At 44.0% G+C, this 288,358-nt stretch overlaps 1 protein-coding gene and 1 pseudogene across 1 annotated transcript; one reads left to right on the top strand and one right to left on the bottom strand.

The window, feature by feature from the left end:
- Positions 1-94,646: 94,646 nt before the first annotated feature.
- Positions 94,647-94,745, top strand: LOC134374192 (U6 spliceosomal RNA; annotated as a pseudogene).
- A 44,640-nt stretch (positions 94,746-139,385) lies between these two features.
- ATP10A (ATPase phospholipid transporting 10A (putative)) lies at positions 139,386-278,882 on the bottom strand. Its single transcript, XM_063089995.1, is given in 22 exon segments — positions 139,386-139,777; positions 139,780-140,000; positions 140,095-140,270; positions 140,713-140,817; positions 140,895-140,975; positions 142,354-142,554; positions 144,875-145,000; positions 149,245-149,321; positions 151,768-152,095; positions 159,740-159,924; positions 165,264-165,390; positions 165,486-165,589; positions 168,174-168,741; positions 169,844-170,038; positions 171,376-171,593; positions 172,691-172,943; positions 174,683-174,813; positions 175,822-175,953; positions 176,636-176,742; positions 183,920-184,005; positions 213,543-213,747; positions 278,422-278,882. Coding segments are annotated over 22 exon segments (4,479 nt in total).
- Between the last annotated feature and the right edge of the window lie 9,476 nt (positions 278,883-288,358).

The raw sequence follows: 288,358 nt of genomic DNA, 5'->3' as shown, positions 1-288,358 counted from the left end.
TGTTAGAGCAGCTACAGGAAACTAATACAGAAAACAGAGCTATTTCTCCTCAACCAAAGTCCAAACCACCAAACTCCACCATGATCCTAAAATTTCAGAATAACCAGCATGAGATGCTTGTGTCCTACACAGATGTTACTGGGGTGATAACTACATTCTATTCGTGTCTAGTTCACAAAGAAGGGAAACTTTTCAAGTAGTTTAAAAAATTATTATGATAAGAGCAAAACATACATGGTAGACAAAGAAGCCAAACAGTATAAAATTATATTGTTACGAAGTATAAAATTAGGTGTGCCCTTCACTCCAGATTCCCAGAGGTCAGCCCTCTAGCTCTTTCTTGTGTATTCTTCTTTAGGTTGTTATGAAAAGAAGTATAATCATACTTCCCCACTTTCACACAAACTGGATCACTCATTCACATCACACAGTTCCTTTTTTGTTCACTTAAAAACATATCTTGGGAGATCTTTCCATATTAGTACATAGACACTTTGTCATTCTTTTGCAACAAGATTGTGTAATCATTTCATTATATGGATATGTCACAGTTTATTCACAGTTCAAAATGGTAAATTATTAAGGTAAATGAAATATGCTTTTGCTATGACAAGGACAGGATGCCTTTACACTGTAGTCATAAGACGATAGAGTATTTCTCTTTCCCTAAATCATGGCAAACCATTGTGATTGCCCTCAAAAGGCAGCACGATTGATGAAGAGGTTTGGGTTTTGCACAGTGACCTTGGGTTTGTCAGAATAGTCTGGAATCCTTCAAATAAGCTGTGTTAGGGCTCCTACGCTCTTATGCCTCAGATAAACACAATAGCAGTGTGTTCATTCCTTCCTTCCATTATTCAACCAGTGTGTCTCAGAGCCTTCCACATGCCTGGGCTGTTCCTGCCATTCTGCAGGTGGCACAGGTGAATAACACAAAACATGCCGCCTCCCAGTAGCTTGCTGTCAAGTAGAGTAATCACTAGCATGGACTTAGGACTGACTGTGCACAGGCACTGCTCTAAAATATTGTATATCCATTATTTTACTCGGTTCTCCTGTTCCTGTCATCCCATGTTTCAGAGGGGAAATCTGGGGCAGAGAGAGAAAGGTCAAGTCACTTACTGAGTGCTAGTAAGTGGCTGAGCCAGGATGTTAACCGTGGCTAGTTGACACCTGAGCCCAGCCACTCTCTTACCTAGTAAATGCAAATTGCTTTGGCCATCTGTTACTGCATTGTAAACCACCCCTAAACTCAGTGGCTTAAGATGACAGCAATCATTTACTTTCTCATGATTCTGCAATTTGTTTCCTGCTCTGTGAGGACAGTTCATCTTTGTTCTATGTAGTGTAGACTTTTCAGTCATATGCCCGGTGCCTTCACTGGGTGGTTGGAACACAGGGACTGGCGGGGCTTCTCTGTCTCTATGCATCCTCTCACGTGACTAGCTTGGCTTCCCTTACGGTTATGGTGGTCTCAGGCTAGTTGGCCTTCTTACATGGCAGATGGCTTCCCCCAGAGCACAAACGCAGAAACTCTCATTTTTTCTTAATTTCCTGACTTGGAAATTTAAGAACATCACTTCTGCTGTCTTCATTGGTCAAAGCAATCATAAGGCCAGGTCAGATTCAATGGGAGAGGAAAAAACAAACAAACAGCAAACAACATTGCCTCTTGCTGAGGGAGAGTCAGGGTCACATTGCAAAAGAGCATGGGGGTTGGGAGATATTGCTGTGGAAATCTTAGAAACAAACTCCACAACAGGCAGACATGCACATAGACAGCTCTCATATGAGAAGAAAAAATGTCACAAGAGGGACAGAGTTTGTAAGATTGACACATTACTTGCAGCTTGCAGAATGAAAGAGAGATCATGGAGGGCACATTTGAATTGGCATTGGTGGGTAGGTAGGATTAGAATTTTGCAAGTGAGAAGAAAGTGGCTCTAGAAGCAGTGTGAGCAGAGGCCCCACGTGGGGGGGTGGCATGTCTGTTTTAGTTTTTATTTTTTTAATGCATTTTTGTTTTTATTTTATTTTTAAACATTTTTGGCTTTATTCTTTTGTTCTTTTTCTAACATCTTAATTTGACAGCTCAATGAATTAATGTTTAGCTTTTCTTCTTTTCTAGCAACCTAATTCATAAAAGTTTAATAAGTAGTATTTTCCTTATAATTCAGTTCTATGTATTTTCTTATTTTCATTTTGACATTTTCTTTTAGACTGATTTAGAAAAGTCCTGAATTTCCAAACACATTTTAAAAATTATCTCTGTAATGTCATTTTTAAATTGCCTTATGATTCATGTAAAAACAATTATTTGAAAATTGTTGAATTTGATTCATGGATAGCAAATGGTTAATTTTTATATACGTTCTCATGTTCTCAAAAAGTATAAGCATTTTTTCATTATTGGGTGCAGTATTTTTTATCTGCCCTTTTAAACAAACTTGTTGATTATGCTGTTCAAGTTTTCTATAGTCTTACTTTTTCTTTGGTAAGGATATAGAATCTAATACAGCAATAATCAGAAGTGTATAAAAATTCTTTATATAAGTCCTTATATAGGTAAAATTTTTCTATATAATTTCCTTATATAACGTCAATATCTTTTAGTTCTATTAATTTTTGCTTTTGTTGTTGTTGTTACCATCACGACGTAAACATTTTTGCAGCTCTTTACCAATTTCACCCTAACTCCCCTGTCCTCTCCCACTCCCCTTTCCCACCACTGGTGGCCTCAGTTCTGTTCTCTCCTTTTGAAAGTTCAAGGAATTATTGTGATTGTTGCATCTTTCTTTCTTTGTTTCTTTCCTTGTATTTTTGTTTGTTTTTTTCAGCTCCCACTTATGAGTGAGGACATACAGAATTTCTCTTTCTGTGCCTGGCTTATTTCACTTAATGTAATTTTCTCTAAGTTATTCATGTTGCTGCAAATGGCACAATTTCATTCTTTTTTATGGCAGAGTAGTATTCCATTGTGTATATATAACAAAGTTGCCTTATCCAGTCATCCAATGATGGGCATTTAGGTTGGTTCCAACTTTTGGCTATGTAAATAGAGCTGCGATAAACAGGGGGGTGGACGTATCCCTTCAACACAATGATTTCCATTCCTTTGGTAAATGCCCAGCACTGGGATTACTGGGTTGCAGGGCAGTTCTACCTGTAGTTGTCTGAGGAAACTCCATACTGTTTTTCATAATGGCTGCACTAATTTACAGCCCCTCCAACAGTGTAGGAGGGATCCCCTTTTTCCACATCCTCACCAGCATTTGTTATTCTCTGTCTTTTTGATAATGGCCAGTCTAACTGGGGTGAGATGATATCTCAATGTGGTTTTGATTTGCATCTCCTTGATGCTTAGTGATGTCGAGCATTTGTTCATGTGTCTGTTGGCCATTCATATATCTTCCTTTGAGAAATGCCTATTCAGCTCCTATGCCCATTTTTCAATCGAGTTACTTGTTTTTTTACTGTTAAGTTGTTTGAGTTCCTTATATGTTCTGGATATTAATCCCTTGTCAGATGCATAGTTTGCAAATATTTTCTCCTATTTTGTAGGTTGTCTTTTTGCTTTGTTAACTGTTTCTTTTGCTATGCAGAAGCTTTTTCAATATAATTCCATTTGCTAATTTTTTTCTTTTGTTGCCTGTGCTTTTGGGGTCTTGTTTATAAAGTCTTTGCCCAGTCCAACTTCCTGAAGTGTTTCCCCTATGTTTCCTTTTAGTAGTTTTATAGTTCCAGGTCTTATGTATAAGTCATTAATCCATTTTGAGTTGGTTTTGGTATATGGGGAGAGGTATAGATCTAGTTTTATTCTTCTGCACACACATGTCCAGTTTTCCCAGTGCCACCTATTGAAGAGACAGTCTTTTCCCCAATGTATGTTCCTGTTGCCCTTGTCAAATATTAGTTGGCTGTGAGTACATGGGTTGATTTATGGTTCTCCATTCTCTTCCATTGGTCTGAGTGTCTGTTTTTATGCCAGTACCATGTGGTTTTGGTTGCTATAGCATTGTAATATAATTGGAAGTCAGGTAGTGTAATGCCTCTGGCTTTATTTCTTTTGCTTAGGATTGCCTTGGCTATTCAGTCTTTTGTTGTTCCATACTAAGGTTAGAATTGTTTTTTCTCTTTCTGTGAAGAATTTCATTGGTATTTTGATGAAGATTGCATTGAATCTGTAGATCGCTTTGGGCTATTGTAATTGGGCTTACTTTCTTGATTTCTCTTTCTTCTAGTTTGTTATTGGCATATATCTATGATGAACATAGATGTAAAAATCCTCAACAAAATATTAGCAATCAGAATACAGCAACACATCAAAAAAAGTATGCACCATGATCAAGTGGGATTCTCCCCAGGGATATAAGAATGGTTCAACAAACACAAGTGAATAAATGTGATACACCTTATCAACAAAATCAAGGACAAAAACCATATGATTAACTCAATAGACACAGAAAAAACATTTCACAAAATTCAACATCACTTCGTGATAAAGACTCAGCAAATTAAGGATAGAAGGAAAGTATCTCAACACAGTAAAAGCAATGTATGACAAACTCACTATCAGTATCATCCTGAATGGGGAAAAGCTGAAGGCTTTTCCCTTAAGAACAGGAACAAGACAAGGATGCACTCTCTTGCCACTCATATTCAATATAGTGGTGGAAGTTCTAGCCAGAGCAATCAGGCAAGAAAAAGAAATACAGGGCATCCAGATTGGAAAAGATGAGGTCAAACTGTCCTTGTTTGCAGATAACATGATCCTATATAGAGAAAAGCCTAAAGACACTACCAAAAACTCTTAGAGTTGATAACCAATTTCAGTAAAGTTGCAGGATACAAAATCAACACCCAAAAATCAGTAGCATTTTTTTACTACAGTAATGAACTGATGTGTGTGTTCTAGTCACAAGATCTAGCAAGAAGAGGATTGAGGAGGAATTGTGGGGTGGTCTATTTCTAAGCACAAGATTAAATGTGGAGGAGACTGGCTCTCTTTGGCACCCAGCAGAACAGGCACATGTCAACCCAGGGTATTGCATATGTGGCTGGAGGTGAAGATGAGTTCTCATACCCTTGCCCTGTGTGGCACCTGGAAACAGCTTCCTCTTCAAGGATTGTTGCCAGACAGAGGTGTGTGTTTGTGCACCTATGCACTGCCATTGACCCAAGGTGAGTGCTGAAGAGCAGTTTTGTTTTTGCCATGCCCCAGCACTGCAGCTGTGGGGCTGGGGCAGGCACAGCTGTGAAGAGCAGCACCAAGGTCATTATGGGACGAATATGCTAATAAGCAGATGCTTGTGATTAACTTGCCTTTTCTGTTTTTTGTCAGCCCCAAGCTGCATTTGTTGGAAAAGATAATTAAACTGGTATCAGATGTCTGCAGTAAATATTTTACTCACAGCCTCATATGACAATAGAGAAAGTTGATGATGAAGCCCACCTTCAAATTCCCACCTTTGTCTGAGGCCTGGGCCAGACTCAGCATTTGAGCTTGGAGTCTGCTGAAATGAACTTCTTGTTAACAAGGAAGGCTCAGTGGTGCTGTGGTGCTTATTAGCTTATTAATATTAGAGTGTTATGGCTGTGCACATTTGCTCCCCTAAGAGTGGACAAAACTTGACTCGGCAAGAGTGGTATCCAGAGCGACTCCAGTCAGCCTCCCCACTACACATCTGGTTGTGCATCTTTTCACTCTGAGGGGGTTGACAGCACTGCCCCTCCCTCACAAAGGTGTCTGAGCTTGGTGCCTGGACATGTGCTTCTGCCTCTCACATGGGTGTTTCTGACTTGCTCTGTCAAGCCATCATCATGATGATGACTTTGTCATGTGAAGGGCCCAGGACAAAGCTCATCAGATTCTTTTTCCCCAAATGATGCATCAGCCCTGATACTTCTCATGGAAGGGGAAAGCAAAATGAGCTTAGGAGGCAAGTGGCTATTTCTTTTGAGTCCAAATCCAAGGACTTTATATGAAGGATAGATTTGTAAAGAGAAGCCAGTGTGTCCTGTCCCACCTTCCTCCTAAAACCCCAAGTGTGCCACTGTCCTCACAGCATCATGGTTCTCCCCTCACGTCTAGGCTGGGGAGGGACAAATAACTGGCCTGGCTTCCTGTCTATCAGCAATGGAGTAAAGAGGCCCAGAGAGTGAGACACACACAAGGGACTTGAACTATCACACACAGAACTAGGACTTGGCCCTGTCCATTTCAAATTTCAGGAGCAACTTGTTCTCTGGACACTTTGGAGTCAGAGAGCATTCCTCAGCATACCTAAGAGACGGGTCACTCCCATGTGCTCTCTTGTAATTTATAATTAGTACATCAAACTGAAAAGCTTTTGCACAGCAAAGGAAACAATCACCAGAGTGAAAAGACAGCCTACAGACTAGGAGGAAATATTTGCAAACCATATATCTGACAAAGGGTTAATTTCCAAAATGCATACAGAGCTCCTAAAACTCAATAGCAAAAACTAAACTAAACTATATTAAGAAAACAAACAAACAAAAAACAGCCTGGTTAAAAAAATGGGCAACTGTCTTGAATAGGCATTTCTCCAAAGAAGTAATACGAATGACCCACAGGTATATGAAAAGACACCCAGCATCACTAATCATTAGGGAAATGAAAATCAAAACCATGAGGTAGCACCTCACACTTGTTAGGATGGCTGTTCTAAGAAAAACAAATGACAATAGTGCTGGCAAGAGTGTAGAGAAATTAGAAGCCTTGTGCACTGTTGGTGGAAATGTAAAATGCAGCCTCTATGGAAAACAGTATGAAGTTTCCTTAAAAAATTAAAAATAGAACTACCATTTTATCCACCAATCCCATTTCTGGATACATTTCCAAAAGTACTGAAATCAGGACCTTGGAGAGATGTCTGCACTCTCATGTTCATTGCAGCATTACTCAGAATAGCCAAGATGTGAAAACAACCCAAATGTCTATCATCAGATGGACTGATAAAAAAATGTGATCTATATATACAATGAAATATTATTCAGCCTTAAAGAAGGAGGAAGTCCCACCTTTTGCAATGATATTGATGGACTGGAAAGACCTTTTGCTAAGTGAGATAGGTTGGTCACAGAAGGACAAACACTGCATGATTCCTCTTACCTAATGCACCTAAAATAGTCAAAGGTACAGAAGTAGACAATAGAGAGGTGGTTTCCAGGGGTTGGAGGGAGAGATGTGGAGATGTTCTGTTCAGTGGGCATAGAGTTACAGTTACACAAGATGAGTAAGTTCAGAGATCTGCTGTACAACATAGTGCCTATAGTTAATGAGGTATTGTGTACTTAAGTATTTGTTAAGAGGGTAGATCTCACAATAAGTGTTCCCACCACAGAGCACAAAAAATCCAGAGGGACACAAGGAAACTTTTAGAGGTGATGGATATCTTTATTACCTGGATTAATCTACTTACGTTAAAAAGAAGTTATAATTAGGAACGGGGAGAGGGAATGTTTCCCCACCATCCTCCTTCTATACATTTGTCTGTTAAGAAAAGAGTGGATGCATTTAATTGCAAACTTCTTTAATCCTAAATATTTCCCCACATCTGTTATGCTTCCAGATTATCTTATTTGCAGAATGAAATAATTCAAACATTCAATTGAATCAATCCATAAACTAAGGAATTCAACAAACATTTATGACTAATGCCATGTGCCTGGCAGCCTTGTGGGTGCTGGCGCTGGGGTTGGCGGGTTAGCTCACTTGGTAGGTAGAGCATGGTGCTGATAACACCAGCGTTAAGGGTTTGGATCCCCACACCAGCCAGCTGCCCCCTGTCCCCAAAAGCACACCTCCCCCCTCCATGACCATCGGGGTGGCTGATCGTGAGGCCACAGGACTGTTACGCAGTGTCTCCACGTAGGAAGCATAGCCTGTCATCTGAGGCGTAAGGTGCCAGGGTGGAGCCCTCCGTGCTCCCCTCCTGCCTGCCTGCCACACGGTTCTTGTAAACAGCAAAATTTTGCTTTCAGAATCTTGAGACCATTGACCGACTGTTCCCACCCCCCAGCCCCACCTCTGGTCACTTTTCCGCTCTCTACTTTTATGAGACGAACATTTTTAGACTCCACATGAGTGAGATCATGTGGCATATGTCTTTCTGTGTCTCATGTATTGCATATTTCAAAAGAGCTAGAAGAGAGGATTTTGAATGTTCTTTCCACAAAGAAGTGATCACTGTTCGAGGTAGTGTATGTGCTCGTTATCCTGATTTGATCATTTCACAATGTATACATGTATCAAAACATCACATAGTACCCCATAAATATGTACAATTATTATCTGCCAAGTAAAAATAAAATAAAACTTAAAACCTGCTGAGATGGTAATCTCTCTTCCTCAAGCAATCTTACCTTTGCCTTTCTCCACATAGGAAGCCTCCTTAAAAAATGAAGCAAAATAAAATCACTGGGGAGGCGAATGTGCTGAAGAGAGTAGGGAAACCTGGCAGAAGAGGGAGGTCCAGAAGCTGCCCTGGGCTGAAATACAGAAGGTGTGGCCAGAGACCAGCCTGGCTGGCCTGGGATGGCTGCCACCTGGCAACTGTGTGCAGCATGAGACAGGAGACTACAGGAGACTTCAGGAGCAGGGCCAGCAGGAGATGAGTTGAGCCTGGGGAGGGAGCTGTCACGTCTGAGGACATCCTGACCTGGCAGTTCGCCCCTGAGTGGGAGGGTGATCAGTCTCTGGACTGCTGCAGGTTGCACGTTCGTTCTGCCTGCAGGGTCATGCTTGAGGGCAAGACGCAATCTACTAAATGTCAAATGGGAAAAACACTATCTCTGTAGTATTTCTGAACTGTCTGAACACTTGCATAAGGCCAGCAAAGCCCCTGGCTGAGAAGGGCTTCCTCCTTGACCAACCTCTAGTGACGCTACTCTGAGCCTTTTGTTGACTAGATCTCGTCTGTGGCTGTCTCTGGTCTTCCTAGCCCAGTGTTAGCAAGAAATCCTGCTAAGTCACTTTGGTAAGAGTCCCTCCACCCTTGATATCTAATCAAGTTCCCTTTCCTTTGCCCACTTGATACCTAACCAAGCTCCTCTCGTTAATCTTCCATCCTCTCCTGTACCCTCCTCAGGTGGGGCTAGAAATCCTTACTTGTCCCTGTTATATTGGGAGTTGAGATCTAGCTCTCTCCCCGTGGGAATAGTTTCGAATAGTCTTCTTTGCTGGTTTAACAAATGTCAGAATAATTTCTCTTTCACATGGCCTACGGTCTGACACTCTAGAGGTTTCATTAATGTCATTTCTTTCTCCCTTATGTAGAATTTATCCATTATTTCCCCTTTAGCCCCTACCCTTGCTTACCTCCAGAAGGTGCAATTTAAAGCCATGCTGCTTTAACTGGAAATACATTTGGCCAGCACCTCGCTAGGGAAGATCTCTGTGGGCCTTTCTTGTCCATCTCAGAGGCATCCAACTATAGCACAGACTGGAATGATTTTATGGGATGGTTCATTCCTCAATATGAACACACTGTGCAATCTCTTTAAATTATTAAAATAGAGTGGATGGTTAAGTGATATTGCTGCCTGTCAACCTTCTGAATTAGGACCTGGCATTCAAAATCTAGCTGGAATATGTCATTCTTGGTATTTTCTCTTGAGAAATTCACTGACACCATCTGAATCCACTCTTCATGTCAAATGTATTGAGATGTTATACTTTGCAAGAAGCAGCAAGTTACTGGAAGTTCTTTGAAACTCATTTTGCACTCAGATGTGTTTACTCTCTAGGACTGTAATTAATGGGCATCACCAAAGTTACTGGTTAACAGGCAAAAGATCAATCCATACAGACAAGAGCTTTATCCCAAGTATGTTATTTATGAGGCAGTGGCTGAGTTTCGAGTCAGGGATAGAAATATCACACGCAAAAGCAAAAACATTTTCTAGTTTTCTATTCTGAAGTCATTTGCCAGTCTGAGAACAACAGGTGGTACACACAGCATTCCCCTGCAGTGAGAGCCTGTGCTTAAATCCATGGAGATTTTGAGGGAGGTCTACTTTGAGGCTCAGGACGGGGAACAGGCTTATGTTCAAGTTACTGTCAAAAGGTCTGTTCTGCATGCATTTTTATGGAACCTCACTCCACTTGCTCGAAATTCTTGACTTTTTGCTTACAGTACTATTCTTTATTTTTTAAGATTCCAGTGAATCAACTTTGGAACAAGACAATTATAAATCATTCCGAATGACTAAAACACATAGCACTCTGTGTAACATTCTGGAAACCCCCACCCATTCTGCTCTTAGAGTTGCCATAAGCTGTCACATTTACAAACTTTTTTTTAAAATTACAGTGCTTATTGTTTTCTCAGGTCAACACTAGACTTCTGCTCTCAGGAAGATGGAGTAGGCATACTTTTTTCCTATTCCTCTCACTGAGTAAAAATAAAATCCCTGGACATTATGTATACAACATACAAAGAAAACTGTTAAAGATGGCGAGAAGAAGACAGGCCAGCTATGAAGACCTCGAGACCCAAGAAACAACATGGTGGTGAATTTACAGGGCTTTCTTTTAAAGAAGGCATCAACCTGGAAACCCAAGAGAGTGTACACAGAAAAGCACCCCTCCCTCCCAAATCCTGCTCTCTCTACTAAAGAACTCCCAAAGAGGCAGCCTAGTCAGAAAGAAAACCTTCAGATAGTAACCACTCTACTCCAGACCACAGAAAAACTGCCCCACTGTTAACTATTCCGTCAAAGGCAAAGGGGGGAGACTAGACTTCCACCTTCACAAGGCTGTAATGAGGTGATACAACAGCCCCTCTGTGGTGGTGTCAGTAAAGGGCAAGTAGGGAATGCAGACTTCCATTTCCAACAGGTGGTAACAAGCACACCCTCCAGGGTGTCAGGAGCAGCAGCGGGGGACTCCTATCCTTCCCAGTCGGGAGTGTATAAGTGGACATCCAATAAGCTCAAGTTCCCAACCATACTCAACAGTAACAAAGAGTCCCCTCCTCACTTGTCAAAGGAGGCTGAGTAGGGGACTTGTACCAACATCTGGCAGTGATGAGATGGTGCCTCACCCCTTGTCCTGCCAGAGTGGTATCAAAGGAACTCATCTAAAAGAGAAGGTCAAAATAAGATCCAACGTCTTATAACATAATAACCAAAGTGTCTAGGTTCTCACTGAAAATCACTCATCAGATCAAGAACTGAGAAGATATCAAACTGGGTGAAAAGATAATCAATAGATGCCAACACCGAGATGACAACCAAGAGATGTTTATATTATCTGGCAAAGATTTTTAAAGAAGTCGTCATAAAAATGCTTCAATGAACAATTACAAGCACTCTAGAAACAAATGAAAAAAGAGAAAGTCTTAACAAGAAAATAGAAGGTCTTAGCAGAGACACAAAAGCCAAACTAAAAATTTGGAACTGGAAAAATACAATAAACAAAATAAGACACTCAATGGATCAACCTGACAACAGAAAGGAGCAGAGAGAGGACAGAATCAGTGACTTGAAGGTATAAAAGAAATTACCCCGTCTGGAGAAGAGAAAATAAGCGGGTGGGGCCATAGGATAGAATATCAGGGACTATGTGACTATATGATGAGATCCAACATTTGAGTCATTGAAGTTCCAGAGAAGAGAAGAGAGCAGGGCTGAAAAAGTAAGTCAAGAAATAACAGCTGAAAACCTTCGAAATCTGGCAAGAAACATAACCTACAACGTCAAGAAGCTGGGAGAATCCCAAAAAAGGATAAACCCAATGAAGTTCACACCAAGCCACATTGTATAAACAATGGAAATGAAATAGAAAAAACCTTGGAAACAAAATCAGAAATGATACCTTACCTATAGTGGAAAGGCAATTTTAATGACAGCAGATTTCTCATTCGAAATCAGGGAGGGCAGAAAGAAGTGTCACATTTTTCAAGTGCTGAAAGAAAAGACCTGTCAACCCCAAATCCTATATCCAGTAAAAGTATTCTGCAGGAATGAGTGGGGAATAAAAACATTCTCAGATGAATAAAACTAAGACAATTTGTCATCAGTGGAGCTACCTTAAAATAGTGGCTAAAATAGAAGGGAGACAATAAAAGAAAGATTTTGGAACATCAGGAAGGAAGAAAGAACACAGTAGGCAAAAATTTGGGCAAATACAGTAGGCTTCCTCTTCTTGCTTTTTCTAAATTATGTTTAGTGGTTGAAGCAAAAATTGTAACACTGTATATATGGGGTTCCTGATGATGCATGTGTATTGTAAATGGAGAGCACACAGATGTAAAGGGAGGAGACATTTCTCTGTTTCATGTAAATGGGTAAAATGTCAACACTAATAACTCTGATAAGTTATGTACATATAACATAACAACTAGAGAAAACAGTTAAAAAGTTATACAAAGAGATGTGCTTAATAACACTGTAGATAAATCAAAATGAAATTCTAAATAATGTTTGTGACTCACCAAAAGGCAGAGAAAGAAAATAGAGAGACAAAAAGCAGAGAGAATGAACAGAAAAAAAATGAATGAATGAGACAGCAGCCTTAAGCTTAAATATCAATAATTGCAGTACATAGGAGTGGTCTAAGTACACCAGTTCAAAGGCAGACATTGGCAGAATGGATTAAAACAACATGCTGTCTACAAGAAACTCGTTTTGAATATATCAACATTGACAGGTTGAAAGTAAAAGGATGAAATAATATATGTCATGAATAAATTAATGAAAGAAAAGTAAGAATAGTTACATTTAATATTAGAGAAAGTAGACTTTTTTTTTGTCTTTTTCGTGACTGGTACTCAGCCAGTGAGTGCACCGGCCATTCCTATATAGGATCCGAACACGCGGCGGGAGCGTCGCTGCGCTCCCAGCGCCGCACTCTTCTGAGTGTGCCACGGGCTCAGACCAGAAAAAGCAGACTTTAGAACAAAGAAAATTACCAAGGACAGAGAAGGACATACATAATGATAAAAGGTTCAATCCACCATGAAGAACATAGTAATCCTAACACCAAACAACATCGCTGCAAAATATATAAAGCAAAAAATGATAGAACTGAAAGGAGAAATAGAAAAATCCACATTTATATTTAGAGGGACCAACATTCCCTTCTCAACAGTCAACAGAACAACTAGTCAGCAAATCAGGTAGAATATAAGAGAACTCGACAACACAACCAACAAATAAGATATAATAGACATTTATAGAACACTGCACCCCAAAGTAGCAGAATTTACATACTTTTCATGTGTCAGCGGAACATGCATCGAGATAGACTATATCTCATAACATAAAATAAGCCTCAACAAATTTTTAAAAACTCATTTAAAAGAAATCATTCCAACCACAAGGGAATTAAACTAGAAAGATGGCAAGAAAGGTAGATACAGTAAGATAACAGGAAAGTCTCCAAACACTTTAAAACTAAACAACAAACTCCTCAGTAATCCCTGGGTCAAAAAGGAAGCCTCACAGAAAATACCAAACAGAATGGAAATGAAAATACAACATATCAACATTTGTGGGACTCGGAGATAGCAGAGTTGACAGAAATTTATGGTACTAAGAAATTAGAAAAAAAAGATCAAAATAAGCCCAAAGCAAGCAGAAGGAAGAAAAGAATAAAAATGAGAGCAGAGAGAAATGAAATTAAGAACAGAAAAACAATAGAAGAAATCAGAGAGACAAAGAGCTGTTTCTACGAAAAAAATCAACAAAATTAACAAACTTCTATCAAGACTAAAAGAAAAAAAATGGAAGATACAAATCACTAATATCAGGAATAAAACAGGATATCACTACAGATCCTGCAAACATCGAAAAGGAATATTATCAATAGGGAAGGATAAATAAGGGAATACTATCAACCATTCTACAGACGAATTTGACAACTGGACCAAGATGTGGATGGAATGGACCAATTACTCAAAAAGAAAAAAAAGAAACTGTCACTGCTATTAAAGAAATTGAATTTTTAATTAAAAAGCTCCCAGAAAGAAATCTTCAGGCCCAGATGTTTTCAATGGAAAGTTCTACCCAAGATTTACAAAAGAATTAACACCAATTCTACACAATCTTTTTCAGAAAACAGAAGAGGAGGGACCACACTCCAATTCATTTTACGAAGCTGGAATTATACTGGTATCAACTTCAGAAACGGCAATACCAAAACAAAAACCACTACAGACCAGCAATGTATAAAAAAGCATTATATACCATGACCCAGTGAAGTTTATTCCAGAACGCAAGACTGGTTCCTTATTTGAACATCAGTCAGTATAATCTACATATTAACAATCTAAAGAAGAAAAATCAAATGATCATGTTATTTGATGCAGAAAGAGCATTTGATAAAATTCAACCTCTTTTGATGAACTCAGAAAAACAGGAATAGAGAGGACCATTGTCAACTTGATAAAGATCGTCTACAAAAACTTTACAGCTAATTTTATACTTAATGGTGAAAGAGTAATCCTTTCTGCCTAAGACTGGGAACAATTTAAGGCTGTCCTCTCTATTCATTCATATTCAGCATGGTGCTGGAAGTTTTAGCCAGTGCAATAAGCCAGAAAATGAAATAAAGAGTATGCAGATTAGACAGGAAGAAATAAAACTGCCCTGATTTGCAGGTGATATCATCATCTACATAGAAAATCCCAATGAATCTATAAAAGAAATCCGCTAGAAGTAACAAGTGAGTTCAGCAACGTTACAAGATACAAGACCAACATACCAAAATAAATTATATTTCCTTGTACTAACAACAAACATGTGGACAATACTATTTATAATTTTTTTTCAATGCAATACGTAGGCGTAAATCTAACTAAACATATGTAGGACTTTTATGCTGAAAACTACAAAAAACCAATGATAAGTATCAAAGAAAATTTCAACAAGTGGAGAGATATACTATGTTCATTGAATCAGTTCTCCTCACATTGATATACAGCTTAACACAACTCCTATTAAAATCCCAGCAAGATGTTTTTGTAAATATAAACAAGTTATTTTAAGATTTATATGAAATATCGGGGGAACCAGAATAGCTAAAAGAATTTTTAAAGAGAAGAATAAAGTGGGTAGAATCAGTATATCTGATCTCAAGACTTGTTATGTAACTACAGTAATGAAGACTGTGAGGCATTGGTGGAAGGATAAACACATAGGTCGATGGAACAGAATGGGAAACCTAGAAATACCACCCAGCTCTTTTTTGATAATGTTGCAAAAGCAATTCAATGGAGGAAAGATGATGTTTTTAACAAATGGCTGGAGAAATTGGACATCCACAGGCAAGAAATGAACCTAAGCCGCACATATTATCTAAAAACAAACACAAAATGGAACACAGACTTAAACGTAAGACGTAAATCTATAAAACTTAAAAAAAAAAAGGAGAAAATGTTTGTGATCTAGGGGTAGATAAAGGGTTCTTAGACTTGACCAAGATATTTTACTTGACCAAAAGCAAGATCCATAAAAGAAAAAGTTCTTAAACTGGACTTCATTAAAAAAAAAAATTCTTTTTTCCCTGTGAAGACTGCATGTGAATATACAATCACCTCAAAATAAAAAGTCTAGTTAAAAAATAGCATGCTTATTGCCCAAATTAGGCAATAATGAAAAACGTAAAGTAGGAAATAAAAATCACCCATAAGAATTCTACCATTGAGAGGAGGCAGAATTTGGTGGCTTTGGAGACAAAAACCTTAGTTGTAATTCTTTATCCCACCACATTTTAACTTTGTTAGCCTCTGTTTGTCTGTCTATAAAATGAGAATGATACTACTGTCAACAATTGTAAGGAATCTAACCATTTACCATAACTGCAAACTAACAAACTAGTCTCTCACGGCCGTGTACACAGCATCAGCATTTCAGCCTGTTTTCCAAGCCCCCCTCCCACAGGGCAGCACAAAGGGGACAAAGGCCATCGCTCCACATTCAAAGTAGGGGTCTTAAGAAACTCAAGTCTTTCATCCTTGGCGATGGAGGGAGATATTTTTATTAAACTGCTTGGTAAACTCAATTGCCCTATCTGTATCTTCCAAGGGTATAGAAACACAGGATAGTTCCCAGCAAAGAGTCAGTCTCTTTGCTTGCAAACCATGCAGAAACCAAAGGCACAGGGGGAGCCATACCAACTATTATATGCTTCAAAATGTTTTTGTCAAGTTGGGTTTTTTTTTTTCTCTCTAAGGAAGGGAGGGTAAAGGCTTCACAAGTAAACAAAGGCTTAGCACCGTGCCTAGAACATAGTGAGTACTGAATAAAAGTTAGTTTCCATCTTTTTAAAAAATTTTACAATCACAAAAGTCTCTTGCAGTCGGCTGGTCATGTCACATATCTTTCCATCCAGTCTTCAATGATCTGTGGGCTATGTGGGAAATGCCAATGTTTTTAACCACTTTTCCTGCCCTTATCTCCTTGTTTGCCAAGGAATTAAGAAGTTCCAAAATAAAGATGTAAAGGATGTTAGGAAGCTCTATGCTGCCAGCTGCATTTTCCAGGATAAAATTGATGAAATTATCTGAGATTCTAAGAGCTTTTCAGACTGTGGAAGATGAAATTCCATGTACTTGGGCTGGTAATAGCTTTAAAACCTCTCTGTTACTAAGTTGCTTCCTAGTTTGTTTTTGGCCTTGATCTTACTTCAGAAGTATAGAGTCAAGGGTTATTAAAAATGGAATGAATAAAGAGGTGGGACTTGCCCATGAGAATTCAAAGTAGGGGTTTTTGTGAGAAACGGGTTTGCAGCAGAAATTTGTCTTTCATTCCATTGCATGTCAGAGTTGAGTTGTGGCCAGGGGACACATAGGAAAGACTGGGGGATGTTACTAAACACTTATAAAAAATGTTTCATTCCAACTCAGGCTTTTTGACACTGTACAAGCAGAGACTTAGGACATTGGACAGGAAAGTAACAACAATTTATCAGGATCTCAGTTCTTAGAATAAGTTAAAAAGTTCTCTCCAAATGAATGGTCTCTGTTATTCTTTGTGATTCTTTCAACTTAAGGTCCAGGCAGAAGAGAAAGTGAAAATAATCTTCTTAGCCTTTTATCAAAACAAGACACTCCAGGACCCATTCTTGTTTCTCTTCTACTTTCTCCCAAGCTGGCATAACACCCCATGCTATAACTCTGAGGGGACAATATTTTCAGTTGGTTATAGTTTTCTTATAATGGAGAGTGAAGATATACAGAGAATGCCTATTGCCTTGGAATTGAGAAATTCTATAAGCCATCTCCATGAGCAATTAGTTAAAAAAATAATTTTTAAAAATGTTCTATAGAACTTTGGGCATAAAACTTAGGAGCTGTTGTAGCAGAAACAGAAACAGCCACAGTCTCTACATTTTAGAACTGGAACTTTAATTGGGAGCAAATTAATATGAAGAATGCAGTTAGACAGGCCAAGACAAACCAGGGAGACAATGGTGGGTTGCAGGCAGTGGGGCAGAGGGAGACCACGAGAGGTGAAGAAACTAACCAGAGGATTAAATCCATCCTAAATCTGAAAATACTTTAAAAAGTAACTGGACAGATCAGAGCAGATTGCAAGAGAGGAATTTCAAAGTACACACCATTTAGTGCACCAGGAAAATGACTGAAAGGGGATAGACTCAGTTTAAAGAAGCACATGTGATTTGAGGAATAATCTTTGAAATGCATAACTTCTGGGGAAGATTAAAAGAAAAAAGGAAGGAACTTTGTCAATTAGGTAGTAAAATGGAAAAATGTTTGTTCTTCAAGACAAAAGCACCAAAATATCTGAGGACTTACAAGCCCTCCACCACCACTGAAACAAAGAAGCAAAGAAGCAAAAACAAAAACCTATTACAATACCTGACCCTTGCTGGGCAGAAAAGAGTGCCATTAAACTAGGAATCATGTAAAACACCTCAATATTATGAAAATGGACAAGAGGGAAACTAAATCCATAGAGAACTATTTATTTGTAGAAAATCATGAAAGTATTTTTTACACAAAGTTGTCCTCAAAAAAGAATCATAAATCAGAAGAAAACTGTAAATCTACATTCCAAACAGAATTGCGCATACTCAAATAAGTATTTTAGGATGTGACAAACCACCTTGAAACAGAAACTCAAAAACTAAGAACAGAAATGAACAATAAACAAGAAGAAATTTTTTAAAAGTTGATTGAATTCAGAATGGAAATGGAAGAAAAAAAGAATTATCTCAGAAATGAAAACTAACTTACAAAATGCCCAAGGGAGAATAGACTCAAATGCAGATTTAATAAACGGCACCAGAGGAAGACATGTGGACAGCAAACAGAATGAAAATGACATAAAGAAAGAACTAAAGTGGGTGGGAGAGAAAGTAGTGGAAATGGAAGATGGGCAAAGAAGGAATAATATTTCTATTATTGAAATCCCAGAAGAAGAAAAACAAATCGGCAGAACTAACATTTAAAACTATAATCCAAGAAATGTTTTAAGAATTAGAAAAAGACCTGAGGCTACACATTGAAAGGACTGATTGGCCACCTGGGAAAATTAACGAAGAATGATCAACTCTGAGCCAGTTCCTTTCCCATGAACTAGATTCCAGAGATAAAGATAAAATCTTCAAGATCTGCAGAGCAAAAGGACAAATAATTTTATATAGTGAAAGAATTATATTGGCAACAAACTTTTCAAAGCCAGTATACCAAAGCAAGGCAACAGTGGAGCAAAGTTTCTAAAAAACTCAATGAAAGAAAGTCAAGGATTCTCCATTTCCTTCTTTATGTCTACATTAGTTGATGGGAATACTATGAGGAAGAACTGTCTCTTCTCCCCTGTTTGTTTATTTATGTATTTATATCAGCATGGACTCATGATTATTTGTTTTATTTTATTCTATGGATTAAAATCCAGTATTATTGACATTAGAGGAGAGGGTCTGGGGGGGCTTGATAGCTGGACTAAACTCACCCCATCCTCGTACCAGGTTCTTGACTCCACCACAGAAGAGAATTCAAGACCAGAGTAACAGTAGAAAGTGAGAACAGGTTTAACATAAGAAATAAGAGATACGGATTTCGCAGAGAGAGTATGGCCTACATCCAGAGTCTGAGCAGGGCCCACACCAAGTTTAATACAGAAGAAATACACATTCATAGACAAGTGCATGCTGGCTCTAGAGTGAATGGCAGCCCACTAAAGGCAAGTTTGACACAAAAAAGTAGGAAATACACACCTCAGGTGAAGTGTGGGCTAGCTCCAAGACAGAGAGCAGCAGTCCCCTGCTTCTACCAGGATTCAGCTTTTATATTTTAACTATCTCATACACCTCATGCTATCTAATGAATATTCAACTAAGGGGATTGTTCCCAGTTATGTGACCTAGTCTTGCACATGCTCATTTGGTCTCTTTTAGAGCATGCTCATTGGTTAGTTTCTGTCACATGTACTTAACATATTCAAAGATATTCTGTGCTCTTGAGCACTTCCAATGGAAGGTCATTCAAAGGATAATCCCACTTTACTGAGCATACTTGGCTACTAGAGTTATGTAACTCCTTTTTCCTGAGCATGCTCAGCCACTGGATTTGTATAAGTCCACACCTTGTGGTCTTAATCTTCCCATGTTGGTACAAAAAACAGGTACAATAAGCAACAGTAACTCTTCTCTAGGGCAGGGACTCTCCTCCACAGAGGCCTGAGACCTTGGAGAGTGGCTTGAAACCCAGAGGTGTGTCTTGTAACTCAAACCCACGGAAACTGAGCACCTCCTATCTCATTATCATTATTTATTTTGTTGCTCCAATTGTTCCAGCTTTGACAATTAGAGACTCCTTCAGTTTGGCTCCCGGATTTTTAAATTTCTAAGTAGTAGAGTCTTCCTATTATTTGTTGTAGTTTTTTTGTTTTTTAATAAATTTAAGTTTTAATATATTGTGGCCAGAGCCTGTGGTTTGAAATATTTCTTCATGAAAATTTCTAATGTTCTTTTTTTTGTGTGACATAACCCATGGAATAAATATTCATGAATCCATGCTGATATAAATATATAATCAAATGAACAAGTGGAAAAGAAGAGACAGCTCTTCCTCACAGCAGAATTCCAATTAGTTAATGTAGATAGAAAGAGGGAAGTAGAAAACACCACAGAGTAAAATGTTGTATACAAGATCCACCAATAGATGCTACAATCAGTGGCATACGTTTCAGAAGAAACTTTGAGGAATTGTACAGTCTTGAAGTACCTCCTCTCCCTATATACTTACCAATTACAAAGGGAAAGATAGTAACTTTACAGTGAAAAAATCTAGCAAATATCAACTTAATCAAGTGATCAAGGTAAGCCAGAAAAGACTGAGGAACTGTTACAGAGTGTAAAAGAATAAGAAGAAAAAATGAGTAAATACAATATGGGATCCTGGAACAAAAAGTTAAAACATTTATAATCACATGAAAAGATGCTCAAAATCATTAGCCATTAGGAAATGCAAATTGAAACCACAATGAGATACCACTGAATACATATTAGGACGGATGAAGTAAAAAACCCTGACCATACCAAGTGCTGGCAAGGATGTGGAGCAATAGGGGTCTGCTGGTGGGAATGCAAAATGGTGTAGTCACTCTGCAAAACAGTTTGGAAGTTTCTTAAAAAGTTGAACATTCGTGTTGAAACAACGCACTGTATGCCACAAATATGTACAAGTAAATGTTAAAATATTTTGAGTAATAATAAAAAAGTTGAATATATACAACATCAAGGGTGAGCCCTTATGTAAACTATGACTTTGGGTGATAATGATATGTCAGTGTAGGTTCATCAATTGTAACAGATGCACCATTCCATGTGGGATGTTGATAATGGGGGAGGCTGTGCCTGTGGGAGGATATATGGGAAATCTCTGTACCTTCTGCTCAGTTTTGCTGTGAATTGAAAACTGCCCCCCAAAAATAAAGTCTAATAAAATGTTTTAAAGTTAAACATACACTTAGGATATGACCTAGAAATCCCACCTTTAGGTATTTGTCATAGAGAAGTGAAAAGTTATGTTCACAGAAAAACTAGTTTGTGAATGTTTATCACAGTATTACCCATAATTACCCCAAACTGGAAGTATTCAAATGTCTCTCAACATGGACTGACTAAACAAACTGTGCTACATCTGCACAATGGAATACTACTCAGTGATAGAAAGGAGTGAACTACTGATACTTAGAATAACATGCATGAATCTTAAAATGCATTATGGTAATGGAAAAAGGCAATTTCAAAATAATGCAAACTGTGCCATTCTATTTATGTGGTATTTGAGAAAAGGAAAAAATACAGCAATAGAAAATTGATGAGTAGTTTACAGGGGTTAGAGGTGGTGTGAGGACCTAAATACAGAGGGGCAGCTCAGGGGATTCTTTGGGGTGTCAGAATTTTCCTGTATCCTATCTGTGGTGGTGGTTTACAAGAATCTGTGCATCTGCAGAAACTCATTGAACTGTAACCCCCAAAAGTGAATTTTGTTGCTTTGCCCCCCACAGATTTGTCACCCCACTTCCCTTGGGTGATGGAGCTGCAAAGGATTACTCAAAGCCCATCTCTTCTGAGCAGTGAGAAGCCCTGAAGTGGTTAACTTCCCCAGAACCCTCAAGCGAGAGGCATCCCTTCCTTGGGATTGGGGTTCTCTTTCTGAATTTATTCTCCAGACCAGGAAGTTACAGGAAGAGAACATAGGTGGGATTATAGTTTAACAATATAGGCTGGTAACTTTCAGTGAAACAAGTCAGATGATATTCCAGTAGACAATTAAGTGATCCACCAACAAAAGCTTCATCTTAACAAACACTCCTTCTCCCTCCAGCAATTTTCCAGTATCTTTACATATCAATCAGTAACTAGTCTGTCTTTGAGCCAGCAACCTTGCTGTGTTAGAATTCTTTATCTTACACCAGAGACTTTATAGCCTGAGAAAAATTTGCTGTCCTTTTCAAGGTCAATATTTGAAACTGCAAGGCTTTGGAAAACCAGGCCCTGTGAAGTACATATGCTTTGTAGTATATTCCACAGAATTTTATTGTGTGTAAATGTAAATTTTTTTTTAAAAAAATCACCCTGACGGAGCCAGGCAGACTCTGATTGCTCAGTGTCTCCCATGACCCAATCGTTCCTGTACCACCTGTACTATTGTTTGTTGTACCTACAGACCACCTGACCTCTGCCCATCGTTACTCAGTTCTTTCATAAAATTATCCAATTCCTTTCAAAGAGGATTATGTAATATCTTTGAATTCATTGGTTTGGTGTGCTAGTTCTACCTTTTCAACAAATTGTAATATAAATATATAATTATTTCAAAAATACAGCCAGAAACAGTGTTAGGAAAGAGTGATGGGCTGTTGGCTCGTGAAGGGCTCCTTAAAGATAATCTGGTCCAATTCAGTCATTTTTCAAATTATGTGTGAGGGCCACGCCGTCTCAGCCAAGCAGTGCTGAAGGAGGCGGCTCCTCATGCTCCAGAGGCAGCGGGGCAGACTAGCACCTTCTGCCTTGCCAGGAACTGCCTGAGGCTGGAGGGCACTCCTGGCTTATTCCTGGCTCTCTGCTAATGAGCTCAGTGCCTGACACCTAGAAGTGCTCAGAAGCATTTGTATGTGGAATTGGAGATTGGAAAGGCACTTACATCTCTTTATGGAGAAAGAAGTGCATTGACAGTGCTGGGGCTCCTGAGGGCCCTTTGGGTTTTCTCTATTTTGACCCTACATTGATTAGGTTGGGGGCAGCTCAGGACCATTTTTGCCCTTTTGCAGTTGGATTGTAACAGGCCTGCTCACCTTGACTATGTACCACAATGAAAAGGCTGCCTTCCACTCCCTGGCTATGTGGAAAATCGACACAAGAGATTGCTAAGTGGTTCTAGCTGTGGCAGCAATATGGGAAAGAATATTTTGTTTAGGAAAAGAAAAAAAGTCAAAGGAGACTGAACAATCTGTGTATCCCCACCTTTTATCTGTTAAATCATTTTATCCATTTAAATGCAACTTTGTCTTCTTTTTTAAAAATGCTGACTTTGGATGAAAATAAGTTATCCACCCACTTCTAATTAAAGCTTGAGACAGAAATGTATTGCAGCTTGGTGTGTGCATGGCGGGGTATGCAGAATTAGTATAATAACTTAACCCATATGCAGCTGCCCTGATGGGCCTGGTAATTGAAAGATGTGTCCTACCGTAGAACAGTGCCTGGGATGCAGGAGTTTTTTGTTTTCTGGTTTTTTGTTTTTGCCAAGGGCTAATGGCCGATGTTTACCTATTGGCCTGGAATGTTGGAGATGTTTTGATTGAAGTCTCACTCAGCATATTTCTTTGTTGAGTGATAACTTCTTTCCTTTATTTGAAAATGTATATTTTATTATCTCATGCTGCTATAGTGTTCTTATGCAGGGTGGATTGAAGTTTTGGGAAACCCTAAGCTCATACAGTTTTTGTTATTCTCATTCACAAAAAGAATAGAAATTTACAAATACAAAATTGAGTATAAAATAGAACATTTTTTAAGAACCAGAAAATAAATCTCAACAGATTTCAAATTTTGAGAAGCTGAAAAATATCCCAAAATCCAGGAAAACATCATATTTTTATTATCCTATGTAACTTCTGTATCACATTTGTTTCCTGCATTTTTGGCTGCACGCTTTTTAATCGGTTTTGTAATGCAATTTGTAAAGAGAGATTAGAAAGATAATTCAGTCTTCTGATTGATTTACATTTTTATTTATTCTTAACAGTGGGGATGCATAAATCATGCAGCTCCGAGTATAGAGGCACCTCCCTATTTGCAGTACTGATTGAAAGAACTGAGGAATTCTGATCAACACTATTTTGTGCAATTCCCATCAAAACAGAAAAGCCTAACCACCTGGCTCATGTCCTTATCAAGTGTGTTCGTGAGAGTCAGTCATTCTACTCTGATTACTGCCGTGATAACTGACTCCCGGGCTGACGATTCTCAAGTCGGATGATTAGATCTGAACATTTCACTGCCCACACATTTCTGTCACTGGGAACAGTGGAACCCAATTCCATCACATGATGTTCTTTGGCCATAGTGAGAACAGTTTCATTTCGCTGATTAAAGTGTCCAGTTCCGCATAGGTATCAATTCTGTGGGCTCCATCCAGGTTAGAGCTCATACCTGCTTGCAAGTCTGCAGCATGGGCAGGGACTCGACTCCTCTTTCACAAGCTCTCATTGCTGACCCTCTGGGTGGCTCCTGGGGCAAAAGGAAAAGGCACAGGTTGCCTGCTGCAGTTATCATTTTGGTGTTGGGCCTTCTAGGTCATTGGGTGCTCTGCTGACTTTCCTGTGGGTGATTTTGCGGATAATTTTGGAGAACTTCAGGCATCTTGTAATGCAGATCTGCATCCTTACACTGGCCACTCCCAGCTCTTTGTCCTCTAGGCTTTTCAGTGACCTCTTCCACCCTCCTCTTCTGGGTCTTTTTGCCCCTCCAGGTGGTATGCTTGGGCAAAGAGTCCTTAAAGTGATTTCAGGTCAGTTTCCTGCAGGTCTACTTCTGGTCCCTGGGAAGGTGCACGTTGGAGGATTAGAGATGCTTCCTTTGATGCCACTCCAGCAAAGAAAAGGGGTAGATGCTGCCTCCTTATGTCAGGTGTGGGTAGATGTCCAGGTTTACTACTTGACCTCCATTGACACCGGAGGGGGTGGATCCTCTTTACTGTGGGACATTGGTGGGCATCCCAGCTCCCCACCAGGCCTCCAGTGATATACCCCAGCCTGGGAAAAAGTGGGCCATCTTGTTACTACTCCTCGTGTGGCCTCTGCTGACACTGTGTGTGGGTGGCCTTAATACCCCTAAACAGTGATGAAAGTTCTGACCCCTACCTAAGCTTCTTGTGACACCACCCAAGTGAGGAGGGGGAGAGTTGCCTTATCCATACCAGGTGCATGAACGTGAATGTCTAAGTTCTCCATGTGGTCTCCACTGACACAGCAGGGAGAGGGAAGGGCCGGCTTCCTATTTTGCCTTCTCTGACACCTCCCTGGAGGGGACAAGGGGTTAAGATGCAAACATGGCAGTCTAGGCTCTGCATTCTATACTTGCTGGTGGGAGTAGGGATGGGCCTCTGCTTTTTTTCTGTAGTGAGTGACTGGAATAGAGTGTCGATTATCCGTAAGTTTTTGGCCTGTCAAGGTTGCCCATTTCCTAATTCTTTGGCTACAAAGAAAACTTGTCTTAGGCTTTTTTTCCCTCCCATGTCCATTGGTGTTTTTGGGTTTCCAGCTTCTCCAGTTTCCTGTCTGAGCTACATGAGGCAAAAATAAAACCCAAAGAACTCACCACCATGTCACTTTTCCAAAGTTTTCAGCTATACTTAGCAGGAGAAATATTGAAATGTATATTTTTACTCCAGCATTCCAGAAATGGAAGTCATCAATTGATTGAGATTGACTGGTCAAAGATGCCAAGGTAACTCGGTAGGGAAAAGATAGCCTTTTCAACAAATAGTGCTGCAACGTGTGAACATCAGAATCTAAAAGGAACCTTGGTCTTCAGTACACCATACACAAAAATTAACTCAAAATGGATCTTAGACCTAAATGTAAGAGTTCCAACTATCAGACTTCTCAAAGAAAAGCTATGAGAATATGGCAAAGACTTATTAGATACATCACAAAAGTCTAATTTATAAAAGCAAAAATCAGTAAGCCAGACTTATTCAAAATAAAAAGAATTTTGCTCTTCAAAGACACAGTTTAAAAAAATGAAAAAGGAAATCGAGCCTTTGAAAAACCTATATACCCCCCAAATTTGTATCTAGAATATTAAAGAACTCCCACAGCCTACTGAGACAAGCAACCCAACTTAAAATGAGCAAAACATTTGAGCAAATACTTCACCAGAAAAGATATACAAATGGCCAATGAACACATGAAAAGATGTTCAACATCGTGCCGTTAGGGAAACGTGTATAAAGACCACAATGAGATCCTACTAAACACCCACTTGAATGGCAAAAATGAAGGAGTGCGGCCGTAGCTAAGTGTGACCAAGGATGCAAATCAACCAGAACTCGCCATATATTGCTGATTAGAATGAATAATGAAACAATAACTTTGCAAAACATTCTGGCTATTTCTTGAAAACTAAAACATACACAACCATAGGACTCAGCAATCTAACTTCTAGAAGTTTACCCAAAAGAAACGAAAGCACATGCTCACCCAAAGATTTGCCTCCAAACATTCATAGGAGCTTATTTGTAATAAACCTAAACTGAAAACAACCCAAATGTCTATCAAGGGGTAAAAGGATAAACAAATTGTTATGTATTTATGGAATGGAATATTACTCAGCAATAAAAACGAACTATTGGTGCAAACAACAACATTCATAAATCTCAAGATAATTATGTTGATTTAAAAAAATACTAGACTCCCCCTACCCCAAAAAGTATGTATTGTATGATCTCATTTATGTAAAATTCTAAAAAATACAAACCAATCTATAGTAACAGAAAGAAGCTCAGGTTACCTGCGGGTGGGGTAGGTGGTTGCTGGAAGGGGCATGAAGGGGGATTACAAAGGAACATGAGATTTTTGCAGATGATGGATATATTCATTATTTAATTGGGGTATTTCATCAGCCTCATCACATTGTACAATTTAAATTTGTGCAGTTTAACATCAGTCAATTATACCTCAATAATGCTGCCTACAAAATAGCTCATAGGTTTGTGCTGAGGACCAAATGAGACAACATGCAAAGCAACTGGGAAGTGCATCATCTGATTTTTATTCTCTTCCTGCTCCACCTGCTTCTTCGCCTTTCCCCACACATTAGAAATTAAGTGTGTGAAATGCAAGGAAGAGTGTGTCCCCCCCCTCCACATGTGCTCTTCTCTTCAAGCCTCCAAACCACGCCCCTGACCACCATTGTTGATCCATTCACTACAGCTGGTCCTACAATCTAATCTCCTCTGTCAATTACCATAATAGGACTTTCCACCCTCTTAACAGTCACAGTGGGAGTCAAGTTTTGGGGAGACCCTCAACCCAAGGCACATGGTTACAGTATTTATTTTTTAAGTTGTTTAATAAACTAATAAAATTGTTTAAAAGTTACTTTCTCTGAAAGGATAGCAGGACTGTCCAAGCCCAGGTTCAATTCAGACCCCAGTTTCTTTAAAAGGATGGATAAAGTTTATGTCATATGAGTATATTTAATGACTTATGGACTGTCTTTGGTTTAACTCATTATAAAAAGCCATTCAAATAATTCTGTGTAGATTTTTGAAGGTGGCCTCAGATTTCCTGTGAGAGAATATAATCCAACTGGGATCTCATCCAGATCTTGTCTATTGTAATTTAATTGAAAACTTTTTGGCTGAGAGCAGTTTCTTGTTGCTTCTGGTGATGATTCATCAGTGGGCGTCTGTGTAAACCGCTTGATGACTGCATGTGTCAATGGTATGCCCACACCTGCTGCTGATATTCATATAAAAAGCATGAGTATTAACTGGACTACTCTGCGAGAAAGGCCGTAAGAAGAAACTGTACGTCCTTGAGGACAGAAGCAGCATATTCATTTCTGTATCCTCAGTGACTGATACAGTGTCTGGAACAAGCATGCACCAATCAATATTTGGTGAGGGAATGAATGAAGAAATGGGTTGGCCACATCATAACTGGCTTGTTATCTGATCCTGCCAGTGGCCTGTCTTCATGGTGCTGGTGTGGGGCCAGCAACCTTTTGGTTCCTCTCCCCAAGCACCAAGTAGAGGCTGATTTAACTGGCTCTAGAGGAGTCTGCCTGTTCTGAGATTCCACATTTCCTTGAAGGTCCATGAATAACACCAGCAGTTCCAAGGCACAAACACAGAGAAAGATCAAAGGGAAATGAAAAGAATAGAAAATGAAACAGAAGAGCCATGAGGAAGGTGAGAGGGGGAAACGGTTTACAGCAAGAGGGGGTTGAACTGGACCAACTGGTAGGAAGGGGGTGTGGTGGATTGAATTATGTCCCCCAGAAACTCACAGAAGCTTGAACTCTGTCCCCCAAGTATTATGTGTTAGAAACTTGGCCCCCGCTGTGACTGTTAAGAGGGTGGGAAATCCTATTATGGTAATTGAAGGGTGGAGCCTTGAAGAGGTGATTAGATTGTAGGACTGTGCAGTAGTGAATGGGTTAATAATTGTGGTCATGGGCGTGGTTCTGAGGGCTTTAAAAGGACTGGGCATGAACTGTCTCTCTCTGCTCTCTCCGCTTCCACCATCTTGCAATGTGAGACCGCTGAGTCACTGTTGCCACCACCAGATGGACTTTGGACTTCCCAGCCTCAGAAACTGTAAGCAATAAATTTCATTTTTCTTTATAAATCACCCAGTTTCAGGTATTTTGTTATAAGCAACAGAAATGGACTAATACAGGGGGCAAGAGGAGGAGAAAGGTCAGAACAGCACAGACCCTGCCCTGAAGGGCAAATTGAAATATGATGGGGAGGGCGGGAGGAGGCTGAGGGAGAAACCAGGGATGACTGGGGCAAGGGGCACATCCCTGAGTGGACTGGGGTCCACTGTCAGTGCTATTCCAAGGGCTAGCAATATAGTGGACAAATGAGTCCTCTCTGCCCTAGATGCCACTTACAGTCTGACCCAGATGAAACAGAGAAGAGGAGTGAGACTCTTTCCTCTTGAGTTACATTTTGCCAAACCTTGGCTCCCAGCCCAGATCCTGGAAATGGGCCATCCTTGATAGAGCAATGCAGCCTGCAGGTGAAGGAGAGCGCGGAGAACCCGGCTCTGCTGAGGGACACAAAGCAAAGGCAGTCGGGATCTGCAGCAGCAACAAAAATCACCGTCCCTTGAAGTGGTTCAGAGCAGCGCCTGCTTAGCATGAATCCAGAAAGCAGCTCTCCTGCTCCTGACTCAGCTCAGGCACTGGGGGGAAGAAATGGCCTGCCCAAAGTTTGTGCAGTTAGTGATGGCAGTAGAAAGGAGATTGGGTTCCTCAGCTCTGAGCCATGTTCAACTGTTTTTTCCTTTAGTTTTTGTTCTTCCTTTTTTTTTTTTTTTTTTAAAGATTAGTCAACTATCTCTTCATCACAAGTTCACATTTGGTTTGAAACCATCACTGTCACTTACCCACTTCATGCAAAACCTCGGAGGATTTTGAGAGAGTATCCTGGCTTTCTGTCACCACCAGGCAGAGACCACTTGCTGTCCTCGTGAAGCATGCAATCTAAATTATCCGTGTGCTTGATAAAGTCGGTGTGTGAGGTGTGTTGAAAATCCATGCAAGCAGACCCACCCCAGTCCTGCATCTTCATATGCCTCTCTGTGTTGGAAAGACGATTCATTCTTTGAATTAATTGCTGTTGACTGGGTCAGAGCTACTCCTAAGACCAAATTCTTGATTAAAGGATGTAGGGGAAGAGGGGATGAGGAGAGAGAGAGAGAGAGAGAGAGAGAGAGAGAAACTTTGTACATTATGAAGACTTTAACCTCTGAGATAGATTTAGATGCTCAAGTAAATGATCCACATTTGGTTTGTGACTTGACACAGATGTTTTTATGCCTTCCATTGTCCATTTTCATCCAATTTAAATGTCAAATATATACATTTCTTTTCCTACTTTTATACAAATTCAAGTCAAATCAAATGTTTATTGACCTGCTTCTCTGTCTAGGGCTCTGCTGTGCTGATTTCTGTGGGGAGTTACAGAGATAAATACAAGAAGTTCTCTGCCTTCAGGATATCAGAATCACCTGCTGTCTTTTCTAATGCAAATTTCTGATGAATATAAAAATAAAAGTTTAACTTAAATAAAGACCAGGAAACAAGATGATGAAACTTTAAACTTTTCACTTTTAGTAAGAGACTCTAGAAAACGTTTTAGGAGAATTGCTCTAAATACAGCCCATTCCAATGTGATGTTGTGTCCTGCTGGAGCCCTGGCCCAAGTCTTGGAAGTTGTGACTGGCTCACCCAGTACCATGGTTTGAATGTGTCCCTGAAAGTTCATGTGCTAGAAACTTAATCCCCAGTGCAGCAGTGTTGAGAGGTCAAACCTTGAAGATGGATTAGTCCCCTCATTCCAAGGTTGGGTTAGTTACTGCAGCAGCAGGTTCCTGATCAAAGGATGAGTTTGGTCCCTTTCTGTCATCCTGTCTCTCTCCATGTGGTGCCTTCCACCAAGTGATGATGCAGCAAGAGGCCTTCACCAGACGTGGCCCCTCGATCTTGAACTTCCGAGCCTCCGATAACGTTCTGCTCTTTATAAATTACCCAGTTTCAGGTATTCTGTTATAGCAACCCAAAAGGAGCAAAGACTCCCAGCATTGTCTCCCACGACAGTCTTCCTTGCCCACAACTGCTATGACAGGGCAGCTCTTGTGGTAGAGGGACACATCCACCACTGGAGTGGTCTGAGGGAAAGTGTTCCAGGTAGCAGAACAGACACTGCTGGTGTCACCCTTTCCCCACTTTGTGCTGCCTGCCATGCAGGTGAGACGCCTACAGTGTGGCAGCCACTCTGTGACCAAGAGAGAAAGAGAAATAACAAAAATACAAATTGTTGACCTGGAGATGTGGAACCACTGTGAGCAGCTATCTATTTCCAGATTCCTTCTTCACTGAGAAAAATAAATTCTAATTTGTGCAAGCAATTTTTTAAAGGCAGTGTGTATAATGGTTTATGACAGCAGCCCTCCAACCAGACTTCCCAAATTCAAACACCAACAGTCACTTACTAGCTATGTGAGCTGAAGCTGGCCACTTAATCTGCCGCTGCCTTGACTGTCTCATGTGTAAAATGCAGATAACAGTATTTCTTGGGCTTTTGGGGGCTTTTTCTGGTACTGAACCACCACAGACAACGTTGCTCTATTTGAAAAACCATCTCAAATAACATACCATGTGGTGGGATACCAACTACTGGAAAACTGGGAACTTCCTGTTGTGCCAGAGTTTTCAGAATCTTTATCCTGAGATACATTCCAAGTGGGAAAAAATATCTGTTCCTACTGATTAAAAAACAAACTACAACTCTAGATAAGTGAGACAGCTTCAGCCAAAATACAAATCAAGAGACTTTTGTCACCTGAATTATTCAGATATTTCAATTAATTCACACCAGAAAAAAGTAAGGTGGCTATGGTCATGTTATAAGAATTAAAATCAGTACGGGTACCACCATCTATATGAAAAGCAAAGATTTCTTTTACTGTAGCCATTTAGAATTGTAATGTTTTAGATATTGTTGACATTTTCTCCTTCTTCCCCAAAGCAACATTATATTGAAAAATACAATAATGTAAAAGTGTAAGTTCTCCCTAAATTGATCTATGCAATCTCAATAAAAATCCCAGCAAGCTTTTTGAAGGACATTAATAATATAATTTTGAACTTTAATGAAAATGCATTGAACCATTAAAGGTCAAGACACCCTTAAAGAAGAACAGAGAAGATTTTCACTTCCACATATCGTGATTTATTATAAAGCTACAGAAGTTCAGACATTATGATATTGACTAATGACAAGTGGGATAGATAGCCTAGAAACAGACCAATGCATATATTAACACTTGATTTCTGAAAAGGTAGTACAGTAACCAATGGAGAGAAAGGATATTATTTTAGGTAAATGATATTGGGTCAATCATTTGAGGAAAAAAATATTTAATTCAACCCTCTTACACAAAAATCAAGTTCAGGTAGATTATAGATCTAAGTACAAAAAGCCAAACAACGTATTTTCAAGAAGGTAATAAAGGAAAATATTTTCATGACGTTAGGGGTAGGGAAAGATTTCTTAAATAGGACACAAAATCAAAATCGTAAAGAAAAGGATAGATAATTAAAACTACATTCAAATTAAGAATGCCTATTTCTCCAAAGACACCATAAAGAGTAAAAAGAGAAACCACAGAGTGAGGGAAGATATTTGCAATTCATGTAAACAACAAAAAACACATCCAAAAGCATTCCTAAAATATCAATAAGAAAAAAATAGACTACTCAGTTGAAAAGTGGGCAAGTGATTTGAACACAGATATCTCAGAAAAGGTATTGTCCCATGTGGACAATGAATATATGAAAAAGTTCTCAACCTTAATAGTAATTGGAGAATACAAATTAAAGCACAAGGGGAAAGACGGCCAGTCCTAGTGGTGGTGAAGACCTGGAGCAGGCTGCTGGCGGAGCACGAATCACCATCACTGCGGAAATGTCTGGCATCATTACAAGAGTAGGAAACAATGCCACTAAGGCTAGGGTGACCATATTTAGGAGAGTGAATGGAGGCTCTAACCAGATAGGAGAACAGGAATAAGTCAGCACTGGTACAGGCAAACCAGGATGTCTGACCACATAGTTTGTGGCATATTCTTTCACCCAGCAATGCCACTCCTAGGAACACCAAGGCACAGGCCCAAGAAGGTGCAAAGCAGCATCATATGCAAAGGTCAAAACTAGGAAAAACCAAATGCCTATCCACTTAGAGTATACACATAAATTGTGGTGTAGTCACACAATAAAATATTATATACCTAATAATAAAAGAACTGGAGTAAACAGCAACAATATGTTGACTCTCACACAGTGCTGAGGAAGAAAAGTCAGACACAGAAAAGGTACATATGGTGTCATTTCAGGCAATACAAGCCATAGTGCAAGAAGTCAGGATAGTGTCACTTTAGTAGACAGAATAATGACCCCCCAATAGATGTCCATACACTAATCCCTAGAACCTATAATATGTTACCTTACATGACAAAAGAGACTTTGCAGATGTGATGAACCTTGAAATGGAAAGATTATCCTTAAAAGTGAAATAAGCAGGCAGGAGAGTCATAATCAGAGAGGTGACAGCTGTAGCAGTGTCAGAGGGATTTCCATGTAAGAAAGACTCAACTGGCCAGCGCTAGCTTTGGAGATGGAGATGGGGCCATGGTCCGAGGGATGTGGGCAGCCTCTGGAAACTGGAAAAGGCAAGGAAACAGACTATTCCCTAGAACCTGCAGTAGGGAACACAGTCCTACCAACACCTTGATCATAGCCCAGTGAAAACCATTCACCCTTCTGACCTCCAGAACTGTAAAGTAATAAATGTGTGCTCTTTTAAGCCACCAATTTTGGGATAATTAGTTACAATGGTGTAGGGAGGAAAAAAGATTTCCCTCTACATAGTTGTTAGCTGGGACTCCCTGTAAGAAAAGACAGATTAGAAAGAAAACAACAAATGAGTAAATTAACACGAACACCTTAAGGATACATGGGAGATACTCAGGGAAAGAAAGTAAATCTCAAAGAGGTGTCTTAGAATTCAGGTCAAACTACCATCTTCGGCTAAAACCAAAGAAGGAAGGGTGTGGGGGAGGCCGGTTGTGGAGAGGTGATCAGGAAACGCAGGTAAACAAGAGCAAGTTTGTGCCTTCTCCCCTGATGAGAGTCTCTCATGGTTTAGAGAGATCCTTCTCTTTCTGCTACAGAGGAGGAGACATGCTTACAGAGATCTCCTTTATAGATGTAAATTCTCTTTACAAAAGGGCCACCTCTACTGTTTTCAGAGCTTCTCCTATGTCTGCAGTTCTCAAAATAACCAGCTAAAAAAATCCTTATGCTCGAGGCATATTTAGGGGTGGCATATTCTGGTCTCCGAGGACAGGTATAGAAAATTAATACAGGACTTTGGGGGTCCTGGAAACATTCTATTTCTGGATGTACGTGTTCATTATACAAGTGCTCCTTAAGAGATATTTGGTATGTTATACCAAATACACACACACACACAAGTTAAAAACAAAAACAAAAAAAAACTCATTAATGAGGAAAAAATGCAAACCACTCAGAGCCACACTACAAGATGTTCACTGCCTCCTGCTCCAAGCATGATAGATAGTCCAGGATGGCACTGGTTTTACTGATGCTTGAGATTAAGTGAAAGAAACCCAAATCTGCCTAACACAAGACAGGAGGCTTTTGAATGCCTCCATTCAGAATCTCTAGTGAATAATCACCTTGTGAGAAGATCTGTAACATTGTCTTTTCATTTTTAATTGGCTGTCCTCTACAGGAGATATGTAAGCTCCTAGTGTTGAATCTGAGAGTTTAGGGATTTTCTTTTTCTGCTTGGGGACCTTATAGGACAGGGAATCAGCATGTAGGCCTCAATTTACCAACAAAAGATGTCTCTGTGCACTAAATACAAGGGCACTTCAAAAAGTTTATGGAAAGATTTGCATTATCTTTCAATTCTATTTTTCCATGAACTTTCTAAAGTGCCATTGTAGCAAGTGCAATGTTTTATGTCTCAACTACTACTTTGACTTTTGAAAACCTTGCTCTGTAAAAATTACCTGATTTGTGCACATTTAGTGCAGAAGACCCCAAACTGAAAGGTTTGAAAAGAGGCCACTCTTACTGACAGACAGAAGCCATGTAGGAAAAAGAAATTACAAAGTGTTATGCCCCAGTCATTTGCTCTATTGAAACAAACTTCAAATATAAAAAATAGGTTTTCATTATTAACTATATTGGTAATCGTAAAAGGATTCTCTGGCCTAGCATACTGTCCCAGGGATTTATTAAGAAGATTATTCTACAGCAGACTAGGGGGGGGGGCAGGTCTTCTTATCTGTAGCCAAGTGTTTTCTAAGTATCCCCCAGGGCTCCATTGGATGGCTGTACGTATAGCTGCAAAATGACCATGTTTCATAACATGATAATCAAAATATCCAAGTATAATAAAAAAATTACTCATTAAACCAAGAACCTGGAAGATCCCAACAGCAAAATGAAGAGGAGAGAAAAAAGAATTAGTGAACTTGAGGAGAGAACAAGAGAAATTACCCTTTGACTATCATCTCCCCATGTTATTGGAGTCCCAGAAGAACAGAATAGGGAGGGTGGCAATGAAAGATTATTGGAAGAATTAGTGGCTGAAAATTTCCCAAATGGAAAAACCTATTAACCTACAGATTTATAAAACTGAGAAAACATCAAATAGGATAAACTCAAAGAAGTCCACACCAAGACATATCAGAGTCAAACAATACAAACTAAGAAATAAGAAAAAAAACCTTGAAAACAGCAAGAGAGAAACGATGCATCGTATATAGGGGAAAACAATTAGAATAACAGCATATGTTCCATCAGAAACCGTGGAGACCAGAGGAAAGTGGTACAATTTTGTCTAGTACCAAAAGAAAAGAATTGTCAACCCAGAATTCTATATCCAGTAAAAATATTCTTCCAGAATGAAGGGGAAATCATTTCCATAATGAAGGAAAATTGAATTTGTTGCTAGCAGACATAACCCAAATGAATGGTTGCACACCAATTCAAAGACAGACATTCATAGATTGTACTAAAAACAATCAAAACAAACTATTTATAAAAAAAACCCTTCAGATATAATGATGTAGATAAGTTGCAAGTAAAAGTATGGAAAAATGTTTGTTAATGTAAACATCAAGCAAAAGTAACCAGGAGTAGATATATTATTACCAAGTAAAGTCAATTTTAGAAAAAAAAGAAAATTTCCAAGGACAGAAAAGGGTGTTCTATAATGACAAAAGGATGAATTCACTGGGGAGATGTAGAAATCCAAAATGTGTAGGTACCAAACAACAGAACTAAAAAACACATGAAGCCATGAGTGATAGAACTGAAAGAGGTACACAGATCCATCCTTATATTTGGAAACTTTGACATCACTCCTTCAACAAACTGAGAAAGAAACTGGACTGAAAATCATCGAAGATACAGAAGAACTTGACAAACCACAAACCAATAGAATCTAATCAACATTTACAGAAGGCTCTGCCCAACAACTGCAGGATCACATTCTTTTTAAGTGTCAATGGAACCTATACTAAGATAAACTCTATTCTGTGTGAAAAAACAAACCTCAGCCAATTTAAAGGAATTGAACTCATACAGAGTATGTTCTCTGAGTGAACAGAGTGAAACTAGAAATCAGTAACAGAGAAATAATAACAACAACAAAATCCTGAAAACACTAAGAAACCAAACAACACACTTAATATTCTGGGGGTTAAAGACAAAGTCTCAAGGAAGATTAAAAAATACATTGAGCTTAATGAAAATGATATAACACATCAAAATGTGTGGAACACAATTATAGCATCACTGAGAGGGAACCTCATAACACTAGATGCTTACATCAGAGAAAAGAAAAAGTCTCAAATCAATAATCTAAACTCCCACTTCAAGAAATCAGAAATAGAAGAGCAAATAAACCCAAAGCAAGTGGAAGCAAGGAAATAATAAAGAGTAGAAATAAATAAAATTGAAAATAGAAAAATAATAGATAAAATTAATAAAACAAAAAGTTGGTTCTTTGAAAAAGATCAATAAAGTTTGCAAACATATAGCAATACAGGAAAAAAGTGAGGGATATTACCACTAACACTGAAGACAAAAGAATTATAAGTGAATACTAGAAACAACTCTGCATACACAAATTTTACAACTTAGATAAAATGGACCTTATAAAATCACCACAACTCACCCAATATGAAATAGATCATTTGGATAGCATTGTCACTATTAAAGAAGTTGAATTAATAATTTAAAACTCCCCAAAAAGAAAACTCCAAGCCCACACATGGTTTCACTGGAAAATTCTACTGAATGCTTAATAAATAAATAACACCAAATTCTACACAACCTTGTTCAGAAAACTATCAATTCAAACTATAAAACCAGTGTTACATTGTTGTGAAAACCAGACAAAGACAGCACAAAAAGAAAACTACAGCCTAATATCCCTCATGAATATAGATACAAAAATCCTTTTATAATTAGCAAATGAAATTCAGGAATATATAAAAGCAAGCGTATACCATGACCAAGATGAATTTATTCTAGTGATGCAAGCCTGGGTCAATATTTGAAAATTACCATATTAATCAGCTAAAGAAGAAAAATCACATGGTCATATCAATTGATGCAGGAAAAGCACTGGACAAAATTTTAAACTCATTTTTATACAAACCAGAAATATAGAAATAGAAACTCCTCAACTTATTAAAATATTATAAAAACCTTATGGCTAATATCATAAATACTGGTGAAGACTGAATGCTTTCTGCCTGAGACTGAGTACAAGGCAAAGACGTCCACTATCACCACTGTGATGCCCATAGTACTGGAAGTTCTGGCCAGCACAATAAGGCAGAAATAGGAAATAAAAAGCAGAAAGGGAGAAGTAAAACTGTCCTATTTGCAGAAGTCAATATCTACATGGTATGTTTCAAGGAGTATACAAAACTCCTAGACCCCATAAGTAAGTTTAGCAAAGTTGTAGGATATGTGATCAACATGCAAAATTCAATTGTATTTCTATATACTAGCAATAAACACATGGAAACCAAAATTTAAAATATACTATCATTAACAATCACTCAAAATAAAAAGAGAGAACTACGTAGTTGTAAATCTAACAAAACACGTACAGGACTTGTGTGCTGAAAACTGAAAAATGCTGTTGAAAGAAATGAGTAAAAGGATCTAAAGAAATAGAGAGCAATTTCCTGCTAATGGATTTGAAGACACAACATAGTAAAGATGTCAATTCTCCCCTAATTGGTATATAGATTTAACCCAATTTCTATGAAATCCTAGTAAGACTTTTTGTAGACATAAGCAATATTATTCTAAAATATGTACAGAAAGGCAAATGAACTAGAATAGCTAAAATCATTTTGGAAAAGAACAAACTGGAAAGATCACTCTATCCCATTTAAAGATTTATTGCATAGCTACAGTTATCAAGGCTATGTGGTAGTGACAGTATGAGATAGATGCATAGATCGATGGAATAGATTAGAGAACCCAGAAATAGCCCCACATAAGTATAGCCATCTGAGTTTTGACAGAGGCGAAAAACTAATTTAATGGAGAAAGGATAGTCTTTTCAACAAATGATACTGGAGGTAATTGGATTTCCACAGGCAAAAATATGAACCTCAACCTAAACTTTGCACCACAAAACAAACAAACAAACAAAAAACAACCCTCAGAGTGCACTCAAAAATGTCAATAGAGAACATAAAAACATAAATCTTTTAGAAAATACTGTAGGATAAAATACTCAGGTACCAAGGCTTGGTGAAAAAATTTCAAGACATGACAGCAAAGGAACAATCCATAAAATAAATAAATTGATGAATAAGACTTCATCAAAATTAAAAAACTTTTGATCTGGGAAAGAGCCTGTTAAGAAGATGAAAAGACAAAATAAAGAATGGAGAAAGTATTTGCAAATTACATATCTGACAAAGGGATTATATCTGTTATGTAAAACTCAAGATTAAAAGACACAATCCATCTAGAAAATAGGCAAAAGACCTGAAGGGACATCTCACTGAAAAAAATATATAGGTGGCAAATAAGCACATGAAAAGATGTCCAATTGTCATTAGCCATTAGGGAAATGCAAATTAAGACCACAACAAGAAATCACTACACACCTACAACAGCTAAAATAAAAAATAGTGACAACACCAAATGCTGCAGAGCATGAGGAGAAACCGACTCTCCAGACATTGCTGGTGGGAATGCACGGTGGTGCAGCTACTGTGGAAAACATTTTGGCAGTTTCCTCAACAAAAAAATATACATTATCACACAACCAGGGGTGTTTTTCCCAGAGGAACGGAGACATGTGTACACAAGAATATGTGCATAATTGTTCAAAGCAGCATTATTTGTAATGACTAAAAACGGGAAACACCAAAATGTCTCTCATAGGTGAATGGCTGAACAGTCTGGAGTAAATCCATACCATGCAATACTACTCAGCAATAAAACAATAAACTATTGATGCAATAACTTGGGTGTATTCCAAGGGCATTATGCTGAACTTAAAAAGCCAGTATCAAAAGGTTACTCCCTGTATAACACCACTTGCATAGCATTGCTGAAATTATAGAATGGTAGAGATAGAAAACAGATTGGTGATGAGGGGCAGCACAAAGAATACCTTCACGGTGATGAAATAGATCTGTATCTTGACTGCAGTGGTAGTTACACAACTATACGTGTGTGATAAAATGAAATACAACTATGCACTCACATTGTATCAATGTCAAATTCCTGGTTTTGACATTGCACCATAATCATGTAAGATGTGACTATTGGGGAAACTGGGTTAAGTGTATATAGGGCCTGTGTGCTACTTTTGCAACCTCCTGAGAATAGTTCAAAACCAAAGTTAAAAAAATCGATTGAAGATACATGTGTGGTTATTTTTGGACTCAGTTCTGTTCCATTGATCTATATGTCTATTCTTATGGACATTTTATAGTAATGCTTGAAATTAGGTAGTGTCAGGAGTTAATTATTAAAATATCTTCATTGGTTGTATGTTAAAACTGGGACTCAGAGAGGTAAATACCTTATTTAAGGTCAGTCAGCTAATAAGAGTGGAAGGTGGGATTCAAAACCAGATTTTCCAAATTCCAAAGATCTTGTTCTCCTACTAACAAGTAGATACATGCTCACACTGATCATAAACATACAGAAGCGGCCTTGTACCCAGAGTGTGGCCCCAGAACTGGCAGCAGGGACATCACTTGGGAGATTGATATAAATGTAGAGTCACAGCTCCTCCCTTCCCAGTCCCCTAAAACAGAAAAGCCTCAGGGGATTGCTTTGCAAAGTAAAGTTTGAGAAGCACTGGGCTAGCTGTTCCCCTCAATTCCGTACTCACTGCTTGAGTATTTGATCAGATCATGAATGAGCCATAGTTGACATGGTAAACTATGAGTGCAAGTAATTTTGAGCAGCAGATCTTGACAAAAAATAGAAATGGTTAAAATTTATGTTTCTGAATACCTGTGCAAAAATGCTTGGCTAAGTCTTGGGAGTTGTAAAGAGGTTTTGGTGGGAGTCCTTGGGGTGGGAGGTAGCGAATGGGGTAGTTGACTAGGTGAGGCTTAGGTCTCTACCCAGAACTGTGCCCTGACCAGAGAAGTGCTGCAGTTTTACACATTTAATTTTAAATATGGAATTCTATTATTTCATATGAGAAATAAACTGTCATTCAAATTGGGTTTTGCCTGTAAGTAATGTGTCATTTCTCTCTAGCTCTTTTGAAGATTTCTCTTTATCTTTGGTTTTATTTTATGTGGGGTTCACTCAGCTTCTTGAATCTCTAGGCGTGGTGGGCTGACAGACATCCTCCCAAAAGATCTCCATGTCAAATCCCTGGAACTTGCGAACATGATTTTATTTCCAAAAAGGGTCTTTGCAGAAGTGATTAATAATCTTGAGGTGAAGAGAGAATCCTAGATGGTTTCACGTGGGCCTTGAATGCTATCCCATGGATCCTCACATAGAAAAGAGAAGGTGGATGCGCAGAGGAGAAGACAAGGGGAGGAGAAGGCAGCACGACCCGGAGGGCAGCAGCAAAGCCGGGGCGAGCAGGCGCCTCCGGAAGGTGCCGAGGCCAGGAGTGGTCCTCCCCGGGGCCTCTGGAGCCTGTGCACACCTGAACTTGGGTCCAGTGAGTTTTGATTTTGGACTTCTGGCCTCCTGAACTGTGAGAGAGCAAATGTGCATTGTTTTAAGTTGTGAAGTTTGTGGTAATTTGTTCTTGAAGCCAAAGCACGTTTATAACTTTTGCCCAATGTGTAACGTTTTCAGACTAATGTCTGTTCTAGTACTTTCTTCTCTTTTTCTCTAACTTCAAGCATTTGAACGTTAGGTAGCCTTTTCTATTGTCTCACAGCCCCGAGTCTCTGTTCATTCTGTTTCAGTCTATTCTTCTCTGTTGTTCAGATTGAGTTCATTCTACTGATCTGTCCTCACATTTATTGACTCTATTTACTGTCATCTTCACTCTACCAAGTTTACCCAGTTAGTTTTGCATTTCAGTTTTTTTATTTTTCAGTTCCACAATATGCATCTAGTTCTCTTTTTATGTAACTTCTTTGTTGCAATTTTCTATTTTTTTTCCGATTTGTTTCAGAGAATTTTAACTGCTCATGGAAGCCTTTTTATGATGCTTGCTTTAAAATCCTTGTCAGAGAATTCCGGCAGCTGATTCATATTGGTCTGGGTTTCTTTTAATCGCCTTTTCTCATTCAAGTTGTGGTTTCCCTGGTTTGGGCTGTACATGTGACTTTCCATCATCTTTCTCATCAGGCGGCCCCCGTGGACAGCAACACAAGGGCCTGGGAGTAGCGGGTAGGGGGTAGGGTGTGAAAGTTTAGCTTCCTTTGGGTAAGAGTGTGGTGGAGGTTCAGCTCCTTGCTGTGCCCTGCTGAGCCCAGGGACTGGGAAGCCAAGGGCTGATTCACATCGTGGGGGTGAGTCAGCTCAGCTTACCCTAGACCTGCTGACGTTACCGTGGCAGGGGAAATTGGTGTGTCCCACCTATATCCCTGGGCAGAGGGTGGACTGCTCCCTGCTTGCCCTATGACAGTGGCCAGCCACCTGCTCTGTGGTGCATGGAGTGGGTGGAAAATCAACACCCTGCCAAGCCGCTGAAACCAGGGTGGTAGTGGTTTTTTTCCTTGGCATTTGGCTGGAATAGGGCTGGCATTGCCAAAAGGTTTTCTGTCCTTAGCCCTGCTTTTGTGGCCCTTGGCCAAAGGGCCAGCCTGCCTTGGGACCTTCTGAGTCTCTGCCTGTGGCAGTCTGGTGGGGAGGCTGTGGCCCTACTTGGGACACTGGGAGAGATATCACATGTGGTGTACCAGGTCCTCGGCAGCTGGCCCTCCTTCACCCACCTGTCAGTCTTCCCAGGTGCCTTTGTTGTGTTATGTACAGGGGTTTTTAGTTTTGAGGGGAGGGAGGTCCTGGGAGGAAAGGGACTGCTCAGTCATGGTGGAACTAGAAGTCGTCTCGTATTGACATTTTTGTAATGTTTTATTGGGGGAGAGAGTTCACATGAAAACTTGGACTACTCTAAAATCCCTCCTGGGGCTAAAATTCTTTGTCATTTCAGCTAGATTGGAAACAAACCCTTTCCTGTTCATTGTGTTCCCAGGTTGTTTGCTGGTTGTTCTGCTGATACCCCAGAGAGGCCCCAAGCAGGGAGGTTCAGATTAGAAGGAGGTCTCCCCCACCCGGCTGTCCCTCCTAGCTACTGACTTCAGGCAAGTCACTTAACCTGTCTTTGCCTCCATCTCCTCACATGTAGGAAGGGGTAATAATAGTGTTAGAAAGTGCCTGGTAGAGAGCAAATACTATGACTTGCTATTATCCCAGTTTACTGGCTTCTTTGCAAATTTTACACCCATAAATACCCTTTTTCCTTTGGAATTCTGTGATTCTGTATTCTCTCATTCTTCTACCATTCTGACTCTCCTTTAAAAAAAAAAGTCTAAATTAACACAAATTCTGAACTGGAAGGGATCAGGTACAGAAGAGGCACAGAGTGAGGGACATGTCACTGCACGTCAGGAGCAGGAGTGCTGAAGAACAGCCTGGGAAAAGGATGTGGATGGTAAGTCACCCCCCTTGTCCCCTTGACTGTTTCTATGGAACTCTCACAAAGAACTTGATGAAGAAATGTGACATAAACGAATATCGAGTACACCTTTATAGTGAGTCTGGGTTCAAATAATAGGGTCCTAACAGACTTTGAAAAATGCCGTTCAACTTTCTTGCTCACTCAGAAAAGTCCCATCTTCCAAGAGCGAGCGTCTGAGTGAGAATTAATCACGTCCTGCAAACCTCCCTGCACGTTTGCCCGGTAGAGGCTGGTGGCAGGGCTGGGATCCAGAGGGTCCAGATACCTCCCTCCGTCTGCTGTGTTGTGAGCGATCTACAAGAGTCTTTCAGCCCACAGGACTTGCTTAGTTATTTTAAAGGTATTAAAAGTAAACTGTTTGCATAATTCTTTCATACACTTATTATGAGTCAATATTTGCTGAAGGATCATCCTTCTTAGATCAAATTCCCATTCTAGTGTTTTCAATTATGAGAAAAGCAATGATCCAGGCACTTTTTAAAATGTATTTATTTATTTATTTATTTATTTATTTATTTATTTATTTATTTATTTATTTAAGTTTTATTTTGTCAATATACATTGTGGCTGATTATTGCTCCCCATCACCAAAACCTCCCTCCCTTCTCCCTCCCCCCCTCCCCCCCAACAATGTCCTTTCTGTTTGCTTGTCGTATCAACTTCAAGTAGTTGTGGTTGTTATATCTTCTCCCCCCCCCCCCCGGTTTGTGTGTGTGTGTGTGTGTGTGTGCGCGCGTGTGTGTGAATTTATATATTAATTTTTAGCTCCCACCAATCAGTGAGAACATGTGATAATTCTCTTTCTGTGCCTGACTTGTTTCACTTAATATAATTCTCTCAAGGTCCATCCATGTTGTTGCAAATGGCAGTATTTCATTCGTTTTTACAGCTGAGTAGTATTCCATTGTGTAGATGTACCACATTTTCCGTATCCACTCATCTGATGATGGACATTTGGGCTAGTTCCAACTCTTGGCTATTGTAAAGAGTGCTGCGATGAACATTGGGGAACAGGTATACCTTCGACTTGATGATTTCCATTCCTCTGGGTATATTCCCAACAGTGGGATAGCTGGGTCGTATGGTAGATCTATCTGCAATTGTTTGAGGAACCTCCATACCATTTTCCATAGAGGCTGCACCATTTTGCAGTCCCACCAACAATGTATGAGAGTTCCTTTTTCTCCGCAACCTCACCAGCATTTATCGTTCAGAGTCTTTTGGATTTTAGCCATCCTAACTGGGGTTAGATGGTATCTCAATGTGGTTTTGATTTGCATTTCCCGGATGCTGAGTGATGTTGAGCATTTTTTCATATGTCTGTTGGCCATTTGTATATCTTCCTTAGAGAAATGCCTACTTAGCTCTTTTGCCCATTTTTTTAATTGGGTTGCTTGTTTTCTTCTTGTAAAGTTGTTTGAGTTCCTTATATATTCTGGATATTAATCCTTTGTCAGATGTATATTTTGCAAATATTTTCTCCCACTCTGTTGGTTGTCTTTTAACTCTTTTAATTGTTTCTTTTGCTGTGCAGAAGCTTTTTAGTTTGATATAATCCCATTAGTTTATTTTTCCTTTGGTTGCCCGTGCTTTTGGGGCATATTCATGAAGTCTGTGCCCAGTCCTATTTCCTGAAGTGTTTCTCCTATGTTTTCTTTAAGAAGTTTTATTGTTTCAGGGTGTATATTTAAATCCTTAATCCATTTTGAGTTGATTTTAGTATACGGTGAGAGGTATGGATCTAGTTTCATTCTCCTGCATATGGATATCCAGTTATCCCAGCACCATTTGCTGAAGAGGCAGTCCCTTCCCCAGTGAATAGGCTTGGTGCCTTTGTCAAAGATCAGATGGCAGTAAGTGTGTGGGTTGATTTCTGGATTCTCTATTCTATTCCATTGGTCAGTGTGTCTGTTTTTATGCCAGTACCATACTGTTTTGGTTATTATAGCTTTGTAGTATAGCTTAAAGTCAGGTAGTGTTATGCCTCCAGCTTTATTTTTTTTGCTCAGCATTGCTTTGGCTATGCGTGGTCTTTTATTGTTCCATATAAATGTCTGGATAGTTTTTTCCATTTCTGAGAAAAATGTCTTTGGAATTTTGATGGGGATTGCATTGAATTTGTATATCACTTTGGGTAGTATGGACATTTTCACTATGTTGATTCTTCCAATCCAAGAGCATGGAATATCTTTCCATCTTCTTGTATCCTCTCTAATTTCTCTCAGCAGTGGTTTGTAGTTCTCATGATAGAGATTTTTCACCTCCTTAGTTAACTCAATTCCTAAGTATTTTTTTTTTTGGTGGCTATTGTAAATAAGCAGGCTTTCTTAATTTCTCGTTCTGCATGTTCACTATTGGAGAAAAGAAATGCTACTGATTTTTGTGTGTTGATTTTGTATCCTGCTACTGTGCTGAAATCATTTATCAATTCCAAGAGTTTTTTTGTATAGGTTTTAGGCTGTTCGATATATAGGATCATGTCATCTGCAAACAGGGACAGTTTGACTTCGTCTTTTCCAATCTGGATGCCCTTTATTTCCTTCTCTTCTCTGATTGCTCTGGCTAGTACTTCCAACACTATGTTGAATAGGAGTGGTGAGAGTGGGCATCCTTGTCTAGTTCCTGTTCTTAAAGGAAAAGCTTTCAGCTTTTCCCCATTCAGGATGATATTGGCAGTGGGTTTGGCATATATGGCTTTAATTATGTTGAGATATTTTCCCTGTATACCTAACTTATAGAGGGTCTTTGTCATGAATGAGTGCTGAACTTTATCAAATGCTTTTTCATCATCTATAGAGATGATCATATGGTCCTCGTGTTTGAGTTTATTAATATGGTGTATCACATTTATTGATTTGCGTAGTTGAACCAACCTTGCATCCCTGGGATGAATCCCACTTGATCGTGGTGAATAATTTTACGTACATGTTGCTGTATTCTGTTTGCTAGTATTTTAGTGAGGATTTTTGCATCTATATTCATCAAGGATATCGGCCTTTAGTTTTCTTTTTTGGTTATATCTTTACCTGGTTTTGGTATCAGGATGATGTTTGCTTCATAGAATGAGTTTGGGAGATTTGCGTCCATTTCAATCTTTTGGAATAGTTTGTAAAGAATTGGTGTCAATTCCTCTTTGAATGTTTGGTAAAATTCTGCTGTGAATCCATCTGGTCCTGGGCTTTTCTTTGTTGGGAGCCTTCTGATAAGAGCTTCAATCTCCTTTATTGTTATTGGTCTGTTCAAATTTTCTACGTCTTCATGGTTCAGTTTTGGGAGCTTGTGTGTGTCCAGAAATTTATCCATTTCCTCCAGATTTTCAAATTTATTGGCGTATAGTTGTTTATAGTAGTCTCAAATGATTCCTTGTATTTCAGATGAATCAGTTGTAATATCGCCTTTTTCATTTCTAATTTTGGTTATTTGAGTCTTCTCTCTTCTTTTTTTTGTTAGCCATGCTAATGGTTTGTCAATTTTATTTATCTTTTCAAAAAACCAACTTTTTGATTCGTTGATCTTTTGAATTGTTTTTTGGTTTTCAATTTCATTCAGCTCTGCTCTGATCTTAATGATTTCTTTCCGTCTGCTAACTTTAGGTTTGGATTGTTCTTGTTTTTCTAGTTCTTTAAGGTGAAGTGTTAGGTTGTTCACTTGCCATCTTTCCATTCTTCTGAAGTGAGTGTTTAATGCAATAAATTTCCCCCTCAATACTGCTTTTGCAGTATCCCACAGGTTTTGGTATGATGTATCATTGTTTTCATTAGTTTCAATAAATTTTTTGATTTCCTGCTTGATTTCTTCTTGGACCCATATGTCATTAAGTAGAATGCTGTTTAATTTCCATGTGTTTGTATAGTTTCCAGAGTTTCATTTGTTATTAATTTGTAGTTTTAATCCATTGTGGTCTGAGAAGATACATGGGATAATTCCAACTTCTTTGAATTTATTGAGACTTGATTTGTGACCTAATATGTGATCTATCCTGGAGAATGATCCATGTGCTGCTGAGAAGAATGAATATTCTGAGGTTGTTGGGTGGAATGTTCTGTAGATATCTGCCAATTCCAATTGGTCTAGAGTCTTGTTTAGATCTTGTGTTTCTCTACTGATTCTTTGCCTAGATGATCTGTCTAATATTGACAGTGGGGTGTTCAGGTCCCCTGCTATTATGGTGTTGGTGTCTATTTCCTTCTTTAGGTCTAATAGAGTTTGTTTTATAAATCTGGCTGCTCCAACATTGGGTGCGTACATATTTATGATTGTTATGTCTTCTTGATGGATCAGTCCTTTTATCATTAAGTAGTGTCCCTCATTGTCTCTTTTTATGGTTTTTAGTTTAAAGTCTATTTTGTCAGATATAAGAATAGCTACTACTGCTCGTTTTTCTTTTCTGTTTGCATGGTAAATCTTTTTCTATCCTTTCACTCTTAGTCTGTGTGAATCTTTATGGGTGAGGTGGGTCTCTTGTAGGCAGCATATAGTTGGGTCCTCCTTTTTGATCCAGTCAGCCAATCTGTGTCTTTTGATTGGGGAATTTAAGCCTTTTACATTAAGAGTTGTTATTGAAAGGTGTTGATTTATTCCTAGCATTTTATTGGTTGTTTGGTTGTCTTAGGTGTCTTTTGTTCCTGGCTTTCTGATTTACTGTTTGGTTTCTGTGTTTGTTGGTTCCTTAGGTTGTAGATAGTGTTTTTGTTTGTTTGTTTTCTCTTCATGGATGTCATTTTTATTATACTAGTGGGTATTGATTTTTCTTGGGTTTTTATGGCAGTGGTAGTTATTTTTCAGGATCCAAACCCAATACTCCCTTGAGAATTTCTTGTAAGGGTGGTCGTGTGGTAGTGAACTCCCGCAGTTTTTGTTTGTCTGAGAAATATACTATTTGCCCTTCATTTCGGAAGGATAGCCTTGCAGGGTAGAGTATTCTTGGCTGGCAATCTTTGTCTTTTAGTATTTTGAAAATATCATCCCATTCCTTTCTAGCTTTTAGGGTTTGTGATGAGAAGTCTGATGTTAGCCTGATTGGGGCTCCCTTATAGGTGATTTGATGCCTCTCTCTTGCAGCTTTTAAGATTCTCTCTTTGTCTCTGAGTTTTGCCAATTTGACTATGACATGTCTTGGAGAAGGCCTTTTTGGGTTGAATACGTTTGGAGATCGTTGAGCTTCCTGGATCTGAAGATCTGTGATTTTTCCTATACCTGGGAAGTTTTCTGCCACTATTTTGTTGAATATGTTTTCAATGGAATCTCCATTTTCCTCCCCTTCTGGAATACCCATGACTCGGATATTTGAGCGCTTGAGGTTGTCTGATATCTCTCTTAGATTTTCTTCAATGTTCTTGATTCTTTTTTCTTTCTTCTTGTCTGCTTGTGTTATTTCAAACAGCCCATCTTCAAGTTCAGAGGTTCTCTCTTCAACTTCGACAAGCCTGCTGGTTAAACTCTCCGTTGTGTTTTTTATTTCGCTGAATAACTTCTTCAGTTCAGCAAGTTCGGCTACATTTTTTTTTTCAGGACATCGATTTCCTTGTACATTTCCTCTTTCAGATCCTGTATACTTTTCCTCGTTTCATCATGATGTCTAGCTGAGTTTTCTTGTATCTCATTCAGTTTCCTTAGAATTATCACTCAAAATTCCTTGTCAGTCATTTCAAGGGCTTCTTGTTCTATAGGGTCTAGAGTTTGAGATTTATTAACTTTTGGTGGTGTACTTTCTTGATTTTTTGTATTTCTGGTATCTTTTTTTTGGTGTTTATTCATTGTGGCAGGGGGTTTCACAGACCACGGGTTTGAGACTGATGATTAACTAGGATGTTGCTGTGGTTGCCAAATTCGTATGGCTCCCTCCGTGACTGCTCAGTTGGCCTCTAGTGCCTTGTGTGTGTGGTTGCCTCGGGTCTTGGGCTTCTCCGGGGAGCCACCTTTCTGGTCAGCTTGGACTCTGCTGGGCTGGTGGATCACGTACCACAGGGTGTGTGATCTCTGTTGAGCTTTCACTTCTTGTGCAGGACTTCTCCCTGTTCCCTGTGCTCTGGCCCAGGCTGTTGGATAGTGCAGTGGCGCCCCCACCAGGTGTGTGGTTTCTGTCAAGTCTCTGCCTCCCAGGTCGCACGTCTCCCCCCTCTGTGCACACTGTGCTGGGCTGGGGAGTGTCTTCTGCAACCCTCTTCTATCAGCTGGGCCTTGAAGACCCTGCTCGGCACCACCTCACCCAGGAAGTCTACCTGGTTTCTGCTAGGCACAGACGACCGGTCTCTCTGGGTGCCTTTGTAGCACTGTGTAGATCTCTCTCGGGGCTTGTTCACCTTTGTATCCCCCCAGCATAGACCAAATCTAGCGCCCACCTGCAGCCTGCTCTCCGGCAGGTTCAAGTGGACCTGGGAACTCTCCTACCACACTATTCCCAACCAGAAATTGGTTAGGCTTTTTTCTGAACTGGTGGCTGCAGAGATGGTATCTGCCTCCCAGTAACAGGAAGTTTACCTGGGGCCGGAGTCCAGGGTGTGGTGGAGTGACAGTCTGCCCGCCCGTACTTCCTTGCCCTCCCGACACTGGCTGGTGACTCCCCCCGCCACCAGCCCCGCCAGAGAACTGCGCGGAGGGAGTGGGAGGGGAGGCCGGTCCGCAGGCTCTGGAAAGCCCCGCGCCAAGCCAAGCAAGTGGGAGGGCTCAGTGATGGCCGAGCCAGGCAGGGCTGCAAGTACCTGGGAAAATGGAGGCAGCCCCGGGGCGGTGAGTGGCCTGGTGGTGCAGGCAGGAGTCGGGTGGGCGTAATCCCCCCCTGAACAGCTCTGAGCCCGAGGTCACTCACAGGGTTGTGCCAGGTCAGGTGTTCACTCTCTGTCTCTGGTTTTTCGTCTTCCCTGTTCTTGGCCGCTGCCGCCTCGGGCTGTTCAGTCACGGCGCGGCTCAGGCGCTCCCAGGAATCTTCTTTAATGCCGGCCTGAAACCTGGAATCCTGAATAGGGCAGCTGGCCGCCTTCAGCGCAGCTCCGGCCTCCGGGATCCTGGCTGCATCCACAGCAGCCCTGGCGCCGTGTTCCCTGTTTCGAGACTCGCTTTTGCAGCTAAGAAACAGTTCTTTTCCTGCTCCACACTTCAAAGCTGTTGCCTGTAAATGAGGCAGCCTCTCCTGCCGGGGGCAAAGTGGCGGTCACCCCCCACGACCAGCCAGCAGCAGTGGTCCTTCCTTAAGAGATGGCAAGAGGAAGGTCCACAAGTTTCCCGGCTACCTGAGGCCCAGTGGCCGCCTTTTCCACCTCAGCTACTCCGTGCCAACCGCCGCAGCCACCGCCATCTTGAAACCGTCTCCAGGCACTTTTTAAAGCAAAATTGCTCCCTGTCTATTATTGAAGAAAACCATTGGGGAAAAATGTCCACAGCAAGCGTGTGTGAAGTCCCGGGGCTTTCTGTATCAGGATTAACAGAGTGCAGCCTGCATTTCAGTGAGTCCATTTTTGCCATATTGGGTGAAAGAGTAGAGACCACGCACATTGTGGTGTTTCTTTGTGGGTAAGCATTAAGGTTTCCCAGTCTAAATGCACCCATGTTATCTCCTACTATCAACTTACTAAAGAATGCTACTGTCAGAACAACCAGTTTGCAGGTATAAGAAAGTCACGTCTGTAAACTTACAGGTAGGAGTGCGGCTGTGGGGCAGGCTACACCCCCTAGCTTCCTTCCTCTCCTTCATGTTGATGGTTTTCTCTCCCTGTCCTTGCCAGACCTCTTGTATTTGCTATAAAAAATTCATACTCAAGCCACTGCATCACTGGATGGAAGTTAGGGCCAGAGGTAGAAGGATTTTGCCCCAGAGTGGGGCTCCTTATTAACCTTTAGGGTGGGAGTTTCCCCCAAGGGATGAGTCTCCCTAGAACTACCAGGTCAGAAGACATGGACATGACCCTCACCTAAACGTCTCAGCAGAGCCACATTTTCCTGGCGAACACACCCTGGGACAAACCTCACTCTCCTTGTTCCAACCCAGCTGCTAGAAGACTACCCTAAAGAGAGCTGCCCCTCTGTGACCTGTCACAGCACTCAGCTCAGTGGCCCATGGCCTGTCTGGGGAATTCTCACATCTCCAGCACTTCTGCAGCTTCACGGTGGCAGCCTGGGCGAGCCGCAGGGCCCCACCCTTGGGCTAGCGCTCTGCTGTTGCCACCTTGAAGTTCTTGGTCATTTCTGATCGAGGTGTCCTGCATTGTTAGTTTGTACCAGGCCGCACAAGTGAAGCAGCCCAGCCGAGCGGTCTGTGTTTCTCCTGCATCAGGGCCTGTCTCTCACAGGCAGGAAACCGCCCGCACTCATGCCCACCACCGACCCCTCTGGACAGCAGCGACCCTTGCATCTGTCCTCCTTTTGCTCCTTAAACTTCCAGAGAATGGAAAATGAGTTGCTTTACCATTTTATCTCCAAATTCAGGTAAGAGTCTTTCACACAGTCTGCAATCGATAAATAGCTGCATGTGTGAATACAGGCTCCTCGGCATCTTTGTCTGCAAACCTTTACCAGCCTTCCATGGCTGCACACACACTTTCCTCTGCCTCAGGCTCCTTAGATCTGTTGACTGGATACACAATACGACTTGTTGGAAATAAAATATAAAACCCTTTTATTTGTAGACCATCTCATTCTATGCCTGCAAACAATCCTTGGTTAGATAGCACAAAATGCTAGCAAACTCAAAAAACATTTCCAGTGACCGTTAGAGCACATTACACAACTTGGTTTTATTTACCTGACTGATTACATTTGACTTGGATTGCTCATCACCCTGAGTTTCCACAGCAAAGCACACACCAAAAGGAGGTGTGTGTGTGTGTGTGGGGGGGGGTCCCAGCGATGGGCTGGGAGAAAGCAGGACCTTGCTAACTGAGTCAGGGGAGGGTCCCTGCAGAGAGGGGATGAAAGGTCCCTGGGGAGGCTCCCAAGGCACAGGAGGTCTGAAGGGCATCTCCAGGTAGGTACAAGGGACCCCACTTGTATGAGTGAGGTTGGTGGGGTCATGGGAAAAAATGGGGTCCCAGGAAAAAATGGTGTCCCTGGCAGGGAAGGGCGAGACCCCGAGGGTAGAACTTTTGTGGAAATGGCTGGCCTTGGGAGAACTGCAGAGCCAGGTGGACATGACCCCCACTCCCATGGAAAGAGCCCTTTCTCTCCCAGGACCCCTCCCTCTTCTTCTGATAAAACCACTTCAAGGTGAGAATATAGACAGTATTGACCTTCTTAGGGACATTTGCATTTTCAAGGGGCCTGAAGACTGTGTCTACAGTGGGGTCTTGGAAGGGCAGACAGGCTGCAGAAGCCTTCTCTGGGCCGAGGGTCTTGCGGCCCTTCTGCAGTGTCGGTAGAGTGCCTTGGACCAGAGGCTGTGTGTCCCCCGGCAGTCTGCAGACACCTGCATGGGATGCCCATGGGAGGCCACAGGAGGAGGAAGCAGCTTAGGCCATGCTCCCTGGGCCACCATTCATCCTAGCCAGGAGGGCTGTGGTTGGTGGCCCTTGAGTGCCCTTTGCTTCTGGCCTCTTTGCTGGGGAACAGGCCAGGTCAGTTAATGGAAGCTGGAGCCCTGTGGGCGTGCAGTTTTACAAGCCTAAGGGTTTGCTCCTTTGAGAAGATTCTGGGTTTTTGTGGCTTTTCACCTGAAAAGACTGATCAGCCCTCAAAAACAGCCACTGCTGACCTCTGAGAAGCGCTAACAGCAAGGTAAGCATATCCAGGGCACCCCACAGGGCAGGGCTGGCTACATGTAGGTGAGAACAGAGCCCAGCAAGGGATCACCCTCCCCCTCTTTCAGAGAAGTGGGGGTGGGGGTGGAGGAGCAGCCTTCCTTTAAGATGGCATGTCTGCCTCTTAGGGCACCCCAGGGTGAGATGGGATTCTATGTAGTTTCTGGAAAGGGGCCATCTGCTGATGGCACATCCTCCTGAATAGCCAAGACAGGGGGTGTGTGTGTGTGTGTGTGTGTGTGTGTGTGTGTGTGTGTGTGTGTGTGTGAGAGAGAGAGAGAGAGAGAGAAATAGAGAGAGTGGGACCGTTATGGCTGGAGCAGAGAGTTCTAGGTTTTCTTACAGATCCCAAATTCTGTGGCTCTGATGACATTTTCACATTAGTAATTCCGAGCTGAGAGACCAAACCTGCAAAGGGACAACGACTAGACCATCTATAAAAAAAAGACCTTGGGGGCCGAGCCCGTGGCGCACTCGGGAGAGTGCGGCGCTGGGAGCACAGCGACACTCCCGCCGCGGGTTCGGATCCTATGTAGGAATGGCCAGTGCACTCACTCACTGAGTGCCGGTCACGAAAAAGACAAAAAAAAAAAAAAAAAAGAAGACCTTGGGCTGGCCAGTTAGCTCACTTGGGAGAGTGTGGGCTGATAACACCAAGGTCAAGTGTTTGGATCCTTGTACTGGCCAGCCTCTGAGAAAAAAAGTGATTTTAGAAAAACAGAACTTTGACCCACAACCTTGCAACAACCTGCCCGGGACACCATCCCCTTATCTGCTATCAACAGCCCAGGAAGCCAGCCTGCTATGTCAGGCTTGCAGGAAGCCAAACTGCTATCTCTAGTGATAATCCAGGAAGCTAACCAATAACTTCTGTAACAGTTTTACCCAACTGGCCAGGACTTGGTTAATAACTGAAGGTTCCCTAATTTTTGTCCCTGCTTCCAATTTAGGTCCAACCAAAGAAAGCCAAATCTGCACCCCTAACCAATCACCCAGGATGCCAGTCTTCTGGTGAGTGCACAACAGCTTCTTCAGGCCAGCAGCCTCCAGTCATGTCGCACCCGAGGCCTTACCTCTTCCCACTATAAAGCTTTCCCACCCCTCTGCCTGCCTTTGAGCCTCTGCCAAATGTGAGCGCTGGTGTCTGACTCTTGCTAGAGCAAGCTCTGAATAAACAGCCTTTGCTTTCCTCATTTGGTTGGCCTTTGGTTATTTCCACAAAGCCCAGAGCTGAAAGGCGGGGACACAGACACATCCTCCTGAGGCCATTCCTTGTGCACCTCCTCCTGCTTGTGGGTACCTGGAGCACTCTCAGCTTCAGCTCCAGGTGTGGAACAAGAAAGGCTCTTCTCCCAACACACAATTGCTTAGAAAGGTTGCATCACCCGCAGGTACGTGGTACACAAAACCACACATTTCTCTTATTGATTCATCCTGACAGACATAATTCGGATGGGGATGTAAAAAGCCACACAGGAGCTACTCGTCCACTGACATTTATCTACAGCCTCCTGTAGATAACACAAACACAAGAACACACAGATGAACGATATTGCATGGTATTCACAGTGTGACAGGCTGCAGGCGTATAGACAGGATGCTACATCACAGCACCCAGCTGTCCCAGCAGCATGGATGGGGCAGGGGGAGCTGGGGGAGTCACTGAAGTCTTCTCCAAGTGAGTGACAGAAGATGTGTGGGAATGCACCTGCGGGAGGGGAGAAAAGAGAAGGCTTGTGAGGGCTAAAATCTGGCATTCGTAAAACAGGTGTCTTGCATTTAAATGGGATTACTCCAAACGATGGGCCCAGAGAGGTGGGGAAGATCTGTGACCTAGGGCAGCCCAGGGAAGAAGACCTTTCTCTGCTGGGACAGAGCCCCTCTGGGGACACCTCTGGATGGAGAGGATTGATGGGGGTGGGTTTCAGAGGCTTCTCCCAGGTGTGGGTTTTAGAGCAGATAAGGGAGAGATTTGGAAAGCTGAGGAAGCAGAGCTGGGGTCTGGGGTTTAAACGAGGGAGACTCGTGGACACAGTGGTGATGGTCCCCCAGGGAACCCTCCAACACCGTTCTGAGTCATGGTCAGATGCAGCCCTTTCTGGTCAGTTAGTTTCAGGACGTGTGAGAGTGGAGCATTTTGTTTTCATAATGGAACTTCCCACCTTCTGTAGACTCCTCAGCTCTTAACCTGGGCCATCGTCCCATCCTTGGAGAAGCTGAGCAACTTGGCATGAGCAGGCAAAGATCTCCCAGACCCTGATCTAGAAGCACTGGGTGTTTCAGGAGAGGGTGGTGATCGCCTCACACAAGTACGCCCTGGCCTCAGCTGTTGGGGAAAGGATGCACTACCTACCTGGTGACTGCCACAGCTGGACAGGCTGCCTTTGGATTGCACCTAAAATGTTATGTTTATTCATCCATCAATTCATTTGACCAATGTGTCGCTCATCTGTCACTCAAATCAATTCAGCAAACATTTATGGAGCACCTACTGTGCGCTAAATCCTGGGCATGCCAATAAAACATATTCTACTATCATTCAGACTAGTTATTTATGAATAAGACACATGTTCTATTACAGCTTGAATTAGTGATTTTTAGTAGCGGTTGGAGGAGGAGATGGGTCTGCAAGTCACATAAGAGGCCTTTCCCCCACCTCTCCCCACCAGGTGGAACTTTCTGCTGTTGGCTATGGGAATAAATCGTGTTCCTCAAGCAGGTCATAGCAGGAAGAGTTAAGAACCATTGATTTAGGTGCCAAGGCCAAGAAAATAAAATATCTCTCAGGAAACATAAGGCCAAGCAATGTGTCCGTGGGGAGGTTGAGCAAGGGCTTTCCAAAGTCCTGGAAACAAGGATCTTTCCAAGGATCCTTTCCAAGGACTCCTTACACACACCTGCACTCTGTGTGATGGTGGGAGTAGAGGCTCCGTCACAGGACATCGCTTCTGCCACAGAGGTCAAGGACAGCTTCACAAAGGAGCGAGAGTGGGCAGATCCCCAAGGGCCCTGGACTTAGGGCTGGGACCCTGTCTGACCCTTCCCAGGGCTGGCCAGTGTGGGCCACTCTGGCTTTTCCTGTGCCCACCTAGGCTCAGCGTCCCCAGCTGTAAACAAGGGGCTTACATGGGCAGCACCAGCTCAGTGAGCCTGTGAGTCCAGCTGCCTGGCTCCTGGACTCGCCAGCTATCCCCAAGTCCCCCACACTCTTCCATTGCTGCCGCTGCTCCTCCCCTATGTCCAGCCTTTACCAAGGGGTCACCCTGCCCACTTCACCGGTGTGGTCTAGCACTGGGCTTCCTATTCTTCCCCATCCTCTCCCCAGGGACTGGTAAGTGTGGCAACAAACCACTCCCTGCTTTGGAAAAGAGTTCAAAGGCAGAGAGATTTTGGAATAGAACCCTTTCCCGCCTAGTCATCACTGGCACCCTGTCCCCTGAATCACTTCAGATTTCCTTCCAAGTGTGTGCTGTCAGGCAGAGGTGGGTTCTGCTTGGTGCCCACTGGAAGGATGCCCAGAATGTGGTGATCCTGAAGCCTGAGGAGGAGACACTAAAACTCTGTGACGCTGCCCGGCCTGCAGAGATCTGTCCAGCAGGTCCATGCTGCATTTCCCAGGTCAAGATAAGAACGTGACTCTCTCACTCAGGCAGAGACGTCTATAGCATTGCCACCTACATGTGTACTGTAGCTATACGTGGGATCAGCACCTGTGCACACGGTGTGCTATAAAGCGTGTGTGCAGTGTGCACGATGTAGAGAGGCAATGTGTGGAGATCCAGGCTGACTACCGATAGACAGGATTTGCTATGAGCAAGGAAACCTGCCTGACCCTTGGTCCTTTTAACTGTCACCTGATCTGAATAGCTGTTTACCTTAATTTTTTAAAAACTCCAAAGCAGTGGTCCCCAGGTGCCAGTCATTGCACAGTGAAGTTTTCAATGGTCTCCATCAAAACAGATAAAGCAAGACAATGTACTCAGTTTTCAGAAAATAAAATATAATCAATCTGAAATTATTTCTGCCTGTCTTTTTTGTTATTAAAATATTCTTTCACTAATCAAATAATGGTGATAATAAATAATATTTTTTAAAAGTGTACGTTCTTATTGGCAACATAAACACATACATGCCCCCACCTCTGCACCTTTTAATTTGCTGCTTTATGAAAGTCTGAAAACCACCGATCTGATGGTTAAAATTCCATCTTGGGTAATATATTTGAGTTTTATATTATGTAAGTGTTGAGGCCAAGGCAGTCTTGATAATGTTTAATCTGAATGGAGAAGCAGATTTGTCACAGAAAGTCACCAGCATGGCCCACTAGACCTTTCTTCATCAGCCTGTGGTCCTTTTTTGTGTTGATGGTGGTGGTGGTAAGATGCTGTCTCATTTCATGCATGCGTGTATAATTTCTATTTACATCAGTCTATGTCCTCCACTCAGAATACACAACTGAAACTACACAGTAGCTGGGAAGATAGCAACCTATTAACTGAGATTAGGGTCTATGGGCACAGATGCGTTTGCAACATCAAGGACAGGGGGAGGGAGGGCCTCACAGTCCAGCAGCCAGCAGCCAGAAAAGGTCTTTCGGCATTTTTTTTTTTTTTTCTTTTCCTCAGGAAAAGTTTCAGGGTGTGGCCACAAAGCAAACAGAGGGAAAGTGGGGAACCAACAGAAACCAGCAAACAGGTATTGCTTAGGTGAGTCTAAGGGGCTCAGGGGAAGCCCACCTTCCCTGAGCAGAGGCTGCAGAAGGAAATCGAATTTCCTTAACCAAGTAGGAAGAAGGCAATCATGTCTGCCCTTGCTACTGTGGGAGCAGTGGCTTCGAGTGCTGTAAGGGGTGTTCAGGTATGTGCTTCTGAGAACAGCCCTTCCAGATACACAAAGGAGGTAAGAGAAGTAAGAACTGTAGTTGGCCAACCCCGTTTATTCGGTACCCACTGTGCACGAAACTCAGAAAACTGCAATGATCCCAAAAAGCAGGTCCTGAAAGTAACTGGAAAATCTGTTTGCTGTCCCTAACATGCTAAACGTCTTGAAAAGAGAGGGTTCTCATGTGAAGGGTAGTTTAAGGCTTGAGAATTCAGCCTGGAGCCAGTCACTCTCTGGGGCATGGGGACCTGGGCTGGCACCCCACAGACAGCAGCCTGTGAACGGCGGAGGGGAAACAGAATATTTCCAGTTTGCCAAAACAATAGCATGAAAGAGGAGAAGTAATTCACTTCTTTTTAGCAGGATATTAATTTTTATGAAATCACAAAACCAGGCCATTTTAGTCCAAGCACTTTGGATTCTGCTGCAGCGTTATACTTAGATTCTAGTCTAGTGAGGGCATTAATCCTCCATACGTGCGAGGACTCTGACCCTCTTCTCAGGGGCCCTGCCCTGTCCTGTCCATTTCTCAGCTACACAATTGGACTTTATCTTTTATGGTTAGATAAGACAAATATTTGAGAGTTTCTTATAAGTTAAAAACGCTAATAAATGAGAATCCAAAAATAGTACAGCCACTTTGGAAGACAGTTTGTGGTTTCTTACAAAACTAAACATACTTTTCCCATATGATCCAGCAATCACACATACATCATGGGGGTGTGCTCTGTGTGATCTTGTGTATCCCAGCTGCAGTCCTGGGAAGCTGACATTAGAGACATTTAAGTGAGTTTGGCTTCCATTCTAATAAGCTGTAAAACCAGACTCCGGTTCAGTGTGCCTGACTCCAGAGCAACGCTGGCACCATTGCACTGTGCTCCTTGAATGCACTATTCACATTTCTGGAAACGTGGTTCTGCCCACACCAGGACTGTGGCACAGGCTCTGGCATATCCCTCTTGCTCTGGGGACGGCAGTGTCTGATGTAACCTGGCAGGATCTCACTAGTGTGGCACAGGTGAGCTACAGTCTTACTAGAGCTTTAACTATGAAGAGAAGACCAAAGAACAGTGTATTCCCTGGGCAATGCCACCTGCTCAGCCTAATGTCTCCTGTCTGTGTTTCAGCCACAGTCGAATGGTGTATTAACCACAGAACCAATTTAAAGAATTACAGTTTTTAAAAGGCCTTCTTTTAATCTATTTGAAAAGATTAATATGAAGGCAGATATGAAGCATACATCAGAAACCCCATATCCATGATATTAAAATATCACCAAATAGACACAAGAGCATTGAGCAAGGAAACTGTGGAGGCAGCAAATTTAATTTAGTGTATATTCCCCCCTCTGCCCTTTGACTCTATACTCAGCAGTAAAAGAAGGAATGAGAAAAATATCTTTTCTAAAAGTTTCTTTTAATGCCATTGCATTAGTCAGGGTACTTCAGAGAAACAAAATCAATAGGAGATAGAGAGATAGATAGATGATAGATAGTGATAGATAGACAGAGATATAGATAGATGGATGGATGGATAGATGGATGGATGGATGGATGGATGGATGGATGGATGGATGGATGGATGGATGTATGTTGCTACCCCTTGTTTGGGATTCTGTGAATATCGTGCTACTGTTTGTGGCACGATGTACCTGCTGGGTTCAGGCAAGTAAACCATGATCTGTTCTGTGACTAGAGACAGATGTTTCCACTCATTTCTTCCTATGGAAGGACAGCAGAAATTCATGTCCTGTAGCCAAGAGGTGGCCCCATTAATGACCTTCAAAGCCTTTGTGAAATCCATAGTCCCAGCCAGAATGTTGATTTCGTGGTGATGGTAAGAGTGAGAAGAAAAGCCCTGGGATCTCTGGTGAACAGTGGTCTGAAATATGTGCAGATGGTATACAGGACCAAGCTTTAGAACTCAGTTCCAATGAAAAGACACTCCTTGATGGCCCGCTAGCACGTGCTGCATGCCTGCTTCCTCCTGTCCTACCAGTCATGGCGTTTCACTGAAGTGAAGAGTGCAGGGAGACCTCCTGAGGAGTGGGCATGGATCTGGGAGAGAAAGGTTGAGGGTGGCACGAGCCACACACCTGGAGGGGGGAAGTCTCTGCACAGAGTGGCACCCAGCAGGAGGGGGCTGTCACCCCCAACGTCAAGGACCTAGCTTTCTTCACTGTTGATCCCACAGTGTCTGCAACAGTGTCCGGTCCGGCACAGGTGTGCCAGTGAAAGTCATCACCCACATGTAACCCACAGGCCCTGTCTCAGCTGCCATGCCTACCCATGGTGAGGGACCAGTTGTTCTAGAGAGCAGCTGTGCTTTCTCTTTCCTCACTCAGGCCTGGGCGTGTGCGACTGACCACCTGCCTGGCTCAAGCAGCCTGGAGAGGGGAGCCCTGGCCTCTGCTCAGCGCAGGGCTTGTTGTGGATTTTGGGAAATCCTTGCATGGACAAGGAGCCAGGGATTCTCATTAGGAAAGGTGGCTGTAGAACGGGGTGACCTGCCGGCATTATTCCTGGTAGGGCAGGACTTAATCACTTGTGTGTGTGTGTGTGTGTGTGTGTGTGTGTGTGTGTGTGTGTGTAAAGACGCAGGTTGATTTTTAAAAACATATTTACTTTCCCGGGCTTCCTTTTCTTTTATTTTTAAAAAGGAATTAGGAATCTTTTGTAGTTAATCTTCCCTTTCCAGGCTGCGAAGTCCAAACTCCAGGGAATATATCTGATGAGGGCTTTGCTCTTGGTGGAGACTCTACAGTGACACAGGGTGTCACACAGCAAGGACAGCCTGAGCAAGAGAGCTGAGCTTCTCACTGTCTCTGCTTTTAAAGCCATCAGAACCATAGCCATGACCACGCATTAAACCATTAACTGATTACTCCATGAATGGATTAATGCATTCACTATGGCAGGTCCTTGAATCTAATCACCTCTTGGTCCCCACCTTTCAAACACCATAATTGGATTTCCCACTCTCTTAACACTGTGACAATGGGGGTCAAGTTTCCAACACATGAACATCTGGGGGACACATTTAACCGATAGCAATGGAAAAAATTACAAAGAGGAATTTGAGTAGATATCAAGGGTGAGGGAATTCTTGCTAAAACTGGCCTCAGCAGGCCAAGAACAAGGCCTCATTGAGAAGAGGGATCCCAGGGGCCTGGCTACAGTTTAGTCCTTGTCATAATCCAGTGGCAAAACGAGACTGGTGTGCTAGAGAACAGTTTATGTGCAGTTTAACTCAGGAAGTCTCAACGGAGCTGGGCTACTGTGACAAGCATAAGAAAGAAGGTGTGCAGTTGACCCTGAGTGTAGGGCCTAGTGGGATTTAAGAGAGAGACTCCATCTGCTGGAGCCCTGGGTGTCTCTATGGGGACTTGAACTTCAACCTGAGAGACAAAAGCCAGATTAGTGGACTGCATTGTAACATGGAAATGGTTCCATTTGATCTGACCAGACTATCAACTTGTAATGATGTAAAGGAATTATGATGCACTGGGGTGAACATGATCTGTGAGCCTGCGGCAGGACCTCTGTGTTCTGAGTGGTGCAGCAGCTCCCAATCCATGTCCTAGAGAGCTGTTCAGACTCTGGGGAGGAAAAGCGCACCCAACCCATCTCCTGCATGAGATGTTGCCTGTGCCCGGCCAGTGTGGGGACATCAAGCTTACAGGGGAGGTAAACAGGCGGTGCTGGAGGCACGAGAGTGGTTTTCACAGCCCCAAATTCCACTGCATCGCCATTACACTGAAGTAATGTCCTTTTTCCAAGAGCAGGACTGACGCCACTTAAGATAACTCCTCCATTTTGTATAAACTCAGGCAGGAAAAACCCGGGCAGGAAAATGTGGGAGGGGCTGGGAGGAGCCATGCTAACTGCAAAGTTAGCTTATGTACTGCTGCCTTGCTTGCATTAGCTAATAACTCCTAGCGCGGTGATCGGGCGACTGAGTTGCTGTGCTTGCAGCTTTAAAAACCGAAAGTAAAAACAGCTCGGGGCTACACTCTGAATTGGCTGGTGCGGTCCCGGCAGCCGGCAATAAAGTTTTTTTTCCTTTTCCATATTGGTCTCTGAGGGTGATTTCTCCCGATGCCTATAACAACATGATATGCCATTTAGAGAGCACATCACAGAAGCTCGTTCATTTTAAATGAGGTTTGCACCTGTGTACATATATTTTCGAAGTGAGGAGGAAAGAAAAGACATATGGGGGAATCCAAAAGTGGCTTCTGCATGCTCCCTGGTGACATTTGCTCAGGAACATGCCATAGATAGTGTCCTGATTGGAGCCAATAGTCTTCTCCGGAGAAGACAGAGCCTGGAGACTTTGAGACTGGGGCCCTGGCACCGATCCAGACGCTGGCATGTGCATGCAGGAAGAGCGATGCTTGCAGGAGCCTTTCAGGATTGCAGAGAAGCTCGATGCAGCCAGGGGACATTTTACCTTCATCAGGAGGGAGCCTTTTCAATATTTATTTAGAAAGTTCAATTTCTTGGCTCACACAAGGGATACTTGGGAGAGCAATCAAACTGCTGAGAACACGCAGATTTGCCAGTGTTCAGAGAGACCAGTAAGTGACTGAGGAGAGGAACCAGCTTCTATTTCTGAAGTTCAGGGGCCTGTTGCCAGGACTCATTTAAAACATGCCTCTGAATAGGCCTGTGTGAGTGCCAGAAGGACCCGTCTCAGAACACTTTGGAATAACCTGTGCTTCCGTGGCCAAAGCTGTCTATTCCTGGAGGCCACGTTTCTATTTGAAACTTGTCACTGTGCCCTGCAGTCTGTGCTGGCTTATAGCTGCTGCCAATCGCACAGCATCTAAGCTTTTCTTCCCACTTGAGGATCCAGAACTGGATGCCCAGCTGAGCTCTCAGCATATATGATAGGTTTCGTCACCCCCTGAATGAAAATGGTAGCAATTGCTTCATTTAAAAGATAAGATTCTTTTGGTTGAAAATAACCACATAAATCCAAATTCTTCTAAACCGTAAAGAATGGTATCGGTTTGAGTATCAGTCTGGAAGTGAAGTACAGCGATAGGCTAATGTACTCATCAAAATCTCCTTTCCAGGCTTGTGCTCTCTTGGAGTTAGGCATGTCTTGTGACCAACAAAATTGATGTGTGTTACTTCTGGGGGAGCATGTAAGAATCAGGGTTTGAGACTCCAGGCTTTCTTCACAGGCCGGGTAATCATGGGATCGCATGTTGAAACAATGGTGCCACAAGACCAGAGTGGCCTGGACACTGAGCAGCACTGGGGACCACTGCCCTGGAGTGTCGCCTAGGCCCACAGCCAGTGGTGAGTGAGAAATAAATGTTTGCAAGCTGACGCTGAGATCGTGGTTTAGGATCACTGCATACTCTTGGTACAGACAGTTTTCATGGACCCAGGTTCTTTCTGTCCTTCTGCCCTGCCAAACACGGCAAAATGGCTACTGTAGTTCCAAACTTTACTATAGTTCCAGAGATTTAAATTCTGAAACTACACTCTCCAGAAGGTGCCAGCAGCCCTCCTTCCATCACGTTGGCCCCAATTAGGCTGCACACCCACTCCTGAGCCAAGCATGTTGTCCAGGGAATGCCATGGATGGAGGCAGAAAACCAACCTCGGGGACGTGGGATCACACTGATCCAGACCAGCCCCTGAGCTGGGAAGGGGCTACTGTGCCCAGAAGCATGTAGGGGAGTGGTGGAGTGAGAGGAGGGGCAGGGGAGGACCGGGGGAGGGTAAGAGGCCTGCGAGGCTGTCCCTGCAGGGTGAGTGGATGCTGGTCAGGATTTAGCCCAAGATCTTCCCAACTGCCCTGTAACATGGTGGAGTCTTCATTTTTCTCAAGAGCACCGAAGCAGGGAACTTCTGAGTTCACAGTAAAGAATGGACCTTTTAAAAAATAAAATAAGCCAGGCTCAGAGAGATGAATACTGCATGGTCTCACTTGTATGTGGAATCTAAGAAATGATGAACTCAGAAGCAGAAAGTGGTGGTTACCTGGGTCTGGGGGCAGAAGGGGAAAGAGGAGCTGTCAAAGGATACAGAGTTTCAATTAGACAGGAGGAGTAAGTTTTCGTGAGGGATTGGGCTGCATGGTGACTATAGTTAATGTTAATGTATTGTATATTTCAAAATTGCCAAGAGAATAAATTCCAAACATCTCACAACAAAAAATAAGTATTTCAGGGGATAAATATGTTAATTAGCTTGATTTAATCATGCCGTATGCATATTGTATTCGTATATCAAAACATCACATTATACACTGTTGGGAAAATGGAATAATTTAGTCAGGCTCCCCTTGCCTCTAGCTGGATAGGGGCGATTCCATAAACATTGTGTGTGGATGGGTGGAGTAAGTGTGCCCGCACAGTGCCACTTTGGCTGGGGTTTACTGCCTCGGCACCTGCCCTGCACAGCCATGTTTTTCCAGACCTGCAACTTCCAAGGACCGTGTGGCCGGATGCCTAGCATGTAGACCTGCGTGAAGGGGTCTGGTGACCCAGCCTGGCATGTGAAGGGTTTGTGAACCAGTCTGTGAGGGGTCTGGGAGCTCCAGACCCAGCCCTAGCTCAACCATCGGCCCAGTCAGTGTAGGATTACTGGCAGGTAAAAGAGCTGTGACAACTAGCGTTGTTGCCTAGCTTTACAATTGGCCACACGAATGGGATAAGTAACTAGACAATTGGTGCTGTGAACAGGATTCGAGACATTAGCCTCGCAGTAGCCCTTGTAGTAGCCAGACAAATTGGCAACATCAGCAGGATTATGCCAGACATACACCCCATAAATATATACAACCATTATTTATCAATTAAAATTTTTTAAATTAGGAAAAGATTGAAAAAAAAGACAAACAAAAAAGGCTCTCCTAAGTCCATTAAAAAAAAAAAGTGAGGCTAACAAGATCATGAACACATTCTACTATGTTTTCTCCTGAAATCTTGATTATTTTAGCTTTCACACTTAGGTATATGATCCATCTTAAAGAAAGACCATCTGTTTCCACCTGAACAGCAGCAGCACCTTTGCTGTAGATCACGTGTGGGTCTGTTTCTGGTTCCTCTGTTCTGTTTTACCTTTCTCTTTGTTCATCCTTCCTCCAATACCACTCTATCTGAACTAGTGTAGCTTTAGAATAATTCTTGAGGTCCTTGAACTTTGCTTTTTTTTTTTTTTCTTTTGTTGTTTTTGGTGTCTTTTTTTGGCAGCTGGCCAGTATGGGACCAGCTTAACCCTTAACCAAGGTGTTATAATACTGAGCTCTACCAACTGAGCCAACTGGCCAGCCCTGCTTTTCTTTTTATTTTTTTTCCCTCTTTAAGCTTATTTATTTATTACTATTACTATTTTTTACATTCTAAGATGTTGCTGTGGAGGAGTGGGAGGGGGAGAGGGGAAGGAAGTAGGGGGGTGACAGTCGGGGTGGGGGTGCAGGGCTGGCCCACAGCAAGCTCCCTCTCTGGTCTGGTTGTGGAGGGTGGGGGCATGTGGCTGAGGCCTGCAGGCCCCCCAACTCCAGCTTTGGAGTCTGGGAGGTTTCTGGTGGTGGCACACTCAATGCCGGGCTGGATGTGGACATTGCAGGAGCGTGGCTGAGGCCCTCAGTCCCCCCACCCCAACTCAGGATCCCAGGAGGCTTCTGCATTGGCTTGGTTGCTGCTGGGCTGGATTAATATAAACACTGAGGAGGGGGCATGGCTGAAGCCCTTGGATCCCCTTCATCCCAACTCAGGAGGCCAGAAGGCTTCCAGCTCTTCTAGGTTTTATGGGTGTTCTTTGGTGGCATTAGACCTTTACTGGTTAATATAATTTTGTCTCTGTTCAATGGGTGTTTTGTGTTTTCTTTCAGTTCTGTGTTGGATTATTAGCTACCCCCACCACTTAAACTCTGCACTGGAACTGATTTGTTGTCCCTTGCTTACTTCTAAAATGGGGGAACTTCCTGTGGGGGCCAGCACTTGAGCCCTGTGGTTGAGCTAAATTGCTGCTTTGCTGCTGATTCCCTGGGGAAGGCTTTTTGTGCAGCTCAAGTTTTAACTGTAGACCTTGTATGTACTTCTGGGTCTTGTGAGGTCTGGTACCCCTGGGGTTGTCTGCGCCTTAGGTGTGCTCCTGTCTTATCACACTAAGTGTTCAAAAGCTGTGTACTCAAGAGTGAGATTTAACAATTTTAAGTACATTTTCTTCTAATTCATTAAAGACATTGTTTACTGGAGCTGGCTTTCCCTGCAAGTGTGCATGCAGTGACTACTAGCACAGCGCGCCTGGTGTAAGGTAAATGCAGGACATAGACCCATCCCCCCTCCCCGTGCAAGCCAGAGTTCCTCTTCCCCACTGAGAAACTACCCCTGGCCAAGGTAGTTTACCTGAGGAAAGCCACATCCCCTAGGAAGCAGGAGCCCTGAATAAGTGAATTAGCATGTAAATGGAGTTAGAACACTAGTGTTAACTACTCTGGAGCCAGGTGGGTAGCAGGTAAGTCAATTTATCTACTCAGCAAGATCTCCTTTGAACTCTGAGTTGGGTGAGGGGCACATAAGCATGCGAATGATTTACACCTCTACTTTGATCTGTTCACTATATAACTGTTGTATGTACCCTGTGACATTGCGGATTTCTAGCTGACCGGCCGCCACCAGCACATCCCGTATCCCGTAAGTCTTAATGTCTCTACCTGTTGGCCCAGGTGAGTTCTTTGGAATAGGCAGGCAAACACTACGGGAGGGCCCTGTCAGATATGGGGCTCCTGCGATACACAGGGTCACACTTCTATTTGCGCTGTCACTGAAGTTTTATCCACCATGATGTGTGCACCATCATTGTAAATGTTAACACAGTGAAAAGGGCAAATAATATCTTACTATTATTATAAAAATAGTTTTGACTTTGCAGATACCTTCAAAAGGTCTTGGGAACCCCCAAGAGTCTGCAGAAGGTACTAGAGAGCCACTGAGCTAAATGCTTTGGAGACTCCTCAGGATTTGAACAAAGAACTCATTTTGTAACTCAAAGTCTTTATATGAGGCCACAAACAGGTAGACTGCAGGTCACATTCAGCCTGTGGACATGTTTTATTTGATTAACTCCAAGCCCTTTAAAAGTTGAATGTAAAAGCTATTATGTGGGGCAGTATTTGTTCAGAAGTCCCCTCACACACACCGCTCTTTCACCCAGCTGCTCTCATTTGAGTTGCCACCTAATTTCTAAAGGCAAAGCCTTGTCCTGACCTTTATTTCCAACCATATCCCCTATCACTCCTTCAAACAAAACCTTCACTTGAGGCTAATTGGTCTCATGGCTCCCCAGAGAACCTGCTGTTTGTAACCACCCCCATCCCTAGAATCCACCCTTTACTTAAAAGCATTTCATTCTTCAGAACTAAACTTGCCACCCATCTCCTCCATAAAACCTTTGCTGGAAACATAGATCAGATGTCAGCACCCCTTCTGAGCCCTGGTTAAGGACTGGCAGTACCACTCCTCGGTCAGAAAGTCACTCGCAATCCTGTGACTTCCTATGAATTGTTACATTTTCTTTTTACTTAGAGTTTTATAGCGTATGTTTTTTTGTTGTTTTGGAGAACAAAAAAGCTGTAAACTACTTAAGAAAAGAAAACACAATTTTATACCTTCATAGAGCATATAATGTTCTGTGTAAGGTAAGTATCTAACACATCTTCAAAGAATGAATGGACACTACTTACACAGCAGGATAAACAGGAGACTGATGCAGATTCAGCTAACATTTACTGTCTTGCTATTACAGATTAGGTACTATGTAGGTGCCATACTAGTCAGGGTTCCCCAGTGTAACAGAACATATATACTATATATATGTACAGTCATGCATCACTGAATGACATGTGTTGTTAGGCGATTTCATCATTATGCAAATATCCTAGAGTGCACTTACACAAACCTAGATGGTATAGGCTGTTACACACCTAGGCTATATGATATAGCCTATTGCTCTCATCACCAATATATATGCAGTTTATTATTGACTGGAACGTCATTATGAGGTGCATGACTCTCTTTCTCTCCATATATATATACACACACACACACAGATACACACACATATGTGCATATGTACACATATATGTGCACACTGTACACAAACATGTGCATGCATGGGTGTGTGTGTGTGTGAGAGAGAGAGAGAAAAAGAGAGAGAGAGAAAAATTTACTTTGAAGAACTGGCTCATGGTACTGTGGAGACTAGTGAGTCCTAAACCTACAAGGCAGGCCAGCAGACTGGAAATTCAGGCAAAATTATCTCTACTTGGGGAATCAAAAAAATCGTTTCTCTCTTCCAGCCTTCAGCTGATTGGATGAGGCCCGCCCACGCTGGAGGTTAACCTGCTGTTCTCAAAGTCCACTGGTTGCAAACATCAGTCCTTCACCACAGCATCTAGACTGGTGTTGACTAAACAGCTGGGCACCATGTCCTGCCCAAGTTGACACATAAATAATCTTCACAGCTGCTTTCACACTTCACAGTATTTGTTGCTGTTTTTCTCTGGAAAGCCTTTTACTGGAGAGTGCTGAAGACTACCTTTTTCCTCAGATTTTCACTCACAGGCTCCCTGCAGTTGTCCTTATTTAGTTTTCCTAATCACTTCAAGTGAGTCTCTTGGAGTGAGCAGGACCGAAGCCACGTTGGGACATAAAACCTCCTGGGCTTTAGAAAACAAAAATGAGAATGCTTTTTTTCTTGGCATGTATTTCTCTGAGCTCCCTCTTTTCCCCTGGTTATTTGATGTTTCAAATCTTGGTATGGGGCAAGATGACACTACTTACATGAATGTAAAGTTGTTTTCCAGTTAGCCTGAAGCTGCAAACATGCCATGCGATACATGCTATCCAGACCCTGAGAAACCACGGAAGACATCCGTAAAGCTGTTCTGATTCCACCCCGAAGCAAGACCTTAAGATAACGTCAAGGACGAGAACAGAAGCCAGAAGGTGCTGGAGCCACTGTGAGAATTTGCTCCTGGCCCCTTGTATGTCCCCCTCCCTCCTGCTTTTCATTTCCCACGCTCCATTCCCTCAACACCCTCTTTAAAACCCCTCAGTAAACCTGAGTCTTGGAGATGGCTTTGGTCTGGCCATTCTCTATCAGGTTTACAGGAGAGACCGGTTAGCCTAGCATTTCTCCTTAGGACACTGGTATTTCCGAATAAAAGCTGACTTCCTATTCCAGCAACAATTTGACTTTTAAGTTGTTTGTTTTTGTTTGGGGCAGGCAGCCAGATGGGTTCAGTAATATCTCCATCTCCAGGTTAAGGAACAGAGATAAACAGAGGTGAACAGAGCCCCACGCCACGCAGCCAGTGCTAGAGAAATCTAAATTATTGACACACACTACACAATTGGATTCTGGGAAGTTCCCTAAAGGGCAATGACTTGTGCTCTGTAAGCTCCTGGATTTCAAGCATATTTGACCACTGATGCAGAACAAGGAATGCATTACTCTACCTTACAGTTTCCTAGGTACGGGCTCAGGTCTTACAACAAAAATGACAGAACTGGGCCGAGCCCCTGGTGCACTCGGGAGAGTGCGGCGCTGGGAGCGTGGCGACGCTCCCACCGCGGGTTTGGATCCTATATGGGAATGGCCGGTGCACTCATGGTGCACTCACTGGCTGAGTGCTGGTCACGAAAAAGACAAAAAAAAAAAAAAAAAAAAAAAAATGACAGAACTGCTGTGACTACAGCATGAGGCTGTCTTTAATTTAATGATTCTTTCCATCTACATTTACTGAGCAGTAGTGGGGGTAAAGTGGATGGGCTTATTGACAAATACCTGTACCCAGTTCCTGCTCTATCACTGCTTGTGTGACATTGACCACGTTACCCAATGTCTCTGGACCTAAGTTTACTCAAGAGCCTGGCAGACAATTAGGTCATGTAAAAATGATGATAGCACAGGAATTCCACTTCTGGGGAGACAGAATAGGTCCACTTTTCCATAATTTTTCATATCAGTGAAAACCTAGGATGTTTTGCATGAAATGAATATAAGATGGTGAGAGATGGGAAAGAAAGTAGAATGGCTAGAGAACTCAGGGCATGACATGGCAAGGAGTTCCCCGAATTTTCTGTTTGCCTCATATATTCTGAATTGAGTGCTAGAGAAACCAGTGACTGGAAACCAAGGCGTGCAGACAAAAAAAAAAAAAGCACAAAGAAAAGCCAAAGGATCAGAAAAGGGGTAGCCTAGCAATTGAGAAAACTTTTAGATACTAACTGTTCCAGCCACACACCAGAGACAAAACTGGACCCACTCCATCCACTCCGGCCTGTGGGGAGACTGGAATTGCACCCTCCTGCAGGTGTGGGAGGCCCTCCAACCCCCACTGTGGTGGTGCCAGAAAGGGCCAAGCAGGTAGTAACTTGCTATCTAGAAAGAATGATGAAAGAACACAAGAAGATATACCCAATATCAGGAGTGAAACAGAGGGTATCATCACAGACCTTGCAGACAGGCATTAAAAGGGTTTGTTTTGTTTTGTTTTGTTCTTTTGGTGGCTGGTGGGTATGAGGATCTGAACCCTTGACCTTGGTGTTGTCAGCACCATGCTAACCGAGTGAGCAAACTGGCCAGACCCCTAAAAGGATTGTAATAAGATACCACAAACAACTTTAGACATGTAACTTAGATGAAATGAACCAATTACCTAAATGACCAAACTACCACAATTTACTCAATATGAAATAGATCATTTGAATAGCTCTATAGCTATTAAGAATATTAAATTCATAGTTTACAAACCCTCAAAAAAGAAATCTTTAAGCCCAAGTGGTTTCACTGGAGAACTCTATCAAACATGTAAAGCAAAATTAATACCAATTCTACACAATTTCTTCCAGAAGAGAGAAGAGGTGGAAAAACTTCCCAACTCAATCTGTGAAGCCAGTGTCAAAACCAGCCAAAACAAGACAGTATAAAAAGAAAACTACAGACCAATATCCTTTATAAATATTAATGCAAAACTTATAATATTAGTAAATATAATTCAACAGTGTATAAAAAGTATACATGTCATGACCCAATGGGGTTTATTCCAGGAATAAAAGGCTGGTCCATTATTCAAAAATCAATCAAATGTAATTCACCATATTAACACCCCATAATTAATTGATGCAGAAAAAATACTTGGCAAAATTCAATACTGATTTATGATGTAAATTCTCAGAAAAATAGGAATAAGGGGAAACTTTTCAACTTGATACAGAGCATTTACATCCCTGAATTGGCCAGTGGCCAAAAAAAAAAAAAAGCCTTTATAAAAACCTTACGGCTAACTTTATACCTAATGGTTAAATGGTAAAAGTATAAATACTTTCACCTAATATTGGAAACAAGACGAGGATGTCCACTTTCATCACCATTATTCAACATATTACTGGAAGTTCTAGTCAGTACAATAAGACAAGAAAGGAAGAAACAATCTCAATTTGCAGATGGCATGAAAGTCCACATAGAAAACTCCAGGAATCTATAGAACAACAACAACAAAATCCTTCTAAACTGTCGAAAGACAAACTTATAAACAAATTTAGTTTAAAGATCTTAATTGGCTTTTATTTGAGATTCTAGAATCGGGCACCTTGTTCTATAAAATAGAATGGGTGTTCCAATGAGCCTAGCAGCGGTGGCTATATAGACAGAAAAGGGCTGAGGAAAGCAGAAACAGTCAACGAAAAGTGGATTGGTTGCTTCTAAGTTACTTTCTTTGCAAAGATTAAAGCAGTGGAAACTTTCTTATCATGCTGGCTAAAACTGGCTTGCTTGGGCATTTGGCTATTTTTTCTCTCTCTCCTGATTTCTTGGAAGGTCAGATAAACAACTCAGTTTCAGCTCAGTCACCTGGAACTCCAGTGTGAGTGATTCCACATTGGTTTGATCTGCTGGGCCTCATGCAGGAGCTCAGTCCAAACCAATGGCCTCCTATAAATTTTATCTAAGAAAACTAATAACAGAGCTCAGCAAGGTCTCAAGATACAAGATCAGCATACAAAAATAAATTATATTTCTCTATATTAGCACCAAACATGTTGAAACCAAAACTTAAAATAAAATCTATAATCATTTTCACAACATGAAGTACATGGGACTTCCAGTTCTAGCTGCAGCACAGAGTGTGGAAGCCCTCACTCCTTCCTTGCAACATGAAAAAGTTGAAAAAACAGAAAATCAATGATTCAGCTACAGTAAACATCAAACAAGCCCAGCTCCTGGCCAGATTAACATAAAACTGCACACTTAACAGTTACTATTTCCTGATACATCACATCTGGCTTTCAACAAAAAATTACAAGTCACATTAACAGCAGGGAAAAATAGTCAAAAGAGACAAACCAAGAATGATATATAACATAGATGTTGGAATTATCAGATGGGGAATTTAAAACAACTATGATTAATATGTTAAGGAAAAAAGTTACAAGAGCAAAGGAATAATGTAAACATAATGATAGAAAATCTAATTTAATAATCACTAGAAACCAGAAACATTGTAACAGAAATGAAGAAGGCCTTTGGACTCATCAGTAGACTGCACTGCTGAGGAAAAAGTCAGTGAGCTTGAAGACATGTCAGTCCAAAATCAAAATGCAGAGAAAAAACCAGTAATATTCCAGAACTGTGGGACAATTTCAAAAAGTGTAACATGCATAATTGTAATACCACAGTGATAAAAAAGAGAGAATGGAAGCAGAAGAAATATTTGAAGTAATAATATCTGAGATTTTTTCAAAATTAATGATAGACACCAAACCAAATACAAGACGCACAGAGAACACTAAGCAGGATAAATATAAAAAGATCTACCCTCAAGCATGTCGTATTCAAACTTCAGAAATCCAAAAATGAAGAGGAAATCTTAAAAGAAGCTAGAGGGAGTAAAAATAAAATACATCCATGTAAATCTAACAAAACATATACAGTCCTTGTATGTTGAAAACTGCAAAATATTGATGAAAGAAATCAAAGATGTAAATAATTGGAGAGACAGTCTGTGTTCACGGATTAGAAGACTCAATGTAGCAAAGGTGTCTCCTTCCAAACTTATATACAGTTTCCATGCAATTCCTATCAAACTGTCAACAAGACTGTAGATACAGACATAATTGTTCTAAAATGTATATGTAAAAGCAAAGGAGCTAAACAATTCTGAAAGAAAAGAGTAAAGTGAGAGGAACCGCTCTAACAAATGTTATGGCCTATTTTATTGCTATACTAATCAAGACAGTGTGCTATTGGCAAAGGGATAGTCATGAAGATTATTGCAACAGAACGCAGAACCCAGAAATAGTCCCATGTATGTGCAGCCAACTCATTTTTAACAAAGATGCAAAAACAATTCAAAGGGGAAATGATAGTCATTTCAACAAATGGTTCTAGGACAACTAGATATTCATAGGCAAAAAAATGAACTTCAACCTAAACCTCACACCTTATACAAAATTTAACTCAGAAAGGATCATAGATTTAATGTAAATTATAAAACTATAAAACTTTAAGGAGGTAACTTAGGAGTAAGTCTTTGAAACCTTAAACATAATACCAAAAGCACAATTCATAAAACAAAAATTAATTGAACTTCATCAAATTTAAAATCTTTTCTCTGTGAAAGACTGATAAGAGAATGAAAACTACAGACTGAGAGAAAATATTTGCACACTGCATATCCAACAAAGGAACCGTATCTAGCATGTGTAAGTCATTGGCAAAGGCCAGCAATTTTTTTTTTTTTTTTTTTTTTCAAAGATTACCAGTAAGGGGATCTTAACCCTTGGCTTGGTGTTGTCAGCACCACACTCTCCCAAAGTGAGCTAACCGGCCATCCCTGTATAGGGATCCGAACCTGTGGCCTTGGTGTTTTTTTTTTTTTTTTTTAAAGTTGCCAAAAACATACTTTATTTTTGATAAAGTTCCACATACTGGGGAAAGGACAAGCTCCTCAATAAAGGGTGCTGGGAAAACTATCCACAGGCAGAAGAATAAAAGTATATCCTATATCACGTCATATACAAAAATCAACTGAAAATGAACCAAAAACTTCAATGTAAGATCTGCAACTGTAAAGCTATTAGGAGAAAGCATAAGGAAAAAGCCCAATGATGTTGGTCAGAGCAATGATTTTTGCCTTGCCAAAAGCACACGCAACAAAAGCAAACATAGACAAATGGGATTACATCAAACCAAAAAGCCTCTGCACAGCAAAGAAAACAAACAGAGTGAAGAGACAAATATTTTATCCCTGCAGAATAGGATAAAATATTTTTGAACCATTTATCTGATAAACCATATATCTAGGGTTAATAGCCAAAATACATGAGAAACTCAAGCAACTCAACATCAAGAAAACAAATACCATGATTAAAAAATGGGCAAAGGAACTGAATAGACATTCCTCAATAAAATAAATACAAATGGCCAACAGGTACATGAAAAAATGCTCAACATCGCCAGTCATCAGGGAAATGCAAATTAAAACCACCTCATACTTGTTAGAATGGCTATTATCAAAAAGACAAAAGATTTCAAATGTTGGTGAGGATAAAAACAAAAGGGAAGTTTTGCACACTATTGGTGGGAATGCAAACTAATATAACCATTATGGAAAACAGTATGGAGCTTTCTGAAAATATTTAAAATAAAATTACCATAGATTCAGCAATCCCATTACTGGGTATTTAAAGGAAATGAAATTAGTATGTTTTTTTTTTGTTTGTTTGTTTGTTTGTTTGTTTTCTGTTAGTAATGCATTACTTCTTTTTTTTTTTTAATTTTATTTTGTCGATATACATTGTAGCTGATTAATGCTCCCCATCACCAAAACCTCCCTCCCTTCTCCCTCCCCCCCTCCCCCCCAACAATGTCCTTTCTGTTTGCTTGTTGTATCAACTTCAAATAATTGTGGTTGTTATATCTTCTTCCCCCCCCCCCGGTTTGTGTGTGTGTGTGTGTATGTGTGTGTGTGAACTTATATATTAATTTTTAGCTCCCTCCAATAAGTGAGAACATGTGGTATTTCTCTTTCTGTGCCTGACTTGTTTCACTTAATATAATTCTCTCAAGGTCCATCCATGTTGTTGCAAATGGCAGTATTTCATTCGTTTTTATAGCTGAGTAGTATTCCATTGTGTAGATGTACCACATTTTCCATATCCACTCATCTGATGATGGGCATTTGGGCTGGTTCCAACTCTTGGCTATTGTAAAGAGTGCTGCGATGAACATTGGGGAACAGGTATACCTTCGACTTGATGATTTCCATTCCTCTGGGTATATTCCCAACAGTGGGATGGCTGGGTCGTATGGTAGATCTATTTGCAATTGTTTAAGGAACCTCCATACCATTTTCCATAGAGGCTGCACCACTTCGCAGTCCCACCAACAATGTATGAGAGTTCCCTTTTCTCCGCAGCCTCGCCAGCATTTATTGTTCAGAGTCTTTTGGATTTTAGCCATCCCAACTGGGGTTAGATGGTATCTCAATGTGGTTTTGATTTGCACTTCCCGGATGCCGAGCGATGCCGAGCATCTTCCCACATGTCCGCCGGCCACTTGGATATCTTCCTTAGAGAAATGCCTACTCAGCTCCCTTGCCCACCCTCTAATTGGGTTGCTTGCTTTCTTCTTGTAAAGTTGTTTGAGTTCCCCATATATTCTGGACATCAATCCTTTGTCAGATGTATATTTTGCAAATATTTTCTCCCACTCTGTTGGTTGTCTTCTAACTCTTTTAATTGTTTCTTTTGCTGTGCAGAAGCTCCCTAGCCCGATACAATCCCACTTGCCTACCTTCCCTCTGGCTGCCCGTGCCCTTGGGGTCATATTCATGAAGTCTGTGCCCAGTCCTATTTCCTGAAGTGTTTCTCCTATGTTTTCTTTAAGAAGTTTTATTGTCTCAGGGTGTATATTTAAATCCTTAATCCATTTTGAGTTGATTTCAGTATACGGTGAGAGGTATGGATCTAGTTTCATTCTCCTGCATATCGATATCCAGTTATCCCAGCACCACTTGCCGAAGAGGCAGTCCCCTCCCCAGTGAATAGGCTTGGTGCCTTTGTCAAAGATCAGATGGCAGTAAGTGTGTGGGTTGATTTCTGGATTCTCTATTCTATTCCATTGGTCAGTGTGTCTGTTTTTATGCCAGTACCATACTGTTTTGGTTATTATAGCTTTGTAGTATAGCTTAAAGTCAGGTAGTGTTATGCCTCCAGCTTTATTTTTTTTGCTGAGCATTGCTTTGGCTATTCGTGGTCTTTTATTGTTCCATATAAATGTCTGGATAGTTTTTTCCATTTCTGAGAAAAATGTCTTTGGAATTTTGATGGGGATTGCATTGAATTTGTATATCACTTTGGGTAGTATGGACATTTTCACTATGTTGATTCTTCCAATCCAAGAGCATGGAATATCTTTCCATCTTCTTGTATCCTCTCTAATTTCTCTCAGCAGTGGTTTGTAGTTCTCATTATAGAGATTTTTCACCTCCTTGGTTAACTCAATTCCTAAGTATTTTATTTTTTTGGTGGCTATTGTAAATGGGCAGGCTTTCTTGATTTCTCCTTCTGCATGTTCACTATTGGAGAAAAGAAATGCTACTGATTTTTGTGTGTTGATTTTGTATCCTGCTACTGTGCTGAAATCATTTATCAATTCCAACAGTTTTTTTGTAGAGGTTTTAGGCTGTTCGATATATAGGATCATGTCATCTGCAAACAGGGACAGTTTGACTTCATCTTTTCCAATCTGGATGCCCTTTATTTCCTTCTCTTCTCTGATTGCTCTGGCTAGTACTTCCAACACTATGTTGAATAGGAGTGGTGAGAGTGGGCATCCTTGTCTAGTGCCTGTTCTTAAAGGAAAAGCTTTCAGCCTTTCCCCATTCAGGATGATATTGGCAGTGGGTTTGGCATATATGGCTTTAATTATGTTGAGATACTTTCCCTCTATACCTAACTTATAGAGGGCCTTTGTCATGAATGAGTGCTGAATTTTATCAAATGCTTTTTCAGCATCTATAGAGATGATCATATGGTCCTTGTGTTTGAGTTTATTAATATGGTGTATCACATTTATTGATTTGCGTATGTTGAACCAACCTTGCATCCCTGGGATGAATCCCACTTGATCGTGATGAATAATTTTTCGTATGTGTTGCTGTATTCTGTTTGCTAGTATTTTAGTGAGGATTTTTGCATCTATATTCATCAAGGATATCGGCCTGTAGTTTTCTTTTTTGGTTATATCTTTACCTGGTTTTGGTATCAGGATGATGTTTGCTTCATAGAATGAGTTTGAGAGATTTGCGTCCGTTTCAATCTTTTGGAATAGTTTGTAAAGAATTGGTGTCAATTCCTCTTTGAATGTTTGGTAAAATTCTGCTGTGAATCCATCTGGTCCTGGGCTTTTCTTTGTTGGGAGCCTTCTGATAACAGCTTCAATCTCCTTTATTGTTATTGGTCTGTTTAAATTTTCTACGTCTTCACGGTTCCGTTTTGGGAGCTTGTGTGTGTCCAGAAATTTATCCATTTCCTCCAGATTTTCAAATTTGTTGGCGTATAGTTGTTTATAGTAGTCTCAAATGATTCCTTGTATTTCAGATGAATCAGTTGTAATATCGCCTTTTTCATTTCTAATTTTTGTTATTTGAGTCTTCTCTCTTCTTTTTTTTGTTAGCCATGCTAATGGTTTGTCAATTTTATTTATCTTTTCAAAAAACCAACTTTTTGATTCGTTGATCTTTTGAATTGTTTTTTGGTTTTCAATTTCATTCATTTCTGCTCTGATCTTAATGATTTCTTTCCGTCTGCTAACTTTAGGGTTGGATTGTTCTTGTTTTTCTAGTTCTTTAAGGTGAAGTGTTAGGTTGTTCACTTGCCATTTTTCCATTCTTCTGAAGTGAGAGTTTAATGCAATAAATTTCCCCCTCAATACTGCTTTTGCAGTATCCCACAGGTTTTGGTATGATGTATCATTGTTTTCATTAGTTTCAATAAATTTTTTGATTTCCTGCTTGATTTCTTCTTGGACCCATATGTCATTAAGTAGAATGCTGTTTAATTTCCATGTGTTTGTATAGTTTCCAGAGTTTTGTTTGTTATTAATTTCTAGTTTTAATCCATTGTGGTCTGAGAAGATACATGGGATAATTCCAATTTTTTTGAATTTATTGAGACTTGATTTGTGACCTAATATGTGATCTATCCTGGAGAATGATCCATGTGCTGATGAGAAGAATGAATATTCTGAGGTTGTTGGGTGGAATGTTCTGTAGATATCTGCCAATTCCAATTGGTCTAGAGTCTTGTTTAGATCTTGTGTTTCTCTACTGATTCTTTGCCTAGATGATCTGTCTAATATTGACAGTGGAGTGTTCAAGTCCCCTGCTATTATGGTATTAGTGTCTATTTCCTTCTTTAGGTCTAATAGAGTTTGTTTTATAAATCTGGCTGCTCCAACATTGGGTGCGTACATATTTATGATTGTTATGTCTTCTTGATGGATCAGTCCTTTTATCATTAAGTAGTGTCCCTCATTGTCTCTTTTTATGGTTTTTAGTTTAAAGTCTATTTTGTCAGATATAAGAATAGCCACTCCAGCTCGTTTTTCTTTTCTGTTTGCATGGTAAATCTTTTTCCATCCTTTCACTCTTAGTCTGTGTGAATCTTTATGGGTGAGGTGGGTCTCTTGTAGGCAGCATATAGTTGGGTCCTGCTTTTTGATCCAGTCAGCCAGTCTGTGTCTTTTAATTGGGGAATTTAAGCCTTTAACATTAAGAGTTGTTATTGAAAGGTGTTGATTTATTCCTAGCATTTTATTGGTTGTTTTGTTGTCTTAGGTGTCTTTTGTTCCTTGCTTTCTGGTTTACTGTTTGGTTTCTTTGTTTGTTGGTTCCTTAGGTTGTAGATAGTGTTTTTGTTAGCTTGTTTTCTCTTCATGAATGCCATTTTTATTGTACTAGCGGGTTTAGATTTTTCTTAGGTTTTTATGGCAGTGGTAGTTATTTTTCAGGAACCAAACCCAGTACTCCCTTGAGGATTTCTTGTAAGGGTGGTCGTGTGGTAGTGAACTCCCGCAGTTTTTGTTTGTCTGAGAAATATACTATTTGCCCCTCATTTCGGAAGGATAGCCTTGCAGGGTAGAGTATTCTTGGCTGGCAATCTTTGTCTTTTAGTATTTTGAAAATATCATCCCATTCCTTTCTAGCTTTTAGGGTTTGTGATGAAAAGTCTGATGTTAACCTGATTGGGGCTCCCTTATAGGTGATTTGACGCTTCTCTCTTGCAGCTTTTAAGATTCTCTCTTTGTCTCTGAGTTTTGCCAATTTGACTATGACATGTCTTGGAGAAGGCCTTTTTGGGTTGAATACGTTTGGAGATCGTTGAGCTTCCTGGATCTGAAGATCTGTGATTTTTCCTATACCTGGGAAGTTTTCTGCCACTATTTTGTTGAATATGTTTTCAATGGAATCTCCATTTTCCTCCCCTTCTGGAATACCCATGACTCGGATATTTGAGCACTTGAGGTTGTCTGATATCTCTCTCAGATTTTCTTCCATGTCCTTGATTCTTTTTTCTTTCTTTTTGTCTGCTTGTGTTATTTCAAACAGCCCATCTTCAAGTTCAGAGGTTCTCTCTTCAACTTCGACAAGCCTGCTGGTTAAACTCTCCGTTGTGTTTTTTATTTCGCTGAATAACTTCTTCAGTTCAGCAAGTTCTGCTACATTTTTTTTCAGGACATTGATTTCCTTGTATATTTCCTCTTTCAGATCCTGTATACTTTTCCTCATTTCATCATGATGTCTAGCTGAGTTTTCTTGTATCTCATTCAGTTTCCTTAGAATTATCACTCGAAATTCCTTGTCAGTTATTTCAAGGGCTTCTTGTTCTATAGGATCTAGAGTATGAGATTTATTAACTTTTGGTGGTGTACTTTCTTGATTTTTTGTATTTCTGGTGTCTTTTTTTTGGTGTTTATTCATTGTGGCAGGGGGTTTCACAGTCCACCGGTTTAAGACTAATGACTAACTAGGATGTTGCTGTGGTTGCCAATTTGGTATGGCTCCCGCCGTGACTGCTCAGTTGGCCTCTAGTGTCTTGTGTGTGTAGTTGCCTCGGGTCTTGGGCTTCTCCGGGGATCCACCTTTCTGGTCAGCTTGGACTCTGCTGGGCTGGTGGATCACGTACCACAGGGTGTGTGATCTCTGTTGAGCTTTCACTTTCTGTACAGGACTTCTCCCCGTTCCGTGTGCTCTGGCCCAGGCTGTTAGATCGTGCAGTGGCGACCCCACCGGGTGTGTGGTTTCTGTCGAGTCTCCGCCTCCCTGGCCGCACGTCTCCCCCCTCTGTGCACACTGTGCTGGGCTGGGGTGTGTCTTCTGCACCCCTCGTCTATCAGCTGGGCCTTCAAGACCCTGCTCAGCACCGCCTCGCCCAGGAAGTCTACCAGGTTTCTGCTAGGCACAGACGACCGGTCTCTCTGGGTGCCTTTGTAGCACTGTGTAGATCTTTCTCGGGTCTTGTTCACCTTTGTATCCCCCCGGTATAAACCAAGTCTAGTGCCCGCCTGCAGCCTGCTCTCCGGCAGGTTCAAGCGGACCTGGGAACTCTCCTACCACACTATTCCCAACCAGAAATTCGTTAGGCTTTTTTCCAAACTGGTGGTCGCAGAGATGGTATCTGCCTCCCAGTAACAGGAAGTTTACCGGGGCCGGAGTCCAGGGTGTGGTGGAGTGACAGTCGGCCCGCCCGTACTTCCTAGCCCTCCCAACACTGGTCGGGACGCCCCACACCCCCAGCCCCGCCAGAGAACCGCGGAGGGAGTGGGAGAGGAGGCCGGCCCGCAGGGTCCGGAAAGCCCCGTGCCAGGCCAAGCAAATGGGCTCAGTGATGGCCGAGCAGGGCGGAGCTGCCCGCACCTGGGAAAATGGAGGCAGCACCGGGGCAGTGAGTGGCCTGGTGGTGCAGGCGGGAGCCGTGTGGGCATCCACCCCCCGAACAGAGCTGTGCCAGGGATCACTCACAGTGCTGTGCCAGGTCCGGCGCTCCCTCTGTCTCTGGTTTGTTGCCTTCCATGTTCTCGGCGCTGCCGCCTTGGGCTGTTCAGTCGCGGCGCCGCTCGGGCGCTCCCAGGAATCTTCTTTAATGCCGGCCTGAAACCTCGAATCCTGAATAGGGCAGCTGGCCGCCTTCAGTGCGGCCCCAGCCTCCGGGATCCTGGCTGCATCCACAGCAGCCCTGGCGCCGTGTTCCCTGTTTCAAGACTCGCTTTTGCAGCTAAGAATCAGTTCTTTTCCTGCTCCACACTTCAAAGCTGTTGCCTGTAAATGAGGCAGCCTCTCCTGCCGGGGGCAAAGTGGCGTTGAGCCCCCACGACCGGCCAGCAGCAGCAGTCCTCCCTTAAGAGATGGCCAGAGGAAGGTCCACAAGTTTCCCGGCTGCCTGAGGCCCAGTGGCCACCTTTTCCACCTCAGCTACTCCGCGCCAGCCGCCGCAGCCGCCGCCATCTTGAAACTCATGGCCTTGGTGTTATCAGCACCACACTCTCCCAAGTGAGCCATGGGTTGGCCCGAGGACAACGATTTTTAAAAAACAAACAAAGCAGTGGGAAGATCGACTGAGGGTGGGCGATGAGCCATGTCTTCCCCGCTTAGGAGCCTGTGGGGTCTGCCCTGTGGCATGGCATTCAGGGAGGGCGAGCAAGAGTGCAGCCCGCTCACAGGGAGTTTTGTGCATCAAAAGAGGGAATCCAAGCATCTTTCAGGTCCACATAAAGACCTAAACCAGGAGTAAAGAGTACAGTCTACTAGTATCACTTTTTTTGCACTTTGTGCTTTTTTGTTGGTGATTTTGCTGTTTAAAATGGCCCCCAAGCATAGTGCTGAAGTGCTGCCTGGTGTTCTAAGTACAAGAAGGCTGTGATGTGCCTTACAGAGAAAATGCATGTGTTAAAGAAGCTTTGTTCAGGCATGAGGCATAGTGCTGTGGACCATGAGTTCAATGTTAATGAATGAACAGTATGGCACAGTGAGAGAAAGAAGAGGAAATTCACCACTCTGTACCTGCGGCCACTCTGGAAAGTGTTAAAGTAACATGTACAGTGTGTGGTGGAGCTGCGGGAAAGATAGAAAGTGGCTGAATTTGTATACTCATGAGATGACAGTGATGACCAATAAAAGAAAGCACAGTGGGTAGAACTGTTGTGAGGTTGAAAGAGAAGTTTATGGACACATTACCGAGGGTCAGGAAAGCCCCATCTCAGTTAGGCTGGCAGGCTTGTACATTTCGAAGAGTAGTATAGTGTAAAAAATGTTACAGTGGCAGTTGAGGTATGCAAGGCACATCCTGCAGATTAGGAGGCTGCAGAATTTTAAAAATTCCTACTGTGTATTGAACAGGAAAAGGGTTATGTAGAAGAGCAGGTTTTTAACACTGATGAGACTGCCTTATTTTACAAGGGTGTTGGCAAATGAATCTATAAACCATAAGAGGTCTCCAAAGCCCCTGGCTTTAAGTCATTTAAGACCATGTAATTAATTATTGGTACGAAATGTATATTAAATAAGCTGCCTCTAAACAGAAACACACATAAAACAAGATTATGTGCATTAGTCTGTTTTCTGTTGCTTATAACAGAATACTTGAAACTGGGTAATTTATAAGGAAATAAAATTTATTTCTTACAGTTTTGGAGGCTGGCAAGTCCGTGGTCCAGGGAGATGCATCTGGTAAGGGCCTTCTTCTGGGCGGGAACTCACTCCAGGTTCCTGTGGTGACCAGGGTGTCACCCGGTGAGAATGGGCTGAGCAAGGGAATTAAGCTTTTTGCTTGCACTACTTATAAAGACATCAGAATCACACCCATTACTCCATGAATGGATCAATCTATTCATGAGGGCACAGTCCTCATAATCTAATCACCTCTTAAAGGCCCCACCTTTCGAACACCATAATTGGATTTCCCACCCTCTTAACACTGTTACCATGAAGATCAAATTTCAATACGTGAACTTTTGGGGGACACACTTGTAGAGCTAGGGCTAGAGCTGGAGCTCACAGACCCCTTGAGCCCGTTGTCCAGACTGGGTCACAAGCCCTTCACATGCAGGTCTATGAGCTAGGTGTAGAGCTAGGGCTAGGGTCTGGTGCTCACAGACCCCTCGAGCCTGTTCACAAATCCTTCCCATGCAGGTCTATGAGCTAGGTAACAAGAAAAGGTCCTTGGAGCTATGGTTGAAGAAATAATAAGCTTTATTCAGCACGCACACGTCTAAGAGCTAGGCAGTCCAAAGAGAAACTGAGCAGCTGTCAGCAAAGTCCAAAGAGAAACTTCTTTGTAGAGAACCCTTTCTGGTACATCCTAGTCTCTTGGGAGTGTAGACTCCCAGAGCCGAGGGACAAAACAGCAAAGGAACTAACAGATAAATGAAAGGATGAACAAATGAAGAAACACACCACGGGTCATTTATTTCTAAGCCTGAACTTGAGATGAAGTGCAGTGCTACATTTCCAAAAAACTGCGACCTAGGAGGCCGCAGAGATAACATCCCGAAATGATTTAAGTCCGACTGTGAATGCAACGATCATGTGCTTAACTATGTGCCTCAGGCTGGCTGGTCAGCTCAGTTGGTTAGAGCACTATGGATAACAACAAGGTCCAGGGTTCGATCCCTGTACCGGTGAGCTGCTAAAATAATAATAATTATTATTATTATTGTTGTTGTTGTCTTCTTGTTGTTGTTGTAATTATTTGTATAATAATAATTATTATTAGTAGTACTATTATTATTATTACATTATTATTATTATGTGCCTCATTTTCTACACTGGGGCCCTTTGAGGAGATGCTGTAACTCTATATTATAATCAGATGGACTACCTCTGCAGAAAGCCCTTTTGTCCTGTTCTTTTGTGGCTGGGACAGTAAAGGGGCGAGAGGCTTCCGTCTGGCATTGGAGTCACGCTGGTTCCGACCAGAGCTGACAGCAGCGGTCAGACGTGGTCACTGGGGAGGGAAGTGCCATGAGCACACAAGTGCCTGAGACCCCGGCAGGTGCGGGCTCATCACCGGTCCCCGCCAGCCTGCAGCGCAGCGCAGTGGCACGAGCGGCAGGTGCCGGCTTTGCTCCCAGACCTCTACGTCCGTGCTGTGACAGTGAGCAAGGCTGCTGGGAGCCTGGACGGCTCGAGCGGAGACGAATGGGAACGTCTGGGGTAACGCACGTCCGATTTTGTAGAAAAGAGCTGCAGGGACACACCTGGCTCCGTGGCGGGTCGCGCACGTCGGGCAGGGCGGTCGGGGCGGCCCGCGGTGGCGCCGTCTGCGTGTGCGGGAGCCCCAGGCGGCTGCGGTGCAGGAGGCTCGAGAGCCGGAGCCGGAGCCGCAGAGCCAGCCTCGCCCTGGAGCAAAGTCCTCTGCCGCTGTGGAGACTTCGGTTGTAGTTGCAGGGCCTGCTTGACGATTCTGCTGTCAATGGCGAATCACAGTCACGACGGTATTTAGAGAAAGGCACTGTCTGGAGAATGTTCCAGAACCCCAGAGTCTCAGATCGGGACCGTGGAGCAGGAAAACCCTGTGTCTCCCCATAGTCTCCTGGGTGAATTAATAATTCATCTCCTGTTGGAGGGACGGAGTCTGACTGCCTTATGCGCTGGCCAGCGTGCCCCTGGCCTTTCCTGCCTGTCCTGGGCTGCAGGACATCCAGAAGCACTGGCCGCCTGCGCCCTGCGTTCCTGCCATCGTTCAACAACGGCTTTGGAGGCTTTGGAAGCATCTGCTGGCAGTGGGACTCCACTGATCCAGATAAGGAAAGACGCGTGAGTGAAGCTGCTCACCTGCTCACTAGCTAAGGTCTCCTCCACCTCTTCTCCTGCTGTTTTTCTCTTTCAGATTTTCATTTCTTCTTTTTCAGATCCTATTTTATTACCAACATCACAGGTCAAACTCTCTGAGACTTCTAGCACAACTTTGAAAAAGCATAGAAACCTGAAAAAGAACCATAGGAAAGAAAGCTGCCCCGTTTCCGACTTGCTGGGGTTCCTTGGCCTTGATCAGGACGGCGACAATGTACAGACGTACATTCCACGTCCTCAGGGCCTGCGGGGCTTCCTCCTGCATTAGCATATCTGGGCCAGTGTCTAAAACTCACCTGCCTTTTTCCTATTAATAAAAATCTCTCTGGAATTTGTACCTTGCTGTGTCTGGTACCTTGCAGCTCTGATGAATGTTTTTGTCATCTGTTACATTGCTTTTTATCATTTGCTGTCCATCTGCCTGGACAATTCCCTGTAGACCTGGCCCACTTCAGAAGTGTTTAGGAAGGTCTTGATGAGGATTAGACAGAGGTTACTGAGGTGATAGTCTTGGAAACTGAGCTGCTTCATAGGTTCTATTTACTTGATGAAAAAGGTGGCCTTAACTGAAATGTGTGGATTGTCTTTGTGGTTTCTTTCTTACTGCTTGTAGATATTTCACCATACTTTCTATTTACTTTCCTTAAAAGTTATGATTATCCTAAAAAAAAAAAAAAGAAAGAAACATAGAATTACCATAAGATCCAGCAATCCCACTTCTTGGTACATACCCAGAGGAATTCAAAGCAGGGACTCAAACAGGTATTTGCACACCCAAGTGTAGAGCGTTATCCACAATGGCCAAAATCCATCAGTGGATGAATGGATAAACAAAATGTGGTATAGTCATACAACAAAATGTTATTCAGCCCCCAAAAGGAAGGAAATTCTGTGACATGCTACAACACAGATGAACCTTGAGGACATCACGCTAAGTGAAATAAACCAGTCACCAAAGGAGAAGTACGGTATGACTCCACTTATACGAGGTATGTAGAATAGTCAGATTCGTAGAGACAGAAAGTAGAATGGTGCTTGCCAGGGGCTGAGGGAGGGGGAATGGGAGTTGCGGTTTAATGGATACAGAATTTCAGTTTGCAAGGTGAGAAGTGTTCCGGAGACAGATGGTGGTGATGGCAGCACAACAATGAGAATGTACTTTTATGCCACTGAACTGTACACTTGCAAATGGACAAAATGATAGATTTTATGTTATGCATATCTTACCGCACAAAAAAAGTAGCGACTAATTTGGCTCCGTACACATTAAACCATGCCCTCCGACAGTGCAAGAGTTTGCTCTGAGAGAGAAAGGCACAGATGCTTTGTGAAGGAAGGTTTTGGGGCTGCCTGCAGTCGCTCTGAGTTACATTTGTCGATAGATTTGCATTTGTATATAAACATGGGGCTTATCTGTGTCACCTTGAAAGTGCTGCTGAAAAGTGCTGCTGAATCATTTTGCCACTATCACAAACCAGTCCAATATGCCACTGCTTGAACTACCGTGTTCCAATTGATTTTTTATAGTTTGGGGGAAATTAACTTTTATGTGCCTGTAGTGCTTATCGCAACATCAGAATAAAAGGGCAAATTTTGTATTGACTTTTGTTTTATTTCTCCAAGTAAACTTAGAAGGTGTCAGTGTGTAAAGAAGGAGAAGAGGAGTTTCTGGAAAAGTTTTCGGTTTAGGGCTTGTTGCTGAAGGAACTTGGGAACCAAAGTGCTGAACTGAAGCTCCTGGGTTGTTCTGATCCAAAAGCATCTTTGTATGGATATCAGCCGCATAATTAACTGTGTGACATCCATGGACTGCTTAGAGAAGTTACTTATCATGCTGCTGACACCCAGACAAGTTGAAGGAATGAGGAAAACCTTCGGTACAGTCACAACATGGCTTTTTGATATTTCTGAACCTATAGAACTCAATTTGGTATGGTTTTAAGCTTGAGAAGAATTTTATATAGTCAAGTTAAAGTACACTTGATGAAAATGTTTACACTAAGTCTAAATGAACCTTTTGGTCTGACACAGTTCACAGGAGACAGGGACAAGAGTACCAAGTTAAATGATGCCACAAATGAACCACCATACAAATCCAGAACATGAGTGTTTCGTGAGGCAGTCATCCTCGTCTCTTCTAAACATTGTGATCAAAGTGACCAACTAAGAAGATTCAACAACCAAATGCAACATGTGAATCTTGGTTATAACCATGTATAAAAAAAAATTGAGCTGTCGAAAACGTTTTGCAGACAACTGGGAAAATGTTGATATACACTGTATATTAGATTATATTGGGGACTGAAGTTAATCTTCTTAAGTGTGATTCTGCTATTGTTGTCAATAGACTTGAGGAGAAAGTTCTTTTTTTCTTGGAGATGCACACTGGTAAGTAGTAAAGTATTGCAATACCTGCAGCTAACTCTTTAATGGTTCCAAACAAACAGATGGACAAGGTAGCTAGGGAAGTAAATACAACAAAATGTGAAATATTGAGTACTGTGAGGGTATATGTTTATTGTAGTATTATTTTCGTTCTTCTTTATGTTTAAATTTTTCATAATAAAAAGTCGGGAGGAAAATCGATCAAGTTATGCAGTCGGTCTAAGCTACAAACCCCTCCTAGGTAGAGAAGTCTGGGTTTGTTCTCTGGCCTCCTGAAGAATTTGTTTGCTGATATAAAAAGGAACATTGTGGGGCCGGCCCCGTGGCTCACTCGGGAGAGTGCAGCACTTGTAGCACCAAGGCCGCAGGTTCGGATCCTATATAGGGATGGCCGGTGCGCTCACTGGCTGAGCGTGGTGTGGACAACACCAAGCCAAGGGTTGTGTTCCCCTTACCGGTCAAAAAAAAAAAAAAAAAAAAGGAACGTTGTGAAAAGAAATTCAATTTGAGCAGGAGAGGTGAAGCTCACAAGCAAGTTCCAGCATTTAGAACTGAACCTCAGCATGGAAAAGAGAATTTGGAGGGTAGAAAGATGGGTGTGACGTTGTCCTTGGACTCTGAGTCTGGGTAGAAGGACAGTCTAACTGAAAAAAGCCCTGTCACTAAAATCTATAGTAGACTCTGAGCACCCACCACCGTTAGAAACAAGGGAGGGGACATGCCTCTAGATGCATCTTTAGGCAGTACGTGGAAGGGAGGGCCACTTGAGGGTAAGCTGGGTCTCCGCAGTCCTGCGCGTGGGGCTGAACTAATGCAGTCCTGTTACTGCTGGTGGGATCCTTTTGTGCATGTCAAGCTTTTGCCTTAATTTACCTCATTTATTTTTGCTTTTTAAAATTACTTTTGTACATATTTATGGGGTACAATGTATGTTTCCATACATGTATACATTGTGTAATGATCAAATCAGGGTAGTTAGCAGACCCATCACCTCAAACATTTATGATTTCTCAATTGGCTTTACCACAAACTTTTAACCTCAAAAAATGTAATGGGGGTGAATGGATAAAAAATTTTTTTTCGAAGTGCAGTCTTGATTCTTTAAGAAATTTAAAAATGGTGTGCATTCTTTTTCTCTGCTCTCTGCTCCTACTTCTACTTCTTTGACCTGGCCATCCATTCAGTGTTCCCACCCTATTCCAGCTCTGCCCAGCTTTCTATCCTTATCTGCAGCTGCATCACCTGCACACCACCCCACCAATCCATCCCGCCCACCACTCCCAGAGCAATCTTCCTAAGATGCAAGAAAATGACACCTACGCATCCTCTTTTTTCTCAGCTACAAAATATAATTGGTATACAGAAAACTGCACATAATGCATACAATTTGGTGAGTTTGAATGTATGTGTACACTCATGTTACCATCACTACAATCCATGTAATAAACATATTCATCACCTCCAAAAGTTTCCTTATGTACATTTCTATTTTTTTTTTTTTTTGGTTTGTTTTTATTTTTGTTTTGTGTATGTGTAGTGGGAACACTTATCATGAGATCTACCTTCTTAACAATATTTAAGTACAAAATACCTTATTGTTATCAGTAGGCACTATGCTGTAAATAATTTTGTAAATAATTTATATAAATCATATATAAATTTATATAAATAAATAAATTTCTATTAATTTATATTTTTATAAATAAATTTATGTAAATAATTTATGTAATAATTTTGTAAATAATTTATGCTGTAAGTAATTTTAAATAATTATTTACTATTGTAAATAATGCTGCAATGAACATGCGAGTGCAGACATTTCTTTGAGATTCTGATTTTAATTCTTTTGAATATGTACCCAGAAGTGAGATTGCTGGATCATATGGTATTCTGTGTTTACTTTTCTGAGGAATCTTCACATTGTTTTCCATACTGGATGTACCCTTTTACATTAATATCAACAGTATACAAGGCTTTCGGTTTCTCCACAACTTCACAAACACTTATCATCTCTGTATTTCATAGTAGCCATCCTAACAAGTGCGATCTGATAACTCAGTGTAGTTTTGATTTTCATTTCCCTGATGATTAGTGATGTTGAGTGTATTTTTATATACCTCTTGGCCATTTGCATATTGTCTTTGGCAAAATGTCTATACAAGTCCTTTGCCATTTTTTAACCAGGTTATTTGCTTTTTTTGCTATTGAGTTTTAGGTGTTCCTTGGAATTTTGGAAATTAACCCTTTATCAGATATGTGGTTTGCAAATATTTTCTCCCATTCTGTAATCCGGCTTTTCACTCTGTTGATTGTATCCTTTGCTATGCAGAAGCTCTTTAGTCTGATGTAGTCCCACTTACATTTTTTGGCTTTTCTTGCCTATGCTTTTGGTTTCATGTCCAAGAAATCATTGCCAATACCAATGTCATGAAGCTTTTCTCCTATGTTTTCTATTCTTTTTCTTTCATAGGAGTTCTGTGGTTTTAGATCTTGTGTTCAAATCTTTGATCTGTTTTGAGTCCATTTTTGGTTTAATTTAATTCTTTTGGATGTGGATATTCAGTTTTCCTACCACCATTTATTGAAGACTGTCCTTTCCCTACTGTGTATTCATGGCACCCTTGTCAAATATCAGTTGACTGTATATACCCAGATTTATTTCTGGGCTCTCTATCCTGTTCCATTGGTCTGTATGTCTATTTTCATTCCAGTATCATACTGTTTTGATTACTGTGGCTTTGCTACATATATACATGTAGTTTGTTTGTTTGTTTGTTTGGTGACTGGCTGGTGTGGGGATCAAAACCCTTGACCTTGGTGTTATCAAGTACCAAATATTAACCAAGTGAGCCAGCTAACCATTAAATATTAACCAACTAACCAGCCAGCACTGTAATATATTTTGAAATTAGAAAGTGTGATGCCTCCAGCTTTGTTCTTCTTGTTCAAAATTGCTTTTGCTGTTTGGGGTCTTTTGTGGTTCCATTTGAATTTTACGATTGATTTTTCTATTTTTGTAGAAAATGTTTTTGGAATTTTGATAGAGATTGCAATGAGATTGCTTTGAGTAGTAAGGACATTTTAACAATATTAATTCTTCCATTCATGAACATGGGATATCTTTACATTTATCTGTCTGCTTCTTTCTGTGATTTTTCTGTAATGAATTTCTTTCTTTAGTGTTTTATAGTTTTTAGTGTACAAATCTTTCATCTCTTTGGTTAGGTTTATTCTTAAGTATTTTATTATACTTTTTTGTGCTAATCTGAATGGGATTTTTTTCTTAATTTCCTTTTTGGATACTTTGTTGTTGGTGTAGAGAAATGCAACTGGTTTTTGTGTGTTGATTTGGTATCCTGCATCTTTAGTGAATTTGTTTATTAGCTCTAACAGTTTTTGGGTAAAGTCTTTAGGGTATTTTGTATAAGATAATGTCAGCTGCAAAGGGTGACAATTTAACTCCTTCCTTTCAGATTTGTAAAACTTTTATTTCTTTTTTTATTTTTTCTCATAGTTGTTTAGGCTAGGACTTCCAGTACTATGTCAAATGGAAGTGGTGAGAGTGGGCATCTTTGCCTTGTACTGGATCTTGGATGAAAAACTTTCAGTTTTTCCCCACTGACTATAATGCTAGCTGTGGGCTTTTATATATAGCCTCTATTGTGCTGAAGTAAGTTTTTGTATACCTATTTTGTGGAGAGTTTTTAATATAAAAGGATGTGATGTTGAATTATGTCAAATGCTTTTTCTGCATCTACTCAGATGAACATGTGGAGTTTTTTTTCTTTCATTCTGTAAGTGTGGTGTATCACATCGATTTACATATGTGCAACCATTCTTGCATGCCAAGTATAAATCCCACTTGATTATGGCATATGAGTCTTTTAATGTGCTGTTAAATTTGGTTGGTTTGCTAGGACTCTGTTGAGGATTTTCGCATCTATGTTCATCAGAGATACTTGACTGTAGTCTTATTTTCTTGTAACGTGTTTGTCTGGCTTTGGTATGAGGGTGATGCTGGCCTCATAATGAGTTTTGAAGTGTTCTCTCTTCTATTTCTTGGAACAGTTTAATAAAAATTGGTATTAATTATTCTTTAAATGTTTGGTAGAATTACCTATTGAAGTGATCTGGTCCTGGGTGTTTCTTTGTTGAGAGGTTTTGATTACTGACAGTTCTGTTCAGGCTTTTTATTTCTTCTTAATTTGGTATTGATAGTTATACATTTCTAAGAATCTATTCATTTCTTCTAAGTTGTCCAGTTTGTTGATGTATGATTATTAGTTCATTTAGAACTTTTTAAAATTTCTGTAGCATTTGGTTGCTCCTCTTTTATTTCTGCTTTTATATATTTTAGTTTATCTCTTTTTTTCTTAGTTATTTTAGCAATGAGTTTGTGAATTTTGTTTATCTTTTCAAAAAACCAACTCACAGTTTTGTCAATTTCTCTCTATTGCTTTTTTTCTAGTTCTATTTTACTTATTTTTATTCTTATCTTTATTATTTCTTTCCTTTTGGTAACTTTGGGCTAATTTTGTTCTTTTTCTATTTCTTTGGGGTATAAAGTTGGGCTGTATATTTCAGATTTTTTTTAAAATGTAGACATTTATTGCTATAAATCTCCCTCTTAGTACTGCTTTTGTTGTATCCCATAAGTTTTGGTATGTTGTGTTTTTATTCTAATTTTTGTATATTTATATTCTAATTTTTAAAAATTTATTCCTTGACACCGTGGTTGTTCAAGAATGTGTTGTTTAATTTCCATGTGTTGATGAGTTTTTCTGATTTTCTTTTGTTATTGATTTCTAGTTTTATTCCATTCCATTGTCATCAGAAAGGATACTTAGAATGATTTCTATCTTCCTACATTTGTTAAGACTTGTTTGGTGATCTAACCTATAATCTGTCCTACAGAATGCTCTGCATGCACTTGAAAAGAATGTGGATTCTGTTGCTGTTGGGTGGAATGTCCTGCCTGTGTCTGTTAGGTCCACTTGGTCTACAGTGTTGTTCAAGAATACTGTTTCCTTCTTAATTTTTTGTCTGGATGATCTATTCATTATTGAAAATGGGGTATTAAAGTCTCCTCCTATTATTGTCTTGTTGTCTATTTCTCCCTTCAGATTAGTCAATGTTTGCTTTATATATTTAGATGCTTTGATGTTAATTGCATATATTTTTATAATTGTTATATCTTCCTGTTAAATCGACCCTTTTATCATTATATGGTGACCTTCTGTATCTGTGTGACACCATTTGACTTATTGACTACTTTCTCTGATATAGGTATAGTCACCCCTGCCCTTTTATGGCTACCATTTACATGTAGAATATATTTTTCTATCCATTAGTTTAACCTGTGTGCATCCTTAAATCTAAGGTGACTCTCTTGTAGGCAGCATATGGTTGGCTCTTGTTTTTTTTAATACATTCAATGACTCTATACCTTTTAATTGGTGAGTTTAATCCATTTACATTTAAAGTGATTATTAATAGGTGAGTATTTGCTGCTGCCATCTTATTAATTGCTTTCTGTTTGTTTTGTAATTCTCTTGTATTTCTCTTGCTGTCCTTCTTTGTGGTTTGATAATTTTTTGGTAGTGGCATGCTTTGATCCTTTTCTCTTTATCTTTCATGTATTTCCTGTCGATTTTTTCTTTGTGGTTACTATGGGGCTTGCACTAAACCTCGTATAGTTTTAAGGTCTACTTTAAGTGATAAAAATTTAATTTCAATTATATATGAAAGCTCTATATTTTTACTCCCCTCCCCACTTTATGTTATTGATATCAGAGTTTACTTGTTTTATGTTGTATATTCATTAGCACATTTTTGTAGTTATAGTTATTCTTAATACTTTTGTCTTTTAACTTTTATATGAGGGTTAAGAGTGATTTATGTGCTGCCATTACTGTATTATGACATTCTGTTTGTCTATCTATTTATCTTTTATTAGTGAGATTTGCAATTTCATGTGATTTTGTGTTGCTGTTAAGCCTCTATTTGTATCAACTTGAAGAACTCCCTTTAGCTCTTTTTGTAAGGTTGTTCTAATGGTGACAAACTTCCTCAATTTTTATCTGGACAAGCTTTTATCTGTCCTTAATTTTTGAAGCACTGTTTTGCTGAGTATAGTATTTTTGGTTAGCAGTATTTTTCTTTCGGTAATTTGAAGATATCACTCACTCTATCTGGCCTACAAAGTTTCTGCTGAGCAACCCACTGATAGTCTTATGGGAGTTGCCTTGTATGTGATGGGCCTTTTTTTTTTCTTTGACTTTTGACAATTTAATTATATGAGGGGTCTTCAAAAATTTATGGAAAGTTTAGTCCTATGTTTTAATTTCATTTTCTATAAACTTTTTGAAGTACTCTTATAGTATTTCTAGGTATAGATCTCTTTGGGGAAACTTTGGGCTTTATAAATTTAGATGTTCATTTTCTTCCTCAAATTTGGAATGTTTTCAGCCATAATTTTTAAAAATAGGATTTCTGCCCCTTTCTGTTTTTCTTCTCCTTCTGAGATTTCCGCAATGCACATGCTGTTTCACCTGATGGTCTCTTGTAAGTTTTATAGGCTTTCTTCACTCTTGTTCTTTTCTTTCTTCTTTCTTACTATTATTATTATTATTATTATTGTTGTTGTTATTGTTATTATTTTGGCCTTCTTGCTTCTCTGAATAGATAATTTCAAATAAGGAAATTATGAGTTATATTTCTCTTACCCCTTTTAAATGCAGTTTTTCTTAGTTTTTGTCCTCTGTCAGGGTGCAGCAACCTCATGCCTGGTTCTGGAATTCTCACAAAGGCATTCTCATCTATGGATAGTGGCTAAATTGGTGTTTCTTTGGGGGAACTAGGGCTGGAGAAGGACTTTTTTTCTGCCATCTTGCTGACATCACTCCTGTCTCTCTTTTTAAAAATACTGTAATGTTCTCAAATCATCCCTTCAGGAGAAAGCCGAAGCCCTTTATTATGTCAGATAAGGCTTTTATTTAGCACTAACTGTCTTCTTATACCTTAGGGACTAAGGAAAGAGTGAGTAAAATAAGTTGAATCTTGCTGTCAGGGAGTTTGCTATCTGTGCATGGTCAGACAAGAACAAAGGAAGGTTTCAAGTGTTTCAGCTGTCATAAGGTTCTTCTCTCCCTTGTCTACCTTATGACCATTTATCTTTCCAGGGTAATTCCAGAAAACTTCCCGGTAATGTTTTCCTGATGCTCCTCCTCTTCAAACTCTCTCTCACCCACTCCAGACCACCTGTTTTGCCTCTTACCCCCTTGCTTGTGGCCCTTTGCATTTTTCACCCACTGGGCATAGCTCCTTGGGTGTCAGAATTTTTGTCTTTTTCACAAAGGAAAGGAATGTGTCCCGTAGCGACTTACTGACAGCTGTAGGAACTTTATTAATAGCATTTTCTTCCTTCTTGTGACTATTTATGATGGTACAATTTGACCTGTGTCATTAGACCTTCCACTAAATCCCTTAGAGAAGATTTGCTTCCAAAGCAGTGAGACTCTGATGCACACACAGGAGTGTGAAAGTGGACCTAGGACCTGAATGGTTCTGTGCTGGCAATTAATTAGACCAACATATCAACTCACTAAATTATGTGATTGACTCATGGCAAACCTACCCAACTTGGGGGAAGTTCAGGTTCTGCTCCCTGGTGATTACAGCCGTGGTTGATTTTGTAATCATGAGGTGGTAGGAGATTTAAAATCCAAGAAAAATTCCAACCTTCCCATCAAGTACACCTCTCTCCTTTTGTCCTGCTCTGTTATTTTTCAAGGCACTTAATGGCCTTCAACACACTATATAATTTACCATTTGTCTTTTCTCTACGAGAAATACATCAGTGAGGGGAGGGATTTTTTTCTGTCTTTGCTATACCAGTCGTTCATTGGTGTATCCCAAATGCCTAGAGCAGTGCCTGGTACATAATAGGTGCTTAATAAATATTTTGTGAATGAATGAATGAATAAAAATATAAACTGAGTTTGTAAATACCTTCAGATACAACAGATACTGAATTTTGGCCACACTCAGAAGGATCCCCTGTGGACACACAGGGGCCATTTAGGCACCTCCCTACTCATAGCTAAGGCTGGGGCTGGGGGGTGCTGGTGATGCACTTTGTGGTTGTGGCTCAGAGGCAGGAGTCAATGGAGCCTGACACGTGGATGGTGAAGATTGCCAACAAAGGCAGACATACTATCACCGTCTTCACAGGGGATTGACTACCTGGCACTCGGTTCCTCCTAATCCACATTAATGGTGTTTGCTTTGGCAGCATGTATATTAAAATTGGAATGATACAGAGAGGATTAGCATGGCCCCTGCACAAGGATGACATGTTAATTATGTGGCTGCATTACTTGAAAACATTGGACAGTGAAGTTTGTTGAAAAGCTAGGCTTCCCCAGATTTCCATCCACTGAACACAGGAACAAGAATGTCCTGTGCTTTTCACACTTTTTTCTTCTCTTCTCCTGGCCAGTTTTCTCTTTTAGGGCCTCATTTCCTCTCGTGGACACTGCTATGCAGCTTCCTAATGAATCTGCCTGTCCCAGCCATTCCCTGTCAGCATAGGAAGACTGGTGGAACAGGAGCACAGAGAGAGATCGGACCCTCTCGTCCTGAATGCAGTGGCCTACAGGGTGGGGCAAGCACCTGCCCAGCGGTTACAGTGGCCAGAGCACAGAGGCACACCCCTCCTTGAGGGACAGCAGGTTCACTGCCCTACCTCAGATGTGCAGTGATCACTCTCTGCAGACAGGGTGGCCCCATGGGGGTCACCTCCAAGGAGCTTTCCCTTCCCCCTTCCCCCCAACACAGAGAGGAAAATAAAAATGCCTCTGGCCATCCAAACAAAGATATCACTCCTGTACTTGTGAATAACTTATGCACACAGTGTTGAGTTTACGCAGAGGTATGCTGAACCAGCTTGGCTGGCTTGGGAGAGTCAACTATGCCCATCTCGTCCCAAATTTGTCTTCAGTAACCTTACATCATGGCTTGAAATTGGTCACAGCGGGAGAATTTACACCATGGAAATTGAAAGATGCTACAAATCAGAGCTGGTTTCCCAGAGAGCCAACTGCTAAACATGCCTGAGTCCGTGGTCTGCTCGTGCAGGGTATGGAGCATCTTGCCTGCTTTGCACAGTTTTGCTTCATGAGTAGAGTGACCAGAAGCCTTGCAGAGCAAAAAGGCAAATGGGATGCCTGAGGGCACTTCAAAGAGCTTGTGGAGAATAGAACTGAAAGATAACACAAGTGTTTCTGTGATCTTTTTGAAGTAATCTCGCATGGTCACTCTAACGATGAACTCTTCATCAGGTTTGTAATTACTATTCCAAAATGTAATTTTCTTTTGGCTGCTCAGCATTTCTTCATTTGGAAATCTGGAAAATTTTTCTATCATTGAACTGTTTACAATTTTTTCTAATGTAAATGATATTTCAATAAATGTATAGTAGGATAAATTCCAAAAAGTGTATTTCCAGGGCAGAGGTATAAACATTTTTAAAACTCTAAATGCATATTGCCAAATTCCTTACCCAGAAAGTCATAGACATTTACGTTCTTCCCCTAGTCAGCCCAATCCACCAAAGGCTTTCCAATGCTTGGAAGCTGGACAGAGAGAACATTTTCCCACCACCTCCGGCTCTCCTCTGCACAGCTCTGCTTTCCAGTTAAGCTGAGTGTATTCCAGGAACCCCACAAGCTCTGTCTTCTCTGTCCTTCTCCTCCACCTTTACTTCTGCTGTTTCCTCCACACACAGGCTGCCCCCATCTCTCATCTACAAATCCTGTCCATTCTAGTTTTAAGACCTAATCCCAAAGGAATGATTAATGAGGTGCACTAAGATATATACTCGAGTATGCTTATTTATAATAATGACAGCTTGGAAACAACCTGAAATGTTCAAAAGTAGAAATTATTCAAATAAATGATGGTATCTCCTTATAATGGAGTAATATGCAGTTATTTAAAAAGATAATGTATCATAATTGTGTGAATTAAATAATGTGTACAAAATGGTAAATTTAAAAAATCTGTTATTAAATAAAATATTAGGGTACAATCTTACTTTTGTGTATTTAATCTAAAAGCACATGTACCAAGTATAAAAATACTTATCTCTGGGTGGGAGGTTGGGCTTAAAAGTGATTTAAAAGCTTTAATCTTCATTTAATTTACATTTATGACTTTCAGACAGTGAAAACAAATTATTTATACGGAGAAAGCTTTTCGGGGAGATTTTCACACGTGAAAAACAGTAACTTCTACCCATTCTTCAAGCAAGACCCCTTCAAATACTTCCTCCATCTGAGGTGTTTGCAGACCAGATGTGACAGGTCCTTTCTGAATCCTCTTCCACTGTCAGTTAAAGGTGTTTGCTTGCTTGGCTTGTCTATTACTGATTCCATAAATTCCAAAAGGGCAAATGCTCCATTGCATTTTTGTTTTAGACTATGCTGGCACCTCCTGTTTATGTCAAGCCTTCAATAAATGTTTGATAAATTGATTTAAATTTAATTTTTCTAGGTGACCAACACTCTAGAAAAAGTATTTGCTGAAAGGTTTGGAACACAAATGTGAGGCAAAGTCTTAGAAAAGTGTCACAACGCACAGAATGATGACATCTGTGAGCCCCAGATGACTGTGTTGATTGAGAAACTCACTGTCAGCTGTTCCTGGGGTGTTCGTGTTGCACTTTCCATGTGCGGCTGAGCCTGCCCTCACATGCGGATGTCTCGGTGCTGCCCGCGCAACAGACTCAGTGCAAGGCCCAACTTGGCCTTTTAGTTTCAGGGCGAGTATCTGGACTCCTCACCCAAGAATGCTAGCCCTGGGAGCCCATCAGCAGGATACATCAGATGATGCAGGATATTACTGCACTCGGCCACCTTCTTAGGTGCACTGAAATCTCAGAATTGGCCAGTCCCTGGTACCTCCTGCAGTATGCTCCAATGGAAATAGAGCCATCTGGGGCGAGATCTGGGGCTAGGGGGAAAAACTCCTTGGTCTTGTATTTAGCACTGGGATTCTTCTATAAAGGAGGCACAGGAAAGAGCTTGTCTAAGGAAAGGATGCCTCAGATCTTTTCTTGAAAAGGCTATCTGTCCTCATCCAGGGCTGCAGTCATCCAGGGCTGAGTCATCCAGGGCTGAATCATGCAGGGCTGAGTCATCCAGGGCTGCTGTCATCCAGGGCTAAGTTGTCCAGGGCTGCTGTCTTCCAGGGTGCTTGCGGGGCTGGCAAGGTGGTGCTGACTGCTGACAGGAGACATAATTGCCTCTCCTCTTCTCGAGTGTCCTCTCCAAGAGCCAGTGATTCAAGAGACTGAGGCGGAAGCTGCAATGCCTTATAGGAAGCAGTCTTGGAAATTCCACACCATCACTTCCGCCACATTTCGTGGGTCACACAGACCAGCCCTAATTCAGCCTGAGAGGAGGCTACACAAGGGACTTTACACTGGGAGACAAGGATCCTTTCACAGGTAAGGGGGGAGTCTTGGAAGGGGGCTACCAAAACTTGAATGCCATATTTGTACACATAATTTTCTAATTATGAGGAGGCATATAAAGATGTAGGTAATCCAGCTGTAGTGACTTATGAACTGTCCTAAAACAATGTGTCTTAAATTGTCCTAAAGTGGCATGGCCCTCAATCCCTAGATTCTTAATTCAGGCCAGCCTCCACACCTGTCCTCCTGTACTCCCCCGCCACACGCACACTCGCACACTCATACACAGTCATTCACAGACACACTCACACACTCACAGACACACATTCACACACTCGTACACACAGACACATGTGCACACACACACTCACGTGCACACACGTGCACAAACACACTGCCCAGGTTGCAGCCAGCTCACTGCATAGAACGTCAGCACTTGCTCGTGACCACTGCAGCAGCCCCCACCCCTTTCCCCTCGTGCCCCCTACCCCCACACACAACAAGGACCACTTGGTCGCAGCCTACTCACTTTTGTTTAGTCGTACTCCAGACTCATGGCTGCACATCTGCTTTAGATGCTTGCCTCTGTTTCACACGTCTCCTTCATCCTGGACATGTCTCAGACTTCAGGACTCAGCCTTCCTGCATGGTCTGTGCACTTCCCCTCCTGCTAGCCTGTTCTTTCCATGTGTGTCAGGGGAGGATTCCTCGGCCCAGCCCCAGCCCTCTGACCTGCACTCTCCACTCCAGCCCTGGGGAGGACCAGCTCCTTCCTTGCAGAAATGGGAGGTTTTAGAAATGATGGTCATAAAGATCATCTCAAGTGGAAACAGGGTGCAGTTTGAGCGGACGCTCTATTCCAGGCATTTCCAGGACGGTGAGAGACATCCTTCCCTGCCCACTGTTAAGACACGCCCTCTTTATTTTCCAAAGCTCGTTATTCCACATGGAGTTTTATGTTCTCAGCATCATTTCCGCCTTTACTCACCTGCCAATGAGGCCCTGGAGACATCCTAGCTTAAAGAGGGATTTATATGTCCTTGTGGGCGTTAGGGCAGAAATGGAGCTGGCCACCAGGAAAGAGAAATGGCTCATCCAGGAATCTACAGCCAATTCCACAAAGCGATATAGCAAGAGAAGATAAAAGGATTTTTCTGTTCTGTCTGGAAACCTAGAGTATGAATGGGTAGGGGCTTGGAGAACTTGCTGACTCAGGGGCAGTGTGTGGTTATGTCCAGGGGACGCGTGTCTAGGATCAAGAACTCAATTAAATACACCAGTCCCACATGTCCGCTGCTATGTGCTCAGCTCTGTGCTAGTCCCAGGAACACAGAGATCATCGTGACAAGGGCTCTAGCACCATAGGCTCCCCAGTCTGGAACGAAGTCAAGCATGTAGGTGCATATGGGCAGGTAGATGTCTCAGAGCATGGACAGCTGTCCTGTTGCTGTGTCCACCCTACACAATGATCACCTGAGTTCTTTGTCCTAAGCGTGAGCACTCCCCTAAAATTAGGGATTTAAAAAACATGCATTATTCACACTCATTAGGATGGCTACTAAAAACAAAATAAAAAATGTTGGTAAGGATATGGATAAATTGGAACCCTTGTGCACTGTTGGTGGGAATATAAAATGGTGTGGTCTCTATGGAAGACAGTATGGAGGTTCCTCAAAAAATTACAGATAGACTTATCATGTGGTCCAGCAATCCTACTTCTGGGTATACACCCCAAAGAATTGAAATCAGGACCTCAAAGAGATATCTGTTCACCCATGTTCTTAGCAATGTTATTCACAATAACCAAAGGTAGAAACAACTCAGATATTCATTGACGGATGAATGGATAAACTAAATACGGTCTATATACACAGTGGAATATCACTCAGCCTCAAAAAGGAAGGAAATTCTGACACGTGCTGCAACAGGTTTAAACCTTGAGGACATTATGCTAAGTGACAAAAAGCTGGTCATTAAAAGACAAATACTATGTGATTTCACTTATACAAGGTTCCTAGAGTTGTTTCATAGAGATGGAAAGTAGAATGGTGGTTGCCAGGGGCTGCGGGGAGGGAGGACGGGGAGTGAGTGTTTAATGGGGACAGAGTTTCAGTTCTGCAAGATGAAGAGTTCTGGAGATGGGTGGGGTGATAGTTGCACAACACTGTGAATGTGCTTAACGCCATTGAACTGTGTCCTTAGAAATAGCCCAGTCTGATGAGAACTTGACCAGACTGCCCTGACTGTCTGGTGCCCAAGCTCGTTCATTCCCTTGGCGACACCTGGCTGGAAGCCTGGCCCAGCCACTGAAGCCTGAATGTGCAGCCAGCAGGGTGGGCACCAGCTGGGGCAGGGGCCGTCTTCAGTCCTCCAGCCTCTGCTCTTCCCTCTCCAGGAACCTCGGGCCACAGTGAGCTCCCCCTTTGCAGGCACTGCCAGCCCCAATCTGCCCAGCACTTGATTATCCTGCATGAGGAAGACACTTCCATACCTGGGCCCCAGAGAGTCTTTTGCTGGCTTTAGGCTGCCCTGAGGTCACCCTGAGGATGCCTTGTCCCATTCTTGGAGGTCCTGCCCTTTCCCGGGCTAGCTGCTCTTCATCCTGGGCCTGTGTCACAGCAGGCCCTCCAGCCAACTAGCGGCGCAGATTGGTTTCCTATCCTGTCCTGTTAATCCAGTGGCCGCTGGTGTCTAGGATCAGCCCTGTTCCGCAAGTTGCCCTCCACCCTTCTGCTCCCAGTCTCAGAGGTGCATCTGGGTCTCACTGTCTTATTTAAATGTTCACTGCCATGAACCACTGGGCAAGGAGACAGATCCGCATAGAGGGAGAGCTGTGGAGCCAGAAACATGTGATGTTGAGTATGGCCTGACACACCCTGGCTCTGTGACTGTGACAAGCTACCCAACCTCACTGGGCTTTGGTTCCTTGTTGGTAAAGTGGGGTTTTGAGGGGAATCAAATGAAAACAGATGTGTGTGAATACCCTGCAGTGCAGGATGCAGGGGAAGAATTGGAGGGATGGTAGCTCTGAGTGGTGGTGTTTGCAGTTGGGTGTAGACCTCCAGTTCTTGATCATGAGTGTGGTGGGGTGGATCCCCTCCTGACCCACCGTTGACGCTCCCCCATCCACATGAAGGACAGTGGGTTCCAGACTGGTCAGCTAGGGAGGGCTGGAGATTTACTTGGCAGGTGAGGACTCCCACACCAGTGAGGGAGTCAGCTCACCTGTGGTTCCCAGAGGAAAAGGTCAGGAATGTTATGTTCCAGGAAGCAGTTTTCAATTAATTGACACAATCATTGTACATATTTATGGAGTATGGAGAGATATTTCCATACATGTATACAATGCGTAATTAGCATATCACCTCAAACATTTATCATTTCTTTGTATTGGGAACATTCAAACTCCTCTCTTCTAGCTGTGCCATCAAGCTGGCTAAAATTATAAGAAAGTTACTCAGGATTTTTCCTAAAAATTAAGCATTCATATCAAAAGAATGCTAATACAAAACTAGAATTTGGTTTTCTACCCTCATGTAATATTTATTAGATCTTTTGATTATTTCGATAACTAAGTCTTCTCTCTATCAAAGATGAAAGGTTTTTGCTTTCTGAAATCTTTTATGTATCACTTTGGCTAAATGAATGACTATTATTTTGTAGGGACCTGTGATCCTATTTTGATCAAGTATTTTAAACTTTTGGCATATTTGACAGGCTTCCTGAAATCAAATTTCAAAATCAATATTAAATCTTTTGACCTTAAACTAACTTTAGCTCCTAAAGCATTCAAAGGAGATAATAAACAGGTTTATTTGGTATGTTAAATTATATGGGAAGCATTGTCAAACAAAAAATAATGTTTAACATATTTTTTAAGTAATATTTGTATGGATATGTTATTAATGTATATTATAAAGTTATGAAATTCCTAAAGTTCTAATATGTCTTGGTAGGTTATTGGTCATAATTATGATTATTATGTTGAAGGTAAAATAAATAACCAAATTAATAATCAAATAATCAGTTAACTACAATTAATTGCTTAATTCTGATACTTTTTCTGAAAGCTCTTTACAAACAATTGTAATTCTAAAGGGATGTGCCTTCAAGGAGCTCATGAAGAGGATGGAAAGGACTCTGACTAGTACAGGTTTCTGACAACCTTAGATGATATCATTGCAGTAGTAAGAATTTCTTGAACTCTAATGAAAAGATTGACTGGCTTATAAATCTGCTAACAACATCAAGCAGGACAGGAATTAATTAAATACCAAGGGAATACTTTGGCAGATTCTCATGCTAAGTTAGTCTGTACTGAAATTAAGATATACAATTTGAATGAACTTCACAATCCAAGACAAATTGCCTATGATAACCCATTCGATAAGCAGTGCAATGCACCTGAATTGGAGAAGCAAAATTGGTATTTAAATATATATACATAAATCCAGTGTTGAGCGTGGACTCATGGAGAGCCTGGACAGCCTCCTGGTCCTTCCTGATTCCTAAGAGCTTCATTGTTAAAAGCTCTGCACTCCATGACTCATCACAGAAGAAAAAATGATCCAAATTGGGGGCGGGGGATTTTGGTGTGGTGACTGTTCTAAAATTGCTAAAATGTTTAGTTTGTAATTAAACTTGTTTCTAGTGAATGTGCTGAATCTCACCCATTTGTCACAGATGTGAAGCAAGTGAGCCTGACTAAACTTACTCTACTTTCCGTACACCTTGGTCAAAGGTTTTGTAGACTTAGGACAACTGGATCTACTTCCAGTGGAAAATATAAGTTGACCCCGTATGAAATACTCACTGGAAGGCTTATGATTCTCATAATAGAACCTCATGAGTCTCCCGCTTTCCTAAACTCTGATATGACTAAATGCTGCAAGGCTTTAATGCATTATTCCAAAATGCATTTTTACCAGTTAGAAGAAGTGTTTTATGATTCACCAACTAAGTATAATCAAACCCTTCATGAACTAAAAACCAGAGATCAGAGCTTCTGGAAAGGACATCAGAGAAACACTGCCCATGCCACCCACACTGCAGCAAAACTTTGGGACCTTGAACCCTGGGTTCACATCTCTCAGCTCAAGGGCCCCTGAGACTCTTGAAACTGTACACCCATTGGAGACCTTAAGGTACAGCTAACCAGGGAGTCTTCTCCTCAGGCGGCATCCTGGACGTGGCCAACTTTCCCCAGATCATGGATCAAGACTTCTCTGCTGTTGCCAAACTCTTATTTCTCTTCATTTGTCCTTACTTATGCCTGCCTCTTTCTCTTGGGAGGATAATGCTATACTTAGAATTATATGATCAGTAGCTTCTGTGGGTAACCTGACCGAGTTCGCATCTGTCATGCCAAACCCAGATCTTTGCATGACCTAGGGTTTACCCAATGGGTACCTTTGGCAATGTCCCTAACGTAACTCTTGTTCAAATTGTTCTAGTGGTAGAACTTCTGGACCCTGTTTTGACTTAACCCAGTAATAGGATACAAGAACCAGGACCAACAAGTATGTTATAACACAGGTTTGCACCAAAAGCCCAGAAGGCGTTCCTTGCAAACTGATCTATGCGCCAGAGTACAATAGGCTCTTTTAACCTGTAATAGCTTCACCTCAGACCCTTGGCTAGAAACTGCTAATTTCACCATCTCCTGTAATGTATTTATGAACAACAGAACTAAAACAAAGGTGGGGGGGGACCTTGTGTGCACCCATCGGGTAAACTTTTATTTGTGGACGATTTTGCAGCCAACCTGGTAGCAGGCAACCTTATATCTTGATAGATAAAAAATGAAGGGCTGATGCAAGCTAAAAATTTTAATGGTTATTTTTGTTACTCCATAATCAGAAACAAAACACTAGTTTGTTCCTCTTAACCTACATCATAGGTTAAGGAGAGCATTGCAAGAAGGCATTAACCCTTCCGGATGGACATCATTTGTTAGGTTTTTGTTTCATTTCACTTTTTTACATGGCTTGGAGTACATATAAATGAAGCAATGATTTAAAACTTATCCCTCATAATGGGCTCTATAGCAGATTTTACTGTAAAGGCTATGGCTGCACAATAGACTTCTTTAAGTTCTCTTGCTATAGTTGTGCTAGATGATGGATTTGCTCCAGATTGTCCATTGGATGGGCAGGGAAGATTCTGCACAACTGCTGATACTCGTTGTAGCATGTGGTGAACACACTGGGCATTATAAAGATTCAGCTGCAGGAGTTTAACAAATGGTTGAAATGGGCAGACTCTTCTTTTGGCCTATTCTTTAATCTACTTGATTCTGGTTTGTTTGTTTCGTGGGTACCCTGGCTAAGGAGCATACTCCAAACTCTTGGTATCACCCTCCAGGTGGTCAAAATAGTAGTCTCCATGGTGCGCTGTATTCTCTCAAAAGTTTCAAATGTCTGCGTGCAGGCATCTGCGGAACATCAAATGGTTGCTCTTTGATTGGAATGACAGAAAGTCAAAGAAATGGTGATCACGAGGACACTGTAACCTATAAATGAAATGTTGAGAGTGAAAACCTAAAATGATGGCAACTGAGAGTGGTGCTGATGCCCTAAGTTTGCTAGGTGAGAACCTGATCAAATGGAGGTAAAGGCTGGACACAGTCATGGGAGGCTGTTGTTTTGGACTGAGCTCCTGCACTAGTTCCAGCAGAGCAGACCAAACCAAAATCAAGTCACATAATCAAACTAAAACCTTAAGACGGCAGATAGATCTCAAAACAGACTAGTTATTTTCTCCTGAAAACAGGAGATTTCAGCATGATAAGGAAATCTCCTCTGCTCTAACCCTCATGAAAAAGGTAACTTGATGCTTATCAGTTTTTTTTTTTTTCTATTACTGTTTCCCTGATCCTATATTTCCCAGTGGAATTTAAGACCAAATAAGTCCATGTACAATGATGACACAAAGTGATGTCAGTGCCTAAAGCACTGAAAGGTTGACCAAAAGAGGGGAATCGTTAAACTAAGTTTGGCCTAAAGTTTCTTCCGACATAGTGAACTGTAACCTAACGATGTGCAAACAGACTGTTGCCTGCTCTTATAACAAGTAGCCAAGACTCAGCCAAGAACAGGCAGCTGACTGTTAAACACCTAGCTGTTACCGTCCAGCTGTTTCTGTATCTCACTTTCTCTTTTCTGTTTATAAATCTCAGCTGATCACACAGCAACCCTGGAGCTGCTCTGACCTTTTCCAGTTCTGGCTGATGCCCAATCTACAAACCATTCTTTGCTCAATTTAACTCTGTTAAATTTAATTTGTCTAAAGTTTTTCTTTTAGCAGTAGCACTCCATTGTGTATACACACCACATGTTATCCATCCATTCATGCGTTGATGGACACTTAGGCTGAGTCCATATCTGGGCTACTGTGAATGGCGCTGCGGTGAACATACAGGTAGGACAGCGGTTTTTTGTGGCCATGCTAACTGGGGACTGAGGCCGGCACTGTGGGATGCTCACACCAAGTCCCATGCCCACAGTCAGGAAGCATCCTCCGATAGTCCCAGCGAGGGTCTGGTACACCAGCTTCAGCTGGTTTTGTCAAAGCACAAAGATGTATGCTAAGGCGGCAAGACAGATTTATTCAGACTACTGTGGTAGGGGAGATACTTGTTGAGTATAAATGAGCTCAACTCCCACCAAGACCTGAAGGGGACTGAGGTCTTTAAAGGGAGAACAGAGAGGGAAGAGAAACAGGCTATGAGAACTGAAATCAAAGTGGGGAACCCAGAAGGGGACCGAAGGGGCTTAGGGGGAATGGAAAATTACAGACAGGGGGTGTATGGATAATTAGTGAAAAGTGTCTGACAACGTGGGTTGGGACCACGTGCATTTTGCAGTTCCGCAGCATTGTGTTTTCTTGAGCAAAGATTGAATGGACGGCTGGGTCACCTTCAGGGACACAGCCTAGCACAGGTGGAAGCCAGGCTGAAGCGTGGTCCAGGTTCTCAGCATGGTGCTCAGGTGCGCGCTCTGTGCTGGGTGGCAGCTCCCTGTTCCCAGCTGGAAGCAGGTGTGGTGGAGGACAGTGCTCTGAGTGGGTGTCCTCAGAAGAGGCTGCAGCACGTGCAGTTCCTTTCTTTCATGCCTGAGGCTCCTTGAAGTTGCCTTCAGGGACGCAGTCTTGCAGGATCCTGACAGTTATGGTCGCAGTGTGAACTGCCTTTGGCAGACAATAACAAGGACCCATGTTGAGAGCAAGAGGCCTCTTGCCGACAATACTCCAAGAGCAGAAGGGAAAATGTCAGGCTTGGGGTTGGGGGTGAGAGTGCCTGGACGCTGAGTGTGCTGGGCCAAGCTCACGCAGGGAGCTGTGAAGAGCACAGCAAAGGGTGTGGGAGCCTGGGCTTGCAGCTGGCTCATTTCCAGGTGTTCTCCACTGTCATCTGGCTCCTGTGATTATCCTGTAAAAGGGACTTTCCCACCTTTATTTTACTTAGTATTGAATCCAACCAATTATTTTGAGAGCTGACTATTTGTCAGGGACTTAAAAGATCAAGAAGGCACAAAACTGTGGCTCCCGGGCATGTGGGTACCTTGCAGAACAAGGACCTGTGCAAGCCACTCACTCCCTGCATCCTAGCACGCCCACATCCTGCCTTCCTTTGCACTGACCTCTCCTGCCTCTCTGGCTCCTTCCCTCCTTGTCATCCTCCAGAACTCAGTTCCCACCTCCGCCCAGCTCTGAAGAGACTTTCCTGCCCGCCTCTCCCCCACACTTGTCATCACTCGCTGGACACGCCACTCCCACTTGCCCTCAGCAGGATCATGCTTAGTAAGGGCTGCGGACTTCATGCCCCACTCTGGCTTCTGCAGCTGCTGGACAAACAACTCCTGAAGGACAAAGACGATGTCTTTGACTTTGACTATTGCAACTCTTGGCACAGTCACAGATTGATTGCTTTTGGCAAGGAGGGGTGGGTAGGCAGATGCTGATAGTGTGTGCATTCGTAGGCAAGACCTCTCTAGTGTCTGGATATGTGAAGTGACACTGCACACCAACAGAAGTGCAGCAGTGATGGGACAAAGTCCATGAGTGGCATAAAAGCAGAGACTGGGTAGCTTGACGGCCACTGCATCTATTTCCGTTGCTCATGGGCTCTGGGCAAGGCACCTGGCTCTAGGCCTCAAAGGCGAGTAAGATCTGCTTCCTGCTTCTGCGGTGGCATGGGGAGGAGGGTGGCCGTGGCTGTCAGGAGTCCCTTCTCAACAACAGTTACCCAGACTTGCGGCATGAAGCAGCAGCTTTTATGTGGTATCATGTTGTAGAGAGGGGCTCTTCCCTCACTGACTATTTTGTTTCCCTGGCTGCTGTCTTGGACATAGGGGAGGCCTCCAATTTCTGGGCAGAGGCCAGACAAGAAGAAAAAGGACCCAACGCTAAGAGGACTTGGGTCTCAGGCACACTAGGCTGGAGAAGGAAATCTGGATCAGCGGCTCGGACCAACAGAAGAAGAGCTTGGGGTTCTCGGAGGAGGGAAACGTCAGCTGGAGGGAGCGTGCTGGGTGAGGGACAGGTGGGCATAAGTGTCTTCAGGTCCCGCTTGACTCCAGGGTGGTGAGAACATGGCCCACAGCTGAGGACACTGAGCTCTGGGGAACAGCGAGGGATCCACCCCAGTCCAGGCACACTGGACTCAGTTTTGGCAGAAGTAGCTCTTGTTTTGTGTTGTCCCTGTACTCATCATTGAGGCAGTGGAAGCTTATGCTCGGCAAGTGGCCTTGCTCCAGCCCTGACAGCTCACTGGGGACCCTGGGTCAACCGGGTGACCTCTGCGGCCTCAGGCTCATAGCCAATACCATGCAGGGCCGCTGCTTCCAGCTCAAAGAGGTGATGACTCTGGATGTGCCAGCACAGGCAGGATAGTGGCTTTGGGCCACCTATGTGGCACCGGGCGGCTGAGGGGAATGCTGCAGACTCATGGCAGTGGATGTCTTTCCTGCCTGTTTAATTTACTAGGCAGCCAGGTGAGATCTCCTGGGGCAGGGGTGGGAGCAGTGTCGGGACAAGATATTTGAAAGGTCCTGACAGTTTGAAATTAGCCTGTGTGGGTTATTTTGTTCTCCTTCCCCTTCCCTAGGCTGTGGGAGACTTTGAGAAAAACCAACTTCCAGTGCTGAATCGTCAGAGGACGTTTATTTGCAGAGGAGGCGTTCCTAAGTATGAATGTGGACACCGTGGCCTTGCCATCCCCAGACTCAGGATCGGTCTCTATGAACACCCTGGTGTGAGAGGAAAAGGGCCGCCACGGAGAGCCACAGGGCTGCCTGGGACTCCCTGGGCCCACCCTTCACGGTTCATCTTACTGCTCTAATGAAGTTATCTTTGGGGGTTCCCATGTGCACCCCCCACAGGCTTGTCCTGTCCCGGAGCTTTCAGAAGCTGCCCATCTCTGCAATGTCCCCACTCCATTTCAGAATGAGGGTCATTCTCTGGTCCCAATGCTCTGAGTGGCACAAATCTGAACACAAGGAGGGTGGGTAGCTAGACCTGTCCCCTAGGTGGATGCTGCATTGAGCAGGAATTCCCTTTTCTGTCTGACCACTAAAAGTAACAGAGGTTAATCATAATAACTAGGAATAAAATGTTAATGAATCAAATAAAAACGCGTTGGCCCAGGTGGCTGCAGTCTTTCTTGCTCCTGGGAATGACAAAACTTTGAGTAAGTTCAACTTCAAGATGAAATGGTGAGGTTGGTTACCTCTGGGCATGGGGTGGGGTGGTGAACCATTTAATTTTGCTTTCTGCGTTTTTTTCTACAGGGCCATTTTTTGTAACAGGCATGCTTTTGGCTGTTAAACTAAAAAACACACAAATGAGAAAAATTGAAAGAGAGGAATGAACAACAATTTTGCAAAGAAGGAAGGACAGGTGAGATGAGGGCGATTAGGGTTTGCCTGCAGGGGACGGGACAAGCGAGGACCAGCCAGAGCTGGAGCAGAACCTCTGTGGAGTCACAGCCTGCAGACCTTCCAGTCTCTAAAACCCAGTCTGCAGAGTGACGTGTGTACCATGCAGGGACGTCTGGAGTGCAGGTGTGTCAAAAGTTCCGGGGCACAGAAGCTCATGACCCCATTACCACAGTGTCACAGCGTGCTCCCTCCCCCTGGGCAGCACGGTCAGGGGCGCGGGGTGGCCAGGAGAGTCCTCTAGGGCCAGAGGCCTTCTGGAATCAGGACCACCCCATGGTGGCATCACAGACAAATACCCTCTGTCATGGGCAAGCGGTATCATTCTTTGAATACTTTTAGTGAGTCTTTATTGAGGGAGAAGTAACTGGGTACTGGATTTTACAGGTGTTGGGGGGAAAGTGTGTATTTACTTGACAACTTGGTCTGTGACCAAGAAGCTTTGTTAACCGCCGTCCCGCAACGTTGCTAACCACTGTTCTACGGCTTTCGTTGACCACCGTGCGGAGCTGTCGACTCACTCTGCAGTCCCAGGATTTCCCAGTAAAAGTTTGACTTCCTGAGACTTTCTTCCTCCTGAGGTGAGGAGCCTCCCCACAAAATTGACTACTCCGTGACTTCACTTACTATAGAAGATAATGTGGTTTTTAACAGGTATTTATTTTGTTTTTAAAGTTATTGTTCTTTCTGAATACAAATGGCGTATCTTTTTAGTCCAGAAAATTTACAGAAACAACTTATGAAAAAGAAAAATCGCCCATAATCTCACCATCCAGCAGTGACCATGGTTAGCGCTGGTTTTCTATGCACACCTATTTACATATTTTAGCATACATACACACGTGTGTTTTATTATGTTTTTAGTAGGAACTCTCTCATCTAATTCCTGTGGAACCAGTAGCTAGTAAACAGCCAAAATCTTCAAAAAGTTCATAAAATAATTCATATTATCTTTTAATTCTATTTTCCCACAAACTTTTTGAAGTACCCTCATGCATATACACATGTATGTGTATGTATGCGTGTGTGTATATATGTTAAACATTTTGTTTTAACTTAAAGCATAAACATGTAGATGTACATGCTGGCTGTCTGATTTGGTGATTTCAGATGTATATTGACTTCCTACCAAAGCACACATAGCTGTAATGCATTGCCTATACTTACCAGTTTCAACTCATTAAAAATAACGTGGTAACTTAAAACCTTCACACAAGACTCATGCTGCCTTAAAGTCAGCACCATTGGTGTCCAGCCCAGTATGCCCAGATAGTGTTATTGCGTGATTTAGTTAAATATTACCTAATTCCATGAAATATGAGTGGGAAAGAGTTGCTGTTCCAATGAAAGCGAAGTTCATAACTTAGTCAATAAACTTTAAGCATAATGTATCTCAGATGATCCACTATATGTCATACATATTTTTATATATCACATATATAAAAGATATCTATGTATAATCTATGTGGATCCTATGTAAAGATTTTGTTTCAGAAATGTACAAAAGAATTAAGGCACAAATAGGGTATTTTTAAAAAGTAAAGTTCAAAGCTTTTGAAAGACAACAAAGGTGAGTCACGAAAAAAATTATGTCTAGTTACATGTGCATGGGGAGACTCTTAAAAGATAGGGGAAAGTAAAAATCCATAAAGATTCTGCACTCAGAGTCTTGTGGGAGAAGCCAGCACAGCGGTTCTGGGAGTTTCCACGCGAGGTGGTGGACGTCAAACCATCGTGGTGCCACGTGTACTTTCCACAGAAATGCACGTTCGCTCCCTTCTCTCAGCACATACTGCTCTGTTCTACTCTGTGTTAGGTACTGAAAATGCAGTCCCCCCAAATGCAAAGTTTTCACCCTAGAGAGACTCACAGGTTCATGATGGCCAACCTATGAAGAGCTCATTTCCAGCAATGTGACAGGTGCTGTGAGAATGTGCAGGTGGGAGAGGCCACCTGTGCAGACAGGGCACAGTCCACAGGGACTTTCCTTTGAGGTGGGTCTTGCAGAATGAGTAGGAATTTGCCAGGTGAATAATAGGAGAAAGCGCCTTCCCAGCAGGGGACATATGGGCTTTGCAAAGCCACTGATTTGTGGAGGGGCTCAGTATGTCCAGGAATGGCCAGCAATTCAGGGTGACCAGAGGGCAGTACATGTGATGAGCACAGAGGAGAGACAGGAAGCACAGGGGATGGACAGAAGATGTCCCCGTGGATTGGAACTCATGTAAATGGCTCATCAGATTTTTCAGCACCATTTACTGCATTGTTCTCAATTTCCTCACTGATTAGCAAAGGCAGGTTTGTCATTTGTCCTGTGACCCTGGTTCTGCAGAGTCTGTGCATTGCTGGGGTGCAGGGGCATTGCTTATGTCATAGTCCATGGGCTGTGTGCAAAGACACCATTGCGCACACTTGAGAATGGAGAAATGAGAAAGGCCAACCGTCCAAGTGTGGGAGAGGTGTGGAGAACTGGAACTCTTGCACACTGCAGTAGGGATGTTACATGGGACAGCCCCTTTGGCGAACCGCCTGGTGGTCTCTTAAAAAGTTAAACGTATATCTACCTTATGATCTGGCCATTCCACTTCTAGGTATTACCCAAGAGAAAAGAAAGCATCTGTCTATGCACAGACTCACACACAGATGTTCACAGCAGCACATTTGCAGTAACGAGAAACTGGAAACGCACTGCATTAGAGCCACATGATAGACTACTACTCAGCAATAAAAAGGAATGAATTATTGATATGCACTACCACATGGGAAAAAAATCTCAAAATAACTATGCTGAGTGAAAAAAGCCAGCTCCCTGCCTCAAAAAATGCTGTATAAAGTTCTAGAAAATACCAACTAATCTGCTGTGACAGAAAGTAGATCACTGGTTGCCTGGGGATGTGGGTGGGGTAGAGGAGAGGGGGAAAGAGGAAAGGAAAGTGGAGACGGGATTACAAAAGGGATTGAGAAAACTTCTGGAAAGGGTGGGTATACTCACTGTCTTGACTGTGCTTTTATGGGTGTATGAATATGGCAAAACTCATCAAACTGTACACTTCACACATGTGCAGCTTACTGTATGTCAATTATACCTGAATAAACTGCTCAGAGAGACTGTCTAACCCATGGCTCACCACATCTACGAGAATAAAACTTCTCAATCAAGAGATGTTTGGAATGACATTTATTTTAATTTTAGTTTATATGAGAGAAATGGATCCTAAGGTCACCGTGGGAGAGGAAAGATTTTTTTCTAATTGTTTTCTGTTCTAAATTAGAAAAAATATTTTTCTTTACATAAAGCATAGAGAGTACATTAGTTTCCTGGGGCTGTTCCTGTGTAACAGAACACACAGGCTGGGCACTTGAACAACAGAATGTATTACCTCACAGCCCTGAAGGCTGGAAGCCTGAGGACAAGGTGTCACAGGGTAGGTCCCTTCCGAGGCCTCTCTCTTGACTTGTGGATGACGTCTTCTCCCTGTGTCTCTTCACATGTTCTTCTCTCTGTGCTTGTCTTGGTCTCTTCACATGGCGATCTTTTTATGAGGACAGCAGTCCTATTGGATAGGGGCCCACCTCACTGTGGTATGACCTCATGGTAACTAATTACATCTGCAGTGACCATGCTTCCAAATAAGGCCACACTCTGAGGTACTGACAGAAGGACTTCAATACATGAATTTGGTGTGAGGGACACAATTCAATGCATAACAAAATTCTACCTCATATTTTCATCCTTTAAAAAAAATGGAAAGAAAAAGAAAGAGATGCAAGACTCTCTTTTGAAACCTGAAAGGCTGCCGTGCTGTCCTTGTGAACCAGCCAGGAAGGAGAAGAGGTTTTATGCAGCTACTGGGATGCATTCTCTTGTCACTCCTCTGGACTCCATCCTCCAGCCAGGGGCACAGGTCTCTGCCAGGCTGGCCCTCAGGTTTCCTGCTTTGCTCCTTCTGGTTGGACCTTTGTGACTGCAGCATCTGCACCTGAGCATGCCGGGGTCTCGAGGTCTCCGGGTCTCTGGAGGCACTGCTGCTTTTCTGGGTTTTGTTTGTTTGCCTCCTTTCTCTGGCCTCACTTTCTTCCAATCAGCATCACGCTGTCCAGAAGAATGAAATTCACCAGAACTGTTGTTGGAGGTCATATTCAAATTGGGTTGCTGAGAAGGGTACAAACTCTTTTAACATAAAAGAAAGGGGATATTCTGCAGTGATCAAAATTCAGATTTCAAAGCCTAATGATGGTGAAAATGGCTCATCTACTAGGATAGAGAGACTTATTCTTTCATTTATTCTGCACAGGGCCATGGCCTTGCACATGGGGATGAGGAAATGGGCCACTCGCTCTCACCTGGGAGGAAGCTCCTGCAGCTCCCAGGCTCTGAGCCCCCAGGGCCTGTGGGAGCAGGGGGAATCTCCGGGCCAAGTGCTGCGGGCTTCCCAGCCAGGCAGGTGTGTTATGAGAGGAATAATTGGCAGAACTGTCCAGGGTATTATCGTTTTCGCCACTGTCCTCACAGCGAACTCTTTGACCAGGCTGCAAGAGCCATGGGACCAGGAACCTGCTCAGCTTCCTGACCACTGGTCCCACCGCACACAGACGCTGTGCACAGGACACCTCACACCCCACAGCGGGAAATATAGTCATGTCACCAACTCCTCCTTCATCACCGTCCTGCTTGTCTGACTCAGCAGTGTCAGGCTGGCCAGACAGACGTCCTTCACTCTGCACTTAGTACTTCCTGAAAAACTGCCAAGCCTTTTCTTTACATCAACCCACTTCTCTACCTGAGTATTCTTTTTTAGAAAACAAAACAATCAATACAGCTGTCACAAATGGAAGCTAACACATTTAAACAAAAGATTTGTCCTTGTAGCCCCTAAAATTATCCCGTGTGCCTGCAGCAGTCTGCAACACCACACTCTGGGAAATGGAAAAAGGACTGTCTGGCCCTTCCCTGGGATCTGCAGCCCTTTATGAGGAGCCCCTTTGAATGAAAAGAAAAAAGATTCTGTGGGCTTCCCCTGAAAGCTGGAGATTGTGCTTTCAGCACCTGCCAACTGAGAAAATATGTAAGGATGGAAGCTACTAATAGCCTGAATGAGTCGGCATTACCTTAGTGGTTACGGAGGTGCCTGCCTGCAGGAGCCAGCCGTTCCACCCACACAGGGCCTGGTGCACTGGTCTGAAGCCACTTGGAAACTCTGTGGCTTCCTGGGGTCTGCAGTCCACGGTCGGGAATCCTTGGTTAAGAGGAAAGAGCCAAGACAATCTCTTCCCCATAGTGAGGGCTTGAGCATTTGGCCTTCTAGCTGGTTTTAGGTTCCCGGGTGTAACCAGGGTGAGAGTCCCTGCTTACTTACCTCCAGATGCTTTTATGAGGATAATACATGTCAAGTATTCCTTATCTGAAATGCTGGGGACTAGATGTGTTCCTGATTTCACACTTTGGGGGGATTTGGGAATATTTGCATGGACATAATGAGATATCTCGGGGATGGGACCCAAATCTAAACATGAGGTTCATTTGTTTCATATACACCTTATACACAGCCTGAAGGTAGCTTTATACAATATTTTAAAAAATTTTGTGCACGAAATAAAGTTTGTGTACATGGAACTATAAGAAAGCAAAGGTGTTACTTTCTCATGTCGGAGCTTAAAAAGTTTAGAATTTTGGAGCATTTCGGATTTTGGATTTTTGGATTGGGGATACTCAACCTGTAATAAATACTGCTATTAAAAGGAGAAAAAAACTTTTTAAATGCAAAGTGTACCAAGATAACCCTTTCGGTAAAACCTCAGAGGAAAACTAGGACTCTGGGGAGGAGAAAAAGAGGGAAGATACGGATGGGGGAAGAGGGTAAGGCCGGCAGTTAGCATGGAGACCCGGCCACGACAAAGGGGCCCTGCCCGCTGCTCCTTGACTTGGCCCCTCCGTCACCGTCCCCGTCACCGGCGGGAGGAATGCAGACCGTGGGACCGCTCTGCAGCGGGGCTGGCCGCGCCCTGGAGGGACGGCCGCGCTGCCCCAGGCTAAGCACGGGGACCAGGCGCGGAAGGGCACGGGGGCATCTCCTTCCCGCCCTGGGACAAGGGAGCCGCTGCCGTCACTCTCCCCTTGTCTGCGGCTCCTTGAAGCCACGTCCCGCTGCGAGGGCTGCGCTCAGAAAAGCCCCGGCGACACCACCAAGAGCTGAACAACTGCGGGCGAGCAGTTCTCCTATTATGCAGACTGGGACCAAAGATGACTTTATAATAATAGGAAGAGACAATCAGGCAGGCGGGAGGACCTTATAAATAGATTATAAGGCTGCGGGGAGCTTACTTCCACGTTTAAAGAACCCTGAGCTTTTCTGGTTCACTATAGTGACAATGAAACAGTGTCCAGGGATGCTCTATTGCAAAAAACAATATCCTTTCTTTCTTGATTTTTTTTTTTCTTTTTAGTTCAGAAGCACAAGAATAAGTAGTCTAAACTTTCTGAATCTCCATGCTGAGGACAAAACTCCTTTTAGAAAAATTCTAAACTGGGGAAATAGTGACACCTTTATTGAAATGGCAGCCCATTTGGAAAAATCCCCAAAGCAGCACATGGGCGATCCTGCAAGCATCGTCTCCAGCAAGGCACAGAGTGGACGTTCGTGGGCAGCGGGCTCTGCAGCCCGAGGCAGGCAGCCTGGAGGTCCACACCAAATACCCAGCAAACAGGCAGCGCATCGGGAGGGTCCCCTTAGAACCCTTGGAATGGTTTATAAGTTTTCCATTTGGGGTCAAACAAAAAGGCCACAGGAGCTTTTAAAAGCCACCCCACTTTACCTAAATCTAGGTTTTGGGTGCCAAGTGGAGAGGGAGGGGAGGCCGCTGAAATGCTGGTTTGGGGCAGGGGTGGCCATGAGGGATGTCAAAGGGGGCTGCACTGCACCCTGAAGGGGGCCAGTGTCTGACTGTGCAGAGCTCTGGCTATGCTCACACTTCCTTCCTGGCTGTTGATTGCTGAGACTTTGGAGAGGGGCCGCCCCACGTCTTCTAGGAGGACTGGCTCTGGAAGGAGGATTGGGTGGGTTTTTATTTTCCTCAAGTAGAAACCTGACAGATCAATGTTTTTTACATTCCTGCTGAGTGAAACAGATTCTCCTCAAGGACAAGGGAAGTCAAGTGGCTCTTTATAGAATCTGTCCACCCTGGGTAAGACCCAGGAGTCACTTTCTGGGTCCTCTGAAGCTGAGTGTGGGGACTGCACATGAAGCAGTTCTGGCAGCTGGGCTGCTGTGGCTGAGCCACCTGTATGAACTGAGAGCCCTCAGGGCCAGACCTCCTCTCATCGAGAACTCGCAGCGCCTCTGTGCAAAGGACGTGGGGTCTAGGGCAGGACATCTAGAAACCTGGGGCATCATCTTTGTGTTCTTTCAGGTGCCCACATATGTCCACATGAAGCGCGTGTGGATCGATGACAGGTTATTTCTAAGGTGGTCATCTGGGTGATGCGTGGTGTGTGGAGGTTGAGTTTGAGGCAGCGGACGTACCAAATCTTGCTTTGTTTTTCTTCTTTGAGCTATCCAGGAAGACTGAGTTCTCCTCCCACACTTTGGTGGGGCTCAGTAGGCAGCCTGATATCCTAGAACACGGCCATGCAGGGGTGGTGGGGAGACCCCAGGGCCCAGTGGCCTCTATTCCCACACATCTGTTTTGGCCTCCAAGCCCCCTTCCCGACAGTGGGCATGCCCAGACGGCAGCAAGGTTGGCTTCTGTGGCTATGTTCCTCGAGTGGACCTGATCTCCCCCACTCTAGGACAAGACACTTGCAGAATCTCCCCTGTGGCTCTAGTCTGGTAGTCCGAGGAGGCCACTAAATCCAGAAGGTGCGCATGGTGTGGGGGTCCTTGGAATTCTATCTTCCCTTTTAGAAGTCCCATTTGTCCTGTTGGAGTGAGCAGGACTGAAACCATGTTGGGACCTATAGCTGCCTGGGCTGCAGGTGTGGGAAGGATTTTAAAAAGGACCGTTTTTTCTCTCCACTCTTTCTTCCCATCCCCTGACTTTCTTATCTTGCTCACTAAGAAGGAAAACAAGGCTGAGAAGCTAATTAGTACCCTGCAAAGCTAACAGCTCTTTCTTTGAGACTCGTAGAGTTTTGAGAAATTATCAAGGCCAAACGACTGGAAGCTGACCTTGGGCACCAGCCAAGTACACCGGCACAAATCAAAATCTTGCAGGGTCCTGAAATAACAGCAAAGATGAGAACAGAAATCAGACGAGGCCTTGGCGGGACCTTGTACCTGACCCAGAGGAATGGACCTCTCGTAGCTCATGTCTCCTGTTCTGCTTTTCACCTCCCACATTCCATTCCCTCAAGCCTTCCTTTAAAAACCCCTCAGTAAATCTAAGTCTTTGAGATGGGATAGCCTACCATCTCCTTCAGCTGAATACATGTGCTTTTCTAACACCAACCATTTGACTTCTGAGGTTTTTTTCTTTCCTTCTCAAGGGGGTGGGCAGCCAGACCTGAGTTCGGTAACAGTCCTCCTCCAGTATAATTTGTTCCCTATCCTGAACTCAGGCTCACAAAGCAGAGGTCCTTTTATCAGCCCAGGAATAATTGTCAGCAGAACTGTGGAAGAACCATTCTATTGGGATTTTGAGACTGAAAGAGAATCCTGAAAACAGGACCGATTGTGCGGACACTGGTGCTGCTGCATGCTGCTTGTTTGGAAGCTCTTGCCGTTCTCTTTCTAGCAGTTTCCAGGAAGGCAGACCCTCAGCCTCTCTGCTGGGAAGGAAGCTGGGACGGGGCTGACTCTATTACTCTGTGCCGGTGCTTTGCCCTTCAGAGCTATGGAAAGCAGAGCCCTCCCACAGCAGCAGCCATGCCTGTTCCTGGTGCCGAGCCCTCTTCTCCACCCACATTGCTTTTTAGACCAACAAGATCGCTGATGGAACACAAGCTAAAGCCATTCTTAACCTCTCTCCACACCTTAGCCTAAGTCCTTCTAAGAACACACCCAATTGAAGCAATGCTGAGCAGGGCTGAGCTGTTCCAAACCCTGACAAAGTTCCCAGAGCTCATGTGCTCCTGGTGACAGTGCCTGGGCTGGCATGCTCCCCCATGGGAGCTGAGCCTCAGAGACATGCTCCTAAGCAGCCTACACCTCCTTGGGAGCCTATCCTTGATAGTCTGGTGAGTTTCAAATTTAAAGCCTGGCAGATATATGAAGGATGCCCTGGACTCTGGGGCCTAGAAGAGAACTGAGGGTGGAAAGGGATCAAAGAACTAAAATTCATCTGTTTCAGTCCAGTGACAGAGACTGCCACACCGCAGATTCTGTCACTGGGCTTGTCAGTGAGTCTTGCTGAATGCAGAGAATCTGGAGTCATAGCATCTAGGAAGTTTGTGGGAAATGATCAAGCATAGAGTTTCTATGTATGTAGCCACGATCCACGTGCCAGCAAGCATTGACCAGGCACTGAGCGAGAGCAGGCACTAAAGCTTCATGAGTGTTCCTTCCCTCAGTCTTCTCAATAACCCCATCAGGTTGGTGCTATTTATAATCCCTATTTTACAGATGAGCAATCTGAGGTTCCGAGGTGTTCGGTTACTGGTCCAAGGTCTCAGGACTGGGAGGGACCCCAGTCAGACCAGTGTCTGAGGCCCTCTGCTTCATGGCTACATTCAGAGTAGGTGAGTCATGGAGCTGCTGTTCTCAGAGTTTAGCAAGAGATTAGGGGAACAAAACTGGACAGGAGAATACATTACCTGAAATTCTAAGGCTGCCTAGTGCAGGCATCACAGTGAGTAGAACATTTTCCTCTATCAGTGCACATGGTCATCTCAGTTGAAGCAGAAAAAACATTTTACAAAATTCAACACCCTTTCATGATAAAAAACATTTTAAAAACCAGGAATATGAAGAAATTACTTCAACATAATAAAAGCCATATATGTAAAGTCCACAGTTAACATTATATTCAACAGCGGAGCATTGCAAGCTTTTCCTCTAAGGTCAGGAACAAGACAAGGATGCCCACTCTCACCACCTCTGTTCCACACAGCACCAGAAGCCCTAGTCAGAGCACTTAGGCAAGAAAATGAAAAAGTCATCTGAATTGGAAAGGAAGAAATGAAATTATCTGTTTTCAGATGACATGGTCTTAATGTAGAAGACCCTAAAGATTATGCCCATGTGCACAAAATAACTGTTAGAACTAAAAAGTAAATTTAGCAAAGTTGCAGGATACAAATCACCTCACCAAAATCAATTGTGTTTCTATGCACTAACAATGAACAATTCAAAAAGGAAGTTAAGAAAACAATCCCATTTACAATAGGATCAAAAAGAAAAAAAAAATACTTGGAAATAAATTAACAAAGGAGTTCATTTTATTAACTTTGCAGGGGGTCTCATGAAACACAGAAGAAACAGTCATGTGGACACTGGGACTTTGTGTCCAAGCAGAGGGAGCAGCTTCATAACGCATGAGCTTGCCTGGTCATCAGTGAAGGTCAGGGAGACCCAGCCCCTTTGTGGAAGCAGAGCACAGTCCCGGGGGAGATGATGCAGGGGTGGGGGTGGCAGCGGGAGAGGCGGTAGCATCTGGACACATGTTGAATCTGAACCAACAGAATTTCAGGAAGGATCGGACTCAGGGTGTGGGGCTGTGAGCTCAGGAAGTGTCTGACTGAAACGGAAGGTGACTCCTCACTTTCTTCAGGCCACGCGTGTGTGTCACTCTGCCTAGGTATGGCGCCTGCTTCAGATCCAGCCGGGCCCCTTTGGTGTTGACTCCAAGCTTGCTTCCTGCGGTGATCAGTCATCAAATCTCCCTTCCGTATCAGGCTAAGATGCATTGATATTCAACTAGTTGACAGCCGGAAAAAATGAAAGGGAAGCTGGGTCAAGAAAGGCAATCACTCCTCAGAAATTATGCCTTTCCAAGCCCTGCCTTCTCTATCGCAGAGGCAGGTTTTTATTTCAATGCGAAACACCAGTTACCGTCTTAGAGGGGGTGGACTTTCCATCTCCCAGATTTGGGGAGGATGGCTGTATGGAGATATGTATAATAGCATTATGGAAGCTGCTTCAGATTCGTATTTTAGGAATATCCATGAGAAGAAAATAAGTCTCTATGACATAATTTCCATATGGAAGGGAGCTTGTAGCAGATTTCGACAGACAGCGCACAAGAGTCTAGAGAGAAGTCACCACACAGTTTTCCTTGTTCCTACTTGCTCTGCCAAGAGTGATACCCAAAATATTCCCTCTCAATTGACACTACAAATATATCTCTCCCTCCTGAGAAGCTAACTACAGCTCTGAAGTTCCTAGCTCATGAAATTAAAATTTCTCACTATAGTTTTCAAAGATCTATCAAATGGCTCTATTTTACCTCTCTGGGCATGTTTTGCACATCAATGGCAAATGTTATAATCAGTAACATAATAAGTAACCTACCACTCTTTGTTATTTTATTTATTTGTTCATTCAACAGATATGAAGCACCTACTATGTGTAGGGCACTGCTTTAGAAGCTGGGAATACAATGGTGAGCAAGATTAATCTAACCTCAGTCTTCATGGGCTTTATAATCCAGCAAGGGACACTGATGAGGAGAATTTCAGAGTGCTAGAGTGTTTGGTGGTACAAGTGAGACAGACTGAGAGGGCGCAGATGGCTTCTTCCAGGGACTGACAGTGAGGCTGGGGCTTCAATCAGGAGTTAGCCCAACGGTCTGTGGATGGATTGCACTGGTCAGGGGACCAGGAGACACTCGGGGGTCTAGGACACTAACAAGACTGCAGGAGAAGCCAAGCCAGCAGGTAAACAGGGTCTGGAGCCCATGAAGTGTCTTCATGAGAACTGAAAACAGGTGCTTCTCTGTGAGCTGGTATCCTGTGTCCAGGTGTCTTGACAAGTGGTGGGGCTGGGCCAGGGCTTCTTGACCAAGGGGTCCATTAACTTGGATGGGAAGGGAAAAAATATCTATTTCCACTAATCTCTAACTAAAATTTAGAATTTCTTTCAGTTATAAATGTGGACAATAACCTTCAACCCAGAATGCCTAGTTAAATTTGAATTTCAGATCAATGACAAATTTATTTTTTAGTATAAGCATGTCTCACGCAATATTTGGGACATAATCATGCTAAAAAAGTATCTGTTGCTTCCCTGAATTTAAAGGTAGCCCTGCATCCTGTATTTTGTCTTGCAGTCCTAAGCACTGTGGTCTGTCCCTGATGGCAGTCGGTTATTTCCACTCACGCTGCAGTCGCTGCAGCTCTCCTGACATATTGCGCTTGCTCATCACTGCTCCAGAATTGCAGCCATTATCAAACCAGGTGCCAGACTATTTGATGTATTAATAAGACACGTGTATTGTCAGAGAGCAAATTCATTTTTAAAAAACTATTTTGCTATTTCGTTGTGATAGGTTCCCTTTGTTATTTTATGTGATTAGGAATATGAGTCTGAGGACTCCGTGGTCTTCACCAGATGGCCCATCCCATCACCACCCCTCCACGGCACGTCTTGGGCCTGATTGCAGCTCCCACCCGCCCCTCGGACCCGTTCCCCCGGGAGGCTGCCAGGCTCGGTCCAAGCCCAGAGAGCCAGACCACAAGTTCGACAGCCCCGACCTCAGCAGCGAAGGCCTGTACAGACAGAAGACTGGCCCAGGACACCTTCGGGGCGGGGGGGTGGGTGGTCTGAGAAGCCTCCCCCTCCCCCAGCCCCGAAGGACCCTCCCCTTACAGAGCCTGGGTCCCCTTAGAGGCTGGGCGGCCCGCAGGGTTGGGGATGGGAGTGAGACAGGAGCAAGCATTCCTCCAGACTGAGCAGTCCCCAAGGGATGTTTTGCTGGGGCAGGAAGAAAGCAGATTTGTTCCTGCTACCCAGTGGGTGGGAGAGTAGGCGGGGACAAGGACCAGAAGATCCCAGGGAAAAGCGGCCGCCCTGGCTGGGCCTGTCTGCGTGCCTGTCTGGGGTCTCTCCACGCCCCCTGCCCAGCGCCAACACGCCGGCCCTTCCAGTTCCCTCGCACTGGGTGGAGCCTGCCCCACGCCAGGCCCGCCTGTGCACTCGCTCTGCGGGAGCTCCCGCACCCCCGCCTGCCCCTCCCCGGCCCATCGAGCCTCCCTCCGCCTTGTGTGGCCCCTTTAAAGCGCCTGGTGACATAGAGATATGCCAGAAACTAAGCTTGGGGTGGGTACATGTGTCTCCACTAACACGCTAACTAGGCTTTTCCAGGGAAGGGCCCACGTAGGAAGCCATGAGCTACGGAGGGCTCTGCAGGGGGGCCCCGGCCTGGCACAACTTGGTGCTGAACGGACATTTGTTGGATGAGTGGATGGATGGATGGATGGAATTAAACACTAGGTGCCAAACGAATCTTGATTTAGAAATAACGTGTGTTTATCTTAATTTACTTTATCCACATTTGAGAATGACACTTGGTATGTCTATGTACAAATCAAATTAATATTCTGAACGTACATGTGGAAATTCACGTTTTCTGAGCCTTTCTTCTACTGAGATCCTGTAATGAAGACTTACTTGCCAGCCTGCCTGTGCTCAAATCCCAGTTCCACCACTTACCCGCTGTGATTTGAGCATGTTAATTACTGTGGCAGGGCCTCAGTGTTTCCTATCAGCAAAATGGGTGAAATTAGAATATCTCATAGGCTTTTGTGAGGGGTAAGGGGTCAATCTGTATAATCACTTCGATGGACATCTGTTTCATAATGAGCAAGATGTCAATCAGGCACTTGGAAGATACGACTCACTTAGTTTTGAAATGTGTGAACTTAGGTCACATTAAGTGACTGGTCTAATGGCCCTGGTGGAGGGACCTGGATTCCTATCTTCCTCCTCTGCACTCCAGTCAGCTGACTCCAAAGCACAGTGATGTAGACCGGGAAGAAAAATGTATATACAGGTATATACAGATGGTCCTCGACTTACAGTGGGGTTACATCTTGATAAACCCACTGTAAGCTGACAATATTGTAAGTTGAAAATGCATTTAATACGCCTAACCTACCGAACACTGTGGTGGCTTAGCCTGGCCTACCTTAAGCATGCTTAGAACACTTACATCAGCCTAAGGTTGGGCACATCACGGAACACAAAGCCTGTTTTATGATAAAGGACTATGTCATGTAATTTATTGAATAATGTACTAACAACAAAAAACAGAATGGCTATATGGGTCCTCGAGTTACGGTTTCTACTGAACGTGTATCACCTTCCCACTGTTGTAAAGCCAAAAAATCGAAAGTTGAACTGTAAAAAGCTGGGGACTGGCTATGAAATATATCAGATCTAGGAATACAGCTAGTATGCTGCCCCTCACTTAAACCTAACTGTGTAAGAATTAGATCACCTCACAATCCTTCATGCCTCTCCCTTCGAGTCAAGTTAGAGCCATGTACTTACTGCCCTGTGTGTGTGCATGTGTGTTGGGAGTGGGGTTTGTGGAAATCCTCCCAGAGGTTACTTTGTACACCTCTCCTCCCAGGACACCTCTGCCCCATCACCTTCCTGGAATGTACGTAACATTCTAAGTTAAGAGTGTATGGAAACAGTTTTTAAAAAGGTGGTTGTAATATATGTAACATTATGCATATATTCAGGAAAATATGGGACAATTGTCTTAAAGACAACATCCTCATTTAAAGAGATCTCTCTGTAGCCCCAGGTTGGGGTCTTTGTGTTTTATGTTCAGATTTGGAAACCTCTGTCAAAGTTATGGGAGGGAACGAGGGAACCCCAGAGGGAGGGGGACTGAGATTCTTCTTGCTGATCTCCGGCAGAGAGGCTGCCAACAGCTACAGCAGCCCCAAGTGGCTGGCTGCATGAGAAATCCAAGCTAAAAATAGCCTGGAGCTCTCACACTCTGCAGCTGGGAGAGGCACGATTTTTCATCCAGGCTTCAGAGTGGCTTTATGAGTGCTGTGCACAGCACTGAAGAAATTACAGTGCCCCAGAGGCTTTGCTTCATTCTATTCCACGCACCAGTGCTTGGATTTTATTTTAACTGCACTGCCTTCTGATGCAATCTAGAATGTGTGACTGAGGAATGCTGAGCTGCCCACGGGGGCATTTCCCAGAACTCGGGCAGGGTTTGAGCTATGAGGGCCCCAAGGCCCGGAAGGTGAAGCTGATGGGGTTTGTATACACAGCACCTCCAGCAGAAGGGCACCCAGTCTTAGAGTGTATCCTGTGGGCTCCCTTGGAAGGCATAACTATGCAGCTGCCTATTTAGGAGTACCCAAGGGTCAAGCTCCTTTTTCACACAGCAGAATGTAATATTACATTTTTTTAAAAAATGTGTGCCTTCAGCAATAAAATTGCATAGTTTGTTCCGGGGGCAGCATTCAATAAGAAGAGACTCAAAAAGGGGGGTGGGGTGGGGAATCTTTTTAAAAATTCAGCTTTTCAGGGTACACATCAAATGGAAACTTCTTTTATTGATTCTGCATATAAATGCTCAATTGAATTGCATGTGGTTGGAACAGCTAGCATTTCAGCATGAGGAAACTAGTGGAAATTGTGCCCGTATTTCTAAAAAAACATGTAAATCCTGAGGAGCCTATCTGTGTTCCTTGTGCGATTCAAAGGGAACTTAGCCAGAAAAACCACCATCTTTGGGGTAACTAAGACCAAGCAGAATATTGCAGTCAACCCTTAACTTGGAAACTGATAATTATCAATTCCTTGAGGTTAGCAGAAGAATTGAGAGACTGCTGGGAGATGAAATCACCTCTTATGTTGATTTATTTCAGAGGAGGTGCACCTACAATTAAGGACTGAAACTAAGTTTCTTATTTTTCTTACCTCTCTAATTGGCTGCAAACAAGAGGAGGTATAAGAGAGAGGCAGGACAACATACTGGTTGTAAACTCCCCCTCTTACTTAAAAGAAAACTGCATTCACATTAATTGGAAACCCAAGTCAGGTATTTTTATAATGTTTGACTGAGGTTATTGTCCTTGAGCTCTCCCTAGGAGATAAGGACTTCAAATCTGAGGTAACATCAAGGACTTTAAACTGACCACAGACTCTGTGATGCTGAAGTTTCCAATCCATCATGGGACCCTGACATTTGACTCAGACCACCTGCTGCTCCCAGACTCTTCCCCCACTTTTTTTCTTTAGAACAAAGACCCTTACCTCATCTTCCCACCTCTTCCCCTTTATAAACCTCAGAACAGGCATCAGACGGTGGGATGATATTAGCCTGGTCATCTCTCAGATGCCAGTTATCTGAATAAACCTTCCAATCCTTGCACCAACTTCTGGACTTTCGAATCATTTGTTTACTGTGAGAGGGTAAGCTGAGCCTGGCCTGGTGGTAACAAGATGGTGCTGTGTTCTAACATCCAAGATAAAAATGACATTTGTCAGTTATGAAAATCCTCCTCAATTCACCATGAGAAACACTGTCTCATCTCTTGAATAATTCTCTCTCTCTCAGGGGATTTTTGAGACGGGAACCTTCCCTATCAGTGGGAAGGGGGCGTAAGGCAGAGACAGAGGATAAGCAGGTGAAAAGTGAACCAGGTGATGTTGAGACAGGAGGTGCTCAGTTTCCCTGGGCTCTGGTTTCAGGACATGCCTCTGGGTTTCTAGCCGCTCTCTGAGGTCTCAGGCCCCTTCCTCAGGGCTGTCCCCTGGAGGAAATTTACTGTTGCAAGTTAGACCTATTTTTAGCACCAACACAGGGAACATGAGACACAAGGGGCTGGATTATGCAAATGCAGTGGCTGGCCATGCTCAATAGAGAGCACAGAACGTTCTTAAACATGTCTGGTGTATGTGCCAGGATCTGACCAATGAACCTGCTCCAGGAAGAGACCAACTGAGCATGTGCAAGACTATGTTACATAACTGGGAACCACCCCCTTAATTGAATATTCATTAGAGGGAGAAACTATAAAAGCTGAATCTCAGCAAAAGGCGGGGTTGTTGCTCACTCTCTTGAGCCAACCTGCACTCTGTACTGAAGTTTAAGTATGTTTTTCTTACTTTTGTGTCAGACTTGGTGTGGGCCCTGCTCAGTCTCTGGAGCTAGGCCTCACTCCCTCTGTGGAACCTGTGTTTCTTATCTGTTATATTAAACTTGTTCTCACTTTCTACGGTGACTCTGCCCTTGAATTCTTTCCTGTGGAGGAGTCAAGGACCTGATAAGAGGATGGGGTGGGTTCAGGCTATGGGCCCCCTGGACCCTACCTCCAACATCAATATCATGAGGTAGGAATTGTTACAAAAGGAATAAAGTGCATACAGAAGAGTGGCTGGTTTGGGTTTGAGGAAGGCCTCTTGGGGGGTGCATTTCTGTGGAGACTGGGGGCCCTGCAGGAGCCGCCTGAGGAGGTGGCCCACCACATGCCCCTTTCCTCATGGATTCCCTGCCCCAGCCAGCAGTGCCTTGTTCTCTCTGGAAGATGGTGGGAGCCGGAAATAGCAGAATGGCTTTTCACTTCTGTGGGTCATAACTAAGGACAGAGACTTATGGCCACCTGGGTTCCAACAAGTTAGTTAGAGCTTCCAAGGCAGAACAGACATATTTGCTGCCACATTTTTAAAAATTTATTTTCTATTGGCATATTCATTGTTACAAATCATACTTATTCTTTATGCCCCTTATACAATCCCCCCTCATCCTCCCCCTACCCTTTGCCCTCCCTCCTTCCCCTCGCCCTATCCCCTTCTAATAACCATAGGTTTGTTCTCTCCATCTGCTAGATTAACTGTTCCTCTGCTGGTTTGTTGCCTAGATGATCTGTCCAGTATGAGACAGGTGTGATCAAGTCCTCCTCTATTGTATTGTAAAGCAGATGCTCCTTCTGTTACTCTGGAGTGTGCTTTGTGGAGAGGACTTTTTTTTTTTTTGGTCTCTACTGGTGCCTTTCCTTGTGTCAATGCAGTTGAGAGTCTAGTGTGCCATCTGCCCAGTGGCCGTGACTGCTGCCACAGACACTAGCTTCTTTTGTGGCAGCCATGGCAATTGCAGTGGCTCTGGTGGGCTGCCTCTATGGAAATGGTGTTTTTGGTGTGCTCTTTACCTGGTTGCAGCTGGGTTTAACTTCCCCCAGCTCCATACCTCAGGACCCTGGCTGGGGCTGGGGTGGTGGCAGCAGCTTACCTAGTTGTGGCTGGGTTCGGCTTCCCCCAGCTCCACACCTCAGGACCCTAGTGTGGCCCTGGGGTCTTGGTGGCAGCTAGCCTAGTTGCAACTGGGTTTGGTTTCCCCTGGCTCCACACCTCAGGACCCCGGTGGGGCCCTGGGTAGTGTGCTGCCACCTTTTTTTTATGAGGAGATGAACTTTCAGACCATTGGAAGTGAAGGGTGACTTAGGCAAGTCCAGTGGCAGAGTGAGCAGGAAAGAGGAGACTCTGGCTGTCTTTCTTGAATCCCAGGCTTTGCAAACATTTTAATCTAAATTTTTTTCTTTAATTTACCATCTTGAATGTCTTTAAGTACACACTCGCTGTTGTGCAGCCATCACTACCATCCATCTCCCGCACCCTTTTGTCTTCCCAAACTGAAACTCTGTCCCTGTTAAACAATCTCCATCACCTTCCCCCAGCCACTGGCAACCACCACTCTACTTCTGTCTCTATGGATTTGGCTACTATAGGACCTCATGTAAGAGGAATCTACAGTATTTGTTCTTTTGTGACCAGCTTATTTCACTGAGCATAATGTCTTCAAATTACATCCATGATGTAGCATGTGTCAGAATTTCCTTCCTTTTAATGGCCAAATAATATTCCATCGGATGTATACACTACGTTTGTTTCTCCATTCATTGATTGATGGGCTCCTGGGTTGCTTCCATCTGTCGGCTATTGTGAATACTATGAACATGGGTGTGCAAATATTTGTTTGAGTCGCTGCTTTGCATCCATTTGGGTATATGTCCAGAAGTATAATTGCCAGATCATATATTAATTCTAGATTTAATTTTGGGGGGAATTGCCATACTGTTGCCCACAGTGGCTGCACTGTTTTACATTCTCACCAGCAGTGCACAGAGTTCTGATTTTCCACATCTTCACCAGCACTTGTTATTTTCTATTTTTTAATTATCAAAAAAGCTTTCTTAAGGATGTGAAGTGTTACATCATTGTGGTTTTAATTTGTATTTCCCTAATGATTAGTGATGTTGAGCATGTCTTGACTATGGAAATTATGAGATTTTAATATGAATGATTATCAGATCAATGAATAAAAAATTCTTGCAGTTTGTGTTTGTAGCTGCTTTCATGTGTAGGTTGGGGGTAAGGGAAACCACAGTGTCTGGTAGTGAGGAAGTGCCCCTGGGGCAGGGCAAGATGTACAGAGGGTAATAGGCTTAAGAACCAATCTGTGGTCATTGCTCCTGAGACAGTTACACCCCAGCAGAATACCCCTGGGGTAGGAGGGGAAGGAGGGTCAAGAGCCAGTTAGCAGGGCCAGTCGGTAGCACACAAGGCCCATACCTAGGACCCTATTGGTGGTCTGAGGTGTTTAGAGTGGGCTGTGCACCCGCACGGTCAGCAGCGAGAATGAGCCTGGAAAAGCAGTTCCAGCACGGAAGTGGGTTCTGGAGGGGCAGCTGCTGCACCAGGGTGGGGCGGGGCAGGGCAGGCCAGGGTGGGGCACGCACAGGCTCTCCTGCAGTGCCAGGCAGTGGGGAGGGTGCTCCCTGCTACCCATTTCCACAGGAACTCCTAGGTGGAAAATTACAAAGAATCAAGGCATGGTAGAGCTTCCCGGGTATCTGTCTTTTCCAGCTTCACTCCTATGCAACAACCCATGGGTTATAGCTAAATGTCAGCAGGAAAAGAGATAACGTTTCTGCAGAATTATCATTATGCTTCACTTTACACTCTCAAGTTCATGCAGCTCCAATGTCTCCTCGTATCTCTGTTCATGCAAGTAAGACTTCCAGAACCACGAACTGGACACCAGAGCTGGGAGGATCATATCAGCCTTCTGAGAAGCTGTAGATGTAGCTCCACAGTGGGTCAGGCTTCTAGGGCACAAGTGTGTTTTGAAGTGACTGTTGCCCAGAGAAGGGCTCACACATCCTTTCTTGCCTGCCTTGGCTCAATTTTGAGGTTGCCATAGTAAGTCTGAAGAACAGTAAAATATTGAGGTCTCTCTTCCCCATTTTTACAGAAGGGAGGTGGGCCGCTGTGCTACTCTCTGGGTGTCTTTATGTGAAATACACAATTTCCATTGGGATTCTCAGCCCTTTCTTAGCAGCCTGGCAGTGTTGTCTGAGCCAAGCTAGCCTTATGTCACCTAAATGTGCAGATGCCAAGAGAGCAGCTGTGAGCATGGCCGCTGGCGTGGGCATCCTTGGTGACTACTTACCTAATACCTCTCAGCTCCAGTAGCACTGTTTGTTTCCGTTGTTCATTCATTTGTTTTTTGCCCAGGATGTAGGATGGAAGACAGGGAGGTCACATATTCCCTGGGTAGTCACAGCCGTTACTGATGAAAGCAACATGGTGACAAGCCTCAGCGTGTGTTCCCTGGCCTGGGACACTCTCTGACAAAGCTGTCAAGTTAGCCTTCATGGGCACACGTCTCGTGGCATCCTGACACACTAGCAGAACTGCAAGGGAAGGAGGATGCTTGCACTGGGTCCTCTCAGGGCTGTTGGAGGACGGGACAGGGATGTCCCATGTGCTGTGACCAGACGTATCCCTGACATGGCTTCTGTACTCCAGAAATGTTTTCCAAACAGAGTAACCACTGCAGAAACTTCCACCTGGGGGCCCTGAGAGTGGGCTCCTTATCATAGGCCCTGAGCTCATGCACGACATGGGTTCAGGAAGAGAAAGAAGCTGGCTGCTACACGTCTCCATACCTGAGCTGCCCCCCCCAGGTGTGGGCGTTTGTTTATAGGACATGACTGATCAGCTCAAATTAGATAGCCAAGCTCACCGTGACCATCTTCTTGGTTTTATTCTTGTTTTATTTAGTGGCCGTGCCAGGTCTCTGTAAAATTCATGGCTTCCTTACAAAAGCATAGACAGCTCAGCTTCACTGCCTAGAGCATTTTTGCATTTCTCCGTGTGTGAATTATGTGCGGGAGCAGTGCTATGTTATATCTTGCATTATTTATTATTTTTGTCATTTAACTTTGAAATGCAGATTTAAAATCTGTAAATCTAAAAGACAACTCCTTCTAAAATAATTACATTATATGCTAGGAAATATTAAGTCCTGTGGTTAAAAAGCTAACTTGCCAAAGCTAACTTGTCAGGGGTGTTGCAGAAGTGGCCTTTCTGCAAGGAGGGAGAGAAACCAGAGGGAAGACCTTCCTGCTTGGAGCACAGCCATTTTCTCAGCCAGGGTGCCTGCACCCTCCAGAAAGGGTGGGGAAGTGTGAAACCAGAAGGGTTTTTTACTCGATAAACAATCTGGGGCTTCTATGCTGGTTTAAACAAGAACTGAAGAAGCTGAAAATCCTAATTGTAAAGAAAACATGAGTCACCTGGGATTCGCTCTGGGTGGAGGTGGTGACTGAGCTCTGTCATGGTCCTTTGTGTGTGGCATGGGCACATGGTTCAGGTAGTTTATAAAAGCATGGTTAGCTCTCTGGGTTAGACCATCATGCTGACAACACCAAGGTCAAGGGTTTGAGTCCCCCCAACCCAACCAGCCTCCAAAAAAAAAAAAAAAAAAAAAATTATTAAAGTGATAGGCAGACAGTTCTCCAGGCATGCTGGAGGCACACTGTGTACTGGTCGGGACTGGGCTCCGTTGATGAGGGTTTTATTTATCCATCGGGTGTCTGGACCATGTCACAAACTTTCCAGTGAAGGTCTCCAGCTGTGGCTTATTAATGAGGACCAGAGGAAAGTGGTACCACTGCAAATGAAACAGAGTAAGCCTAGTTTGTTACTTTTCCACTCCTCTGTCATGAAACCCCCAGGGCAAATGATTACCCCATGGTCTGCCTTGATGAAATAGACTGAGATAAGAGGGGAAACATACTGAGTTGCAAAACCCCTCCCCAAGGCTTGTTTACTGTAATTGTAAAAGTTACCGATTAACTTTAAGACCCCTGAGCACAAAGGGGAATTGTAGGAATTCCCACCTGAGCACAAAGCTTGAAGGAGACTGCTACAATGACCTTCCTGGGGTGACAATGATGAACACCACTGCCATCTTGGACTTACTGAGCATGTGCCCATGATGCAGCCAGGAAGAACCGAATGGACCACCTCCAGTGAGGCTGGCCTATACCCCTTAAATCCTTTCCCTGAGCAGCCCCCCTCAGGGGACTAGCTTTACTGTTGCTATCCCCCTTATGCATAAGTCTGTCTCCTCTCAACAAAATGTTGCTTGCTTTACTGCTGGGCACATTGTTCATTTCTATGACTTTGGAATCCAAGAGCTTATTTTAATCACTGGTGAAAGCTGGAAAGCTTTGGGCACCAGAGAAGACTCTAGCTGCAAGAGGTAAGTGGCCACTGGGACTATTTTGCTCCCATGTCTCTGCTGTTGGTAAGTGTCTCCTGGAATCACCAGCCTAAATTCTGACAAGGCAATGCTTTATTCTCTTTTACTCTCCTTCCCCCCCCCCCTTTTCTTCCTCTTTAAAGTGACTGCCGGAAATCTACAGCTTAAACTCCTCTCAACCCGTGAGAAGCATGCTCCTTCTGGCTGGCAGTGGATTGCCCTGATGAGTGACTAGCAGAGATGGGAAGGCCAGTTCTGCACCGTGAAGACCTTGCTTGAGCAGGTTCCCCCTGATGGGGGATTCATGAGAGTGGGGGGATTCATTCTCATGCCATGCAGTGACTGGAAGTCCAGAAGCTGCTAAAATTCTCTTTGCCTTCCTCTGATTTTCCGAGCCCTCTCCGGGGGCTCCTGACTGTGCTTTCTCTGATTTAAATCTAGTTGGTACTTTTCTTCTTTGTGCTAACAACAATGTGGACAACTGCTTTTATCAATTACGTGTCAGCGGAATAGGTTGGCCCCACCAACTGGGACTAGGATTGAAGTAATGTCCTCTTTTCTAAGAGCAGGACCAATGCCACTTAAGATAGCCCCTCCATTGTGTGAAAGTTAGGTGGGAAAGTGGGGGTGGGATGGGGGGAGCTCCGCTAACTGCAAAATTAGCTCATGTACTTTTGGCTTGCTTGCATTGGCTAATACCTCTTGGCATGGTGATCAGGCAACCGAGTTGCCACGCTTGCAGCTTTAAAAACCAAGAACAAAGACGGTTCGTCGCTGCACCTTGAATTGGCTGGTGCGGTCCTGCTGCTGGAAATAAAAAATCTTTTTGTCTTTTTCTATATCGGTCTCCAAGGGTGTTTTTTCTCCCGACGCCTATAACAGGATAAACCGGACCCCATTGCTCCTCTTTTCTCTGTTTATTTGCTTGGTTAGACATTTAGTTGAGTACCAGTAATTTGAATAAACCTTCCAATCCTTGCACCAAATTTTGGACTTTCAAGTCATTTGTTTAGTGTGAGAGGGCAAGCCAAGCCTGGTCTGTTGGTAACACAAGTCTCCTGAAAACAAGTTTGCCACTTGCATTGTTATAAAACGCTTGTCTCAAGTCAGGTATAAACTAAGTTCAAATTGTTCAAAGAGTTTTAGTGGTGTTAAATACGAACACACGAAGGGATTCATTCAATAAAAGACAGCAGGCTCACATTATGTTAGAACTGTCAAGCTTGAGACAAAAAAAGAATTGTAACCTGTGGATCCTGCTGGGAGAGACACCAGGACTTGTTTAACAATGGTCCGTACAACAGAGAAGCCCACCCTGGGGCAGGGCACAGGCAGCCCTTATGGAGATGGTTTCTATTCTGAGAAAAACCAAATTACAGGGTGGGAGGGGGCAGCCAGGCATGGTTGTCTTCCCCATGGCTTACTCAGATGACCAAAGGCCATCATTTTATTAAAGAAAAAAAAAACTGGTGGTGACAAAGCTGACTTCCTAATCCACAAATGCACCTCTATCCCGAGTGTGAGAAGCCTGCCCTAGACCTGGGTTTTGCTGCAATGACAGTGAACACTTAAGGAAAGTCTTTATACTTTTGAGGAAGCATGTCTGAGTAAGGGGACTGATGATTCAGTAGAGCTGCAAGAAAATCAGGACAAGGGCGAAACTAAGGCACAGAGCTGGGGCTGACACACTGTGAGGGGCTTGGGCACTGGGACCGTGGAGGGCACGGCCCTAGTCCATGAGAGTAATGGACCCTAGGACTTTCCATTGCTCGCTCCAAAGTCCCCAAAGTCTCTTTCCCTGCTCCTCTCTCTACAAACTGCCCACCCCCACCGACTGCCTACATACCCCCCTGCCCTGCCTTGCTTGGCCTAACCCACTTCTATCTGAAGGGAGGAGTTTCGCCTATGGTTATGTCCAAGGACATGTGGCCACTGCAGACTTACAACTGTGCCTGTATTCTCTAGTCACAAATTCAGACAATTGCTTATGATCCTCAAACTCCTACACCCAATTTTTTTTTCTCCCCTACCTTTGGGGAAAACAGTATGAACGATATAATCTGTACATTTCTGGTTCATTTTATCCTCTTTAAAAAAAGCTATTCCTCTTTCCATTATAATTGTTTATTTTTATTTTTAGTAAACTGTGCACCCATAATTTTCACTATAATTCTCATTTCAAATATTTTATTGTTCTGGTGACTGCCAGAGTGGGAGTCCTGATTTCTGGTTAGGAAAATACGGTCATTGAAAGAAAAACCCCGCCAAAGAAGTTCAATATAAAGTAAGCAAAAATTAGGGACTTCCCTGTCAACATGGAAAGCCAACAAGACTTTAATACGAGAGCTGGAATATACCAGCAGCTCAAATAGAGTTTGTGCAGTCAAGTCTATAAGTGTGACTTTATTCTTTTAGTGATGTAAACGTGGACAGCCCACTAATTTGGGATAAAAATGATTTATTACGTAATTATTGTACAAGTCATCCTGGAGAATTAGACTGTACTCTCAAAGGAGCTAATAATCTGGGAAAGGAGACCCAGAGATTTATAGGAATGTTTGAGCACGAGGAGAAAGTGATGCAAACCACAGAGAAAGTGAGACTACATGTGTGTGGGAGTGACAGAGGTGAGATTGCACTTCTGGCTGGGGGGAGACATTGGGAAGGCACCTGGAGAGGAGATATCTCTCAGGTCTTGATGCCTCAGGAAGACGTGGGTCCACAATAATGGAGCACTGCCAGCCCAGAAGACACAATGCAGCTGCTTGGGGAATTAGCCTGGCAAATGGGCCTGTCTACTTTTAAAAATTATTGAGAAGCTTAGTTCTTTGATAGACAATAAATTCAAGACAACAGGACCAAGCTTAATACGGATGTGTACTGAGATATCTGCTATTTAAGATAAAGATAGATTTTAATAAAATAGTAAGTCAAGCTGTGATGATGCCATAACAGGGGCCTTGGCTGTTCCTACAGCTCTGGAGCTGGTTGACTCTTCTGAGTTGTTCAGAACTGAGGCAGGGGTCCAGGTCTTGGTGTAGCCGCATAAATCAAGATATGAGTTGAAAGCAGGGAGAAAATGAGAGCTTGGGAAGGCAGCCTCTTAGCACCTTTGATGAGAGCTCACATTTTTTAGCTTTCTCCTTTTTTTAAACATTTGGGATGGCCTATCCTGAACGAGGAGAATCTACAACTAAAAGAACATCATTAATTATTTACTTGAACTAATTTTCCAACTATGAGAAGGATTCCAAACAGGAGGTAACATTTTTGGGTTTACAGTTACTCTGTGGCTGAGCCAAGACCAGAGTTCCAATTTTATGACACTTGTTTCTACTTCTCCACCTCCTTTTCTTCAATGATTTTTTCTAAAAACAAATGTCGATGGAGATACAAATCCATTAGGTCCAATGAATCCAATAGATAAATCCAAATGTTTTTGAGTGCCATCTGACGTTCAAAGAAAATGCTCATTGGAAAACTTCAGATTTTAGATTTTCTTTTTTTGGTGGCTGGCCAGTAGAGGGATCAAACCGTGGACCTTGGTGTTATTAGCATTCATTGAGCTAACCTGCCAGCCTAGATTTCAGCTTTTTAGATTAGGGACGATGGACCTGTAATTATAATGTAATATTCCAAAATCCAAAATCCAGAACACTTCTGATGCCAAGCATTTCAGATAAGGGATAGTCAACCTTCTCTGTGTGATGGGGCTACTATCTTGGCTCAGCAAATATGTAACATGTGCCAGGTTTTGTACTAAACACTTGATATGTCCTGAGGAACTAAACATACAGTAAATGGTTCCTAATCTTTCTATCATGAAGAGGCTCTATAATTACACTTCTCTCAATGGACCCCATGTTTTGGATCTGTAATATCTCTGATGGCTCCTGAAATTATGTAGTCATATCCCCACTGACATTCACTCAATTTTTCTTTTTCAAATTTCCACCACTAAATATAAGATGGTGAACATCTTAAACACAAATAATTGATTTTTTTCTTCTTCAGAAAAAGAAAATTCCACAAAGTAGAGTTACTGGGTCACAGAGAATAATTACATTCAAGATATTTTGTTCTACATTGCCGAATTTCTTTCCAGAAGGGTTGTTCCCACTCAAAAATAAGTGCTCAATTCATCACTGTTTGGTCAAATAGTGTCTTATTGATTTATAGCAGTCATTTGTATCATGAGGTTCTTCTCCAGGTTTATCAGAATTTTCCCTAGTGGGTTTGGTTTTTCCATTTTGGTTATCATTTAATACACAGGATGTTGAATGTTTTACTGCAATAAGCTTTCTTTTTTGGGGGTTTCAGCTATCATATCTTGGTAGGAGAGCCATCCCTTCTGTAGATCTCCTCAGCAAAGTCCCTGCTGCAGGACTGACTGGTGGGGTCTTATGAACTGGGCAGGGTCATCATAGTCATGGCCTCTCATACTCCACAGGCATGTTGGTGTGTGGAGCCTAAGTGGTGCTTAGGAGTATGAGACAGGGTTTCCAAATCCAAAATGGGAGAAACCAAGACGATTGATAAAGTTGCTATGTAGGGCATGGTTGAGAGGGGTTATGGGAAGGGGAGGTGTTGGCTTCCCTGACCCAAAGGGCAGGCAAGACCCCAGGAGCTGCCCCAAGTGCCTAAGGGGCCACCCTCCCCAGAAGTTTGATGATACTTGATTTCAATTTCTTATAGTATTACTATGGCTTTAGATTTTAAATTTAAAATTTTAGTTTGCGATTTACGGAGTGCTCATTAGAATAAATTATTTTTTCCACATTGTTGACCAGTTATCCATGTGATTTAGTAAATATTTCTCTCTCGCTGATATTTTTGAAGCATAAATTAAATTCTTATATGTAAAATAATACATCTAGCCTGTTCTGTTTATATATATTTTCTTAAATTATTACATTATTTTAAGTATTAGCACTTTATAAAATATTTTATTATCTGGTTTCCCCATTATTTTTATTTGTTGGAATTTTCTTTGATGTTTTTGCCTGTATATCCTTCCAGATAAACTCCAGAACGATTGTGTTAATTTCAAAAACACCTAAGGGCTGGTCCATTAGCTCACTTGGTTATAGCATGGTGCTGACAACACCAACACCGAGGTCAAAGTCAAGGGTTTGTATTCTCTTACTGGCCAGCCACCAAAACCAAAACAAATCAAACAAAAACACACCTAAACAAAGAAAAGAAACAAAAAGAATTAAAAAATTTAAAAGACTACAGAAATTGTGTTGGAATGCAATGCCTTTATAATACTTAGTTTTCTAACCTAGAAATGAGGCATGTCTCTTTAGTTAAGGCTTTGGTTAATATCTTCCTAAACTCTGGTAAATTTTTTCTGTACTTACTGAGATTATTCTTCATCGTTTTAGTTTTTATTAATGTTGGTGTTATGTTGGTAAATGAGATCTCTTCTTCCCCCATTATGACGTCTAACCAGTTACCACTGCTCTATAGGAAAGCTATGGTTTGTTTTCCTCATAATGAGTCAATTTATTTCTGAGAGCTTTTAATTCATTCATTTGGATTTTCCAGGTTTACAATCATAACGTGTAAGTAACGATAATTTGGTCTCTAACATCCCGATGTGTATTCTTTCTAAAAATTCACGTGTTATTGCATTAGCCAGAAATTCTAAAGAATGCATATTAAATAATGAGTTGTAATCTCTGATTTTAACAGGCGTGCCTTTAGCGTCTCACTGTTACCACTTATTCTTGGATTCATCAAACATTTACTGAGCACATTCACACCACTAGCTCCTGTGCAAAGTGCCATGGATATAAGGTGGAAAAGACAATTTCTGATCTCCAACAAGTTTAAGTTTATTGGTTTTGACTTTGAAATAAGCAGGCTGTATAATGTCAAATAACAAATCTAGCTATTTTGTTGTCTAGAGCAGAGCCAGCTGTAAGAAGCCAGCCTTCCTATTCATTTAGATTTGTTATTAGGATATGGTAACATGTTTTACCCAGTATTTTTCTGAGATAATGAAGTTTGTACCCCTGTTATGTCCATTTTGAGATCAAACTTGGTTACAATAGATTATTGTAGATTTCTATGAATATTCCTCACCCTAAAGAGCAACTAACTACCAGTGCTGTTTACAATGTTTATTTCCCTAAACTGGCTTCAGTACTGCCTTTCGTATGCATAATTCTTGAAGCCAGAGCCTGGATCATTCCATTTCCCAAGAGGAATATCTGCAGAGGAAAGATATGCTTTGGAAAGAAGGTAGGTTGTGAGTGTAGGAAAGGCTGGAAGCTGGGCATTTTGGACTTTCAGGGACTAGGGTAAATATGCTTAGAGTACTTCTTGTACTTTCTGCTAACAACTGTTAACAATTCAGGAAACGGTAGCACTGTGCACCCTCCAAGGTGCATTTTCATACCTAATGCTCCAAGAACAAGCAAGGTGGCATCGGGCATGGGGGAGGCGGGGTTGCGACGTTTGTCAGTTTTGGTCCTGCTGTCTCCCCCATCAACAAGACCCATGCTGAGCATCCACCGTGCAGTCCGGGTACTGTGGGGAAGAAGACCTCACTCCCAGCTCCAGATGGGAGCCCTGGTCAGGACACATTCCCCTCAATTTGCCAGTAACTAGTTTGGCAGCTGTCATTCAACCTATGTGGGATGAGGCCAAGGAAACTGGGACTCTGGCATGTGGCAAGAGATGCTCTCTCTCTTTCCTCTGGACAGTGTGATGTGTGTCTACACATCCCGAGGTGACTCCAGCAACTGTATCACCAAGAACAGAGGGACTTAGGACAAAACTGACCCCAGAAAGCTAAGGAAAGGGACATGGGCGGAAAGCAGGGTCTGAGTTGCCATGTCCAGTCTTCCTGCAGTGCACCCACTCCCTGGACCTGCAGACAGTGAGCCCCTGCCTTCCATCCTGTTTTACCAGACAGAGAACATTGTTACCTGTAGTGAGCTGCACTCGTGGGGTGACTAGCCATTCTTCCCTGATAAGGTATGCTCTGGAATTTCTGTGTCCTCAGATCCTTTGTTCTGACTGCACTGCTGACCTTGGGGACAGGTGTCCACAGAAGCAGAAAGTCCCATGTGGCAGGGAACATGCCTGCGTACCTCACATGTCCCATGCTTGGCTGAGTAGGCCACTCTTCACTGTTTGACAGAGGGGACAGACGGCAATGCCATGGGAGTGTTTTGGAGTTTTATCGTTTTTTTCCTCCTTTTCTTTTTTTAGAGGAACAGAAATAATGGCTCATGAAAATGCTTGAAGATAAATAGTTACTTAAAAAGCCTATCCTATTGGCAGGGAGGGTCTGGTAGGTGCAGGGAGCCTTGGCATCACAGGCTGTGTGGTGACTACGGTGTATATGTCACCAAGCTGTTTTCTTCACAGTGTCTAATAGATCTCGCTATAAGGAGGTGCCCTGCGGCACTCAGAACATGCGGTTAGGTCACATAATGATAACTTCACGCAGCAGTGGTAACCAGACACATGCTCTTTGCAAAGTGAAGGTGGTTTATTGTTTGTTATGACTTTAACAGGCAGACACTACACAGGAGCTGCAATGCCTACAAGGTGATCTTTATGAATCACCTGCACGGAACTGAACATTGGAATGAACGTCACACGTGAGCTTTCCTGGAGGTCTCACTTTCCCTTTTCCAGGTGAAGTGGAGCCCCAGCTCTCCCATGCTGGGGGGTCGAAAGCCAGAAAGGGCTCTGCCTGGAGCCCGCATGCTCTGCCCATTGTCATCTCTCCTCACTTCCCGTGCCACACCTGCCCGGGGCCACTGCGCTCAGTCCCACATTTATATTCTGGGAAAGCAAAGCTCATGCATCTTCCAGAAAACAAATCATACTGCATTTTCTTACAAAATGAGATGAAAAAATAAGTCTAAACACACGAAAGTGTCACTCTTCTTTAAACTTTTATACACATTAAAGCTCTGGTTTTTCTTTTTAATATACTCTACTTAGAACTTTAAAAAATAAACTTTCTTTTTTGGTACCTCTCATTTCCTGCGTTAGCCTTGGAAACATTTAAAAATACATCTCATTAGAACTCTTCTGTGCAAATAACAAACATAAATAATATTAACATCTATGTCATTAAAAAAAAAGGCCATTTCAAGGTTTTCCCAGGACCGCAGTGAGCTGCAGTCCCTTAAAGAGGCCCCTGGGAGTAGTGCGTGGTCTGTCTCCTCAAGTCCTGGTCTGGCGGAGGGGGGCTGGGCAGGAACTCGCCGTCCCACCTGTACCTCTGCAAACTCCTTGGTGGCAACTGTAAGACATTTCCCAGCCCACTGACCAGCGACAGGGGGGAACTCCAGTTGAGGGAGCTGAGGGTGGGCAGGATGAATAGTTTAGATGGCAGGGGGGCCATCCTGCTCGCACTGGTGGTCTTCATCTTGGAGTCCCCCAGACACCCTTCCAGAACAGCCTCCCCCAGCATGGAGGACCCTGGGGCCTGTGCACTCAGCCCCTCCAGCAGGATGTCCTCCCTCAGTGGCACACTCGTGTCCACTGCGCTGGGCTCCCTGCTGGCCTCGGGGGTGTGTGTGTGTACCAGGAAGCCTGCGAGGCACAGTCCCGGGACAGGGACACAGAGGTGCTGATGGTCCTCCCATCTGAGTGCTTGGTTTTTGGGTCTCCTGGGAGGCATCCCTGAGCTACGGTCTCTTTGGGAGTGCTGAGAGTCTTGGGACACATCTTGGCAGACTGGCGTCCTAGCTGCAGTTGGGTGGGGAAAAGGCTCCCGTGGAGGGCTTTGATAAACAACCTGGGAAGAGCACACAGAAGAAGTCAGATATTGTGGGTTGTACCTTCAAGCTTCCTGAGACTCAGACCTTGGGGATGCCGCCTCTGCCACCTACCTGGGCAGCAGTGCAGTGATAGGCGCTATGAGGCAGGTCAGGTAAAACACGGGGTCACCCAGCAACATCTGCATCGTCCAGTAGGGATAGCACGTGGCACAGGAAGCATTGTAAGTCAAAGCCACAGTGAAAAACAGCAGGACACTGAACCCACAGGCTATCCAGTTGAGCCAGGTCTGCAGGGGAAGAGAAAGGAAAGGCTTTTATTTCTACCTAAAGTGACAGAGATGACGACAACAGGAGTGCACCTGTAAATGCTCAGTAAGCACCAGGGTCTCTGTCATCACGGGCTGCTGGCGGGGCTTGGAGCCTCAGGAACCTGTGGGCCAGCCTGGACACACTGGTGGTGGGGTGCAGTCGGGGTGTGAGGGCAAGACCGGTGGGAAAGGCACAGGAGGGGAAGAGGTGGTAAGGGGTGAGCATTGCCCCTGAGTGGTGCGGGTGGCTCTGCATGCCAGGGGCTCCAGCATGCGTGTTTTCCTCCTCCTTACAACAAGGCCAGCTTTGCAACCTCCTGTCTGCTCAAAAAATCTTCTGGATCTCATGGAATCTGCAGGGAGGTGGGGAGCCCATGGCATCAGCACCCTTCTGGGCTGTGACTGCGCCGGAGACTCTTACCCAGGTTTTGGTTTCAATACCCAGGTGCAGCAGCAAGGTGAACAGTGCGATGGCTGTGATGGGGGTCCCCCAGGTAAACAAGTCCACGTCTGAGTCATAGTAGGCCTGAAAGACAGTGGTGTCCTGTGTCTGTGGGTCCTGGATGAAGCTGATGGGAAAAAGTGTGCCAGGTGCCAACTTACCAGGTAAGGAATGAAAAAGCAAACCAGACTCTGGAGGGTGGCATCAGCCATGTTTAACCAGAACGCACGTGGCCGGTATTCCTGGGACACAAAAGCAAGCAGGGAGGTCACAGAGATATGCTCACAGTACCGCCAAATAACGCTGTCTAGTTCACCATGCACAAGTTAATGCACAAGCCAAGCACCCGAGGAAAACGTACCATCTTGGCACTTTGGAGAGGCGAGGCCCTAGGGACTGACAGAAACGCACCACACAGATGCTTGCAGAACCATCTGCAGCAAGTCCCTCACCAGGAGCACCTGTGAGCGGCAGTACGTCAAGGTCGACAGTGAAAGGACGAAACCATTTTCTGAATCCCACGAGGGAGCCTGTCCCTCTAGCAGGAGAAGCTCCTGACATCCCAGGCATCCCCCCACGTCGAGCCCTCCTATTCCTTCCACTGTGTCAGGGTTCTGCCTCACTTTGTGGAGGGTCCTTTGGAATTAAAGGTGTATTAAAAGTGAGTCTTAAGTTCTAAAATTAGATGATGGATGTGTCCTCACATTAAAATCAAAAGGCTGCACTGTATGCCCATGGGCGAAAATAACCTTGACACAAATAGCGTCTTCATTATCTGGGGGACCAAATTTGTATTTGACCCTGCTTAGTTCCTGGGCAGCTGGCATGGGGACTGGACTGCGGGAAACGCAGATAGGACGGAAAGGGCATTCACCAAGCACCCAGGAAAGTGCCAATGAGGCTCTTCCTGCTGGCCACCTAATGCCTCAGGACACAGTCCCAGGGTCTTTGTCCTGTGGCTGCCTGAGGAGGCTGAGGCTGGCTGGGCGGGAATCCCCCCAAGCTGGCAGGCAGCAGGCAGACCCCAACCCCACCTGCCTGACCGCAGGCTCCCCAGCCCTGTGCTGCCTGCTTCTGTGGGAACCGAATGACCGGGCTGGCCGGGCAAATGAACTTGTGAGAAATTTTGAATCAGGGATTACTGTAGGAAAAACGAGCTCCACATTCTTTTTGCTCACACAGAAGAATTCAAACTCTCTGAAGAGCAGCACTGAGATGGCTCAGAGGCTGGCTGGGACGGCAGCATGCCCGTCTACGTGGTGGATCCCGTTTGTTCTCTCGGTGGCTCAATGGTTTCCCCACAGGTTTGTCTTGTTAGTTTCCATTCCACATAAATCACATTTTTTTTTTTTGCATGCTTTAGAACAGCCCTGACTTGGGTCCCCGTGGTCACCTGGGATTGACTTAGGCTCCATGTGCTTTCCTTGGGGCAGAGGCAGTTTTCTGTCCCTACACTTACTGTGCTACAGAGTCGAGCACACAGTATCCATTTTTCTCCTCCCACGACCAACTTTAGTATGTTAACAATTTGTCCAGGGTGTCATCTACAGGCAGGCTTGGGGACTGTGCACTTTCCAGAGGGAGGGCTGGAGCCAGCACTGGAGACCCAGGCAGCTGTACCTGCATGTTCTGGCCACTCTTGTAGAGATGTGGCTCGCTCAGCAGCACGTTGGCCGGCACATCCTTGTCCAGCACCCCAGTCACGAGCTGGGGAAGTGACGAGAAGAGGAGATTGAAGAAGATCAGATACCACTGGTCAATCATGGCTGATGCGGAGAAGCCACAGTAAAACTGGAACCAGAACAGGAGGCCCACGAACATCTGAAACCAGGAAGGGAAGGGTAAGGACAGGCAGTTGCTCAGTTGCCCATGCAGATTCTCATCCAAGGGACCCAAGAGCTCTGCAGAGTTTTACTATCAAGATTAAAGCATACGTGGCTGATTCCTCGAAAGACAGCCCCAACTTGAACCCTGCTGCTAGTTGCCGCCTCTCCCTCCGCCTTCTCTGCACCCTCCTCATTCTCTTAAGTGTGAGGACCAGCTATGGAACTGGAATTCCCAGGAACAGCCCTTGGAGGCATGGGGTTTTGTGCCTGAAGAGCCATACATCATAAATGTAAAACAAAATCACCATTTGACAAGGGGTTACGGCCGCTCAAATTTCAAGAGGGCCATCGGGTACCAGCCTGTGGCTATGTCTCTGATGCTGTCCCTTTTTGGTTTTATACACTTTTTGCTGTGGAGCAGCAGACAGGTACTGACTCCCATCAAAGGGAAGACACGCAAGCCATCGGCAAAGCCAACAGTGACACTGTCACTGCCTTGACCGAGCCCTGGCTATCGACTGGGCACTCTGCTGGCAAGTGAGTGACAGGCATCAGCTCTGAGTCTTACGGCTACCCCTGCTTAGCTTAATAGGAAAGTGAGATTCAGGGAGGTCAAGCAGCCTCCTCAGGCCCAGGCTTAGCAGGAGTGGGAGCTGGGCTGGATCTCTTCCACTATTACTAGGCCACTGAATGTCAGTGGGCTGAGTGCATTTATATGGGGGTTACTTATTAGCTGTGCAACTTGGCACAGATCACTGAACCCCCTTCCGCCTTCACCATGATGGTTGTGAGGATGAAAGGACCTAACACATTTAAATACTCACCAGAGTTCCTGGCCCACCGCAGGTGCTCACCTGCTGCATGTTGTTGCCGGTGTTAGCAATACTGTTATTTCCCCCATTTTGAGGCTGAAGCGGGGCAGGTGTTCTCACCCCACTTAGAGAAAAGCAAATTGAGGTTCCAAGATGTTAAATGATTTGACCATAGTCATGGTGAGACATGGACTCAACTTGTCCAACTACAGATGGGCCTTGGCCTGGAGGGCACAGTCAGCCCCAAAAAGGGAATGCAGTACAAGGGACAAGCATTCTCTGCTGGGCACCGCGAGTAGGGGTTTGGGTTCTGGAGCTGTGACTATCCGCCTTTGTGACCTTGACTCAGTCACTTGACCTTTCTGAGCTTTGGTTTCTTGTCCTAAAAATGACTTGTGAAAATCAGAGGAAATGATCATCTTTGCTGATATAACCTACAGTGACACAGGCCCTCCAAGTCCCATTTCAACCTGTGATTTGATCCCTAAATATGCAACTTCCTCTCCACACAAAAACTGACAAACCTGGACTCTTCATTGACTTTCTCTCGCCCACCCCACAGGCTCGGCCCTGGAGTCATCGGTGAGCACACGAGTCAGAGAAGAAAATAAGTACTTCGGTAATTAAGATGTTTTTCCTCTAGAACCAGAAAGCTTTTCCCTAGACTATGTTGCTATGGAAACTTTTCTTCCCTGCTTTATTGGAAAGAAAGGCCAACCTATTCCCAACACTAATGAATTTCCCATTTTTAGGAGGCAGGGTGATTGTCCTTGAGCTCCTCACATAGACGAATGCTCATTAACAAAGGCCCTGCGCCTGAGCGGTGGCCGCTCTGGCCTTCGTTTAAATCTCAAGTGTTGAATGGTTTGGCTTGCATTTCTCTTGCCATCCCTCCACCTCAGAAAATTTAATTGGGAATTACAGAGATCAGCTAGCTCAACTCACAGGTTTTGTTTCTTCAGATTAATTAAAAAAAAAAAAAAACCAAAAGGCAAATATCTTGCTCAAGATTACACAGCAAACAAGTGACAGGAAGGAAGCCGGGATTCCACATTGCCCAGCCCCACTCCCCGTCCACTTGCCAGGAGCTGGGAACCTCTAAGTTGGCAACGTGCACCTGAGGCCTCACTGCATGCGGGATTCAATGAGGGGTCAGGAGAAGGAGTGAGCTCGTGAGCACAGGGCGGCAGGTCGTAGCCTTCCTTGGATGTGGTCCCTGGCAGAACCTAATCTGAATTAATTTCCAGGACCAAACCTATCAAATTAGACATGTCTGATTGGTCCTGAGCATCTGTATTCATTTACTAGAAGAAGTTTGGAAAAATGGATGAGACTGAGGGGGGTGAAGATGGGAAAAGACAGGCAGGTGTGAACCTCCAGAGCAAACAGGAGCCCCAGTAAGGGCAGGCCATGGCATTTTAGAGTCACCACTGGGATGTTTACATGGAATTGGAGTTTCAGGCCTCTCAACGCAAAAGCTCTAAGTCCCAGTGTCATACCTACCGTGTTCTTGTAGAAGAAGTACAGCACCATGTTGGCCAGTCGGGAATAGCACCAATGTCCCTGGACAAGCAGGAGTCGCTCCAGGTATCGGAACCTTGGCACGGCAAAGTCACTGGCCATCACTGCCTTGGGAGGGAGGGACTCCTGTTACTGGAGGAGCCTCACTCAGCCCCCCAGGCAAGGCACAGCACTGTTCCCCACCTACCACCATCTCCTGCAATTAAGGAAGGTTTACCTCCACAAACACTCTAGTACACGGATATCACATTACAGGATTCATTTAAGGCTTCAAATGTATATAAATTGATGGGGTTTTTTGTTTGTTTTAAACAAGCCAAAAGACACAGATGGGTGAAGTTTCTCTGCCTTCGTCCACCCCCGGATGTTGTATTTCTCTAAAAGACACCAGGGTCTCAGCCCAAAGGTGAGCCAAGGCTGCCCGCTTCACATGCATCAGAGAGATATTGGGCCCTCCTGGGAGGTGCGTTTTGGGTGGTTCTCCGCAGGAGCTGGCAAGGCCAGGCCCACAATCCCTCTGCCTGCCACGTAGCCCAGTCCCAGGATGCTGGCTACGGGCAACGGACAGCAAGCAGGAGGGAGTGAAAACACATTTCCTCTGTGGATGGGAAAGACACCTAGGGTGAAAGCTTCCCTCCACTTCCCTGAGCGTCGTGCTTCACACGATTCAGCTGACCGGCCACACAAATGCCATCAGATGACCCCTTTTATCTCCAGAATAATTTGAAACCCTCCATGTAACAAATTTCTTTATTTGGAAAAAAAATCAAACAAAATGGCAGAAAACAATTTCTAGTTATCTTCAGAGGGTTGTTCTACACAAAAATGTCAATCTGCCTTTAAAATTTAACTGATTTCCCTATATTCAAATAACACCTAGGAAAGAGTGAATTATGCTTATGAGGCATGCTTGAAATGGAATAGCATCACTATACATGACTGAAAAGTCTGAAACTTTATAAAACATCATTTTTATGAACCAAAAGTTAAAGATTTCAAGGTAAATGTCTCTATGTCTCTTTCTGCCAACACAAGGGTTTAAAAGGGTGTGTTCTTTAACTCTTCATCCATTTCTCCCATCATTCATTCTCTCTAAAACCATATATTAAGACCCCTCTATTGCCAGGCACAGACTTGGAGACACAGAGGCCATCACACATGGTCCCTGTCCTCAATGGAGTCAGTCTAAAACTCAGTCTGTGGAGGGTACTAACATTAATAAGCACATGTATTTCACAGGGCCTTAACCTTCAGCTTAGTAGGGCCACAGCCCTTAGATTAGAAGGACCAAAGTCCTTAGATCAGGCTGTAACTTAGTAGGAACTTTATCTTAGTAGGACCACAGTCCTTAGCTGTTGGAAGGGCCAAAGCCCTTTAGTTTAGGCTGTAGCATAGTAGGGCGACAGCCCTGTAGTTTTAGCAAGGCCAAAGCCTTGTAGCTTAGGAATAGCCTAACCTTTTAGTATTGCACATAGAAATGCTGAGCTTGGGAAAAAACAGATAGCTTTCACAGGACTAAAATGTCTCTGGTGTGGATATGAAAATTGTAACACAGCAAAAGTGCTTGCTCTAAGGGCAGATGCCCTTGGTGCAGCTAAACCTAATTATGCAAATGTATGTGAGTTAAAAACTTCAGGGCTACTCTGCCAATTAGTGGTTAGTTCCACATTTCACTTCAACTGCTTCTCTAAATTTCCTAGGGAACTAAGTGTCACCATAACGATTATCTCATTGGTTCTTTTGTATGTCACACAGCTTAGTTTTATGACTCCTTTGATGGTAAATTGCTTAAACTATTTTTAAGTTGCACCTGCTTTAATGAAAATGGGTATGTAGCCAGTTTGTTTATGTTTTCACTGACTGATTAACCACCTGTGTTCTTTTCTGTAACTTTCTTGGCTGGACAATAAAAAGAGAGAAAACCTCCTTCGGGGTTATTTCCGAGGAATGCTTCTCTCTTGAAGAAGTCATCTCCTGCAATTAATCCCTTCTGGGTCTCTCACTGCTGTGGAAAAATGGGCTTTGAGTAATCCTGTGTGTCTCCATCTCTGTCACCCTGGGGGACAGGTGACATCGGTCAAAAGGGGCCTACAAGGGAGACCTCTGGACTGTCTTTGAGGAAGACACCCCCAACCCCCGAGAACTATAGATGACACCCCTCCTGAGGAAGCCCACCTGGCTCTCCAGCCTTCTGCTGCCCCTTCCCACCCCCAAACACAATGCTTGTCCTTCTGCCAAAGCAGTCTTTCCAGAAGTTCCAGCTTCCTTGGAAAGTCCATGAGGGCCAGGATCATACATGTTGGGATCACTCTGAAACCCTGGTTTCCACTCAGTGCTTGGCTCCAGGGGCTGCGCAGCCAACATGCCAGACCAGATGACACTGTGAAGATCGGGCTTCTGGGGAGATGCAGACTCTCCTCTGCCCCTCCAGCTCTCTGCCTGGGACAGCCTCCCCACCCTGGCTGAGCGGGGGAGCTCCTGCTCATCCTTGCTCATCCTCAGTGGCTCAGCTCCAATGCTTGATATCCCTGCTGCTACAGCATCCTACAGTCCATCTCACAAAGGGCTGGGCACAGTGTCCCTTTGCTTGTTGGACTGACTGAAATGCAAGCCACAAGATCATGTTCACCTGCAGAACCTGACAGAACAGTAAGAAGATGTATCAGGCCTCACACCACCTTATGCAATACATCCCCAATGAAGATGTGCAGCTTTAAGGAAATACAGAAGCTGTGCCCAGGCAAGGCTGCATCTCAGGGCATGCACCCTATGTCTTGGTGGTTTCCATTGCCTCCTGCAGGGATCGAATCACAGATGCCCAAGGCTCCTAGGGGCAACTCGGCCCCTCTCTGGCTATGTGCTCAACAGAAGAGTCTGATACAAAAGGTATTTCTATGTGTGGAGTTTCTCTGTATATTAGGTGGACAGGCACTACCCTAGCCAGCTTCTCACTGTAGGAAATAGTGAAAACAGAGTTGGTGCAGAAGAAGTCATAATGAATGGACTAGTTCATTTATTCACTCAACAAGTGTTTCTTGAGCTGCTTCCATGTGCTGAGCTCTGTGGGGAGGAAGAGGTGAGCCACACGTGGACTCCGTTTTCAATTCCATGGAGGAAGAGAAAACATACAAGCAACAACACAGAGCCTTGTCAGATGAAGGCAGAAGGAGAGGAAAGGACATGCTGAGGATGGGCCAAGATGTGACCAGAGTGCTTCCAGCTTGGGACCCCCCTCGACTTCTGTCTTAACGTTAGGTAAGAAAACCAAGGAGCTCTGCACAGGCCTGGCACAGGTGAGTGCTCCATAGATCATTACTGATGGAATGAATGAATCAGCTGATGGATAAATGGCAGTCCACATCCTGATTTTTAGAGGAAGATCATTAGATAAATTGTTCCTAAAGTCTCCACCAAGTTCAAAAATGTTGTGATTCAAACTTAACCACATGGTGGAAATTACTGTAATACTACATCCAAATGAAGCATGTTTTTAATGGACTCTGTACAATGTCCAGCTCTTATGACGAGAACTGACTCAGTGACAGGTGAGCGATGTGGAGCTGCATTTTCTGTGAGTCAAGCTAGCTGCATTCCATCCTCATAGCAATACCAGGTTTCACCAGTCTTGTGGCCAAGTCAGCTTTTCAAATGGTATCACTGACAGTGTTCAGGAACAGTAAAGTGTGCCTTCAGGGATGAGACTTCAGGAGGCGGAGAAGGTGATGATTCACCTTGGCTTTCTCTGAACCACAAATTTCACAAAAATATACTTGTAGACATAGGCAGACATGTGGATTGCACATTTGCTGTTCATTGAATGTCTCCCCAAAATTCACTGAAGCCTAATCCCCACTGTAATAGTGTTACAAGGGCAAGAAATCCAATTATGGTATTTGAGAGGTGGGGTCTTTGACAGATAACTGGATTGTTAGGACTATGTCCTTGTGAATGGCTTGATACATTCATGGAGTAATGGGCACGGTTCTGATGGCTTTATAAGGAGAGCAAGTGAGAAGGTTAGCTCTCTCATTCTCAGCCCATTCTCACCATGTGACACCCTGGTTGCCATGGGACCCCCTAAAGAGCTCCCACCCAGAAGAAGGCCCTTACCAGATGCACCCCCTGGACTGTTGATTTCCCAGCTTCCAAAACTGTAAGAAATAAACTTCATTTCTTTATAAATTACCCAGTTTCAGGTATTCTGCCATGAGGAACACTGTATGTTATAAAACAGCATTGCTTCATAAATGTGCGGAGCGACATGCCCCTTATCTTCTACTATTGGCTTGGCAGGTGTATAGAAGGCAGACCCTCCAGCTTCATCAGAGGAAGCTACGGCAGTTGATCTTTACCTGCATGCCCTCCTGGCCCGAGATTCCCACACCCACGTCTGCCACTTGGATCATGCTGACGTCATTGGCTCCATCACCTAGAAACAGCACAGGCAGGAAGAATCGACTGAGTTGAGTTGCACAGAATCAAATCAGCTTGAAGGGTCTTCTTGGGGTCCCCACCAGACTGGGTGCTATGGAAGGTCTGGGAGAAGGCCGTGCAGCATCTGCCCTGGGGGAACTGAGTTCAGCAGTCAGAATAAACCATGGCATGGAGCTTGGAACTAGTGGCCATACCAGCAGAAGTTTCAGAAAGCAGGCAAGCACTGAGTCACCTGGTTCCCTCGAGCCTGCTCTATGTGGTTGGCTCATCCACTGACAAGAGCCCTTAATGTGGTCTGACACCATGCAAGATGCTGTCTTCATCCTCACCATTATTAGTCACCGAACTGCTCCCATCAAGTAGCCAATGCTACTCCAATTCATTCTCACCTGAGCGGTTTTCTAAGCTGAAAGAAGGGGGTTAAATTCTGCCTAGCAAACTGTAGAGCTCTTTCTGCACGTTGATCCCCAGCCAGCGTATTTGCCAGTGTGCTCACCTTTGGGCCCTCTGGGGGTGTAATAGAGGAGAATTTGTATTTATTCTGTCAAGCTGTTTATGGAAAATGTTTGGGAACACAGGGTATAGGTCAGAGCTCTCAACGCCTTTGGGAAAGGCAGAGACATAAAGTCTTTATCACTGACAGTGACCATTCTTGGATCCCAGCACACATCCCAGGCTACACACATTAAGACTGGCAGTGTGGCTATAGCATGCTTTCCTGTGACTTTTCTGTTCTTTATTAGCTTGGGCCCAACATGGGTGATTAGTCAATATCTATCAAATTGAAATTCTGTGAAGCAATAAAAATCTGCACAGCTTTTCCCAGAATGTCCCATTAAAAATGAGATATGGTACGCAACAGTGCTCTCTATATCATAAACTGCTGGACACCTTGGAGGAGGTCACATTGATGCTTTAACTCATGGTTAAAGAAATGAGCTAAAGTTCCTATGGACCATTACTTTTCCTTTCCCTATTGAGATTCTACTTTTTCCTTTTCTTTTTAATTAGCCAAGACTTTCCTTCCATTTCTTAAATAAATACCAGATGCCAATGACTCAGTGGCTGAGCCAGGCCCTGACCAGGCCATTAAAACATCTTACTCCAGCCTTTTGAAGCGTATCTTATCTTTGTGTTCCCAGAGAGTACCCTGCGCTTGGGGGTGGGGGGGGGGGCGGGGAGTGGTGCAGACGCAACCTGCAGAATCTCAGCTCCTGCCTCCAACTCATGCTCAGGGAAATTGAAGGCCATTCCAGGTACATGAAGGCAAAGATGTCCCTAGGCAAAGATGACCCTCCTGGGAGGGCCCAACCTGGAGGAGCCCCTGTCTTCTCAGCCTGGGCCATGGGCCATGGCTGATTGCTTCCCTCTGCCTCTTGGCATGGGCCCCACACCTGTCTCTGCACTCTCCTTAGTGGAGAGCACAGCCCTCAGGATGTGCCAGGGCCATGTCTCCATGTCGACCACACCCAACCTCTCCCCTAATGACTTAGTCTCAACACTGGCCTCCTCTGGCCAGGCAAGGTGCCCACCATGATAGGGTGGCAATGCCCATGTTGGCAAGGGGTGGCTGTCACAGACCTTTTGCAGAAAATAGTACAATTATGATGGGTTGATTGACTGATTGGTGATGATACTTTATTTCAGCTCCAACTCTCACCTACATGTGGATTCTATTTACAGAAAGACCAAATTGTTTAGTGTCTGGGGATCATGGCCAGCCCTCACCAGAAGATGGCACTGGTGAGTCCCCGAACCTCTGCTGGAGACTCCACCTGCCCAGAAGTGGGTGCAGAAGACACCTTGGCAGGAGGTGAGTGGGCACCTACAAGGTTCTCCAGGCATCTGCAAAGGGAAACCCTCACAGGATACACAGCCCTTACATAAATAATGTAAAACTGGGCAGCCACTCATATTTTAGGAAGGACTTACCTAATTAGACCATCAAAGCGCAGCTAACAAAGGGCAATGGGAATTCTGGTTACCACTGTCTCTGGGGTCCCTCCAGCTTGGATGCTGGGAGGCCCATGGCAACCAGAAGCGCCTGCAAAGGGCTTTCTTCTTAAGCTGGGCTGGGCTAATGCTGGGTCCTCTGCAGTGGCCGCAAATGCTGGGATGGGCAGGTCTCTAGTGTCCTATCTTCCGAAAAACAGTACAAGCTCCGCCTTGTCTCCCTAAACTGCTGTTGTGTTACTGAACTCGGAATATGTGCCTGTATCTGTTGCTGCTATACCTTGCAGCTTTCTAATGTAAGTTTTACATTTGGGACATGCTGCCTGCTTTATTACATTGGGTGTGATTTTATAAATAGGAAAGAAGCTGTTTCCCATTTTATTGTGTTGAATGAAAGGGTACCAGAGAATCAGGTTGTATAGGGGGGCAAAGCAGCTCACTGAGACAGCTGCAGGGGATGGGGCCCTACCTGCCGCTAGGGTACTTGCCTATGGCCAGGGTCATGGCCCTAAGCTTGCTTCTGACGAGCTTCACCACCATGCTCTTCTGCAGAGGGGTTGACCGGCAGCAGAGGACCGAGCGGCACTGCTTGGCAAGGAAGAGAAATTTGTCCTCCAGGCTTTTCTCGAGGGCGTGGGCCAGACTTCTTCCATCAATCACAAGGCTCAGGCTGGGGCCGGAGGCAGTGGACATGGGGGTTGGACAGAAAGGGGAGGACCCCATGTTCACATTGTCTTCAGTATTTGCAGGGGTGCCGGGGGAGCCCCTGGACTGCACGTAGTGTAAGCACTGGTCCAGCAGGGCTGCACACGCTTCCTGAAACGGACACAAGAGCACCATGCGGTTCACTCAGGGTCACGCTGTAGATCCCAGTCACCCTCCTCAACTCTGGGCCTGATGTCCTTCCAGGGCACCAGGCTGCGGTATCTGGCTGCCTGGGAGACTGTTGCCCCAGAAACTGCCATTCAGTTAAGAGGATGACTTTCCATATAGAAGAAAATAAACTGGTCTGGGTTTCCATAAGATTCCACTTCCCATGATACAGTGCAGAGGCTGGAATGGAATGTCTCCACGTGGGAGGCCTGGCTGCATTATTGCTGAGTTGCCAGCTAGCTGGGCTGAAGGAGACCTTCACACACTCCTCTATAGTCCTCTGGGACCTTTACCTAACCCTTCTTGTTTCCTACCGAGGTACTGACAACCAACAGTAGGGCACAAAGCCCTTTAAAAGCTTTTACTGATCAGCCCCTAAAGAAATGTAATGATCAGTGTCCTTCCTAAGCTCTACAGTTCCACCAGGGAAAGTGAAAAAAAAAAATCATAGTTGCTGAAGTTTTTAATTGGAAATGGCCTTCCAAAACTGGACCTGAATTCCAGAGAAAGGAGGAAAACCTATGGGGAAGCAGCACTAGGAATCAGTGACAGTCACTCCTGGAAGCAAGCAAACTCCAGGGAACTTGGGTGGCTTCTGGTCCTCTGCAGACTGTAAGCCCATCAGGTTAGCAATCCATTCCCTGCAATACACCACGGAAATCTAGCTATGTCCAGCAAATGGTTATTGAGGACCATTTGTATTCAGAAAACTAAGGGAGACTAGAGAAAAGAAGACTGAAAAGGCAGTTACTTCCCTTGGGGTGAGAGGCAGGCAGCTGGACACATATGTGTTCATGACCACAGCAAGCATAGATCAGGACACACAAAAGTGTTACTGGAGATGGAGAGGGAGAAATTTGTTTCCTGGTGGTAACTGGGGATGGCCTTGCAGAGAATGTAGGATGTCACTGTAGGAACATTAAGAGTTCTCTGGTCCTAGCACAATGCACAAGGCTAGTTCTGGGTAAGATGCAGCAAACAGACTCCATCTGTCTTTCCACTGAATGCATTTATACACCTGGGCAGATGCACAGAGCAACTATTTGAGAACTTTGAAAGTAAACAGTAGCTGTCAGACTGGGGAAGACCAGCATGCTAAGAACACCAAATGGGTGGTAAGTTTTTCATTTTTCTGTTGGTAGCCCCTGGCTTGACCCAAAGAATCAGGGAACCTGAAAGTGGGTGTCAGGGCAGGGACATCAAGAGCTCCAGGACAAGCTCTCTGGTTCTGGCTCGAGGAGTGAAGAAGGGAACTCCCAATGCTCAGAGTAGATGGAGGAAGTCCCCACTTCCCTCATTTTTGCCCTCTACTCTCCTGAACCCAGTCCCAGGCAGTCTTGCTAGAGTGGCAGTGGCAAGAGCAGTGTCTGCTGCCAAAGACTTGGAGGGATGGATCTTCCTTTCTAGCAGCGGAGCTGTGCTGCCATGGGGACAAGATAACCATTGCCCTGTTTCTCTCTGTGTTACTATCATTTGGGCCAGGATGCAGGTGTAGGTGCAAGAAATACAAAGAGAACAGGGTAACTCAAACTGCAGCTTTTTTGCCAGAGGACTAGAAGGAGGAAGAGCTTGGCCACCTCACCCATAAGGCTGTCTATGAGTTTCTGGGCTCAACCATAAGCTGTGTGGATGTGGACATAATCCTGAACAGTATAACAAAGCCTTTGAGAACTGCATAGGTAAGATTGTCACCAAAGTTCCAAACTGACCTCTGGAGAGCAAAAATGTGAGATAGGTTCTGATAGCATAACAAAAGCCACACAAATCTGCCATGGAAACCAACACCCCAGTGGCTGTTCAGAGCATGCAGCCCAAACCCAGCAGGGTTGATTACCTGCTCAAAAAACCCACATTCTCTACAGAAATTTAAAATGACCAGAGTCTCATAACCTAATATTCAAAATGTCCATGATACAATCCCAAACTTCTCAGCACACAATGAACCAGCAAAATCTCAACTTGTATGGAAACAGACAACCAACAGAAGCCAATGTCAAGATGACACAGATACCGGAATCATCTGACAAAGACTTTAAAAAAGCCATTATAAAAATGTTCCAAGAAAAAAGGTTGAACATCTGGAAATGAATAGAAAGACAGACAGTCTCAGCAAGAAAAAAAAAAAAAGTAGATAGAACCAAACAAATTTTAGAACCAAAAAATACACTAACCAAAGTTAAATGCTCACAGAATTCCAAACCATTTATGTGAATACTCTGCCTTCAGAGACGTGGATGGTAACTCCACTTTCCTTTGCATAGTGACTCCCCTCCAAAGAGTTCAGTATGGAAAGGGGCAAAAGAGTAAGTCTGCAGTGGAGAAACCTGACAAATGCAAGGCCAGCATCACTAGCATTGTCCTGTTGACAGTGTGCACCTCCATACGTGATAAAAATGGCACTTTATGTATATGGTCTTCCTCCCCCAAATCCGTAACCACATTCTAGTCATAAGAAAAACATCAGACAAATTCCAATATAGAAACATTCTACAAAGTACCTGACCAGTACTCTTCACAACTGTTAACATTATCAAAAACAAAGTTTGAGAAGCTGTCACAACCAAGAAGAGCCTAGGGAGACATAACAACTAAAGGTGGGTGGTTTCCTGGATGGGAACCTGGAACGGAAAATGGGCATTTGGTAAAAAGGAAGGCAATCTGAATACAGTATGGACTTTACTAAGAAATAATATACTAATATTGGTACATTAACATAAAAAATGTGCTGTACTGATGTAAGATGTTAATAATGGGAGAAATTGTGTGTGGAGTATATGGGAACTCTTTGTACTATCTTCACAACTTTTCTATAGATATAAAACCATGCTATATATGAAGTTTATTTTTAAAAACTCACGGAATGGGCTCAGTAGCAAAATGGACTAACAGAGAAAAGAGTTAATGAACTTAAAGATGGATCAATAGAAATGATCTAACCTGAATAACAGAGAAAAAAATTGAAAATAAAACTAAGGAAAGACTCGTGGATCTCTGAAGCAATACCAAAAAAGACCTAATATTCATGTCATCAGTCTATCTGAAGATGAGGAGAAATCACAGTGCAGAAAAAGTATTTAAAGAAATAATAGCAGGAAATTTCCTGAATTTGGTGAAAGACATAACACACAGATTCGAAAAGCTTAGCAAATCCCAGAGTGTAAGCCTAAAAAAATTTATGCCTGAGCACATCATAATCAAACTGCTTAAAATTAAAGAGAAAGAAAAAAGCCCCAGAAATAACCAGACACACAAAATTCATTAATTATAGGGTAACAATGATTCAAATGACTGAGTGCTTCTCATTAGAAACCATGGAGTCCATAAGAAAGTGGAACAACCTTTTTCAAGAGTTGAAAGAATAGAACTGTGATTTCAATATATATTCTATATCCAGGGAACATATCCCTAAGGAATGAAGGGGAAATAAAGACATTCTCTAATGAAGGAAAGTAACAGAATTTGCTGTCAGCAGACCTGCTCTAAAGGAACTGCTGAACAAGTTCTTCAGACAAAAAGGAAACTATGCCACAAGGAAACTTGGAACATCTTATGTTTGCTGACCCTGATATACAAAAATTGAGCCATACCATTTGCCACCTGGATGTAACTGACATTTGTAAAACACACAGCCAGCAACAGCATAATATACCCTTTCTCTAGGTGCACATGAACATTCACCAAAAGAGGCCATACCTTGGGGTCATTGGAAAACAAACAAACAAACTTTAACAAATTTAAAAGAAGCAAAATACTAAAGAACATGTTCTCTGACCATAGTGGAATTAAACTAGAAATCAATAACAGAACAACAGGAAAGCCAACAGGAAGACAACAGGAAAACCTCCAAACACTTGGAAATAAAACACTTCTAAATAATTCATAGGTCAAACAAGAAGTCTTAAAAAAGAAATTAGACAACTATCTTCAACTGGACATAGATGAAAATACAATACTTCAAAACTGTGAGATGCAATTAAACAGTGCTTAGAGGAAAATTTATAACATGTATTATTTATATTAGAAAAGGAGAATGGTCCCAAATTAGTAACCTAAGATTCCATTTTTGAGAAACTAGAGGAGGAAAATAAAACCAAAATAAGCATTAAAAAAGGAGTAAATAACAAAGATAAGAGCATATATCAATAAAATTGAAAATATAAAAATAATAGAGAAAAAAATCAATAAAACCTTGTTCTTTGAAAAAGTCAATACTATTGTAAACTGTTATCAAAAGTGACGAAAAGAAAAAACACAAATTACCAATATTAGAAATAAAAGAAGCGGTATTCTACAGATCCCACAGGCATTAAAAGACAGTAAAGAAAATTTTATAAACAACTCTACATAAGTCTAAAGCTTAAATTAAATAGACCAATTTCTCAAAAACCACAAACTACCAAAGCTCATCCACAGTGAAACAGATAACTTGAATTGTACTTCCATACTAAGAAAACATTAAATTCATAGTTAAAAAATCTTCTGAAAAAGAACTCTCCAGGCCCAAATGGTTTCATTGTCCAATTCCACCAAGCATTTAAAGAAGAAATAATACCAGAGAATCTTCCAGAAAATAGAAGAGGATGGAATACTTCCTAACTCATTTTATCAAGGCCAACATTATCTTGAAACTAAATTTGATTTTGCAGGTACACAAAACTTCTAACCAGTAATCCTCACAAATATAGACAAACAAGTTTATCCTAAGAATACAAGGCTGGTTCATTACTTGGAAAATAAATGTAATCTATTTGTTAGTAGTCTAAAGAATAAAAATCACATGAAGAACCATTTGACAAAATTCAACATCTATTCATAATAAAAACTCTTAAATAAGGAACGTCCTCAACCTGATAAAGAGCATCTACAAAACACATGTGGCTAATATTATACTTAATGGTAACATACATGTTTTCTCCCTAACATAAGAAACAAAGCAACAATGCCCACTTTCACCAGTCCTATTCAGCCTCATACTGGAAGTTGTAGCCAATGCCATAAGGAAAGAAAAAAGAAACAAACAGTGTATACAGATTGGAAAGCAAGAAGGAAAACTCTCTTCATTAGCAGATGACATGATTGTCTTATAGAAAATCTCAAGGGCTATAAAATAAATTCCTAGAACTAATAAGCAATTTCATTAGATTACAAGATATAAAATTAACATATAAAATCAATTATATATATTATATTTCCATACACTATGGACAACTGGAAAATAAAATTTAGAAAATACCACTTACAATAAAAGGATATTTCAAAAAACTTATAAAAAAATGGAATTAAAAAATAATATAAATCCTTCCATGAACTTTTTGAAGACTCTCTGTACCTCCCCCCAAAAGATATATTTGGGTATATATTTAATAAAACATGTATATGATTTCTATGCCAAAAACTATAAAATGCTGATGAAAGAAAGACCTAAAAAAAATTGAGACACATACCATGTTCACAGACTGAAAGATGAACATAATAAAAATATCTATTCTCCCCAAATTTATCTATAAATTTAACATAATTCAAATCAAAATTCCAGCAGGAATTTTTCTAGAGAAAAATTAATTTAAAACTCATTTATAAAGACAAACAAATAGACTAGCCAAAACAATTTTGAATAAGAAACATGAAGTTGGAGAAACCACACTATCAATTTTAAGACTTATAAAAAGCTACATTAATGAAACTCCTAAAATCAATCAATACAACATAGTATTGGTGAAGGGAAAGATGCATAGATCAATGGAACAGAATAGGAAGTCTAGAAATAAACCCACACAAATATATCCAATTGATTTTTGACAAGGTTTTAAAGACAGTTCAATAGAAAAGAGATACTTTCTACAAATGGTGCTGGATTAACTGCAGAGCTGCAAACAGAAAATGAAGTTTGACCTAAACCTCATATCTTATATAATATTTTAGACAAAATGAATTGTGTCTAAAGATAAGATGTTAAACTATAAAACTTTTAGAGGGAAACATCTTCATGGTTACGCACATCTTTGACATGACCCCTAAAACATGATCCATAAAAGAAAAAAAGGATAAATCAAAATTCATCCAGATTAAAAGCATTTGTTTTGTGAAAGACACTATGAAGAGAACAAAAAGATAAAATTGAGACAAAATATTTGCAAATCACATATATGACAGAGGACTTATATATAAGGATACTTCAAAAAGTTCCTGGAAAGATTCACATTATCTTTCAATTCTATTTTCCGTGAATTTTTGAAGTACCTTCTTACAGAATATATAAAGAACTCTCAAAATCAAACATTAATAAACAAACAGCTCAATTTAAAAAGTGTAAAAACACTTGAATAGACGATTCACCATAGAGGATAAATGGTGAATAAGCACATGAAAAGATGTTTGACTTCATCAGCCACCAGTGAAATGCAGATTAAAACCAAAAGAGATACCACTGTACACCATTAGAATGTCTGGCAAAAGAAACACTGACAGTACCACGTGCTGACAAGGATACCAAGGAGTCTCAGAGGTCTCCAGAGCACCCTGGAAGCTGAGCATAGCCTTATACACACTCACTGCAAGACCCAGCGACCTCAGTCTTAGGCATTTGCCCTACAGAAATGGAAACTGATGTCCACACAAAAACCTGCCCGCTAATGTTTATAATAGCTCTATTCATAATGGTCAAAACCCAGAAACAACTGAAATAATCCATACAGTGGAGAATTACTTAGCATTACGGAGGAATAGACTACTGACACACGCAATGACTCAGATGAAATTCAAAGGCATTAGGCTGAGTGAAAGAAGCCAGGCTCTGAAGGTTACACAGGCTGTTATTCTGCTCATTTGACATTCTGGAAAAGACAAAACTATAGTTAGGGAGAACAGATCAGTGGCTTCCAGAAGTTAGGAAAGGAGGGAAGTTACGACTACAAAAGGGAGCCCGAGGGTGTTTCTGGGGGTCTTGGAACTCTCCAGCATCTTGGCTACCGTGGTGGTTACATGAATCTATGCACGTGTTTAAATCACATCGCTGTGTAACAAAAAAGACAATTTTAGTGTATGCTAATTTAAAAAATACAAATAAAAACAAGGACCAGGTCAGGTGGTCAACCCTTAAGTATGAAATCTCCAAACTTTTTTGAGGCTGTCACTTAAACAAGAAACCCTGGGCAAAGTACAGATGTGAGTAATTGGCTGGAGATGGAGCGAAGGTGTCTGTGTGTGCTGCAGCCAAGAGGGCTTTAGAAAGCAGCTTATGCCACATTTAAAGATGGATGCCCAACAGTGGGAGGCCTTGGAGGCCAGGAGGTGGGTCATGGATTGCTGCAATAACTCAAAGAAAAAGCAGGTTGAACTTTGCATTAATAATACCCAGAGTGCATTCCTTTGAGACTAAGAAATTCCAGCAAATTCCACATATTTCAAGGCAATGACAAGCACGTCCTAAGCCCCAGAAACACAAATACGTGCAAACACAGATGCAGAGGGAAAACATCCTTCTCACAGCAGCTGCCAGCAAAGGAAGAGCCTGGGGTCCTGCCGTAGGGCTCAGTTCGGATGTGACGCCACCCCAGGAAAAGCAGAGCCTCCCCAAAATCCACATGCCTGGGACTCGGCATTCAGCGTGATGACTTCCTCGTTGTGGTCCAGCAGTTTGCAGGCATACGCAATGTTAATGGCTGTTTCTTGTTTGTCACCAGTGAGAACCCAAATCTGCAGGCCTGCCTGACGCAATTTAGAAATGGTTTCGGGGACTCCGTCCTGCAGGCGGTCTTCAATCCCAGTGGCACCTGGTTAAACGTACAACAGTGTGAGTGAGCCCCGTCCTCCTGATGGGATACAAATGTCACACACCAAATACCCCCCAAAACGGGCGCTGGCACAGCCCCTATAGACTGGGACCTGCTCAGGGCTCAGCTGCGAGGTGCCTGCCACTTGGTGGCAGGAAGTCCCTTGTGGAAGCAGGCTCTGATGACTCACCATCAGGACAGTGTTGGACACTTGGTAGCTCTTTTGATGTGACCCAGTTGAGACTGTGCAGGAATAACTGTGAGTCACTACTGAATGTAATTATGTGTACTTAACAACAAAGCACCTTGAATTCTTTCTAACACGTAGCTAACTTGTAACTTTACAGATATCTTGAAAACAAAGCCCAAGGGAAGGTGGTGGTAACGACCATATTTTGAGGGAGAAAAAAAGTCTTGAAAACTGCTCTTCTGCTATGGTTTGAATGTCCCCCCTAAAATTCATGTTGAAATTTAATTGCCAATGTAAAAAGCGATATTGGGAGGTAGGGCCTTTAAGAGGTAATTAGGTCATGAGGGTCTGCCCTCATGAACGGATTACTGTCCTTGTCACAGGAGTGGGATCGTTATTGTCGGACTAAACTCCTGATAAAAGGATGACATTCAGCTCCCATGGTTTGACATGGCAAGAAGACCCTCACCAGATGCAGACCCTTCACCTTGGACTCCCAACCTTCAGAACCACGAGCCAAATAAACTGTTGTTTACAAAGTACCGAGTCACTGGTATTCTGTTATAGCAGCAGAAGAAAGACCAAGATACCATCCCACATAAAGCTTCTAGTGAATGAAATTCAAAATGTTTACTCTCAACAATGCTTACCATTTAGTATAGAAACGGACTACATGGATATACCTGTTATTTCTTAAAAGCAGCATTATCCTGAATATGCCTTTTCTACAAACATAAAGAATTCAAGAGGCTTCTGCCCTCCCTGCTCTAGAAGTGAGCGGTGGCCCTCGGTCCCCTGAGCTTGAGCCTGACTACTCCTTTATGCCATGCTGTTCCCTGTTCTGGGACAGTGCTATGGACTGAATGTTTGAGTCCCCCATATACCCCAGATTCATCGGTTGAATCCCTAACCCCCAATGTGACAGTACAGTCATGTGTTGCTGAATGACGGGGATACATTCTGAGAAATGCAGCATTAGGCGACTTTGTAGTTCTCGGAACATCATGGAGTGTACTTACACAAACCTAGATGGTACAGCCTGTACACACAAAGGCTGCACAGTACAGCCTATTACTCCTACCTGAGTAATGTGTCATGCTACAGTTATGATGTCACTAAGCAATAGGAATTTTTCAGCTCTATTATGATCTTATGAGACCACCACTGTACATGTTGTCTGTTGTTGACTGAAACATTATCATGCAGTGCGTGACTGCGTTAGGATGTGCAGCCTTTGGGAGGTGATTAGGTTCAGATGAGGTCATGAGGGTGGGGCCTCCATGATGGAATTAGTGTCCTTACAAAAAGATGATCTCTGTCTCTCCACCACATGAGGACACAGCTGTCTGCAAACCAGGAGGGGAGCCCTCACCAGGCATCGGATCTGCCAGTGCCTTGATCTTGGACTTCCAGCCTCCAGAACTGTGAGAAGTACATGTCTGTTGTTTAAGGTTCCCAGCCTATGGCATTTTGTTATAGCAGCCTGAACGGACTAAGACCCCCTTGCCCTTCCTCCTTCTAGGACAGATCAGATGACAGTCACGGGGAAGGGAGACAAGATCAAGGCATAACAGACATGAAAGTGCACCTCTCTTAAACACACCTGGGGTGCACTTTCACAAATCACATGCCAGTGTAACCAGCTCTGAGCTCAGGAAGCAGAACAGCAGCAACCCCCCAGACGCCCTGTCAGGGACAAGCGGCTGGTCTTCTCTGTTCCAGTGAGTTAGACCTGGGCCTAACTCCCACTTGGGGAATGTACTGGAAGGCTAAGTGGGAACTTGGAAGGGTCCAGAAAGGAGGAGGGGATGTTTTGCCTGAGCTGTACTCTGCTCTGAACCTTAAGACTGCAGAGTGCTCACGGGAAGGAGACCAGGCAGGCTGTGGGCTGAAGACCTGCTCAGGAACGAGGCCACGTTGTGCTCCATGCTCCCTGTGTGCACACCCCTGACCCTCCAGGCGCCAGGAGGGCATATGGTCTTGATGCCCCACCCCCGCCCCGCCCAGCACCCTGGCTTGGCTCTGGCAGGGGGAGAGAGTGAGTACGGCCTGGGTCTCTGGCCCATCCAAAGTGTCACTTCTGCTATGACACATTCCTTGACATCTGGGAAGGAGGGAGAGATGATCTCCTCTGCCTCCATGTGCTCTCAATAGCTTGGTCATACTTAATGACAATAATAATGATTGTAGAATAATCACAGTAATAGTTAACCTTGATGGGTAATCTTCCACTGCAGTGCTTGGCATATAACTCAAGAGCAGCCTGCCCTGCACTAGATGGTGGCTTCCTGCAGAAAGGGCCTGTGTTTCCCACCTTTCTATCCCAACCGCTCAGCCAGGGTCCCTCAGTAAAACGTCTACCAGGAAAGAAAGCAGGGAAGGCCTCGCAGGCAAGCTCCAGTCTGGAGGGAGTCTGCCCCTTTTCAGAAAAATCCTAACACCTTGAAAATATGGCTAATTTAGTTCAGAGCAAATTGGACAAAGTACCCGGCCCCCCACTGGGTCATTCCACTGACCCTCACCTGTGTGATGCGTGGGTCTGAATCAAGCACAGAATAGTACTGAGTTTAGAAACAGGGCTATGGAAAGAAAGTACACCTGCCTCAGCACGAAATATGGCTGTGGAAAAGGAGTAAATTCAAGGTAGCAGCCCTTTTAGATGTTCTGAATCATAGTGTCCTTCTTCAGCTTTCCAAGGTAGCTTGTCTGTAATATGATTTAAGTGGCTTTGAGCAAATGCCACCTTGTTTATGACCTGACCCTTGGGAGGACCTGTCATTACAGAATACCATAACATAGCAGCTGGTAGAGTTCAGAGCCAAGCTGGTGCCATGGTACATCGCTGTGCTTGGCATCAGGCAGCTTTTAATGGGAGGGGAAAGGATTTCACCAACTGAGGAGTTTCACGTAGCCTTTAGAGAAACTAACAAGGACTCTGGGGAAAGTGAGCAGAATGTTGTCCTTAGCCAGAACGTTATGGAAAAGAAAATTTCAAGGACACAGTGTGATGATGCTTTCTGCTGAGGTACTATGTGTGGCTCTCTGATGCTATCTGATATAAGCACCTAAGTGAAAAGATTTAGAAAGCAGTATTTAGCTTGGGAATATTAAAAATATAAATGGCTTACTTCACTTTTCTAAAAAACGAAGCTAAGGAGTTGAAACACAGTGCCCCAAATTCCCTGCCCATGATCACGCTGTGGTGAACATGGATGTGGGCAGCTCTTACCTTCCCTAGCTCAGCACCAGCATGTGGAACACACATGTACCAGGTGGTAGGAGACGGTAAGTGGCTAACAACTGGCTGATTGCCTGCATTTGCCCATTTCTGTGGTGTAAATACTTCCACCTTGGCTGATTTCAATGTACCAACATAGCATCAAAAGACTATGAGAAATTCCTGAAAATTTATGCAAAATAGCAAAAGGCTATTGCAAGATTCTTGAAAATTTATTAACAGGCTCTGGGCAGTGGGCATGAGCAGGCTGCAGTATACAGCTGGCGTCCACTGTGGGCGATCCCATGGCTCCTAGCCTGGAGGAAGGCAGTCGGCCTCATGAGGATGGTGGAACGTGGCTGAATCAGAATTCTGCAAAACTTGATAGCCAGGACACTGACCTGACCCCAACAGAAAAAACTGGAATGCGGATAAGTATAAGACCCTTTTTTAGATGTTTACACAGTTGCCCAAGTAAAAATGACAGAATCTAAGTGAGGAAGAAATTCCTGTGAAAAAGACCTAGAAGGTGAGTTGATCTCAGGTTCGGTACGAGCCTAGGGTGTACCAGGGCTGTTAAAAACACAGCATGCAAGCCAAGGGAGGTGACCGATACCTGACCACCAGAGTCTCTAGAGAAGCGGCCAGCCAGGCTGTGACAGGTGGGGAAGCTGCAGCATGGGATGCATCACCGTGCCAGCTATGGTGCGCCGGACCCCACAGCCATACCATGATCAGCACACTCAGCCTACATGCCAGAGAGTCTGGGGAGGTGTGTCTAGGAGAACAGCAGAATACCGCCTGTCCCATAGCACTGCCTTTCAGAGAAGCTCAATCTGGATGAGAACGGTCCTAGTCCAGTAAATCAAATCCTAGTAGTCTAAAACAGGCACGGCTGCTTTTGAGCTGTTCCATTTAATCCACACCTAGGGATACTGCTCACTGCTCACCCGGGGCTCCTGTAAAATACCGCAGGCAAAACAGAATATTATATGAAGTGTGGGCGGGTATATGATCTATCTGGTGTATATTATGCTATGAAATATTGATTAACTGCATGAGGGTTCTTCAAAAAGCTTATGGAAAGATTCATACTATCTTTTTAATTTCATTTTTCCATGAACCTTTGAAGTACACTCATATATTATATATGTATGTATGAGTATAGATATGTAGACATCCTAATTCTTCTGCCCAGGCCATGAGGCCAAGTGAATGTCAGCCTTTCTTTGTGAAGAAGAATTTCCTGCGGCTCTGTGCAGGAGGCGTACGATCTGCCCCACAGCACCCCCCAAACCAGCTCCTTGTGAGGGCACATGGAGCACGTACCAGACTCAGCTGATCTAATCAACACTTTAACAAGCATGAAATTAATTAAGTACGTAAATAATGATATTAAGATAAGTATTAAAGTAATAAATACCTTAATATTATTACTAATACTGATTAGTATTTATTAAATACTAATATGAACACGGCAAGAAATATGGGCATGTTTTAGTAAAAACAAGCCCCGTTTCTCTTCCTCCACATTGAATCTGTGAAACATTTATAACATGCAAAATGCAGCAGTTTCTGGGGCCCAACAGTTTCTCCTTGTTACCCAGGGAGAGAAAATCCTTTCAATGACAATTGTTGGAAGGCTTGCCCTTATCTGTACTTCTGGTGGAAAAGCAGGGTTGAAGAAAGGCAAGTTGCTGGAGTCTCAGGGTGTCTGTTGGGGCCGCACAAGGCCCCTCAGAGATGGGCCACGGGAAGAAAGTTCAATCAAGGGCCAAATGGCCTGGGGGCTGCATTCACTCAAGCAGGTGGTTCCTTAACCAAGCCCAGGTGTGCAGAGCAGCCACTGACTAGAGCCACGTCACCTCCCCTCCGCACATCTCTGCAAACTCGACACTGCTCCATGCCACAGGCAGCTCCAAGCATAGTTACCCAAAAGATGCAGATTCGTCTCCAGGCGAACAGCAGACTGGAAGAGGAGCTCCTCGCGGTTGTCCAGGGATGACTCTGCTTCTAAGTGGTTTTGCAACCAGTGGGCATACTCCTCCTTGCTCAGAACCTGTGTGGACACACCATTGAGTGCTGCGCCTGGCGCCACACACAGTTCAGGTGGCCGCCAGCATGTGCGCCCTCGTGGGGGCAGCACCCACTCACCCTCTTGGCGATGCACAAGGTGCGGAGCCCTTCCACTGCGTACAGATGGAGATAATGCTGAGTTCTGCTTCGGATCTTTTCTTGGTGCCTTCCTCTGGTGTCATCTAGGTCAGAGTACAAGAGGAAACATGGATGAGTAAGAACCACAGTGCCCCATGGAACACCACTCCCAGATATGCCTCATGTCTATTTTGTCACTTGCAAAGAGTGCACGTTTTCTCATGAAATTCAAAGTAAAAATTATCTGTCATTTTAAAAAAGAACCTCATCAAAATGAGTATTTTTGGCTGTTTCTAAATATCCTTTGTTGAAATGAGAAACTCGTAACAACAAAACCTCATCAAAACTGACCTGGCTTGCTTTTGTCCAGCCTGTTAAATGGAGGTGCATGTCCTTCCCATTTATGAAAAATCATACTTAATAGAAAGTGCAGTTTCTATCCCCAGAACATCTCTCACCAGTAGTGTTGTCAGATAAAATAAAAGATGCCAAAATATTGCACAGGACATATTTTACTAAAAAAAGTGTTGTTCATCTGAAATTCAAATTTAACTGGCTAATCTATATGCAGACAGTCCCTGACTTATGATGGTTCAACTTGGAATTTTTTGACTTTATGATGATGCTAAAGTGATATACATTCAGTAGAAACTGTACTTTGGGTACTATATAACCATCCTGTTTTTCACTTTCAGTACAGCATTCAATAAACTACATGAGAAAGCCAACCCTTCACTATCAAACAGGCTTCATGTTAGATGATTTTGCCCAAATGCAGGCTGATGAAGGTGTGCTGAGCATGTTTAAAGCGGCCTGGCTAAGCCAGGATGTTTGGTAGGTTAGGTGTGCTAAATGCATTTTTCTCTCACAGTATTTTCAGCTTATGAGGGGTGTATTGGGACATAACCCCATCGTTAAGTTGAGGAGCATCTGTATTTTGTTTGCTAAATCCGGCCACCCTACTGACCGTCTGTGAGGCCCCTGGCCTGGGAAAGGCCTGTCTACCGTTCCACAACCACCCCTGACAAACCGGATCTGGCAAGAAACACTCTTCTATTTCCTACACTGTGTATTCTCCATGCGGGTCACAGAACCTTCAAGGCAGTGGCAAGTGGCTCTTGGGGGCTGGTAAATTGTACTCTTTTAGGTCAAAAGCACACACACACAGAGTACACAAACATACCCAGCATATCTGTGGTATTAAAACATCATGGTGGACAAGCAGGGAAAAAATGTCTGAAAAGGCTCCTTAAGGGGCAATAATGAATACAAAGAAGAGTACCCCTAGACCGGTACTTTGCTTTAGGTATTTAAATTTCCTGAAAAGACAATGCTCAAAATTTTGACTATCATTTCTCCTGGTATTGTGATAACACTCTTGGAAGCTGTGGATAACCTTTTCCCAGATCCTGATTGTTCTTTGAGCCAAAGACATGCCTATGTCAGGGGCTTTGAAATGAAAATAATGATAATAAAGCACTAGGGTGGTCCCGGGGATGGGAGCACTGAATGGGGCGCTGGGCAGAAACAGCAGCTGTGCGGGGGTCTGATGCTGAGGTTGCCACATCCCTCCAAACACAGCTTACTGTGCCGACAGAGGCAGGCCAGTCACGCCGGGATGCACACAGGTCCTGGAGACAGAGACCACCTGGCCCTGACGGGCAGAAGCAGCTGCCTGTGGTGTGCCCTCCTCCAGACAGACACACTCTGCCCCTCTTCGGGCGAGACCCTGCTCCTCATTCTTGAGGCTTCTCCCTTACAGATCCCTGCTGCACCGAGGGCTGGACAGTCACTGGGAAAAGCCAATGCCAGGGTTTGTAGGACTGGGGTTTGTGAATGCTGGAACCAGCCCACATTCTGATGGAGGGGGCAGAAAGGTGGAAAGACTCCAGCTCTGCATACACTGTGGTGCCCAGAGTCCTGTCCTGGGGCACGAAGGTTACAGCGAGGACCCGTGGAAGGTAAGGTATCCCCCAGCTCCATCCTAGAACTCCAGAAGGGCTTATCCAGCACAGAGCATTTCACAGCAGGTGGGCCCCAGAGCTGCTTCCAGGATGTGGCAAATGGGAGGGCTGTGGGGTCTGCAGCGTAGTCCTGGGTTGGCCCCCGCCAGCTGCGGTAGGACCCCCACCTCAGTCCATTGAGTACTGAGGGAGGGGAGCTGGGTTTGCTGTACCAGGGGGACCTGGCCCTTACCCTCCCCAGTCCTCCATACCAGTGGTCTTCAATCTTCTTTTTCAACCCCAAAGTTACACGGAAATCTACTACATGAAAGAGACCAACCTGGAGCTGCTTGGCCCCAAGTCAGAACAGAGGGCAGTGGGCAAGAGGCCAGCAGCCCCTATGGTGGCCTGACGCAGCTCCACAAAGCAGCCAAAAATTATGGCCTGGACTTGGCAGTTGCCCCAGGTCCACAGGGCAGGAAGGAACCTTCCAGAACTTCTAGTCTAAATGTTCTCAACATTCCTTGATCAGTTTAAAAACTTGGCGCTCCCCAAGTAATCTTCAACCCCATTGTTCTTGGGGGGGCAGGGCACTGCCCAGGTGTGGAAGCCCCCCGAGGGCATTTCTAGTCCAAATGCTTCCAACAAGGACATAGTGACCCAGGGAAACCATATAATTCTCTGATGGGCACCACTTTAGAAAGAGGACCAGAGAGAGTCACTTTGCCCACGGGGAGGGAGCTACCTGAGGAGCAGGGCAGCAGGAGGTCCATGACCACCGAGTCGGCGCCCTTGGTGTAGACGTTGATCTCGTCAGTGAGCGGGTGCCGGATCACCACTGACATCCTCTTGCGGATGGAGTCAAAGCCCAGTGTGTGCAGGAGCTCGAAGGTGAGTCTGCCTAGGTGGGGCAGCTCCACTGACACCTGGTCATGCTGCCTGTCCACGAGCGTGCAGTTATATGCCCTGGCTGCGTACACCAGCGCCGCCTCGTCGGGGCTCTCAGCCTCGTACCACAGCACCCGCTCTGGCTCCTGCTCATGGGCACGTTCCGGGGCCCAGCCATCCGCCTGGCTGCTGTGGCCATTGCTGGTGATGGCAGGGGATGGCTGGCTGAGCCTCTCCTCTGGCCTGAGAATCATGCTGTCGCTGGACAAGCTGGACAGGAGGCTGGGCCCTGATTTGTGGTTGGACTTGCTGGTGGCCAGGCTCCCGATGCTGCTGCAGCCTGAGGTCAGGCGGCTGGGCGTGAACCTCCGGAGGAAGTCCTCTATCGTCTTCACGGGGGACTTCGGCTCAGACCTCACCCTCACCTGCATGGGAAGCAGCCAGAAGAAAGGTAAGAGAACCCCTGTGTCCCCTGAGGCCCACTCCCCCGACTTCCACGGACACTCCCACGGACACTCCCACGGTGGGCCACGACCTCCTCAGCGGGGTCCAGGGTACAGGTCTCCCATTTCCCAGAACCTGGGCATGCAGTAAAAACTGCAACCAGAGACAGTATTTCTTCCTTGAGACCATCCTTTGGTCTCTTCCATTTCACTTAAACAAAGGTTATGCAATATTCTTTTGGGATGTGATCACCAAGGCCACACTGATTCATGCAGTGGACAGTGGAATGAATCTTTCTAAGCAAATTAGATACGTAGACAAATTCAGAATCCAAATCATTAAAAATCAATTTAACAATCACAGTAAGAAACAAAACAGAACCAACTTGGGGATTGCTGTTTTCGCCGCCCTAAGCAACCTCCAGTTGATTCTCGGTTACATCTCCTTGAAAGACAATGTTAAGTGCCTTTGTTAACATCAGATACATCTGTTGTGCCAAACTGGACTCAGCCCTTTCCATAAATCCTCCCCCTTATCCCACATCCCACATAAGGCACCTTAGGCACAGGGAGGGGAATGACTTGTCTGGAGCCACACAGGCAGTGAAGTCAGGATTCGAGTTCAAGCATCTTGTTCCAGAGTCTGGCCCCAGCCCATCTTGTCCTCTGGTGTCAATCTGGACCCTGAGGCTCTGGGTGGGTTGTCCTGGGCAGCCTCCCTTCTGCCCCCACCCAAGGCCTGGCAGCAAAGGAACCACTGAGGTGGGCGGCGACTCCCTGAGCTCACCTGTCCACCTGAGCCCAGCCCCACTGGCAGCTCTGTGCCCTTCCTTCTCCAGGATCAGAGGATGTCTCCAAGGATCTGTCCCCTCCCACTTGGCCCCAATCCTGGCATGTGCCCCCTGCAGCCTGTGGTTTTTCCCCCGCATAAAGCACCCTACTGCATCCCCCTGAAAACCGAGAGGTGCTGCTGAGCAGCTGCATGCAGGAAAAGGAAGCAAGCTCGCCTCAGGAAGACTGACAACGGGGGGCCTTGGAGTAGGTCGAGGGCGTCGTGGGCTCTCGGGGACACTGCAGAACTTGCCTTTTGCCGTGGCTGATCTGGGGACGTGACCACTACTGTGTTGCAGATGGTGAGTGCAATGAAGAAATCAAAGATGTCAGCCAGCTCTGGCGAGAGGTGGGCCAGCGGGTACTGCTGGTGCCTCGCTGTGGCCAGGCACCTGTCACACTCGCTCATCTTCTCAAACAGCTTTGGGTCGGGCGTAATGTCTTTCTCCTGGGAAGGAAACAGGTGAACGGTTGGTCTGAGCCAAGCATCTTCGTGCTCAGCACCAAGTATTCAAATCGCCTTGATCTTATCATACATAAGCTGTAAGCAGAACTTCGTCTCACATACACACATATGCCACTTTGTAACTGTAAGTTATCTATAATTTTAGTTGTATACAAATACATTTTACATATGGGAGGAAATGTATACACTAATATATTACATATAATAAAACATACATGTCTTATAAAATATCAAAGAATATATTGTAAAATAACATGTGTTACTCTAGAAAAATTCAACAAATCTGTATCAAACCTCCCCATAACATATCTACTTTTTTAAAATACATGTTTCTGCATTTCCATCCTGTCTTTTTTCTCTACATTTACGTTTTACACAATCAAAGATATTTTACACACAAACTGGCATTTTCCATTTTCCCTGAACTATCATATTGTCTGAACTTTTCCAGGCCTTTAAGAATTATTTGAAAACATATTTCTTAACTTCAAAATGGACATACGTAATTTATTTGGCCACACCTTTATCACTGGGTATTTACATTTTTTTCACTGTTTTACTGATACCAAAAACACCTTGATAAACTTCCATGTACAGCAATCTTTGATTGAACCACTGAAGAGAAAGTCTGGATATTTCAAATACTCTTGATGTGAACTGAAAACATTTCCCTCCTGCCAAGTGAGAGGCCCCTTCCCCCACCCTGTATAAAGCCACTGGTGAGTGGGCGTCAGGTTCTACACCAGCCCTGCCTGCAAGGCAGCTTCTGTATGCGTTGAGAAGCACATGAAAGAAGGAAGCCCCGCAGAGTGAACAGAACGCACTCTCCCTCTGTTCTGTCAACACTTCAGAAGTGAAAGGATCCTTGAGAGGGTTTCCCCCATGTCTGGAAGTTTCCCTGTCTGATGAGGTGGTCTGTAAGTATTGGGAAGCTGACAGGGCAGGCAGAAGGCAAGCTTTATTGGATTTGAGCTCATCTAATTAAGACTTTGGGGGGGGTGGGGTGGCTTTACTTTCTCACGTGTGTCATTTTATTCTGATGTTTTATTCATTTCATTGGCCGGACGGGCTTCCTCTCCACCACCCTTTCTGGGTGGCTCCCCTGGCAATGCCCCAGCCCTAGCAGCCATGGCAAAGGGACCATGTCAGGGTTCTGGAAAAGACACAACGGTGGGGAGAAGGTGTTGGCCAGAAAAACTTCTGCTGCTCGAGCAGAGCCAAACCATCGGCAATAGCTTCTCTGTGTGATTGAACAGAGACACTTTGAGCCCAGGGCAACTGGCCATCATCTGGGTGACCCCTGCAGGCTGCATGCTCACCATGGGGCTGCTGAAGGCCATGTGCTTGGACTGCATGCTGGCCCTCTTGGCCTCTGCCCAGCTGCTCTTGCGTCGGAAAGACTTGATGCTCTGGGTTCTGTGCGGGACCCGGACGCTCTGGTGGCTCCCGATGCTGCCACGCTGGGTCATCGAGCCCCCTTTGGGCACTACCTCCTCCTCCTCGGAATCTGCCTCCTGGTACTTGGCCAGACGCTGGGCTGTGGGGAGAGGGATATGGGTCAGACATCCCAGGGCAGGCCAGGCATCGCATGTTAAAGATTCCGTGAGGCTTCCGGAGGACCTCCCCAGGGAACTGCCACCCTCGCTCCAAAGACAAGGCCACAAAATGAGGGTTTCCCCGACTGAGGGACAGAAGACATTCTCGTTCATCTGTACCCTCAAGCAACCTGAGGAGGCTGATGTTTTCAACCCCATTTCACTGGTGACAAGACTGAGTCTTGTCTCAGACAACTTCAAGGAGCTTTTTAAGGTCACACGACACAGGAGCAGGGGATGAAGGTGGCACCTAGGCCCGAGGAAGCCTGTCCACTATGACACAGCAGACATCCCACCCACAAGTCTTATGGGGGCAGAGACAGGTTTATGCCTGGCCTCTCCATGCAGGTAGGGCCTAGGTGTGCATGGCGGCCAGGAAGCAGGCAGGGCAGAGGGTAAAAGCCTGGTCTGTATGACAGGGCTTCGTGGCCTGCCCATCACCTGGTGGTCACAGGGCCGCCTGCCTCACCTGGGCTTTGCAGGTAGAAGAGGAGAGGTGCACCTGCCTTCCAGTCACACAAATGGCTGGTATGTCAGGCTGGGGCCACATGGGTGGTGGGCACCATCTGCACTCACCCACGTGAGGACCAAGCGCTACGGGACAGGGAGGCCTGTGTTCCTGTGACCACACAGTGGCTGGGCTCAGCCCACCTGTGATGCTCCATCCAGGAGGACCTTGACACTCTGCTGCGCCCAGGCTCCCGGGAGCCCTGCTGAGCAGTCACCGCAAAGCCACTGGAAGCCTCAGAGGCGAGCTCCTCAGGATGCCCTGCCTGGCTGCTGCACTTGCGTGTCAGAAAATGAGTGCTGAAATGGATGCCCCTCACTCCAGATGTTGCAAGTAGGTGCAAGTACCTTTTCTATAAATAGTGCCAGCCTCAGGCCCTCAATTGCTCTGGTGGTCATGTGTTTAAGCTTCCTTGAAAACCAGCAGTCCCTGAAGCTTGTGGGTGTGAGTGTGCGTGTGTCCACATGCAGCTTTGGACAGCAGCTTTCTGCTCCAGCCCAGACTTGGAGGCAGCCCCCACTCCCAACTCACCATTTGCATCATGAGAGTATTCTATGCCAGACACAGTGCATCTTCGGAAAACCATCTTATTCTCAGTGAGAGTGCCGGTTTTATCTGAGAAAATGTATTGTATCTGCCCCAAGTCCTCTGTGATGTTCAGAGCACGGCACTGCAGCTGTGAATCTGTTTCTTCATCGTACAGCTCTACGTCCTGGTTAATGAAGTACACTTGGCACACTTTAACAATTTCAATGGAAACGTATAAGGATATTGGGATCAAAACCTAGAAGACACAAGGCACACAGAATGCATGACTGTGAGGACCAGGGAGCTGCAGAAATTAGTCTAATCTATTTAAATGACAAATGACTAAACCACAAGTAAGTAGGGACCATACCATACCTTTAAGAGCTTAAATAGGTTGGTTTAGAGTCAATATTGAAAAAGTATTAGAATATTGGCAAAGAGTTTAAACTAGGACAGCCTATGGTGCAACGGCAGAGCAGAAATCCACTATCGTGTCTGGAAATACAGTAACCATGGCTTGGATAGAAGCAAGCATTTTCATATTAATAAGTTGTGCTTGAGAGAAGCTAGGAAAGGAATGAGAGAAAAGAGAAAAAAACACGGCATAGTCAGAGTCCTCATAAGCAAAGTCACTTCACACCACAGTGGCACTTGACACCCAAATCTACCCTGGGCTCCAAGTGACAGGGGCTACCATCTCCCACAAACATGATCCCATAGTTTGGGGAGCAGCTGAAAATACAGAGACAATCAGTTTTCACATGCTGGTTATACGGCAAAGGACAATTTCTGTGATCTTGTATAGTACAGAGCAAAGGAAAGAAGGCGTGGTGAAAAGTATTCACAGTTAAGCCTTGATAATTTCAACGGCCTTGAAATTAATGTCTATTTATTTATTCATTTATTTTTGGAGATAATAGTATTAAACTAATGTCTATGGGCTCAGAATATCATATCCAGACTAACTGGGTTCTTCTGGTAATTATGTTAATGAGACACCAACTCAAGACTAGAACAAAATTTGCATTTATAAAAAAGATGAATTTGGAAAGTTAAATGAAGATGTTTCCTATTGTATGAAGCACATTTAATAAGAGACAACAGAGCTTCCCTCGTAGGCAAAGTCTAAGCCAATGTCCTCTGGTCACTCTTTGCATTCTCAAAATGGTTGCTGGGGACCTCGCTGCCCCTTGTCACCCTTGGAGCTCTGGGACTTTCCCACTCTTTAACAAACGCTTTTGGGCATAGATTCCCAGTCAGTGCCTGGGAGTTGTTGAGGAGGCACGTAATTAATAACAACAGTAAAAATAATAACAATAAACAATGTGGATAAATGGATAAATGCAACATGAAGTCCTGAATTGAATCCTGGAACAGAAAAAGCACATTAGTGGAAAGACTAGAGGGATCCAAGTGAAGAAGTCTGGAGTTTAGTTCCCATCGAAGAACTAAAGCTGGTTTCTTAGTTTTTACAGTGTCCCATGGTAACGTAATGTGCTCATGTTAGGGGAAACTGGGGTTGGGGCGTATGGGAATTCTCCATATTTGTCTGTGCAACTTTTCTGTAAATCTTAAAATTATTGCAAAATAAAGTTTTTTTTTTTAAAAAAAGTAATTTAAAGGAAAAACAACAAACGAAAATAACCAAAACCAAACCCTCAGAGCATAAGAATCCTAAGAATAGCAAATAGAATTTTAACTTGAAAATCATCCAAGGAAAGACTTTACAGATAAATGAGGTGGAAAAAAAGCAACACTTCAGACAGAATATGTGTGGTCCTCAGGAAACAGCACAAAGCAGTAGACAGCAAAAATTGAAAATTACTGACACAGATGACGTAGCAGAGATGAGGGACACAGGGGAGAAAGACACCTGGGGGGCTGTGGCTGGGTGTCCAGAGGCAGAACTTATAGGAAATTCTCGGCAGAGTATTATGGCTTTGAGTTCCCCTCAGAAAAGCAAAGCGATTATCACGTGATACTTAGTGTTGTTACCTGCAGAACTATTATCATTGTCAAAAATGAGTAAATTGCAGCTGTGACTGGGGATAAAGAGCTGCCGTCAGACTCAAGGACATCAAATAATGGTTTCTTTTCTTGATATCGCCATATCCACAATCCGTGTCCTGTAGTAAGTTCAAAGAGACACGTCACTCATCCGATGGTGCACACTAAAGCAGAACATGACGGTTTTGTTAGCTCGCCTTCCATGTCAGAAAGCAAGAGCACCCAATACTTTTGGCACCCATGATCAGCCCGCTGGAAGGAACTGGAACACAGACTCTTCCTCACACCAAGAGGTTCCCATTGTTGGTGCTAAATGGTACCAGTGGTCATAACTGCATGCATGCCAGTAGCTGACAGTGTGGAACCTCCGAAAGAAATTTCCCAGTGTGTGCCTCACAAAACCCCAGCCTCAGATGCTTCGTGAACAACAGTCAGCAGGCTCTCGATACCACCCATTATTGACCCTCCTTGGAGATTGAAAGTTCATATGTTACAGATCCTGAGATGCCAACGGTAACACACATTATTTGATCAACTGGGCCTCACATCTGTAACAGAAGCTTTTTCACATCCTCTGTCCCCGCATCTTTTACCCTGAGCTCTGAGACCATGTCACACCTGCCTGGTGGGTGACAGTGCAGGAACATGGTGGTGGTCATTTACTGGGGCCTCCACACACTTCCCTGAGTGCTCTTCCAAGGCAGTGTGCAGGGTCTGGAGGCCAGGAAGGCCAGTGAGCACCAGAGCCTGCATCTGACCTAACTGCTAGCCCCTTCTTAGGCTCCACACCATTTTTCCCATCTTTTCATGAAGTTCCATTAATCACCTTTGTGCTCCTCGCTTTAGTGCATCACCAGCTTACTTACTGATACTCCCCCCACTGGAATCACTGCTGCTGGTGGGATGACACCATTCTTCCATCCAAGAAGGTGTCAGTTCAGAAAACAGCATTACTTTGCCAAGCTCATTCATCCCAGCATCTCAACGTGGCCTGCGCTGACATAAATCACCCTTGAGTTCACATCAGTAAACCTCTTGTTTTAACTTTAGAGTGCTGGGTCCAAGAAGGCTCGCTTGGGGGCTGTTCAGCGGTGCCCACTCATTTGTGATCTGTCCAGGAGACTTACCGACTGCTGAAAACAGAGACATACAAACGAGGAGAAGGACACACCAGAGCACGTCGCAGTTCATCTGCCTCTCGAGCCGGCTGCGCTTGTAGCGGGGCCCACTATTGTTCAGCAGAGCCTTGGTCTCGTGTCCTGTGGGGAGGACGAAGAGACATGGGGAGTCAGTGCTCAACAGTTAAGGGACAAACTACGCTGACTCCATGCAGTGAATTACAGTCGTCCCTCTATATCCATGGAGGATGTGTTCTAGGACCTCCCCCGATACAAAATCTGAGGATGCTCAAGTCCCTGATATAAAATGTCTACTACTTGCATATAACCTATGCACTTCCATACACTTTATACTTTAAATCATTACTTATAACCCCTAATCGTATGTAAATAGCTGTTAGACAGTACTTTTTAGGGAATAATGACAAGAAAAAACAGTCTGTCATGTTCAGTACAGACACAATTTTTTCTTCCTAATATTTTCAGTCTGAGGTTGGTTGAATCAATACATGCAGTTATGGAGGGCTGACTGCACTATGCTGCCATCCAGTGGTATTTGCATGAAAAGTGTGGTCAAAAGAGCAAGGAATACAATTAATCTTACATATGCAAAAGCCATGGAGCAATTAATGCAAAGAAATACGCTAACATTCCAATCAAAATTAGAAGAATTTTTGCTTTCGCTCCTTTCCATTTTTCTGGTTTTCCAAACTTTTTACAATGGGTATATGCCACTTGCACAATCAGAAAAAAAAATTAGGGAGAACACAGAGCACCATGTGGCAAGCCTGCACTGTGGCAAAATGCAGCAACAGGCGCCTACCTGCGTAGATGACGATGCCAACGACTGCTTCCGTGTTCCTGATGGTGCACCCTCGCAGCAACAGGTTTTCCTTATACAGTCCAGCCTTTCTCCCATCGTCGTGTATGCTATTGAGGAACAGTTGGCATGTATCACGTGGTTGCATACATGTGCCTTATGTCCCTGATACATGGAAGCTTGGGGAAGCCTGGATGCTAGACTGGGAAAAGGAACAGGGAACCCCAAGTGTGGGTGGTCTGTCTCAGCAGATCTCTACAAGAGCGGAGAGAAAGCTGGGGCTCACTAGTACCTGGGCATCCAGAAGCAGTTCCAGAGCCTGATGTTTTTTTGTTTACTTTGTACATGTGCTTGCTTTTACTCCAGGGACTGACCACAGCTAGAAAGGGCAGACCCTGGAACTGTGGGATAGGGTAGGGATGCCGGCCAAGGAAGACCTCACTAGGCAGATCTCCTGGATACCTCCTGCTCATCCTAAAACACACTACTCCTAATCATAACCCCATGCTGTCAAAAAAAATACAAATATCTCTCTAGAAAAGGAGACAGTATTTGTTTTGGAAACATTTTTCACACCCTTTTTTCTTATAAAAAGTCATAAAGTTATTAAAAATATTAATATATTTAATTTGAAATGTGGGCAATTCTATGAGACAATTTTATAAATTCTGCTTCATTGATATTTAGATTCAGAAAGACAGCCCAAGTTTAGTCCACTGGTTTTCAAACTCGTCCTCCTGGCCCATTAATGACCCACACTGGGCTGTGCAAGGACCACCTGGGACAGATGTCCTGGATCACCAATGACCAGGTCACACGGGAGGCCTTGGAGGCTTCTGGAACTACAGCAGGGGCCTGGCATAACCTAGCCCATTTTCCACTGAGGGGGCCTCCAGAAAGCCACCTTTGTGTACCCTCAGTGGACAGCCCTCCCCACCCTCCCCATACCCACAGTCCCAATGCCTCTTCTGTGGTTTTATCAGCTCACCCGGGGCCCTGGAGGGGCTTTCCCTCCTGCCTACTCCCAGCACAGTGCCCACCGACCAGGGAATGAATGTGTTTTCTGGTGAAGAGAAAGGAGCTTCACAATGAAGTCAAGGCTTAAACGCATGCTGGGAGGATGCGTTTTCTGCAAATCTTATTTACCAACATAGCACTGCTCTTCTGCCAAGCAAACATAAAGGGCCACGTGGGGAGATGTCAATCAACACTGTGTCCACAGCCCACGGGACAATTCCAGGACAGGGTAAGGTTTCACTTTAAAGAGAGATTCAGGACAGAAAACCTCACTGGCAGCATTGAGAGGCCAGCACCTGTACGATGCTGTTACATAGAAAACCCCGCTCCACACTTCCAGAGTGAGGGCACCCATGGCCACACATCTCACTCCTCACATTGCTCCAGGAACAGCTGGACATGATGATTTCTCTGGGACAGCAGTAAAGGACACTTCATCACAAAGCCCCAGTTATGCTTACTAAGAACAAGAGGTAAGCCCAATAGAAACAAGAAAAACATTTTACATTATGTGTTCTTTGACTAACGTACGCTTTTTAGTAGCTACTGTGCTTTCTAATGAGACCAAGCCAGACAAATCCATCACCGGCATGCGCATGGTCTGCATTAGAGCCGCAGCCACAGGGACAGGCAGCGGAGGCAATGGGAGAGGATGCACTCCTAGTGATTGGCCCCATACCAGGAGGGAAGGAAGTTGGAGAAAGGCACCACAGCAGGCAAGTAGGGGTGGAACAGGCCCAGAGCCTGGCAGGCACGAGACACAGTTCCACAAAGGGCACACCAGGCTGCACTAGGCACTGCTCCTTTGCTGTGGGCTGAATTGTGTCCCCAGAATTCATCAGTTGAAGTTCTAACCCCCAGGACCTCAGAATGTGACTGCATGTGGAGATAGGGTCTTCGCAGATGTGATGAAGTCAAAACAAGGCCAGTAGAATGGGTCCTGATCCAATCTGACTGGTGTCCTTATAAAAAGAGACGAGGACACAGAAACACACAGAGGGAAGTCCACGTTGAGGAAACAGGAGAAGATACTGTCTACAAGCCTAGGAGAGAGGCCTCAGGAGAAGCCAACCTGCCCACACCTTGATCACGGGCATCCAGCTTAAAGAACTGTGACACAACAAACTTCCATTGCTTAAGCCACCCGGTCTGTGGCACTTTATTATTTCAGCCCCAGCAACTGAACATAGCCTTTAACATTTAATCTAAGCCACTTAGAAGAGCTCATTAGTTAAGTCCCCAGGCCTCGAGATTCATCAAATCAGAAGTAAAACTTGATGAGAACCTTTGGGTGATGACATCTACCATCCACTGAAAAGTGCCACATGCAGGTTCCTTGGGAAAAGGCAGAGTTTGGCTAATAAATATCCTGCCTGTCTTTTCTTTTACATCTCCCTGCTGCACCTGTTGTTGGTAATGGGTGTCACTCATCTGAGGCCCACCAACGACCAGAATGGCTGACAAGGGCCAGTCTCTGTGGATGTCATCTATGGGGGTGCAGAAGGCTACCCCAACAAGCATGCCATGAGCTCCTGGGGGCAGCTGGTACTCACGCCAGCCCTCCATGGTTGTAAAAGGCTCTGCAGCACACAGGGAGGAAAGCTCAGAACCCCACTCTGTGGAGAACTTGGGGGTGAAAAGGGTAACCAGAAGAGGGCGGGGTACTATACTTGCACCAGACAAAGTAGACTTAGGTCAAAAACTGTCCCAAGACACAGAAGGTCATTATATAATGAAAAAAGGTCAATTCAACAGGAAGATGTAACATAAACATATATACATATATGTTTATAAACATATATGCACTCAACTTCAAAGCACCTAAATACATAAAGCAAGCATTGACAGATTTGAGGGGAGAACAGGGAACTGGCTTCACAATGTGAAATGGAATTTCACATCAGATGACAACCAACCAGCCTCTGTGCTTTTTTCTTTCAGGCAAAGTGCAAATGTGCGGTTGACTTGTGGCTGCAGAGATGACCATATGCCATGAAGCTGGCCAAGCACAATCAAGGAGGGGCAACCTGGGCCAGGTCTCCACTCAGGGAGACTCTCTGGGCTACAATGCCTCGGGGCAGGGGCAAGGGGAAGAGCCCTGGCAGCAGATGAGGGGCATGAAGGACGCTGCCCTTTCCAGTTCCAACCTGAGAGTTTCATCAGGGCTTAACTCTGGGGAGTGTTTTAAAAGACACTGAGCATTAAAGTGCACTGGAATACTGAAGCTCATAACACTTTTTTTCCTAACAGCTTGAAATATACTTCACATACCATAATATCCACTCATTTAAAGTATACTGTTCAGTGGGGGTTTTTTTGTATATTCAGAGTTGTGCAACTACAACCACCAGCTAATTTGAGAACGTCTCCATCACCCCCAAAAGAAAGCCTACACCTACCGGCAGCCCCTCCTCATTCCTACCCCACTCCCCACCCCCAAAGCCTTGGCACCACTGATCCACGTTCTGTCTCTATAGACAGTCCTGTTGTGGACGGTTCACATCAATGGAATCACGCACTGTGACTAGCACCGCCCTCTCCAGGATGTGTTGCAACACATATTCTTTCATGCCACTCTCATGTCAGCCTTAGAGGCTGACAGGGAGGCCCATGTCATCTGTGGCCCAGGAGAAGGCTGAGGCTTGGAAATGTAGGACAACTCTCCCAAGGTCACCTGCCCTGGGAAGGGGGACAGCTTGCATTCAATTGGGTCTTCTTACCACAAACCCAAGCTTAGTTTTGTTCTCCAAATGCAAAGACCTAAGGTTGAGTTCGAATGGGCTGGTCCAAAAAGAAGGGAAACCTGCCGGTGAAGCTGGCCTGCAGTCCTGGCTTCCAGGCATGAGCGAGGCCCCTGGCCACACCTCTAGCAAGAGTGGTTGAGCAATACCTCACCCATGCCCTGCCACCTGCACCCACCCCCTCGGTCGGCTCTGCAGCATGGCCAGTGCCTTCCTTAGGCTCTCTGGAATCCAGTGCACTGCAGTCCTCGTTCCTCAATGTCCCTGCTGGGCCTCCACCCTGGGCACCACCCTGTCATGGCATCCCCATCATGCCGAGGACACAGCTCCTACCTATTGAGAAAACGATGTCCTCATTCCTTTCTTCCCCCACCCTCTGTCCCATGTGGCCTGGCCTCTTCCCTGACTTCCAACATGAGGCAGAAGGAGGGTCCTCGAATCTGTCTCCAGAGCCCACTCTCCCTGGGATTCCTGACCCACTTTCTGGTCCACGTTCTATCTCTGTAGACATTCCTGTTGTGCACAGCTCCCATCAGTGGAGTCACACATCTTTTGGCTGTCAGCTGAGTTGCTCCACCTGATACATTTGCCAGGCCCTCAAACTCAGGAAATCTCAGAACCACACCTTCCTTCCTCCTGTAGCCCCTCCTAATATGACACTTTCTCAACTGGCTCTCCCTCCCCATAGCTCTCAAGTGTCGCCCATACCTCTCTCCTGACCCTTCTCACCCCCTGCACTATACAGGGTGAGTGTCTGACTTGGGTTGAATGTCTCCCAAGACTTGATCCCCACTGTAACTGTTGAGGGTGGGACATCCTATTACAGTAACTGAAAGGTGGGGCCTTGAAGAGGTGATTAGATTGTAGGACCATGCCATAGTGAATGGACTAATAAGGGGCGTCAGGGGTGTGGTTCTAGGACTTTAAAATGAGAGTGAATGAGGAGGTTACTTTCTTCTCTCTTTGCTCTGCCATTTTGCAATGTGATACCATGAAGTCACCACCAAAGAAGGCCCTCACCAGATGGGTTCCCTGGACTGCACACTTCCTAGCCCCTAAAACTGTAAGCAATAAATTTCATTTTCTTTATAAATAACCTAGTTCTGTGTATTTTGTTATAAGCAACAGAAACGGACTAATACAGTGTGCCTTATCCAAAATGCTTGGGACCAAAAGTGTTCTGGGGTTTTTCAGATTTTGGAATATTTGTATTAATGAGATATCTTGGTGATGAGGCCCAAGTCTAAACATGAAATTCTTTCATGTTTCATATGCACCTTATAAACATAGCATGAAGATAATTTTATACAACATTTTTAAATGATTTTGTGCATGAAACACTTGTTCCATCACATGAGATCATGTATGCGATTTCCCACTGTGGTGTCATGCTGGCGCTCAAAAAGTTTCAGATTGCGGAGCATTTTGGATTTTGGATTTTCAGATTAGGGATGCTTAACCTGTATTATTACGTGTAATAATAGTATTAACAATAGCAGCCACAATAATACTGACCAATACTTATTAGGCACCTATCATTCTGACAGCTGTGTATAGGTTAACTAAACTTTTTCAACGGCACGAGGGAAGTCGTCAGATTATCCCATTAAACAGACGAGTGAAGCAGTTTGCCCAAGGCCTTCTAGCTAGAAAGTGGGGGCTCCAGAGTTGCCAGGCTCAGCTCGGAGAGGACTTGTTTACTGTCCCACTAAGTGGGTGGGTTGTCCCCTGAAGGCATCACTGGAAATTGCTATCTTAGGATTCGGTCCCTCGGGTGTAAATCCCATTCTGCAGCGGTCAGTGAGCGTGTGAGCAGTCATCTGAGCCCAGGGGCTTCATGGGGGACCCCACAGGAGAGAAGGTAGAGGAAGACCATGGGCTAGGAGTACAATGTTCGTAGAAGGATGTCTACCCTGTTTTTCTTTTTTTGCTAGGGCGGCACCATAAAATTACCCCATGAGCATTCTCCCGAGGGGTTGCCCTCCCCTCCCTTCACAACCATTACTTCAGGCCAGGTGACTTTGGAAACCCAGCATCTGCTCTGTTTAGCCAGCTTGAGCTCAGAGATCCTCAGTAGTGCTGTGAACAGTGCCATGTGTATACACTGCAGGTGCAACTGGCCCAGGAGTCCAGGAAGACTGGAAAGCCCACAGCAGGCCAGCTGTGTACAGCAGTGGGGTACTCTTCCCCCAAATCTCACACATTCTTTGTTAACGTCTTTTCCTTGTGAGTTCCACCCTCCTTTAATTGGCTCCTTCATGGGGCAATCTAACATGAGCCAAGTTCTGACTCTCAGGGGAGGACCATTTCAGTGGGTGGCTACGCCATCACCTGGCTGCAGACAAACCTCACTTTTCACTGTGACAGTTTCACTTCTCGGTCCACACCCCAGCATTACTGCCTGCCTACTGTGTGTTAGCCACAGGCAGAAGTGCTGGATGTGTCTGTAAGTCATAAAATTCAAAGTCACATGGAAAGCTCTCAGAAATGAAGCCATTTGCAGAAGCAGCGCTCCCCACGACCCACATGTCTGCGGGGAGGCCACTGCACCTAGCCACTAAGCAGGAGCCTGGCGTCCATGGTCAGCTCATGCCGTGGGACAGGACAGCTGCAGGAAAGAGACCCCACATTCTCCAGACAACAACTGAGCCCGCAGGAGTTTGCAGATGCAGAAGAGATCAAGTAGCACATCAGCAAAGTGGACCCTAACGTCCTCCAGGTCTTGTCACAGGCCACGCTGCCCATGAGACGCCCAGTCTGCAACTCAGCAGCTCGTCCTGACACTCCCTATTCTCTTCCATTTCTTCCCTCACACCAACTGACTACACAATTACTATTATGGGAATTTCCAAATAGACACAAAAGTAGAGAGAACAGTGTAATTACCTCCCATGTATCCATATCCCAGCTTCGACAAGTACCAACATGTGGCCAATCCTGTACCATTTACCCACTTCCTTGTCTTTCTGTTTTGAGGCAAGGAAGGGGCTGAACTATTAGGCATGCTATATATTGTACTTATTTTTTGGTTTGTTGTCTCTATTTTCTCCTAATTAGAATGAAATAAACATGAGGGCAGGAATTTTTGTCTATTCAGTTCACTGCATTATATCCAGAGCACATAGCAAGTGCTCAATAAATACTCGTTCAATGACTGAGTGGAAGAATGAATGAACTTCCATGCAGGATCCGGCCGCCTGCCTCCTGCTTCCATTGAACAGGGCCCGTGCAGTCAGCTTCCCTATCACTCCGCCCGACCTTCCCAGGCCTGCTAGAGGAAGAGAAGGCAGTGACCCTTCATGACAGACGGCACTGGTAAGTTTCTGCTACTCACCGGATCTTACGAACCAGTCCCATCAGCAGCCAAGAAGGCTCAGGTGCTGGGTACATCCTCAAAAGTCTGCACCACATGGCAAAGAAGACTGAACACACATTTTATAACTCTGTGTGTGTGTTTGTGTGTGTGTACATACGCATATATGTGGCTTATCAAATGGAAGGTCAAGCATGGGAGGTACACGATACTCACATGCAACCATGGAACCTAGTCAGGTTGTTGTTTGGCTTCTCACACTCGATAATGCTGGTGAACGTCAAAGGATTGAATTCGGAGACCTAAAATAATAGCATGAACACATCAGAGAAATCGGGACTCAGGCTGTTCTGTTCTAAAAGGCACTTGTTTTTCTGTCTCACCTCTATGGCAGGGAAACTTCACGGAAGGGGGACTCTGTGCATCTTTGCAGAATGCCAGCGCACACATGGTACTTAATCAGTGCTTTCTCATTTAATAGTGAATAATAATTCATTGTTTTACAATGAGTAATAGTGAGTGCACCAGTACTGGTTAGTAGGTGGGCTGAAATGACTGCAGCTCCAATGCAAAATAAGAGAATACAAGATAATAGCAAAGGCAGCCGGCGATGATGGGGGTGGGGGGGGGGTAGAGACGAGAGAAGCCAGCACCTTCCAGTTTTCTACTCAGACTTAGAGAAGCAATCCCATCTGGAAGACAGGAACTTGTACTAAAATACCATTTCCTCAATGAACACTGAAAATCCCTATAGATATTTGATGAAAAAGATTTAAATAGCCAATGTGTAAGACAATTTCTTTATCGTTCTGCTCAATTAAAACAAGGACAGCTCACCAGCCCTTGGTAGGAGTAACAGTGGCAGTGGGGGGAAGAAGAAAGCAGGGGAGCGGGACAGAACCTTTGGTATGGATAACTCGGCACAGGAGTAGGTTTCTTTATTTTATCAGCTCCCTGGTCAGGCCTGTCATGCTATTTTCTCTACAAAGGGTCACAACATGGCAAAAAACAGAACCGTTTTTGCTCACATAAGCATATCATCACAAAAAAGGGCAGGTGGTTAGAAATCACAGAAATGGCATACACATTGTTGACACCTCCCCAGGTGATTATTCCTCTACCACAACAATGCATTTCCCAGCATGGAATGCAGCCATAAAGGTAGTTACTCCAAACTCAGTTCTTCCTGTTTTCTAGTACATCGTGTACCTTAAAAGGAGGACCACTAGATAACAGTTCTAGTTAAAGAACCCCAGCTCAATAACTGAAATCTATATGCTATTTTAAAAGGTTCTTCTTGAAGTTTAACTAGTCATCAGTCCCTCTCTCCTGGGACCAAAATGGCCCCTCACTCTAGTCCACAGTGAGGCTATGTTTCAGGGAGTCCCAGCTTATGTAAAGCCATGAGGACTATCTTGAAGCAGTGGACTGTGTTTTTCCAGGGCAGACATTCTCAGACTCTAAGTACAGGGTGGCCATGAGGGAGTGAGTTCCAGAGAACACCGAGATTATTCTTGGCAGGCGAGGAGAAGAGAACTTAAAATACTCTGTCTCTGTTTATTATTCTTTCTCTCTAAGAAAAATGCAATGTACATGGCTCATAAACGGTAGGACATTCCATCTCTGAGACTTCAGAGCTGCAACTGTAATGTTCCATCAACAATCGCGTGCCTAGAGAACGTGCATGCGCAGGGCATGGGACGCCTGCCTTCCTCTGCCTCATCTGCAACTGGGCAAGATTTTGAGAATTTTTAGAACTGGAGGGATCTTTAGAGACCGGTATGGGCTGGAATGTACCCCCTCCCTCACCCAAGAATTCATGAGTTGATGTCCTAATCCCCAGTACCTCAGCATGTGCCCTTATTTAGAGACCGGGTCTTTAAAGTGGTAATTAAGCTAAAATGAGGTCATGAGCATAGGCTCCAGTCCTATATGATTGGTGTCCTTATAAGAAGAGGAGATTAGGACACAGACACATGCAGAGGGAAGACCACATGAAGACACAACGAGAAACACCAAGGTCAAGGGTTGAGATCCCCACAGTAGCCAGCCACCAAAACAAAACAAAACAAAGACACAGGGAGAAGACCCCATCTATGAGCCAAGGAGAGAAGCCTCAGAAGAAACCAACCCTGCCCATATCTTGATCTCAGACTTACACCCTGCAGAACTGTGAGAAAATAAACTTTTGTTTAAGTCCCCCCATCTGTGGTACTTTATTATGGCAGCTCTTGCAGACTAATACAGATACCATCTTCAAGTATCTCATTTAAAAAGAGTTTCACATGCAGAGCACACCTTTTGGATGAGAAAATTCTAATTACATCAATTGTTTCTAACACGACAGGCAATATAGTAACACTCCCTATTTAAGAATAGATTTACTTACCCTCTCCTCCACCCACCTGCCTCACTCCAAGCCAGCTTCAAGGTCACTGCCCAGTGGTCTGTCAGCCAGACTCTGTCAACCCTGCCCTCCCCAGAGCTTCAGAGGCAGAAGACCCTAACACATCCTCTGTTCTGAGCACACGACCATCACTTTCCTAAAAAGAAGATGCTCAAGCTGGGAAAGATGAAGGAGTTCTAAAGATGGATGTTGGCGATGGCTGCACAACAGCGTGAATGTACTTAATGCCACGCAACCGTACCCTTAGAAATGGTTAACATGGTAAAATTTGTTATGTATATATCACCACAATAAAATAATTTAAAGATCAGATATAAGCAAACATAGTGACAAGGTTTTCATAGCTCGCTCAAGGAGGCACTGTGCTAAGAACTGTACTACATCTGACAACACTGCTCTAGGTTGGTTTTGGCAGTACCTCCAATTCTCATGGCCAAGGTCACCGTGGCCTTGAAGCCACTGACCAAAGCTTCCTTTGCCTCTGAGACATCCAGCTCAGCCACGGACGCTCACTGAGAACAGTCTTGCATTAACAGGAAAAGATGTTGCCATGTCCAACAAGACAGAAAGTGTATAAAATATTCTATAGAAATTTCCAAAAAAATCTTAAAATGGGTTTTAAAGTTTTCATGTTTTCAAAACAGACCAGTTAAACACACCTGGTCTGACTGCCGAGACCCTTTTCTCATCGTCACCCATGCCCATGGATGTGGGGCAGCAAAGCTCACCTAAAACTGGAGTAAAATACTAGCAGCCCTGCGATTTAGTCCTAGTTCTTCTTACTAATAAGTATGAGATTTTGGCAAGCAAAGAGAGGGCATTTGGACGCGGATCTCCAAGGTCTCTGCAGCCCTACAAGTCTATAACGGTAAAGGATGGAGTGGTGGTCCCAATTCACCCCGTGCTGGCGACAGCTCACCACTGCAGAAGCAGCATCGCCTATGAGCGGGCTGCTCACACATGCAGGCGTCATGCTGCCCTCTGCAGCCCAGCCACCGGCAGGCGAGTGCCTTGGGATAAGTGCAGCTGAGGACCCAGTGCAGAGCATGCATGTGCATATCAGTGCCTCGCAGGCATAACGTGCTCCTGGTTTCTGTTGTCCTCCAAATATTTCTGAAGCTTCTCTGGGCAAAGTGATCTGAAATCACTAGGTGGAAAGGAAGAGGCGGGCAGTGGTGCAGCAGAGAGCTGCAATCCCTGCTCTTGAGCTTGCGTTTCTGTTGGAAACTGTGGCCACAGCGGGCAGATGCCCTGAGCCCCACAGTGAGTCTCCTCTGGTGCTCAGCATCTCCTTCAGGGAGAACAGGTATCTGTGCAGGTGATGCACCCCCATTCAACCATGTTCAGCGCCACGGGGAGGCATGCGGCTAACTCAGCAGTGCCCAGGGGGTGAGCTGAAACAAAGTTTGATTCATAGGGAAGGTTCTGTTACCAACCTTGTATTTCACATTTGCATCACACTGAATCACTAACAAGTATTCAGTAAAAGCAAAAGCAGACTTCCTCCATCTTAAAACAGAAGCAGCAATGTCTGTAAGGACATTTACAGTCCATTAAAGCAGATAGTTATTTTTCTATCATAAAAGAGGTGAAATAAACCAGCTTTTTCATTGCTTCAGGTGATGGGGTCAGTACGCAGCACAGGTGCTCACTTGGGGTGCCTGTAGGTAGGCTGCCCAGTGGGACCCTGCCTAATTCTCCAGGTGCAAATGTCAGAGTGAGGCCTCCTGTGCATCCTGGTCTCCAGCTGACGTGGTTAGGGAGGAGCTGGGTGAGAGAAGGCACAGAGTGCAGCAGTGCACAACGCACCAGCGCCTGCACCAGCAGCAAACACAGAAAACACACACGGCCTTCTGTCCTCTGCACCTGGACCCTCCCTAAGAATGCTCTTCACATCACCTGTCATGATACTCCTAGGTCACAAGATCCCTCCTCCACATCTCCAGCCTTAACACCTGCTCTGGACAGTGGTCTCCAAGATTCTCAGATGGACGAATGCAGTATCTCTAACTGCCCACATGGTTTTGGTCTCACCACCCACTACAGGCCTGTCCCTGGCACCGATTAATCATGGAGACACAAAAGGCCAATCTGATCTCAGAAGTGCTCTGCCTTAACAAAGCCTTGCCGATGGCTGCTGCCCTGCAGGATGAAATCTGCATCCCAACACATTGGCGAGGCTCTGCCCACACCAACACGCTGATCTCCTCGGCTGCCACCCCTCCTAGCACCTGTTCCTGCCACATGGGGTGCCCCATTGAGGCCAACCCAGACCTCTTTACACAGCTTCCTTTGCCCCCCACCCCCCAACCCCCAAGCTTGCTGCATCCAGCTCACTGTCCATGCATTTCAGGATGTTGTCCTTTCTGGAGAAGTTTGCTGACAGCCCCCAAGGCAGGCAGGCAGGCAGGTGCTGCTGGTCCAGCCTTGCACAGTCCCCACATGGGTGTCAAACCCCATGCTTCCCCCTGTGTGGCTGGAGCTGGCTCCCATCCCTCCTCCACTGGACTACAGGTTCCCTGAGAACAGGTGCTCTGTGCCCATGAGCCCAGCACAGAGCCTGGCACACACATGGCTTAGGGGGGTGGGGGACACTTATTCCAGAAGGATTTCATGTACTAATCGATTTCAAATGCTCTAATTGTCCCAAAGCACTGTGCTGAGCTCTTAGGGGCTAGACTCCCTGCTTGCTACACCACCCCCAGCCAGGTGCCAGCAGGACAGCCAAGAAGGACAGGGAGGGCTCTGCTGATGCTCCAGAAGGCACAGCCCCCTTTCACAGTGCAAGCACGTGTCACTTGGTAGCAATACAAAATGATTTCCTCACAGCCTCTAATGGAGCTACTTACTGACAATGGGTGAAGAATAACTTAATTCAGGGAAAGCATTTTAACCCACACCAACTCTTTTTATTTTGCACTTTCAATCCAATTTGTATTTACCACATGCCTATCAGTGTTGTGGGAATTTAAAGCAGGGCAGACGGCCCAATGTTAAATGAATGGATGGATCTACTTATTCACTGCAAAGACCATATTGCCAAATAAACATTTTTAATTTGTTATACTGAAATAGCAGCGAAATTATCTGTCTTGTCCACTGTAGGTACTATTGTGGGTACTCAATCAGTATTTCTTAAAAAAATATTCAAGTGAAATCATGGGCATTCTGGTGGTGGTAGCAGGAGACATCAGACACATAAGGAGACAAGTCAAAGTAATCATTTCTCCGATCAATTTCATAGATTTAGTGTTACAGGAGGAGTTAATGCCCTAATACATATATGGAATATAAGTGATCATGAAACCCATGTAAATAAAAACCTGATCCACAATAGCAACTGTGATTGTGTTATTTAAAATGTTCTAAATACAGAAGTGCATAAGTGGGTTAACATAGCAGCTCACGGCCAGCACTTGATTGTACGTACTGCAGTGGCACGTGACACTTTCTCTGAGTACCGCACCCCTCCTGGCATCATCACTGTTTCCAGGGAAACAAGCTGATGGGGATGACAGGGACAGACGTCGGAACCTCCATGGCCCTTCCTCATGATCGACTTCACCAAAGTCCACAGGTGGTTTCTGGGAAGCTCCGTACCTTTGACAGCTCTGGAGAAACTGATCAAGGGGTATCTGTGTTTCTGACTTCTTTTTCTAATTGCAAATTTTCCTGTCGTAAGCACAAGCATTCAAGATCAAGTGGTTCTGACTTTGAGAGTGGAAAGCTAGCTTTTCACTCATTAATCCTGACTTGGGAATGCAGAGGCCAACCCGCCCTTCCTTGCCCTGCCTCTTCATCCTTTGTTCCCTTGCCTCTTAGCTGTTTCAGTCAAAAAGCCTTGAAGCTTTCCTTTAGATGATGGCAAAATTCAAACACTCAGTGTGCTGGGTTTGAACCTGAATTCTCAAAATGAAAACCCTTTCTTTCCCTCCCGGCCACAAACACTTCATGCTGCCTTAGTCGGCTGTGGTTGTCAGCAGAGCCCACTTTTTCTTTTTTCAAATGTGTCTGAGCATATCTAAGGACTGGCTATGCATCCAGATAGTAAGTAATGAGAGTTGCTTCAAAGAACACCAACTTCAAAGCCTAAATGAGAATTGGTTCTTTAAAATAGATCTCTTGAAAGAGTCTGTGCTTAATGCAACACGGTGCCACCGCATGAAACATGTCTGGAGCAATGTTGATGTGCTAATGTGCACAGCCAGGGTACAAGTCAGCCTGTCTGAGTCACAGTCACAGACCACTTTGCACCTCCCCCACCACTGCAGGGGCGGGGGTTGATGGAGTAAGCAAAGATGGGGCTGCAGGCATGAGGACCTGCCACTTTTTGGAGACCACTGAGCAGATAATTCTTGCTGGAGAAAAGGTGCTCCCGGCAGGCAGCGTAGGAGGGGACTGCAGCCTCAAGTGCATTTACACTCAGGAGGACCCTGAGGTAGAGCTGCGTGGGCTATAGGGCCATTGTTGGCCATGCAGGAGAAAGCCACGGAGGACAGAGGCTATAAAAAGAGGGGCCAGCTAAGTAGCTCTTATAGGAAATGACTCTAAGACTAACGTGGCAACAGGACGGTGAATTCCTAAGAACAACTCGACTAGCTCAGCTATCAGATTGAAAAGCAAAATTGTCCAGCATTGAAGGACTAGGCAATTTGGATCAAAACTCCAGCTGCAGGCAATAGAGACACTAGATAGAATTTTAAAAACAACAGCCTGAAGGTACCAGAGATTTAACAGGCAGGCAAAGAATAAACAAGCCAAGACCTAGAAAAGACAAAAATCCAGAGTTGAGACTGGACTTTGGGGCCTCTTTTCCCTTAGGGGAGTCTACAAATTCCAAGAGTTGGTTGAGAGATTGATAGAACCAGTGAGACAAGTGCTGGGCTTAGGAGCTGTGTTCACTCCTATTGCTGCTGTAATGAATTAACAAACATGCTGGCTTACAAAACACAAATCTGTTATCTTACAATATTGGAGGTCACAGTCAGAAATGGGTCTCACTGGACAAAAGTCAAAGTGTTAGCAGAGCTGTGGTCCCTTTGGAGACTCTACAAGGGAATCCATTTTGTTTTTTCCCATCTTGTAGAGGTCTCCCACATTCCTTGGCTCATGGCTTCCTTCCATTTTCAAAGTCAGCGAGAGGCAGTGGGGGGCCGAGTCTTTCTCATGTTCTATCACTTTGGCAATCTTCTGCCTCCCTCGCTCACTTTTTTTTCTTATAAAGCTCTTTGTGACTACATTGAGCCCACCTGCGTAATTTGGGATAATCCCCCCATCTCAAGGACAGCTGATTAATAATCTTAATTCCATTTGCAAACTTGCCATGTAACATAACACATTTACAGTTTTGAGGGATTAAGATGTGGGCATCTTTGGGAGGGGCATTATTCTGCCTTCCATAGGATCTACCAAGAGAATGGCCTAATAAACAGCTATGCATTTTGAAAGAACCATGAAGAATTGCACCCCAGAGAAAGACTAAAATGGAAGAAAGAGTTCCAACACAGCACTTAATGTGACTTGGTGCCACTGCATGAGACACATCTAGAACAATGCCGCTGAGCTAATTCTGTACAAGCTGCTACCCAGCTTAGAGTGAATTGGGTGGCCCCCCAAAAAATCTCAATCCTAAAATTGGATTATGGTGATTCCAGATTGCTAGAATCCCCAGATACTCAACAAAATAAAAGTACTCTCTTAATAAAAAATCCTTATAATCCAAGACCTCAAATTATTTGTAAAAAATAAATTTCTGAGTACAATGTCAGAGATGTACTCAAAGATAAGTAAGCAAAAGAGGAGATAAGGCTTCATGGAACAAGAACCAATGAAAACAAGAGTGAGAACAGACCCACAGAGACTTTAAAATTACCATGCATGCTATGATCAGGAAGCTAAAGATAAGACTGAAATTTTGGAAAAGCTGGAAACTATAAAATGTGACATAATAGATTTGAAAAAATTACAGCTCAAAATTTTTCCATTAAAAGATCAATGAATGGTTTATTAGCAGATTTGGCAAGCACAAGGAGAAAATTAGCCAACTATAAGAAACATCAGAAAAGTTGTTGAGAATAAAGCATGGGGAGACCAATGAGGGGGAAGGACACAAGAGAGTGTAAGAGATAGAGGACAGAGAGAGATGTCTAACATACATGTAATTGGAGCTCCAGAGGAAGAGGAGAGAAAGAATTGTGCAGGAAAAATATTTGAACAAATAATAGCTGAGAGTTTAGTAAATCTGAATACAAAGCTCCAAACCAAAGATTCAAGAACATTAAACAAGGTTAAAAGAAGATTATACTTAGGCCTGTGATGCTAAAATGCTGAAAACCAAGGATGAACTCAACAACAACAACAAAAAAATAAAATAAAATAAAATTGAGAAAATTTGTTACTGCCAGACCAGAACTAAAGAAAATACTAAATACTGGTCTTCGAAGAGAAGAAAAATTGGCCCTAATAAAAGGGCTAAAATGCAGGAAAGAAGGAAAAGCAACAAAAATGGTAGCTATGAGGATAAATATAAATGCATGTTGACTGTATTAAATAACAATAATAATGTCTTAAGGAATTTATAAACTGAGATAACTACAAAACACAAGTATATAAGTTGGGAGAGAATAATTTTTTTTTTTAAAGTAAGAGGTTAAAAATAAACCCATATTAAATACTGAAAATTCAAGGATGCATGTAGTAACCTCTAGTATAATCACTAAAATAAAAAAGCTTATAACTTCCAAATGAACGAAAGACAGAATGGTAAAGCTCTCAGTGAATCTAAAAGGCAAAAATGAGGGGAAAAGAAAACAGATCAGGCAGGACAAATAAATATAAAAGATGAATGCTTTAACTCAAATATACCAGTAATAACCTAAAAGTAGGTGGAGTAAAATATTTTAATGAAAACAAAGATTGTCAGTCTCAATGAAAAAACAAAACTCAACAATATGATGTTTACAAGAAATAAGAACCGAAGCACACAGATATTAGAAAACAAAGTGAAAGGCAGAGAAGATGTATCTGGCAAAGAGTAACAAAAAGAAAGCTAGTAATAAAAAAGTATCTCTATAATTCTATAATAAAATAGTAATTTTAAATAAAAAAGTATCTCTATAAAAAAAGTTTAATTCATTAGGAAAATAAAAATAATTCTAAATTTATATAATCCTAATAACATAACCTCAAATCGTAGATTACAAAAATTGACAAAAACAAAGGAGACATAAACAAATCCACAATCTTAGTGGGAAATGTTAATCCCCCCTTTCTCAGTATTTGATAAAACAGTCAAAAAATAGAAAGGTATTTAAAATTTGAACAGCGTTACTCACAAACTTAACCTAATGGACATATATAAAATATGGCATCAAACAACTGTAGGATACCCAGTCTTTTCAAGTACTCATACAATATTAAGAAATATTGACCATATTCTGTGACATAAAGCAAGTATTAACAAATTTCAAAAAACTGAAACAGAAAATTACAAGCCTATCTTATTAATGCAAAAATTTTCAATAAAACATTAGCACACTAAGACCAGCAATAAACAGATAACATATTATGAAGGTGTAGACAGTCTAAGAATTCAAGGTGGGTATAGCATTAGAAAAATCAGTGTAATTAGCCACATTAACACAAAAGGAGAAAAAATCATATGATCATCTCGATATATGCAGAAAATGTATTTAATACAATCAAACATCTATTCATAATGTCCCTTAGAATAAGAATAAAATGATCCTGAGTTTGTATTCAAAAAGGTAAAGGTATTCACCCATATCTTAATGAAATATCATATATAGTGGTGAAATGTTCAAATATTTCCCTTTAAGAGTTGTATCAGAGAAAGAACGTCTGATATCACCAATTCTATTCAAGACTGTTCTGAAGTCCTTGCCACCAAAATTAGGCAAGAAAAAGAAATAAAAGTACAGTATAATGACTGTAAAGGTAGAAATAATGCTATCACCATTCACAAACAAAATGACTACAGGTAGAATATCTAAAATAATCTTCAGAAAACTTGTTAAAATTAGTAAGTAAGTTTAGCAAGGTTTCTGGGATATAAGATCACTGTGTTTCTACAGACTATGCACATATACATATGTGTGTACATATTGTATTTACTACTTGTAAACACACACACTGCACTTATGTACACAGTACTGTAACAAGCAAACAAAATCACTTTGCTAGGGATAAATCTATCAAAAATGTGCAATGTTTAAATGTTGAAAACTATACAGGATTACTGACAAAGATAAAGTGGAGAAATGTATCATATTTATGAATTAGAGAACTCAAAATTGCAAAGATATCAATTCTCTTCTTCTCTCCAAATATATATATATATATATATATTTTTCTCCCTCCCCCCAATGTAATCACAATAAAAATCCCCTCCTCTTCAGATCAGTGGGTGGCATTACCTATTAAAGATAAAAGGTGTGGACATACAGTGGTGCCTCTCCCTCTCCCAGTGACCCTCTTGGGGACTCTGTGCTTCCTGTACCTTCAGTTTTAGGTCCTGCTGGACTAGAAGTCCTGGATCCTGGGGAGAGATGATTTTCTACAAGGAACAGAAACAGCTGCATTAACTGCAAGCTGCCACCTCTCCTAGGATTCTCAGGCCAGTGTGCTAACAGGAAAGACCGACTTAATTACCATGAGGAAAGGGCTGCTCCCTCAGGGGCAGGAAGGAGCATGTCTGAAATCTACAGAACTTGCAAGGGCGTCCCCTGTGCTTCCATGACTGGTAACTACAGCACCGTGGCCTGACAGGGGCTCAGTGAACAGGAGGCACTGGGATGGAAGCCTGGGCGGCCCGCTGAGCAGACCACCTGCACCTGCAAAAGACCTGGAGAGGGCGAGAAGACTCTAGAATGGACAGCAAGGAAAGTGGTAACAAATACTAATTTGGGCCTCAGGACCAATGGTTGTCTTATCTTACTCTTTTAAAAGAAAGGGCAAAGGCCACCACTTTAGGGGACCAATGACAGGGCAGCGTGCACTGACATGGAGGGGACTGCATAGCTGCTGCTGGAGCCATGTGTGTGTGAGGCACCACCTTCCCAGTAGTGCTCACCTGCCCTCCACAGCCAGCACCTGCAGCTCTTCACCTGCGGGTGTTTTGGGACTAACAGAGCCCACTCCACCATCGATCGCAGTGCAGACCAGACGAGCTGGGAGTTAACGCCTCCTGGGGGTGGCCTCAACCAGGGCATGCCAAGTGTTGTGCATAAGCATGCAAGTCCTCCGGCCCTTCATGCAGGCTGAATTAGGTGGCTGTCTGCACTGCTGCCCAGAGTCTCATACACCACTGCTGTGCAGCTTCAGTTGCCCAGTGCTGACTTGCCGGATAACACAGACTTTATCGGGCTTCTCGCCTCCCCAGTCTTACTGCCCCACCCCCTCCCTGTGTTTTCTAGAACCATCTCCCCAACACTCCACTTGCACTCTAATCATCTTCTCAGTGTTTGTTTCATGACAAGAAGGTGACAGGGTTTCAAAAAGACAACTCTGGTGAGAAGATTCCAGAAGAGGAAGCATTTCAAATAGACTTTGGTTTCCTCACTTTATTCTCTCTCTGACCCCACCCGGGCCATACCCTATTTCTAAGTTAATTTCAGAACATATGGCTCTACCATCTCAGTCCTATACTTCCCTCAGGGGTCCCTGCTGCCTAAGAAATGGAGCACGAACGTCTGCCTGCATTCACCGCCTGGACAGGAGGGCCCAGCAGTACTTTCTTCCATGACCTTGGCACTGCCGTCTTGCGTCTGTTCACTCACCCAAGTGGTGAACTTGCTCTTCTGAACACATCCTAGGCTTTCTTAACACTTTGCCTTTGTTCAGGCTATGTCCTGCATCTGGAGATTCCTCAGATCATTCCAGTGTCCACGTTACCCCATTAAAGAAATAATGAGTGTAAAACTCTGCCAATTGTAAAGTCCTTTTCAAATGTCAGCTTTTCCTATACTAATATAAGGATCTTCCAGCTCATCCCGCAACACTCTTTTAAAACCTCATCTTCTGTATGAAGCCATTTCCTTCTGTCCCCAACTTCTGAGTTCTCTTCCACCAAACTGCTCAGAGCTTCCCTATTGGCTGCATGGATGAGGGCCATGCATGTCTTACTCCCCAACACCGTAAATGTCCTGGGGGCAGGGGCTACCCTTCTCATGGACATGCTCCTTGCAGAACTAAGTGCCTTGTGTAGGGGAAGAGGTCATGCAAGTGTAACTGAGTGAATTGAAAGATGAGTTCAGTATCTATGGGAAAGGCATCCTCCATAGGGAGGGTCTGAGACTTCAACATTTATAGCTCAGGACCTGCTACAGGTCAAGATTCAGCAACAGAAAGTGGGCTTACCTTATAGTCTGAAACAACAAACTGCAGACAAAAGATAGAAAACAAAGACCTTCAAGACACTGAACATTGGCACAGCAACATCTGAGAGATGGGAAGCAAAGGAAGTGAGTCTGCAATTGTCCCAGCTTACTGCTTTGAAAGACTGTACAGGCCATGACAGAGGGAGAGGAACCCCAGTGGCTGATTTTCTCAGTTGAAGACCTGAGAGTCCAGAGAGATCAAGATAGCTAGAGTCTGCAGGATAGAGTACCAGAGAGGAGAGAGGTACACAGTGAACCCAGGAGATCAGTAGAGCCCACCCCCCCAACCCCCCCAAGGATCCAGCAAGGATGACAGACACACACATGTGGGGGAACTACTTGAGTCTGAGAAAGATAACCCAAGAGGATCAGAGGGAGCTGTGCACTGCACTCACACAGATCCAGGGACAGTACTGGTTTGCACCAGCCACACTGGAAAAACTCATCATCCATGGGCATTGATAGAGAACTCAGAGAAGTCTTGCCTCAGGAGTTGAGAATAGTTAGCTCTTGGTGAGCAAGGCTTTGGATCCACCTAGCAAATCAAACTATTTCCAGTGCCTTCACTGCATTCCAGAGCACAGCTCAAGAATATTTATAGTGAAATCTAAATATCTGGTTTCCACTCAAAGATAATCAGGCACACAAAGAAGCAGGAAAATAAGACCCATAATAAGGAATGTAATTAAATCAATTTAAGCTAAACCAGAAGAGACACAGATGTTACAATTAGTAGAAAAGGACATTAAAACAATAGTTATAACTGGATTTCCTATGATCAAAAACTTAAGTAGAAACATGGAAGATATAAAAGAAATTGAACTTCTAGAGATAAAAACTACAAAGTCTGAGATGAAAAATAAACTGAATGAGATTAACAGATTAGCAATTTCAAAAGAAAAGAGCAGTGATCTTGAAAAATAGTAACAGTAATAGTAACTATACAAACTGAAGTACAAAGAGGAAAAAAAGTCAAAGGAAGAGAGCACTGATGAGTTATAAGACAACTTTGAGAAGCTTAATATTTGAGTACTTGGAGTCCCTGAAGAAGAAAAGAGATGTGAAAAAATATTTGAATAAATAATGGCTGGAAAATTGCCAAACTTAATGAAAACTATAAACCTATAAATCCAAGAATGTCAAGCCAAAAAATTATGAAGAAAATGACAAGGCACATGGACATCAATTTGCTCAAAACTAACAATAAAAAAAAAGTCTTGAGAATAGCCATGTCATGTACAAAGGAACAAAAGTAAGGATGACAGCAGACTTTTCACTGCAAACAATGTAAGCAAGAGGATAGTCAAGCAACATTTTAAAAACACTAAAAAAGAAAATACAGTCAACCTAGAATTCTATACCCAGTGACGGTATTATTCAAAACAAACAAACAAAAAAGGTGGAGGGGGCAAAATAAAAATGTTTTTACATATACAAAAGCTGAAAAAAAAATCAACAGTAGATTCACACTAGAAGAAATATTAAAGGAAATCCTTCAACAAAAAGAAAATATCATTTGGAAATACAAATCTACACAAAAGAAGAGCACAGGAAAAGGCAACTACATGGATAAGTATAAAAGGTCTTTTTTATTATATAAATCTCTTTAATATATAAACAAAACATATAAACAGAAATACTATTAATATATAACATATATAAATGGCATGATGATGATCTGAAAAAAAAAATGAAGCTGGAGGACTCACATACCTTGACTTCAAATTTTACTTTAAAGCTACAGTAATCAAAACAGTGTGGTACAGACATACAGGCCAATGGAATGGAATAGACAGTCCAGAAATAACTCATCTATAGAAGCAAATGATTTTTAAAATAGGTGCGAACAAAAATTGTGTATGGAAACAAAAAATAGTCTTTTCACCAGATGGTTCTGTGACAACTAGATTTCTACATGCAAAAAATTGCATTTGGACCCTACCTCACACTATATACAAAAATTAACTCAAAATAGATCAATGACCTAAATATAAGAGCTAAAATCACAAAACTGTTAGAAGAAAACATGGTAAAACTTCCCGACCTTGGATTTAGCAATGAGTTCTTAGTTATGATAGAAAAAATGCAAGCAACAGAAGAAAAAATAGATCAAAACGACTTTGTCAAAATTAAATTTTGTACATGAAACAACATTGTCACTCAAGTGAAAAGTCAACAGAAAGAAATATCTGCAATATCTAATAAGGGGTTAATGTCCAGAATATATAAATAACTCTTATAACTCGAATATGAAAGACAAAACCTATTTTAAAAACAGGCATAGGACCGGAACAGACATTTATCCAAGGAAGATATACAATGTCCAACAAGCACATGAAAAGACATTTAATATTGTCAGTCGCTAGGAAAAAGGAAATCAAAACCACAATTAGATACCACTTCACACCTCTAGAATGGCTATAATTTACCTGTTCCCCAATGTTCATCGCAGCACTCTTTACAATAGCCAAGAGCTGGAACCAGCCCAAATGTCCATCATCAGATGAGTGGATACGGAAAATGTGGTACATCTACACAATGGAATACTACTCAGCTATAAAAACTAATGAAATACTGCCATTTGCAACAACATGGATGGACCTCGAGAGAATTATATTAAGTGAAACAAGTCAGGCACAGAAAGAGAAATACCACATGTTCTCACTGATTGGTGGGAGCTAAAAATTAATATATAAATTCACACACACACACACACACACACACACACACACACACACACAAAACCGGGGGGGGGGGTAAGAAGATATAACAACCACAATTACTTGAAGTTGATACGACAAGCAAACAGAAAGGACATTGTTGGGGGGGGGAAGGAGAAGGGAGGGAGGTTTTGGTGATGGGGAGCAATAATCAGCCACAATGTATATTGACAAAATAAAATTAAAAAAAAATAATAATAAAAAATAAAAACTAAAAAAAAAAAAAAAAAAGAAAAAGAAGGGTTGGCAAGAATGTGGAAAAATTGAAACCCTCATACATTGGTGGTGGGAATGTAAAATCAGGTACCTACTGTGAAAAACAGCTTGGTGGTCCTCAAAAAGTTAAGCATAGAACACCATATGACCCAGCAATTCCATTTCCAAATATAAACCAAAAATACTTGAAAATAAGGACTCAAAAAGATACTTGTACACCAATGTTTATTGCAGTGTCATTCACAATAGCCGAAAGGCAGAAACCACCCGTGTCCACCAACAGATGAATGGATAAAGAAAACATGCAATATCCATGCAATGAAATGTTATTCAGCCATTAAAGAGGAATAAAGTTTTGATATGTGCTACAACGTGGATGAAACTTGAAAACATTACACTAAGTGAACTAAAGCAGACACAAAAGGACAATTATTATAATATTACATTTATATGAAATATTTAGAATTGACAAATCCATAAAAACAGAAAGTAGATAAGAGGTTACTAGGGACTGAAGGATGGGGGAACAGAGTTACTGCTTAACAGTTACAGAGTTTGTTTGGGGTGATGAGAAATTTTAGAAATAAATAGTGGTGATAATTGCACTATACTGTGAATAATATTTCATGCCACTAAATTGTACATTTTTAAAAATGATAAAATGGCAAATTTTATATTATATATATTTTACCACAATTGAAATAAAAATGCTGGCTGGACACTCAGCACACCAAGTGCTGCTGAGGATGTGGGAAACTGGAAGTCTCACACTCTGCTGGTGGGATTGTAAAATAGTGCAACTGCTTTGGAAAACAGTTTGGCAGTTTCTTAGAAAGTTAAACACACCTACGATACAATCCAGCCATTCCACTTCTGGGTATTTTATTTGTCAAGAAAAAGGAAAGCCTATGTCCCTACAAAGACATAGAAATTTTCATAGCACCTTTATTTGTCACAACCAAAACCCATAAACAACCCAAATGTCTATCAACAGATGGATGTAGCAATGAGACATACAGTTGTGCATAGCTAATGGTGGGGATACATTCTAAAAAGTGCATCATTAGGCAATTTTGTTATTGTGCGAACATCATAGAGTGTACTTATACAAATCCAAATGGTATAGCCTATTACACACCACCTAGCCCTATTGCTCTTAGGCTACAAATCTGTACAGCATGTTACTGAATAATGCAGGCAGCTGTAATACAATGGTAAGTATCTGTGTATTTAAACATGTCTAAATACAAAAAAAGAATTTTCAGCTCCATTATAATCTTCTAGGACCATTGTTGTACATGTGGTCCATCACTGACGGAAACGTCGTTATGTGGTGCATGACTATATAGTTGAGCTATATTTACACAACTCAATACTATAGCAATAAAAATAAACTAGTAACACACACACCTTGCATGAATCTTTCAACATAGTTGTACCGAGAGAAAAAAAGCCAGAGTAAAAGGACATTCTCTATTATTCCATTTATATAATTCTCTACAAAATCCAAAATAATCTTTAGTGACTGAAAGAAGATCAATGGTTTTGGGGCCTGGGGGAAGGGGCAGGAGAGAGGGATTACAAATTTTCGGGGGTGATTAAGTAGCTTGATCTATGGTGATGGTTTCCCTTGTGGATACATATGTCAAAGCTCATCAAATTGTATGCTTTAAATATGTGCACTTTATTGTACATCAATCATACCTCAATAAAGCTGTTTAAACAAGGAAAGGGCAGCTGCAGCTGAAGTCTGCAACTGATAATTAACTGACAATATTTTTCTCCCCTAGCAACACACTAATTTTCCTTTTTTATTTTTTGAACCATTCTTACCAAGCAGTTAAAAACAACCATTTAATGAACTGCCTGTCCTTTAGGAGCTGTCATCTGACTTATCTGAAGCAATTTTTATCTTAGGGAAAGAGAAATTTATTTTTGTAAGAAAATAATTGCTCCTCCACCTGTGCTCAGTTCATTCTCGAGCAAAATTAACCTGCCAAGAGCAAGGGCTTTACTTTCACAAAGCCTAAACTGCTTGCCCATGGAATCCTTGAAATAAATTATTTTCACTGGGACTGGGTGTCCTTTTAATTTTAGATCATTGATTTCACATCACTTATTTGTTTGTATCTGAATATGAGTATTAGCAACAGGTAAGTCCAACCCATCCCAGATGACAGCCCATGGCCAGGCGCCTGCTGTGGCGCCCGCTTCTCCCCGCATCCAGAATGAGTCCTCCTGTTGACTCTGGCTCTCTGGCATCCCTCCCAGCACTGTGTAGCCTCCACCGCCTCGCTCCCCGTCTAAGCCTCCCCAATGTCCTGGGCTCAGCCGGGCTCCCACTCACAGCCACCCTTCTGGCCCTGCCCTTTGACACTCCACAGAACACCTGGTCCCTTGTGGACACACCTAGCCCCTGACCACTGATAACAGCACTACCTCTCACTGCGCACAGGCTGCATGCCAGGAACAGCATCTTAATCTGTCTAATCCTTTGACAGCACTACAAGGAAAGCACTTTCCAATTCATGTGACACAGACAGGAGACTGGGAATCAGAGGGTACATAGCTGGCCCTGGGGGCCCTGGGTAGGGTGAGGCAGGAAGCCCCCCTTTCCAGGTACCATTCCTCTTCCTTATGCCCCTCTGGTTGGGGGAGAGGAGGGGGACCTCTTTCACCTGCCTAGCCTGGCGCCCCTGCAGCAGGCATCACCATCTGCCTGTACTGCTCCACTGAGCAGATCAGCAGTGGCCTCTGTGGCTTAAGATGACTTAGACAGTGCACCAAATCCCCCACTTAGCTGGCTAGCCACACTCATTCTCAGGATCAAATCCCTAGTCCTTGTGAGAATTAAAAAAATTCTCCTGAGCAAATAAAGGAAGCCCCTGTGTCATCCAAGCATTTGAAGTCAGCCAGCAATTCTCCTCCTGGCTGAACAGCCCCACCTCGCTGCTCCCTCCCCACCTCCAGGGGCACACAGGGAGGTGCCAGCTCTGTCCTCACAGGGTGGTGACTCTCAGCTCCTGCTGAGCATAGAGTTGGGGTGCAGCTTACCTACCCCCCCCCCCCGTTACCTGCTCTTAGGCAACTGACCTGCTTCACTTAGACCAAAGCAGAAGGAGGAAGAGACAGAAAGAATACAGAGAGGGTGCCCTTGCTCTTGGTCTCGAAGGCTCCTGTCACCTGCAGAGACAAATGTCTGCCTGTCTTTCTGGGGGAGGACCAGCATGGGGCCTCTTGGTTACACACACGTATAACTACAACTCATTACCACCCATGACAAGCGAAAACCAGCGCGACACGCCCACTCAGCCCCCACGGCCTCCGCTGAGGGGCCAGGGCTACCCAGGGGCTGCATGCACCAGGCAGGCGTGCGGCTCCACCCTTCACGAGCAGTGAGCCAGGAGCAGCAGAACTTTTGAGGACACTCACTCCTAATCTCACCCTTTAAGTCTTTCTCTTCTTAGTGCATTTTATAATGTGGCTGAATATTAGTACAGCCGTGTTTTGACCTACAAAGCCAGCAATGGTTCAACTTAATGCACGTAACCTAATTTATGGGGAAATAAGTTTGCTTACGTTGTAGGGGGGCACATGGTCAAGAACTGTTTACCAACTGGGGTGTGTGACCAAAAAGAGTTTGGAACCACTGACTTAGATGGAAGAAAAAAGGACGCGGGCACAGAGTCTCACAAATCCAAATGGGAATCTCAGGTCTCCCAGGCTCTAGCTGTGTGGCTGCTCACAAACTGCTTCATCGTCCTGGGATCCAGACGCCTGGGCGTAAGGCAGGGATGATGCAGTCCTGTCTCGTGGGGGGAATATAAACAGGACGATGACACAGAGTGGCTAGCCTGGGAAAGGGTGATGGTGAAGGTGAGGTTCCTCAGGGAGGGTCCAGCCCAGGCAAGACACACAGAGGGGACAGAGATGGTTGAAGGGCGCTGACTAGGACCCAGAGGAAGCCCTAGAGAGGCTCTCAGGCCCTCCTTCCCTGGGGAGGTCCTTGCCACATGCAAGGTGCTACTGCTCCTTTGACCCAACTCTTCAGCAAGGACCTATGAATAGGAGGAACCACAGGCAAACAGGTTTTCAATCTAAGAGCTATGATGCAGTACGAGTCTCCAGGACTGAGGATGCTCCCTGCTATAGATGGAATGTTTGTGTCCCCCCAGGTTTCACATGTTGAAACCTAACTCCCAACGTGATGGTGTCAAGAGGTGGGGCCTTTGGGAGGTGAGCGGGCTGTGAGGGTGCAGCCCCCTCATAAGTGGGATTGGTGCGCTTGTAAGAAGAGATGCAAGAGGACACTCCCTCTCTTTCTCCACCATGTGAGGACACAGCAAGAGGGCAGCTGCCTGTAGACCAAAAGCGAGCCCTCACCTCGTACCAGGTCTACTGGAACCTTGATCTTGTATTCCCAACTTCCAGAAATGTCAGAAATAAATGTCTACGATTTATAAATTACCCAGCCTGTGGTTATTTTGTTAGAGCTGCAGGAACAGACTAAGACATTCCCTTTCCTATAATTTCTGCTGTCATACGGAAGGGGCTGTCACTCGGCCTCGGGGAGCAGAAATCCCATGGGCTCCACCTTTTGATTTAAGAGTGCCAAGAGCCAACAGCTCCAGCCCGCTTATGGCAGAGGCTAATTCTGGTTATTACTGTGTGCAGAAAATGTGTGTAGTCGGGGAAGCAGTACTGTAGGGAAAGGTAAGGAAACACGCTCTGCCTACTGAGCCTCCCTGCAGTTTGCTGCTGAGTGCTGTGAGGAGGCAGGAGAAACCCTACCCATCAATTAAGATTTGCTCCTATGTGATTTTCCCGGGTAAGCCTACACTTTAAGACAGCCCTACAGTTGGAGGTGGAGGGTCTCCATGGACTCCTCATAATGAAGTCAGCATGGCACAGGGGGAGGGGGGCGTCACGTCTGCTGAGCTCAGCACCGCAGCACAGATGGGGGCTCATGTAGAGACTGTGTTCAACAGCACTAGCAGATCAAGACAATTCCCCTGTGAAATATTTGCCAGTAACGGCAACACATGACAAAAGAATTCCCCTCAAAAATCATAACTTTCCACTAGCAGCACATCTACCTGCCCCTGCAGTTGGGTTAGCTCAGCAGCCCTCCTGAGGGTCCAGTAGGTCCGACCGGCTCTGATTTTCTTGCTCCAGGAAGACTCAGGTTGAAGCCACAGATTTAGTGATCCCACATCCCAGAACTCTGCCTTTGTAGGGCTCCTGTCAAATCTCTCACTGCAGGGTCAACGCTGTCTTGCTCTGTGCATGGGTATGCAGGTCACTCTGAAATCCCAGGTGAGGAAGGAGTTAGTGAGATGCAGCTGCCTCTTTAGGGAACTCACACTGGAGCTGGGAGCTCTCTGTCCTGGACAGTTCTTATCCAGTGCCCAGACTCTCCAGCCTCTCCTTTAACTTACCGCACCCAGGGCAGCATGACCCATTCCAGACAGATCTACTGTATTTATCATCAGGTTCTTCTGTGCAGAGAAGCAAACCCCTCCCCTGTAACTTCACCCATGGGTGCTGGCCCCACCTTTCCCCCAGAGGCCAGTGCGCTACCTGCTTTGGCGAGTCAGCCTCTCATTAACAGCAGCAGCAGCAGGGGTGTCGATGAGCACGGCCACCCCGTCGAGTGCCCACTGCCTGCCTGGTGCTGTGCTGAGGGCAGGTGGGAAGGACCTCTGATGTCAATTCCATTTTGAAGATGTTGAAACCAAGGCCTGGCAAGATGGATTCACTTTCCGGGGTCACAAGCTAGCGAGAGTAGGAGGCAGATCTGAAGCCAGCTCTCCACGCTGCACTGTGGCCAGCCTGTCTTCAAGTGCCATGCTGTGACCAAGCCCCCCGAGCCTCCTCCTCAGACCCAACATCTCCGGACCCCCAACTCCACCAGTGTCTTCCTTCCCAGGCCCATCACAGGGCCTCACACTCCTCTTAACTTAACACTTTCCTCTCAGCTGGCAGGAAGGGTTGAGAAGGGCAGGAAGCCATGTCACAGGCCACGGGAGGTGGGTTTTATCTTCACTGCACGTGGACTGCAGCACTGCAGGAGGAAGCCCAAGTCGCCGGCTCCACCAGTCTACTATAATTGGATTCTTCTCCCGGACGTCCTTGGTGAGGGGAATGGGGTTGGCTGTGCTCACATGCACTGTGAACCACAAACCCAGTCACCCCTTCTCCTGAGGGAACACTCCAGAGTTCGGGGTGGTGGCTGAGAGCCCTGGGACTCAGAGGCAGGTGGGGGCTCCAGTTTCAATCCTAGTTCTGCCACATTCGACAGCTCAGATCCTTAACCTTGAGGGAGGGCTTTTTTCTGATTTGCTTGGTATGTAGAACAGTGCCTGGCACACATAAGTGCTTGGTAAACCCAAGAGGATGAGCATGCTGGATTCCTGGCAGCTCCTCGCAAACACCCCGGTCTCCTGAGGGTGTGCAAGATGGCACTGCTTAGAAAGGGTTGGGGGCCCTCCCTGCTCACATCCAAGTCCCCCGTGCCTCCTCTCTTTGATGCTGGAGACCACCAGTCTGACTTCCACGCCACAGCCCAACCTTGCATCCACAGCCTCTCCCTGGCACCTTTTAGCCTTGAATCACCAATGCTCAAAATACTCAAGAAGGGTTTCCCTGGCCCTCTGGTCTCACTGGACCATGGCGGAGAAGTCAACCTTGGAGTCTGTCCTCCCAGAATTTCCTGCCTGGTGGTCAAGGCTCCAAAATGCTTGATAAAGGCCGGATGAACAAACCAACTGTTTGAAGTTTTGTCCAAAACAAATCTAGACGTGTAGTCCTTTGAAGGTGGCCTTCTTTACCAAGCAAATGAAAGGGCTTGTTTGTAGCTAAGCTTTGGCCCAGTTCCTAACTGATGAAACCCTGTGTGGAAGTACCCAAGCACCTGCTCTCTGTACCCCAAGGGGAAGACTTCTTGTTGCTGGAAGTGATGCCCACCCACTCTTCTTGGCCTTTTATAGTTGGGTTTGGAAAGTGTAAGGCATTCTGACATATATACTACTGAAAATGGCTTTATTGAAAACTGACAAACTAAAGACCTTTGCTTTAGGCTTGATATCAGCTTGGTTAAAACTCTCATTGCGGCCCATTAAAGCGCTTCCTCATCACATGGAATATTCATTAGCAATGGTGAAAAAGCCCTGGACTAATTTCCATGTAACCTAATTGAGATGTCAGGAGGCACTGTTTCATCAATACCCAGGCAGGTAAGAGTGTTCTCTGAAGCCATTTCTTTGCTTTCCTCACAGGTAGACTCCCTTATAAGGTCTGGTTTACGTTACCATCTCTGCACAAGTGCAGATGTGTCCACGAATCTCTGCTTCCATTTCTCTCTCACTTGTGGATGGGCAAAACTCTAAGGAGCATTAATACAAGCGTGAGAACCAAAACACTGCATTACATTCGAGGAGTTACCTGCAAAGTGAAAGCATTCCATAGGTTCCCCAGGAATGCTCAGAGAAATGGGGAAATAGGCTCATAGGAATCCAGAAACAAAATTAGTCCAATGAGCAGATGCTGGACCATCTGAGTACCCCTTCCCTAATGCACACAGTTCATAGTAGGTCCTCAATAACTAGCCTGAAACTCCAGATTCCCCAGAATGTTCTCTTGCAGATCAATCTACTTCTGGAACACCATGTTTTTAGCCTGGAGAAGACTATTTATCCTCTCCTAAATTTAACAAGAATAGAAAGTAATAACCTATTAGAGCAATATGACTTGAGACCACCAGTCTGACTTCCACTTCACAGCCCAACCCTGCATCCACAGCTTCCCCCTGGCCCCTTTCGGTCTTGAATCACCAACACTCAAAATACTTGAGAAGGGTTTCCACAGCCCTCTGGTCTCACTGGGTTGCGTGTGCGTGTGCGCGTGCACACACACACGCACACACACACACGGTCTCAGACCCTTTGCAACTGCTGATGCAATTCAACTACATTTAGAAAAGTTGAATTAAATTCCCCCCTTTGATTTTTACAGTACAGATATAGTCAAAGAGAAATATAGTATTTCACATTATATGCCACTTTAGATAGAATAAAAACCTCCTATGGCTCTGGTTGTCTTTTTTTTCCTGGAATAAATGACCACTTCCAACCACACAAAAAAGCGAAGTTAAATGCACACAAAAAATTTTCAAGTTTCCATACAGTGTGATAAAATCTTTTTGGGTAAATATTTTAGTTCAGCCTAACATTATAAACTCCATGGCATTTAATTTTTTCCATTGAGGTCAGTGTTTTACTCTAAATGATGATTTGATAGACCATAGATTCGAGACAAAGAGTACATGGTGAAGCCACCAGAATTAGCAACAAAAAAACTACTACAACCAAACTTACATTCCCCACGAACTAAACACATGCCAATACTATACATGTCTCAGATAATCATATTACCTACCTGACTGAATTTCTCTGAATACCCACACTTGATGGAATTAAAATTTTAATCTAAAGTTATTGTACTCTCAAAGTAATTTCTTTCTGTTTTTCCCATTACATGTTTAATATCCTTCAAGAAAATTATGTGATTATTAAATTAGAGAATGAAAGTCCCATAGTATAAATTATGAGCTTGTTGACTATACTTCATTACATAGAAGAAAACCATGATCCAATTAACTTACCGAGCCAGCTGTCTTTGTTTTCCATTTAGATGACAGATTATGTTGCCTCGTTTAATCTCACCTTGGAGAATATAGCTAAACTTAATGAAATACTAACAACTTGAAAAGCTTAAAGAAAAAGACTTTGGTACAAGAACTACTATGCAAACTTCACTCTTTCACCTCTGGTTTTCCTGTGGTAGAGATAATTGTGGGAGCATGTGTAGGTAGAGATAAAAAAAAAAGTTTGTCTCCCACATATTTGGATTTTTAGTTATTTTTCTAAGCTCCTTGAATTTGGTCAAGTAATTTGGGGAGGGACTGACCCTCCTTCAAAAAGGAAAATGTGCTTAGTCACAGCCTGAAAGCACCTGGCACCCAAGAACATTGTCAGGAATTTAGTAACAATGTATCACAAAGCACAAGGATACTTCAAAACCTTCATAGAAAAACAACTAAAACATAGTACAAATCTTTCAGTGAACTTTTTGAAGTACCCTCTGGTAGAATCAGTGTAGATCCAGATATCAGGTAAGTCTTTTAGAGGTGTACTTCTCAGACTTTTTCTAGCCTAGGAAAGTTTCCATAGTCATTTCATCTTTTCTCCATATGTGGAATACATACCTGCATGCAAAAACCTGCATATGTATACATCCACACATGCCTGGAGAGTGTTAGCAACAGGTCCTGCTGCAAGCCTAACAAACACTACTCCAAATAGTGCTGCACAGAAGGACTGTGATGTAGCTGGAATTATGGGCAACAGTCCAACTAGGTCCATCCAAGAGACAAACTGTTGGAACACATAAGTCATCTACTGGATGGCTCTCCTCTGATGCCGATGTGGGTGCCGGGTCTGAACTCTCCAGCTGTTCTCACAGATGCCTGCCCTGTCCCCACCCTCCACCAATAGAAATTCCAGCATTCACCTGGTATTTCATGCCCCTGTTTCTGCTTTATTGTTTCCTCTAGCACTTATCATTTCAACCTTCTACCTAATTTACTTATTTACACAGACCGTGTAAGCACCACGAAGGGTGAGACGTTCCCCAATTCTGACCAATGCAGCACCTACAATGACATTTGAAGCATAATAGATGCTTGATAAATATCTGTTGAGTCAATAAAAATGACAAAATAAGTGTCTCTGAACCTATTTATATTGCATATAAGATTACCAGCCTGGGAATTTCTCATTCTGCCGAAATGACTGTGCAAATTATTACAGACGAGCTAGGAACTCCTTCCCTGTAGTGGCTGACTGTGCGCAGCTTCCCAGCAGGGCTGCGGGTCTGAACGAAGGCGGCAGGTGCTGGGGCATGGGGAGGAACCCGCGCCGACTCCACCTGATTCGGGGAGGCAGCTTGGGAGACTCTCCTGACTTCACTTTTTCTGTTTCTCATCTATAAAATGGTGTGATCATCATGACCTTACAGGATTTATATTCAAAAATACACAAAATTGTTTTAAATGTTTGCTCTGCTCTGATTGTGAGAGACAGATGAGGCCAGGCACCCAGGAAGCCTGCACGAATGACAGTGATGGTTCTGAGAGCACAACGTGCAGCTTTGAGGGTCTCCTCCTAATTTGTGAATAACTTCAACTTGACTCCAACTTTTACACAAAATCTTAGAAATAAGAGTCCCTATATCTATGTTTCTTCTGCCAGGAGAAGAGATGCCCGGGTGCTTTAAGGTCCCGGAGCCACCCGTCAGATTTCAAGAGACTTGTCTTCAGATGCCAGGGTCTGGATGGGCTGCACTTGCTGCCTTCTGGCTTCTCCATTATGGCCCCTCAACTCTGTACAGCTTGTCCAGCACTCTTCATTAAACACAACCCTGTTTCCACCTCTGAGACAGTTCCTGACCTGTGTCATTGCCTAAAATACCTGGCACCCAAACTCTCCATGTAGCCTTCATGATGCATTTCAAGCCGCTTTTTATGGGAGTTTCCGCTGACCTCCTCATGACCACTTGTCATCCCCAGTCCCTAGTCCTGTAGGTATTGGTCCCACTGCCTTAAATTACTAGACCTGGCAGCATATGGATGGCGTGCCTCTGTCTTAGCATCATTCCCCAAGCACACGAGTCCCTCATAAATGATTTCTGAAAATGGAGAGGGGGAAAGAGGAGCTAGGTCCTGCCTTGGCAGTGGAGGGGCTGGAGGGAGGGTGGAGGAAGAGGGCAGCCTTTGGGTGGAGTGTGTGTGTTTGTGTGTGTGTGTGTTTGTGTGTGTGTGTGTGTGTTTGTGTGTGTGTGTGTTTGTGTGTGTGTGTTTGTTTCTGCTCTTAGCTCAAAGTAACCAGGTGCCCAGACAGCGTGGGCCGGCCCAGCCCAGCCCATGCACTGCTCCCTGCACCCTCTCCTGACCCTGGCTCTGTAGGGCTGGCTCTCTGGAGAGCCACCACTGGTGTTCATCCATAGCATTGGCCAGGGCTACCTTCCCCACCCACACACAGGAGCAGCCTCCCCAGGGCTATCTCCAGCAATGCCCAGTAACCAGCAGCTGCCGTGGCATCTGGCAGGTTCCCAGGCTCAGTACCTCCCTGTGGACAGTCTTCCCTGGCAACCCTGAGAGAAGATTTCCAGGAAGTTCTACCAGTATAGCCCCTCAGTAGCTTTTCTGCTATTCCAGGAGCTATGGCCATGCCCCCTGCCGTACGGGACCTCTTCCCTGGGCAGAGAAGTCTATCAAACCCAGGGGTAGTGACTGCCCCTTGCATCCTCTGCTCGTGTATTCTTCAGAGTCCTCTTTACATCTTACCATGCAATCTCCTATTAAGAAACATGCACGGTGTCCGTCTCTTGACTGGACCATGCTGGGTACACCCAGTTCCTACATTAATGCCAAGGCCATCTCTTGTTCTTAACCTACCTTTTGTAAATCACTTCTAATTTAAGTTTTCCTAGGGGCCAAATGACCACTCATCAAACTGGCAAAATATGACTTTGTATTTGACATAAATCAGTATACAGATCACTACCAGTTCTTGACCTGTCTGAGACTAGCTGATTCGACATTATGAAAAACTCACTTAAATACAGAGTATTTAAATGTTCTTGGCATTGCAATGTTGCAGTTGAAATCATGGTTTTTCAATTGTTGGACTTTTAAAAGCCAGAGATTTATTACCTTTATTTTCCATGGGATGGTTCATATATTTCAGAATAGTAATGTACGAGTGGGAATTGAGGTACCAGAAAAATGTCTTTGGGCATTTAGGGAAAGAGAAAAAAGAGAAAGTGAAAAAATATTCTAATAATGGGGACCAGAATGTGCATGCATATAGAACAATTTTGGTGCCAATAAACCTTTTTTAAAAAATCAGTACTGTTTTGGTTGCTAATTTTGGCCATTTTGACTAGATGAAGGCTCAACCCTGCTTCTTCAAGCATTCATGAGGCCCTAAGAAGGGTGATATAGGATGTGTCTGCCTGCAGCCATCCTTGAATTTTAAACATCTCACTTACATGCAGATAGCTTATATAAAACACCTTTGAGCTATGAAGCGTTGCACTTGTTGTCTGGGGAAGAAGTGGATGGGGGAGTTTTTTAAATACAACTGGGTTCAGAAGTCGAAAAGGTTAGAAGACAGGAACAAGGAAATTACTCTTAAGAGTTGACTGAGGAGCTGCACCTGTGGCTTCTCCCGCCTCCTTCACCCCCAAACAGGTGCACTGTGCTCTCCAGCTCTTAAATGTCGCCATATTTTCCACATTGTCTGAAGCATCAGCAATTAGATATCCACATGCTTTCCTTTATGTTAAGTCATCCTCTATGCACACAGCGGCTCCTCTGGGAGGGTGGCTTCCACCCTGTGAGCCCTGCCTCCCCCCAGCTCTGTGCTGACTTGTCCTGGAGAGGAGGGAGACAGGGCAGGCCTACAGGAGGAGGTGGGAGTGGGTCCAGCGCATTCCTAGGACTTACCTAAGATGATAGACAGGCACATGGAGTCCTTGGTGAGCTCAGTCACCACCAAGGATAGACCTTGAAGGGTCCCTCACAAGCACTTCCCCCAGCCCTCCTGACTGGAATAGGAACACTCCGTGAAAAAAAAATACTATTTTTAATGTTTATGTCTGCTTTGCCTTATTCCAAGAAAGATTTGAAACAGTTCACAAAAATATATTTGGCACAAAAGAAGGCTGAAGAAAAAAGTAAATGAGGACATTGACATGGAAACAAGGGCAGAACAATCAGCCAGATGCTTGTCATTAAGGGACACACCTGTAGGCGGTGGCTGAACATCGGGCCAGAGACCCCCAGCAGCCCAGGCAAGGCGGGATGCCCCTGTGTGCAGAGTCCTGGCTGGCCTTTTGCAAGTGTGCAGAGGCACCCTCTCTAGTGACGGGGCTGAGAGTGAAATGCATGGATGTTCCTTAGGCGGGAGGCAGGGATGACAGCCCCCAAACAATCCTGCCCAATGAATGGCTCCACCCAAAATGCTAACGGTTCCCTTGTTAAGATCCACGAGCTACAAAATGATTCTAATTTCTCCGGAGAAGCCTGGCTGCTCCTGGTTCTGAGACCACCTCCTCCCACAGGAGTTCATGGGGAGGGTGCTATGTGACAGGAGAAGGAAATCCCCCACAGTACCCTCACTGTCAATGTAGGAACCTGCTCCCTTGAGCCTCTCCTGAAAGCATCCTTCAATAGAGGCCAATGGCAAGACCCAAGGCCCTGGTTCTGACAGGCAATTTGGGACAGGGTAGGGTTAGGAGGAAGGAGGAGGCTTGCCCAGGTGGGCCTGTTTCCCTTCTAGACACATCCTGGTCTCTGAGGGCTCCTGCCACTTTAGTTTCACCTGGAGGGGGCACCTTGCATCCTCTACACAGACGTGGAGGGGCAGCCCTTTCTCCCAGAAGCACAGACAAGTTAATGATGGAGTTTGCATTTCGTGCTGCAAGGCTTGTGAGTGAGTGCAACCGTCAGACCCCGCTTCCCTTCCTGGTCCTCACCCCCAATTCCCCACCCTGTTGCACACTTCTGAGCGGTGCTGGTGCTCAGCTAAGGCAGAACTCAGTTATGGAAGACCTGATGCTAAACTCAGAAACACCCTTGAGGAGAAAATGTTCCTGAGATACACTCTGGGAAGGGCCATTACTTCTGCTGGTGTTGCCGTTTAGTGAACTAGCACAATAGCTCAGTAAATGCTGACCATCAGCTGGTCACGATGTTCCTTGTAATTTCACAGGGACTCCAAATACTGTTCTGAGAAACTCAGATGTGTACAGTAGAAATCAGAGTCAGAAAAACTGAATCTTACTCCCCACAGCCACAGGCTGGTTGTGGGTTAAGGTAGGGCAGGGGTCCTCCCAGACCCTCAGTCTCATCTACTAGCAAAAGCAGCCTGGCCTGACAGAGGGGGAGATGCAGGTGCTCTGACCCCAGAGGGCCAGCACAGGAGACACTGTATGGCCATGATGCCTGTGATTCCCTGGAAATGTGGGTCACTTACGAGCTCTGAGAAGCCGCGGACCACCTGCCGCCGCTTCAGGTTGGTCTCTCCGTCCAGGTTGGCAGTCTCGATGTGGCACAGCCCATCGGGGTCACTGGAGGAGAGCAGCAGAATGTCCGCAGGGATGATCTCATTGCAGTGAAGATGCACAAAGTCTCCCACATGGATTTCTTTCCAGAATCGGTTCACATAATCCTTTTCTTCCCTGGCAAAGAGACTTTGATTAACAAGACTGGCCAGAGCTTAACCATGGCTGAATCTGGGTGATGGGTACATACGGCTCATTTAACAATTCTTTCTACTTCCACATATATTGAAAACTTCCATAATAAGAAGGTGTTTTAGAAAGAATATTCATAAAGGCCACATATTGTATGACTCCATCTATATGAAATGTCCAGAATAAGCAAATCCATAGAGACAGAAAGTGGATTAATGGCTGCCAAGGGCTGGGGGGAGAGCAATGGGGAGTACCTGCCTCATGGGCACAGGGTTTCCTCCTGGGGTGATGAAAATGCTCTGGAATGAGACAGTGGTGGTGGCTGCACAACATCGTGAATGCACGAAATGCCACTGAATTGTTCACATTAAAAGGGTTAAAATGAGCACTCCTATGTATATACCCAAAATAACTGAAAGCCAAGACTTGAACTGGTGCTTGCCATGTTCATAGCAGCATTATTCGCAACAGCCAGAAGGCGGAAACAACCCACTGTCATCAACAGATGAACGGATAAGCAAATGTGGCACATGCGCAGTGACAGAATATGATCGCCCATGAAAAGGAATGCTATCATGTGGACGAACGAGGAAGAACACCACGCTCAGTGAGATAAGCCATTCGTAAGAGGACAAGTACTGTATGATTCCACATAGACAAGGTACCTAGAATAGGCAAATTCCAGAATAGACAGAAAGTAGGTTAGAGGTTACCAGGAGCAGGGGGAGGGAGAACAGGGAGTCATTTTTCAACAGATACACAGTTCCACTTAGGGTGATGGAAACGTTTTGGAAACAGGTAGTGGTGATGGCTGTACCACACTATAAGTGTAATTAATGCCACTGAACTGGACACAAAAATGGCAAATTATATTTTATGTGTATTTTAGCACACTTAAAAAAATGTGAAATGATTACAATGGTAAATTTTGTTTTAGGTGTATTTTATCACATAATAAAAAATAACATCATTAAAACACTTTAAATCATGTGAAACTGAACTTAAACTGCAGCAGGTTAGCCAGTCACTTGTCAGTTAGGAGCACAGGTGCTGCAGCTCGTGGCTTGGGCTTGACCCGGCTCCACCACTGGGCAAACCTCTCAGCACCTCACTGTCATCTGCTGATCACAGACCGTAACAGGTCCTCCTCCCACACCATTTGAGATGAAGCAGGTAACACGCACCCCTTGCTTAGAACAATGCCCAGCACAGTCAGCCTGCAAAACCTGCTCCTTACTATCAATAGATATTGACATGGAAACATTATTTGTAGATTTCTTCTTTAGTTTTTTTTTTTTTTTTGACCAGTAAGGGGATCGCAACCCTTGGCACGGTGTGGTCAGCACCACGCTCAGCCAGAGAGCGCGCCGGCCATCCCTATATAGGATCCGAACCCACAGCCTCGGCATTACCAGCGCCACACTCTCCCGAGTGAGCCACGGGGCCGGCCCAGATTTTTTATTTTTTTAAACCCTGGAAAAATATGCTAACACATACCTCATCAAGCAATCCTCTGGTGGATATTGTTGACGAAGGAAAACACTAAAACACACGATGCATTAACCATACCCATCTTACTGTCCTCCCTCCCCCCATAAAGCTCCACTCCTCGCCCAAGTTCCCAGAGTGAGAATTTGGGCAGCAAGTCTGGATCTCGAGGCAGAGACAGTGTTAGTCACATCTGTGTGACTCTGCACTTTGGATGAGGAGGAAGAGTCTGGCGCTCCAGGAAGCCATCCACCAATTCTTACGCCTATGTTTTATTCCACAGTGTAGATTTGAGGGAACCCCTGGCAAACTTCAAGGGGCTTTTAGCCATCAGTTGTCCTGATGCTGGAGAGGGGGGTGTCCCCTTCCATTTTAAGCCTCTATTTCCCTGTGTTCCTCTAATTCAAGATCCACCAAATCAATTACATACAAAGCATGGCTCTGGGTGCTTAAAGGCGCAGAAAGACAAGTTAGATGCAGCCTCTGCCCTCCAAAATGAATGCGAAGCAAGACACCGCCACTGGAAGGCACCCTTAGGGAGGCAGCATCACCCCTCCTGGGGGGCCTGACGCTCCCCACAGGGCCAAGCACTCTGCAATGCTGCTCCTCACTGTGACAAGTCCTGCCACCTGGTGGGGACTGCAGGGCCCACTAGCTGTGGCCAAGGCCCATCATCAGGGCTCAGCCCTGAGGCCAGCTGGATCAGAGACAAGGCACAGGAGTGTCCCCTGCCATCCTGCTTGCTTATCGCGAAACAGCCTGACCTCTTCTGAGTACAGAGACAGTTGGCCTTGCTGTCTGACAGATTAAAACACTCTGGCCATGCTCCTATCTCCTTTCCAAAGGTCACGCCTTGACTTTGTATCATTACAGGCATCCCCTCTTCATCTTTCCAGTTGCTGGGTTCCTACAGCAAGATGGAGCAATTTGCAAGGCCAGTTCTTTCGGAAGAGTTTCCCAAAGACAAGTCATTGTCTCATCACAGAGGAAGCTGGAGTACGCCCGAGAATTAAGGGCACAGGCTTTGGTGTGATGGGGTCCCCAGGAGACAGGGCAATCTTGGGACTCACCCAGGAGAGGGCAGGCAGGAGGTGAGAATGGGAGAGACGCTGCTATTGGGCCACACGGTGCTGTCTGCGTTCAGTTTATGTTAACTACATTCCATTTATAAGCCTTTTCAAAAATAAAGTTGGCTTCCATCTGCTATGTAATCATAAAACATTCACTTGCTTGCACCATGTGAGCATTCTCAAAACAGTAACTTCAGGGGAAGCATTTGGGCTCTGAAGGAGATTTCCCCACAGCCTCGGTACAGCTGGCCCAGGGAGAGGGGTGCTGCATGGAGAGTTCAGTCATAGTCCTCGGGGGTGGGGGTCCATGTGAGACATGGAAAGCAGAGTAAGCAGAAAGCAGGGATGCTCCAGCATGCCTGGAAGAACACCAGCATCTGTGAAAAGACCCTGCAGACTTCAGGAATCCCTACTGTGGCCTGGACCCTGGGAAACCCAGACTCAGGAATCACTCATGAGAGAAGAACTGCTTACAGTAGGCCCTGTCACTGCCACAGACCAAGGGGGAGATTCCTCCTCGGGGACCCTGATGACTGTTTCAGCTGCAGTCCCCAGTGCTGCGTCTGGAGGCTATACCCACCCCACCCCTCCCCCTGCCCAACCTACTGAGTTTCTCTTATTTCTTTTTAAGTCTTTTACTAACCCTTATATATATATATATATATATATAAGTATATATATATATAGTTATATATAGTTACAGTTATATATAGTTATATATATAGTTATATAGTTATATATATATAGTTATATATATATAGTTATATATATATAGTTATATATATGTAGTCCTCCTTTTCACTGGGGGCGGGGGGTATAATGGTATTTCTTTATTTTTCCCAGCCTTTCCAAATGTTTTCTGAATTGTGTGCTCTCCTAGAATTCATATGTGGAAGTCCTACCCTCCCCACCCCATACCTCAGAATGGGACTGTACTTGGAGACAGGGTCTTTAAAGAAGTAATAAGTTAGGATGAGGTCATGTGGGTGGGCTCTAATCCAGGGTGACTGATGCCCCTATAAGGAGAGAAAGAGGTGGCAGTGATGTGTGCACATTGCACCAAGGAAAGGCTGTGTGAGGGCACAGTGCCAGGATCTGCAGGCCAGGAAGGGAGGCCTCGGAGGGGCCAGCCCTGCATGCCTGGTCTGGGGCTTCCAGCCTCCAGAACTGTGAGATCACAAATGTCTGTTGTTACAGCTGCCTGATCCGGGTACTTTGTTACAGTAGCCTCAGCTGACCCAGACACCTAATAACTTTGATTCCCGTGACTGTGACTCCAGCTAGAAGGAGTGGCTCACAGGCTGTAGCAACAGCAAAGGAGGGTGGGTAGAAGAAGCGGGTAGGGGCGACACGCCATGCAATCTGTCCACATCATGTGTTCCACAGTCACCCCAACCCCACACACACCTGTGCATAGGGAAAGCACCACACAGAAGACAGAAATATACTGCCATGACACTCTTCATGAGGCTGTTACAAGCAGCCAGGGTGGATAATTTGGGACTACTACCCTCTACTTGCTCAGGTCACTGTGCATGACGGTCAGGTGGACCAGACGTGTGACCATTCCCCTGCACTGAACAAGTCCCAGTGCACAGTGCTCCGGGGCTTCCTGGCAAACGCCCTCACTCTAACCCTAAGAAGGCACATGCCTGCACTCCTCCAGGAACGCTGGGTCATCCTGAGACACAGGGGTTGTGCTTTCTAAAGTGGCAAAGTTTAAAACAGTCATAGTCCTTGATACAATGGAAGAGTTTACAGCAATTTCAGGAAGCAACACTATTTCGTTTCCTCCTAAGGAGAGGGCTACCCTGCGAGGCAGCAGGACTCTGAGACTCCCTGCCCCTGGTGGGCACGCTGACACAAGGCTGCCCTGCACGAGCTGGGCCCGTGAGCATGCTGCAGCCATTCCTGCAGGTGCAACCAAAGTGACCCATCAGCGGGCTATGTGCTGCTCAGCAGGGACACCACCCAGCTATACCTGACTGGGCCACATGTGCCCTGTCAATCTGGATCTGAGGCCAGAGACAGGGAAGTGTAAGAGGCCTCTCTTGCTATGGCAAGGCTAATGTCCAGGAATACTCACAGCACCAATTGTCTAGCTCTTAATCCTGTTTGTGACGCCAATTGTAAAGCTAGGCGACCATGCTAGTTGTCCGGCTCTTTTACCTGCCAGTAATCCTGCACCGACTGGGCTGATTGTTGAGGTAGGGCTGGGTCTGGAGCTCCCAGACCCCTCAGGCCCATTCACAGACTGGGTCACAAACCCTTCATATGCCAGGCTGGGTCATCAGACCCCACACACGCCAGGATGGGTCACCAGACCCCTTCACACGGGTCTATGAGCTAGGTCACTTACCAAAAGGTCCTAACCAAGCATGGCTGCACCAGGTGGACACCTGAGGCCGACGCCCACTCGCCTGCTTCACCAAGTACACACACTCTCTCTCTGAAGAACACAAGAATAACAACAAAACTAAAAAGATACATTGGCCTGCAGGCGCACTAACTACACACACACACGCACGCACGCACGCACGCACACTCCCACACACTAAACGTGCTTACAATGGACGTGCTGAACCACACCCAGCTGGACCCGAGGCGAGGGCCCTGACCAATCTATTCTATTTTCCCAACAAGGCCAAAGAAGGTGCCACATGGCCAGGGCCTGAGGGTACAGCCAGGCATATCAGCCAGTGAGAAAAGGGGTATCTCAGACCTACATCCACAGGAGCCAAATTCTGCCAAGAACCTGCATGGGCTTCCAATAAGACCCTGAACCTTGGATGGGACTGCAGCCCCGGCTGGTACCTTGACTTCAGTTTGGTGGGACCCAGCTAACCTGTTCCTGAACTCCTGACCCTCGGAAACTGTGAGATAATACGTATGTGTGGTTGTTAGCTGCTCAATTTATATTTATTTGTAGCAAAGCAATGTAAAATGAATATATACCATTTCCATTTCTTGCACAGAAGCCAGAAGCTCCCGGCTGCTGGGCAGCTCCATCTTCGCTATTGAGCCGCAAACTAAATATGCCACCGGCAGGGAGGTTTATAATACGCATGCCTGAGAAGACACTGTTTCACGAGCAAAGCATGCAGAGCAAGAATGCTTAAAACCTAAACGAGTTTCTCTCACCACAAAGTGAGGGCCCCTCAGCGGGCATGAATGATGCATTAAGATGGAGGGAAACCCTAGAGATGTGCAGTCTCGGGGCGCAGGCTGTGTCTGTAGTGCTACAAACAGGGTGCATAGTCACTGCACGGGAATGACAGCCGGCTCTTCCTACCAGCTGAAATTTCCAGCTCATGGGTCCCAAATGTCTAAGGTCAGAGTGTGGATCCGAGAGCTCAGAAGTCATCAGCAGAAAAGGTGCAGTTCTTCTGAGACCACCAACAAGAAGAAACCAAGATGAAAGAGGCAGTCATGGAACTGTCTCATGTTCAAGAACCAGTTACAAAGCCAATCTGTTCCGGCTCACGCCCGTGCCCAGCTTCCCTCAGGACTGGAGGGGAGGCCGGCTGCTGTTTCTGTGACAGCCCCTTGCCTCTGGCCCCCCTTGCCCAGCTGTAACCGGAGGGTGTTAAACAGACAAAGCCACACCATGCAGGGGTGGAAGAATGAGAAAATGTTAGAATTAGAACGACTAGTGATAAATTCTGTTTAAAGACAAAAAGAAAAAAGAAATCAAGATTTCTTAATTCATCATTTTTGGTCACTTGTTTAAGATGAGTTAAACTATTGATCTGTACCAGTTATGTTTTTAAGGTTAAGTAAACAATTTTATAAGCTGAAAAGCAGTTTTTTGGGTTTTTCTTTTTTTTTTTAACCAGGAAATTGCTGTTACTTTTTTGTAGCTCTTCATTACTGCAGAGTTTAAGGACTACTGCTTAGAAATGTTAATGTTTTACTTCTTGAAACACACCAGCTTCTTCACTGTTTAATTTTCAGGTGGGCTCCCGTGTCTCTGCAATGGCAAAGGGTGTTCTACAATGTAGTTAAATCTCTACAAAGTGGGGAAGGTGGGATCTGTTTCCTAAAACCAAGTACTTAGATAAAGTTTTTTAAAAAGGCATATGCAGGAAACAAGTGGCGCACTCAGCAGCGTGCTGCGCTAGCAGCGTGGCGACGCTCCCGCCGCGGGTTCGGATCCTATATAGGAATGACCGGTGCACTCCCTGGCTGAGCGCCGGTCACGGGGAAAAAAAAAAAAAAAAAAAAAAAAGAATTGTACTTTAATCTTTAAGCATTGTTTTCAAGGGATTTGTATTCAGGTATTTGGCTACAGTTTTTCCTTATAGCCAAGGAACAAAAAATACCTTTTATAAGGTGACGACAGATTCCAACTTTGTCCACAACCGGTTAACATCCCTGGGGACCCATGGCCACTCCATGTACAAGAAAAATCCCCAAATAATGTCAATCATCGTCACCCCTGACCAGCCTCGTCTATGAATTCACGAATGAGACTGTTCAGTTTGTCTTTCTGGGCTGGCTGGGAAGATGTAAGAGGGAGACGCACACTCACTCTGACTACACATCCAGCAAGCTACTCCTCACTTGTAATGTGATATGACAGTTCGAGTGTAGTGACACTGCTGTCAACACAAAGCAGCAGCAAACATTTGTGGTGGCATGCTGCTACACTTCTGAGGAGGTCCAGGAAACAGGCGAGTGCGCACAAGCACGGAGCTGCGGCCAGCAGCGCATCCAGAGCACTTCACCGTTGGAGACGCTTGCTTCATCTACTTTTTGACAACTTAGGAGATGAATGAGAAGTATAACATATTTGTAACATGCACACACATTCGATTCTCTTACCCTCACGTTATATACCAACTTTATATGGCCACATTTTACCCCTTCCCATGTTCCAAAAAGGCCAGCTTGAAGGTAATCGCATATTATTTTTACAAGTATGTATGGGATGCCCCACCCCTCCTAGTCCACCACCTGCCAAGTACACACCTGCCTGAGGTGCTGCAGGGGGGCAGTGCTTGCTTTTTCCCCCTTAAAACTTGTCCCTCTCTCCAGCAAAAGCAACCAAAAAAAGGAAAGTGTCTTGGGTTAGAATAGGTAGAAAAGAGAATGAGGCAGAGAAAGAGGAGATGAAGGTTTTCAAGGTTTGAGCATTAAGGTTTTTTTTAAGAACAATCAACACACTGAGAGGAAGAACACTTGTCTTGATTAGGCAACCAGGGACTGCTTCCTGGAAGAGGGAGCATCTGAACTAGATCTTCTGGGTGAAAAAGAATCTTAGCTTAACCCAATCCTGCCCTACACCAAGGGGACTGCTTAAACCAAGAGCAGAATTGGATTTGGGAGAGGCTGGAAGGGCAGTGCCCAAACCAGAGATAAGAGGTCAGATCAAACATGATCCCCAGGCAGGTCCACAGTCACGGAACTCTGGAATAGAGACAGCAGAGAGAGGATGGGTGGGGAAGTTTGTATATTCTATGTGGCCAGACAACACGAATGATCAGGTGAAGAGACTAAGGACCTGGTAGCTTGAACGCAGGCACCACCAACCTCATCCAGGAGCAGGATCTTTTTCTGAGAAGAGATGTACCTGGTGATTTTTCAGTTAAAATTTTTTCCTTGTTTAAATTGCTCCTTCTCTCAGTAAATTTCCATAACTAACCTCTCACTTTGTTTCTTCCTATCTGCCTTTTAAGGCAACACCTCTGGTGCAGAAGTTGCATGCCTAAGGTGTTTTGCAGGACCCCTGGAGTTAGCTTGGCCCAGCACAAACTGAGCTAAACTGGTTCATCCCACAGACTTCTCTACTCAGTCTGCTTGAGGGCCAATGGGTGACCTTTTGACACCAGAGGGCCAGAAACTCCACTTCTAGATCTTGCTAACAATGCCATTTTCTGAACGTGCAGAGGCATGAAGACATCTTGCACCTGCACAAATCATTGAAGAACTTCTTCAAACCCTTTAACCCCTCACGATCCCACACACCTCACACCGTCCCTAAGCACTTCCCCATAAAGATCCCTTCTTTCCTAATGTGGACAAGGTAGATTTGAGATATATTTCTCCTGTTTTCTTGCTTGGTTGCCTTGCAAGTAAGACTTGTTCTCTGCTGTAAAGACTGGTGTGTCACCATTGGGTGCAGGCAAAGGAAGTCCATTTGGTTCCATAACAGGGACAGAGAGCCCAACTGTGAGCAACTGTCTGTTGGCTAATATACTCTCCACCAGAAAAGTAAAATGGCATTAAAGACCAAGATACACAAAATGACACCTGAGAAAGTTTCCCAGGAAAACCCCCACTCAGAAAAATCCCCTAGCTGCCATGTCACCTTCCCACATGTGCAATTTTGCCCACCTATGAGAAAGTCCCAGCTCAGCTTAAACCCTGCTCCCTCCTCTTCCTTCTTAGCCAATAGGAACAGTCCAGCTCAGCCTAACTGGATATAAAAGGCCCACCCCGACTCTCCTGGCTGCTGCTCCCACTTTCAAGAGGGCATCCCACTTGTTCATTTTGCCTGCCTAATACACTTTGGTTGAGTCCCTGTCTCCTGGTGTGTCTTATTTTGTGCTCGGGCTGGGGTTTTTCCTTTCAACTGTGAGTTCAGAAGCTGGTGGGGCCATGTGGGGTGGGCTCACAACTTTGAAGACAAAGGCAGACAGAGATATGGATTTGGGTCTCCTGAGCACAGTAGTGACAGGATCCCCTATTGTGGAGGTCCTCTCTGAGTCACCAGAAGATAGGATAAGAGAGGAGAAGCAGAGATGCAAGCTGAGTGCTGACTGTGCAGGGCACAGGAGTGCCAGGTGGGGACCCAAGCAGAGTGGCTGGCTGGGCAGGATGGGCAGTGGAGGAGGGGAGGGAGCCCAGCCGAGGGCCGGGAGCTGGCCAGCTGGGAGGTGCCATGCCCACACATGCATACGGGGTCCACAGTGCCTGCCCACCCCTGTGGCAGACACAGCCAGGAGCCTCCACCCCTCTGTTTTCACCCTTCCATGGCCAAGTGAACAGATCTGGAAAAACAGTCAGTCATGGAATGTGTACATGGAATCACCGTATTTTCACTTCATTTTTGGAAATTGTAACTTTCAATGGCACAACTCAAAACGACACATCCATGAAGACAGAAGGTCACCTTTCCAAAGTTCCTGGCACTGATTCATCTCCCTCTAACCTCTCCACTGCTCAAGCAGCTTTCACATCCAGCCTGACTGAGACTGGTTATTCTTCTGACAGACAGAATGCTCTGCAGTGGTAAACCTCCTGTACAAGAGCCACAGGTGATGGGAGGCTTGGGATCAGTCTTTCGGGCAACACCAGCTGGAGGTCTGGACGCTAATTCCTCTCAGCACTGCGCATCATCATCATCTTTATAATAATAGTGACAGCAACAGAAAAAAAGAAGCACAGCTTCTCCTGATACCACCCGTTATGAACCAGGCACTGTGCAGACCATTTCATATTGTCTCAGTAAATCTTGCATGATCCTAACAGTAGATTCCCATCTACGGATGTAGAAACTGCCCATGGAAAGACTGACCTGCCTATGTGACTCCAGGGTCCCTGATGCCTTGGGGATGTTTGATTTTGAAAGCATATCTGATCCAGTAGGCCCAAAGAGGAATGTCTCATGACAACTTTGCAAAATTCTAAGAGAAAAACTTAATTTTTCTCTTTTAAATTATGCAGCCCAGAGACCAATGTGGTCTGAGAACAAAATATCACTATGTTTGGAAAAAGAGGAGAAGGCAGACAATTCCCGACCTATGCAGTGTTTGACACAGAATAACAGATTTCAGTCCATTTGCCGAAGCACCTGCCTGTTCACAAACTGGAGGGGGCTTATTCAGGGTCAAAGTCACCAAACTGTGGTTTCTGCTACAACTGGGAAGTATACCCTAACGCAGCCTTAGCGGACTGAGAATGCGCTCATCCTTCACTGAGACCACCTGTTGTGGGGACCACCTGAGCTGCACATAAGGGGGACTCTGCCCTCTTCTGGCCTCTCTGCTTGGGGACTTTGTCTGGGTTAAAAGGGCAGCCCAAGGGTTCTCACCAGGGCAGGGGAACAGCTTATTCTAATGGCTTCAGGGTGACTGGGCAGCTGTGAGCAGCGTCCCCACCTGGGCAGCACACCCCTGACCACTGGTAGCTGGGCTGTCGCGCAGGTTGCTTCTGCATGAAGCTGCCTCACCCTCCTCACAAAATCCCTCTTGCAGGAAATACTTACACAGTCCTAAGCGGCAGGTTTGGGAATGGTCAATAATTAATGATGATGCCTCCCATCTGGCCAGGGCTTTACTTAGGGCCACAAAGCCCCAGCGCAATCATGTTCTCATCCCCACGTAGCAGGCACAGGCTCAGGAGCCTGCGCTCCAAACGCCTCGGGCTCCTGATCTGCAAAACAGGGGTCTGAACTATCTCTGCAACTGCTTTGGCAGAAACTGTCCCGTTTCCCCTCCAGAATCCCTCTGCTCCTGTCCCACAGGCTTTGTGCTCTCTTACCTGGCACCAGACTGTCAACGGTGACCATCGTTTTAAGGGAGCTATTAGGGTCACTATTGTGACCACCTTTCCTGTTTTTTTCATGTGTGCATGATTTTTTCCCATTATTATTTTTGAAGCTAGTGTTTCATTTTTGACTAATAAAATCAGAAATACTACAAATAAGCAGCAAGTTGCATCTTTGATTTTGTGGTTTATAATTAAAACATGAGCTGGTATTTTATCTTTATAATTAGAAAGATGGTATAATTGTTCACAGGATTTCAATGAAATAGAACACAGATGGGTGTGGCTTGAAGTGCAGTCACATATGCAACATGACTACATGCTTAGCACCATTCTGTATTATTTCACTGACACAGACCTTCAGTTCCCATGGAGAGAAAACTTCAACTAAAGCTGCTGCACTTACTAAACCAACGGAAAGACAGCTGGCTAGACACATCTGGGTGCTTTGTGCCTTATAGACAAAACAGTCAAATGCATTTTCTTTTCCACTGAATCTTTCAAGGTCAGGTAGGTTCAAACTGAAAGTATCTAGAGAGATCCACAGAAGACATTTTTAAGAAAAAGGGAAGATTATATGAACTAACCTAGCCTGCAGTCTAACTAGACTGAGGCTTCCCAAGCAGAGACCGGAGGACTCCTTTGCCAACTACGGGGAGAACTGCAAGGCACTTTCTAAACAAACAGAACATACAAGAAACCAGAACACAGCAAGGTGAGCCCTGATTGGGAGGATCACGGCAAAAGATCCAAGAATCTCGTGGAATAATCTTAGTGCCAAGGCCTGATGCCTTGGGAATATGAAAACCCTTCATGGAATGTATCTTTCATATGGTGTACAAATGAAGAAGTGTGTGTATGTGAGTGTAGGTGTGTGAGTGTGAGACAGCGAGAGAGAGAGAGAGAGAGACAGAGAGAGAGAGACAGAGAGAGACAGAGAGAGACAGAGAGAGAAATTTTACACTTTAAAAAGATCCAACAAGACTCTAAAATTATCCAAAATTTAATATGCACTCATTACACAACAGGCAGAAAAGTGGAAAGCCCAGAACAAGAGACAACAGCTTAGTAAAGGGTCTCTTGACCTCAGCACTACTGACATTTTGGGCAAAATAAATCCTTATTGCAGGGGCTGTCTGTAAACCACAGGATGCTGAGCAGCATCCCTGCCCCCACCCAGCAGATGCCAGCAGCGTGCGATCCCCCAAGCTGTAACAACCGTAAATGGCTCCTGGGGGACAAAACCACCCCCAGGAGAGAATTGCTGCTTTAAAGCACCTGGGACAAACATTGTGGAAAACGGATTACTAAATAAATGTTTACAGGACCAACATATTTCAAAATTCATGTAGGTAAGAACTCAGCGCTGAAACAGAAATGGCAAAGTCTGCAGTAGGAACGTGAGCCAAATACGTTGCAGAATGTCCAGAACGTGTCTTCTTTCCACCATAAACCAAAACATCTGTTCCTTTGGTGAGACATGCTAATGTATTCTTAATCTAATACTAAAAGTGAGAGGCGGTGAGAGATAATACCTGGAGTGATTTTTCTGGAGTGAATTTTATGACACCAAAAATACAGCAGTTTAAGCCGTATGCATAAAAACTGTATCTTCTAAATTATTTCCTGTTTTGTATGTCTCCTAGATGTGACGTGAGCTGTAAGAAATGTCCTGGACGTGAGTGGAAGCACATGTGTGCAGGCGGGAGACTGCTCAAGTGAGTCGGGGGAAGGGGAGCTACTGGCTGCACCAACGTGAGCTCAGTGTCTCAACCCAGAGACAGGGACACCCCTCCTGGGCTCCAGCCACACAATTATTCACACCATGCAATGCTGGATGTCAAGAACACATGCATTTTTCCTGGGAAATGTAACTGCTTGTGAGAGCAAAATGATACCTAAAAACAAGACCACATACCAACCTCTTAGTGAGTTTTAACACAAAACTTGTTTTTTGACAGATCATTTCTCCTGTGGTCTTTTCTGGCTATTGTGGGACATTCTCAAAGTATCTCCGTAGACATCAAGACATCTCAATAATAATACTGCCCATCTGTAAAGTATGTAGAACACTCGGGGGACACTTTTAGAGTTTTCAAGGTAATTTCTTATACATTAATTCATCCGTTGGTATGACACTCCCATGAAATGGGTAGAAGTAATGACGATCCCCATTCTTATGGAGAAGTCCTATGTTTTTAACAGCTTTTCCTAAGAGGCTGTAACAATTCACATTTCTCCGTAAGTATCTTCCTTTCTACAAGCAATAGCGGCTTCTTTCTCTTTTTTTCAAACCTCCCTGCAGGTCTGACTGGCAGGGCAGGACACCTCGCTGTCCTTCTCACCTGCAGCTCCCTGGCCCCTAGGCCACCTGTCCTGGTTCTTTGTGAATCAACTCTGCCTACTTTCTCTCATTTTTTCTGCTGAGTTCTTTGCTCCTTCTAGACAACTTAACCTGCGAAATCATTTATATGAAAAATATTAACCCCTTTTCTGTCTTTTGCTTTGTAAATACTTTTCTCTAAAGAGCTACCATTCGTCCTGTTTTTCAATTTTTGCTTGTGGTGTAATTTTGCCATATAATCATTTAAAATTTTTATATAGTTAAATATGAGAACACCTCTATTTTTCATGGAAAAATATAATTAAAGACTATACAAATCTTTCTATGAATTTTTTGCAGTATCCTTATATATCTGACTTTCCAGGCCTGGCTGAGGAAGCCTCCACATCCTGGAAGCATACATGATGTTTCCTAGTTTTGCTTGTTTGTTTGTTTTTGTCAGTAGAGTGCAGAGTACTTTTTAGCAAAGATTTAAGTGTTCAAACCCACTGAAATTCATTTCTGTATGTTACAACCTAAGGGTTTAGTGCTGTTTCCTCCAGCCAGTTGTATCAACACTATTAAACAATCCTTTCTCCACTGAACCTAAATACCATTTGTTTTGGGTTTTACCTACTAGGTTCCAGCAGTCTACATGTCAACACCACACTGGTTTGATCACATGGTGTATTTGATCAGCCCTACCACTAGCCTGAGTGCTGAGAGGAGCCTTAGTGTAATTTGACAAAGGCACCCCTCTGGGTGGCAGGGCCTGGCCCAGCATGCGGAGCACCTGCAGGAGGGGGTTCTTACCCTGCTGTCTGCAGGGCACTTGCAAATCATGGATGGCTTCATGCTGTGGCAGCCCTTGTTCCATTATCTGGTACAAAAAGTTGCTCCTTTTCAAATTCTTTAAAAAAATGTCTCGGCTATGCCAGGGCACTATAAACTGTATGGCTACTTTATCCAAATCCCGGAGGACCCTCCAGGTGGAGCGGCGAGGCCTGAATGCTGGCCTGGTGAGAGCCGGCACTCCCATGACACCTGCTCCTCCCGTCCAGGCCGTGGGGGCTGCAGCTTTGTGCCTGCTTACATGCTTCACAGGTACTGCCGTTTCCTTCCTGCAGGCCTGGGCCCTCCTTGTCCAATCTATCCCTAAGTACTGTGCACTTTCGTTTCCTATTTTTGCAGATCATGTTCTTCCCTTCCTCTCCCAATTGCTCCCTGAGCAGCTCTTCTGCAGTGGCCACAGGTCTTTCCCAGCAGCTCTGCTGTGTGGACATGAGCTCTGTTTGCTCATGATGTCATTCTCTCCTGGCTGCCAGGCCCTGTAGATGAAAGCAACTATTCCTGGTGAGCACACGTGGCCTCCCAAGGAAGTGGGGAGCACGCAGCTTCCCAAGGGCCTCGCAGCAGCCTCAAGAGCAAGGGAGAATCAGCCCAGAGGACCATGGTGTCCAGTCAGTCTAGCAGGCATAAAAGGCCCCTCTCCCAGAGGCCCACAGACCTCTGCAGGTGCAGGCTGTCCCCAAGACGACCTGCTTTGTGGACCTTGTGCCAGGGTTTTCCAGCTGGTGGAGGAGCTGGCACCATTGCCGTCCACTGACCTGCACAGAAACTACGGCTTTCCCGAGATGCCAGGAGACCGCAGCCACCTCACTCGGGGTGTGCAGTGGGAGAGGAAAGGCTTGGGTCCAGGCCCCCATTTCCCCAGAGGCTCTGCTCCCTCTGAATCAGAATGTTGAAGGCAACAGGGCCTCACTGATCCTAAGGTCCCTTCCTTTAATTTCACATGAGGACAGACCTGAGAGCCAGAAAGGCAGATCAGTCTTCTCACTCGATGCCCCCATGTGCCTCCCTGAGGCTTTGCTGGGATAACTCAGTGAAAGCACCCGCCTTCCGACCAGTCCCAGACCAGCACCATCCTGGGGTGGGTTTCTTCCCACCAGGCAGAATTAGAAATCATGAAAGCATCCTCTTTTCTACATAGAGTCTTTCTAAAAATATCACCAAAACAATATGCTTCTCCATGACATATTTGATGCAAACACCCCTAAATTGTGACAAGCTACAAAGTGTGATGGCTAAAGGACCTTAGACAAACACTGCCCTGTCTGAGAAGATTCAGCCCCTGGAATGGAAGGAACATGTGGATCGGGGTACTTGCCCCATAGCCATGGAGCCACCACAGGTGACCCTCACAGTCAGGCAGCGTCCTGGGCATGGTCAGAGCCACAGGTGGCCTGGACAGGTGTTCTCTGCCTAGAGCCGCCTGACATCCCTCTGGGATGATCCAACGGGGCTACAGGACAGCAGTCACTGGGCAGAAGGTGGCAGCCATTGCAGCTGGCCTTGGAGAGGCCTCACTCCTTACTCAGCTTTGGAAACTTTTAATTTGTTTATTTTTTAAACTTTAACAAGTATTGTTTATATTTGTGCAGCACAATGTCATGTTTTGATATATGTAGACATTGTGGAATGATTAAATCAAGCTATTAACATATCCTCACCTCACACACATTTAAAATCTACTCTTTCGGCAATTTTGAAATGTATGATGCATTATTTTTAACTATGATCACTATCTGTACAATCCATCACTAAACCTATTCCTCCTGTCTAATTGAAACTTTGTACCCTTCTTTCTGCTTGTTTTGGGGTTTTTTGGTGGCTGGCCAGTAACTTTGCACCCTTTGACTGACATCTCCCCTTTCCCAACTGCACCTCAGCCCCTGGAAAGCACCTTCTCCTCTGCTTCTGGGTCTGACTTGTTCAGTTCCACAAGTGAATGAGATCATGCAGCATTTGTCTCTCTATGCCTGGCTTACTTCGCTTAGCGTAGCGTCCCCCAGGTTGGTCCATGTGGTCACAAATTTTAGTAAGTTGGAAATGTTATTTTTTTCAGAAAAAATTCACAAAGCACAGGTCTTGTATAAGAGACCTCCTCCGAAGCACGGGGAGCAGCCAGCCCTGGGAGGAGCGACTCCATAGCTAGCACCATGGCGGCTCCCCTGCCCCCTGGCCCAGCTCAGCTGGCACATTTTGGGGTCTCTGGGCACATTTTGAACTCAAGTCTCTCTCTTACTTTCTGCCCCACTTTTCTACTTTGTGATAGATTTTTCCTTTTGAATTAAATGCTTAAAGACTCTCTTCTTACAGAACTGGGATGCTCCTGAGCCTCAGGTGCCCTGCACGGCAGCTCCCGAGGGTGGGCGGTGGTCTTTAGGCCCCTTCCAGAGGGGACAGCCACACAGGGTGGGCAACCCAGCCCCACAGCCCGAGGGCCCTTCCCTCCCACTGGTCAGGGCACCCTCCTGGGGTAGCAACATCATAACAAGAGGCCCCGGTCCAGGGGGCAGGGGGACAGAGACCTGCAGGGCATCCCCCACCTGCCCATCCATCAGCACAGCCCGGCCACCCACTCTTCCTGAGCCAGGGTTCCACACTATGTCACACCCTCCAGGGACATCTACCGGGAGTAAACTGAAAGTACATCACCCACAGAGGACATTCTCACCACAACAAGAAGTTTTCTAAGAAAAGAGTTAAACATAAGACTTCTGTGGCTATCATCTACTTAAGCTTAAGCTTCTTAGACCCCTTGCAGAGTCTGTCACGGCAGTGAATCTGGAGTACAGCCTTGGTAACTGGCAGAGGGAAGCCCTTGCTGCCCTCCACCCACTTCCCCTTGTCCCTCACAGGTGATGACTAGCAAGCTTCTCTGCTTCACCAACAGCAGACACACTCCGGGAGACGACGGCCCTGCCCTGGTGGGGGAAGACTGGGCCCCAAAGCCAACAAAATCAGAAGTCCAAACAATGTCTCTTAGAGGAAAATAAACGCTCTTGAAGTGCCTGGTGTGGGGTGTGCTTCCTGCTTCAAGGGCCTGAATAACAACCAATACCAGTGTCCCCAAGTTGTGGAGCAGGTGCCCACCTAGCCCTCCCTTCCCCTGGGTCACCCGAGGTCCCCCTGTCACCAGGAAGTTGCACGGGAGCCCCAAGGCCACTCAAGACCATGCAGGCCATCTGTCATAGAAAAAGGTTGCCTGAGTGTCAGGATGTCACGTTAAGTCACATGACCCTCAAAATGCACTGGTGGGGGGGGGGGGCTCGACAGCCTACTGCAGTCTGTCTGTGGACATCTCACAGAGTGGCCAAGGGCACCACAGGACAGAGAGAAAATTCAAATCACCAGGAAGAAAAAAGGGTTTTTCTGCTGCCTGCAAAATGCTAGGTTCCAATCTGGTGAAACAGCCTCCAGGTCTCCCTCCAGAGTGATCCGGACAGTACTCAAAAACTGAACAAAACAACAAATTCTGCAGACTGAGGGGCAAAACCAGTTCTGTTGGGGCTTCCACCAGCTGCAGCCAGTTGCCCCTCCGCCTCTTCAGAAACGCACAGTGAACACACCAGATAAACTTAGTTCATGTGGGCCCTATAATGCCTGAGGGGTCAGCTGTGCTTCCGTGTGAAGCTCCTCACCCCCAAACACTATTGTTACAAACCGAGGGCTGAGCAACAGTCCTGGGAAGCAGGCAACTCTGAGATGAACTGAAATGCTGCTTAGCCAAATCTTCATTAAAACAAAACCAACCAAACAAACAAAAAACTTAATTAAACTGAATATCATTAGCATGTCCCATAAAGAAAGAAAAGTCAACAACCCCAATGTACACATGTAAGCCAATCCAACACAAATGTGTCCACTTGTAATTAACTATTTATAAATGGGTAATTGTTGGGAAAATAAAATAGTTTGTCAGGGCCCTTGCCTCGGGTCCAGTTGGGTGTGGTTCAGCACGTCCATTGTAAGCGAATTGTGTGTGTGTGTGTGTGTGTGCATGTGCATGCAGTTAGTGTGCATGTGCACCAATGTATCTTTTTAGTTTTGTTGCTATTCCTGTGTTCTAGAGAGAGAGGCAGAGAGGGGTAGAGAGGTAGAGAGAGAGGTAGAGAGAGGGGAAAGAGAGAGAGCGTGTTTGGTGAAGCAGGCGGGTGGGCATCTGCCTCGGGTGTCCCATCTGGCGCAGCTATGGCTTCCAACCTTTGGCTCCAAGGACCTTTTGGCCCGTTACCTAGCTCATAGACCTGCATGAAGGGGTCTAGTGACCCAGCCTGGCATATGAAGGGTTTGTGACCTAGTCTGTGAATGGGCTTGAGGGGTCTGGGAGCTCCAGACCCAGCCCTAGCTCAACAATTGGCCCAGTTGGTGCAGGATTACTGGCAGGTAAAAGAAACTGACAACTGGTGTGGTCGCTAGCTTTATAGTAATGTATAAGTTAAGTGAAAGTCCCAGAACACACATATCCCTTCTTCACCACCACCACCACCACCAAAACCCAGAAACCAAACCTACTAGCAATGATTCTTCATGAACAGGAACCATTAACTGATGCCTTTGGCTCTGGTCTGAGAGTTCTGAGGAACAAGGCAGTGCGTTTAAGAATCCTGTCATTGGACTCCCAGCCCAGGTGGGGCCAGGGTGAGGTGCTTGTCTCAGGTGCAAGATGCAAGGGGTCACCCAGAAGCTCAGTAAATAAGCAAATAATATTTTAACTCAATTTTTAAAAAACAAAACATAATGAACGCAAAAACATTCCTGAAGAAGAAAACATTGAAATTTTAAATAAAGACGGGGATCAGCTTTACTGAGTTTTCCTTTGGCCTCAGGCTCCAGTTAGGCTTCACTAAGCTTTCAACATCTGGACAGGTCACTGAGCTTTCAACATCTGGACAGGTAAGTTTCCATCGATGCTCACCTTGGCCCACCACCCAGCAGCATGACACTCCCAAACAGTTTCCTTCCCCTGCCGGCTCTGCCTGCCTCCCCACCCCCCAGTCACACTGGGGGCTACTGCCTGAGTTACAGCAGGAGCACCTGTCCAGGAGCACCTGTCGTCCCATTGGCTCACCTTCCCTGTCTCCCGTGTTAGGCGGACTTCGTCCCACATGCGCCCCTGAAGCGGCTGTTGGGCTGTTCTGCAGGAGCACAAAGCAAAACTCCTCCCCTTGGGGAGCGTGCATTCTAACAGGGTTACCTCGATGATGGCAAATGAAACAACAGCGAGGATGGCATGACACCCATGCCCAGGTAGGAAACCTGAAGACAGTCATGCAAAGTATGCCTCACTTAGTGCAGAAAGGTGCGTCCACCATCCCTCGAATGCTCCCTGAAGCTTTCCATCCTTCCTGATCTCAAAACGCCAGAACTCAGTAACCATCTTACACATCTCTTTCTGACCTCATTTGTTATTTTTCACTTTAACCTTATTGCTACTATGACGGCAACATCAGGAACCCTGTGTTAAGTCAGTAAAATGTTGCTCTGGGGCCAAGATTTTATTTGGGAGCTCTCCGTCTGGGTGCTTTTCTTGTTGGAACAGAATAGGATTGGGCAGGTTGCCCTGCAGGATCACGTCCGGCCCCACACAGACCCAGTTGTCTTCAACACGGAGTGCACTGGGCACGTGTGCTGAGCTGCAGGCCAAGACGACCGTGCTCCTGTCTGCAGAAAAATGCCCAGGCAGGTTCTCCAGGCCTGCGGCCTCCCTTGCTGTAGGCTGGGACTATGTGGACTGTGGGTTTGGTCTTACAGGCCACTGGAATCATGGATTAGTTTCTTTTGGCTACTGAAGCAGATTACCACAAATTTAGTGGCTTAAAACCGCACATATTTATTATCTTACAGTTCTGTAGTTCTCACTGGGCTGAAATCGAGGTGTTGGCCGGTGGTGTTCCTTGCTGGAGGTCCTAGGGGAGAACCCATTGCTTGCTTTTCCCTGCTTCTGGGGGCTGCCATGTGCCTCTGCTTGAGGACCCCTGTCCATCTTCAGAGCTAACAGTGGCAGGTCTCCCTGAGCTGTTGGCTCTCTCGCACTCTCTTCTGACTCTTGCTTCCACCTTAAGGACCCTGGAGATTACCTTGGCCCACCCAGGTGATGAAAATGATCTTACTTTAAGGCCATCTGAGTAGTGCCTTCATTCCCCTTTGTCACATAATCTAAAATATTCAAAGGTTCTGAGGATTAGGATGTGCACATCTTTGGGGGCCATTATTTTACTCAAAATGAATCATGCATTTTACATATGAGGAGGGTGTGGCACACAACCAGTGGGTGTGCTGTTTTAGGGGTTTCCACCTGCTGCCCTTATGACCAAGGGCTGTGTCTTTGTGAAGTAAGACAATTCCTGATATAATACAAAGCCAAGTTCGGGGATACATCCACATCTGACCCCTGGATGTAGCAATCTTGGGGTTCTGAGGGGAGGCAAGAGGTTGGTAAGAAAGTAGTTGGCTAGTGCCAACACTGCAGCTAGCCTCCTCCATTCATTCACTCATTCATTCATCCATTCAGCACAAGGTAGTTCTGCTGGGCACGCACAAGGGGCTATAGATACAGCAGGGACCAAGGCGGGCCTGGCCATATCCTTGTACCTTCATGTGCTGGAACATTCTCTCTCCTGCCTCTCAGGTCCAAGAGCCATGTCTCTAGAACAACTCATCCACTGTCAAGAGTTCTTCAAAGACTGACAGAATTGATATCAGAACCTGGGTTGTGAGCCCATATGAACCAAGGTCCAGCCACAACGTAGCTGCCATTTGATCTTCAGGCAGACTAAACCATGTGCTCATTCCCAAGTTCATCTGCCACTGGCACCTCTTCTATATGGATGCGCGTTCTCAAGGCTCCAAAGCCTGTGTCATCCTGCTTGTCCTCCTGAGAGGGCCTGCAGTGGGCACTCCAGAAATGCCTGTTGAACTGAACGGTGGATTCAGAAAATCCAAGAATGACACCCACTTCGTCTTCACCACAATGGGCAATTCCCAAACCTCCACACACCTTGGCCTCTCTGAGTGTGGAATGGGAGCAGCGCCCTCCTCCCAGGCACAGGCTCACCTTCCCTTCCCCGCCACCTGTGTTCTGCAGGTCTGTCTTCACACTGGTCTGCCCCAGAATGTGTGCATGCTGTGTGGCATCTGCATGTGTGCCTGTGTGTGCTATTCGTGTGGATGCATGGGTGTAGTATACACATGTGAGTGTGTGAGCAGCATGTGTAGAGTATGCATGTGTATATATGCTTTGTGTGTGTGTGTCTATGTGTGGGGTGTGTGCATGTGCACACATGGATGGGCACAGGTAGACACACACATATAGGGCAGTAACAGGGAAGCAGTGTAGGAGAGCAGGAAGAGCCAAGCCCTAAGACAGAGACTGCGCTCAAGCTGCCCTGTCACCACTGTGCTGCTGGACAGGCCACTAACTTCTGTGAGTGTGAACCTCAGTGGTCTCATCTGTGAAGTACGGCTAATGACACAGGACACATTGCCTCTCTGAACCTACTCTGAGAGTCAAGTTAGAATTTTCCCAGCACACATTAGGCATTTGTTGAATATTAGATATATATTCAAATGTGTTTGTTGAAGTTGGAAGAAATGATAAGAAAGTTCTTTCAAAAGTATGAAATAAAATACAGAAATATTAGGAATTTTAAATATTGCCTTTTTAGATTTACTTAAATTATAATAAATCCTGGGTAGGCTGAGGCTCTTGGTTTGGAAAACACCAAAGCAGGAGTGGAGGAAAAGGAAAATTTCTCTTGTGAGGTGCAGGGCACCTGGCCAAAAGGGGATGTGCAGCGGCCATGGTGAGCACCTGGGTCTTCCATGCAACACTCCTCTAAGAGAAGCTGCCCAACACCCCCACATGGAGCCCCGGCGACCTGCTGGACACCTCCTCAGCCTCGCACAAGGAGGCTGACACTCAGGACAAGGAGCAGCACTCATTGGTCCTCTTCAAGTGTGTTTTTGAATGACCGGCTGAGGCTGTTTGACTCCCTGCACACAAGGAGCCCATGTGCTAGCCTGTGGGGTCAGTCCCTCACAAGGGGTTGGGGTAAGGCTGAGATAGGGTGACCCCCTCTTTCATAACATATGCAATTCACTTCTGTGAAACTGTTTGCTGTATGACAAGGTAGATTGATTAAGTTTAAACAGTGTTTAAATTGCTTAGAAATGTTGTTTGAAAATCCTCCTCAGCTCTTCAGCCCCCTTGATAGAAGTTAAGAGCTAAATATTAGCCTGCACTTAGAAAAATTTAAATTTTGTTTGCTGTTCCCCACCCAAGCTGCCCCTGAGCAATTAACTGGCTTGTTTCAGCTTCTGTTATCAGCTTGCACTAGGCCTCCCCAAACCCCTCCTCATGCCAGGAGGGTATGTGTGTCTGTGTGTGACTACATGATAACTATAAGTGTGTGACTATTTGATAATTTTAACTGTGTGACTAATGTAAATATGTACCTTTTTAAAAAAAACCCTAAACTTCAAGTCAGGGCTGCTCTCTTCTGAGACTTTCTTGGAGGGGCAGTCACAGGCCAGCCAATAAAACCCCCCTTTTAAATTCTCAATTGGGTATCCTGTTTCCTTTTCCACGTGGCAGCCTCACAACAAGGCCTGCAACACATCATCTCAAGATCCCTCTACTGTGCCTGAGGTCCTGATCCAGGAAGAGATGTTTCCTTCATGAAAAACATCAAAAAAGTCCTTTATCACCACACATTTTTCAATAGTAGTATTTACGAAAATCGTACCCAACCAGTGTGGCAAACCTTACACACATCCTTATTTTTATGCAATCTCCAACTCAGAACAGGAATGAGGTAGCTATTTATAGATTTTGATGGGGAAACTAATGCATCAACATCTAGGTAAGTCCCAGATAAAAGTCAAGATCCTGTAGCCCAACAGATGTGAGTCCTGTTCCTATCTGGTACCTTCCCAGGTCCATAGACTGGGAGGTATGTTTCTCTTCTAGGGACAGAACACAGGAAATGCTGAATCCATAGGGGAAAAATGAAGGCTGGGCTATTTTCCTTCCCCAAACTCACTTCAGTCCAGGGATTGCTGAGTATTTCACAATTTGCTTCATGAAAATGAAGTCCTGCCTTTACTTAAAAGAGAAAGAGAGAAGAGAAGAAAATCTGTAATTCTTGCAAAAATCTGTAAAATCTGTAAAAAAAAAAATTCTATAAAACCCACAATTCCCAGAGACTGTAAGAAAAGTTGTCTTAGAATCAAAGATGGAAGGTGCATCTGCTGTTATTTTTGAGTAGTTTTCCCAAGTCATTTACCTTAATTATTACAAACATCCCCTTACAGTGTCGAGAAAAGATGGAAAATGGCTAAATGTGATTATTTTCTAGTACAGAAAATTAAACATCCTCTTGGTCATGCATGAAAAAGTGACATTCATTCATTCAACCCACATCCTACCTGCACAGCCACTCAATACATTTTCTCCTCTTCCTCCCACCACAACTGTCCTTACTCCAAACCATGATTCATTCTCCTTCTCCAGGAGACAGAAAGCACCTATTTTGCGCCAGTGCATAAAAGTTGCACAGTTCTGACCACAGCTTACACCTCGATCTGCTTGTGTGTCCATCAAACAGATGGGCCTCGGCTGAGAGTGTAGCTTTTTAGGAGCAATGGAAAAGCACATGCAGCGGTTAGGGTTAGAGTTAAGTAATGACTGCGGTGGGTGCGAGACTAGGAAAACACCCTTTACTCTCTTCCTCACTTGGCGGAATCTGTGCATTTTTCAAGAATCTGCCCAAATGCCATCTTTAGTCCCCCATGGAGCATCACTGGATGCTCGAGGCTACTGGACGCCAGGCCCTGAGCACTCCGACGGCAGCAGCGGCAGGACCTAGCCAGCCCCCTGCCTTCTCTTCCACTCCTCTGCTGTGCACAGGGCCCCAGGGTTGGCTTCAGGCCCCAGCCCTGCACCCATCCCACCGTGGCCCCCCAGGGATGTTCAGGTGAGCCTCGCTAGCTGAATAAAAGAATGCTTTGAAAGTTCTCGTAACCTCAGTCAAACAGTCTTTGTAAGACAATAGTTTTAAATGAAGTTCTCACTCACCAAGATTTCTAAGAGAAAAATACATTTATTGGTGACAGCAGGGACTCTGAAATGGCTTCCTTATGAATTTTGCAGTTGTATTTACAGCATAGGTGAAGATAAAAGGCTCAACTGAATAATTTCTTTGAAGAGGACCACAGGAGAGAACATACTAATAAGAAAAAGCAATAGGAAATCATGGAGAATATTTAAACTTAAATATGTCCTGTTTACTTTTCAAATGTGCTACGAACTGGCTACTAGTGGGCTGACACTAATATGAGTTAAGTCTTTGTCCCCATGCATACTGCATAATAAGCAAGGTCCTTAACTTTGCAATGTGAAAATAGCCTTGCTGTAAATCTTCCCTGCATATCAAGATTAACTTCCATTCTAAGACTTGTACCTGTTTCTGCTCTTGTCCTTTGTCAAGGTCTCACTGGTTTTACTGTTCTGCAGGGTATTTTGGGTCAAGCAGCCAGCCACGCACTAACGGCTACCTAAGCAACAGGATACCTTGGCACACTGCAGCCTGCACTGAGTGTCTCCTGCTTACCCTGTGTTTCTCAGGTGTGAAGACGGTTTGCAGAAATACCTATGGATTCTCAACTCATGTGTTTTTACACCACCATTTTCCCCCACGGGATGACTGACCTTTACCTATGCTATCTTAATGCCAATACACTAATTTTATGCCAAATGCTGTACATTTTGGGGGGGGGGGACCTGGGGAAGTTTCTTGAATGAGGTGTGGTTTGAGTTTAGACAAGAGGGTAGGAGGACTGCTGGGAGGATGTGATGCTCTCACTGAATGGCCACGATGGGGGCGGGGAGGGAGATGTGGACCAAGGGCAGGCACTCCCCAAACCTTCAGGGATGGTTTACTGCATGGCGAGGAATGGAGGATGTGCACTTCACTTTGGTTTTCTCTAAGGAATGCGTTTTCTTTTAAAAATCAAAGGCAAGCAAAAAGTCAAATGGAGTATCAAACCTAAGAAACCCATCTGCTTCGTGAAAAATTTTCTGTGAGCTTTTAAGAATAAACACAGGGCAAACTTAATTTGTACAAGATTTTTTTTTTTTTTTGTAAAGTCTATCTTCAAAGTAACACATAATTAAATTTCTGCTTTACGTGTTTCACTTTTATTCATTTTCCTTTCTTTTTTGGGGAGACTTCACACTCACTCATAGTTCCATGCATGCACCATGTGCCTGAGAACAGTGCTCAGCAGCATGCATGGGCTGGGAAGAGATTTCCGGCATATGCTTATTTCAGCATGGGACTTGTTGCTAAAAATCCTGAAGTAGATGACCAAAGAGAAAGGGATCAGAGACACTTAGCCCTCTTTCTCAGTTCCACCTCTGGCTGCTCACCCGTGGGGAAGTGACCCACCATGATCGTGGCCCAAGTTGGAGAACCATGAGCACTATGGTAGCTGCATGACACGTATGGTAAACTATCTGAACATAAGAAATGTATTACAAGAATGTTTTCCCCTAAAAATGACAGAATGTTTGTTTTGAGGCCTATTCTGAAAAGTCAGAGCCATCATTTAGAGAGGACAGCTTGCTGAGCGTCCCCAGTCACCTGCTGGTAACCCCCATGAGCCATGGCAGCAATGGGGAGTGGGCAATGACTGGGGACAGAGCAGGAAGCCATGCTCAAGCTCCTCTCAAGAAAGCCCAAGGGCCTGGTTCCAGATTCCCTAACTTTCCCCATCCCTGATCACCCAACAGTGCAATTCTACAAAAGCAGGGGCTGCCGGGGGATGGCCCGTGGGAGGACAGCTTAGGAGGGAGGCCCACATAACGGGTACCTGAGACCATGTGGCTCAGCACGCACAGCCACTCATCGGCAGCTCAAGCTCCCACCTGCTTATTCTACGGTTCCTTTAAATCTAATGTTCTATGAAATAGGGATCTCTGTATTTCCCTGTTTGTTTTCAAAGTGGCACTGCCAACACCACTCAAGGCAGACGGACTGTTTTGCAAACGTTGAAAATACACATTGATGAAAGCTGGTCAAAGAAAATAGTAGTCAAACTAAACTCATTATATGTCAGACAGGGCTTTACTGCAGATCAACAAGGCACGTGTGCACCCCGTCTGAAAACTGAGCCAGCACAGCCCAGCAGGGCTCCAAGGCGGGGCTGCCTGGGCCGCAGGGTAAGACCCCTCCACAGAAAACACCGTGCATGGGATGCAGTGTGCAACACTGGGTGGGGAGCCACGCGTCCTCAGTGCCAGGAAGGCGAGGTGCTGTGATGACCCTAACCCCGTCCGTCTAAAGCTAAGCCGACCTCTCTCTCGTCTAGGATAGCCAACCTCCCCCCTCCAACCACAGCCTCACACGAGCAGGGGAGCATCCTGACAATTGGATGTGAGAGTCAGCAGGAGTCGTCTGGCATTATAATTGAGTTGTGTGTTTTAGGCAAAGGAACAATGTTATCTGGCATGGGTCACAGACAACCTTGGGGTCACATTAGCAGAAGTTGACTCCACTGGATTCATTAAAGCCACTGAAACACCCTTAAGCTACCAGACAAAAAAACCCAGTGAAAAGATCTCCTCCATGGTTCTGTGTGGGAGGGACACAAAAGGTGGGAAATCAGTCCAGGTCCAGAAGGGAGCAGCCCGGGGCTCCAGCAGGCCCTGCACAGATAAGGGGGCTGGTGAGCCGAGGAAGAAGCCAGAGGCGACTCTGCTTACCGCCTAGTGCTTTCCCACCAAGAGAGGAGGCCTCCACCAAGACACAAGGCCGAGTTGGAGGAAGAAAGGATAGGAGGAAGCAGGAAAGGAGCCAGCGGTGAGGCCAGAGAGTGTGGAAAGAGACAAACGCAGAGCTCGGGCCTGCGGGAGGCCGCCAGCGACTGCCCCACATGGAGACCACAGTCGAGTGGCGGCCGGCCCGGCTCTCCACCCAGTGCAGTGGAGAGCAGGCGAGCTCCCATCGCCACCGGATTTAAGTGTTTGTGGCAAGACTAACGCATAGGTGGGAAGAGATCTGAAAATTTATAAAAAAGGAAATGAAAAAGCACTTGTGAGATGGTGGGGAGATAACCACTAGAGCCCAGAGACACCTGAGTGCCAGCAGCACAGGGACACACACAGTGGTTAATCTGACACCTAGGGCCTCCCGGCACCTCCCCGCTCCAGGTGGACTGCATCCCCACCAGCCACTGAGTGTCTGCCCAGGCCTGGCTGCACCAGACTTCCCTCCACTCTGCAAGGACCTGCCCTACATCAGGGGAAACTGAGGCATGTTGCTAGAAGCTGCCAGCGACAGAGCACTGCAGCCCTAGATGCTGCACAGCACCAGGCAGGGGCTGCTATGATTCCCACACAGAACACGCTGTTTCTTCCCATGCAGCTCCTCCAAAATAAACCGATACACAATTAGGAGCTGGAGCAAACATTTAATAGAGCAAAGATGATAGCCATGGTCGAGGTTTGCTCTCTAAGAAACCAAAGACTAGGAGTTAAAACCAAAATGACTTTTAGTTTAGTTTTTGGGGTTTTTTTTTTTCGGTAAGTTTCCTGAGTTTCTGACTTTTCTCTAGTGAAGAACAAGGTATCAATCACACTTAAAAATAACAAGTCAGGAAACAGGAACCTCTTTCAAATGCTCGCCCTGTTAAAGAACACTTTGGTAGTTGGATGTCATGCCTTGCACCGAGTACAAAGCTCTATTTGTTTCTGTTTCGTAACGTAGGGTGTTATGTTCTATGATTGCTACACAATCACTTTGAGGAAACATTACTATAAAAATAAATATATTTCTTTTTTCATTCAAAGCCAGGGGAAAATAGCAAGGACACCCTCAGCACACCACAAACCTTTTCCAGGAACATTTGCATTTGTTCCTAAGCTGGTGTGAGCGCCTTGCTGGTGCTATCAAAGCCTTCAGTTTATCTACGATCAGCCTGACTTAAACACAGAGGAAAAAATACTCATTTTGTTCCACTTTAAATTAAAGCAAGCAATTTTTTGTTCCTGGCTGTCTTTATTTTTCTTTGAACACAGGGGAATACACTATTCCGAAACACTGCACTATTATTGTCTCCTGGCTGCAGAAGGGCAGCCAAACACATTACCAATCTCTGAGTTGAGGTTTTGTAAAAGACAAAGAGTAATTTTATTTTCAAAAATGACTGAAAACCTCCTTCTCTAACCAAAAGCGAATAAAGGTGCAGTATTTACCCTCCAACACCAAGCAAGAAAAAAAAAATACTTAAAAAACTGGGGTTCAGACACTGGATAGCAAGAATCCAAGGACAATGATCCTGTGAGCAGGTAACAAACAAGGTAGCTCCCCATGTGCCCTAGTTTACAGTCTGCAGAAAGTCTCCAGGCTGCAGTGCAGGACAGGCAGCCAGGCGAGCTGCAGACTCCCTAAGCGGAGAGGACAGAGCTGAAGGTCCAGAGAGACCAAGGCAGCTTGAGTTTGCAGGGCAGAGCCCCAGAAAGAGAGCTCTGGGTGTCTATGGAGAGTGCCCCTTGAGGTTTCAGCTGTCTTGATCACAGCACATGCATGTGAGGAAATGACCCAGGGCCAGGAAAGAACCACCTGCACAGAGCAAAGAAAACGATCCCTGGAGCTCAGCACAGTATAGGAATGACCCTTGCTGTCACCAGCCAGGGTAGAAAATCTCAATTCATGGGGCATCAGGTGGAGTAATCTGATGGGCATTATCTCAGGAGTTGGGGGGAAAAGAGCCCTTGACTAAAGGTTGCTCTGATCCCACCTAAGAAAAGCTAAAAGCAAGCTTCCACAAGATCAAACTGTCTCTGAGTAACTTCTCTGCATCCTAGAACAAGCTCAAGAATACTCATAGGAACACAAAAATGTCCACCACTCTGTAGGGTAAAATTTACAGTTGTTAGGCCTCCAATAAAAAATTTCCAGGAATTCAAAGAAGCAGGAAAATACAACCTATAACAAGGATAAAAACAATACAAAGAGATCCAGAAAGGACACAGATGATGACATAAGTAGACAAGGGCTTGTGAAGCTAGAGGAAAGATTGAATTAAGTACAGACATGCAAAGGATTTTTAAAAAGGTTTTTCAAATACCCAAATCAAACTTGTGGAGTTGAAAATTACAATGTCTAAGATGCAAAACTCACTGGATGGGATTAATGAGATTAGACCCTGCAAAAGAAAAAAAAAAAAAAAAGTAAACTTGAAGACAACAATAGAAGCTATACAATATATAACACAGATTTTAAAACAAGATGGGGAAAAAATGAAAAGAGCATCAATAAGCTGTGGGGAAATTCTAGTAGCCTAACACATCTGCAACTAGAGTTTGGGGGTGGGATGGAGAAAAACAGTTAAAGACATAACAATAAAAATTTTCCAGATTTGATGAAAACTGTATAGCCACAGATTCAAAACACTCAATAAACTGCTAGCACAAGAAACAAGACGAAAACTGTACCCAGGCTCACTATATTGAAATTCTTAAAATATAAAAACAGAGAAAAAAGATCATGATATACAGAGAAATAAATATAAGAATGATAAATATCTCATTGGAAACAGTGACACAAAAAAGACAGTGGAGCAACGTCTTTAAAGAACCGGAAGAAAACTGTCAGTCTATAATTCTATACCTGGTGAGAATATATTTTTTAAACAAAGGAGAAAGACTTTCTCAGACTTCCAAAACAATGGAAAGAATTCACCACGGGCAGACCTGCACTATGGGAAGTATGAAAGGCAGTCCTTCAGGCAGGAGGACGATGCCAGACAAAATCTGCAGGTACACAGGAAACGAGAGGCACCAGAGACAGTGACGGTGACATCTGGCTGGCTCCACCAATGACGCCTGTAGATCAACAGCACTGAGACTGGAATCCAAATCCCATTGCCTTCATCCTCAGCACTGTCCATAGCGACGGGGACCTTGTTTTCCTGTGTCACTTTAAAGTTGCTCTGGGGCTGGCCAGTTAGCTCAGTTGGTCAGAGTGAGTGTTGGAACACCAAGGAGTTCAGATCCCAGCACTGGCCAGCTGCCAAATACATACATACATAAAAATAAAGCTGTTCTGGAAAATATGTATTTCCTTGTGATCCCTGAAGATTGACAGTCTTAAAGCTGGGCAGAGAAAAAAATAAAAACTGAAAGAAAAAATAAGCTGGACAGAAGAGAATCACTTATTTCTAAAGATAAGTTAATAAGCCTTCTTAAAGTTAAATAAGGCTACTGTGGATTGCCCTCGGAACTATTCTTTCCCGTTTGAGAACTCATTTGGTGTACGAGGTTCATAGAAAAAATAGAATTAACAGATACTATGAATCTTTCCATGAACTTGCTGAAGTACCCATGAATAAAAAGAAGAAAATCTTTGGCAGAGACCATACACTTGTTACTATAAAGTTTGTCAGAGTTTGGGACTAACATTTCAAAATTAATAGGAAAATGCACAAATATGAGGGGTACTTCAAAAAGTATGTGGAAAAATATAATTAAAAGACGATATGATATGAATCTTACCATACATTTTTTGGAGACCCCTCGTACACACAATTTTTGTGTATGGTGTCCACTCTCTAAACACGAAATATCCATCTGTTTGTTAGGAGTGAATACGGAGGAAAGTTCTCTCAAGGGACCAGAATGTCCTCTTAAGGAAAACGATGCTACAACTGAGCTTCCTGATGGTTGTTAAAAATCAACCTGATTAGACTCAACTTCCTCCAGTCCCCAGACCCTCTACCAAGTTTACATCAAACCACTGGGAACTCAGAAATTAAACTCCATAAAACCCAACTACTGTTCTCCACTGTAATAAAAACAAAACCAGAAACAGATGCCCACTCACTTAAACAGTCCCATTAGTTGAGGTTACTGATCAGTTGAGACTATCAATGCTCAAAATGATGCACATGCCTTCAAATTTCAGAGCAAGTGAACATGGGTGGGTTCTCAGGATGTGACCACAGTCAGGCCACTCCCACACTAGACCTGTTTTCTCATTTCATTCTTGCAGGGAGGGACTGCAGCCCCCACATGTCTCACGGTGCTATTTCCAACCCTTCTAAAATAGTATCTGCAGAGTCCACGGAAGGTCTCTGTCATGGGGCTGTCAAGAAGGCCGTCCCTCAGGCAGAGCTGGCTTCTGTAGCCACGTCGCCCTCCACCACCACTGCCCCGGCGCCTGCAAGGCTGGCAGTCACCTCAGGGTGCGCACACCCTTCTCCCAGGCTGCACGTTGCTTAGCCCTCACCACCAGCTTTCTTGTACTTTCCATGCTAGGAGTGACAAGGCAGCCAGGAGGTGGAAAGCCTAAATGCATCAGCTTTGCTCTTTAATAGTAGATGTCCCTCTTCTAACTGTAGAATCGTAAAGTGCAAAGAGCTTTAGGGTTCATCTCTTCCAGGTCTTACCCAACACATCAGATATGTCTTACAGGGTCACAGGTGAAAACCAAACCCAGGAACAAACTCTGGAAAGAAAAAATTTATTAAGCTTATTTTAATGATGACATTAAAAATTGCTTTTCTGAAGGAAATAAATAGTGTTGGGAAAGTTCAAAAAGAAGACTGGTTTTATTTATCAGCTATTTTAGGAGTAATGTTAACTTTACCAAACTACTAGCTTTCATGCTTAGGATAATACATTTTTGCTTTAAATAGGATTATACCTTTGTGCTTTAATTGATTTGCTATGTTAGTTTCAACTCTTGCAAATGTAAGAAAATTTTACCTTTATACGTCTAGGCTGGTAATCTGAGGGTTAATCTGACAATTGTACATTATGAAGAGTTTTAAGAAAAGAAGGAAAATCACTTAAATTTTTTTTAATCAAAGTTTTCTATGGTAGAGGATCTAGAATGCCAATAATAATCAACTCGTAGAAAAATTAAGAATATTTTTTTAAAAGTGAGATATACTTGTTTCTTTATTATAGATAATACATAAAATTTAGAATTTAAAATGTTTGAAGTTGGTAAATAGCACTTGCAGAGCACTGAGAATTATGATTAAATGGAAGATTTTATGTTGCTTTTCTGGTTTTGTTTTTAAAGTTAAAGTGGAAAAATATGGAAAACCAAATGAACTCAAAATTTTTCCTTTCTGAAAGTGTCTAAGAATAAAATTGGTTCTAAATAAAGGTACAGATTCAGATTTGTGTTGATAGGGACAGTAAGAATACATGAAATACAGAATTCTGTGCAAGGGTTTAGAGTACAAGTTTACTACTTAGTGTTTTCAGAAGGACTGCCATCCCTTTTACTTCCCTGTACAAGGTAACCACCAGCTCTGCTGAAGATCTGGCTCCTTCTCCCCAACCTGCAGTGTCGGAGATCATGGGACATAGTTTTGAGACAGTATTGCAAGGAGTTAACAAATGAGAAACTAGTTACGAAGAATGCAGTTTGTATCCAACTGAAAAGTAAAACTTATTTAAATGGATCAGTTTAATAGATCAATTCCCAATTTCAAAAGCATAAAGACAATCGAAATGCAAATACCAGCAATAATGGTAAATAAGATTCCTCTTGGCAAACTTAATCTTACAAAAGTGTCTGAATAAGATTGATAAAATAATTTACTTAGTGAGAACAACAACTGTCCCCAAATAAATAAATTCTTCTTTCTGTTCCCCAAACTCTCTAGTCTAATCAAATTAGTAGCTGGGAAGACGTGGGTCATCCCAATGCATTAAAAGAAACAGCAAGATTCAACTATCAGTTCAACTCAATAATAAGTGGGAAGCCAGCTCTGCACATTACTTACCCTTTCCTGGGGTCAGATTTCTTGTCTTTAAAATGGAAACAACACCACACAGTGCTCTTGTGGAGAGTAAATGGTCTATAGAATTAGAAGGACTACAAGTAACAATATGTAGAGTGCTGTGAGGCTGATGATAAATTCTATTTGTAACTACATTCCTTTAGAGAGAATATACAAAACTGTACTGATTTTTGTTTTTCACTAGAAATTAGTTCTAATATTCCTGCTAACTGAACTTTCATGGAATTTGTTTGAAATGCCTGAGAGATAAATTCACAAATATAAAAAGCCATCTAGAAAAATGTAACTTATACCATTATTCATCTGATTTAAATCTCATTAAGTAATTTTTTAAGAAAAATTTAAAATTTCCAATTTAACTTGGTTTTTCTGCAAACAATATATAAAAGTAAAAATATTTGCTCAATAGGAGGTACACCTAAAGCAAACTGAAACCAAAAAAACTTTTAGTGTAGAAAAATATAGGACAAATATACATGAGAAAAAAAATTTAAAAGGCAGTAAATTAATATTAAACAAATACTTTTAAGCAAAATACATTAAAGGAATAGATCATATTACAGCAGTACATAGAAATATGTATAAATAAAATACAAAATGATAGAACTATCATGATCATAATTAAAAACTTCAATACAATAGTCAGATTTACATAAACAAATACCTGCTACATTAGCAAGAACTAGCTCAAAAATCTGGGGAGGGTGTTGGTCCAGCAAAAGTAATTCATTCACAAATAGCACAAAAACTGCAAAAATGTGAAGAGGAAATTAATGTGCAGAATCTATATAGAGAAAATGGCAGTGCTTTCCGAATGACTTAAAAAGGAAGACTTGGCTACTGTAAAATCCCACCAAAATCCTAAATATAAACAGTACTACATCAGAACTTCAGCCTGGATATGTAACTTCGGGACAGTGTATGAATTTTATTTATATGACCCATGCTTTGTCCTCCTACCCTTGCTGACCCAATGATCAGTGTAGGTCACAAGGACCTGACACGTGTTGCATATCTCACAATAAGGCTACATGAGGCAAGTAATACCCCCATTTTACAGAGGAATACAAGGCTTAAGTGTAATGCCCAAATAACACAACTAGCATCTAAGTAGAACTGGAACCAAACCCCAGGTATGTCTCACTCCAAAGGCAAATCAAATCACATTCTCTGCACACAGAATCTACAGCAGAAAATGATGTCATTTTAGCAAAATCTACCTTACAGATAACTACTTACCCCCACTTTTTATATTCTATACAGAGTACCATTAACTCACAACTGAATAAATGTTTAACTGTGGTAGATCAAAATTTAAGCAAACCAATTGTTAATGCCCGCCAAAAATAAAGACAAACTAGAGTCCTACATAATGTTTTTCTTACATTAAACTTTCCATCTAAGGTGGTAAGTTCCATCTTCATTAAGTTATAAGCCATTTAACCTAAACCAGAGCTCTTGATGCTTCTCCAATGTGCAAATTTTCAGAAGTTAACCAGCTCTTTGAAGAAGCAACTCTTTTAAAAAATCCATATTCTAGTAGATTTTTAAGTTCTGGAACCTCAAAAGTGAAAGACAATTTGGGGTCTCAGTTTGGAAAAACCTATGTTTTAAATTAATGGAGGGCTTCACATTTTTAAAAGTATGGTTTCAATGATACACACTGACAACAAAATAACATCTTCTACATCTCTGTTACTCATTAATAATAATAGCAACAGAAATTGTTCAGCTCTGATAGTTTATGAGGGATATTCACACACATAACCTCAGTTAATTCACACAACGTTTCACAAGAGTTGTATTACACCCATTTAATAGAGGATAACACTGAGGCCAGCAAGGTAAAGTCATCTGTAAAAGTTACAAAAGGGGTTAATGCCCTTTTGTAGGCATTCCTCCTGCTTTGGGGTCAGAAATTCACAAAATTGTATTCCAAAAGCTAAAACTTAAATGGTTGGACCAATTTGTTTTAAAGTACAAGTTTTCCAATGAAGTTACCATACAATTTTTTCAGAACATAGAAAACATTACTTGAATTAATTCAATTATTGTTGATCTTTAATTTCTACAAGGCAAGCAAAACATTTCCATAGCATAACACTGCTCATAACCAAAATGTTCTAATGAATTCATTCTTGACTTTAGAGCTTTGAAAATAACCATGTAGTAATAAGCACACATTACCACATTTCTCAATTCATTACTATGCCAAAAAAAAAAAAAAATACTTATTTAAAATAGCTACTTACTTTACTATGTATGAGGCATTGGCAAACTTTTTCTGTAAGGTGCCAAAGAGTAAATATACTAGGCTTTCCAGGCCAGAAGATCTCTTTTGCACCTACTCAACTCTACTGCTATAGGATAGAAGCAGCCACAGACAGTGCATAAACAAAGCAATATGGCTGTATTCCAATAAAACTTTATTTACAAAAACAGGAAATGTAGTTTGCTGTAACTCACCAGTTTCCAAAAATTTGCTACAGTGCAAATTTACTTGTGTATGAACATAAAATTTATAGATAACACCTCCTACTTTCAAAGAGAAGAAATTTATTTCACTAAACCTAGTAATTGAAAAAACACATTTCTCAACTAATTCTTATCTCTTACATTTTAATGTTTCTGCATTTTTCATATTGTAATGAAACATGGTTTTGTTAACATGTGTAATATCCTACGTTTAAGAGGACAATGAAAGGACCTCCAAAATCTCTCTCCTCCATAAAAGCAATGTGAACACCAGCAAAAATTTGTCAAAATCTACTTTTCCAGATCTCTGAAAATTAATCAAAGGCTAGCAACAACCCTTAGGATCATTTATTCAGAAAAATGGCTGAAACAGAGTAAGAATAATGAGCTTTGTGGCCTTTTAACTTTCCTATTTCCTACTATCCTCACTCCAGCTCCACCACAGCCTTTAAAACCAAGAGCCTGGCAGCTGCTGGAGAAGACACGATGGGACTGGAGATCCTTCAGAGACCCATGCCAGAGCACTATTGTTATTTGACTCATCTGTTTGTTCCATGGAAGATCCCATTCACAAGTTTATCATTATTTGACCTGACTTAGAACTTACCCAGTGTGAAAAGCCTTTTCACTGGGAAGTGTTAGTGAAAAACAATTAGAGACAATTGCTTAGTATGTCTGAGATGGTGGATAAGTAGTACGGCAAACAACAAGCTGACCAGAAGCTTATAAAGAAAATCTGGGGAATAAGATGCTAACAGAAGGCTTTGACACTCCAACATATTCCTGGAAATCTACAAGGCCACACACGTGTGGGAATCTGTACATGCTCAGAGCTGTGCACATGCTCAGAAGAGACCTGAGAAGGCCTCACCTTTGGCTGTACATAAGGTTCTGCACATGCAGGAAATGAAGGCTAAGAGAGAGAGAGATAAACTAGCTGAGTGCTGGTGTGCCCCAATGCATGTGCAAAGCCCATTAGCAAAGACTAAAAGATTCTGTCCAGTCATCATCTGACCACTAAGCTAATCAAGCAAGTCTTTGGTGGCTATTACAGGACAAAAAATATTGATCCTAGAGAACTGGGAGAAGTCAACAAACAAATAATAACAGCAGCAAACACCACCACCAACAAATGCTGAGAAGAAGGGAGAATCAGATTTCTAGAGTTTCCACACTGTTTTATTTTAAATGTCATTTTCAACAAAAAATTTTATGAGACATGCAATAAACAAGAGAGTACAGCCCATACACAGGATGGAAAAATTGTCTCCAAACAAGCTCATATTTTGAACTTACTAGACAAAACAAATATGTTCAAAGAACTAAAGGAAACCATGTCTAAAGAACTAAAGGAAAGTATGATAATAACATCTCACCAAACACGGAATGTCAGGAAAGAGATAGAAATTATAAAAAAGAACCAAGTAGAAATTCTGGAGTTAAAGAGTACAATAACTAAAATGAAAAACTGAGGGGCTCAACAGGAGATTTCTGGCAGACAGAAGAACCAGCAAACTTGAAAATAGGTCAATTGAGATTGTTCAATATAAGGAATAGAAAGAATAACAAATAAAGAAATATCAACAGAGCCTTGTGACCTATGGGACACCATCAAGTATACAGATGTATGAATAATGGGGGAGTCCCAGAAGGAAAGAAGAGAGAAAAAGAAATTACATTTGAAAAAATAATGGCTGAAAACTTCCCAAATTTGATGAAAATCATTAATCTCTATGTCTAAGAATCTCAATAAACAGCCCCAAATAAGATTAACCCAAAGAGATCTAAACCTAATGCACATCATAATCAAACTGTCAAAAGCCCAATACCCTACTTTCAGTAACAAATACGGAGAATCCTGCATGAATCAAGAGAGAAGTGACACATCTCATACAAGGAATCTTGAATATGCATAACAGTTGACTTCTGATCAGAAATCATGGAGGACATAAGGGAGTTGGGTGACATCTTCAAACTGGTTAATGGACAAGAAGAAATTGCTTAATGAACACAAAGAATAATTATGTTTTGTAATGATGAATATGCTAATTATCCTGATCTGATCATCACACATTGTACACAGGTATTGATATTCAACTCTGTACCCCACAAATATGTATAGCCAATTAAGTTTCAATTTAAAAAAAAGTGCTGAAAGACTGTCAACCACTAATTTTATATCCAACCAAAACTATTCAAAACTGAAGGTGAAATTGACATTCTCAGATAAACAAAAACTGAGAGAATTCGCTCCTGGGAGACCTCTCCAAAAAGAAATCATAAAGGAAGTCCTTTCAGGTTGAAATGAAAGCGCATTAGACAGTAACTTGAATACACCTGAAGAAATAAAGAGCACCACATCAGTGAGAGTATCTACTAAGTAAATGTACAAGTATAAATGTAGTTTTTGTTTGTAACTTTTTTCCCCCTTCATTTAAAAGACAACTGCATAAAGCAATACTTACAAATCTATATCGATGGGCATGCAAGGTATAAAGATGTAATTTGTATGACAGTAACAGCACAACAGAGGGAAGAGCAAATGGAGTACAAGAGGGAAGTTTTTCATAGCATTGTAATTAAGGTGGTATTAATCCAAACTAGATTGCTATAAATTAAGATGTTAATTAAAATCCCCAAGGAAGCTGCTAAGAAAATAATTTTTAAAGTACTAATAATAAAAGAAATGACAAGTAGATAACAATGGTGTACCAGAAGATATCTACATAACAAAAAAAAGCAGTAATGTAGGAATAGAGAAACAAAAAATATGTTAAGACATAGTGAAAGCAAATAGCAAAATGGAAGAGTTAAATCCTATCTTCTCAGTAAGTATATTAATTATAAGTGGATTAAACTTGCCAATAAAAAGATGAATACTAACAAAATGGATTTTTTAAAAAAATGATCTGTCTATTTGCTGTCTATAAGAAATACACTTCAGTTAAAGGATGAAAAAAGATAAACCATCCAGAAAGGAACCGAGAGAGCTGATTTAGCTATTTTAGTATCAGAAAAAATAGATTTTAAAACAACAGAAAAATGGTACTAGAAATTAAAGAGGGACATTTTATGATGAGAAAAGGGACCATACATGAGGAAGTCATAATAATTATAACAATTGTAGTCCCTAACAACAGACTCCTGAAATACATGAAGCAGAAACTAAAAGAATGGAAGGATAAAATAAATAATTCAACAATAATAGTTGGAGACTGCAACCCCCCATTTTCAATACTCAGAACCAGCAGAAAATCAAGAAGGAAATTGAAGACTTGAGAGACATTACAAATAAACTAGACTTAACAGACAACTATAGAATACTCTGCCCCAAAATGGCAGAATACACATTCTTCTGAAGTGCATTTGGAAAATTCTACCATACAGACCATATGCTAAGCCATGAAACAAGCCTTAGAAATTTAAAGGATTAATGTCATACCAAGTATTTTCTCCAACCACAGTGGAATGAACTTAGAAATCAATAACAGAAGCAAATTTGGGCAAAACATAAAAATGTGGACTCTAAATAATACACTCTTAAATACCATATGGATCAAAGAGGAAATCACAAGAGAAATTATAAAATACATTGAGATAAATGAAAATAAAAATGCAACACACCAAATCTTATGGGATGCAGCTAAAGCAGTGCTTAGAAGGAAATTTAACAACTTCTGTATAATATCATTTACATTGTTTTATCCAATCATAAATATTTCCATGTAAGTAAGAAGTATTTTAAATATAACTTGGTAAATACATAATACTCCAACAAAGGAACATATCATAAATCTAACTATTAGGCTGATTTGGCAGCATTTACGTTGTATTCTATTCTTGCTCTTGTAAAGATTGGCAATCTCTGGGCATTTTAATCTTTGACTGTGCTAAAGATTATTTTCCCAGGATAGATTTATAGAAATGGAATGGTTCACTCAAAAGATAGGTATTTCTGTGGCTGATACCTGGCAACCTTATTTGTAAGGTATGTTCAACATGCATAATGCTGGAAAGGTGTGGAGAAAGAGGGGGATGGGACTTATCACATTTCCAATCTGCTTGTGAGAACCCACATGGTGAGGAGGAGGAAGTAGAAACCAATTATATTCCTTCCTTTCCCATATTTCTGTAATAACAAGTGTCAAAAGGATGTAGTGAAAAGTTTCATTTTTACTGAAAAATATTTATAAAGCTTGGTCACATGTGTCTGGGGGGGAGGGAGAAGTGTCAGTTCACATGTCTTCATGGCTAAGTAGTGAGGCCACCAATGATGACCACCTCTGACAGCACCCAGTGGCCAGCTGCTACCTGGGCATCACATTCATTTTCCCTAAACTTACACCAAGGAGGTCATATCAGTTCCATTTTAAAGATGAGTTAAAATGGGCACCCAGTAAAAAAAAAAATTTAAATATATAAATGAATATTAAAGGTGTTGACATTATTTCTTCTTTCATAAATATATACATATATCTTGAGCATCTTTTAGAAGGCAGGCTTTGCTCTACTCCAGGAACCAGGCAGCCACACACGAAACAAAGTTCTGGCTCCCAAGAGTTTACAATCTAATGGGGAAGGAGGGCTGGGAAACAGCTAAAGGAGCAAATCTGTAAAATGGTCAGATTTAAGTGCTGCAAGACATATACAGCAGAGTAAAGATGGAGATAAGGTATTCAGGGAAGGTCTCCCTGAGCATGTGGCTCTGGGACATGTGGATATAATACGGTGGGAGCCAGGGGAGAGCTCGGGGAAGGTGCCAGAAGGAGCAGCAACCCAGGGCTCTGAGGCAGGGCTTGCCTTTGAGTGTCCGTGGCAGAGCCAGAGGGACGAGGTGTGGTGGGACGGGAGGTGGGGAGTAAGGAGGTAGCAGCCAGCCAGGTGCAGAGTCTTCTAGGTGAGGAAAGGGCCTGTGGTCTTACTCCAGGAGGTGAGGAGGCATGGGAGGCCTCGGAGAAGAGGAGCACCCTGATCTGCTTCCTACTGTAAAGCAGGCCTCTGTCACAGGCAGGAGAGGTGACAGGAGCAGAGGCGGTAGGGGGTGGGATGCAGCAAAGCAGCAGGGCAGGGTCTGCAGGAGCTGCAGATGGATGCAGAGAGAGAATGGAGAGGGTGGCTGTCTCATAGCACAGCCACCCAGGCATAAATGCAGGAGACAGTGACCTGCCACATTGGCCCTACCCCAACATCCCCACCTTTGCCTCACTAGGAACGTGTCTGGAGAAGCCATGCCCTACTGAAGGATGCTCTGCAGAGCTACCTTGGGAAGTGAGTGGGGTGAAACTGTTCCTTTAGTGTGCCTTAAAAGTCGGGGCCAGCCTTTCCAAAATGACACAGTTGTGCTAGAGTGGCAGATGTTCAAGTTCTCACAACACTATCCATTCACTACATCGTTTCTCAAGTGAGAAACTGTCTTGGGCTCAATTATTTATGCATTCCTTCCTTTCCAAAGCAAAGCAAGCTACCAGTTCAAGGATCTAGAGGTTCCAGAGCTGGATCTCAACAGGAGGCTCAGACCCCCTCCTTCCAGGGAGCCGAGTCCCCCAGCAAGTCCCGGCATTTTCTCTAACAAACTTGTTCTGCATGACTCCTCCGTCTTTCCCTCCTTCTCTCACTGTGACCCTGGGGTCTTTAGCGCAAACTCTAAGATAACAACTTACCTTTCTACCCTTGCATTGTCCTATGAAGGCATGACACTTTAAGATTGACTGCCTCTTTTCATTTTTGCTATTAGACCCTTTTAAAAAGAAACAGGTGGCTTCAGTAAACGTGTCACCTGTTAAGGCCTTTGGAACATAACTGCTCCTGGAAATCAATATTTTAATGTAAGAAGTTCATTTCCTTGGACTTTCAAAGGAAACCAGAAAAACAATTAGCTGAGCTAACTGTGCTCTCAGAGGGAGACATTGATACTTCCTTGGCTTTGCAACTTAAGACATGTGCCAGGCTTTCCTTCCTCCTGCTGCCCAGCCACATCACTCAAAGCCAAAATTATACTTGGGGTGAATGACGAATCTGCAAGGAAATGCAAACAGAGCTCACAGCCACCCACTCCATCTTCCCCACCTCAGCAGACAGGCTGGACCCTGGCCTGATCCAGCAGCCATCCCCTCAGTCTGGATGTCTGGAACTCCCTTCCAAGGAATCCCAGCTCATTCCAAAGCTGTGTGTAGCTCGGGGCCCTCGGGGACTCCTTCCCACACAAGGCTCTCCACGTGGCAATCACATGTGGCTAGGCAGTTACTGTAACTATAATGGTTTCTGCATGTTTATGCTCCCTCAGAAAAATGCTGTGTTTATCCATGTAGACAGTTAAATCTCCTTGATAACATTTTCCAGGGGAATGCTGTGGGTGAGGAATTCCTGATAGGGGATGGAACCACATGGGGGCATTCTAAATACACGTCTGGTGTGCAGGGCTGAGAAAGCAAAGCTTCCCGTGGAGTTCAGAGGGCTGATGCTGACCGCATCCTCGAAACACTGGGCAATCAACGATGGAGTCTTCATGGATCTATCCAGCTACCATACGGACTAATGTACTGTGTTTTCTCAGTTTCTGTTTATCCACAGACTCTTAATTGGGCTCATGTGATGTGACTGGTGCTGGGCCAGGTGTGGGGCACTGCACCCCAGCAGCTGCCATGAGCACCCATCATGCCTGACCGTGGTCAAGAGGTCCAGAAGACGGCACCGCCATGCACTGCCAAAGAGCCACAAGACCTGCTGCTGCTAGTAGCTCCTCATTACTCACCACCAAAATGGAATCCTTTAAAAAAAAAACAAAAATAAAACCACCTCCCTACAGAGACTTGCAAATATCTGTAAGTGACTACAGCAATTACACTGTGTTCAACAGTGTCCCCTCAAAATCCACGTCTACCTGGAACCACGGAATGTGACCTTGTCAGGAAACAGGTCTTTGCAGATATAATTAGTGAAGATGACATCATCCTGGAGCAAAGTGGGCCCTAATCCAACAACTGGTTTCTTTACAAGAAAGAAATTAGAGACACAGAGACTCACTCACACAGCTAGAAGACAGCCATGTGAGGACAGACACAGGAATCAGAGCGATGAAGCTGCAAGTGGAGAGACACTGAGGACCGCCAGCCACCAGCACCTGGAGGGAGCAGGGAAGGTTCCTCTCCAGCACCTTGAGAGGGAGCACAGCCCTGCCAACACCTGCATCTCAGACTCCAGCCTCTGGAGCTGTGAGAGCAATGAATTCCCGTTGTGCAAGCCCCCAGTGTGGGGTAATTTGTACGGCAGCCCAGGAGGAGCTCCCACAGCAGTGGGAGGGCAACCTGGGCGTTAATCTCTCTCCTGCACAGACACAGGCTCCTCTTAGCAAAGACAGTCGCCCCTGAGTGCACCGTGCAGGCACAGATGTCACAACCATCTGTTGTGTTTAGACCCCTCACAGGAATCCCAAATGGGCATTTTTATGTCTGAGGTTGCTGATGAGGTTGTCTTACGATTATGGGTCCTCTTTAAAATTTGTTTCGGTTTTTTCCAAGCATATTTCTTTTTTAATACATTCTGCTATTGTACACTGCATGTAAAGCAGAAAAATAAAACAAAAATAGGCAACATCTAGCCTTCTGCCTTAAGAAAGGAAAAGAGTAAAAAACACGCGTGTAGGTTGGTCATGCTCCCAGAAGACCTCAATGAAACGCATCATGGACGTCTCTAAGGAATCGGTCAGTGCAGCCTGGTTCTACAGAGCCAAAGCCGAATTTCTTGTCACAATCTTCATTTTGATTTTTTAAAAAGAATTGACAATAGAGTACCGCTACCCGCCATTTCTCTTCACTTTTTGGTCAGAAAAAAAAAAAAAGTATACATTGTGGAATGGCTAAATCTAGCTAATAAACACACGCAATCTTTCACAGACTTACTTTTTTTGTGGTGAGAACACTTAAAATCTATTCTCTTAGTAATTTTCAAGTACAGAATACATTATTAACTATGTTATCAACTACTGCCCATTCCACAATCTATTCATATTTTAAAACAGCATGTTGTACGCCATATTTGTCCATTAGAAATAAATAAATAATAGTGATAAAAAAATAGTCCTTCGAAGGACACCATCAAGGAAACGAAAAGACAACCCACAGAATGAGAAAAATTTTTACAAATTACATCTAATTGGAAATTGTTATCTACTAAAATACTGTTACAAATAATAAAAGACCCAATTTAAAAGCAGGCAAAGGATTTGAATAGACGAAAGAAGATGCACAAACAGCCAATAAACATATAAAAAGATGCCCAACATCATTAACTATCTGGGAAATGAAAATCAAAACCAGCATGATATCACTTTACACCTGACAAGATGGCTAGAATCAAAAAGAACCAAAAAAAGACAGCTAGGAGTTGGTGAGGATGTGTAGGAATTGGAACCTTATATACTGCTGGTGGGAATGCAGAACGGTTCTTCTAACAGTTATACACAGAGTTACCGTGTGACCCAGCAGTTCTACTCCTGGGTACACACACAAGAAAAATGAAAACGTGTCCGTGCACTGACTTGTACACACATGCTCCTAAACAGCATTATTCACAATAGCCAAAAAGTAGAAACAGCCCAACGTCTGTTGACTAAGAACGGATTGATAAATGTGGTATATCCATGCGATGGCATATTATTCAGCAACAAGGAGAAATGAAGTACTGACACATGCTGCAACACAATGAACCCTGAAAACATCATGCGAGTGAGAGAAGCCCGTCACAAAGGACACATATCATACAATTCCACTTGGTGAAATGAGCAGAATAGGCAAATCCATACAGACAGAAAGTTGATTGGCGGTTGCCTAGGGCTGGGGGAGGGGAGAGGAATTGGAGTGACAGATAAGGAGTGCAGGGTTTTTTAGGAGGTGATGAAAATATTCTAAAGTTGATTGGTGATGGATGAAAAACTCTCAGATATTCAAAATATATTAAAAGCCATTGAATTGTACACTTTAAGTGGGTGAACTGTATGGTATGTGAATTATATCTCAATAAAGCTACTTAAACAAAACAAAACAAGAGTGCATGACCTATGGCCCTCCCGGCCAACAGGGGCAATATCCCTCTGAGCATCTCTCTTGCTGGGCACAGTGAGAGCAGGGACACAGGCACTCCCTGGACAGCACCCGCCACTGCCTTCTCGGATCCAGGAGCCGGCTCAGGCTTCCCTGCTTGTCCTAAGTAGGATCCAGGGCCTGACCCCTCACACACGCCCAAGGCCTGGCCTTCCGAAGCTTCCTTATAGGGCTGAAGTATATCCCACCTGCTCTCCCAATCAGCATCCTGCTTTTTCCTCCTTTCAGCTCCTTTCCAGGTACATCTCTTTGTCTATCTCTTTCTATAACTTTTCCTCTTTCTGATTCTCTGTCCTTTATAACTTCTTCTTCATGGGTTGTCTGAACCAACTACCCTATAGGTCTAGCACGGCAAAAAATACCCGTCCCTGACCACAGAAGTGGTGGCACCACATCACAGTGAGAAGCATTTAAGCTCATGCGGTGGGCTGAGCACTGACCCAGCAATCACATGCATACTGAAGTCATTACACTCCCATCCCTCTAGTGTAGCACTGAACTTCCCAAGGCCCAGCACAAACCTTGCCTTCTCTAGGACATCCTCCGAGGCAGTGCAGCCAGTGGCGCCCCCTCCCTGTTTTCTGGAGCAGTCTGATCTCTTCCTCCACTTAAGTATGCAAACACATGCATAAGCCACCTATGTGCCAGCAGCTGTCCTGGGTACCTTGCAGGTACTGGCCCTCTGAGAACTTATTATCTAACTCAAATGGTCATCAATGGATAATGGAACAGAAAACACACACGTTCACAAATGGCAAATCCTGCTTGCTTCTCGTTGGCAGGAAGGGCCCTAGGAGTCAGCTGCAGGCATGTAGCAGGCTTTGGGCAAACTGAAGGGGGAGATGGCCAGAGAAGGCCAAGCAAGGTGACAATGCCCCTGGAGGGAAGACGCTGGCCAGGAGGCACTACTCCCTGGCATCATGGACAGAGAAGGACAGAGCTGTGGCACGAATGCTCTGGGGAAGGTGCTCCAACTCAGCATGTCAGCACCAAACAGTGAGTGCTGCACCCACCCAGACTCTGGCTAAGCTGGTCTGGGACATGGTCTTACAATGTTCACCTCTAACAAGTTCCCAGCCGAAGTTGATGCTGCTGGTACAAGGACCACCCTCTGAAAACACTACTCATGCCATCACTGCAGCCCAAGTTGTGCTGGTGTTTCCTGGAAGTGCCATGCCAAGTGTCTGACATTATACCCCAAATTTAGCCAAGCTGAACCTGGGTTGTCTTAGGTTTCTGAGTGCACAGAGTGCAGATCCAACCACTTTCCAAAGAAGGCATGATATCCTGCTGATAGACCTCCTTCTACCCTGCTGGCGGAAGAGTAAAACCAGCAGGAAGCAAGCGAGCTTTCCACCACAAATCCTTCCAGGAGTCCAGTCCTGGCAATGACTGCTAACCACGGCAGCAGAGGAGTCTAGGGGGTGAGGTGCCTAAGGGAACATTCACATAGGGAAACAAATGCACTTGAAAAAGCACCTCTCCAGGTGATTCTGATATGGTCTCCCTAGACGGCTTGCTCACCCCTCCTGCTGAGAAAGCTAATTAAATAATGTATACAACTACAAGATTTATTGTATTATTAAAAACTAGGGCATACTGGGATTTTAACTTTAATACATTTGGTTAAATATGCAACAGTCTCCAACTTTTAGAGCAATGATGATTATAGAGAAGTATTTTACCCTCAAGTGAAGGTTACCCTTAAGTGAAATAAGAATCTATTGCGTGTAGGAAAATATGTAAAAAGTACTGAGATGTTACGGGAGTAACCATTGAAAGAAAAGAATGCCCAGGCCAGGATATCAAGGCCAGATAGCAAAGGCATTTAGTTCTGATTTACACACATGGAGTCTACCAGAAATCATGCAGCCTAAGTAGCGGTCACATGGGAAGGCCCTTTAAGGGAGCACATCCGCCACCCAGAGTCGGGGAGCTTTCCCGAGGTCAGCAGGCGCATGTTTGACCTACCTCAAAAGTAACAGAAGCCGCGACACTTTGATTTTTCAATGTAAAGCCAATGCACTCAAAGAAGTAAAGTATTTATTACTCAGAAATAAAAAAGCAGGAGGCTTATCATGTTGGAATATACAGAGGGTCCCTGATTTAAGGTGGTCTGACTTAAGATTTTTCAACTTTACGATAGTGCAAAAGTGATATGCCTTAAGTAGAAACCGTACCTTCAGTACCCAGACATTGTGTGCATCACTTTTAGTACAGTGTTCAATAAACTACCCGGAACGGCCAACCCTTCACTATCAAACAGGCTTCGTGTTAGGTGATTTTGCCCAACTGCATGCTGATGCAGGTGTGCTGAGCATGTTGAAGGCAGGCTCGGCTAAGCTGGGATGCTCAGTAGGTTAGGTGTGCTACGTGCATTTTCCGTTCATGATACTTTCGACTCATGATGGGTATGTCGGGCAGTAATCAGTACTCCTCTTTCCCCTTGGGCTATCTGCCTGCAGTAAGTGGGCAGAAGACACCAAGCACACCAGGTGCCTGCCCAACCCTCAGTCTCCTTCAGTGAGACAGGTGTAAAGGCCCTGGGATCATAAATGTCAAACAAGCCCGTGAGAAAACATGTCAGGTACCCAGCAAGGTTAACAGTAACACATTCACATCCCAGCAAAGCCACCCCTGGTAGAGGTAGCCACCCTAGCCACACAGCTGGTGTCAAAGTCCAAAGGGCCTCTCCCAGTGGAGACTGTATATAGCACCCAAATGACAACCTCAAGGCTTGGCTCAGTGTTGAAAAGTCCCCCTTTAACATCCATCCTAGGATAGATCATATTTTATTAATCCAGTAATCAAGGTTCAGTTTTCTGCATCTCTAAACTCACTCTGCAATGGAGTCCCTTGTGGCTTTTTAGGCAAAGCACCCCTTAGGTGAGAGTCCCTTTGATAATACTGCATGTGGCATTTCCTTAAAACTTGCTTCCCCTAAGCAAATGGGGAAAGGATGGGTATCACTCCATGGTGCTCTCAGGTTCAGAGGCAGCCTTTCTTTACGTTTAGCAATCGTGCATTTTCAAAAGCATTTCCCATTGACAATCTCATACATGATAGCAAGACACCTGTCCCACATTCAGTGTATACTTCAGGAATATTCCATAGCAGTGTAGTATTTCTCTACAGTTTCCATTTCCCATAAATGTGTTAAAAATGCATTTTTGCCTATTTATTAACTATGACATAACAATGTGATTTTATCCAATACCTATTCTTTCTAGAAGACATTGGCTATCCCTTAGCTCAGTTACAAGGTCAATTTCAAAGATCAAGGGCTGTGACACTCCCAGGATTGAGATAGATGATAAATAGCCCCAGGGTGTGTGCAGCAGTTCACCCTTCTGATTGTAATTATCCAAATTACTCATAGCAAAAAGATACAAGTATGTGAAAATAAAATGCTGCTGTATCTTTCCAGGTGCTAACTAAAACTGATAATCCTGAGCATTTTACATATTTCTTACAACCAGAGAACCAAGTCTCCTTAGAGGCCAGATCTGGGATAAGAGCAAGATTCCTTGTTTGCCCTCAGTTGCAGCTTTTCATAAATCTTCTGTGCTTATCTCCACACACTGAGGAAATATTGCTAACCAGACACTTCACCTCTGCTGGGAAGAGTGTAAATGTGATGCTACTTCTTCCTGGAAAAGTAACAGGACTGTCCTGTTCTCCCCTCTTGCATGTGGTGGCCGTCTGGCAGAGCTTCCTGAGGCCTCACTCCTGACAGTCCCATGCTCCGTCATCAGGGAACTCTCTCTGTAGGATGTGCCACTGGATGACATGTGCACAAGACACCCTGGTCACTTTTTAAACGTTTTATTTTGAAATAATTATACATCCACAGGAGTTGCAAGAAAACGTAGAGGGAGGCCATAAACACCATGACCAGCCTGCCCTGATGGTACCATTCTGCTATCCAGAGCACAACATCCAAACCAGGAAACTAACACCGGAAATACACAAGCTTATTTGGATTTCTCCAGCTGTACGTGCATTCGTGTGTGTGTGTACTTCAATGCAATTTTCCACACAGGTAGTCTTCTGTAACCACCACCACAACCAAGATACTCAGCAGGACAAGGCCCCTCATGCTACCTCTTTGTAGCCACACCCACCCCTCCCTATCCCTAACCCCTGCATCCACGAATCTGTTCCCCATCTCCCTAAGTATGTAATTTCACAAATGTTCTATAAAGGAGATCATCAAGTATACATTCTTTGGAAAGTGGCTTTTTTCATTCGGCAATATTTTCCTGAGGCCCATCCAAGTGGCTTCCTTTATCTGTTGATGTGTTCCTTTTTATTCCTGACTAACATCGCATCATATGGACATACCAGTTCAACCATTCACCTTCTGAAGAACATCTACCTGGGCTGTTTTAAACATTGGGCTGTTATGAATAAAGCTGCAATGAACATTTGTACACAGGTTTCTGGGTGAAAATAAGTTCTCATTTCTCTGGGGTAAATGCCCAGGAGTGCAACTGGTGGATCCTATAACGATTCTATTTTTAGTTTTAAAAGGACTATTTTCCAGAGTCAGTGTGTTTTACATTCTTACCAGCAGTGTAAGAGACCCAGTTGTCAGCATCTTGCAGCATTTGGCATTACCACTCGTTTTACGGTGGCCATCCTGTAAACGTGCAGTGATTCCCCTTTGTGGTTTTAATTTTCAATTCCTCACTGTCTAAAGATACTGAACATCTTTTCATGTGCTTACTCGCCATGTGTCTATCTTCTTCAGGGAAATGTCTCACATCTTGCCCATTTTCAAATTGGATTCTTTGTTTTGTTAATGTTCAATTTTGAGAGTTCTTTATATATTCTGGATATAAGTGCTCTGTTGGATATGTGATTTGCAAATATTCTCTCCCAGGATGCAATTGGTATTCTTTTCTTAATGAGGTCTTTCCCACAGCAAGTGTTTTTAATTTTGATGAAGTCCAAATTATCAATTTTCCCTTTTATGAATCACGTTTTGGTTTCAAGTCTAAGAACTCTTTGCCTAATCCTAAATCCTGAAAATTTTTTATGTTTTCTTCTAGAAGTTTTATCATTTTACAATTTGCATTTATATCTATGATCCTTCCTAAGTTAATTTTTGTATGTGGTATTTGAGGTTTAGGTTTTTTTTATTTTTCTTTTTTGTTTTTTTGGACATGAATGTCCAATTGCTCCCACACCATTTACTGAAAGGCCATATTTCCCGAACTGAATTTAGTTTGCTTCTTTGTCAAAAACCAATTGGGCATATTTATATGGGCTTATTTCTGGGTTCTCTATTCTGGTCATTATTATATGTGTCTATCCCTTTGCTTGCACTGCACTATCACGAGTTCTGTAGTTCCACAGTAAGCATTAATAGTGAGAAGACTGAATCCTTTCACTACATTATCCTTTTTCAAAATTATTTTGGCTATTCTACAAAAAACTTGGCTGAGATTTTGATAGGAATTGTGTTAAGCCTATAGATAATTTTAGGGACAACTGAAATTTCTATTATGTCAATTCCTCCAACACATGAACATGGTATGTTTCTCAATTTATTCAGTTCCTCTTTGATTTCTTTCATCAGCATTTTGTAATTTTCATCATACAGATCCTATATGAGCTTTGTTAAATTTATGCCTAAATACATTATTTTCTCGGCACAATTATAAATGGTATTGTGTTTATGATTTCAGTTTCCACTTTTCCATTGTCAATATATAAACATGCAGTCAATTTGCATCTGTTGATCTTGCATCAGTCTGAAATCAGAATCAGTCTGAAAACCATTAACTGTGATTTCTCTGCAGGATTTTTGCAGATGCTCTTTATAAGGGAGTAGAAGGCACTTCCTTGGGCCAACTTTTGCTGGGGTTTGGGTGGGCAGAAGCCCCAGGCCTCGGTCTCCTTGTGCCATTGGGTGCCTGGGGTGTGGAGTAGGACTGGGAATCCCATTAGGATGATATTGGGCTCCCTCTTTGGCCAGACAGTGCCTTTTTTGTTTGGCTTTGTTTTGTTTTCATCTGTACCTGTTGACAGCTCTGCTTGGGAGATGAATGGAAGCCTGGGGACCTCACAGTGTTACCATCCCCGTGTTCCAAGGAAGGCATTCTTCTTTTAGTTTTCAGTGTCATTTTATTGTTGCCTGTTGAATTATTTCCAGGATTTAGTTGTATTTACAGGGGAAGAGCAGGGAAAAGTATATCTACACCATCTTGTTCTCGAACCAAAAGTCCCTGTTTTTAAATTTTTCTACCATGTTTCAATGAACTGCTTAGAAAATAAAACATTAATTTGCGCTTACTTGTATCTTTGCAATATTTTTGTCAGAGCCAAATTATTTTCATACTTTGATGAACAGAATTTACATAATCTATATACATAATTAATGTCAACAGTCTTTTAGGCCTCAGTCATAAACATCATCTCTGATTTCACAAGGTCTCTTTTCTAGCTAAGTGTTTGACTCTACAACCAAGCAGCCTTAGTAAATCAAAATGACCTTCCTCCATTATCCAGAATATCAAAACCTAGTGTTTTAAATGGCTGCCTGGAGGTGCCCAGGGTTGGGGAGCAGGCATGAAATTAAAGGGTGCAAACTCACATCCAGCATGGCCACTCCTCAAGCCTCCTCCCTGATGCCAAAGAGCTGGAATGGTCCACCCTCCAGCCTTCCACCCCAGGTCCCAGAGTGTAGCCATGGCATTCCACACATCACCACACAGAACCACATCAGTGTGTGCTGAGGCTTCCTGGGAGCACAGCTCCACGGATGTTAAAGTTCAGAGAGAGAAGGATGCTCTCTTCAGTGCAAGCAGACAGAGATACGTAATTTACACGGGGCAGGGGAGTATAATACATTCTCTAAGAACCTGGCCGAACTTTGCCTCTATTTAGACAGGATGATAGATTTTCCCAAACCAGAGCCCAGATCTGGTGCAGAAAAGTTACTCCTGTCTGTGCAGAGGTTTGCCATTGCTTCCCATTTGCATGGCTGCTAATGTGAAACTGCCAGCATTTGAGCTATCTGGTAAAATCACGCCAAGTCCCCAGTCACTGCCACAGATCCTATAAATTCCGGAAGCTATTTTTGGATGCTCTTTCTGGTTAACACAAGAACATTCACCAGGCACTGTTCAGTAGGGCTGGAGTCTCCCTTTGACCTATTTTCTCCTTCCCGTGATCTTGAGGCACAGTTGTGAAATATTTGTCTAAAATGATGATGTCACCCACTGCTGGAACTATGACAACATCCACCATTCTTGACACTCGTATTCAAGATAAATCAACGGAGATGACACTTTATTTTACTGTCACCCCAAATAACACAAAGAAGCCAAAATGTCAGAAAAAACAACACAAGGCCACAAAGTGCACAGTTATTAAAACATACACCATTGCCACACACTTTACTTACAATGTAAGTAAAAAGAAATTTCATGGGAGAAAAAAATTCTTCCTAAGCTGAGGATCCTCTTAGGGTACTGAAGTTTGAGATGTTTTTTCTGCTTATCTCCATGTTCTCAATCCATTAGTTTTCAAGATGTCATATTCTAAAATAAAGGGATCATTAATTTCTCAGGCAATCAAAAGTGAATCAAATAATTGAAACTATTTTCCTTTAAAAACAATTTCAGTTTCCTATGTACTCTTAACATGCAGGGAGAGCAAGCACATGCTCTGGGTCCCCCATCTTGTCACCCACCACCACTCCAGCCCCACCCCACTCACCCTGAGTGGCAGAGGGAGAGGAGGGCTCTCTGTTTGTCATGCCTTCTTGACTCTCTGCAGGTACATCTGGGGACATGCTCAGCCCTGCCTGTAAAACGAAACAGGCAGGGGGGCCAGGAGCCCGCATGACAACCTGCAAGACACAGGAGGTGGTTTCACCTGTTCCTTGTCTCAAATGGTAGATTTTAGGTATGCTGGCCTCTCTGTTCCTCTGATCACAAGTCACTGCATGCCCCTGATTCTACCAAAAGGGGCACAGCCTGGAATAAGGGCCACATCAAAGGGATGAATGAAAGGGTTTTTCGTGAGAAACCTCCCAAATACAGGGAGAAGATGTGTGTGATGTGGTGAGCACTCCCCAAGCAAGACCCCACTCTCATCAGCCCCTCCGGCCAGCCGGTTTCAGGTCTATGGAGAAACACCAGAGAGCAACTCTCCCTCTGTTCAAACACCAGGAATCAAAGTCTGAACACAGGGTATAGACTATGAATAATGTTAAAGGAAGATAAAAGGGAAATATTTCACAAGAGGCCAAGAAGACCAAGTCAGGCCTTCAAAATCAAGAAGTCAGTGTGGGCCATTCTCTTCTGTGTGTGTCAGAGGCCATCTTGCCAATGGGTGCCGTTGACCTTCATGAGGCCCGGCCACTACCACCCGCACACATGGAGCCCCCCACAATGTTTCCACTCTCTGCTGCGAGCCCACGGCTGTGCTCCTGCTCCCAGCAAGCAGGGCTTACTCTGGACTCAAAAGGCGTGTCAACATCGGAAAAAAAAAGAGTGGGATAACATGTAGGCAACAAGCCCACCAACACAGCACTTGACCCCGCCTAAGCTGACAGCAGCTCTCCCAAGCTCACGGCACGGATGGTCCATAGAGTGGCCCAGTGCAGTGAGTAAACACCAGGCTAGGGCCCCGGAACACTCATCTGTGGGCAGCACCACCATGAGTTAAGAAGCAGAAAAGACCGTCTTAGAGTTCATGAAAGTAACACAAAAGCAGAGACGGGAAAAGTCCTCAGTTCATGCTGTCCTAGTCACCACCCCTGACTACACCCTCTTGGACACGAGCCCCTGGAAAGGGCCTCCAAATGAAGTCCACAGGAAATGTCTCCATGCGAGAAATGCACAAGATATTATGGAAAAGGCTTGTACACCCATGTTCACAGCAGCATTGTTCACAAGAGACAAAAGGTCGAAACAACCCAAGCGTCCATCAGCAGGCGAGTGGATAAACAAAGTGTGGTCTATGCATACAACGGAATAGTATTCAGTCTTAAAAAGGAAGGACATTCTGACACTTGCTGCAGCATGGGTGAACCTTGACAACATTATGCGAAGTGAAATAAGCCAGACACAAAAGGACAAATATTGCGTGATTCCACTTATATGAGGTACCTAGAGTCATCAAACGCCCATACACAGAAAAACACACCATCAATGGGGTGCAGAAAAAGGCTACAACTTTTCCTTACAAATGCCATTTATTTTCTAGGCAACTGGCCGGTACAGAGATCCAATGAAATTGCGATTTATCTAAATCTTTTATTTATTTATATTTTGTATATATTTTAATGGATGTAATATATATGCACTACATGCTTCTAATTTATAAATAAATAAATGCACACACATTGAGTGTGCATGCACAAATACATTTGGAGCTGTAATAAACCAGCTATACTGAAAAGAATCAACATGACATTTAATTTTTCTAAAAAGCATGAATATGGCCTCTTTGTCACCTATCCTTCTTAAATTCGATGTCCTGGTGTTTATCAGCATAACTGTCTGGCTTCTGACACATTCACAAAAGTCAGGTATATTTAAACAGCTTGATCCATATATAAGCATGTCCAAGACCAAAAGGAGACAGGATGCTCAGACTGGGTAGCTCAGAGCAGGCACATGGCTAGCCAGTCCTGGATAATGCTGTCTGGGATCCCAGTGCCCTAGGGCCACCTTTCTGCTCCCCAGCTCTGTCCCTTCTGGGACCAGACCTCTCTCTATGTGCTGCCATTTCCTCAGAGAGTCAGTGAAGAATTTACAAGCACCTTACAATAGCTAGCTGAGAACTGTGCCTTACAGTTCATAAAAATTCAGGAAGGTATACAATGCTAAAGAAATGTGTGAAGTTTCATCATTATGTATTTAAACTACTTTTCTACCACATCATGTCTTCATGAGCCCACTAGCAACTTGGAGCTATTCCACATATTCTCAGCTAATTCAAATGGCTATGGCCATTTTAACTGAAATGGTCTCAATCCATATTAACACGCAGGAGGCTAAAGCTCAAGAAGGTGGTATCTGTTTGCTAGAATGCTAGAACTCCCAGGAACACAGAGCGTATAAGTTTCCCATTGCTGCTGTAACAAAGTACCATGATGTAGTGGCTTGAAACAACACAAATGTGTTATTGTACGGTTCTGAAGGTCAGAAGTCTGACTCATCTCTCACTGGGATAAAATAAAGGTTTCAGCCGGGCTGTGTTCCTTCTGCAGGCTCCAGGACAGAATCCATTTCCTTGTCTTTTCCAGCTTCTAGAGGCCACCACATGCCTTGAGCCATGGCCCCTTCGTCTATATTCAAAGTCAACCATGGTGGGTTGAGTCCCTCTCCTGTCACATCACTCTGTCCTGTGTTCCTCCTCCTCTTCCTTTTCTTCCACATTCAGGGACTCATGATTAGACTGGACTCACCTAGATACTCCAGGATAATCTCAAGTTGAGCTGATTAGCAACTTTAACTCCATCTGCAGACAACCTTAACTGTGCTTTTTCACGTAAGCTAATGCAGTCACAGGTTCTGGGGATTAGGACCTGGATATCTTCAGGTGGAGGAGGCATTATCCTAACTACCACACAATCATTCATTGTGCCATGACTCAGGACAATGATTCATTGCATTTATGTGTTCATTCAATCAGACATGCAGAGCCCCCGCTGCACAACAGGAACCACAGGAATGGTGAAGACTGGCTATTCCCAGAAGTGGCCCAGACAGCCCAGAAGAAGTACTCTGCCCATGGAAACAGCTGGAATAGGTACAGAGGAGGAGCTCCTGCTCCCAGCACACATAGCAGCAGAAGGGAGCTGTGGTTCCCAGCCTTGGAGAAAAGGGCTGGGGATGGGGTGAAAGCGGTGAGAGGGCGAGTGGGAAGGCTACAATGTGTGCAAAGCAGTTGAGAGCACGTGCCTGGCGATGTAGGATGAGGTCCAGGGCTGCAGCTCAGCCTGCAGGAAGTCTGGACTCACCGGGAGGTTCCAGGATTCAATGAAAATTCAACATATTTATAAACTGAAAGGCAGCACTGGTGGTGATGAGGAGGTGCCCAGGAGGGGGGGGACAGGAGGAGAGCCTTGATTGTGGTTTTCATGGTGAAGAATGGGAAGGATACGGCAGGCAGGCTTAGAACTGGTCCGTGTGAATGGCTTCTGCATGCTCCGGGGCACAGGGCTGTCCCTAGGGCTCTGGTACCTGGACGCAGGGTGATCAGGGCAGGTGGAGAGTGGCCCAAGTGAGAGATGGATAACATAAAGGAGCAGCCAGGGTGTGGACGCTGGACTGGCTGGCTTGTGCACGGACACATGCTCATAGGAGGGGCCATCCTTCAGGGCAGCAAGGCCTCAGTTGCCAAAGCATCAGGATACAGAAGTAAACAGCCATGGCTAATAACACAGGACAGAACAAGCAAGGGCTAATTTAAGATGTCACTGCCTGGTGGTAGTCAGGAACAGAGCCAAGAGTTACAGATACCACCCCCTCCACTCCTCTACACCACCTTCTCCAAGTCCCAGGGCGCATTAAGAAGGAATTTCCATCACGTCCTGCCAGACACTTGAGGAATTGACAGGATGGGAAACCAAAAGGGGAAAAAGAGGGAGGTAAGACCGGAATCCGGGAGGAGGCTAACTGTGATCAACCGGGCTCAGCTCGGCTCCAGGTCTCCCATGTGACCAACCCTGGGCCTTGGCACGTGCAGCAGTGGCGCAGACGCTGAAGACACAGCGCAGCCACCAGGTTTCAGAGCAGTGAACCAAACTTTCCATCCTACTTACAAGCAAGGATTTTCTTTAAAAAAAAAAATGTGTAAATGGAAAATGTTACAATGCAAGTCACAGTGAGAGTTAAGTGCCAAGAAAAGTCAAACACATTTGATCGACTGAAGTCTGTCATGGCAAGATGAATAAATAAAATAAAATAATGTAAAATAAAATGAAGATACTCTTTTTTAGAAAATAAATTCATGCCATGTGTATCTTGAGCCTGTTAATGGAGGTAAATTACTGCAGCCCTTACTTGTCTAGATGAGACACTCTGGAAAAAATCCCTTTGATTTCTGTCTAAAAATGGCTTGTTTGTTCAGACAGAGACAAAAGCCAAGGGCATCCCAGAAGGAACAGGAGCCTCTTCCCGATGACTTGCTCTCCCTGATCGTCTTTTTCCCTCAGATTGCTCTCAGTTTTCTGAGTAGATAGATTTCCCAAGCCACCGTGCACTGCAGATGACAGAGATGAGAGAGTGGATGGGTTTTGTAACTGAAACAAAACTGATTTCCAACTCGGCAAAGAGCACCAGGAGGGGCTCTGCTATGTCTGGTAGGGTCTCTGGCTGGGCCCTGGAAAATAAACTACAGAAAAGGGAGGTGGCCACACCCTCTGAGTCAGCCCTCAGGCGGGGTGTGTCCCCAGGCAGACTCCTCCACGTACTCACAGTTTTGGAGAACGGGAACCACTGAGAGGACCTGGTGTCCAGGCTGGAACAGACTGAGGCTGCTCCCTGCGTCCCTCCCCAGCCGCCGTGACTCACTCGGAAGGCTCTCTCTAAGCTGGGGCTCTTCCCCTAAGAGAATCCAGCGCGTCTGCCACGCTTAACTCCTGTCCACAGCTGACATCCTCTGCCTATGTTGCTGAAGATTTCCAAGGTTGTATTTTCACAAAGCACAGAACTTGGAACCAAAGTTTAACTGACCTGAACTTAATTGTTTGATCTGTTATTAGAAGTACACAAAAACAAAAGGCAGAATGCAATAACAGTGAAATGTCTTAAAACCTTACAAATGACACAGTTCAAATATCTGGTGGTAGCTCAGAATGTCATTTCATTAACCCCTGACCTACTGGATTCCTTTGGGGCAGAAGTTTCCAAGCAGGAAGAGAGGCTGGGGCAGTGGGACTCTAGGGGGCTCTGCTGAGCTTTGGAAGGTATGTGTTGGGAAGGGGTTGTCAACTCAGACCCCAGACCCTTACGTCTGTTCACACCCTGGGGCCTTTCTAGGAAAGTCCTATAGTTTCTACAAGAGGCAAACCTGATGTTGAAGGAAAAAAGGTCCCTGAGCTGACGTGAAGTTAGTGCTGTACTAACCCAAAGACCACAGGGGTCCAGGCACCCACTGAGCACCTTCTGAGAAGTCTTGCTTGGCACATCTGTGGCAAGGACTTCCACTGCTGGTCTAGGTTTACTGTCCTTTGAAAACCAAAGACTTATTTTAGTTATTTTATTTTTATAACTGTAGAGAAGCGAAAATGATAATTTCAAAGACATTATTAAAAGGGTCAATGAAGTTAGGAGTCAGGGTCCACAAGCTGTTTTCAGTATTTCAAAATGCTTTTCAAAAACCACATTTACCCTATTGTTTAGTTCATAGGCTAAACAACAACTACAGTTCTTTGTTTGGGCTGGAAGTACATCTATGTCAGTGTCATAAAAATGTGAACAGCATTTTGACCAAAAGATCTGAGTAACAACAACAACAACAGGAGTGGTAACGGTGATAACAGCGAGTTGTGGCTGACCTGTCAGAAGCACGCCTGCCAGCAGGCACTGCCCCGCCCTTTGTGTGCTTGTGTCGCTTCCTCCCCACAGCTCGCCCAGAGGCTGCCATCTCCCCCATCTTCGTGGGACTTAGGATTTAGATGCACAGCCTGGGCTGAGGACAGAAGCCTCCTGCCCAGCATCTAACTGCTGGGGAGGGTCTGACCTCATATAGGGGATTTTAATAGTCTCCGACTTATTTTAAATGGGCAAAAGAATTCGTTATTACCTACTAAAAACAGTTTGGTAGGAAAAAGTATTCCAAAATATATTATCCCCAGTGGAAAAATAACCAGAGGGTATGTGCAGGGCAATGCATACAAACCGTGCTCTGGGAAAACACAGAGCAAATCAACACAGAAAGCCAAGCAAAGAGTGCTCTGAAAAAGTAGAAATCAAAATAGCCTCTTCAGTGTTCCCATAAGTTCTTTCAGTATGCTATATATAGCAAGGTAAGTCTTGTACAAATAAGCACACTGGGCTCCCCTGTTGCAGGAATTCAGCAGGGATCTGGACCACCGTGCTGTGTAGGGCAGGAGCCGAAGAGTCAAGCAGCCCTTCTTTCTGTTCCCAAGTTGAGGCATCCAGCCACATGGATGAGCTGTGCCTTTAAAACGTTCTTCCAAATGTGCTTTTCAGTGAGCACCTGACTAGCCTTTGGGAAAGGGCAGTTCTTCAAGGGGGACTGTCCTGAGAGAGGCCAGGGCCTTTAATACCATTAAGCAACCCGGGCCCAGAAGCACCATGTCAGTTACTGTGATAACTAAATGTTTGCCAACATATCTGGAGGTAGTACTGCCCCCCAGACAACACCACCTGACCCTTCCCTTGCAGGAAAAATGGAACATGTGGAGTTGATGATCACCATAATGGATGACCACTGAAATAGGATCAAACTGGACTATGGGACAGCAACCAGGAACAGGCACCCTGCGCATCAGAGGCCACCCAAGAGCTACAAAAGAATTGCATTAAAAATAACAGAACCTCTTGTGGTTCCAGAGGTGGCATAGGAGACATATAAGATGAGCCTGGATGTGGACCAAAGAAAACGATTGGAGGTTATATCAAAAAGACTCAAGAGCCAACTTGATTTGTTCCTATTGACCAAAGAACATCAATCACTATAATAACTACAATGAACTAAAACCTCTCAACTATATTTAAATCCATGACTTCATAATAATAGTTTGTTTAAAAAATGCTAAATAGTCTGTAAGAGAAGTGGTTGATTCCAGAACTAGTGCAGGCAAAACAGCACCTGGTGCAGCCAGAAAGTAAGGCAGAGCTCAGGAGGGGCTGGGATTGTCAGAGGGACAGGACAGACAGCCTAGAAGAGCTCCTGGTGGCCAAAGCCAGAACAGTATGAGCACAGGATAAGTTACAACAGCATTCAATTATGATCCACAGAACACAACGAAAATCCACTGCTCTACAGTAATATAAATAATTCAGTAAATGGATTGAGAATGAAGAAGAGAGCAACTCTTCTAAGAATTCCAGTTAATAAATACAGAAGGGGGGGGGGAGAAAATCACCATTTAAGGCAGATGAGATCCACCAATGGATCCTGACGTTACGCTGTATTAATTACCAACAAAATAGACTTTCAGACAAAAATTGGTAGAGACAAAAAAAGTATTTTATAATGATAAAGGGATCAATTCAGCTAGACTTTATTAATACAAGGGCATCTAACAACAAAGCCCCAAAACACATGACACAAAACTGACAGAATTAAAAAGAGAAATAGATAATTCAACAATAATAGTTGGAGATACCAATACCCCACATTCAATAATGACTAGCACAAGGCAGAAGATCAGCAAGAAAACAAAAAATGTAAACAACATTTTAAAATAACTAGATCTAAAAGTCATCTATAGAACACTTCACATAACAGAATATATATTCTTCTCCATCACACATGGAACATTCTCCAGGATAGACCACAAAATAATCCTCAATGAATTTAAAAGACTGATATCATAATGAAATATGTTCTCAGACCACAATGGAATTTAGAAATCAATAACAGAAAGAAATTTGGAAAATTCACAAATATGTAAAAATTAAACACCACACTCCTAAATAGCCAGTGAGTTTAAAAGAAGAAATCTAAAGGAAAATTAGAAAATACTTTGAGATGAAAAAAATGAAAACATAATACGCCCAAATTTATGGGATATAACTAAAGCCGTTCCTACAGGGAAATTTACAGCTGCAAACACCTATACGAGGGTACTTCAAAAGTTCATGGAAAGATTCACATTACCTTTTAATTCTATTTCCATGAAGTTTTTGAAGTATTAACAAAGAAAAAAGATCTCAAATCAACATACTTTCACCCTGAATAGCTATAAAAAGAACAATAAATATATTTCCTTCCCGGTCAAACAGAAGGAAGGAAGTGATAAAGACTAGAGCAGAAATATACGAAATAGAAAGTAGAAAAATAGAGAAAAGTCAACAACACAAAAAGTTTGCTCTTTGATAGGATCAACAAAATTGGTAAACCTTTATAGCTAGACTGACCAAGCAAAAAAAGAGGGAAAACTCAAATTATCAAAATTGGTTTTAAGAGGGAGGATATGTTACTACCAACCTTACAGAAGTAGAAAGGACCATAAGGGACTACTGTGAGTAACTATCTACCAACAAACAAGATAGCTTAGATATATTCTCCAAAGGATAGTTCAAAAAAAGAAAAAAAAAAAAGTGGTAATGGATAAAATTGTCCATTTCTAGGACACAAACCATCACAACTGACTCAAGAAGAAAAAGAAAATCTGACCTACAAGTGAAGAGATTGCATTAGTAATTTTAAAACTCCCCATAAAGAAAAGCCCAGGTCTAGACTGGAAGAAATTAACTTCAGTATTGAATTCCTCCACACGTTTAATAAAGAATTAATACCACTTCTTCACAAACTCCTTCCAAAATAAAGAATAGTAGGAACACTGCCCAACTTATTCTAATTCATGATCCTTATGTATTCATATATCCTGGGTCTTGTCCTGGTGCCAAAAAGACTCCGTGTTCTGTCCCCCCTCCTCCAGCCCCACCCTCCATGATCCCAAGGTTGCTCTGCAGCCCTGGCCCCTGCTGGTGTCCACCTCGTCCCAGCTGGACACTCCATGCTGGAGATTGATGTATACTAAAGGGAAGCCCACAGCCCACACAGAAGCCTGAGGTCACAGCACTCTAGACCACAGGGTGCACTCCGAGTATGGGGAAATCCAGCTCCGGTGGCTCCTTTCTATCCCCGTGGCCAGACAGACATGGCTTCTCTGGCCGGTCTTTGCCAGCACCAGAGAGGACTATGCGACCAGAAGATGCTTCCCAAAACCTGCCCCCCATCCCTCTGGTCACAGCCTAGAGAGGCTGATTGGTGGATCCTTCCCCCAGGTGGTGGGCCACAGGCAGGACCTAACCCCCGGGAATCTCCTCCTGCTCTCTCTCTCTCTCTCAGCCGGCTGAACTTGGCCCCAAAGCATTTTCCTAAACAGAGTCTGAAATCCATGAGAGCAGAAAACGGACTCAGGAGGTGGAAACAGAGGACTGCTGCTCAAACCTCCACAGCCTAGGAAGCTGCATTTCTAACAAGCTCCATAGGGCATTCTCAGAGAGGTGCCAGAGAACTGTGTTATTGAGAAACACCATGTCAGTGACAGTGTAGATGACTGATGTGCAAGCTTGGGGGAGCCACAACATGGAGAGACCCTGATGGCTCACAACCCTTCCTGTGACTTTCTCTGTAGTAACTAAAGCCACAGACTTGCCTGGCACAGAAGTCATTCCCCAGCCTTCTCTGGGCTGTCACAGTGCCAGCTACCAAAGACCCAGGGCTTCATGTCCATACTTCGCCCCCACACAACTTATAACCTGTTCCCAGTCTCTCAGTGCCCTGACCTGTCATGTGCCACTCCTTCCCCGACAATCCCTCTCCTGTAGCATCTGACCTCCCTGCCCTCACCTGTTCACAGCCACCCTGGTCCTCACACTGCAGCCCCAGACTCTTGCCTCGTCTGGGAGGCCTCTCCTGATGTGCCTTCTGCACCCCTGGGCTCGGAGCCCTGCCCTCGCCTGGTGGACACACCCCATGGAGCAATCAGTCCCTACAGTAATCTCTGGGTGGGACCTAGCCTCCTCTTCCTGCCATCCCCAGGACCTGACAACATCAATTCCAGACTTTCTGGGACAGGAAGAATTGGACCTGCCTTCCTGGGGAACAGTGAGTAGAAGAAGGCATTGGGCTGACTGTCCTCAAGGGAGTTGGGAGGAGAATGGAAGAATGAAAGCTGCCAACAGCTTCTGCAGTGGGGAAGGAGACAGGGTCTGAGGAGGAGCTAAGACACTAAGTTAGGTCCTGCCTCCTCCTGACACACAACTCCCACCGCTCTCACAATTGCTAAGAACACTTCCCACAGATCCTTCCCAGGTAGAAGGCCCATTCCCTCCCCAGGAAAGTATGCAAGTAATTTGACTTGGGGGCTGGGAGGTGCTGGGGAACTTCTCCTGAAAGCACCATTATCCTGAGGACCTGCCTGAGGACTGTACCGGAAACTCAGAAATCCAGTTGGGTGAGAGGGAAGGGAAGGGGAGGTGAGGTGGGGAACCTTGTCAGGTGTGGTCCAAGTGGAAGCTGAGGTCTCAGAATCCCATGAAGCCCTGCAAAGGTCATGGAGTCAAGGGAGCTGCTTTTAGACTCCAGCCTCAGTTTTCTCATTTGCAAGATGTTGGTGGGGGCTTGTTATCAGGATCAAATGACAATAATCTGTTGAAAGCACTTTGTCAACTGAAACTATATTTCCTGAGGCCTAAGTATTTATGAAAAGAAGGCCACAGAAGTTATAGACCCAGTAATAACAGGAAATGGTATGTGTGCAGTCTTAAACCTGCTAGAACCCCACCAGGGTTATGCGGTACAGAGGACAGACCTATGGCTGCCTGGAGTCCTCACTCTGGGAACACTGAGGGCATTTTGTGTAAGGGGTGCCCCCTCCCTGCCTGCTGAGGCTCCTGGTGAACAGACACAGCCTTTTCCATTGACATCATGCTTGCTGACTGGCCAGCGGGCACCTCTTGCGGGCAAACAGGGCACCATTGCTAATTCTTGGGCCTAATCCCAGACCTGTTGGGTCAAAAACTTTACAGAATTGTTATTCTTAACAAACTCCTCTTATAAAAGTTTGAGAAGCATAAGTACACAAATGTTTAAAAAGCTATAAGGACAAGAAGACCTGGGTCAAATCCCAGCACTACCACATAGCAGTGGTGTGGCCTTGGGCAGGTTACTAACCTCTCTGAACCTCTGTTTCCTCTCTTTTTATATCAAAGTAAATTCAAAGCACAACCTCTGCAGTGTTGCTGGAGGATCAGAGATACTCAAGTGCAGGGACAGGCATTCACGGTCTTTACCTAAGCTACCCTATGAGAAAGGAGCATCTATGACTGTCATCATTTAGAGGGAACAACCTGTCACTGAGAGGACAAGGAGCTTCCTAGGGTCACCTCATTCATGATGGAAGCCGGACACCACTCGTGTCCCCCAACTCCGAGGCCCATCTCAGTTCCTATAGCAGGGGTCAAGCAAGGTGAAACAGGCAGGAAAGAGGGTCTGAGCTCTGGGTGGAGGCTGAGACCACCTGCCCTCCTCAGGGGTGGGACCTCAAGGTGGTGCCGGCTACTGACCACAGCTCTAAGATGGATCTACAGTCCAGTGGCCCTTTTGGGGTGGGGTTTATAAAAGGAGAAGAGGCAGTAGGCATCCTGGGCATTCCCACCCCGAGAATCCAAAACTCTGGGGAAGTGCAGGGAGAGAAAAGAAGAAGGAGCCCATTGGAAGGTCACTCCCTGGTACTAGCCATGGCAGGGCTGGCAAAGCCCTCAAAGGCTCTTTCCATCTGACATTGGGGTAGTTTTAAGAAAATGAAACAGGCAGCTATAGGGCAGTGCTCGGGTCTGCGGCAGTGCCCAGGTCTGCGGCATCCTCGCAGCTCACATGGGTAGATGGACACTGCTGTTTTCACCCTTGCCCTTCTGTCTGATCCGGGCAGGGCACCTCAGAACTTGGCACTTTCACTCCCTTGTCCCGAGACCAGCTTTATGTCCCTGTGTTGGTTGTTAAACATCCTGGCCCACTGTGCCTGGCCAAGGACTGAGGCAGGCACCTGGGATGCGTCCCGTCTCGGTGTTCCCTCCTTTTTACTCACAAGGCGGGAGCTGCTGAGAATGAGAATGCCCAGCTGCCCCCAAATTCCAGCCCTGGGGTCATTCCACCTCAGACAAGGGTCCGAGGGGCAATCCGGGACATGGCGTCCCCACATGCCCCGGCATCTAGGGTTCCCCGCTAGCTGCGGCCAGGGCGCAAAGGAGCCTCGCGGAGCGAGCCGTTCTCCAGGGCACCCCGGCGGGTACCACTCACACTGTGCCCATCACCAAGTTCCCGGGAGCGCAGGCCCTGCGCGGACCCCGCGCTCGCCCGCCCAGCCCACCGAGCTCACCCGCTGAAGACCAGGCAGCCCAGGTGGTTGATCTCGTGGTCGGAGCGGTGGCGGCTGTAGTCCTCCCACAGGTCCTTGAAGGCCGTGACGGCCAGGATGAAGAGCACGGGCGCCAGCGCCAGGCCGGGCTGGAAGGCGTTCACCGCCGGCACGAAGTTGAGCAGCGCGATGAAGACGAAGTACACGTTGGCCAGGCGGTGGAACTGCTCGAACAGGTTCTTGGGCAGAAAGGACAGCACTGTGTACTTGGTGGTCTTGAGCCGGTTGTCGGCCAGGTGCTGGGCACACCAGCGCTGGCGCCACAGCCGGCCCTTGGCCGCGCCCGCCGCGGGGTCCTCAGCGCCCGGGGAGGGCAGCAGGTTGGAGCGCACCGTGCGCATCCCGCTCTCCCAGCGCCGCCGCCGCCGCCGCCGCCGCCCCGCGCGCGCGGGATCCTCCGCCGCTGCCGGCTCCCTCTCCATGGCCGCGTGTCGCCGCTCGCGCCCGCCCGCGCCAGCCTCCTAGGTGATCATCGCGCGGGTTCCCCGCCTGCGGGACGCACGGAGACTGCGGTCAGCGCGCCGCCCGCTCGCGTCCAGTCCCCGCCGCCCGGCCGCAGTCCCGGCAGGGCGCAGGCGGGTCCGGGCGCCGCCCCGCACAGAGTCCCCTTGTACTCGCGCCCGCACGCCGGCCCGCCCTGGCCGTTTCCGCCGCGGTGGCTCCCCGGCCCCGCCTTCACTTGAGTCGGACGCGCCGGGTAGCGGGAAACAAAAAGAGCTTGAAACTTTGGAGAGGTTTAGTTTCGTTTCCCAGAAGCATCAGTTCGGTGTCAGGGCACCGCAAAGGCGCGCTGCCACCGGTAGGCGCGGGGAGGCTGCAGGGTGCTGGAGGAGAGGCACCGCAGTATCCCCGCAGCTTGCGCACTCTCCCGGGGCCAGACCTGCCTGTCCTGGACGGGGAAATGGCATGTAGGGCCCTGGATTATGACTCTCCTCCTGAAATCAACTGGAATCAAAATCCAAAGGAGCCATGGCATGCTAATGCTCCAACTATTAACTCTTATTTACCAAGGACATCTGCTTGTAGGGAGACCCTATGAGACACCAAGGTTCCCCAGCTGCCTCTAGAACCTTCGCTACCCCGCTGCCCAGTCCCCACCTACTTTCAGATTCAGTTCTTGGATGAACTAGACTTTTTCCTTTCTATGCCTTAATTAACCTGCTAGCCTAAATAGGGATCTTTTTTCATAAAAGGGAAGAATATTTCGCTCTAGCAAATACAGGCTTTGGTTTGTAGGCATTTGAGTCTTTTTCTTTGTGGGCTGTAGTTCTGAGGTGGCAGCCACGACCTAGACTGTGAAGGGGGAGTGGAGGACGATTGCTGGGGAGGGGAGGAAGAGGCCAGCAGGGCGTGCAGGGATCGTGGGGCAGCAGTCTCCCCTCCATATTCGTGGAGACCGAGGGAGAGGAGTGTGAGGAAAGTGGGCAGTGGGAGAACAAGCTTGCATGGCAGAAGGAGGAGGGGAGTCCCCGCTTTCAGTACAACCCCACAGATGCTCCACAGCTGTGACTTTAGGGGTGAGAAGCTGGGAGACCATTGCTAAGGGGTGGGGTTAGAGGAGCATAGTGGGGCACTGCCTATCTGGATTTGGGGAGCCTTTGGCCTCCTCCTGCAGGCTAGCCACTCACCTCTCTTTCTGCATGGGGACACTATTGTCTCCCAGGAGACCACTTCAGCAGCCTCCAGTGGCCCTGGGTTTCTCCCTTGGGTGCCTGCTGACAAATCACTCACTTCCCTAGCTTTGCTCAAATCACTTACCTCGTCCCCACGACCCTCCCTCAGCATGGCCCTCACCTCCTGCACTCTGCCTGACCTCCCATCCAGCTATGCCAGGGTCTCATCTCTGCAGGCAGCCTTGCCACGGTCCACAACATTGACCAGAGCCCAGTGCAAGAAGGGTCACATGACAGCTACTAATGACTCATGCCACATATCAAATCCCCTCCCCTCCCCCAGCCACAGGTGCACCATTTTGAGGTGTGGAGGCCCAGATCAGAGAAAGTTTGGCTGAAGTATCTGCATTTTCAGGGAAAGAAATCAGATCCCACAGTGAACCAGTGGCATCCCAAACTGAGCATTAGTGGCACATGAGTGACCACAACTCCAGTGTCTAACGCCTCTGGGTTCCACATTCCTCCATCATCCAACCCAGTGAGGCCCCAGGCCTGCTGGTCCCCTCCATTTTCAGGTGGCCTCCTGTCTTTACAGGTATCCCCAGGGTGCTCCAAAGCAAATCCCTGCTTCAGCCAGTCCATACACATTGCCAAATTAATTACTTGACCACTTCATCTCATTTCCTTACCCTGGAGCTTCCAGGAGTCCCCTGATTTACAAAGTCAAATGCTGATTCCTCAGGGAGAGGTTCTGTGAGGCCCTGAGGGGAACTGGCACCAACTTGCTGATTTAACTCTGCCTCTCCCTAGTCCCGCCGAGCTCCAGGGTGAAGGGTCTCCTTGCCCTTCTCAGAACAAGCCTTGCTCATCCCATCTACATTCCGCTCTAAGGTTCCGTGATTCTGTTGAATCACACTGCTTCTGAAGTCTGGAATCTTTTCACACCTGCTCTTCCTCAAACCAAATTCACTATTTCCAGTATCCAGTAGGGCCTAGCGGCATTTGCAGGCATGCCAGGGCTCTGATAGCAACACCCATGCCCATTTTCTGAAAGAAAAAATACTTACCCTACCTGTGTTAATATATTTATATAATAAACATAAAATGCTTTTTTATATATTAGTGTTCTTTTTCTACTTCCTACAATTAGGAAAATGTAAAATAGTATAAATGGCTCAGGAATAAAACAAGCCTCAAAAAGTTCTTGAAAGGAAACTCAGGATTCCATCCTCCAAAACCACACAATGAAGAACATTTGACAAAGTCTGTTGAAACTTCAGAATAGTTTAGTCCTTTATTTATAATGTAGTATAGAAAGATATTAAGACGTTCCAAATTCATCCTACAGGGCTAGAAAAACCTGCTAACACTAGAAAGTGGAATTGCAAGAGAACTCTTTAGTTTATTTATAGTTTTTTTTTTTACTCTATAGTAATATCTATAGGTATAAATATTAGAAAAGAAAAAGACAAAATCAATCACTTCACAACACCATGGTTTTTATCAGGAAAGTGGTCAGTAATGAGGCTAACTACAAGACGGAGATGTACAAACCAGTAGATTTCTCATATGCAAGCAATAGCTAGTTAGTGCAAGGGATCAAAAAAGGATCACATTCTTAGAATAAAATAAAATATTTAAGGACAAATAATAAAAATCAGTTCAAGATGTATGCAAATAATCACAGCACACAAAATTAGAAGCAGTACTTTTTGACCTCCTCAGAGCGCGTAACACCCCCAGGCATGTCCTGCTCATTTTGTAGTCCTCAGCCATTCCTTGAAGCAGAAAAAGCACAGGCAACTAAAGGAAAAATAAATGGGATTATATCAAAATAAAAAGCTTTTGTACAACAAAAGAAACAATCAACAGAGTAAACAGACAACCAACAGAGTGGGAGAAATTATTTGCAAAATATTCATCTGACAAAGGATTAATATCCAGAGTATACAAGGAACTCAAAAACCTTTACAGCAAAAAAACCAAATAACCCAATTAAAAGATGGGTAAAGGAGCTGAATAGGCATTTCTCAAGGGAAGATATACGAATGGCCAACAGACAGATGAAAAAATGCTCAACTTCATTCAGCATCCAGGAAATGCAAATCAAGACCACTTTGAGATACCATCTCACTCCAGTTAGGATGGCTAATATCCAAAAGACTGAGAATGATAAGTGCTGGAGAGGTTGCAGAGAAAAAGGAACTCTCACACACTGTTGGTGGGGCTGCAAAATGGTGCAGCCTTTATGGAAATTGGTATGGAGGTTCCTCAAACAATTGCAGATAGATCTACCATATGACACAGCTATTCCACTGCTGGGAATATACCCAGAGGAATGGAAATCATCGTGCCGAAGGGATGCTTGTACTCCGATGTTTATTACAGCTCTATTAACAATAGCCAAGAGTTGGAACAAGCCCAGATGTCCATCATCAGATGAGTGGATACGGAAAATGTGGTATATCTACCCAATGGAGTACTAGTCCACTACAAAAAAGAACTAAATACTACCATTTGCAATAACATGGATGGACTTAGAGAAAATTATATTAAGTGAAACAAGTCAGGCACAGAAAGAGAAATACCACATGTTCTCACTTATTTGTGGGAGCTAAAAATAAATAAATAAATAAACAAACACACAAAGTGGGGGGAAGAAGACACATCAATCACAAAAATTCTTTGAGCTTTTTAAGTCAAGTGAACAGATATGATATGGGGGAGGGGAGGGGTAGAGAGGAATGGGTAAAGGGGCATGAAAATTAACTACAATGTATGTTGAGAAGTAAAATAAAAAAAAATTTTTTTAAAAGAATGTTTATCCCAGTATTACAGGTGAGGAATACGTTATCACATGGCTAGTCAACTTAAAATTTTACTGAATGTGATGAAGGAAGACCTGAATAAATATAGAAATATGCCATGTCCCCAAAAGGAACTCTGAAATTAACCTGCTGATTTTATACATTTTCCAAACTAAATCCAACTGATTTTTTCAACTTGACAAATTAAAGTAGCTGTATTAGTCAGGGTTCTCCAGAGAAATAGAGCCAATAGGATACATAAAGGAAGGCAGATGAGAGGGGATTTATTATGGGAATTGGCTCTCATAATTACAGAGGCTGAGAAGTCCCACAACATGTCATCTGCAAGCTGGAGAACCAGAGGAGCTGATGGTATAACTGTCAGTCCAAGGCTGAAGTCCTGAAAACCTGGGGAACTGCTGGTGCTGGAATTTGAAGGCCCAAGAACCCAGAGTGCTGCTGTCGAAAGGTGGGAAAAGATGGGTGTCCCAGCTCCAGAAGAGATAGAAAATTTGCCTTTCCTCTGCCTTTTAGTTCTGTCTGGGCCCTCATCCAGTTGGATGGTACCACCCTCATGGAGGGCAGATCTTCCTTGCTCAGTCCACTGACTCACATGCCAATCTCTTCCAGAAACAATAATGCCTTACCAGCTATCTGGGTAGCCCTTAATCCAGTCAAGTTGATACTAAAATTAATTATCCAAGTCCACCCCACCTTTTGTCAACTTGGCTCCCATACACGTCTCCTTAAACCATAAAAGGACAAGAAAAAGGTCATAGTTCTGCCTGACATAATACAACTATACTATGGACAATAAAAAATACACTAAAATTTCTTCCCCAGAAGAGTAGGTAAAGTACTTGAGTGATGTGTACTCTTCTCCTTGATATCCTATAACTTAAATACTATGATGTAAAATTAATATTTAAATACTGATATAAAGTAAGTACATCTTATGTTACATGATAAAGGAATAAGAGAGGAAAGGATACAAAGATATTTGCTTGATATGTGTATCTATACACAAAAATATATTCTTAACAAACTAGGGAAGATGCACTGACGGCAATTACAGTCCTCGTTGCTATAGCTGGTCACATGGTCATAGCAGGTATTTATAACTACCTTCTCCCACTCCTTCTTCTGACTCCCCTTTGCCTTCACAAGCACCCCAGCTGGTCGTGGTTATGTTATGTTATGTTATGTTATGTTATGTTATGTTATGTTATGTTATGTTATGTTATGTTATGTTATTGTATGTATATCTGTCTGTATGTATGTATGTATTTATTTATTTATGGCAACTGGCTGGTATGAGGATTCGAACCCTTGACATTGGAGTTATCAACATCACGCTCTAATCAAGTGAGCTAACTGGCCAGCCCAGTCATGGTTCTTTATCTGGTAGGGTGACTTAAACCTTTATTTCTGAAGGGTCAGGGCCTTTGATAGTCCTGCCTGGCTTGTGTTATTGCTTCCCATTGACCCGTATCACAGGCCACAGTAATATTAGGAGATGCCCTAAGGTATCTTTTTTATCCCAGACTGTGGAGTGGCAGTCCAACTTCCCCTTACTAGTCCAGATCAATCACCCCAGCCAACACCATAACTCCCTTCATAACTCCTCTCATGGCCTGTTGACTCAGGGGCACAAGGAGCCCAAAGTGGTGGGTGGCAGCCTTGACTCTCAGTTCAATGGGATCATTGTTGTGTCTCCTGATGGAAGCATTTCTCCCTCTGGTGGAATTAAGACCTCTATGGCAGCAGAGCATAAAGTGTCAGAAATAGGAAGCAAAATTTTGCCAGTGGGTCACTAGGGGTAATGGTGAGTGGTCCCATTCCTATCTCCACCCATTGACTCCCAGACCTGTGAATCCTGGCTATGGGAGCAAGAGCACCATATATTAGTTGCTGATTCAGAGCATGCACAGCCTTCTGGATAACCTTGCCCCAGCCCTGCAAGGTACTGCTACCTAGATGGCTTCTTCAAGATCTTGAAAGGCAACATTTTATCAAGGCAACAGCTTCAAAATGGTGGGAAACATGGTCAGACCACTAAATTCCGTGGGTGTGGGCCCACTGCTGTACTTCTTCAGCTGTGAGGTGAGTTCCTTGGTCAGAAGCAATGCTGTATGGAAGGAATACCACGATGGTGGCATTCCATGAGTCTATGGATGGTAGTCTTAGCAGGTTGGGCACTGAGCACAGGCCATAGCCAGGTTAGCCTCGGTGAATGGCTGAGCCCATGCATAATCTCCATGTTGGTCACCATGGCCACTTTGATCATGAGCCCACTGGGCAGCGATGGGGTGGCTGGGGAAAGAAGGTGATTGGTGTCCACAGAATTGGCTATCCTATCCACTTGATTAATTAAAGTCCTCCTCTGCTGAGGTCACCCCTTGGTGGGCACTCTCATAGGAAACAAATATCTTTATGTACTCTGTCCACTCAGAGAGGTCTATCCACATAACTCTTCCCAAAATTTCTTTGTCACCAGTTTTCCAGTTGTGTTCCTTCCAAGTTTGTGACCATCTAGACAAACCATTGTCTACAGTGCACAAATCAGTACGTTATTGTACATTTGGTCATTTCTCCTTCCAAGCAAAGTGCACAACCAGGTGCACTGCCCAAAGTTCTGCCCACTGAGATTTCCCCTCACCACAGTCCTTTGCAGATATCCAATAAAGGGGCTGAAGTGCCACAGCTGTCCAGTTTTGGATGGTGCCTGAACATCATACAGAACCATCGGTAAACCAGGCCTGAGTCTTCTCTTCCTCTGTCAAGTGATAATAAGATGCTACACATGAGGCCACAGATGCAGGATGGGGAAGGGAAGGCAGTGTGGCAGGAATAGGAACCATGGGCATTTGGGCCACTTCTTCATGTAACTTACTTGTGCCTTCAGGACCTGCTCAGGCCCGATCACATATATACCACTTCCATTTGACGATCGACTGCTGCTGTGCACGCCTAACCTTACAGCCTACTGGGTCAGATAACACTCAGTTCATGACGAGCAGGTCAGGTCGCATGGTAACTTGGTGGCCCATAGTCAAGTGTTCAGTTTCTACTAAGGCCCAGTAGCAGGCCAAAAGCTGTTTCTCAAAAAAAGTAAAATAAATAAAGAGTAGTTTTCTGCAGATGATGGAATGGCATTGTTCCAAAATCCTAAAGACCTATGCTGCTATTCACCCATAGGAGCCTGCCAGAGCCTCCAAACAGCATCCCTACCTGACATCCCAAGCACCACTGGGTCTGTGGGATCATATGGCCCAAGGGGCAGAGAAGCTTGCACAGCAGCTGGTCCTGTTGCAGGGCCTTTTCCAGTTTTGGGCCCCACTCAAAACTAGCAGTCTTTCCGGTCACTCTGTAAAAGGACTAAAGTAACACAGCCAAACGAGGAATGTGTTGCCTCCAAAATCCAAAGAAGTCTACCAGGCGCTATATCTCTCTCTTTGTTGTGGGAGGGGCCAGATGCAACAAGATCCTTCACCTTAGAAGAGATATCTCAACATGCCCCACACCACCAGACCCCTAGAAGTTTCACTGAGGTGGAAGAGCCCTGAATTTCAATCAGATTTATTTTCCACCCTCTGACACACAAATGTCTTATCAATAAGTCTAGAGTATGGTACTGGCCATCCAACAAAAGAATAAATTAATTAATTAATTAATAATTAATAAGTCCAAAGTAGTTGTTGCTTTATGCTCTCTAGGTCCAATCAGCATAATGTCATCAATGTAATGGACCAGTGTAATGTCTTGTGGAAGGGAAAGGCGATCAAGATCCCTGCAAACTAAATTGTGTCATAGGGCTGGAGAGTTAACATACCCTGAGGTAGGACAGTGAAGGTGTATTGCTGGCCTTTCCAGATGAAAGCCAACTGCTTCTGGTGGGCCTTATGGACAGAGATGGAGAAAAAGGCATTTGCTAAATCAATAGGTGCATATCAGGTACAGGGGATGTGTTAATTTATTCAAGGAATGAAATCACCTCTGGTACAGCAGCTGCAATTGGGGTTTACTGGTGATTGTTGGGGTTCTTTTTCTTGTAGATGCATCATCTCCATACCTTCCTTCATGTTCATGTGGTATTTTCCTTGTGTGCATGTCTGTGTCCAAATTCCCCTTTTTGTAAGGACACCAGTCATATTGGAGTGGGGCCCACCCTACTCCAGAATGACTTCATCTTAACGAATTATATCTGCAATGCGCTTACTTACAAATAAGGTCACATTCTGAGATACTGAGGGTTAGGACTTCACATATGAATTTGAGGAGGACACAGTTTCACCCATAGTAATGCCTAAGAAGCAAGGTTAATTAATGAAGTGATTTACTGAGTAAATGTTTGCTATGACCAGGCTGTAGGAGGATGGGCAGGCAAGAAAAAAAGGGAATCCGATTTTATCTCGTAGAATAACTGAATTCATATTCATACAAATAATATATTATTAGATATATAAGATAGATAGATATAGATAACAATGTGCTGCTTTACTGATGAAGGGATTGTTAAGAGAGGAAAGTGATTCCTACTGAGGAGAAGAAGAACCACTCTCCCAAGAAAGCTGGAGTCCTCTTATGATTGTTCTAAAAGTCAGGCCGTACATGCAAAAACTATTTCACAAAGTTCATACAAGTACTGAGCACTTACTATGCACCATTCACTGTAGTTACCATCAGGATTACAAGGATGTACAACCAGTGCTGCTTAAACTGTGGTCTGAAGACTATGTTGTGCACTGCTTGTTAGAGAAAACATGCTCAGTTAGGGAAGCCATGTGTTGACTTTATACTCTGGCAGAAGTTCCTTATCTTGTTGCGGATGAGCAACAAACAGCAGTGGATATCCTCCTTGAGTAGCACTGTAGTAGGGGAGACGAACCTGTGTTATGACAGTGTTTCTCCACTGTCCAGCCACATTCAAATGCCACAGCTAAAGCTTCCCCTGCACACCCACAGCTGCTTCTCTAGGTGCTGAGGGCCCCACCTCCTTTTCAGAAGAACACAGATGTGTTCTGGGCCCTTGAACAGGAAGGTATGTCTACCAGGACAACTCTGAGCAGGCTCAGCATAGTATCTGGACATGGGAAATGAGCTCTGTTGAAAAATCCATTGATGACAACTGTGGATTTCAAGCCTGTACATCAAGGCTCCTGTCAATTGTGACCTCTATGTAGGCACTGGCTCCACTTTTGCCAGCTTTCAGGAGCTGCCCCCAGAAGCTATGCAGGCCGAGGCCAGGCAGTGCCAGCTGTCATTCTCCCCAACAGCCCATAGGTCAGACGCTTGCCACACCCTCTCACCCCAGGCCCATCCCAGCACCCCCTCCTCAGCCCGCTGGGTGGTCTTACCCCTCCCTCCATGGAAACACAGTTTCATTTCTAATACAGCCTACCATCACAGGCCTTCTTTTTTGATTCTCAAGAGCATGTTTTTGAAGTAAAAAGAAAAACAACCTAAAAATATACCCTT

The sequence above is a fragment of the Cynocephalus volans genome, chromosome 3, assembly GCF_027409185.1.
Source record: "Cynocephalus volans isolate mCynVol1 chromosome 3, mCynVol1.pri, whole genome shotgun sequence".
NCBI lineage: Eukaryota > Metazoa > Chordata > Mammalia > Dermoptera > Cynocephalidae > Cynocephalus > Cynocephalus volans.
The sequence above is the reverse complement of the archived record's forward strand: the minus strand, read 5'-3'. Positions and strand labels throughout refer to the sequence as shown.